General features: G+C 45.3%; 5 protein-coding genes across 5 annotated transcripts; all 5 read left to right on the plus strand.

The window, feature by feature from the left end:
* The first annotated feature begins 5,399 nt into the window (after positions 1-5,399).
* LOC307008035 (uncharacterized protein) lies at positions 5,400-131,748 on the plus strand. The gene is made up of 9 exons (XM_079630589.1): positions 5,400-5,944; positions 6,127-6,199; positions 6,308-6,382; positions 6,484-6,552; positions 130,315-130,678; positions 130,810-131,095; positions 131,278-131,301; positions 131,378-131,587; positions 131,673-131,748. Exons 1-9 carry the CDS (start codon positions 5,890-5,892, stop codon positions 131,690-131,692), a joined length of 1,176 nt encoding a protein of 391 aa, XP_079486715.1. The 5' UTR covers positions 5,400-5,889; the 3' UTR covers positions 131,693-131,748.
* A 70,423-nt stretch (positions 131,749-202,171) lies between these two features.
* Positions 202,172-210,264, plus strand: LOC307007804 (zinc-binding protein A33-like). The gene is made up of 6 exons (XM_079630174.1): positions 202,172-202,821; positions 207,963-208,058; positions 208,203-208,433; positions 208,550-208,572; positions 208,654-208,772; positions 209,117-210,264. Exons 1-6 carry the CDS (start codon positions 202,426-202,428, stop codon positions 209,659-209,661), a joined length of 1,410 nt encoding a protein of 469 aa, XP_079486300.1. The 5' UTR covers positions 202,172-202,425; the 3' UTR covers positions 209,662-210,264.
* An 18,391-nt stretch (positions 210,265-228,655) lies between these two features.
* Positions 228,656-236,643, plus strand: LOC307008036 (uncharacterized protein; the record flags this gene model as incomplete). Its single annotated transcript, XM_079630590.1, has 5 exons — positions 228,656-228,701; positions 228,985-229,077; positions 234,781-235,599; positions 236,369-236,422; positions 236,570-236,643. The coding sequence occupies 5 exons, from the start codon at positions 228,656-228,658 to the stop codon at positions 236,641-236,643; spliced, it is 1,086 nt and encodes a 361-aa protein (XP_079486716.1).
* Positions 236,644-247,262: 10,619 nt separating this feature from the next.
* LOC307007803 (E3 ubiquitin-protein ligase TRIM35-like) lies at positions 247,263-252,711 on the plus strand. Its single transcript, XM_079630173.1, has 6 exons — positions 247,263-247,906; positions 250,341-250,436; positions 250,538-250,768; positions 250,885-250,907; positions 250,989-251,107; positions 251,489-252,711. The coding sequence occupies exons 1-6, from the start codon at positions 247,511-247,513 to the stop codon at positions 252,031-252,033; spliced, it is 1,410 nt and encodes a 469-aa protein (XP_079486299.1). The 5' UTR covers positions 247,263-247,510; the 3' UTR covers positions 252,034-252,711.
* A 19,516-nt stretch (positions 252,712-272,227) lies between these two features.
* Positions 272,228-276,355, plus strand: LOC307008001 (zinc-binding protein A33-like; the record flags this gene model as incomplete). Its single annotated transcript, XM_079630556.1, has 6 exons — positions 272,228-272,623; positions 274,452-274,547; positions 274,651-274,881; positions 274,999-275,021; positions 275,103-275,221; positions 275,588-276,355. The coding sequence occupies 6 exons, from the start codon at positions 272,228-272,230 to the stop codon at positions 276,127-276,129; spliced, it is 1,407 nt and encodes a 468-aa protein (XP_079486682.1). The 3' UTR covers positions 276,130-276,355.
* Between the last annotated feature and the right edge of the window lie 12,003 nt (positions 276,356-288,358).

The raw sequence follows: 288,358 nt of genomic DNA on the forward strand, positions 1-288,358 counted from the left end.
TGAGCAAGCCAAAGGCAACAGTGGCAAGGAAATGAAAAACTCCATCAGGTGACCCAATGGTGACCTAAAACTCCATCAGGTGACCTAATGGAGAAAAAAAAAAAACCTTGGGAGAACCCAGGCTCAGTCGGGGGCCAGTTCTCCTCTGGCGGTTATGAACTAGAGGCCGGATTTAACTGTAAGATTAAAACATTTATATGAATGCCTGGCTGAAGAGATGCGTCTTTAATCTAGTTTTGAACTGGGAGAGCGAGTCTGAGCAACGAACAGTATCAGGAAGGCTATTCCAGAGTTTTGGAGCTAAATGTGAGAATGCTCTCCCTCCTTTGGTGGACTTAGGTATCACCAAAAGCCTCGAATTTAGCGATCTTAAAGAGCGCGATGGATTATAGGGCGATAGAAGATCCGTTAAATAGACTGGAGCTAAGCCGTTTAGGGCTTTATAAGTCAGTAACAATACCTTATAATTAATACGGAACTTTATAGGTAACCAATGTAGTGATGATAAGATCGGTGTTATATGATCATATTTTCTTGATCTGGTAAGAACTCTAGCGGCTGCATTTTGGACTAACTGTAGCTTGTTTATTGAGGATGCAGGACAACCAGCTAATAGAGCATTACAGTAATCTAGTCTCGAGGTCATGAATGCATGAACTAACTTTTCTGCATCAGAAACTGATAGCATATTACGTAGCTTAGCAATGTTTCTAAGGTGGAAAAATGCCGTTTTTGTAACATATGAAATATGATTTTTAAAAGACAGGTCGCAGTCTAGTATGACACCCAGGTCTTTTACTGTAGAGGATAAAGTAGCAGGACATACTGTAAAAAATTGCGCTGTAAAATAACAGTAATTTACTGGCAGCTGGGGTGCCAGCAAAGTACTGTTAATTTACAGCCCTTTACCGTTATTATACAGCTCTCCTTTTTTACAGTATGTTACTGTAAAAATACAATGGAAGGTAACTCGTAACATTTGGGAAACCGATTGCTTCAAACAGTTCAAGTTTAAAAACGAGTACTTATACTGATAGTACTGTGAACTTATTTAGAGTCCACTGAAAATTAATATCTCTTAAAGGAACACTTCACCTCTGGAAAGATGAATGTGTATTTAAAATGGGTCATTTATGTAGAAGAAATGTGAAATTATTTTTGAATTTGGAGCCTTCTAGACTGAGAAAAGCCAGAAAATGTATTTTTGGCTTATGGGGATGAAAGACAACAACTCCCAGAATGCACTTGCTTCGCTGCCCTAGAAGGCCACGCCTACCGGTAAGAGATCGCAGTAAACAACAAGGCTATGCTACTAGTGAGTCTCCGTGAGTCTGCCCAGTATTTTGATGTCGCCCAAAATGTCCAGGATTCGGCTTTTGCGTTCTACAGTCGCCATTCCTCATGTTTACTGTGACGAGCAGGAACGAGACTGACGGCCGCGGAGAACGATGCGAGCCCGGTGGCGTGATTACTGATGAGTGGCGCCGGCGCCTGTGAGACGCACCGGTCTCGTATCTCTCACGGAGGAGCGGGAATTTTCCTAGCAATGTTAAAACGCACATCAAACGATCACTTGTTTAGCGTTCATGTAAACACTACATTCAGATTCACCAATCGGAATGAATTCAGTTAACGTTAGATTGAAACAAAAGGTGTGCATGTAAACTATGAATGCGACTGCAGAAAGCAAAAGCCGAATCCCGGACATCTCGACGGCCGGACATGTCCGGGAAAAAGAGGATGGTCACCGCTACTACTCAGCTTTCTCCACAGAATAAGAATCTGTTAGCTTAGCTTCCAAATAAAGAATGGCTGACACTATATGTACATTCTGTGAGTGAGATCCCTCTATGGGCGGGTTGAAAACATGCGGAACAGCGCCTTCTACTGGATAAATGATGAGCTAGTGTTTGTAGTCTTACCCTTATTCAAAGAAATTTGACTTCCTGCTTTTTATGACGCAAAATGACGATTTTTGCGTCATAAAAAGCAGGAAGTGGAACACTTAAATCCTTATTTCTCCCATCTCAGGGGAAAATAAGGGAATAAACCATGACCATTCGAAAATGTGACTGGGTTTCTAAAGATACAAAGTCTAATGCAAATGGGTGAAGTGTTCCTTTAATATAATACTGCAAACATCTAATGTGAAATCGTGAATGAATTACAAACATGACATTAACTAGAATCTTTGCAATTCGCATTTAGCGAACAGTAGCACACATGTATGTGCTAAAGTATTTAGCAACGAGATTGTCACTGCATCAGCAACTATAGTTACTGCGTTTAAATAAAGCAACGGGCAGCATAACATCAGTGTTACTTTGCTCACCTAGTCACCTTTGACTGAAGCACAGGCTCTACTCTCCAGCACAATGGTGACCCACAAAACTAATGAATTAAACTAAAAGATCTCTCCTGTATCATCTTGTGCAAAACACATAAAACACTTCAGTTGAATATTTACTCTCTTTATCAGTTATTGACTTCGCATAACTTTTTTCTATGAACTTTTACTAATATTTCAGTGAAATAAACTTCTTTTGTATAGTAAATCTGACTGTTAAATTTTACAGAATATTGCTGTTTTTCCTTGATTTTACGGTAATCTACTGGCAGCTGGGGTGCCAGTAAAATGCTGTTTTTCTACAATTTTATGCCGTAAATTAATATACAGTAGATTACCGTTAAATTACACTTCACTCAGTTTTTTTTTATTTGACACATTTAACCCTTTAAACCCCACTGCAAAATCTTCAGTTTTAAATGAACACTTGTATGTCCACACTACAGGGTGTTGGAGTAACACTGAAGCAGTGTTGAAGTTAATTATATAATTCAGTGATTAATTAACTGATGATTGAGCATTAGTGATGAACACCTGACAAGGACAGAGGAACAACAAGAAGATACAAAAGCGAAACATAAGAACTACAACTTACTTCAGCCACAGAAGACATGAAATCTCTGAAGATTTTAGCAGAGAAGGATTAAACAACTCTAAAAAATAGCATTACCAGCTTCACTTATTATTAACCAGATTGACTTAATTCATTTTTTCATACGTCTACTGAAATTCCTATTGAGAATTAACAGAGGTTTAGATGTTGTTTTGTTTCATTTGACATTACCATTATGGGGATCAGTGTATGCTTTAGTTGGGCTCCTGACCCTTGACTTTAACATTAATTTTTATTTGGCTGCTTTAACTGTGTATGTATAAGACACATTTGTTGTAGCAGAAGCAAAGCCAACAAAAACAATATCAAATGTTGCTGGTTATGTTTTGAATATTATGTCATCACATAATGTTTGTCTCACTGATCTCAATTAGTTTCTAATCACTTATCAAAAATGTCTTTATCAATACAACTTAATTTAGTATTACTACACTGTGAAACTACAGTAAAAGACCAAGCATTGCTACGCAATCGGTTGTGAAGGATTTTTAAACACATCATTCATAAAAAAATGTTGAACTATGGTTTCAGTTAGACACACACAGACATCAAGAATCAGCCAATGAATCTCAACAATGGTGACAATCAACAAAAAAGAAAAACATAAAATCTGAACATCATATGCTTCTAAAAGTCAACACAAAATCAACAGCAAAAATAAAAGCAAAAAGTAAAAATTTAAGAAAATAACCAGACAATTCAGATGGATAATTTATTCATGCTGCAATGCATGCTGGGAGTCATGGCTGAATTTTTTTGTACTATGCTGTTACCCAACATGCATTGCAGCATAAAACGTATGATTGTCACCATTGTTGAGATTCATACTCAGATTCTTGATGTCTGTGTGTGTGTCTGGCTGATCTGGAAATTCAAAATGTTCTTGGTATAAAGTCTTTTAAAATCAGTCATATTTTCTAAATGGCAAACATCTGAAAAATGTAATTCTGTAAAATTACAGTATCACCAAAATTAAAAATATAAACCATTAATAATAACATTAGACAACAAATGAGATCAGTGAATTGGGCCACTATGTGATGTTTGAGACCGTTATCTAACAGCCATAATCATCTGATCCTGTATTCTTTCAGCTTTTTTGCAATAGAAAATGTATTTTAAAGAGACAGCTACCGCAGCCGAAAAAAAACTAATGTTCAAAGGTCAATGGTCAAGAGTCCAACTAAAGCAAACACTGATCACCATCATGGTAACATCAAATGAAAATAAAATTACATCTAAACCTCTGCCACCTTTCAATAAGTCTTTCTGTAGACGTACACAAAGTCAGGTTAGTAATAAGTGAATCTGGTAATGCTTTTTGTGGAGTTGTTAAATCCTCCTCTGCTAAGATCTTTTGCTAAGATTTCATTTATTTTATCTTGATTTCATCTTTTTTCTGTTCCTCTTGTTTCTCTTTCCTTCAGTGATTCTGATTGTTAACAGCAGGTGTTCCTCAGTATCTCAATTAACTTCGAAAATTAACTGAATTAACTATGAAATTATTCACTCAGTCAAGTGGACTGTATTAGTGAACTAGGCAATAGTGAATGAGGGTATAGGGTGGTGATTTGGAACACAGCATCTGAGTGTCGACTTTGAGCGCTGTTAATTCACAGTATATTCCTGTAGGCTAGTTTCTCGAAAACGACAAATATCACCCAGAATGCATTTTTTTACGGTATATTACTGTTTTTTTACAGATTTTTTTTACAGTGTACTATGTTAAAGTTGTATTGTGAGAGGTTTTGTGGGCGGTTTTTTGAACCGATGAGTAGTACCTCCGTCTTGTCTGGATTTAATAGAAGAAAATTACGCGTCATCCAATCTTTTATATCTTTAAAGGAGCATTGTGTAGGTTTTTAATTAAAAAAATCTTTAAGATAGAGTTTTCATTTGTACATGTTTGAGCCAACCATGATGTAATAAAAAGAATGACACCTTGACTGTCCACCACGGTTGCCTCTATCAGCCTGTAGGCTCAATCGTGTGTGGAGGAGTCGGGCCCGAATCGGCGCGAAAATTCACAAAATGTGACGTCATGCGCATTCTCGTCTACTTGGGCTTACAACCGTACGGCACGGCAGCCATTATAGTAAGCAGCGGAAATCGGTGTTTTCAAATGGACTCTTCGGATGGAAAGAAGCGACCAGCCCCCAGCACAACTCAGACACCCACGGACACTCCTCGGAAGTAAAAAAAAAAAAAAAAAACGTATCTAGTGTGGCAAAAAGAGAGAGCGACCGGCGTCGTGCAAAGACTAGAGTCAACATCGGAGCGGCATTTGATGCTTGGCGGGAGCTCCGGTCAGCGCTGGGTATAAAAACAGATCCCGAGCTGGTTTTCTTTTGACTGCAAAGGTAAGACATGTACAGGCCATTTGCAATATATTATTATTTCATTGTTTTTGTGGTGTAATGCTAACAATAGTATGCTAGCCAAAATGTGGATGCTAGGTAGCCAGCCACGGGACCGTTTCAAAAAGTTACTGTCTTTTATGAATCTTTATTCAGAGCACGAGTGCATTAAGATTGTTACTCCATAGAAGTATAAAAATGGCCAAAGAAGTACTGGTTGGGTTGTTATGTATGTTGGCTTTTTTGCTAAAAGTGTTTAGCTAAATTTATTGGCTAGTAGGGCAAGCCATGACAAACTTCGTAACTATAACGTTTACGTTAGCTGCTAGCCCTTTACAAAGAGCGCCTCAACCATCTGATGTTCTCCTGAGGTGTGCGTACATACAGGATTAAGTGTAGGATTGAGGATTGAGTAGTGTACACATGAGGGGAGACTAGATACACAGAAACACTAACAAAAGTAACACTTGTAAATGCACTCTGTACTCCCAGCTTTCTAACAATGGCTATTTGTTTACAGCTATGAGAAAACAACACTGTCAGGAGGAAAGGGTCCATCTACGTCGACACCTATGAAGGTGTTAGAATTGCCAGACCTTCCTAGTTCAGTAACTACAGGGGAATCAGACAGGAATGTTTTATTTTATCCTTGCTCTATTGAAAATGCACTTTAGCAATCAGAATTACTACTATGCATTATGGCGGTGTCACAATGTAATTTTACTGTTGATGGCATTCTGTTCAATTCTGTTGTGTGTGATTTGGCTAAGGCACAATGTGTTAGTTTGTAATACCAAAATACTATTTAAACAGGGATGACTTCCAAATAGCAGGAGTACAACCGCTGACAGAAGATCAAGCATTGGGGCTATTGGAGGAAAGGTAAACATGTGTGTCATTATTATGAATAAAATGCATATCTTTTCATTTTTCAATATTGTGACATTGTCAATTTTGTGCTTCACATATTCATGCTGTGTGTTTCTGTAGCATCAAATCACTGGAGTTGCGGGATCACTCAGTTCTCATAGATGAAAAGCAAGCCAACAGCCTTGAGAACAGTGTGTAAGTTACAAATGATCAACACCATACTTTGGCTTCTAGCATGTCAATATTACAGTTTGTGTGTACTAATGAATTATTTCTCCCTGTTTTTGCTATTACAGGATAGAATTGCTGGACGAACTGGCCTCAGACCCATCTGATGCAGACTATGTCCCACCTATCTATGTGCGGTATGTATTGTGGCAATGTTACAAGCTAGTGATATATCAATGTTAATATTTTTTTATTAATGGTGCTTGCCTATAGGCAAAGCAACATTAGTGTTATTGCTCATACTTATTATTAATGGTGCTTGCTTTAGCAAGGCATCATTATTGTTATCCGTCATACTTATTAATGGTGCTTGCCTATGGCAAAGCAACATTAGTGTTATTGCTCATACTTATTAATGGTGCTTGCGTAGCAAGGCATCATTATTGTTATCCGTCATACTTATTAATGGTGCTTGCTTTAGCAAGGCATCATTATTGTTATCCGTCATACTTATTATTAATGGTGCTTGCTTTAGCAAGGCATCATTATTGTTATTGCTCATACTTATTATTCTTCTTTTACTTCTTTTTATTCCGCCGCTTTTTTGACGCGCTACTCCTCCCGCAGTTTTTGTCACAGACCCATGAATGAGGTGTCAAATCGTGCGGCCTATTCGGGAATGGTGTGCTATGACGTTTATAAGCGATCGGGGGTGCGGTGGTCGCACCAGGGGCGAAAAAGTCGACGAAAAAACGCATAGACTTAACATTACGTCAAACTTTGACGAGTCATAGCTCAGAGTTGGGATTTCGTAGAAATGTGAAATTTACCACATTTGGAGAGGCTGGCAGGCTCTGTAAGAACATACCTCACAATGGGGTAAAAGTTGCACCCCTGGGGGGCAGGAGCGGCCCAAACTTTTCCTATTGACTTAACATGGTGTAGGACGTCCCATGAAATGGAGAGAGAGAGAGAGAGTAAGCGATTTTGTATTGAACATAACTCTGGTTCACTGTGTCATAGAGACAAGGGGGCGGGCTCATTTTACTCAGACGACCAATCAGTCTCTCAGGATCATTGTGAAGCTTTCAAGCCACGCCCTAGCAACCATTTAGAGCTCCTTAGCAACAAGCTCCATAGACTTCCATTGAAAGAGATCAAATGGATTTCTCTGGATAGAAGAGTCATAGAAACATGAGGGTGGGCTCGTTTGACTCAGGGCAGCAAACAGCCAATCATGAATCACATCAACACTTCCTAGCCCCTCCCTAGCAACCATTGTCGAGTACCTTAGCAACCAAAATCCAGACAGGGATATCTTCCATTCTGAATGTCACAGAGGCATGGGAGTTGGTTTATATCATTCATACTGACAAGCAGCCTTTGGAGTTTCATGATTGGCAGCTGCCAAGCCACTCCCTAGCAACAAAACAGAGTACCCTAGCAACCATTTTGCAAGACCTATATCTCTGCATCAAAACATCGTATAGAGATGGGGGTTGGTGTATACATTCACTCTGACTTCAGAGCTTCATGATTGGCAGCTGCCAAGCCACTCCCTAGCAACCAAACAGATTACCCTAGCAACCGTTTTGCAAGACGTATATCTCTGCATCTGAACATCGTATAGAGATGGGGGTTGGCTCTTTTGACTCATGCTAGCAAACAGGACTTGCTACATGCTACACATGCTAGCAGTGAATAGCTACATGCTAATATTGATTAGCTAAGTGCTAAATCATGCCAATAAAATGCTACAAACACCATAGTAACCATCTGTGACAACTTCCAACCACCTAGTAACACCATAGCAACTACCCAGAATACCATAGCAACTGCCTAGCAACCACCCAGAACACCCTAGCAACCGCCTAGCAACCACCTAGCAACCGCCTAGCAACCATCCAGAACACCCTGGCAACCGCCTAGCAACCGCCTAGCAACCACCCAGAACACCCTAGCAACCGCCTAGCAACCGCCTAGCAACCACCCAGAACACCCTAGCAACCGCCTAGCAACCACCCAGAACACCCTAGCAACCGCCTAGCAACCACCCAGAACACCCTAGCAACCGCCTAGCAACCACCCAGAACACCCTAGCAACCGCCTAACAACCACACAGAACACCCTAGCAACCGCCTAGCAACCACCTAGCAACCGCCTAGCAACCACCCAGAACACCCTAGCAACCACCTAGCAACCACCCAGAACACCCTAGCAACCGCCTAGCAACCACCCAGAACACCCTAGCAACCGCCTAGCAACCACCCAGAACACCCTAGCAACCGCCTAGCAACCACCTAGCAACCGCCTAGCAACCACCCAGAACACCCTAGCAACCACCTAGCAACCACCCAAAACACCCTAGCAACCGCCTAGCAACCACCCAGAACACCCTAGCAACCGGGTCGTGTTTTTTGCCACTGCAAGCACCATTCACATTTTCTTCTGGAAATGTACGTTCTAGTTATTCTTTTTATTCCGCCGCTTTTTTGACGCGCTACTCCTCCCGCAGCTTTTGTCACAGACCCCTGAATGAGGTGTCAAATCGTGCGGCCTATTCGGGAATGGTGTGCTATGACTTTTACAAGCGATCGGGGGTGCGGTGGTCGCCCCAGGGGCGAAAAAGTCGCCGAAAAATCCCATAGACTTAACATTACGTCAAACTTTGACGCCTCATAGCTCAGAGCGAGGATTTCGTAGAAATGTGAAATTTACCACATTTGGAGAGACTGGCAGGCTCTTTAAGAATATACCTCACAATGGGGAAAAAGTTGCACCCCTGGGGGGCAGGAGCGCCCGAAAGTTTCCCATTGACTTAACATGGTGTAGGACGTCCCATGAAATGGAGAGAGAGAGAGAGAGTAAGCGATTTTGTATTGAACATAACTCTGGATCACAGTGTCATAGAGACAAGGGGGCGGGCTCATTTTACTCAGACGACCAATCAGTCTCTCCGGATCATTGTGAAGCTATCAGGCCACGCCCCTAGCAACCATTTAGAGCACCTTAGCAACAAGTTCCATAGACTTCCATTGAAAGAGATCAAATGGATATCTCTGGATAGAAGAGTCATAGAAACATGAGGGTGGTCTCGTTTGACTCGGGGCAGCAAACAGCCAATCATGAATCACATCAACACTTCCTAGCCCCTCCCTAGCAACCATTGTCGAGCACCTTAGCAACCAAAATTCACAGACTCATAGCTCAGAGCAAGGATGTTGCAGAAACGTGTAATTTGGCACATTTAAAGAGACTGGCAGGCTCTGTAAGAACATACCACACAATGGGGTAAAAGTTGCACCCCTGGGGGGCAGGAGGGGCCCAAAGTTGCCCCAATGAAGTACTATGGTGTAGGACAGCCCATGAAATGGGCTGTCCTACACCATAGTAAGCGATATTCTATTGAACATAACTCTGGATCACATTTGAAGAGACTGGTAGGCTCTGTAACAACATACCACACAATGGGGTAAAAGTTGCACCCCTGGGGGGCAGGACCGGCCCAAAGTTGCCCCATTCACGTACTATGGTGTAGGACAGCCCATGAAATGGGCTGTCCTACACCATAGAAACCGCATTTGTATTGAACATAACTCTGGATCAGAGTGTCATAGAGACAAGGGGGCGGGCTCATTTTACTCAGACGACCAATCAGTCTCTCAGGATCATTGTGAAGCTTTCAAGCCACGCCCTAGCAACCATTTAGAGCTCCTTAGCAACAAGCTCCATAGACTTCCATTGAAAGACATCAAAGGGATATCTCAGGATATAAGTGTCATAGAAACACGAGGGTTGGCTCGTTTGACTCGGGGCAGCAAACAGCCAATCCCCAATCACCTCAACACTTCCTAGCCCCTCCCTAGCAACCATTGTCGAGTACCTTAGCAACCAAAATCCAGACAGGGATATCTTCCATTCTGAATGTCAAAGAGACGTGGGAGTTGGTTTATATCATTCATACTGACAAGCAGCCTTTGGAGTTTCATGATTGGCAGCTGCCAAGCCACTCCCTAGCAACAAAAGAGAGTACCCTAGCAACCATTTTGCAAGACCTATATCTCTGCATCAAAACATCGTATAGAGATGGGGGTTGGTTTATACATTCACACTGACTTTGGAGCTTCATGATTGCCAGCTGCCAAGCCACTCCCTAGCAACCAAACAGATTACCCTAGCAACCATTTTGCAAGGCATATATCTCTGCATCAGAACATCGTATAGAGATGGGGGTTGGCTCTTTTGACTCATGCTAGCAAACAGGACTTGCTACATGCTACACATGCTAGCAGTGAATAGCTACATGCTAATTTTGATTAGATAAGTGCTAAATCATGCCAAGAAAATGCTACAAACACCATAGTAACCATCTGTGACAACTACCAACCACCTAGTAACAACATAGCAACTACCCAGAATACCCTAGCAACTGCGTAGCAACGCCCTAGCAACCACACAAATACCCTGGCAACTGCCTAGCAACGCCCTAGTAACCACCCAGAACACCCTAGCAACTGCCTAGCAACCGCCTAGCGACCACCCAGAACACCCTAGCAACCGCCTAGCAACCGCATAGCAACCAACCAGAACACCCTAGCAACCGCCTAGCAACCACCCAGAACAACCTAGCAACCACCTAGCAACCACCCAGAACACCCTAGCAACCGCCTAGCAACCGCCTATCAACCGCCTAGCAACCACCCAGAACACCCTAGCAACCGCCTAGCAACCACCCAGAACAACCTAGCAACCGCCTAGCAACCGCCTAGCAACCACCCAGAACACCCTAGCAACCGCCTAGCAACCACCCAGAACACCCTAGCAACCACCTAGCAACCACCTAGCAACTGCTTAGCAACCATCCAGAACACCCTAGCAACCGCCTAGCAACCACCTAGAACACCCTAGCAACCGCCTAGCAACCACCCAATACACCCTAGCAACCACCCAGAACACCTTAGCATCTTCATAGCAAACTCCAAGAACACCCTAGCAACCGGGTCGTGTTTTTTGCCACTGCAAGCACCATTCACATTTTCTTCTGGAAATGTACGTTCTAGTTAATGGTGCTTGCTTTAGCAAGGCATCATTATTGTTATTGCTCATACTTATTATTAATGGTGCTTGCCTATAGGCAAAGCAACATTAGTGTTATTGCTCATACTTATTATTCTTTTTATTTTTATTCTTCCACACAAAAGTTTGGCGCGCTACTCCTCCTGGACCGTTTGTCACACACCCCTGAATGAGGTGTCAAAACGTGCGGCCTATTCGGGAATCGTGTGCTATGACTTTTATAAGCGATCGGGGGTGCGGTGTTCGCCCCAGGGGCGAAAAAGCGGCCCAAAAAGTCCCATAGACTTAACATTGCGTCTAACTTTGACGTCTCATAGCTCAGAGCGAGGATTTCGTAGAAATGTGAAATTTACCACATTTGGAGAGGTTGGCAGGCTCTGTAAGAATATACCTCACAATGGGGTAAATGTTGCACCCCTGGGGGGCAGGAGCGCCCCAAAGTTTCCCATTGACTTAACATGGTGTAGGACGGCCCATGAAATGGGCCGTCCTACACCATAGTAAGCGATTTTGTATTGAACATAACTCTGGATCACAGTGTCATAGAGACAAGGGGGCGGGCTCATTTTACTCAGACGACCAATCAGTCTCTCAGGATCATTGTGAAGCTATCAGGCCACGCCCCTAGCAACCATTTAGAGCACCTTAGCAACAAGCTCCATAGACTTCCATTGAAAGAGATCAAATGGATATCTCTGGATAGAAGAGTCATAGAAACATGAGGGTGGGCTCGTTTGACTCAGGGCAGCAAACAGCCAATCATGAATCACATCAACACTTCCTAGCCCCTCCCTAGCAACCATTGTCGAGCAGCTTAGCAACCAAAATTCACAGACTCATAGCTCAGAGCAAGGATGTCGCAGAAACGTGTAATTTGGAACATTTAAAGAGACTGGCAGGCTCTGTAAGAACATACCACACAATGGGGTAAAAGTTGCACCCCTGGGGGGCAGAAGGGGCCCAAAGTTGCCCCAATGAAGTACTATGGTGTAGGACAGCCCATGAAATGGGCTGTCCTACACCATAGTAAACGATATTCTATTGAACATAACTCTGGATCACATTTGAAGAGGCTGGTAGGCTCTGTAACAACATACCACACAATGGGGTAAAAGTTGCACCCCTGGGGGGCAGGACCGGCCCAAAGTTGCCCCATTCACGTACTATGGTGTAGGACAGCCCATGAAATGGGCTGTCCTACACCATAGAAACCGCATTTGTATTGAACGTAACTCTGGATCACAGTGTCATAGAGACAAGGGGGCGGGCTCATTTTACTCAGACGACCAATCAGTCTCTCAGGATCATTGTGAAGCTTTCAAGCCACGCCCTAGCAACCATTTAGAGCTCCTTAGCAACAAGCTCCATAGACTTCCATTGAAAGACATCAAAGGGATATCTCAGGATATAAGTGTCATAGAAACACGAGGGTTGGCTCGTTTGACTCGGGGCAGCAAACAGCCAATCCCCAATCACCTCAACACTTCCTAGCCCCTCCCTAGCAACCATTGTCGAGTACCTTAGCAACCAAAATCCAGACAGGGATATCTTCCATTCTGAATGTCAAAGAGACGTGGGAGTTGGTTTATATCATTCATACTGACAAGCAGCCTTTGGAGTTTCATGATTGGCAGCTGCCAAGCCACTCCCTAACAACAAAAGAGAGTACCCTAGCAACCATTTTGCAAGACCTATATCTCTGCATCAAAACATCGTATAGAGATGGGGGTTGGTTTATACATTCACACTGACTTTGGAGCTTCATGATTGGCAGCTGCCAAGCCACTCCCTAGCAACCAAACAGATTACCCTAGCAACCGTTTTGCAAGGCGTATATCTCTGCATCAGAACATCGTATAGAGATGGGGGTTGGCTCTTTTGACTCATGCTAGCAAACAGGACTTGCTACATGCTACACATGCTAGCAGTGAATAGCTACATGCTAATTTTGATTAGCTAAGTGCTAAATCATGCCAAGAAAATGCTACAAACTCCATAGTAACCATCTGTGACAACTACCAACAACCTAGTAACACCATAGCAACTACCCAGAATACCCTAGCAACTGCCTAGCAACGCCCCAGCAACCACCCAGAACACCCTAGCAACTGCCTAGCAACACCCTAGCAACCACCCAGAATACCCTAGCAACCGCCTAGCGACCACCCAGAACACCCTAGCAACCACCTAGCAACCACTTAGAACACCCTAGCAACCACCCAGAACACCCTAGCAACCACCCAGAACACCTTAGCATCTTCATAGCAAACTCCAAGAACACCCTAGCAACCGGGTCGTGTTTTTTGCCACTGCAAGCACCATTCACATTTTCTTCTGGAAATGTACGTTCTAGTTAATGGTGCTTGCTTTAGCAAGGCATCATTATTGTTATTGCTCATACTTATTAATGGTGCTTGCTTTAGCAAGGCATCATTATTGTTATTGCTCATACTTATTATTCTTCTTTTACTTCTTTTTATTCCGCCGCTTTTTTGACGCGCTACTCCTCCCGCAGTTTTTGTCACAGACCCATGAATGAGGTGTCAAATCGTGCGGCCTATTCGGGAATGGTGTGCTATGACGTTTATAAGCGATCGGGGGTGCGGTGGTCGCACCAGGGGCGAAAAAGTCGACGAAAAAACGCATAGACTTAACATTACGTCAAACTTTGACGAGTCATAGCTCAGAGTTGGGATTTCGTAGAAATGTGAAATTTACCACATTTGGAGAGGCTGGCAGGCTCTGTAAGAACATACCTCACAATGGGGTAAAAGTTGCACCCCTGGGGGGCAGGAGCGGCCCAAACTTTTCCTATTGACTTAACATGGTGTAGGACGTCCCATGAAATGGAGAGAGAGAGAGAGAGTAAGCGATTTTGTATTGAACATAACTCTGGTTCACTGTGTCATAGAGACAAGGGGGCGGGCTCATTTTACTCAGACGACCAATCAGTCTCTCAGGATCATTGTGAAGCTTTCAAGCCACGCCCTAGCAACCATTTAGAGCTCCTTAGCAACAAGCTCCATAGACTTCCATTGAAAGAGATCAAATGGATTTCTCTGGATAGAAGAGTCATAGAAACATGAGGGTGGGCTCGTTTGACTCAGGGCAGCAAACAGCCAATCATGAATCACATCAACACTTCCTAGCCCCTCCCTAGCAACCATTGTCGAGTACCTTAGCAACCAAAATCCAGACAGGGATATCTTCCATTCTGAATGTCACAGAGGCATGGGAGTTGGTTTATATCATTCATACTGACAAGCAGCCTTTGGAGTTTCATGATTGGCAGCTGCCAAGCCACTCCCTAGCAACAAAACAGAGTACCCTAGCAACCATTTTGCAAGACCTATATCTCTGCATCAAAACATCGTATAGAGATGGGGGTTGGTGTATACATTCACTCTGACTTCAGAGCTTCATGATTGGCAGCTGCCAAGCCACTCCCTAGCAACCAAACAGATTACCCTAGCAACCGTTTTGCAAGACGTATATCTCTGCATCTGAACATCGTATAGAGATGGGGGTTGGCTCTTTTGACTCATGCTAGCAAACAGGACTTGCTACATGCTACACATGCTAGCAGTGAATAGCTACATGCTAATATTGATTAGCTAAGTGCTAAATCATGCCAATAAAATGCTACAAACACCATAGTAACCATCTGTGACAACTTCCAACCACCTAGTAACACCATAGCAACTACCCAGAATACCATAGCAACTGCCTAGCAACCACCCAGAACACCCTAGCAACCGCCTAGCAACCACCTAGCAACCGCCTAGCAACCATCCAGAACACCCTGGCAACCGCCTAGCAACCGCCTAGCAACCACCCAGAACACCCTAGCAACCGCCTAGCAACCGCCTAGCAACCACCCAGAACACCCTAGCAACCGCCTAGCAACCACCCAGAACACCCTAGCAACCGCCTAGCAACCACCCAGAACACCCTAGCAACCGCCTAGCAACCACCCAGAACACCCTAGCAACCGCCTAACAACCACACAGAACACCCTAGCAACCGCCTAGCAACCACCTAGCAACCGCCTAGCAACCACCCAGAACACCCTAGCAACCACCTAGCAACCACCCAGAACACCCTAGCAACCGCCTAGCAACCACCCAGAACACCCTAGCAACCGCCTAGCAACCACCCAGAACACCCTAGCAACCGCCTAGCAACCACCTAGCAACCGCCTAGCAACCACCCAGAACACCCTAGCAACCACCTAGCAACCACCCAAAACACCCTAGCAACCGCCTAGCAACCACCCAGAACACCCTAGCAACCGGGTCGTGTTTTTTGCCACTGCAAGCACCATTCACATTTTCTTCTGGAAATGTACGTTCTAGTTAATGGTGCTTGCTTTAGCAAGGCATCATTATTGTTATCCGTCATACTTATTATTATTCTTCTTTTTATTCCGCCGCTTTTTTGGCGCGCTACTCCTCCCGCAGCTTTTGTCACAGACCCATGAATGAGGTGTCAAATCGTGCGGCCTATTCGGGAATGGTGTGCTATGACTTTTGTAAGCGATCGGGGGTGCGGTGTTCGCCCCAGGGGCGAAAAAGTCGACGAAAAATCCCATAGACTTAACATTACGTCAAACTTTGACGAGTCATAGCTCAGAGCGAGGATTTCGTAGAAATGTGAAATTTACCACATTTGGAGAGGTTGGCAGGCTCTGTAAGAACATACCTCACAATGGGGTAAAAGTTGCACCCCTGGGGGGCTGGAGCGGTCCAAACTTTTCCTATTGACTTAACATGGTGTAGGACGTCCCATGAAATGGAGAGAGAGAGAGAGTAAGCGATTTTGTATTGAACATAACTCTGGATCACAGTGTCATAGAGACAAGGGGGCGGGCTCATTTTACTCAGACGACCAATCAGTCTCTCAGGATCATTGTGAAGCTATCAGGCCACGCCCCTAGCAACCATTTAGACCACCTTAGCAACAAGTTCCATAGACTTCCATTGAAAGAGATCAAATGGATATCTCTGGATAGAAGAGTCATAGAAACATGAGGGTGGGCTCGTTTGACTCGGGGCAGCAAACAGCCAATCGTGAATCACATCAACACTTCCTAGCCCCTCCCTAGCAACCATTGTCGAGCACCTTAGCAACCAAAATTCACAGACTCATAGCTCAGAGCAAGGATGTCGCAGAAACGTGTAATTTGGCACATTTAAAGAGACTGGCAGGCTCTGTAAGAACATACCACACAATGGGGTAAAAGTTGCACCCCTGGGGGGCAGGAGGGGCCCAAAGTTGCCCCAATGAAGTACTATGGTGTAGGACAGCCCATGAAATGGGCTGTCCTACACCATAGTAAGCGATATTCTATTGAACATAACTCTGGATCACATTTGAAGAGGCTGGTAGGCTCTGTAACAACATACCACACAATGGGGTAAAAGTTGCACCCCTTGGGGGCAGGACCGGCCCAAAGTTGCCCCAATGAAGTACTATGGTGTAGGACAGCCCATGAAATGGGCTGTCCTACACCATAGTAAGCGATATTCTATTGAACATAACTCTGGATCACATTTGAAGAGGCTGGTAGGCTCTGTAACAACATACCACACAATGGGGTAAAAGTTGCACCCCTGGGGGGCAGGACAGGCCCAAAGTTGCCCCATTCACGTACTATGGTGTAGGACAGCCCATGAAATGGGCTGTCCTACACCATAGAAACCGCATTTGTATTGAACATAACTCTGGATCACAGTGTCATAGAGACAAGGGGGCGGGCTCATTTTACTCAGACGACCAATCAGTCTCTCAGGATCATTGTGAAGCTTTCAAGCCACGCCCTAGCAACTATTTAGAGTTCCTTAGCAACAAGCTCCATAGACTTCCATTGAAAGACATCAAAGGGATATCTCAGGATATAAGTGTCATAGAAACATGAGGGTGGTCTCGTTTGACTCGGGGCAGCAAACAGCCAATCCCCAATCACCTCAACACTTCCTAGCCCCTCCCTAGCAACCATTGTCGAGTACCTTAGCAACCAAAATCCAGACAGGGATATCTTCCATTCTGAATGTCACAGAGGCATGGGAGTTGGTTTATATCATTCATACTGACAAGTAGCCTTTGGAGTTTCATGATTGGCAGCTGCGGAGCCACTCCCTAGTAACAAAACAGAGTACCCTAGCAACCATTTTGCAAGACCTATATCTCTGCATCAAAACATCGTATAGAGATGGGGGTTGGTTTATACATTCACACTGACTTTGGAGCTTCATGATTGGCAGCTGCCAAGCCACTCCCTAGCAACCAAACAGATTACCCTAGCAACCGTTTTGCAAGGTGTATATCTCTGCATCAGAACATCGTATAGAGATGGGGGTTGGCTCTTTTGACTCATGCTAGCAAACAGGACTTGCTACATGCTACACATGCTAGCAGTGAATAGCTACATGCTAATTTTGATTAGCTAAGTGCTAAATCATGCCAAGAAAATGCTACAAACACCATAGTAACCATCTATGACAACTACCAACCACCTAGTAACACCATAGCAACTACCCAGAATACCCTAGCAACTGCCTAGCAACGACCTAGCAACCACCCAGAACACCCTAGCAACTGCCTAGCAACACCCTAGCAACCACCCAGAACACCCTAGCAACCACCCAGAACACCCTAGCAACCACCTAGCAACCACCTAGCAACCACCCAGAACTCCCTAGCAACCACCCAGAACACCCTAGCAACCAGCCAGAACACCCTAGCAACCAGCCATAACACCCTAGCAACCGCCTAGCAACTGCCTAGCAACCGCCCATAACACCCTAGCAACTGCCTAGCAACCATCCAGAACACCCTAGCAACTGCCTAGCAACCATCCAGAACATCCTAGCAACCACCCAGAACACCCTAGCAACCACCCGAACAACATGAATAAGCCATATCTCAGCAGCAGAACATCGTACAGACATGGTTGTTGGCTCGTATGCAATCATGTACCACACTCTAGCAACCGAGTGTCGAGTTTTGCCACTGCAAGCACCATTCACATTTTCTTCTGGAAATGTACATTCTAGTTAATGGTGCTTGCCATAGGCAAAGCAACATTAGTGTTATTGCTCATACTTATTAATGGTGCTTGCCTATAGGCAAAGCAACATTAGTGTTATTGCTCATACTTATTATTATTAATGGTGCTTGCCTATAGGCAAAGCAACATTAGTGTTATTGCTCATACTTATTATTCTTTTTATTCTTTTTATTCCGCCGCTTTTTTGACGCGCTACTCCTCCCGCAGCTTTTGTCACAGACCCCTGAATGAGGTGTCAAAACGTGCGGCCTATTCGGGAATGGTGTGCTATGACTTTTATAAGCGATCGGGGGTGCGGTGGTCGCCCCAGGGGCGAAAAAGTCGACGAAAAAACGCATAGACTTAACATTACGTCAAACTTTGACGAGTCATAGCTCAGAGTTGGGATTTCGTAGAAATGTGAAATTTACCACATTTGGAGAGGCTGGCAGGCTCTGTAAGAACATACCTCACAATGGGGTAAAAGTTGCACCCCTGGGGGGCAGGAGCGGCCCAAACTTTTCCTATTGACTTAACATGGTGTAGGACGTCCCATGAAATGGAGAGAGAGAGAGAGAGTAAGCGATTTTGTATTGAACATAGCTCTGGATCACAGTGTCATAGAGACAAGGGGGCGGGCTCATTTTACTCAGACGACCAATCAGTCTCTCAGGATCATTGTGAAGCTATCAGGCCACGCCCCTAGCAACCATTTAGAGCACCTTAGCAACAAGTTCCATAGACTTCCATTGAAAGAGATCAAATGGATATCTCTGGATAGAAGAGTCATAGAAACATGAGGGTGGTCTCGTTTGACTCAGGGCAGCAAACAGCCAATCATGAATCACATCAACACTTCCTAGCCCCTCCCTAGCAACCATTGTCGAGCACCTTAGCAACCAAAATTCACAGACTCATAGCTCAGAGCAAGGATGTCGCAGAAACGTGTAATTTGGCACATTTAAAGAGACTGGCAGGCTCTGTAAGAACATACCACACAATGGGGTAAAAGTTGCACCCCTGGGGGGCAGGAGGGGCCCTAAGTTGCCCCAATGAAGTACTATGGTGTAGGACAGCCCATGAAATGGACTGTCCTACACCATAGTAAGCGATATTCTATTGAACATAACTCTGGATCACATTTGAAGAGGCTGGTAGGCTCTGTAACAACATACCACACAATGGGGTAAAAGTTGCACCCCTGGGGGGCAGGAGGGGCCCAAAGTTGCCCCAATGAAGTACTATGGTGTAGGACAGCCCATGAAATGGACTGTCCTACACCATAGTAAGCGATATTCTATTGAACATAACTCTGGATCACATTTCAAGAGGCTGGTAGGCTCTGTAACAACATACCACACAATGGGGTAAAAGTTGCACCCCTGTGGGGCAGGACCGGCCCAAAGTTGCCCCATTCACGTACTATGGTGTAGGACAGCCCATGAAATGGGCTGTCCTACACCATAGAAACCGCATTTGTATTGAACATAACTCTGGATCACAGTGTCATAGAGACAAGGGGGCGGGCTCATTTTACTCAGACGACCAATCAGTCTCCCAGGATCACTGTGAAGCTATCAAGCCACGCCCTAGCAACCATTTAGAGCACCTTAGCAACAAAATCCATAGACTTCCATTGAAAGACATCAAATGGATATCTCTGGATAGAAGTGTCATAGAAACATGAGGGTTGGCTCGTTTGACTCGGGGCAGAAAACAGCCAATCCCCAATCACCTCAACACATCCTAGCCCCTCCCTAGCAACCATTGTCGAGCACCTTAGCAACCAAAATCCAAAGAGGGATATCTTCCATTCTGAATGTCACAGAGACGTGGGAGTTGGTTTATATCATTCATACTGACAAGCAGCCTTTGGAGTTTCATGATTGGCAGCTGTCAAGCCACTCCCTAGCAACAAAAGAGAGTACCCTAGCAACCATTTTGCAAGACCTATATCTCTGCATCAAAACATCGTATAGAGATGGGGGTTGGTTTATACATTCACACTGACTTTGGAGCTTCATGATTGGCAGCTGCCAAGCCACTCCCTAGCAACCAAACAGATTACCCTAGCAACCGTTTTGCATGGCGTATATCTCTGCATCAGAACATCGTATAGAGATGGGGGTTGGCTCTTTTGACTCATGCTAGCAAACAGGACTTGCTACATGCTACACATGCTAGCAGTGAATAGCTACATGCTAATATTGATTAGCTAAGTGCTAAATCATGCCAATAAAATGCTACAAACACCATAGTAACCATCTGTGACAACTTCCAACCACCTAGTAACACCATAGCAACTACCCAGAATACCATAACAAATGCCTAGCAACCACCCAGAACACCCTAGCAACTGCCTAGCAACCACCTAGCAACCGCCTAGCAACCGCCTAGCAACCATCCAGAACACCCTAGCAACCGCCTAGCAACCACCTAGCAACCGCCTAGCAACCACCCAGAACACCCTAGCAACCGGCTAGCAACCACCTAGCAACCGCCTAGCAACCACCCAGAACACCCTAGCAACCGCCTAGCAACCACCTAGCAACCACCCAGAACACCCTAGCAACCGCCTAGCAACCACCCAGAACACCCTAGCAACCGCCTAACAACCACCCAGAACACCCTAGCAACCGCCTAGCAACCACCCAGAACACCCTAGCAACCACCTAGCAACCACCCAAAACACCCTAGCAACCGCCTAACAACCACCCAGAACACCCTAGCAACCACCCGAACAACATGAATAAGCCATATCTCAGCAGCAGAACATCGTACAGATATGGTTGTTGGCTCGTATGCAATCATGTACCACACTCTAGCAACCGGGTCGTGTTTTTTGCCACTGCAAGCACCATTCACATTTTCTTCTGGAAATGTACGTTCTAGTTAATGGTGCTTGCCATAGGCAAAGCAACATTAGTGTTATCTCACATACTTATTATTATACTTCTTTTTATTTTTATTCTTCCACACAAAAGTTTGGCGCGCTACTCCTCCTGGACCGTTTGTCACAAACCCCTGAATGAGGTGTCAAAACGTGCGGCCTATTCGGGAATCGTGTGCTATGACTTTTATAAGCGATCGGGGGTGCGGTGGTCGCCCCAGGGGCGAAAAAGTCGACGAAAAATCCCATAGACTTAACATTGCGTCAAACTTTGACGAGTCATAGCTCAGAGCGAGGATTTCGTAGAAATGTGAAATTTACCACATTTGAAGAGGTTGGCGGGCTCTGTAAGAACATACCTCACAATGGGGTAAAAGTTGCACCCCTGGGGGGCAGGAGTGGCCCAAAGTTTCCCATTGACTTACTATGGTGAAGGACGGCCCATGTAATGCATGCGTTTTGTAATGCATGCGTTTTTCCTACTATGGTAAATTGCATAGGGATTTTGTATTGAACATAGCTCTGGATCACAGTGTCATAGAGACAAGGGGGCGGGCTCATTTTACTCAGAAGACCAATCAGCATCTCAGGATCATTGTCAAGCTATCAAGCCACGCCCTAGCAACCATTGTCGAGCAGCTTAGCAACCAAAATTCACAGACTCATAGCTCAGAGCAAGGATGTCGCAGAAACGTGTAATTTGGCACATTTAAAGAGACTGGCAGGCTCTGTAAGAACATACCACACAATGGGGTAAAAGTTGCACCCCTGGGGGGCAGGAGGGGCCCAAAGTTGCCCCAATGAAGTACTATGGTGTAGGACAGCCCATGAAATGGGCTGTCCTACACCATAGTAAGCGATATTCTATTGAACATAACTCTGGATCACATTTGAAGAGGCTGGTAGGCTCTGTAACAACATACCACACAATTGGGTAGAAGTTGCACCCCTGGGGGGTAGGAGGGGCCCAAAGTTGCCCCAATGAAGTACTATGGTGTAGGACAGCCCATGAAATGGGCTGTCCTACACCATAGTAAGCGATATTCTATTGAACATAACTCTGGATCACATTTGAAGAGGCTGGTAGGCTCTGTAACAACATACCACACAATGGGGTAAAAGTTGCACCCCTGGGGGGCAAGACCGGCCCAAAGTTGCCCCATTCACGTACTATGGTGTAGGGCGGCCCATGAAATGGGCCGTCCTACACCATAGTAAGCGATTTTGTATTGAACATAACTCTGGATCACAGTGTCATAGAGACAAGGGGGCGGGCTCATTTTACTCAGACGACCAATCAGTCTCTCAGGATCATTGTGAAGCTTTCAAGCCACGCCCTAGCAACCATTTAGAGCTCCTTAGCAACAAGCTCCATAGACTTCCATTGAAAGACATCAAAGGGATATCTCAGGATAGAAGTATCATAGAAACATGAGGGTGGGCTCGTTTGACTCGGGGCAGCAAACAGCCAATCCCGAATCACCTCAACACTTCCTAGCCCCTCCCTAGCAACCATTGTCGAGTACCTTAGCAACCAAAATCCAGACAGGGATATCTTCCATTCTGAATGTCACAGAGGCATGGGAGTTGGTTTATATCATTCATACTGACAAGTAGCCTTTGGAGTTTCATGATTGGCAGCTGCGGAGCCACTCCCTAGCAACAAAAGAGAGTACCCTAGCAACCATTTTGCAAGACCTATATCTCTGTATCAAAACATCGTATAGAGATGGGGGTTGGTTTATACATTCACACTGACTTTGGAGCTTCATGATTGGCAAATGCCAAGACACTCCCTAGCAACCAAACAGATTACCCTAGCAACCGTTTTGCAAGGCGTATATCTCTGCATCAGAACATCGTATAGAGATGGGGGTTGGCTCTTTTGACTCATGCTAGCAAACAGGACTTGCTACATGCTACACATGCTAGCAGTGAATAGCTACATGCTAATATTGATTAGCTAAGTGCTAAATCATGCCAATAAAATGCTACAAACACCATAGTAACCATCTGTGACAACTACAAACCACCTAGTAACACCATAGCAACTACCCAGAATACCCTAGCAACTGCCTAGCAACCACCCAGAACACCCTAGCAACCGCCTAGCAACCACCTAGCAACCGCCTGGCAACCACCCAGAACACCCTAGCAACCACCTAGCAACCGCCTAGCAACCACCCAGAACACCCTAGCAACCGCCTAGCAACCACCTAACAACCGCCTAGCAACCACCCAGAACACCCTAGCAACCGCCTAGCAACCACCCAGAACACCCTAGCAACCGCCTAGCAACCACACAGAACACCCTAACGACCGCCTAGCAACCGCCTAGCAACCACCCAGAACACCCTAGCAACTGCCTAGCAACACCCTAGCAACCACCCAGAAGACCCTAGCAACCGCCTAGCAACCATTCAGAATACCCTAGCAACCGCCTAGCAACCACCTAGCAACCTCCCAGAACACCCTAGCAACCGCCAAGCAACACCCTAGCAACCACCCAGAACACCCTAGCAACTGCCTAGCAACCGCCTTGCAACCGCCTAGCAACCAACTAGCAACCACCCAAAACACCCTAGCAACTGCCTAGCAACCACCCAGAACACCCTAGCAACCACCCAGAACACCCTAGCAACCACCCGAACAACATGAATAAGCCATATCTCAGCAGCAGAACATCGTACAGACATGGTTGTTGGCTCGTATGCAATCATGTACCACACTCTAGCATCCGATTGTCGAGTTTTGCCACTGCAAGCACCATTCACATTTTCTTCTGGAAATGTACGTTCTAGTTCTTCTTCTTCTTCTTCCACTTTTTTTTCGTCTCGCTACTCCTCCCGCAGTTTTTGTCACAGACCCATGAATGAGGTGTCAAAACGTGCGTCCTATTTGGGAATGGTGTGCTATGACTTTTATAAGCGATCGGGCGTACGATGTTCGCCCGCCGGGCGAAATAGCAGCGAAAAAAAACGCATAGACTTACATTGAAAAAAACGTAAAACGCCTCATAGCTCAGAGCGAGGATTTCGTAGAAATGTGAAATTTACGACATTTGAAGAGGCTGGCAGGCTCTTTAAGAATATGCCTCACAATGGGGTAAAAGTTGCACCCCTGGGGGGCAGGAGCGGCCCAAAGTTTTCCCATTCATTGTCTATGGCATAGGACGGCCCATGAAATGGGCCGTCCTACACCATAGTAAGCGATTTTGTATTGAACATAACTCTGGATCACAGTGTCATAGAGACAAGGGGGCGGGCTCATTTTACTCAGACGACCAATCAGTCTCTCAGGATCATTGTGAAGCTATCAGGCCACGCCCCTAGCAACCATTTAGAGCACCTTAGCAACAAGTTCCATAGACTTCCATTGAAAGAGATCAAATGGATATCTCTGGATAGAAGAGTCATAGAAACATGAGGGTGGGCTCGTTTGACTCGGGGCAGCAAACAGCCAATCATGAATCACATCAACACTTCCTAGCCCCTCCCTAGCAACCATTGTCGAGCACCTTAGCAACCAAAATTCACAGACTCATAGCTCAGAGCAAGGATGTCGCAGAAACGTGTAATTTGGCACATTTAAAGAGACTGGCAGGCTCTGTAAGAACATACCACACAATGGGGTAAAAGTTGCACCCCTGGGGGGCAGGAGGGGCCCAAAGTTGCCCCAATAAAGTACTATGGTGTAGGACAGCCCATGAAATGGGCTGTCCTACACCATAGTAAGCGATATTCTACTGAACATAACTCTGGATCACATTTGAAGAGGCTGGTAGGCTCTGTAAGAACATACCACACAATGGGGTAAAAGTTACACCCCTGGGGGGCAGGAGGGGCCCAAAGGTACCCCAATAAAGTACTATGGTGTAGGACAGCCCATGAAATGGGCTGTCCTACACCATAGAAACCGCATTTGTATTGAACATAACTCTGGATCACATTTGAAGAGGCTGGTAGGCTCTGTAACAACATACCACACAATGGGGTAAAAGTTGCACCCCTGGGGGGCAGGACAGGCCCAAAGTTGCCCCATTCACGTACTATGGTGTAGGACAGCCCATGAAATGGGCTGTCCTACACCATAGAAACCGCATTTGTATTGAACATAACTCTGGATCACAGTGTCATAGAGACAAGGGGGCGGGCTCATTTTACTCATACGACCAATCAGTCTCTCAGGATCATTGTGAAGCTTTCAAGCCACGCCCTAGCAACTATTTAGAGTTCCTTAGCAACAAGCTCCATACACTTCCATTGAAAGACATCAAAGGGATATCTCAGGATATAAGTGTCATAGAAACATGAGGGTGGTCTCGTTTGACTCGGGGCAGCAAACAGCCAATCCCCAATCACCTCAACACTTCCTAGCCCCTCCCTAGCAACCATTGTCGAGTACCTTAGCAACCAAAATCCAGACAGGGATATCTTCCATTCTGAATGTCACAGAGGCATGGGAGTTGGTTTATATCATTCAAACTGACAAGTAGCCTTTGGAGTTTCATGATTGGCAGCTGCGGAGCCACTCCCTAGCAACAAAACAGAGTACCCTAGCAACCATTTTGCAAGACCTATATCTCTGCATCAAAACATCGTATAGAGATGGGGGTTGGTTTATACATTCACACTGACTTTGGAGCTTCATGATTGGCAGCTGCTAAGCCACTCCCTAGCAACCAAACAGATTACCCTAGCAACCGTTTTGCAAGGCGTATATCTCTGCATCAGAACATCGTATAGAGATGGGGGTTGGCTCTTTTGACTCATGCTAGCAAACAGGACTTGCTACATGCTAGCAGTGAATAGCTACATGCTAATTTTGATTAGCTAAGTGCTAAATCATGCCAAGAAAATGCTACAAACACCATAGTAACCATCTATGACAACTACCAACCACCTAGTAACACCATAGCAACTACCCAGAATACCCTAGCAACTGCCTAGCAACGACCTAGCAACCACCCAGAACACCCTAGCAACTGCCTAGCAACACCCTAGCAACCACCCAGAATACCCTAGCAACCGCCTAGCGACCACCCAGAACACCCTAGCAACCGCGTAGCAACCGCCTAGCAACCACCCAGAACACCCTAGCAACTGCCTAGCAACCACCCAGAACACCCTAGCAACTGCCTAGCAACACCCTAGCAACCACCCAGAATACCCTAGCAACCGCCTAGCGACCACCCAGAACACCCTAGCAACTGCCTAGCAACGGCCTATCAACCACCCAGAATACCCTAGCAACTGCCTAAAAAACACCCTAGCAACCACCCAGAACACCCTAGGAACCACCTAGCAACCACCATGAACACCCTAGCAACTGCCTAGCAACGCCCTAGCAACCAACCAGAACACCCTAGCAACCACCTAGCAACCACCCAGAACACCCTAGCAACCGCCTAGCAACCACCCAGAACACCCTAGCAACCACCCAAAACACCCTAGCAACCACCCAAAACACCCTAGCAACCAACCGAACAACATGAATAAGCCATATCTCAGCAGCAGAACATCGTACAGACATGGTTGTTTGCTCGTATGCAATCATGTACCACACTCTAGCAACCGGGTCGTGTTTTTTGCCACTGCAAGCACCATTCACATTTTCTTCTGGAAATGTACGTTCTAGTTATTATTTTACTTCTTCTTTTTATTCCGCCGCTTTTTTGACGCGCTACTCCTCCCGCAGCTTTTGTCACAGACCCATGAATGAGGTGTCAAAACGTGCGGCCTATTCGGGAATGGTGTGCTATGACTTTTATAAGCGATCGGGGGTGCGGTGGTCGCCCCAGGGGCGAAAAAGTCGACGAAAAAACGCATAGACTTAACATTACGTCAAACTTTGACGAGTCATAGCTCAGAGTTGGGATTTCGTAGAAATGTGAAATTTACCACATTTGGAGAGGCTGGCAGGCTCTGTAAGAACATACCTCACAATGGGGTAAAAGTTGCACCCCTGGGGGGCAGGAGCGGCCCAAACTTTTCCTATTGACTTAACATGGTGTAGGACGTCCCATGAAATGGAGAGAGAGAGAGAGAGTAAGCGATTTTGTATTGAACATAACTCTGGATCACAGTGTCATAGAGACAAGGGGGCGGGCTCATTTTACTCAGACGACCAATCAGTCTCTCCGGATCATTGTGAAGCTATCAGGCCACGCCCCTAGCAACCATTTAGAGCACCTTAGCAACAAGTTCCATAGACTTCCATTGAAAGAGATCAAATGGATATCTCTGGATAGAAGAGTCATAGAAACATGAGGGTGGTCTCGTTTGACTCGGGGCAGCAAACAGCCAATCATGAATCACATCAACACTTCCTAGCCCCTCCCTAGCAACCATTGTCGAGCACCTTAGCAACCAAAATTCACAGACTCATAGCTCAGAGCAAGGATGTCGCAGAAACGTGTAATTTGGCACATTTAAAGAGACTGGCAGGCTCTGTAAGAACATAACACACAATGGGGTAAAAGTTGCACCCCTGGGGGGCAGGAGGGAACCAAAGTTGCCCCAATGAAGTACTATGGTGTAGGACAGCCCATGAAATGGGCTGTCCTACACCATAGTAAGCGATATTCTATTGAACATAACTCTGGATCACATTTGAAGAGGCTGGTAGGCTCTGTAACAACATAGCACACAATGGGGTAAAATCTGCACCCCTGGGGGGCAGGAGGGGCCCAAAGTTGCCCCAATGAAGTACTATGGTGTAGGACAGCCCATGAAATGGGCTGTCCTACACCATAGTAAGCGATATTCTATTGAACATAACTCTGGATCACATTTGAATAGGCTGGTAGGCTCTGTAATAACATACCACACAATGGGGTAAAAGTTGCACCCCTGGGGGGCAGGACCGGCCCAGAGTTGCCCCATTCACGTACTATGGTGTAGGACAGCCCATGAAATGGGCTGTCCTACACCATAGAAACCGCATTTGGATTGAACATAACTCTGGATCACAGTGTCATAGAGACAAGGGGGCGGGCTCATTTTACTCAGACGACCAATCAGTCTCTCAGGATCATTGTGAAGCTTTCAAGTGACGCCCTAGCAACCATTTAGAGCTCCTTAGCAACAAGCTCCATAGACTTCCATTGAAAGACATCAAAGGGATATCTCAGGATATAAGTGTCATAGAAACATGAGGGTGGGCTCGTTTGACTCGGGGCAGCAAACAGCCAATCCCCAATCACCTCAACACATCCTAGCCCCTCCCTAGCAACCATTGTCGAGCACCTTAGCAACCAAAATCCAAAGAGGGATATCTTCCATTCTGAATGTCACAGAGACGTGGGAGTTGGTTTATATCATTCATACTGACAAGCAGCCTTTGGAGTTTCATGATTGGCAGCTGCCAAGCCACTCCCTAGCAACAAAAGAGAGTACCCTAGCAACCATTTTGCAAGACCTATATCTCTGCATCAAAACATCGTATAGAGATGGGGGTTGCTTTATACATTCAAACTGACTTTGGAGCTTCATGATTGGCAAATGCCAAGACACTCCCTAGCAACCAAACAGATTACCCTAGCAACCGTTTTGCAAGACGTATATCTCTGCATCAGAACATCGTATAGAGATGGGGGTTGGCTCTTTTGACTCATGCTAGCAAACAGGACTTGCTACATGCTACACATGCTAGCAGTGAATAGCTACATGCTAATTTTGATTAGCTAAGTGCTAAATCATGCCACTAAAATGCTACAAACACCATAGTAACCATCTGTGACAACTACCAACCACCTAGTAACACCATAGCAACTACCCAGAATACCCTAGCAACTGCCTAGCAACCACCCAGAACACCCTAGCAACCGCCTAGCAACCGCCTAGCAACCACCCAGAACACCCTAGCAACCGCCTAGCAACCACCCAGAACACCCTAGCAACCGCCTAGCAACCGCCTAGCAACCACCCAGAACACCCTAGCAACCGCCTAGCAACCACCCAGAACTCCCTAGCAACCGCCTAGCAACCACCCATAACACCCTAGCAACCACCCATAACACCCTAGCAACCGCCTAGCAACCACCCAGAACACCCTAGCAACCGCCTAGCAACACCCTAGCAACCACCCAGAACACCTTAGCATCTTCATAGCAAACTCCAAGAACACCCTAGCAACCGGGTCGTGTTTTTTGCCACTGCAAGCACCATTCACATTTTCTTCTGGAAATGTACGTTCTAGTTAATGGTGCTTGCCTATAGGCAAAGCAACATTAGTGTTATTGCTCATACTTATTATTCTTTTTATTCTTTTTATTCCGCCGCTTTTTTGACGCGCTACTCCTCCCGCAGCTTTTGTCACAGACCCCTGAATGAGGTGTCAAAACGTGCGGCCTATTCGGGAATGGTGTGCTATGACTTTTATAAGCGATCGGGGGTGCGGTGGTCGCCCCAGGGGCGAAAAAGTCGACGAAAAAACGCATAGACTTAACATTACGTCAAACTTTGACGAGTCATAGCTCAGAGTTGGGATTTCGTAGAAATGTGAAATTTACCACATTTGGAGAGGCTGGCAGGCTCTGTAAGAACATACCTCACAATGGGGTAAAAGTTGCACCCCTGGGGGGCAGGAGCGGCCCAAACTTTTCCTATTGACTTAACATGGTGTAGGACGTCCCATGAAATGGAGAGAGAGAGAGAGAGTAAGCGATTTTGTATTGAACATAGCTCTGGATCACAGTGTCATAGAGACAAGGGGGCGGGCTCATTTTACTCAGACGACCAATCAGTCTCTCAGGATCATTGTGAAGCTATCAGGCCACGCCCCTAGCAACCATTTAGAGCACCTTAGCAACAAGTTCCATAGACTTCCATTGAAAGAGATCAAATGGATATCTCTGGATAGAAGAGTCATAGAAACATGAGGGTGGTCTCGTTTGACTCAGGGCAGCAAACAGCCAATCATGAATCACATCAACACTTCCTAGCCCCTCCCTAGCAACCATTGTCGAGCACCTTAGCAACCAAAATTCACAGACTCATAGCTCAGAGCAAGGATGTCGCAGAAACGTGTAATTTGGCACATTTAAAGAGACTGGCAGGCTCTGTAAGAACATACCACACAATGGGGTAAAAGTTGCACCCCTGGGGGGCAGGAGGGGCCCTAAGTTGCCCCAATGAAGTACTATGGTGTAGGACAGCCCATGAAATGGACTGTCCTACACCATAGTAAGCGATATTCTATTGAACATAACTCTGGATCACATTTGAAGAGGCTGGTAGGCTCTGTAACAACATACCACACAATGGGGTAAAAGTTGCACCCCTGGGGGGCAGGAGGGGCCCAAAGTTGCCCCAATGAAGTACTATGGTGTAGGACAGCCCATGAAATGGACTGTCCTACACCATAGTAAGCGATATTCTATTGAACATAACTCTGGATCACATTTCAAGAGGCTGGTAGGCTCTGTAACAACATACCACACAATGGGGTAAAAGTTGCACCCCTGTGGGGCAGGACCGGCCCAAAGTTGCCCCATTCACGTACTATGGTGTAGGACAGCCCATGAAATGGGCTGTCCTACACCATAGAAACCGCATTTGTATTGAACATAACTCTGGATCACAGTGTCATAGAGACAAGGGGGCGGGCTCATTTTACTCAGACGACCAATCAGTCTCCCAGGATCACTGTGAAGCTATCAAGCCACGCCCTAGCAACCATTTAGAGCACCTTAGCAACAAAATCCATAGACTTCCATTGAAAGACATCAAATGGATATCTCTGGATAGAAGTGTCATAGAAACATGAGGGTTGGCTCGTTTGACTCGGGGCAGAAAACAGCCAATCCCCAATCACCTCAACACATCCTAGCCCCTCCCTAGCAACCATTGTCGAGCACCTTAGCAACCAAAATCCAAAGAGGGATATCTTCCATTCTGAATGTCACAGAGACGTGGGAGTTGGTTTATATCATTCATACTGACAAGCAGCCTTTGGAGTTTCATGATTGGCAGCTGTCAAGCCACTCCCTAGCAACAAAAGAGAGTACCCTAGCAACCATTTTGCAAGACCTATATCTCTGCATCAAAACATCGTATAGAGATGGGGGTTGGTTTATACATTCACACTGACTTTGGAGCTTCATGATTGGCAGCTGCCAAGCCACTCCCTAGCAACCAAACAGATTACCCTAGCAACCGTTTTGCATGGCGTATATCTCTGCATCAGAACATCGTATAGAGATGGGGGTTGGCTCTTTTGACTCATGCTAGCAAACAGGACTTGCTACATGCTACACATGCTAGCAGTGAATAGCTACATGCTAATATTGATTAGCTAAGTGCTAAATCATGCCAATAAAATGCTACAAACACCATAGTAACCATCTGTGACAACTTCCAACCACCTAGTAACACCATAGCAACTACCCAGAATACCATAACAAATGCCTAGCAACCACCCAGAACACCCTAGCAACTGCCTAGCAACCACCTAGCAACCGCCTAGCAACCGCCTAGCAACCATCCAGAACACCCTAGCAACCGCCTAGCAACCACCTAGCAACCGCCTAGCAACCACCCAGAACACCCTAGCAACCGGCTAGCAACCACCTAGCAACCGCCTAGCAACCACCCAGAACACCCTAGCAACCGCCTAGCAACCACCTAGCAACCACCCAGAACACCCTAGCAACCGCCTAGCAACCACCCAGAACACCCTAGCAACCGCCTAACAACCACCCAGAACACCCTAGCAACCGCCTAGCAACCACCCAGAACACCCTAGCAACCACCTAGCAACCACCCAAAACACCCTAGCAACCGCCTAACAACCACCCAGAACACCCTAGCAACCACCCGAACAACATGAATAAGCCATATCTCAGCAGCAGAACATCGTACAGATATGGTTGTTGGCTCGTATGCAATCATGTACCACACTCTAGCAACCGGGTCGTGTTTTTTGCCACTGCAAGCACCATTCACATTTTCTTCTGGAAATGTACGTTCTAGTTAATGGTGCTTGCCTATGGCAAAGCAACATTAGTGTTATCTCACATACTTATTATTCTTCTTTTTATTATTTTTATTCTTCCACACAAAAGTTTGGCGCGCTACTCCTCCTGGACCGTTTGTCACACACCCCTGAATGAGGTGTCAAAACGTGCGGCCTATTCGGGAATCGTGTGCTATGACTTTTATAAGCGATCGGGGGTGCGGTGGTCGCCCCAGGGGCGAAAAAGTCGACGAAAAATCCCATAGACTTAACATTGCGTCAAACTTTGACGAGTCATAGCTCAGAGCGAGGATTTCGTAGAAATGTGAAAATTACCACATTTGGAGAGGTTGGCAGGCTCTGTAAGAATATACCTCACAATGGGGTAAAAGTTGCACCCCTGGGGGGCAGGAGCGCCCCAAAGTTTCCCATTGACTTAACATGGTGTAGGACGGCCCATGAAATGGGCCGTCCTACACCATAGTAAGCGATTTTGTATTGAACATAACTCTGGATCACAGTGTCATAGAGACAAGGGGGCGGGCTCATTTTACTCAGACGACCAATCAGTCTCTCAGGATCATTGTGAAGCTATCAGGCCACGCCCCTAGCAACCATTTAGAGCACCTTAGCAACAAGTTCCATAGACTTCCATTGAAAGAGATCAAATGGATATCTCTGGATAGAAGAGTCATAGAAACATGAGGGTGGGCTCGTTTGACTCGGGGCAGCAAACAGCCAATCATGAATCACATCAACACTTCCTAGCCCCTCCCTAGCAACCATTGTCGAGCACCTTAGCAACCAAAATTCACAGAATCATAGCTCAGAGCAAGGATGTCGCAGAAACGTGTAATTTGGCACATTTAAAGAGACTGGCAGGCTCTGTAAGAACATACCACACAATGGGGTAAAAGTTGCACCCCTGGGGGGCAGGAGGGGCCCAAAGTTGCCCCAATGAAGTACTATGGTGTAGGACAGCCCATGAAATGGGCTGTCCTACACCATAGTAAGCGATATTCTATTGAACATAACTCTGGATCACATTTGAAGAGGCTGGTAGGCTCTGTAACAACATACCACACAATGGGGTAAAAGTTGCACCCCTGGGGGGCAGGACCGGCCCAAAGTTGGCCCATTGACTTACTATGGTGTAGGACAGCCCATGAAATGGGCTGTCCTACACCATAGTAAGCGATATTCTATTGAACATAACTCTGGATCACATTTGAAGAGGCTGGTAGGCTCTGTAACAACATACCACACAATGGGGTAAAAGTTGCACCCCTGGGGGGCAGGACCGGCCCAAAGTTGCCCCATTCACGTACTATGGTGTAGGACAGCCCATGAAATGGGCTGTCCTACACCATAGAAACCGCATTTGTATTGAACATAACTCTGGATCACAGTGTCATAGAGACAAGGGGGCGGGCTCATTTTACTCAGACGACCAATCAGTCTCTCAGGATCATTGTGAAGCTTTCAAGCCACGCCCTAGCAACCATTTAGAGCTCCTTAGCAACAAGCTCCATAGACTTCAATTGAAAGACATCAAAGGGATATCTCAGGATATAAGTGTCATAGAAACATGAGGGTGGGCTCGTTTGACTCGGGGCAGCAAACAGCCAATCCCCAATCACCTCAACACATCCTAGCCCCTCCCTAGCAACCATTGTCGAGCACCTTAGCAACCAAAATCCAAAGAGGGATATCTTCCATACTGAATGTCACAGAGACGTGGGAGTTGGTTTATATCATTCATACTGACAAGCAGCCTTTGGAGTTTCATGATTGGCAGCTGTCAAGCCACTCCCTAGCAACAAAAGAGAGTACCCTAGCAACCATTTTACAAGACCTATATCTCTGCATCAAAACATCGTATAGAGATGGGGGTTGGTTTATACATTCACACTGACTTTGGAGCTTCATGATTGGCAAATGCCAAGACACTCCCTAGCAACCAAACAGATTACCCTAGCAACCGTTTTGCATGGCGTATATCTCTGCATCAGAACATCGTATAGAGATGGGGGTTGGCTCTTTTGACTCATGCTAGCAAACAGGACTTGCTACATGCTACACATGCTAGCAGTGAATAGCTACATGCTAATATTGATTAGCTAAGTGCTAAATCATGCCAATAAAATGCTACAAACACCATAGTAACCATCTGTGACAACTTTCAACCACCTAGTAACACCATAGCAACTACCCAGAATACCATAGCAACTGCCTAGCAACCACCCAGAACACCCTAGCAACCGCCTAGCAACCACCTAGCAACCGCCTAGCAACCATCCAGAACACCCTAGCAACCGCCTAGCAACCACCTAGCAACCGCCTAGCAACCACCCAGAACACCCTAGCAACCGCCTAGCAACCACCTAGCAACCGCCTAGCAACCACCCAGAACACCCTAGCAACCGCCTAGCAACCACCTAGCAACCACCCAGAACACCCTAGCAACCGCCTAGCAACCACCCAGAACACCCTAGCAACCGCCTAACAACCACCCAGAACACCCTAGCAACCGCCTAGCAACCACCTTGCAACCGCCTAGCAACCACCCAGAACACCCTAGCAACCACCCAAAACACCCTAGCAACCGCCTAGCAACCACCCAGAACACCCTAGCAACCACCTAGCAACCACCCAAAACCGCCTAGCAACCACCCAGAACACCCTAGCAACCGGGTCGTGTTTTTTGCCACTGCAAGCACCATTCACATTTTCTTCTGGAAATGTACCTTCTAGTTATTAATGGTGCTTGCTTTAGCAAGGCATCATTATTGTTATCCGTCATACTTATTATTATTCTTCTTTTTATTCCGCCGCTTTTTTGGCGCGCTACTCCTCCCGCAGCTTTTGTCACAGACCCCTGAATGAGGTGTCAAAACGTGCGGCCTATTCGGGAATGGTGTGCTATGACTTTTATAAGCGATCGGGGGTGCGGTGGTCGCCCCAGGGGCGAAAAAGTCGACGAAAAAACGCATAGACTTAACATTACGTCAAACTTTGACGAGTCATAGCTCAGAGTTGGGATTTCGTAGAAATGTGAAATTTACCACATTTGGAGAGGCTGGCAGGCTCTGTAAGAACATACCTCACAATGGGGTAAAAGTTGCACCCCTGGGGGGCAGGAGCGGCCCAAACTTTTCCTATTGACTTAACATGGTGTAGGACGTCCCATGAAATGGAGAGAGAGAGAGAGTAAGCGATTTTGTATTGAACATAACTCTGGATCACAGTGTCATAGAGACAAGGGGGCGGGCTTATTTTACTCAGACGACCAATCAGTCTCTCCGGATCATTGTGAAGCTATCAGGCCACGCCCCTAGCAACCATTTAGAGCACCTTAGCAACAAGTTCCATAGACTTCCATTGAAAGAGATCAAATGGATATCTCTGGATAGAAGAGTCATAGAAACATGAGGGTGGTCTCGTTTGACTCGGGGCAGCAAACAGCCAATCATGAATCACATCAACACTTCCTAGCCCCTCCCTAGCAACCATTGTCGAGCACCTTAGCAACCAAAATTCACAGACTCATAGCTCAGAGCGAGGATGTCGCAGAAACGTGTAATTTGGCACATTTAAAGAGACTGGCAGGCTCTGTAAGAACATACCACACAATGGGGTAAAAGTTGCACCCCTGGGGGGCAGGAGGGGCCCAAAGTTGCCCCAATGAAGTACTATGGTGTAGGACAGCCCATGAAATGGGCTGTCCTACACCATAGTAAGCGATATTCTATTGAACATAACTCTGGATCACATTTGAAGAGGCTGGTAGGCTCTGTAACAACATACCACACAATGGGGTAAAAGTTGCACCCCTGGGGGGCAGGACCGGCCCAAAGTTGCCCCATTCACATACTATGGTGTAGGACAGCCCATGAAATGGGCTGTCCTACACCATAGAAACCGCATTTGTATTGAACATAACTCTGGATCACAGTGTCATAGAGACAAGGGGGCGGGCTCATTTTACTCAGACGACCAATCAGTCTCTCAGGATCATTGTGAAGCTTTCAAGCCACGCCCTAGCAACCATTTAGAGCTCCTTAGCAACAAGCTCCATAGACTTCCATTGAAAGACATCAAAGGGATATCTCAGGATATAAGTGTCATAGAAACACGAGGGTTGGCTCGTTTGACTCGGGGCAGCAAACAGCCAATCCTCAATCACCTCAACACTTCCTAGCCCCTCCCTAGCAACCATTGTCGAGTACCTTAGCAACCAAAATCCAGACAGGGATATCTTCCATTCTGAATGTCAAAGAGACGTGGGAGTTGGTTTATATCATTCATACTGACAAGCAGCCTTTGGAGTTTCATGATTGGCAGCTGCCAAGCCACTCCCTAGCAACAAAAGAGAGTACCCTAGCAACCATTTTGCAAGACCTATATCTCTGCATCAAAACATCGTATAGAGATGGGGGTTGGTTTATACATTCACACTGACTTTGGAGCTTCATGATTGGCAGCTGCCAAGCCACTCCCTAGCAACCAAACAGATTACCCTAGCAACCGTTTTGCAAGGCGTATATCTCTGCATCAGAACATCGTATAGAAATGGGGGTTGGCTCTTTTGACTCATGCTAGCAAACAGGACTTGCTACATGCTACACATGCTAGCAGTGAATAGCTACATGCTAATTTTGATTAGCTAAGTGCTAAATCATGCCAAGAAAATGCTACAAACACCATAGTAACCATCTGTGACAACTACCAACCACCTAGTAACACCATAGCAACTACCCAGAATACCCTAGCAACTGCCTAGCAACCGCCTAGCAACCACCCAGAACACCTTAGCAACCACCTAGCAACCACTCAGAACACCCTAGCAACCACCCAGAACACCCTAGCAACCGCCTAGCAACCACCCAGAACACCCTAGCAACCGCCTAGCAACCACCCAATACACCCTAGCAACCGCCTAGCAATCACCCAGAACACCCTAGCAACCGCCTAGCAACCATCCAGAACACCCTAGCAACCGCCTAGCAACCACCTAGCAACCACCCAGAATACCCTAGCAACCACCCAATACACCCTAGCAACCGCCTAGCAACCACCCAGAACACCCTAGCAACCGCCTAGCAACCATCCAGAACACCCTAGCAACCGCCTAACAACCACCTAGCAACCACCCAGAATACCCTAGCAACCACCTAGCAACCACCCAGAACACCCTAGCAACCACCCGAACAACATGAATAAGCCATATCTCAGCAGCAGAACATCGTACAGATATGGTTGTTGGCTCGTATGCAATCATGTACCACACTCTAGCAACCGGGTCGTGTTTTTTGCCACTGCAAGCACCATTCACATTTTCTTCTGGAAATGTACGTTCTAGTTCTTCTTTTTATTATTTTTATTCTTCCACACAAAAGTTTGGCGCGCTACTCCTCCTGGACCGTTTGTCACACACCCCTGAATGAGGTGTCAAAACGTGCGGCCTATTCGGGAATCGTGTGCTATGACTTTTATAAGCGATCGGGGGTGCGGTGGTCGCCCCAGGGGCGAAAAAGTCGACGAAAAATCCCATAGACTTAACATTGCGTCAAACTTTGACGAGTCATAGCTCAGAGCGAGGATTTCGTAGAAATGTGAAAATTACCACATTTGGAGAGGTTGGCAGGCTCTGTAAGAATATACCTCACAATGGGGTAAAAGTTGCACCCCTGGGGGGCAGGAGCGCCCCAAAGTTTCCCATTGACTTAACATGGTGTAGGACGGCCCATGAAATGGGCCGTCCTACACCATAGTAAGCGATTTTGTATTGAACATAACTCTGGATCACAGTGTCATAGAGACAAGGGGGCGGGCTCATTTTACTCAGACGACCAATCAGTCTCTCAGGATCATTGTGAAGCTATCAGGCCACGCCCCTAGCAACCATTTAGAGCACCTTAGCAACAAGTTCCATAGACTTCCATTGAAAGAGATCAAATGGATATCTCTGGATAGAAGAGTCATAGAAACATGAGGGTGGGCTCGTTTGACTCGGGGCAGCAAACAGCCAATCATGAATCACATCAACACTTCCTAGCCCCTCCCTAGCAACCATTGTCGAGCACCTTAGCAACCAAAATTCACAGAATCATAGCTCAGAGCAAGGATGTCGCAGAAACGTGTAATTTGGCACATTTAAAGAGACTGGCAGGCTCTGTAAGAACATACCACACAATGGGGTAAAAGTTGCACCCCTGGGGGGCAGGAGGGGCCCAAAGTTGCCCCAATGAAGTACTATGGTGTAGGACAGCCCATGAAATGGGCTGTCCTACACCATAGTAAGCGATATTCTATTGAACATAACTCTGGATCACAGTGTCATAGAGACAAGGGGGCGGGCTCATTTTACTCAGACGACCAATCAGTCTCTCAGGATCATTGTGAAGCTATCAGGCCACGCCCCTAGCAACCATTTAGAGCACCTTAGCAACAAGTTCCATAGACTTCCATTGAAAGAGATCAAATGGATATCTCTGGATAGAAGAGTCATAGAAACATGAGGGTGGGCTCGTTTGACTCGGGGCAGCAAACAGCCAATCATGAATCACATCAACACTTCCTAGCCCCTCCCTAGCAACCATTGTCGAGCACCTTAGCAACCAAAATTCACAGAATCATAGCTCAGAGCAAGGATGTCGCAGAAACGTGTAATTTGGCACATTTAAAGAGACTGGCAGGCTCTGTAAGAACATACCACACAATGGGGTAAAAGTTGCACCCCTGGGGGGCAGGAGGGGCCCAAAGTTGCCCCAATGAAGTACTATGGTGTAGGACAGCCCATGAAATGGGCTGTCCTACACCATAGTAAGCGATATTCTATTGAACATAACTCTGGATCACATTTGAAGAGGCTGTTAGGCTCTGTAACAACATACCACACAATGGGGTAAAAGTTGCACCCCTGGGGGGCAGGACCGGCCCAAAGTTGCCCCAATGAAGTACTATGGTGTAGGACAGCCCATTTCATGGGCTGTCCTACACCATAGTAAGCGATATTCTATTGAACATAACTCTGGATCACATTTGAAGAGGCTGGTAGACTCTGTAACAACATACCACACAATGGGGTACAAGTTGCACCCCTGGGGGGCAGGACCGGCCCAAAGTTGCCCCATTCACATACTATGGTGTAGGACAGCCCATGAAATGGGCTGTCCTACACCATAGAAACCGCATTTGTATTGAACATAACTCTGGATCACAGTGTCATAGAGACAAGGGGGCGGGCTCATTTTACTCAGACGACCAATCAGTCTCTCAGGATCACTGTGAAGCTTTCAAGCCACGCCCTAGCAACCATTTAGAGCTCCTTAGCAACAAGCTCCATAGAATTCCATTGAAAGACATCAAAGGGATATCTCAGGATATAAGTATCATAGAAACATGAGGGTGGGCTCGTTTGACTCGGGGCAGCAAACAGCCAATCCCGAATCACCTCAACACTTCCTAGCCCCTCCCTAGCAACCATTGTCGAGTACCTTAGCAACCAAAATCCAGACAGGGATATCTTCCATTCTGAATGTCACAGAGGCATGGGAGTTGGTTTATATCATTCATACTGACAAGTAGCCTTTGGAGTTTCATGATTGGCAGCTGCGGAGCCACTCCCTAGCAACAAAACAGAGTACCCTAGCAACCATTTTGCAAGACCTATATCTCTGCATCAAAACATCGTATAGAGATGGGGGTTGGTTTATACATTCACACTGACTTTGGAGCTTCATGATTGGCAGCTGCTAAGCCACTCCCTAGCAACCAAACAGATTACCCTAGCAACCGTTTTGCAAGGCGTATATCTCTGCATCAGAACATCGTATAGAGATGGGGGTTGGCTCTTTTGACTCATGCTAGCAAACAGGACTTGCTACATGCTACACATGCTAGCAGTGAATAGCTACATGCTAATATTGATTAGCTAAGTGCTAAATCATGCCAATAAAATGCTACAAACACCATAGTAACCATCTGTGACAACTACAAACCACCTAGTAACACCATAGCAACTACCCAGAATACCCTAGCAACTGCCTAATAGCCACCCAGAACACCCTAGCAACCGCCTAGCAACCATCCAAAACAACCTAGCAACTGCCTAGCAACCGCCTAGCAACCGCCCAGAACACTCTAGCAACCGCCTAGCAACCACCCAGAACACCCTAGCAACCGCCTAGCAACCACCTAGCAACCGCCTAGCAACCACCCAGAACACCCTAGCAACCGCCTAGCAACCACCCAGAACACCCTAGCAACCGCCTAGCAACCACCTAGCAACCACCCAGAACACCCTAGCAACCGCCTAGCAACCACCCAGAACACCCTAGCAACCGCCTAACAACCACCCAGAACACCCTAGCAACCGCCTAGCAACCACCTAACAACCACCCAGAACACCATAGCAACCACCTAGCAACCACCCAGAACACCCTAGCAACCGCCTAGCAACCACCCAGAACACCCTAGCAACCGCCTAGCAACCACCCAGAACACCCTAGCAACCGGGTCGTGTTTTTTGCCACTGCAAGCACCATTCACATTTTCTTCTGGAAATGTACGTTCTAGTTAATGGTGCTTGCCATAGGCAAAGCAACATTAGTGTTATTGCTCATACTTATTATTCTTTTTATTCTTCCACACAAAAGTTTGGCGCGCTACTCCTCCTGGACCGTTTGTCACACACCCCTGAATGAGGTGTCAAAACGTGCGGCCTATTCGGGAATCGTGTGCTATGACTTTTATAAGCGATCGGGGGTGCGGTGGTCGCCCCAGGGGCGAAAAAGTCGACGAAAAATCCCATAGACTTAACATTGCGTCAAACTTTGACGAGTCATAGGTCAGAGCGAGGATTTCGTAGAAATGTTAAATTTACCACATTTGAAGAGGTTGGCAGGCTCTGTAAGAACATACCTCACAATTGGGTAAAAGTTGCACCCCTGGGGGGCAGGACCGGCCCAAAGTTTCCCATTGACTTACTATGGTGAAGGACGGCCCATGTAATGCATGCGTTTTTAATGCATGCGTTTTTCCTACTATGGTAAATTGCATAGGGATTTTGTATTGAACATAGCTCTGGATCACAGTGTCATAGAGACAAGGGGGCGGGCTCATTTTACTCAGAAGACCAATCAGCATCTCAGGATCACTGTGAAGCTATCAAGCCACGCCCTAGCAACCATTGTCGAGCAGCTTAGCAACCAAAATTCACAGACTCATAGCTCAGACCAAGGATGTCGCAGAAACGTGTAATTTGGCACATTTAAAGAGACTGGCAGGCTCTGTAAGAACATACCACACAATGGGGTAAAAGTTGCACCCCTGGGGGGCAGGAGGGGCCCAAAGTTGCCCCAATGAAGTACTATGGTGTAGGACAGCCCATGAAATGGGCTGTCCTACACCATAGTAAGCGATATTCTATTGAACATAACTCTGGATCACATTTGAAGAGACTGGTAGGCTCTGTAAGAACATACCACACAATGGGGTAAAAGTTGCACCCCCCCGGGGGGCAGGAGGGGCCCAAAGTTGCCCCAATGAAGTACTATGGTGTAGGACAGCCCATGAAATGGGCTGTCCTACACCATAGAAACCGCATTTGTATTGAACATAACTCTGGATCACAGTGTCATAGAGACAAGGGGGCGGGCTCATTTTACTCAGACGACCAATCAGTCTCTCAGGATCATTGTGAAGCTTTCAAGCCACGCCCTAGCAACCATTTAGAGCTCCTTAGCAACAAGCTCCATAGACTTCCATTGAAAGACATCAAAGGGATATCTCAGGATATAAGTGTCATAGAAACATGAGGGTGGGCTTGTTTGACTCGGGGCAGCAAACAGCCATTCCCCAATCACCTCAACACATTCTAGCCCCTCCCTAGCAACCATTGTCGAGCACCTTAGCAACCAAAATCCAAAGAGGGATATCTTAAATTCTGAATGTCACAGAGACGTGGGAGTTGGTTTATATCATTCATACTGACAAGCAGCCTTTTGGAGTTTCATGATTGGCGCTGCCAAGCCACTCCCTAGCAACAAAACAGAGTACCCTAGCAACCATTTTGCAAGACCTATATTTCTGCATCAAAACATCGTATAGAGATGGGGGTTGGTTTATACATTCACACTGACTTTGGAGCTTCATGATTGGCAGCTGCCAAGCCACTCCCTAGCAACCAAACAGATTACCCTAGCAACCGTTTTGCAAGGCGTATATCTCTGCATCAGAACATCGTATAGAGATGGGGGTTGGCTCTTTTGACTCATGCTAGCAAACAGGACTTGCCACATGCTACACATGCTAGCAGTGAATAGCTACATGCTAATTTTGATTAGCTAAGTGCTAAATCATGCCAAAAAAATGCTACAAACACCATAGTAACCATCTGTGACAACTGCCAACCACCTAGCAACTCCCTAGCAACCACCCAGAACACCCTGGCAACCGCATAGCAACCACCCAGAATACCCTAGCAACCACCTAGCAACGCCCTAGCAACCACCAAGAACACCCTAGCAACCACCTAGCAACCACCCAGAACACCCTAGCAACCAACCGAACAACATGAATAAGCCATATCTCAGCAGCAGAACATCGTACAGACATGGTTGTTGGCTCGTATGCAATCATGTACCACACTCTAGCAACCGAGTGTCGAGTTTTGCCACTGCAAGCACCATTCACATTTTCTTCTGGAAATGTACGTTCTAGTTAATGGTGCTTGCCTATAGGCAAAGCAACATTAGTGTTATCTCACATACTTATTATTATACTTCTTTTTATTTTTATTCTTCCACACAAAAGTTTGGCGCGCTACTCCTCCTGGACCGTTTGTCACACACCCCTGAATGAGGTGTCAAAACGTGCGGCCTATTCGGGAATCGTGTGCTATGACTTTTATAAGCGATCGGGGGTGCGGTGGTCGCCCCAGGGGCGAAAAAGTCGACGAAAAATCCCATAGACTTAACATTGCGTCAAACTTTGACGAGTCATAGCTCAGAGCGAGGATTTCGTAGAAATGTGAAATTTACCACATTTGAAGAGGCTGGCAGGCTCTGTAAGAACATACCTCACAATGGGGTAAAAGTTGCACCCCTGGGGGGTAGGAGCGGCCCAAAGTTTCCCATTGACTTACTATGGTGAAGGACGGCCCATGTAATGCATGCGTTTTGTAATGCATGCGTTTTTCCTACTATGGTAAATTGCATAGGGATTTTGTATTGAACATAGCTCTGGATCACAGTGTCATAGAGACAAGGGGGCGGGCTCATTTTACTCAGACGACCAATCAGTCTCTCAGGATCATTGTGAAGCTATCAAGCCACGCCCCTAGCAACCATTGTCGAGCAGCTTAGCAACCAAAATTCACAGACTCATAGCTCAGAGCAAGGATGTCGCAGAAACGTGTAACTTGGCACATTTAAAGAGACTGGCAGGCTCTGTAAGAACATACCACACAATGGGGTAAAAGTTGCACCCCTGGGGGGCAGAAGGGGCCCAAAGTTGCCCCAATGAAGTACTATGGTGTAGGACAGCCCATGAAATGGGCTGTCCTACACCATAGTAAGCGATATTCTATTGAACATAACTCTGGATCACATTTGAAGAGGCTGGTAGGCTCTGTAACAACATACCACACAATGGGGTAAAAGTTGCACCCCTGGGGGGCAGGACCAGCCCAAAGTTGCCCCATTCACGTACTATGGTGTAGGACAGCCCATGAAATGGGCTGTCCTACACCATAGAAACCGCATTTGTATTGAACATAACTCTGGATCACAGTGTCATAGAGACAAGGGGGCGGGCTCATTTTACTCAGACGACCAATCAGTCTCTCAGGATCATTGTGAAGCTTTCAAGCCACGCCCTAGCAACCATTTAGAGCTCCTTAGCAACAAGCTCCATAGACTTCCATTGAAAGACATCAAAGGGATATCTCAGGATATAAGTGTCATAGAAACATGAGGGTGGGCTCGTTTGACTCGGGGCAGCAAACAGCCAATCCCGAATCACCTCAACACTTCCTAGCCCCTCCCTAGCAACCATTGTCGAGTACCTTAGCAACCAAAATCCAGACAGGGATATCTTCCATTCTGAATGTCACAGAGGCATGGGAGTTGGTTTATATCATTCATACTGACAAGTAGCCTTTGGAGTTTCATGATTGGCAGCTGCGGAGCCACTCCCTAGCAACAAAACAGGGTACCCTAGCAACCATTTTGCAAGACCTATATCTCTGCATCAAAACATCGTATAGAGATGGGGGTTGGTTTATACATTCACACTGACTTTGGAGCTTCATGATTGGCAGCTGCCAAGCCACTCCCTAGCAACCAAACAGATTACCCTAGCAACCGTTTTGCAAGACGTATATCTCTGCATCAGAACATCGTATAGAGATGGGGGTTGGCTCTTTTGACTCATGCTAGCAAACAGGACTTGCTACATGCTACACATGCTAGCAGTGAATAGCTACATGCTAATTTTGATTAGCTAAGTGCTAAATCATGCCAAGAAAATGCTACAAACACCATAGTAACCATCTGTGACAACTACCAACCACCTAGTAACACCATAGCAACTACCCAGAATACCATAGCAACTGCCTAGCAACCACCCAGAACACCCTAGCAACCGCCTAGCAACCACCTAGCAACCATACAGAACACCCTAGCAACCGCCTAGCAACCACCTAGCAACCGCCTAGCAACCACCCAGAACACCCTAGCAACCGCTTAGCAACCACCCAGAACACCCTAGCAACCGCCTAGCAACCACCTAGCAACCGCCTAGCAACCACCCAGAACACCCTAGCAACCGCCTAGCAACCACCCAGAACACCCTAGCAACCACCTAGCAACCGCCCAGAACACCCTAGCAACCACCCAGAACCACCTAGCAACCACCCAGAACACCCTAGCAACCGCCTAGCAACCACCCAGAACACCCTAGCAACTGCCTAGCAACAACCTAGCAACTACCTAGCAACCACCCAGAACACCCTAGCAACTGCCTAGCAACCACCCAGAACAGCCTAGCAACCACCTGAAAAACATGAATAAGCCATATCTCAGCAGCAGAACATCGTACAGACATGGTTGTTTGCTTGTATGCAATCATGTACCACACTCTAGCAACCGGGTCGTGTTTTTTGCCACTGCAAGCACCATTCACATTTTCTTCTGGAAATGTACGTTCTAGTTCTTCTTCTTCTTCTTCCACTTTTTTTTCGTCTCGCTACTCCTCCCGCAGTTTTTGTCACAGACCCATGAATGAGGTGTCAAAACGTGCGGCCTATTTGGGAATGGTGTGCTATGACTTTTATAAGCGATCCGGCGTACGATGTTCGCCCGACGGGCGAAATAGCAGCGAAAAAAAACGCATTGACTTACATTGAAAAAAACGTAAAACGCCTCATAGCTCAGAGCGAGGATTTCGTAGAAATGTGAAATTTACGACATTTGTAGAGGCTGGCAGGCTCTTTAAGAATATACCTCACAATGGGGTAAAAGTTGCACCCCTGGGGGGCAGGAGCGGCCCAAAGTTTTCCCATTCATTGTCTATGGCATAGGACGGCCCATGAAATGGGCCGTCCTACACCATAGTAAGCGATTTTGTATTGAACATAACTCTGGATCACAGTGTCATAGAGACAACGGGGCGGGCTCATTTTACTCAGACGACCAATCAGTCTCTCAGGATCATTGTGAAGCTATCAGGCCACGCCCCTAGCAACCATTTAGAGCACCTTAGCAACAAGTTCCATAGACTTCCATTGAAAAAGATCAAATGGATATCTCTGGATAGAAGAGTCATAGAAACATGAGGGTGGTCTCGTTTGACTCAGGGCAGCAAACAGCCAATCATGAATCACATCAACACTTCCTAGCCCCTCCCTAGCAACCATTGTCGAGCAGCTTAGCAACCAAAATTCACAGACTCATAGCTCAGAGCAAGGATGTCGCAGAAACGTGTAATTTGGCACATTTAAAGAGACTGGCAGGCTCTGTAAGAACATACCACACAATGGGGTAAAAGTTGCACCCCTGGGGGGCAGGAGGGGCCCAAAGTTGCCCCATTCACGTACTATGGTGTAGGACAGCCCATGAAATGGGCTGTCCTACACCATAGAAACCGCATTTGTATTGAACATAACTCTGGATCACAGTGTCATAGAGACAAGGGGGCGGGCTCATTTTACTCAGACGACCAATCAGTCTCTCAGGATCATTGTGAAGCTATCAGGCCACGCCCCTAGCAACCATTTAGAGCACCTTAGCAACAAAATCCATAGACTTCCATTGAAAGACATCAAATGGATATCTCTGGATAGAAGTGTCATAGAAACATGAGGGTTGGCTCGTTTGACTCGGGGCAGAAAACAGCCAATCCCGAATCACCTCAACAATTCCTAGCCCCTCCCTAGCAACCATTGTCGAGTACCTTAGCAACCAAAATCCAGACAGGGATATCTTCCATTCTGAATGTCACAGAGGCATGGGAGTTGGTTTATATCATTCATACTGACAAGCAGCCTTTGGAGTTTCATGATTGGCAGCTGCCAAGCCACTCCCTAGCAACAAAACAGAGTACCCTAGCAACCATTTTGCAAGACCTATATCTCTGCATCAAAACATCGTATGGAGATGGGGATTGGTTTATACATTCACACTGACTTCGGAGCTTCATGATAGGCAGCTGCCAAGCCACTCCCTAGCAACCAAACAGATTACCCTAGCAACCGTTTTGCAAGGCGTATATCTCTGCATCAGAACATCGTATAGAGATGGGGGTTGGCTCTTTTGACTCATGCTAGCAAACAGGACTTGCTACATGCTACACATGCTAGCAGTGAATAGCTACATGCTAATTTTGATTAGCTAAGTGCTAAATCATGCCAAGAAAATGCTACAAACACCATAGTAACCATCTGTGACAACTACCAACCACCTAGTAACACCATAGCAACTACCCAGAATACCCTAGCAACTGCCTAGCAACGCCCTAGCGACCACAAAAAATACCCTAGCAACTGCCTAGCAACCACCTAGCAACCACCCAGAACACCCTAGCAACCGCCTAGCAACCGCCTAGCAACCACCCAGAACACCCTAGCAACCACCTAGCAACCGCCTAGCAACCACCCAGAACACCCTAGCAACCACCTAGCAACCGCCTAGCAACCACCCAGAACACCCTAGCAACCACCTAGCAACCACCCAGAACTCCCTAGCAACCGCCTAACAACCACCCAGAACACCCTAGCAACCGCCTAGCAACTGCCCAGCAACCGCCCATAACACCCTAGCAACCACCTAGCAACCGCCTAGCAACCACCCAGAACACCCTAGCAACCACCTAGCAACCACCCAGAACTCCCTAGCAACCGCCTAACAACCACCCAGAACACCCTAGCAACCGCCTAGCAACTGCCCAGCAACCGCCCATAACACCCTAGCAACTGCCTAGCAACCATCCAGAACACCCTAGCAACTGCCTAGCAACCATCCAGAACACCCTAGCAACCACCCGGACAACATGAATAAGCCATATCTCAGCAGCAGAACATCGTACAGACATGGTTGTTGGCTCGTACGCAATCATGTATCTCACCCTAGCAACCGGGTCGTGTTTTTTGCCACTGCAAGCACCATTCACATTTTCTTCTGGAAATGTACCTTCTAGTTCTTCTTCTTCTTCTTCTTCCACTTTTTTTTCGTCTCGCTACTCCTCCCGCAGTTTTTGTCACAGACCCATGAATGAGGTGTCAAAACGTGCGTCCTATTTGGGAATGGTGTGCTATGACTTTTATAAGCGATCGGGCGTACGATGTTCGCCCGCCGGGCGAAATAGCAGCGAAAAAAAACGCATAGACTTACATTGAAAAAAACGTAAAACGCCTCATAGCTCAGAGCGAGGATTTCGTAGAAATGTGAAATTTACGACATTTGAAGAGACTGGCAGGCTCTTTAAGAATATGCCTCACAATGGGGTAAAAGTTGCACCCCTGGGGGGCAGGAGCGGCCCAAAGTTTTCCCATTCATTGTCTATGGCATAGGACGGCCCATGAAATGGGCCGTCCTACACCATAGTAAGCGATTTTGTATTGAACATAACTCTGGATCACAGTGTCATAGAGACAAGGGGGCGGGCTCATTTTACTCAGACGACCAATCAGTCTCTCAGGATCATTGTGAAGCTATCAGGCCACGCCCCTAGCAACCATTTAGAGCACCTTAGCAACAAGTTCCATAGACTTCCATTGAAAGAGATCAAATGGATATCTCTGGATAGAAGAGTCATAGAAACATGAGGGTGGGCTCGTTTGACTCGGGGCAGCAAACAGCCAATCATGAATCACATCAACACTTCCTAGCCCCTCCCTAGCAACCATTGTCGAGCACCTTAGCAACCAAAATTCACAGACTCATAGCTCAGAGCAAGGATGTCGCAGAAACGTGTAATTTGGCACATTTAAAGAGACTGGCAGGCTCTGTAAGAACATACCACGCAATGGGGTAAAAGTTGCACCCCTGGGGGGCAGGAGGGGCCCAAAGTTGCCCCAATGAAGTACTATGGTGTAGGACAGCCCATGAAATGGGCTGTCCTACACCATAGTAAGCGATATTCTACTGAACATAACTCTGGATCACATTTGAAGAGGCTGGTAGGCTCTGTAAGAACATACCACACAATGGGGTAAAAGTTACACCCCTGGGGGGCAGGAGGGGCCCAAAGTTGCCCCAATAAAGTACTATGGTGTAGGACAGCCCATGAAATGGGCTGTCCTACACCATAGTAAGCGATATTCTATTGAACATAACTCTGGATCACATTTGAAGAGGCTGGTATGCTCTGTAACAACATACCACACAATGGGGTAAAAGTTGCACCCCTGGGGGGCAGGAGGGGCCCAAAGTTGCCCCAATGAAGTACTATGGTGTAGGACAGCCCATGAAATGGGCTGTCCTACACCATAGTAAGCGATATTCTATTGAACATAACTCTGGGTCACATTTGAAAAGGCTGGTAGGCTCTGTAAGAACATACCACACAATGGGGTAAAAGTTGCACCCCTGGGGGGCAGGAGGGGCCCAAAGTTGCCCCAATTAAGTACTATGGGCTGTCCTACACCATAGTAAGCGATATTCTATTGAACATAACTCTGGATCACATTTGAAGAGGCTGGTAGGCTCTGTAACAACATACCACACAATGGGGTAAAAGTTGCACCCCTGTGGGGCAGGACCGGCCCAAAGTTGCCCCATTCACGTACTATGGTGTAGGACAGCCCATGAAATGGGCTGTCCTACACCATAGAAACCGCATTTGTATTGAACATAACTCTGGATCACAGTGTCATAGAGACAAGGGGGCGGGCTCATTTTACTCAGACGACCAATCAGTCTCTCAGGATCATTGTGAAGCTTTCAAGTCACGCCCTAGCAACCATTTAGAGCTCCTTAGCAACAAGCTCCATAGACTTCCATTGAAAGACAGCAAAGGGATATCTCAGGATATAAGTGTCATAGAAACATGAGGGTGGGCTCGTTTGACTCGGGGCAGCAAACAGCCAATCCCCAATCACCTCAACACATTCTAGCCCCTCCCTAGCAACCATTGTCGAGCACCTCAGCAACCAAAATCCAAAGAGGGATATCTTAAATTCTGAATGTCACAGAGACGTGGGAGTTGGTTTATATCATTCATACTGACAAGCAGCCTTTGGAGTTCCATGATTGGCAGCTGCCAAGCCACTCCCTAGCAACAAAAGAGAGTACCCTAGCAACCATTTTGCAAGACCTATATCTCTGCATTAAAACATCGTATAGAGTTGGGGGTTGGTTTATACATTCACACTGACTTTGGAGCTTCATGATTGGCAGCTGCCAAGCCACTCCCTAGCAACCAAACAGATTACCCTAGCAACCGTTTTGCAAGGTGTATATCTCTGCATCAGAACATCGTATGGAGATGGGGGTTGGCTCTTTTGACTCATGCTAGCAAACAGGACTTGCTACATGCTACACATGCTAGCAGTGAATAGCTACATGCTAATTTTGATTAGCTAAGTGCTAAATCATGCCAAGAAAATGCTACAAACACCATAGTAACCATCTGTGACAACTACCAACCACCTAGTAACACCATAGCAACTACCCAGAACACCCTAGCAACTGCCTAGCAACCACCCAGAACACCCTAGCAACCGCCTAGCAACCACCCAGAACACCCTAGCAACCGCCTAGCAACCACCCAGAACACCCTAGCAACCGCCTAGCAACCGCCTAGCAACCACCCAGAACACCCTAGCAACCGCCTAGCAACCACCCAGAACTCCCTAGCAACCGCCTAGCAACTGCCTAGTAACCACCCAGAACACCCTAGCAACCGCCTAGCAACCACCAAGAACACCCTAGCAACCGCCTAGCAACCGCCTAGCAACCACCCAGAACACCCTAGCAACCGCCTAACAACCACCTAGCAACCGCCTAGCAACCACCCGGAACACCCTAGCAACTGCCTAGCAACCACCCAGAACACCCTAGCAACCACCTAGCAACCACCCGAACAACATGAATAAGCCATATCTCAGCAGCAGAACATCGTACAGACATGGTTGTTGGCTCGTATGCAATCATGTACCACACCCTAGCAACCGGGTCGTGTTTTTTGCCACTGCAAGCACCATTCACATTTTCTTCTGGAAATGTACGTTCTAGTTAATGGTGCTTGCTTTAGCAAGGCATCATTATTGTTATTGCTCATACTTATTATTAATGGTGCTTGCTTTAGCAAGGCATCATTATTGTTATTGCTCATACTTATTATTACTGGTGCTTGCTTTAGCAAGGCAACAGTATTGTTATTGCTCATACTTATTATTCTTCTTCTTCCACTTTTTTTTCGGCGCGCTACTCCTCCCGCAGTTTTTGTCACAGACCCATGAATGAGGTGTCAAAACGTGCGGCCTATTTGGGAATGGTGTGCTATGACTTTTATAAGCGATCGGGGGTGCGGTGTTCGCCCCAGGGGCGAAATAGCAGCGAAAAAAAACGCATAGACTTACATTGCGAAAAGCACATAACGCCCCATAGCTCAGAGCGAGGATTTCGTAGAAATGTGAAATTTACGACATTTGAAGAGGCTGGCAGGCTCTTTAAGAATATACCTCACAATGGGGTAAAAGTTGCACCCCTGGGGGGCAGGAGCGCCCCAAAGCTTCCCCAATGCATTTCTATGGGGAAGGACGGCCCATGAAATGCATGTGTTTTTCCTCCTATGGTAAATTGCATAGGGATTTTGTATTGAACATAGCTCTGGATCACAGTGTCATAGAGACAAGGGGGCGGGCTCATTTTACTCAGACGGCCAATCAGTCTCTCGGGATCATTGTGAAGCTATCAGGCCACGCCCCTAGCAACCATTTAGAGCACCTTAGCAGCAAAATCCATAGACTTCCATTGAAAGAGATCAAAGGGATATCTTTGGATAGAAGAGTCATAGAAACATGAGGGTGGTCTCGTTTGACTCGGGGCAGCAAACAGCCAATCATGAATCACATCAACACTTCCTAGCCCCTCCCTAGCAACCATTGTAGAACACCTTAGCAACCAAAATTCACAGAATCATAGCTCGCCTTAGGAACCCTGCGCCCGGCCTGCAACTTACTCGACAGCTCGTGGCAGGCAGTTCGGGGACGCTGCGCGCCGCCCCCTAGATGATTTTTGGGGGGCCCGGGGCCGCCCTGGGTCCCTCGGCCCCCGCCCCCTGATGCCCAGGGACTTTCTCCCCCGCCCCCAGACCCCACGGGGGCCCCGCTAGGGGCCCCCAAATTTTCACTGGTTCCTTTGGTAAAATTCTGCAGTTCGGGGTTTCGCCGCAAGGCGGCAGCACGCCGTCCAACGGGCAACCTACTTGACGCGCGTCGAATAGGTTGTAGGATGGCGTCCACAAAGTGCCTATTCGTCCACCTAGCAGCCTACCTCGTCCACGAACCGCCTAAAGTGCCACCTAAGTGACTACTCTTCACCGTGGTCTTCCTCACGTCCCACGAACAGCCTATTCGTCCACCTAGGCGCCTATTCTTCATTATTTAGTCCACAGAGTGCCTAAAGTGCCACCTAAGTGACTACTCTTCACCGTGGTCTTCCTCTCGTCCCGCGAACAGCCTAAACATCCACCTAGGCGCCTATTCTTCATTATTTAGTCCACAGAGTGCCTAAAGTGCCACCTAAGTGACTACTCTTCACCGTGGTCTTCCTCACGTCCCGCGAACAGCCTAAACATCCACCTAGGAGCCTATTTTCACCAATTTGTCCACAGAGTGCCTAAAGTGCCACCTAAGTGACTACTCTTCACCGTGGTCTTCCTCAGATCCCGCGAACAGCCTAAACATCCACCTAAGTGCCTATTTTCACCAATTCGTCCACAGAGTGCCTAAAGTGCCACCTAAGTGACTACTCTTCACCGTGGTCTTCCTCACATCCCGCGAACAGCCTAAACATCCACCTAAGTGCCTATTTTCACCAATTCGTCCACAGAGTGCCTAAAGTGCCACCTAAGTGACTACTCTTCACCGTGGTCTTCCTCACATCCCGCGAACAGCCTAAACATCCACCTAAGTGCCTATTTTCACCAATTCGTCCACAGAGTGCCTAAAGTGCCACCTAAGTGACTACTCTTCACCGTGGTCTTCCTCACATCCCGCGAACAGCCTATTCGTCCACCTAGGAGCCTATTTTCACCAGTTCGTCCCAGGGGCCCCAAACTTTGCATTCTGGTAGCCTAGGGTCCACACTGCCACATACAGGGAGGACAGGTCTCTAGAGTTCAGGGAAAAAATTTGCATCCACCTAGGACCCTGAAACCCAGGATCCTGAATCGGGGGCCCCTGGACTACCACCGTGTCAAATTTGGAGCCCCTGTGACCTTTCGTTCCCAAGATACACCCGGTCAAAATTACACAGGAAGTTGCCATATCTCTGGAACGAAGCCGACTTGGGGGTCCATACTCTGGGGTCATGAGGGCCCCGAGGGTACCCCCCCAACCCCGAAGTATGGACCTCCAAGTCGGCTTGGTTTCCGAGATATACCCGGTCAAAGCTGGACAGGAAGTGGCCGTATCTCGGAACCGGAAGGGCCCAGGAGCTGGAGACGGTGGGGTCTGAAGGGGCCCTAAGGGCCCTCCTCCTGCCCGGAGTTTGGAGCTCCAACTCGGCTTAACTCCCAAGATACACCCGGTTATACATAGGGGACTTTTGGACAAAACGGTCGATATCTCGGAAAGTACGAGTCCCAGCGGGTCGTCCTTCGGGGTGGTGAGGGTCCCCCAGGGGCCCTCTCAGACCCCAGAGTCCCGAGCCTCTGGGACCCTTCCTTCTGAATTGCACCCTTTCCTGTTGGCCCCCGTATCTCGGCCTGTGGGGGCGCTGGAAGCACGGGCCATGGCCCGTTGGAGAGGGCCCCTAGGGACCTTACTTTGACCCGAGTTTGGTGTCGCTAGGTGGCCGGGCCCCCGAGTTATAGCCGTTCAAAGTTTGGAGCCCACCTGTAACTTATTTGACAGAGCCCCTATAGGCTTCCCCCGGACAGTACATTAATGGGTCATATTTCATAATTACAGTTGTTTTATGAGGCAAAACTTACTGTACACCACTCAGGGGACACAGCCCCACACACTGATGTACATTACAGCCATAAATTATGCATAATTTGCAAAAAATTCAACCGTCCACAGACAGCCTATAGGGGACCTGTGAAATAAGTTACAGGTTGGATGCTGTTTTTGACTTAGAAATTTTCAGCGGGTGAATCCCTGTAAAGAATTGGGGATTTCATCACATGTGGTGAAGTCCAGTGAGTAGCTTATTAAGTTACAGGTGGGATGCCAGTACATCAAAAGGTCATATTTCATAATTACAGTGCTTTTATGAGGTAAAACCTACTGTACACCACTCAGGGGACACAGCCCCACACACTGATGTACATTACAGCCATAAATTATGCATAATTTGCAAAAAATTCAACCATCCACAGACAGCCTATAGGGGACCTGTCAAATAAGTTACAGGTTGGATGCTGTTTTTGACTTAGAAATTTTCAGCGGGTGGATCCTCAGGAACCTTGGGTTGGAGAAAGTGGATTCTCGGGAACCTTGGGTCTGGTTATCTGAAAATTGTAATTTATGAGGTGAAACCTACTTTACACCACTCAGGGGACACAGCTCCACACACTGATGTACATTACAGCCATTAATTATAAATAATTTGCATAAAATTCAACCGTCCACAGACAGCCTATAGGGGACCTGTCAAATAGGTTACAGGTTGGATGCTGTTTTTGACTTAGAAATTTTCAGCGGGTGAATCCCTGTAAAGAATTGGGGATTTCATCACATGTGGTGAAGTCCAGTGAGTAGCTTATTAAGTTACAGGTGGGATGCCAGTACATCAAAAGGTCATATTTCATAATTACAGTGCTTTTATGAGGTAAAACCTACTGTACACCACTCAGGGGACACAGCCCCAAACACTGATGTACATTACAGCCATTAATTATGCATAATTTGCATAAAATTCAACCGTCCAGGGGGAAGCCTATAGGGGTCCTGTCAAATAAGTTACAGGTGGGATGCTTTTTTTGACCGGGTGTATCTCCGAAACCAAGCCGACTTTGGGCTCCATACTCTGGGGTCATGGGGGGCCCATGGGTGCCTACCCAACCCCAGAGTATGGACCTCCAAGTCGGCTTGGTTTCCGAGATACACCCGGTCAAAGTCCCATATTTGACCGGGCATTACTCAGGAACCAAGCCGACTTTGGGCTCCATACTCTGGGGTCATAGGGGGCCCATGGGTGCCTACCCAACCCCGGAGTATGGACCTCCAAGTCGGCTTGGTTTTTGAGATACACCCGGTCAAAGTCCCATATTTGACCGGGCATTACTCAGGAACCAAGCCGACTTTGGGCTCCATATTCTGGGGTCATAGGGGGCCCATGGGTGCCTACCCAACCCAGGAGTATGGACCTCCAAGTCGGCTTGGTTTTCGAGATACACCCGGTCAAAGCTGGACAGGAAGTGGCCGTATCTCGGAACCAGAAGTGCCCAGGAGCTGGCACTTTAGGCTGTTCGTGGACACAGTGATGAAGAATAGGCTGTGAGGTGGCACTTTAGGCTGTTCGTGGACATAGTGATGGAGAATAGGCTGTGAGGTGGCACTTTAGGCTGTTCGTGGACATAGTGATGGAGAATAGGCACTTAGGTGGCACTTTAGGCTGTTCGTGGACATAGTGATAGAGAATAGGCACTTAGGTGGCACTTTAGGCTGTTCGTGGAAATAGTGATGGAGAATAGGCACTTAGGTGGCACTTTAGGCTGTTCGTGGACATAGTGATGAAGAATAGGCACTTAGGTGGCACTTTAGGCTGTTCGTGGACATAGTGATGAAGAATAGGCACTTAGGTGGCACTTTAGGCTGTTCGTGGACACTGTGATGAAGAATAGGCTGTGAGGTGGCACTTTAGGCTGTTCGTGGACATAGTGATGGAGAATAGGCACTTAGGTGGCACTTTAGGCTGTTCGTGGACATAGTGATGGAGAATAGGCACTTAGGTGGCACTTTAGGCTGTTCGTGGACATATTGATGAAGAATAGGCACTTAGGTGGCACTTTAGGCTGTTCGTGGACATATTGATGAAGAATAGGCACTTAGGTGGCACTTTAGGCTGTTCGTGGACACAGTGATGAAGAATAGGCTGTGAGGTGGCACTTTAGGCTGTTCGTGGACACAGTGATGAAGAATAGGCTGTGAGGTGGCACTTTAGGCTGTTCGTGGACACTGTGATGAAGAATAGGCTGTGAGGTGGCACTTTAGGCTGTTCGTGGACATACTGATGAAGAATAAGCTGTGAGGTGGCACTTTAGGCTGTTCGTGGACATAGTGATGGAGAATAGGCACTTAGGTGGCACTTTAGGCTGTTCGTGGACATAGTGATGGAGAATAGGCACTTAGGTGGCACTTTAGGCTGTTCGTGGACATAGTGGAGAATAGGCACTTAGGTGGCACTTTAGGCTGTTCGTGGACATAGTGATTGAGAATAGGCACTTAGGTGGCACTTTAGGCTGTTCGTGGACATAGTGGAGAATAGGCACTTAGGTGGCACTTTAGGCTGTTCGTGGACACCGTGATGAAGAATAGGCACTTAGGTGGCACTTTAGGCTGTTCGTGGACACTGTGATGAAGAATAGGCTGTGAGGTGGCACTTTAGGCTGTTCGTGGACACTGTGATGAAGAATAGGCTGTGAGGTGGCACTTTAGGCTGTTCGTGGACACTGTGATGGAGAATAGGCACTTAGGTGGCACTTTAGGCTGTTCGTGGACACCGTGATGAAGAATAGGCACTTAGGTGGCACTTTAGGCTGTTCGTGGACATAGTGATGGAGAATAGGCACTTAGGTGGCACTTTAGGCTGTTCGTGGACATAGTGGAGAATAGGCACTTAGGTGGCACTTTAGGCTGTTCGTGGACACCGTGATGAAGAATAGGCACTTAGGTGGCACTTTAGGCTGTTCGTGGACATATTGATGAAGAATAGGCACTTAGGTGGCACTTTAGGCTGTTCGTGGACACCGTGATGAAGAATAGGCTGTGAGGTGGCACTTTAGGCTGTTCGTGGACACCGTGATGAAGAATAGGCACTTAGGTGGCACTTTAGGCTGTTCGTGGACATAGTGGAGAATAGGCACTTAGGTGGCACTTTAGGCTGTTCGTGGACATAGTGGAGAATAGGCACTTAGGTGGCACTTTAGGCTGTTCGTGGACACTCCTCTGCCCGACTTGGAGAACCAGAGCTCCGGGCTGGGACCCCCACCTTGGCCCACCCTCTGCCCGACTTGGAGAACCAGAGCTCCAGGCTGGGACCCCCACCTTGGGCCACCCTCTGCCCGACTTGGAGAACCAGAGCTCCGGGCTGGGACCCCCACCTTGGGCCACCCTCTGCCCGACTTGGAGAACCAGAGCTCCAGGCTGGGACCCCCACCTTGGGCCACCCTCTGCCCGACTTGGAGAACCAGAGCTCCGGGCTGGGACCCCCACCTTGGTCCACCCTCTGCCCGACTCGGAGAACCAGAGCTACCCCACAGCCCCGGCCTCCACCCTCACCCGAGCACCGGCCGAACCCGGGGGTCCCAAACTTAAGCCCGGGCATTATTGTCCCAGCCACCCCACGCCACCAGAGAACCGGGCCACTGGTAACCCAAAATTAACTTAGGTTTTGGCGGCCGGCCTGGTTCCCTGGTTCCGTACGGCCGGGGTTCTTCGGCCTCAGGCTGACTCAGGGATCCAGGGCTCTGGGCAGGGACCCCCACCGTGGTCCACCCTCTGCCCGACACAGAGAACCAGAGCTACCCCACTGCACCCTCACCTGCGCACCGGCCGAACCCGGGGGTCCCACACTTAAGCCCGGGCATTACTGTCCCAGCCACCCTGCGCCACCAGAGAACCAAGCCACTGGTAACCAAAAATTAACTTAGGTTTTGGCGGTCAGCCCGGTTCTATGGCTCCGCACGGCCGGGGTTCTTTGGCCCCAGGCCGACTCACAGATCCAGGGCTCTGGGCAGGGACCCCCACCTATGTCCACCGTCTGCCCAGACTTGGAGAACCAGAGCTCTGGGCAGGGACCCCCACCTTGGTCCACCCTCTGACTGACTTGGAGAACCAGAGCTCCGGGCTGGGACCCCCACCTTGGTCCACCCTCTGACTGACTTGGAGAACCAGAGCTCCGGGCTGGGACCCCCACCTTGGTCCACCCTCTGACTGACTTGGAGAACCAGAGCTCCGGGCTGGGACCCCCACCTTGGTCCACCCTCTGACTGACTTGGAGAACCAGAGCTCCGGGCTGGGACCCCCACCTTGGTCCACCCTCTGACTGACTTGGAGAACCAGAGCTCCGGGCTGGGACCCCCACCTTGGTCCACCCTCTGACTGACTTGGAGAACCAGAGCTCCGGGCTGGGACCCCCACCTTGGTCCACCCTCTGACTGACTTGGAGAACCAGAGCTCCGGGCTGGGACCCCCACCTTGGTCCACCCTCTGACTGACTTGGAGAACCAGAGCTCCGGGCTGGGACCCCCACCTTGGTCTACCCTCTGACCGACTTGGAGAACCAGAGCTCCGGGCTGGGACCCCCACCTTGGTCAACCCTCTGCCCGACTTGGAGAACCAGAGCTCCGGGCTGGGAGCCCCACCTTGGTCAACCCTCTGCCCGACTTGGAGAACCAGAGCTCCGGGCTGGGACCCCCAGCTTGGTCCACCCTCTGCCCGACTTGGAGAACCAGAGCTCCGGGCTGGGACCCCCACCTTGGTCCACCCTCTGCCCGACTTGGAGAACCAGAGCTCCGGGCTGGGACCCCCACCTTGGTCCACCCTCTGCCCGACTTGGCGAACCAGAGCTCCGGGCTGGGACCCCCACCTTGGTCAACACTCTGCCCGACTTGGAGAACCAGAGCTCTGGGCTGGGACCCCCACCTTGGTCCACCCTCTGCCCGACTTGGAGAACCAGAGCTCCGGGCTGGGAGCCCCACCTTGGTCCACCCTCTGCCCGACTTGGAGAACCAGAGCTCCGGGCTGGGACCCCCACCTTGGTCCACCCTCTACCCGACTCAGAGTGCCCACTGGCTGGGCTTGGATTGCTCCTGGAGGCCGTCTCCCTCAAGGACTTCCAGAGCTCCACGGCATGGCCCAATTTAGATTTTATCCCCAGCCAGATTGACTCTGAGTGGGAGCCACAATGGTTTGTGTGAGGGTGCCATGTCCCTCAACCACACTCACCTTCTCCCATACAACCCCGAAGGCCCGTTTTAGGACCGTCTTAGCTCCAGGTGGAGCTCCAGGGGTGGCGGTTAAATCTGCCTTTGACCCAGGAAAGGCCACCCTTCCCGGGGCAGGCTGAGGAGTCTCGAGTGTATGGAGCCCCACGAGTACCGCACAATTGGACTTAGGTTTTGGAGCTACTTTGGCTCCAGAGGAAAATTCCTCCATAGGCATTTGAGCATTATTATTGCCCAGGAGAGCTGCACCTTGCCTGGGATTCAGATTTTAGAAAATCAGCCTGTCTTTTCCTGGAGGTTTCTTGGTTTTCCAGTTATTCCCCAGTCAGAGTGCAACCTCTCTGGCTACGGTCACTACCTCAAAGGTCCTGGGGCTTAAGACTCCCAGTGATCCAACCTGGTCATCTTCAACCTCCCTCCCCCGCAAGAGTGTCCTCTGGATGGGCTTGGTTTGCTCCTGGAGGCCCTCTCCCTCCAGGACTTCCAGAGCTCCATGGCATGGCCCAATTTAGATTTTATCCCCAGGCAGATTGACTCTGAGTGGGTATCACAATGGTCTGTGGGAGGGTGCCGTGTCCCTCAACCACACTCACCTTCTCCAATACAAACCCGAAGGCCCGTTTTAGGACCGTCTTAGCTCCAGGTGGAGCTCCAGGGGTTGCGGTTAAATCTGCCTTTGACCCAGGAAAGTCCACCCTTCCCGGGACAGGCCGAGGAGTCACGAGTGTATGGAGCCCCACGGGTACTGCACAACTGGACTTAGGTTTTGGAAGGATTTATCCCCAGCCAGAGTGCCCCCAGGCTGGGCTTGGTTTGCTCCTGGAGGCCCTCACCCTCCAGGATTTATCCCCAGCCAGAGTGCTCCCAGGCTGGGCTTGGTTTGCTCCTGGAGGCCCTCTCCCTCCAGGACTTCCAGAGCTCCATGGCATGGCCCAATTGAAATTTTATCCCCAGGCAGATTGACTCTGAGTGGGTATCACAATGGTCTGTGGGAGGGTGCCGTGTCCCTCAACCACACTCACCTTCTCCAATACAAACCCGAAGGCCCGTTTTAGGACCGTCTTAGCTCCAGGTGGAGCTCCAGGGGTGGCGGTTAAATCTGCCTTTGACCCAGGAAAGTCCACCCTTCCCGGGGCAGGCCGAGGAGTCACGAGTGTATGGAGCCCCACGGGTACTGCACAACTGGACTTAGGTTTTGGAAGGATTTATCCCCAGCCAGAGTGCCCCCAGGCTGGGCTTGGTTTGCTCCTGGAGGCCCTCTCCCTCCAGGATTTATCCCCAGCCAGAGAGGCCCCAGGCTGGGCTTGGTTTGCTCCTGGAGGCCCTCTCCCTCCAGGATTTATCCCCAGCCAGAGTGCCCCCAGGCTGGGCTTGGTTTGCTCCTGGAGGCCCTCTCCGTCCAGGATTTATCCCCAGCCAGAGTGCCCCCAGGCTGGGCTTGGTTTGCTCCTGGAGGCCCTCTCCCTCCAGGATTTATCCCCAGCCAGAGTGCCCCCAGGCTGGGCTTGGTTTGCTCCTGGAGGCCCTCTCCCCCCAGGATTTATCCCCAGCCAGAGTGACCCCAGGCTGGGCTTGGTTTGCTACTGGAGGCCCTCTCCCTCCAGGATTTATCCCCAGCCAGAGTGCCCCCAGGCTGGGCTTGGTTTGCTACTGGAGGTCCTCTCCCTCCAGGATTTATCCCCAGCCAGAGTGACTCTGAGTGGGACTCGAAATGGTCTGTGTCAGGGTGCCCCCTCCACCATAGTACCTCTCTATATAACCCCGGAGCGCCGTTTTAGGACCGTCTTAGCTCCAGGTGGACTTTCAGGGGTGGCAGTTAAATCTGTCTTTGACCCACAAAGGGCCACCTTCCACGGGGCTGGCCGAGGAGTCCCGAATGCCTGGATCCCCAAGTGTACCGCAATGTTTTGGACTTAGGGTTTTGGAGTGAACTTAGACCCAGAGTCAAGCCACAGGCCCAAGGGACAACTGCGGGGCCGGTAAATCCGAGCCGGGTTTAAAGTAGGACGGCCCGCCCGCGGGCTTACCCATCTACGAGCACATGCAGTTAGAAGGACGGTAACCCAATGAAAACTGATTTAAACGCCAATAACTCGGCGAGATCACGTCCAATCAACGCCAAATTTTTATCGAGTTTAGAACGGGACAAGACCTTTCCAACGAGCCCACCCATGACCTCGGGGCCCCCCGGGGGCCCGAGATACAGCCAAACGAATGCGAAAAACGCAAATATCTCGGCGGAAACTAAACGGATCCGGCGAGCACCGAGCTCTTTGGAACCGTCTAGTTGAACTGAAAATAAAGATACCTGTTTCATGATTTTTGGTGCTGTTTTCGCGGAGATATTAGCCGAAAACCACCGGGCGCGCGTCAAAATGGCGGCCGCCGGTGACGTCACGAGCTCAGAAGAAAATCGCTCATAACTCGGGAACGCGAAAACCCAGAGAGCTCAAAATCGGGTGAGGAGGTCCCGCGGGGACCCTTGCCCGAACGCGAGAGTGGCGGGCCTCGAGGACGCCCCCTACAGGACCGCAGCTCGCTGGGAACCGGGACTTTGAACGGCCGTAACTCGGGGGCCCTGGCGAGTTGGACCTCCTGGCTGGGCTCTTTCGAAAGGGCTCGTCCAGCACTCCAATCGATAAGAGTTTGGAGAATATAGAGCGAGGGGCTCTCGAGTTATGAGCCGAAAAAGGTGCGCCTTTGACCGGGCGTAACTCCCTGGCCCGACCGCCCACGGGGACGGGGGTGGGCTCATTGGATAGGCCCTCTCGAGACCTACAATCGACCAGAGTTTCAAATTTTTTGGAAGGGTGGTCTTCGAGATTTTTTGCATAAAATGTAACTGTCCCTGTCAAATAGGTTACAGGTGGGATGCTGTTTTTGACCGGGCATTACTCAGGAACCAAGCCGACTTTGGGCTCCATACTCTGGGGTCATGGGGGACCCATGGGTGCCTACCTAACCCCGGAGTATGGACCTCCAAGTCGGCTTGGTTTCCGAGATACACCCGGTCAAAGCTGGACAGGAAGTGGCCGTATCTCGGAAACGGAAAGGCCCAGGAGCTGGAGACGGTGGGGTCTGAAGGGGCCCTAAGTGCCCTCCTCATGCCCGGAGTTTGGAGCTCCAACTCGGCTTAACTCCCGAGATACACCCGGTTATACATAGGGGACTTTTGGACAAAACGGTCGATATCTCGGAAAGGACGAGTCCCAGCGGGTCGTCCTTCGGGGTGGTGAGGGTCCCCCAGGGGCCCTCTCAGACCCCAGAGTCCCGAGCCTCTGGGGCCCTTCCTTCTGAATTGCACCCTTTACTGTTGGCCCCCGTATCTCGGCCTTATGGGGCGCTAGAAGCACAGGCCATGGCCCGTTGGAGAGGGCCCCTCGGGACCTTACTTTAACCCGAGTTTGGTGTCATTAGGTGGCCGGGCCCCCGAGTTATAGCCATTCAAAGTTTAGAGCCCTCCTGTAACTTATTTGACAGAGCCCCTATAGGCTTCCCCCGGACAGTACATTAATGGGTCATATTTCATAATTACAGTTATTTTATGATGCAAAACCTACTGTACACCACTCAGGGGACACGGCCCCACACACTGATGTACATTACAGCCATAAATTATGCATAATTTGCATAAAATTCAACCGTCCACAGACAGCCTATAGGGGACCTGTCAAATAGGTTACAGGTTGGATGCTGTTTTTGACTTAGAAATTTTCAGCGGGTGGATCCTCAGGAACCTTGGGTTGGAGAAAGTGGATTCTCAGGAACCTTGGTCTGGTTATCTGAAAATTGTAATTTATGAGGTGAAACCTACTGTACACCACTCAGGGGACACAGCCCCACACACTGATGTACATTACAGTCATTAATTATGCATAATTTGCATAAAATTCAACCATCCAGGGGGAAGCCTATAGGGGTCCTGTCAAATAAGTTACAGGTTGGATGCTGTTTTTGACTTAGAAATTTTCAGCGGGTGGATCCTCAGGAACCTTGGGTTGGAGAAAGTGGATTCTCAGGAACCTTGGGTCTGGTTATCTGAAAATTGTAATTTATGAGGTGTAACCTACTGTACACCACTCAGGGGACACAGCCCCACACACTGATGTACATTACAGCCTATAATTATGCATAATTTGCATAAAATTCAACCGTCCACAGACAGCCTATAGGGGACCTGTCAAATAAGTTACAGGTTGGATGCTGTTTTTGACTTAGAAATTTTCAGCGGGTGAATCCCTGTAAAGAATTGGGGATTTCATCACATATGGTGAAGTCCAGTGAGTAGCTTATTAAGTTACAGGTGGGATGCCAGTACATTAAAGGGTCATATTTCATAATTACAGTGCTTTTATGAGGTAAAACCTACTGTACACCACTCAGGGGACACAGCCACACACACTGATGTACATTACAGACATTAATTATGCATAATTTGCATAAAATTCAACCGTCCAGGGGGAAGCCTATAGGGGTCCTGTCAAATAAGTTACAGGTGGGATGCTGTTTTTGACCGGGCATTACTCAGGAACCAAGCCGACTTTGGGCTCCATACTTTGGGGTCATGGGGGGCCCATGGGTACCTACCCAACCCCGGAGTATGGACCTCCAAGTCGGCTTGGTTTTCGAGATACACCCGGTCAAAGTCCCATCTTTGACCGGGCATTACTCAGGAACCAAGCCGACTTTGGGCTCCATACTCTGGGGTCATGGGGGGCCCATGGGTGCCTACCCAACCCCGGAGTATGGACCTCCAAGTCGGCTTGGTTTTCGAGATACACCCGGTCAAAGCTGGACCGGAAGTGGCCGTATCTCGGAAACGGAAGGGCCCAGGAGCTGGGGACGGTGGGGTCTGAAGGTTCCCTAAGGGCCCTTCTCCTGCCCGGAGTTTGGAGCTCCAACTCGGCTTAACTCCCAAGATACACCCGGTTATACATAGGGGACTTTTGGACAAAACGGTCAATATCTCGGAAAGTACGAGTCCCAGCGGGTCGTCCTTCGGGGTGGTGAGGGTCCCCCAGGGACCCTCTCAGACCCCAGAGTCCCGAGCCTCTGGGGCCCTTCCTTCTGAATTGCACCCTTTCCTGTTGGCCCCCGTATCTCGGCCTCTGGGAGCGCTAGAAGCACGGGCTAGGGCCCATTGGAGAGGGCCCATCGGGACCTTACTTTGACCCGAGTTTGGTGTTGCTAGGCGGCTGGGCCCCCGAGTTATAGCCGTCCAAAGTTTGGAGCCCTCCTGTAACTTATTTGACAGAGCCCCTGTAGGCTTCCCCCGGACAGTACATTAATGGGTCATATTTCATAATTACAGTTATTTTATGAGGCAAAACCTACTGTACACCACTCAGGGGACACACCCCCACACACTGATGTACATTACAGCCTATAATTATGCATAATTTGCATAAAATTCAACCGTCCACAGACAGCCTATAGGGTACCTGTCAAATAGGTTACAGGTTGGATGCTGTTTTTGACTTAGAAATTTTCAGCGGGTGGATCCTCAGGAACCTTGGGTTGGAGAAAGTGGATTCTCAGGAACCTTGGGTCTGGTTATCTGAAAATTGTAATTTATGAGGTGAAACCTACTGTACACCACTCAGGGGACACAGCCCCACACACTGATGTACATTACAGCCTATAATTATGCATAATTTGCATAAAATTCAACCGTCCACAGACAGCCTATAGGGGACCTGTCAAATAGGTTATAGGTTGGATGCTGTTTTTGACTTAGAAATTTTCAGCGGGTGAATCCCTGTAAAGAATTGGGGATTTCATCACATGTGGTGAAGTCCAGTGAGTAGCTTATTAAGTTACAGGTGGGATGCCAGTACATCAAAGGGTCATATTTCATAATTACAGTGCTTTTATGAGGTAAAACCTACTCTACACCACTCAGGGGACACAGCCCCACACACTGATGTACATTACAGACATTAATTATGCATAATTTGCATAAAATTCAACCGTCCAGGAGGAAGCCTATAGGGGTCCTGTCAAATAAGTTACAGGTGGGATGCTGTTTTTGACCGGGTGTATCTCCGAAACCAAGCCGACTTTGGGCTCCATACTCTGGGGTCATGGGGGGCCCATGGGTGCCTACCCAACCCCGGAGTATGGACCTCCAAGTCGGCTTGGTTTTCGAGATACACCCGGTCAAAGCTGGACAGGAAGTGGCCGTATCTCGGAAACGGAAGGGCCCAGGAGCTGGAGACGGTGGGGTCTGAAGGGGCCCTAAGAGCCCTCCTCCTGCCCGGAGTTTGGAGCTCCAACTCGGCTTAACTCCCAAGATACACCCGGTTATACATAGGGGACTTTTGGACAAAACGGTCGATATCTCGAAAAGTACGAGTCCCAGCGGGTCGTCCTTCGGGGTGGTGAGGGTCCCCCAGGGGCCCTCTCAGACCCCAGAGTCCCGAGCCTCTGGGGCCCTTCGTTCTGAATTGCACCCTTTCCTGTTGGCCCCCGTATCTCGGCCTTAGGGGGCGCTAGAAGCACGGGCCATGGCCCGTTGGAGAGGGCCCCTCGGGACCGTACTTTGACCGGAGTTTGGTGTCGCTAGGTGGCCGGGCCCCCGAGTTATAGCCGTTCAAAGTTTGGAGCCCTCCTGTAACTTATTTGACAGAGCCCCTGTAGGCTTCCCCCGGACAGTACATTAATGGGTCATATTTCATAATTACAGTTATTTTATGAGGCAAAACCTACTGTACACCACTCAGGGGACACAGCCCCACACACTGATGCACATTACAGCCATTAATTATGCATAATTTGCATAAAATTCAACCGTCCACAGACAGCCTATAGGGGACCTGTCAAATAGGTTACAGGTTGGATGCTGTTTTTGACTTAGAAATTTTCAGCGGGTGGATCCTCAGGAACCTTGGGTTGGAGAAAGTGGATTCTCGGGAACCTTGGGTCTGGTTATCTGAAAATTGTAATTTATGAGGTGAAACCTACTGTACACCACTCAGGGGACACAGCCCCACACACTGATGTACATTACAGCCTTTAATTATGCATAATTTGCATAAAATTCAACCGTCCACAGACAGCCTATAGGGGACCTGTCAAATAGGTTACAGGTTGGATGCTGTTTTTGACTTAGAAATTTTCAGCGGGTGGATCCTCAGGAACCTTGGGTTGGAGAAAGTGGATTCTCAGGAACCTTGGGTCTGGTTATCTGAAAATTGTAATTTTGAGGTGAAACCTACTGTACACCACTCAGGGGACACAGCCCCACACACTGATGTACATTACAGCCATTAATTATGCATAATTTGCATAAAATTCAACCGTCCAGGGGGAAGCCTATAGGGGTCCTGTCAAATAAGTTACAGGTTGGATGCTGTTTTTGACCGGGTGTATCTCCGAAACCAAGCCGACTTTGGGCTCCATACTCTGGGGTCATGGGGGGCCCATGGGTGCCTACCCAACCCCGGAGTATGGACCTCCAAGTCGGCTTGGTTTTCGAGATACACCCGGTCAAAGCTGGACCGGAAGTGGCCGTATCTCGGAAACGGAAGGGCCCAGGAGCTGGGGACGGTGGGGTCTGAAGGGTCCCTAAGGGCCCTTCTCCTGCCCGGAGTTTGGAGCTCCAACTCGGCTTAACTCCCAAGATACACCCGGTTATACATAGGGGACTTTTGGACAAAACGGTCAATATCTCGGAAAGGACGAGTCCCAGCGGGTCGTCCTTCGGGGTGGTGAGGGTCCCCCAGGGGCCCTCTCAGACCCCAGAGTCCCGAGCCTCTGGGGCCCTTCCTTCTGAATTGCACCCTTTCCTGTTGGCCCCCGTATCTCGGCCTTAGGGGGCGCTAGAAGCACGGGCCATGGCCCGTTGGAGAGGGCCCCTCGGGACCTTACTTTGACCCGAGTTTGGTGTCGCTAGGTGGCCGGGCCCCCGAGTTATAGCCGTTCAAAGTTTGGAGCCCTCCTGTAACTTATTTGACAGAGCCCCTATAGGCTTCCCCCGGACAGTACATTAATGGGTCATATTTAATAATTACAGTTATTTTATGAGGCAAAACCTACTGTACACCACTCAGGGGACACAGCCCCACACACTGATGTACATTACAGCCATTAATTATGCATAATTTGCATAAAATTCAACCGTCCACAGACAGCCTATAGGGGACCCGTCAAATAGGTTACAGGTTGGATGCTGTTTTTGACTTAGAAATTTTCAGCGGGTGAATCCCTGTAAAGAATTGGGGATTTCATCACATGTGGTGAAGTCCAGTGAGTAGCTTATTAAGTTACAGGTGGGATGCCAGTACATCAAAGGGTCATATTTCATAATTACAGTGCTTTTATGTGGTAAAACCTACTCTACACCACTCAGGGGACACAGCTCCACACACTGATGTACATTACAGACATTAATTATGCATAATTTGCATAAAATTCAACCGTCCAGGGGGAAGCCTATAGGGGTCCTGTCAAATAAGTTACAGGTGGGATGCTGTTTTTGACCGGGTGTATCTCCGAAACCAAGCCGACTTTGGGCTCCATACTCTGGGGTCATGGGGGGCCCATGGGTGCCTACCCAACCCCGGAGTATGGACCTCCAAGTCGGCTTGGTTTTCGAGATACACCCGGTCAAAGTCCCATCTTTGACCGGGCATTACTCAGGAACCAAGCCGACTTTGGGCTCCATACTCTGGGGTCATGGGGGGCCCATGGGTGCCTACCTAACCCCGGAGTATGGACCTCCAAGTCGGCTTGGTTTCCGAGATACACCCGGTCAAAGCTGGACCGGAAGTGGCCGTATCTCGGAAACGGAAAGGCCCAGGAGCTGGAGACGGTGGGGTCTGAAGGGGCCCTAAGGGCCCTCCTCCTGCCCTGAGTTTGGAGCTCCAACTCGGCTTAACTCCCAAGATACACCCGGTTATACATAGGGGACTTTTGGACAAAACGGTCGATATCTCGGAAAGTACGAGTCCCAGCGGGTCGTCCTTCGGGGTGCTGAGGGTCCCCCAGGGGCCCTCTCAGACCCCAGAGTCCCGAGCCTCTGGGGCCCTTCCTTCTGAATTGCACCCTTTCCTGTTGGCCCCCGTATCTCGGCCTTAGGGGGCGCTAGAAGCACGGGCCATGGCCCGTTGGAGAGGGCCCCTCGGGACCTTACTTTGACCCGAGTTTGGTGTTGCTAGGCGGCCGGGCCCCCGAGTTATAGCCATTCAAAGTTTAGAGCCCTCCTGTAACTTATTTGACAGAGCCCCTATAGGCTTCCCCCGGACAGTACATTAATGGGTCATATTTCATAATTTCAGTTATTTTATGAGGCAAAACCTACTGTACACCACTCAGGGGACACAGCCCCACACACTGATGTACATTACAGCCATTAATTATGCATAATTTGCATAAAATTCAACCGTCCACAGACAGCCTATAGGGGACCTGTCAAATAGGTTACAGGTTGGATGCTGTTTTTGACTTAGAAATTTTCAGCGGGTGAATCCCTGTAAAGAATTGGGGATTTCATCACATGTGGTGAAGTCCAGTGAGTAGCTTATTAAGTTACAGGTTGGATGCTGGTTTTTGGATGCTGGACACCACGAGTATGGAGCCCAAATTCGGCTTGATCCCTTAGTTATGTGTCAGTGGGGACCCTAGGCCACCAGCATGCAAAGTTTGGGGCCCCTCGGACCCCCGGGGGCCGAACAGTAGCCGAGGACACGTGCAACTTATTGCATGCGTTTTCATAGGTGGTTCGTTGGATGGTGTAACAAAAGGTCTGGAGACCAGGGGCCAAAAGATCGCAGGGGCCCCAAATTTGACACAGTGGTAGTCCAGGGGCCCCCCATTCAGGATCTTGAGTTTCAGGGGCCTAGGGGGTGGCAAAAAATTTCCCTGCGCCCTAGGGACTCGTCCTCATAGTATATGCCAATGGGGCCCCTAGGCTACCAGGATGCAAAGTTTGGGGCCCCTCGGACCCCTGGGGGCCGAACAGTAGCCGAGGACACGTGCAACTTATTGCATGCGTTTTCATAGGTGGTTCGTGGACAGTGGACCAAAAGGTCCGATTGGCCCCAAATTGACGTCCACGTCTCATGAGGGGCCCCTGGGGCCGTGTCTGGAGCCTCGTGACCCCTCGACCCGTTTTCGTGCTTAATTGGCCCAATTGTCTACGAACAGCCTATGTCAAATAGGTTGCAGGACGGACGTCTGGAAAGCAGGGGTCAAAAGGTCGCAGGGGCTCCAAATTTGGCACGGTGGTAGTCCAGGGGCCCCCGAGTCAGGATCCAGAATTTCAGGGTCCTAGCTCGACCCCAAGTCTTTTTCTTAACCCTACCCTATCTTTTCATTGTGACCTTTGGAAAGGGTCTTTCTGTCTATAAGTGAGAGAGGCCTTGTGAGAGATTTTTACAGAACAGGCCAAAAAAATTTCCCTGCGCTCTAGGGACTCGTCCTCATAGTATATGGCAATGGGGCCCCTAGGCTACCAGGATGCGAAGTTTGGGGCCCCTCGGACCCCCGGGGGCCGAACAGTAGCCGAGGACACGTGCAACTTATTGCATGCGTTTTCATAGGTGGTTCGTTGGATGGTGTAACAAAAGGTCTGGAGACCAGGGGCCAAAAGATCGCAGGGGCCCCAAATTTGACACAGTGGTAGTCCAGGGGCCCCCCATTTAGGATCTTGAGTTTCAGGGGCCTAGGGTGGGGCAAAAAATTTCCCTGCGCCCTAGGGACTCGTCCTCATAGTATATGGCAATGGGGCCCCTAGGCTACCAGAATGCAAAGTTTGGGGCCCCTCGGACCCCTGGGGGCCGAACAGTAGCCGAGGACACGTGCAACTTATTGCATGCGTTTTCATAGGTGGTTCGTGGACAGTGGACCAAAAGGTCAGATTGGCCCCAAATCGACGCCCACGTCTCGCCAGGGGCCCCTGGCGCCGTGTCTGGAGCCTCGTGTCCCTTCGACCCGTTTTCGTGCTTAATTGGCCCAATTGTCTACGAACAGCCTATGTCAAATAGGTTGCAGGACGGACGTCTGGAAATCAGGGGTCAAAAGGTCGCAGGGGCTCCAAATTTGGCACGGTGGTAGTCCAGGGGCCCCCGAGTCAGGATCCCGAATTTCAAAGTCCTAGCTGGGCCCCAAGTCTTTTTCTTAACCCTACCCTATCTTTTCATTGTGACCTTTGGAAATGGTCTTTCTGTCTATGAGTGAGAGAGGCCTTGTGAGAGATTTTTACAGAGCAGGCCAAAAAAATTTCCCTGCGCTCTAGGGACTCGTCCTCCTAGCATGTGGTAGTGGGGACCCTAGGCTACCAGTATGCGAAGTTTGGGGCCTCTCGGACCCCCGGGGGCCGAACAGTAGCCGAGGACACGTGCAACTTATTGCATGCGTTTTCATAGGTAGTTCGTGGACAGTGGACCAAAAGGTCCGATTGGCCCCAAATCGACGCCCACGTCTCGTCAGGGGCCCCTGGCGCCGTGTCTGGAGCCTCGTGTCCCTTCGACCTGTTTTCGTGCTTAATTGGCCCAATTGTCTACGAACAGCCTATGTCAAATAGGTTGCAGGACGGACGTCTGGAAAGCAGGGGTCAAAAGGTCGCAGGGGCTCCAAATTTGACACGGTGGTAGTCCAGGGGCCCCCGAGTCAGGATCCAGAATTTCAGGGTCCTAGCTGGGCCCCAAGTCTTTTTCTTAACCCTACCCTATCTTTTCATTGTGACCTTTGGAAATCGTCTTTCTGTCTATGAGTGAGAGAGGCCTTGTGAGAGATTTTTACAGAGCAGGCCCAAAAAATTTCCCTGCGCTCTAGGGACTCGTCCTCCTAGTATGTGGCAGTGGGGACCCTAGGCTACCAGGACGCGAAGTTTGGGGCCCCTCGGACCTCGGGGGGCCAAACAGTAGCCGAGGACACGTGCAACTTATTGCATGCGTTTTCATAGGTGGTTCGTTGGATGGTGGAACAAAAGGTCTGGAGACCAGGGGCCAAAAGATCGCAGGGGCCCCAAATTTGACACGGTGGTAGTCCAGGGGCCCCCCATTCAGGGTCTTGAGTTTCAGGGGCCTAGGGGGGGGCAAAAAATTTCCCTGCGCCCTAGGGACTCGTCCTCCTGATATGTGTCAGTGGGGCCCCTAGGCTACCAGCGTGCGAAATTTGGGGCCCCTCGGACCCCCGGGGGCCAAACAGTAGCCGAGGACACGTGCAACTTATTGCATGCGTTTTCATAGGTGGTTCGTGGACAGTGGACCAAAAGGTCTGATTGGCCCCAAATCGACGCCCACGTCTCGTCAGGGGCCCCTGGGGCCGTGTCTGGAGCCTCGTGTCCCCTCGACCCGTTTTCGTGCTTAATTGGCCCAATTGTCTACGAACAGCCTATGTCAAATAGGTTGCAGGACGGACGTCTGGAAAGCAGGGGTCAAAAGGTCGCAGGGGCTCCAAATTTGGCACGGTGGTAGTCCAGGGGCCCCCCATTCAGGATCTTGAGTTTCAGGGGCCTAGGTGGGGGCAAAAAATTTCCCTGCGCCCTAGGGACTCGTCCTCATAGTATGTGGCAATGGGGCCCCTAGGCTACCAGGATGTGAAGTTTGGGGCCCCTCGGACCCCCAGGGGCCGAACAGTAGCCGAGGACACGTGCAACTTATTGCATGCACTTTCATAGGTGGTTCGTGGACATTTGACACTTAGGCTGTTCGCGGGACGTGAGGAAGACCACGGTGAAGAGTAGTCACTTAGGTGGCACTTTAGGCACTCTGTGGACAAATTGGTGAAAATAGGCACTTAGGTGGATGTTTAGGCTGTTCGCGGGACGTGAGGAAGACCACGGTGAAGAGTAGTCACTTAGGTGGCACTTTAGGCACTCTGTGGACGAATTTGTGAAAATAGGCACTTAGGTGGATGTTTAGGCTGTTCGCGGGACGTGAGGAAGACCACGGTGAAGAGTAGTCACTTAGGTGGCACTTTAGGCACTCTGTGGACGAATTGGTGAAAATAGGCTCCTAGGTGGATGTTTAGGCTGTTCGTGGGACGGCTCCTAGGTGGATGTTTAGGCTGTTCGTGGGACGTGAGGAAGACCACGGTGAAGAGTAGTCACTTAGGTGGCACTTTAGGCACTCTGTGGACGAATCGGTGAAAACAGGCTCCTAGGTGGATGTTTAGGCTGTTCGTTGGACTGGCCCCTCAGCACAGCTCAACAGCGCCCCCAGAGGTGTCATCTTAGTGCCTATTGCGCAATCTGGTGCCATAAACGTCGTTAGACGTCGTTAGGGAAAAACATCCAAACCGGCAACCATTTTAGCGCGAATATGGATCCAAATTTAGCCTACGATCCATTGTTGTGCATTTTCGTCATCTGGCAACTTAAATGAATGGGCTGAGGTCCGGCGAAGTGCTTAAGTGTCCTAGCTCAGAGCAAGGATGTCGCAGAAACGTGTAATTTGGCACATTTAAAGAGACTGGCAGGCTCTGTAAGAACATACCTCACAATGGGGTAAAAGTTGCACCCCTGGGGGGCAGGAGGGGCCCAAAGTTGCCCCAATGAAGTACTATGGTGTAGGACAGCCCATGAAATGGGCTGTCCTACACCATAGTAAGCGATATTCTATGGAACATAACTCTGGATCACATTTGAAGAGGCTGGTAGGCTCTGTAACAACATACCACACAATGGGGTAAAAGTTGCACCTCTGGGGGGCAGGACCGGCCCAAAGTTGGCCCATTGACTTACTATGGTGTAGGACAGCCCATGAAATGGGCTGTCCTACACCATAGAAAGCGCATTTGTATTGAACATAACTCTGGATCACATTTGAAGAGGCTGATAGGCTCTGTAACAACATACCACACAATGGGGTAAAAGTTGCACCCCTGGGGGGCAGGACCGGCCCAAAGTTGGCCCATTGACTTACTATGGTGTAGGACAGCCCATGAAATGGGCTGTCCTACACCATAGAAACCGCATTTGTATTGAACATAACTCTGGATCACAGTGTCATAGAGACAAGGGGGCGGGCTCATTTTACTCAGACGGCCAATCAGTCTCTCCGGATCATTGTGAAGCTATCAGGCCACGCCCCTAGCAACCATTTAGAGCACCTTAGCAACAAGTTCCATAGACTTCCATTGAAAGAGATCAAATGGATATCTCTGGATAGAAGAGTCATAGAAACATGAGGGTGGTCTCGTTTGACTCGGGGCAGCAAGCAGCCAATCATGAATCACATCAACACTTCCTAGCCCCTCCCTAGCAACCATTGTCGAGCACCTTAGCAACCAAAATTCACAGACTCATAGCTCAGAGCAAGGATGTCGCAGAAACGTGTAATTTGGCACATTTAAAGAGGCTGGTAGGCTCTGTAACATCATAGCACACAATGGGGTAAAAGTTGCACCCCTGGGGTGCAGGAGGGGCCCAAAGTTGCCCCAATAAAGTACTATGGTGTAGGACAGCCCATGAAATGGGCTGTCCTACACCATAGAAACCGCATTTGTATTGAACATAACTCTGGATCAGAGTGTCATAGAGACAAGGGGGCGGGCTCATTTTACTCAGACGACCAATCAGTCTCTCAGGATCATTGTGAAGCTTTCAAGCCACGCCCTAGCAACCATTTAGAGCTCCTTAGCAACAAGCTCCATAGACTTCCATTGAAAGACATCAAAGGGATATCTCAGGATATAAGTGTCATAGAAACACGAGGGTTGGCTCGTTTGACTCGGGGCAGCAAACAGCCAATCCCCAATCACCTCAACACTTCCTAGCCCCTCCCTAGCAACCATTGTCGAGTACCTTAGCAACCAAAATCCAGACAGGGATATCTTCCATTCTGAATGTCAAAGAGACGTGGGAGTTGGTTTATATCATTCATACTGACAAGCAGCCTTTGGAGTTTCATGATTGGCAGCTGCCAAGCCACTCCCTAGCAACAAAAGAGAGTACCCTAGCAACCATTTTGCAAGACCTATATCTCTGCATCAAAACATCGTATAGAGATGGGGGTTGGTTTATACATTCACACTGACTTTGGAGCTTCATGATTGCCAGCTGCCAAGCCACTCCCTAGCAACCAAACAGATTACCCTAGCAACCATTTTGCAAGGCATATATCTCTGCATCAGAACATCGTATAGAGATGGGGGTTGGCTCTTTTGACTCATGCTAGCAAACAGGACTTGCTACATGCTACACATGCTAGCAGTGAATAACTACATGCTAATTTTGATTAGCTAAGTGCTAAATCATGCCAAGAAAATGCTACAAACACCATAGTAACCATCTGTGACAACTACCAACCACCTAGTAACAACATAGCAACTACCCAGAATACCCTAGCAACTGCGTAGCAACGCCCTAGCAACCACAAAAATACCCTGGCAACTGCCTAGCAACGCCCTAGTAACCACCCAGAACACCCTAGCAACTGCCTAGCAACCGCCTAGCGACCACCCAGAACACCCTAGCAACCGCCTAGCAACCGCCTAGCAACCACCCAGAACACCCTAGCAACCGCCTAGCAACCACCCAGAACAACCTAGCAACCACCTAGCAACCACCCAGAACACCCTAGCAACCGCCTAGCAACCGCCTATCAACCGCCTAGCAACCACCCAGAACACCCTAGCAACCGCCTAGCAACCACCCAGAACAACCTAGCAACCGCCTAGCAACCGCCTAGCAACCACCCAGAACACCCTAGCAACCGCCTAGCAACCACCCAGAACACCCTAGCAACCACCTAGCAACCACCTAGCAACTGCTTAGCAACCATCCAGAACACCCTAGCAACCGCCTAGCAACCACCTAGAACACCCTAGCAACCGCCTAGCAACCACCCAATACACCCTAGCAACCACCCAGAACACCTTAGCATCTTCATAGCAAACTCCAAGAACACCCTAGCAACCGGGTCGTGTTTTTTGCCACTGCAAGCACCATTCACATTTTCTTCTGGAAATGTACGTTCTAGTTAATGGTGCTTGCTTTAGCAAGGCATCATTATTGTTATTGCTCATACTTATTATTAATGGTGCTTGCCTATAGGCAAAGCAACATTAGTGTTATTGCTCATACTTATTATTATTCTTTTTATTTTTATTCTTCCACACAAAAGTTTGACGCGCTACTCCTCCTAGACCGTTTGTCACAGACCCCTGAATGAGGTGTCAAAACGTGCGGCCTATTCGGGAATCGTGTGCTATGACTTTTATAAGCGATCGGGGGTGCGGTGGTCGCCCCAGAGGCGAAAAAGTCGACGAAAAATCCCATAGACTTAACATTGCGTCAAACTTTGACGAGTCATAGCTCAGAGCGAGGATTTCGTAGAAATGTGAAATTTACCACATTTGAAGAGGCTGGCAGGCTCTGTAAGAACATACCTCACAATGGGGTAAAAGTTGCACCCCTGGGGGGCAGGACCGGCCCAAAGTTTCCCATTGACTTACTATGGTGAAGGACGGCCCATGTAATGCATGCGTTTTGTAATGCATGCGTTTTTCCTACTATGGTAAATTGCATAGGGATTTTGTATTGAACATAGCTCTGGATCACAGTGTCATAGAAACAAGGGGGCGGGCTCATTTTACTCAGAAGACCAATCAGCATCTCAGGATCATTGTGAAGCTATCAAGCCACGCCCTAGCAACCATTGTCGAGCAGCTTAGCAACCAAAATTCACAGACTCATAGCTCAGAGCAAGGATGTCGCAGAAACGTGTAATTTGGCACATTTAAAGAGACTGGCAGGCTCTGTAAGAACATACCACACAATGGGGTAAAAGTTGCACCCCTGGGGGGCAGGAGGGGCCCAAAGTTGCCCCAATGAAGTACTATGGTGTAGGACAGCCCATGAAATGGGCTGTCCTACACCATAGTAAGCGATATTCTATTGAACATAACTCTGGATCACATTTGAAGAGGCTGGTAGGCTCTGTAACAACATACCACACAATGGGGTAAAAGTTGCACCCCTGGGGGGCAGGAGGGGCCCAAAGTTGCCCCAATGAAATACTATGGTGTAGGACAGCCCATGAAATGGGCTGTCCTACACCATAGTAAGCGATATTCTATTGAACATAAATCTGGATCACATTTGAAGAGGCTGGTAGGCTCTGTAACAACATACCACACAATGGGGTAAAAGTTGCACCCCTGGGGGGCAAGACCGGCCCAAAGTTGCCCCATTCACGTACTATGGTGTAGGACGGCCCATTCATGGGCCATCCTACACCATAGTAAGCGATTTTGTATTGAACATAACTCTGGATCACAGTGTCATAGAGACAAGGGGGCGGGCTCATTTTACTCAGACGACCAATCAGTCTCTCAGGATCACTGTGAAGCTATCAAGCCACGCCCTAGCAACCATTTAGAGCACCTTAGCAACAAAATCCATAGACTTCCATTGAAAGACATCAAATGGATATCTCTGGATAGAAGTATCATAGAAACACGAGGGTTGGCTCGTTTGACTCGGGGAAGCAAACAGCCAATCCCGAATCACCTCAACACTTCCTAGCCCCTCCCTAGCAACCATTGTCGAGTACCTTAGCAACCAAAACCCAGACAGGGATATCTTGCATTCTGAATGTCACAGAGGCATGGGAGTTGGTTTATATCATTCATACTGACAAGTAGCCTTTGGAGTTTCATGATTGGCAGCTGCCGAGCCACTCCCTAGCAACAAAACAGAGTACCCTAGCAACCATTTTGCAAGACCTATATCTCTGCATCAAAACATCGTATAGAGATGGGGGTTGGTTTATACATTCACACTGACTTTGGAGCTTCATGATTGGCAGCTGCCAAGCCACTCCCTAGCAACCAAACAGATTACCCTAGCAACCGTTTTGCAAGACGTATATCTCTGCATCAGAACATCGTATAGATATGGGGGTTGGCTCTTTTGACTCATGCTAGCAAACAGGACTTGCTACATGCTACACATGCTAGCAGTGAATAGCTACATGCTAATTTTGATTAGCTAAAACACCATAGTAACCATCTGTGACAACTACCAACCACCTAGTAACACCATAGCAACTACCCAGAACACCCTAGCAACTGCCTAGCAACCACCCAGAACACCCTAGCAACCGCCTAGCAACCGCCTAGCAACCACCCAGAACACCCTAGCAACCGCCTAGCAACCACCAGAACACCCTAGCAACCGCCTAGCAACCACACAGAACACCCTAGCAACTGCCTAGCAACCACCTAGCAACCACCCAGAACACCCTAGCAACCGCCTAGCAACCACACAGAACACCCTAGCAACTGCCTAGCAACCACCCAGAACACCCTAGCAACCGCCTAGCAACTGCCTAGCAACCACCCAGATCACCCTAGCAACCACCCAGAACTCCCTAGCAACCGCCTAACAACCACCCTGAACACCCTAGCAACCGCCTAGCAACTGCCCAGCAACCGCCCATAACACCCTAGCAACTGCCTAGCAACCATCCAGAACACCCTAGCAACTGCCTAGCAACCATCCAGAACACCCTAGCAACCACCCGGACAACATGAATAAGCCATATCTCAGCAGCAGAACATCATACAGACATGGTTGTTGGCTCGTACGCAATCATGTATCTCACCCTAGCAACCGGGTCGTGTTTTTTGCCACTGCAAGCACCATTCACATTTTCTTCTGGAAATGTACGTTCTAGTTACTGGTGCTTGCTTTAGCAAGGCAACAGTATTGTTATTGCTCATACTTATTATTATTTTTCTTATTCCGCCGCTTTTTTGACGCACTACTCCTCCCGCAGTTTTTGTCACAGACCCATGAATGAGGTGTCAAAACGTGCGGCCTATTCGGGAATGGTGTGCTATGACTTTTACAAGCGATCGGGGGTGCGGTGGTCGCCCCAGGGGCGAAAAAGTCGACGAAAAATCCCATAGACTTAACATTACGTCAAACTTTGACGAGTCATAGCTCAGAGTTGGGATTTCGTAGAAATGTGAAATTTACCACATTTGGAGAGGCTGGCAGGCTCTGTAAGAACATACCTCACAATGGGGTAAAAGTTGCACCCCTGGGGGGCAGGAGCGGCCCAAACTTTTCCTATTGACTTAACATGGTGTAGGACGTCCCATGAAATGGAGAGAGAGAGAGAGTAAGCGATTTTGTATTGAACATAACTCTGGATCACAGTGTCATAGAGACAAGGGGGCGGGCTCATTTTACTCAGACGACCAATCAGTCTCTCCGGATCATTGTGAAACTATCAGGCCACGCCCCTAGCAACCATTTAGAGCACCTTAGCAACAAGTTCCATAGACTTCCATTGAAAGAGATCAAATGGATATCTCTGGATAGAAGAGTCATAGAAACATGAGGGTGGTCTCGTTTGACTCGGGGCAGCAAACAGCCAATCATGAATCACATCAACACTTCCTAGCCCCTCCCTAGCAACCATTGTCGAGCACCTTAGCAACCAAAATTCACAGACTCATAGCTCAGAGCAAGGATGTCGCAGAAACGTGTAATTTGGCACATTTAAAGAGACTGGCAGGCTCTGTAAGAACATAACACACAATGGGGTAAAAGTTGCACCCCTGGGGGGCAGGAGGGGCCCAAAGTTGCCCCAATGAAGTACTATGGTGTAGGACAGCCCATTCATGGGCTGTCCTACACCATAGTAAGCGATATTCTATTAAACATAACTCTGGATCACATTTGAAGAGGCTGGTAGGCTCTGTAACAACATACCACACAATGGGGTAAAAGTTGCACCCCTGGGGGGCAGGAGGGGCCCAAAGTTGCCCCAATGAAGTACTATGGTGTAGGACAGCCCATGAAATGGGCTGTCCTACACCATAGAAACCGCATTTGTATTGAACATAACTCTGGATCACAGTGTCATAGAGACAAGGGGGCGGGCTCATTTTACTCAGACGACCAATCAGTCTCTCAGGATCATTGTGAAGCTTTCAAGCCACGCCCTAGCAACCATTTAGAGCTCCTTAGCAACAAGCTAAATAGACTTCCATTGAAAGACATCATAGGGATATCTCAGGATATAAGTGTCATAAAAACACGAGGGTTGGCTCGTTTGACTCGGGGCAGCAAACAGCCAATCCCCAATCACCTCAACACTTCCTAGCCCCTCCCTAGCAACCATTGTCGAGTACCTTAGCAACCAAAATCCAGACAGGTATATCTTCCATTCTGAATGTCAAAGAGACGTGGGAGTTGGTTTATATCATTCATACTGACAAGCAGCCTTTGGAGTTTCATGATTGGCAGCTGCCAAGCCACTCCCTAGCAACAAAAGAGTGTACCCTAGCAACCATTTTGCAAGACCTATATCTCTGCATCAAAACATCGTATAGAGATGGGGGTTGGTTTATACATTCACACTGACTTTGGAGCTTCATGATTGGCAGCTGCCAAGCCACTCCCTAGCAACCAAACAGATTACCCTAGCAACCGTTTTGCAAGGCGTATATCTCTGCATCAGAACATCGTATAGAGATGGGGGTTGGCTCTTTTGACTCATGCTAGCAAACAGGACTTGCTACATGATGCTACACATGCTAGCAGTGTATAGCTACATGCTAATTTTGATTAGCTAAGTGCTAAATCATGCCAAGAAAATGCTACAAACACCATAGTAACCATCTGTGACAACTACCAACCACCTAGTAACAACATAGCAACTACCCAGAATACCCTAGCAACTGCGTAGCAACGCCCTAGCAACCACAAAAATACCCTGGCAACTGCCTAGCAACGCCCTAGTAACCAAAAAGAACACCCTAGCAACTGCCTAGCAACCGCCTAGCGACCACCCAGAACACCCTAGCAACCGCCTAGCAACCACCCAGAACACCCTAGCAACCGCCTAGCAACCACCCAGAACCACCTAGCAACCACCTAGCAACCGCCTAGCAACCACCCAGAACACCCTAGCAACCGCCTAGCAACCACCTAGCAACCGCCTAGCAACCACCCAGAACACCCTAGCAACCGCCTAGCAACTGCCTAGTAACCACCCAGAACACCCTAGCAACCGCCTAGCAACCACCCAGAACACCCTAGCAACCGCCTAGCAACCACCCAGAACACCCTAGCAACCGCCTAGCAACCGCCTAGCAACCACCCAGAACACCCTAGCAACCACCTAGCAACTGCTTAGCAACCATCCAGAACACCCTAGCAACCGCCTAGCAACCACCTAGAACACCCTAGCAACCGCCTAGCAACCACCCAACACACCCTAGCAACCACCCAGAACACCTTAGCATCTTCATAGCAAACTCCAAGAACACCCTAGCAACCGGGTCGTGTTTTTTGCCACTGCAAGCACCATTCACATTTTCTTCTGGAAATGTACGTTCTAGTTCTTCTTCTTCTTTTTATTCCGCCGCTTTTTTGACGCACTACTCCTCCCGCAGCTTTTGTCACAGACCCATGAATGAGGTGTCAAATCGTGCGGCCTATTCGGGAATGGTGTGCTATGATGTTTATAGGCGATCGGGGGTGCGGTGGTCGCCCCAGGGGCGAAAAAGTCGACGAAAAATCCCATAGACTTAACATTACGTCAAACTTTGACGAGTCATAGCTCAGAGCGAGGATTTCGTAGAAATGTGAAATTTACCACATTTGGAGAGGTTGGCAGGCTCTGTAAGAACATACCTCACAATGGGGTAAAAGTTGCACCCCTGGGGGGCTAGAGGGGCCCAAACTTTTCCTATTGACTTAACATGGTGTAGGACGTCCCATGAAATGGAGAGAGAGAGAGAGAGTAAGCGATTTTGTATTGAACATAACTCTGGATCACAGTGTCATAGAGACAAGGGGGCGGGCTCATTTTACTCAGACGACCAATCAGTCTCTCAGGATCATTGTGAAGCTATTAGGCCACGCCCCTAGCAACCATTTAGAGCACCTTAGCAACAAGTTCCATAGACTTCCATTGAAAGAGATCAAATGAATATCTCTGGATAGAAGAGTCATAGAAACATGAGGGTGGGCTCGTTTGACTCGGGGCAGCAAACAGCCAATCGTGAATCACATCAACACTTCCTAGCCCCTCCCTAGCAACCATTGTCGAGCACCTTAGCAACCAAAATTCACAGACTCATAGCTCAGAGCAAGGATGACGCAGAAACGTGTAATTTGGCACATTTAAAGAGACTGGCAGGCTCTGTAAGAACATACCACACAATGGGGTAAAAGTTGCACCCCTGGGGGGCAGGAGGGGCCCAAAGTTGCCCCAATGAAGTACTATGGTGTAGGACAGCCCATGAAATGGGCTGTCCTACACCATAGTAAGCGATATTCTATTGAACATAACTCTGGATCACATTTGAAGAGGCTGGTAGGCTCTGTAACAACATACCACACAATGGGGTAAAAGTTGCACCCCTGGGGGGCAGGACCGGCCCAAAGTTGCCCCATTCACGTACTATGGTGTAGGACAGCCCATGAAATGGGCTGTCCTACACCATAGAAACCGCATTTGTATTGAACATAACTCTGGATCACAGTGTCATAGAGACAAGGGGGCGGGCTCATTTTACTCAGACGACCAATCAGTCTCTCAGGATCATTGTGAAGCTTTCAAGCCACGCCCTAGCAACCATTTAGAGCTCCTTAGCAACAAGCTCCATAGACTTCCATTGAAAGACATCAAAGGGATATCTAAGTATATAAGTGTCATAGAAACATGAGGGTGGGCTCGTTTGACTCGGGGCAGCAAACAGCCAATCCCCAATCACCTCAACACATCCTAGCCCCTCCCTAGCAACCATTGTCGAGCACCTTAGCAACCAAAATCCAAAGAGGGATATCTTCCATTCTGAATGTCACAGAGACGTGGGAGTTGGTTTATATCATTCATACTGACAAGCAGCCTTTGGAGTTTCATGATTGGCAGCTGTCAAGCCACTCCCTAGCAACAAAAGAGAGTACCCTAGCAACCATTTTGCAAGATCTATATCTCTGCATCAAAACATCGTATAGAGATGGGGGTTGGTTTATACATTCACACTGACTTTGGAGCTTCATGATTGGCAAATGCCAAGACACTCCCTAGCAACCAAACAGATTACCCTAGCAACCATTTTGCATGGCGTATATCTCTGCATCACAACATCGTATAGAGATGGGGGTTGGCTCTTTTGACTCATGCTAGCAAACAGGACTTGCTACATGCTACACATGCTAGCAGTTAATAGCTACATGCTAATATTGATTAGCTAAGTGCTAAATCATGCCAATAAAATGCTACAAACACCATAGTAACCATCTGTGACAACTACCAACCACCTAGTAACACCATAGCAACTACCCAGAATACCCTAGCAACTGCCTAGCAACGACCTAGCAACCACAAAAATACCCTAGCAACTGCCTAGCAACGCCCTAGTAACCACCCAGAACACCCTAGCAACTGCCTAGCAACCACCCAGAACACCCTAGCAACCGCATAGCAACCACCCAGAACGCCCTAGCAACCGCCTAGCAACCACCTAGCAACCACCCAGAACACCCTAGCAACCGCCTAGCAACCACCCAGAACACCCTAGCAACCGCCTAGCAACCACCCAGAACACCCTAGCAACCGCCTAGCAACCGCCTAGCAACCGCCTAGCAATCACCCAGAACACCCTAGCAACTGCCTAGTAACACCCTAGCAACCACCCAGAAGACCCTAGCAACCACCTAGCAACCGCCTAGCAACCACCCATAACACCCTAGTAACCACCTAGCAACCGCCTAGCAACCACTCAGAACACCCTAGCAACCGCCCAAAATACCCTAGCAACCGCCTAGCAACCACCCAGAATACCTTAGCAACCGCCTAGAAACGCAAAATAAAACATGCTAGCAAGATGCTAATCATGCTAGCATGACGTTAGCAAGATGCTAATCATACTAGCATTATGCTAACAACATGCTAATCATGCTAGCATCTTGTTAAAAGAATGCTAACATCATGCTAATATAACATGCTAATCATGCTAACAACATGCTCCTTTTGTTATCATTTTGCTAAAATCTAGCTAACCGCACCCTAGCAACCGAGTGTCGAGTTTTGCCACTGCAAGCACCATTCACATTTTCTTCTGGAAATGTACATTCTAGTTAATGGTGCTTGCTTTAGCAAGGCATCATTATTGTTATTGCTCATACTTATTATTCTTCTTCTTCTTCTTCCACTTTTTTTTCGTCTCGCTACTCCTCCCGCAGTTTTTGTCACAGACCCATGAATGAGGTGTCAAAACGTGCGGCCTATTTGGGAATGGTGTGCTATGACTTTTATAAGCGGTCGGGCGTACGATGTTCGCCCGCCGGGCGAAATAGCAGCGAAAAAAAACGCATAGACTTACATTGCGAAAAGCACGTAACGCCCCATAGCTCAGAGCGAGGATTTCGTAGAAATGTGAAATTTACGACATTTGAAGAGGCTGGCAGGCTCTTTAAGAATATACCTCACAATGGGGTAAAAGTTGCACCCCTGGGGGGCAGGAGCGGCCCAAAGTTTTCCCATTCATTGTCTATGGCATAGGACGGCCCATGAAATGGGCCGTCCTACACCATAGTAAGCGATTTTGTATTGAACACAACTCTGGATCACAGTGTCATAGAGACAAGGGGGCGGGCTCATTTTACTCAGACGACCAATCAGTCTCTCCGGATCATTGTGAAGCTATCAGGCCACGCCCCTAGCAACCATTTAGAGCACCTTAGCAACAAGTTCCATAGACTTCCATTGAAAGAGATCAAATGGATATCTCTGGATAGAAGAGTCATAGAAACATGAGGGTGGGCTCGTTTGACTCGGGGCAGCAAACAGCCAATCATGAATCACATCAACACTTCCTAGCCCCTCCCTAGCAACCATTGTCGAGCACCTTAGCAACCAAAATTCACAGACTCATAGCTCAGAGCAAGGATGTCGCAGAAACGTGTAATTTGGCACATTTAAAGAGACTGGCAGGCTCTGTAAGAACATACCTCACAATGGGGCAAAAGTTGCACCCCTGGGGGGCAGGAGGGGCCCAAAGTTGCCCCAATGAAGTACTATGGTGTAGGACAGCCCATGAAATGGGCTTTCCTACACCATAGTAAGCGATATTCTATTGAACATAACTCTGGATCACATTTGAAGAGGCTGGTAGGCTCTGTAACAACATACCACACAATGGGGTAAAAGTTGCACCCCTGGGGGGCAGGAGGGGCCCAAAGTTGCCCCAATGAAGTACTATGGTGTAGGACAGCCCATGAAATGGGCTGTCCTACACCATAGAAACCGCATTTGTATTGAACATAACTCTGGATCACAGTGTCATAGAGACAAGGGGGCGGGCTCATTTTACTCAGACGACCAATCAGTCTCTCAGGATCATTGTGAAGCTTTCAAGCCACGCCCTAGCAACCATTTAGAGCTCCTTAGCAACAAGCTCCATAGACTTCCATTGAAAGACACCAAAGGGATATCTCAGGATATAAGTGTCATAGAAACATGAGGGTGAGCTCGTTTGACTCGGGGCAGCAAACAGCCAATCATGAATCACATCAACACTTCCTAGCCCCTCCCTAGCAACCATTGTAGAGCACCTTAGCAACCACAATTCACAGAATCATAGCTCAAAGCAAGGATGTCGCAGAAACATGTAATTTGGCACATTTAAAGAGACTGGCAGGCTCTGTAAGAACATACCACACAATGGGGTAAAAGTTGCACCCCTGGGGGGCAGGAGGGGCCCAAAGTTGCCCCAATGAAGTACTATGGTGTAGGACAGCCCATGAAATGGGCTGTCCTACACCATAGAAACCGCATTTGTATTGAACATAACTCTGGATCACAGTGTCATAGAGACAAGGGGGCGGGCTCATTTTACTCAGACGACCAATCAGTCTCTCAGGATCATTGTGAAGCTTTCAAGCCACGCCCTAGCAACCATTTAGAGCTACTTAGCAACAAGCTCCATAGACTTCCATTGAAAGACATCAAAGGGATATCTCTGGATAGAAGTGTCATAGAAACATGAGGGTGGGCTCGTTTGACTCGGGGCAGCAAACAGCCAATCCCCAATCACCTCAACACATCCTAGCCCCTCCCTAGCAACCATTGTCGAGCACCTTAGCAACCAAAATCCAGACAGGGATATCTTCCATTCTGAATGTCACAGAGGGATGGGAGTTAGTTTATATCATTCATACTGACAAGTAGCCTTTGGAGTTTCATGATTGGCAGCTGCGGAGCCACTCCCTAGCAACAAAACAGAGTACCCTAGCAACCATTTTGCAAGACCTATATCTCTGCATCAAAACATCGTATAGAGATGGGGGTTGGTTTATACATTCACACTGACTTTGGAGCTTCATGATTGGCAGCTGCTAAGCCACTCCCTAGCAACCAAACAGATTACCCTAGCAACCGTTTTGCAAGGCGTATATCTCTGCATCAGAACATCGTATAGAGATGGGGGTTGGCTCTTTTGACTCATGCTAGCAAACAGGACTTGCTACATGCTACACATGCTAGCAGTGAATAGCTACATGCTAATTTTGATTAGCTAAGTGCTAAATCATGCCAAGAAAATGCTACAAACACCATAGTAACCATCTATGACAACTACCAACCACCTAGTAACACCATAGCAACTACCCAGAATACCCTAGCAACTGCCTAGCAACGATCTAGCAACCACCCAGAACACCCTAGCAACTGCCTAGCAACACCCTAGCAACCACCCAGAATACCCTAGCAACCACCTAGCGACCACCCAGAACACCCTAGCAACCGCGTAGCAACCGCCTAGCAACCACCCAGAACACCCTAGCAACTGCCTAGCAACCACCCAGAACACCCTAGCAACCACCTAGCAACCACCCAGAACTCCCTAGCAACCGCCTAGCAACCACCCAGAACACCCTAGCAACTGCCTAGCAACCGCCTAGCAACCACCCAGGACACCCTAGCAACCGCCTAGCAACCACCCAGAACACCCTAGCAACCACCCAGAACACCCTAGCAACCGCCTAGCAACCACCCAGAACACCCTAGCAACCGCCTAGCAACCACCCAGAACACCCTAGCAACCGCCCAGAACACCCTAGCAACCGCCTAGCAACCACCCAGAACACCCTAGCAACCGCCTAGCAACCGCCCAGAACACCATAGCAACCACCTAGCAACCGCCTAGCAACTGCCTAGCAACCACCCGAACAACATGAATAAGCCATATCTCAGCAGCAGAACATCGTACAGACATGGTTGTTGGCTCGTATGAAATCATGTACCACACTCTAGCAACCGAGTGTCGCGTTTTGCCACTGCAAGCACCATTCACATTTTCTTCTGGAAATGTACATTCTAGTTAATGGTGCTTGCCATAGGCAAAGCAACATTAGTGTTATTGCTCATACTTATTAATGGTGCTTGCCTATGGCAAAGCAACATTAGTGTTATTGCTCATACTTATTATTATTCTTTTTATTCTTATTCCGCCGCTTTTTTGACGCGCTACTCCTCCCGCAGCTTTTGTCACAGACCCATGAATGAGGTGTCAAAACGTGCGGCCTATTCGGGAATGGTGTGCTATGACTTTTGTAAGCGATCGGGGGTGCGGTGGTCGCCCCAGGGGCGAAAAAGTCGACGAAAAAACGCATAGACTTAACATTACGTCAAACTTTGACGAGTCATAGCTCAGAGTTGGGATTTCGTAGAAATGTGAAATTTACCACATTTGGAGAGGCTGGCAGGCTCTGTAAGAACATACCTCACAATGGGGTAAAAGTTGCACCCCTGGGGGGCAGGAGCGGCCCAAACTTTTCCTATTGACTTAACATGGTGTAGGACGGCCCATGAAATGGAGAGAGAGAGAGAGTAAGCGATTTTGTATTGAACATAACTCTGGATCACAGTGTCATAGAGACAAGGGGGCGGGCTCATTTTACTCAGACGACCAATCAGTCTCTCAGGATCATTGTGAAGCTATCAGGCCACGCCCCTAGCAACCATTTAGAGCACCTTAGCAACAAGTTCCATAGACTTCCATTGAAAGAGATCAAATGGATATCTCTGGATAGAAGAGTCATAGAAACATGAGGGTGGGCTCGTTTGACTCGGGGCAGCAAACAGCCAATCGTGAATCACATCAACACTTCCTAGGCCCTTCCCTAGCAACCATTGTCGAGCACCTTAGCAACCAAAATTCACAGACTCATAGCTCAGAGCAAGGATGTCGCAGAAACGTGTAATTTGGCACATTTAAAGAGACTGGCAGGCTCTGTAAGAACATACCACACAATGGGGTAAAAGTTGCACCGCTGGGGGGCAGGAGGGGCCCAAAGTTGCCCCAATGAAGAACTATGGTGTAGGACAGCCCATGAAATGGGCTGTCCTACACCATAGTAAGCGATATTCTATTGAATATAACTCTGGATCACATTTGAAGAGGCTGGTAGGCTCTGTAACAACATACCACACAATGGGGTAAAAGTTGCACCCCTGGGGGGCAGGAGGGGCCCAAAGTTGCCCCAATGAAGTACTATGGTGTAGGACAGCCCATGAAATGGGCTGTCCTACACCATAGTAAGCGATATTCTATTGAACATAACTCTGGATCACATTTGAAGAGGCTGGTAGGCTCTGTAACAACATACCACACAATGGGGTAAAAGTTGCACCCCTGGGGGGCAGGACAGGCCCAAAGTTGCCCCATTCACGTACTATGGTGTAGGACAGCCCATGAAATGGGCTGTCCTACACCATAGAAACCGCATTTGTATTGAACATAACTCTGGATCACAGTGTCATAGAGACAAGGGGGCGGGCTCATTTTACTCAGACGACCAATCAGTCTCTCAGGATCATTGTGAAGCTTTCAAGCCACGCCCTAGCAACTATTTAGAGTTCCTTAGCAACAAGCTCCATAGACTTCCATTGAAAGACATCAAAGGGATATCTCAGGATATAAGTGTCATAGAAACATGAGGGTGGGATCGTTTGACTCGGGGCAGCAAACAGCCAATCCCCAATCACCTCAACACTTCCTAGCCCCTCCCTAGCAACCATTGTCGAGTACCTTAGCAACCAAAATCCAGACAGGGATATCTTCCATTCTGAATGTCACAGAGGCATGGGAGTTGGTTTATATCATTCATACTGACAAGTAGCCTTTGGAGTTTCATGATTGGCAGCTGCGGAGCCACTCCCTAGCAACAAAACAGAGTACCCTAGCAACCATTTTGCAAGACCTATATATCTGCATCAAAACATCGTATAGAGATGGGGGTTGGTTTATACATTCACACTGACTTTGGAGCTTCATGATTGGCAGCTGCTAAGCCACTCCCTAGCAACCAAACAGATTACCCTAGCAACCGTTTTGCAAGGCGTATATCTCTGCATCAGAACATCGTATAGAGATGGGGGTTGGCTCTTTTGACTCATGCTAGCAAACAGGACTTGCTACATGCTACACATGCTAGCAGTGAATAGCTACATGCTAATTTTGATTAGCTAAGGGCTAAATCATGCCAAGAAAATGCTACAAACACCATAGTAACCATCTATGACAACTACCAACCACCTAGTAACACCATAGCAACTACCCAGAATACCCTAGCAACTGCCTAGCAACGACCTAGCAACCACCCAGAACACCCTAGCAACTGCCTAGCAACACCCTAGCAACCACCCAGAACACCCTAGCAACCACCTAGCAACCACCCAGAACTCCCTAGCAACCGCCTAGCAACCACCCAGAACACCCTAGCAACTGCCTAGCAACCGCCTAGCAACCACCCAGAACACCCTAGCAACCGCTTAGCAACCACCCAGAACACCCTAGCAACCGCCTAGCAACCACCCAGAACACCCTAGCAACCGCCTAGCAACCGCCTAGCAACTGCCTAGCAACCACCCGAACAACATGAATAAGCCATATCTCAGCAGCAGAACATCGTACAGACATGGTTGTTGGCTCGTATGAAATCATGTACCACACTCTAGCAACCGAGTGTCGCGTTTTGCCACTGCAAGCACCATTCACATTTTCTTCTGGAAATGTACATTCTAGTTATTATTTTACTTCTTCTTTTTATTCCGCCGCTTTTTTGACGCGCTACTCCTCCCGCAGCTTTTGTCACAGACCCATGAATGAGGTGTCAAAACGTGCGGCCTATTCGGGAATGGTGTGCTATGACTTTTATAAGCGATCGGGGGTGCGGTGGTCGCCCCAGGGGCGAAAAAGTCGACGAAAAAACGCATAGACTTAACATTACGTCAAACTTTGACGAGTCATAGCTCAGAGTTGGGATTTCGTAGAAATGTGAAATTTACCACATTTGGAGAGGCTGGCAGGCTCTGTAAGAACATACCTCACAATGGGGTAAAAGTTGCACCCCTGGGGGGCAGGAGCGGCCCAAACTTTTCCTATTGACTTAACATGGTGTAGGACGTCCCATGAAATGGAGAGAGAGAGAGAGAGTAAGCGATTTTGTATTGAACATAACTCTGGATCACAGTGTCATAGAGACAAGGGGGCGGGCTCATTTTACTCAGACGACCAATCAGTCTCTCCGGATCATTGTGAAGCTATCAGGCCACGCCCCTAGCAACCATTTAGAGCACCTTAGCAACAAGTTCCATAGACTTCCATTGAAAGAGATCAAATGGATATCTCTGGATAGAAGAGTCATAGAAACATGAGGGTGGTCTCGTTTGACTCGGGGCAGCAAACAGCCAATCATGAATCACATCAACACTTCCTAGCCCCTCCCTAGCAACCATTGTCGAGCACCTTAGCAACCAAAATTCACAGACTCATAGCTCAGAGCAAGGATGTCGCAGAAACGTGTAATTTGGCACATTTAAAGAGACTGGCAGGCTCTGTAAGAACATAACACACAATGGGGTAAAAGTTGCACCCCTGGGGGGCAGGAGGGAACCAAAGTTGCCCCAATGAAGTACTATGGTGTAGGACAGCCCATGAAATGGGCTGTCCTACACCATAGTAAGCGATATTCTATTGAACATAACTCTGGATCACATTTGAAGAGGCTGGTAGGCTCTGTAACAACATAGCACACAATGGGGTAAAATCTGCACCCCTGGGGGGCAGGAGGGGCCCAAAGTTGCCCCAATGAAGTACTATGGTGTAGGACAGCCCATGAAATGGGCTGTCCTACACCATAGTAAGCGATATTCTATTGAACATAACTCTGGATCACATTTGAATAGGCTGGTAGGCTCTGTAATAACATACCACACAATGGGGTAAAAGTTGCACCCCTGGGGGGCAGGACCGGCCCAGAGTTGCCCCATTCACGTACTATGGTGTAGGACAGCCCATGAAATGGGCTGTCCTACACCATAGAAACCGCATTTGGATTGAACATAACTCTGGATCACAGTGTCATAGAGACAAGGGGGCGGGCTCATTTTACTCAGACGACCAATCAGTCTCTCAGGATCATTGTGAAGCTTTCAAGTGACGCCCTAGCAACCATTTAGAGCTCCTTAGCAACAAGCTCCATAGACTTCCATTGAAAGACATCAAAGGGATATCTCAGGATATAAGTGTCATAGAAACATGAGGGTGGGCTCGTTTGACTCGGGGCAGCAAACAGCCAATCCCCAATCACCTCAACACATCCTAGCCCCTCCCTAGCAACCATTGTCGAGCACCTTAGCAACCAAAATCCAAAGAGGGATATCTTCCATTCTGAATGTCACAGAGACGTGGGAGTTGGTTTATATCATTCATACTGACAAGCAGCCTTTGGAGTTTCATGATTGGCAGCTGCCAAGCCACTCCCTAGCAACAAAAGAGAGTACCCTAGCAACCATTTTGCAAGACCTATATCTCTGCATCAAAACATCGTATAGAGATGGGGGTTGCTTTATACATTCAAACTGACTTTGGAGCTTCATGATTGGCAAATGCCAAGACACTCCCTAGCAACCAAACAGATTACCCTAGCAACCGTTTTGCAAGACGTATATCTCTGCATCAGAACATCGTATAGAGATGGGGGTTGGCTCTTTTGACTCATGCTAGCAAACAGGACTTGCTACATGCTACACATGCTAGCAGTGAATAGCTACATGCTAATTTTGATTAGCTAAGTGCTAAATCATGCCAAGAAAATGCTACAAACTCCATAGTAACCATCTGTGACAACTACCAACAACCTAGTAACACCATAGCAACTACCCAGAATACCCTAGCAACTGCCTAGCAACGCCCTAGCAACCACCCAGAACACCCTAGCAACTGCCTAGCAACACCCTAGCAACCACCCAGAATACCCTAGCAACCGCCTAGCAACCACCCAGAACACCCTAGCAACCACCTAGCAACCACTTAGAACACCCTAGCAACCACCCAGAACGCCCTAGCAACCACCCAGAACACCTTAGCATCTTCATAGCAAACTCCAAGAACACCCTAGCAACCGGGTCGTGTTTTTTGCCACTGCAAGCACCATTCACATTTTCTTCTGGAAATGTACGTTCTAGTTAATGGTGCTTGCCTATAGGCAAAGCAACATTAGTGTTATTGCTCATACTTATTATTTTTATTCTTCCACACAAAAGTTTGGCGCGCTACTCCTCCTGGACCGTTTGTCACACACCCCTGAATGAGGTGTCAAAACGTGCGGCCTATTCGGGAATCGTGTGCTATGACTTTTATAAGCGATCGGGGGTGCGGTGCTCGCCCCAGGGGCGAAAAAGTCGACGAAAAATCCCATAGACTTAACATTGCGTCAAACTTTGACGAGTCATAGCTCAGAGCGAGGATTTCGTAGAAATGTGAAATTTACCACATTTGAAGAGGTTGGCAGGCTCTGTAAGAACATACCTCACAATGGGGTAAAGGTTGCACCCCTGGGGGGCAGGAGCGGCCCAAAGTTTCCCATTGACTTACTATGGTGAAGGACGGCCCATGTAATGCATGCGTTTTGTAATGCATGCGTTTTTCCTACTATGGTAAATTGCATAGGGATTTTGTATTGAACATAGCTCTGGATCACAGTGTCATAGAGACAAGGGGGCGGGCTCATTTTACTCAGAAGACCAATCAGCATCTCAGGATCATTGTGAAGCTATCAAGCCACGCCCTAGCAACCATTGTCGAGCAGCTTAGCAACCAAAATTCACAGACTCGTAGCTCAGAGCAAGGATGTCGCAGAAACGTGTAATTTGGCACATTTAAAGAGACTGGCAGGCTCTGTAAGAACATACCACACAATGGGGTAAAAGTTGCACCCCTGGGGGGCAGGAGGGGCCCAAATTTGCCCCAATGAAGCACTATGGTGTAGGACAGCCCATGAAATGGGCTGTCCTACACCATAGTAAGCGATATTCTATTGAACATAACTCTGGGTCACATTTGAAGAGGCTGGTAGGCTCTGTAACAACATACCACACAATGGGGTAAAAGTTGCACCCCTGGGGGGCAGGAGGGGCCCAAATTTGCCCCAATGAAGCACTATGGTGTAGGACAGCCCATGAAATGGGCTGTCCTACACCATAGTAAGCGATATTCTATTGAACATAACTCTGGGTCACATTTGAAGAGGCTGGTAGGCTCTGTAACAACATACCACACAATGGGGTAAAATTTGCACCCCTGGGGGGCAGGACCGGCCCAAAGTTGCCCCATTCATATACTATGGTGTAGGACAGCCCATGAAATGGAGAGAGAGAGAGAGAGTAAGCGATTTTGTATTGAACATAACTCTGGATCACAGTGTCATAGAGACAAGGGGGCGGGCTCATTTTACTCAGACGACCAATCAGTCTCTCCGGATCATTGTGAAGCTATCAGGCCACGCCCCTAGCAACCATTTAGAGCACCTTAGCAACAAGTTCCATAGACTTCCATTGAAAGAGATCAAATGGATATCTCTGGATAGAAGAGTCATAGAAACATGAGGGTGGTCTCGTTTGACTCGGGGCAGCAAACAGCCAATCATGAATCACATCAACACTTCCTAGCCCCTCCCTAGCAACCATTGTCGAGCACCTTAGCAACCAAAATTCACAGACTCGTAGCTCAGAGCAAGGATGTCGCAGAAACGTGTAATTTGGCACATTTAAAGAGACTGGCAGGCTCTGTAAGAACATACCACACAATGGGGTAAAAGTTGCACCCCTGGGGGGCAGGAGGGGCCCAAAGTTGCCCCATTCACGTACTATGGTGTAGGACAGCCCATGAAATGGGCTGTCCTACACCATAGAAACCGCATTTGTATTGAACATAACTCTGGATCACAGTGTCATAGAGACAAGGGGGCGGGCTCATTTTACTCAGACGACCAATCAGTCTCTCAGGATCACTGTGAAGCTATCAAGCCACGCCCTAGCAACCATTTAGAGCTCCTTAGCAACAAAATCCATAGACTTCCATTGAAAGACATCAAATGGATATCTCTGGATAGAAGTGTCATAGAAACATGAGGGTTGGCTCGTTTGACTCGGGGCAGAAAACAGCCAATCCCCAATCACCTCAACACATCCTAGCCCCTCCCTAGCAACCATTGTCGAGCACCTTAGCAACCAAAATCCAAAGAGGGATATCTTCCATTCTGAATGTCACAGAGACGTGGGAGTTAGTTTATATCATTCATACTGACAAGCAGCCTTTGGAGTGTCATGATTGGCAGCTGTCAAGCCACTCCCTAGCAACAAAAGAGAGTACCCTAGCAACCATTTTGCAAGACCTATATCTCTGCATCAAAACATCGTATAGAGATGGGGGTTGGTTTATACATTCACACTGACTTTGGAGCTTCATGATTGGCAAATGCCAAGACACTCCCTAGCAACCAAACAGATTACCCTAGCAACCGTTTTGCATGGCGTATATCTCTGCATCAGAACATCGTATAGAGATGGGGGTTGGCTCTTTTGACTCATGCTAGCAAACAGGACTTGCTACATGCTACACATGCTAGCACTGAATAGCTACATGCTAATATTGATTAGCTAAGTGCTAAATCATGTCAATAAAATGCTACAAACACAATAGTAACCATCTGTGACAACTTCCAACCACCTAGTAACACCATAGCAACTACCCAGAATACCATAGCAACTGCCTAGCAACCACCCAGAACACCCTAGCAACTGCCTAGCAACCACCTAGCAACCGCCTAGCAACCATCCAGAACACCCTAGCAACCGCCTAGCAACCACCTAGCAACCGCCTAGCAACCACCCAGAACACCCTAGCAACCGCCTAGCAACCGCCTAGCAACCACCCAGAACACCCTAGCAACCGCCTAGCAACCGCCTAGCAACCACCCAGAACACCCTAGCAACCGCCTAGCAACCACCCAGAACACCCTAGCAACCGCCTAACAACCACCCAGAACACCCTAGCAACCGCCTAGCAACCACCTAGCAACCACCCAGAACACCCTAGCAACCACCCAAAACACCCTAGCAACCGCCTAGCAACCACCCAGAACACCCTAGCAACCACCCAGAACACCTTAGCATCTTCATAGCAAACTCCAAGAACACCCTAGCAACCGGGTCGTGTTTTTTGCCACTGCAAGCACCATTCACATTTTCTTCTGGAAATGTACGTTCTAGTATTGTAATTACTATTCACCTAGACAAAACTTTGGCACGCTACTCCTCCCGCAACGTTTGTCACAGACCCATGAGTGAGGCGTCAAATCAACCGGCTCATTGAGGAGAGGTGTGCTATGACGTTTCTAAGCGATCGGGTGTACGATGTTCGTCCGTCGGGCGAAAAATCAGCTGGAAAAAGTCCCATAGACTTAACATTGGCACAAATATTGTGAGATCATATCTATGGATCAGAAGGTCATAGAAACTTGGGGTTGGGCTCTATTGACTCGGCCTATTAAGCAGCCAATAAGTAGTGACATAATAACTGTATAGCCGTGCCCTAGCAACCACTTAGGGCACCCTAGCAACCATAAAACAACATTTACAAGCCATATTTTAGCTCCAGAAAATAGTAGAAACATGGAGTTCGGCTTTTATGACTCAGACTGTCAACTAGTCTTTAAATATCATCCCATAAACTGTATAAGCACACCATAGCAACCATATAGAGTACCCTAGTAACCATACAAACACATGAATAAGCCATATCTCAGCACCAGAACATCGTACAGACACAATCATGTGCAACCGGGTCGTGTTTTTTGCCACTGCAAGCACCATTCACATTTTCTTCTGGAAATGTACCTTCTAGTTAATGGTGCTTGCTTTAGCAAGGCATCATTATTGTTATTGCTCATACTTATTATTAATGGTGCTTGCCATAGGCAAAGCAACATTAGTGTTATTGCTCATACTTATTATTCTTTTTATTCTTCCACACAAAAGTTTGGCGCGCTACTCCTCCTGGACCGTTTGTCACACACCCCTGAATGAGGTGTCAAAACGTGCGGCCTATTCGGGAATCGTGTGCTATGACTTTTATAAGCGATCGGGGGTGCGGTGGTCGCCCCAGGGGCGAAAAAGTCGACGAAAAATCCCATAGACTTAACATTGCGTCAAACTTTGACGACTCATAGGTCAGAGCGAGGATTTCGTAGAAATGTGAAATTTACCACATTTGAAGAGGTTGGCAGGCTCTGTAAGAACATACCTCACAATTGGGTAAAAGTTGCACCCCTGGGGGGCAGGACCGGCCCAAAGTTTCCCATTGACTTACTATGGTGAAGGATGGCCCATGTAATGCATGCGTTTTTAATGCATGATTTTTTCCTACTATGGTAAATTGCATAGGGATTTTGTATTGAACATAGCTCTGGATCACAGTGTCATAGAGACAAGGGGGCGGGCTCATTTTACTCAGAAGACCAATCAGCATCTCAGGATCATTGTGAAGCTATCAAGCCACGCCCTAGCAACCATTGTCGAGCAGCTTAGCAACCAAAATTCACAAACTCATAGGTCAGAGCAAGGATGTCGCAGAAACGTGTAATTTGGCACATTTAAAGAGACTGGCAGGCTCTGTAAGAACATACCACACAATGGGGTAAAAGTTGCACCCCTTGGGGGGTAGGAGGGGCCCAAACTTGCCCCAATGAAGTACTATGGTGTAGGACAGCCCATGAAATGGGCTGTCCTACACCATAGTAAGCGATATTCTATTGAACATAACTCTGGATCACATTTGAAGAGGCTGGTAGGCTCTGTAAGAACATACCACACAATGGGGTAAAAGTTGCACCCCTGGGGGGCAGGACCGGCCCAAAGTTGTCCCATTAACATATTATGGTGTAGGACAGCCCATGAAATGGGCTGTCCTACACCATAGTAAGCGATATTCTATTGAACATAACTCTGGATCACATTTGAAGAGGCTGGTAGGCTCTGTAAGAACATACCACACAATGGGGTAAAAGTTGCACCCCTGGGGGGCAGGACCGGCCCAAAGTTGTCCCATTAACGTACTATGGTGTAGGACAGCCCATGAAATGGGCTGTCCTACACCATAGTAGGCGATATTCTATTGAACATAACTCTGGATCACATTTGAAGAGGCTGGTAGGCTCTGTAAGAACATACCACACAATGGGGTAAAAGTTGCACCCCTGGGGGGCAGGAGCGGCCCAAAGTTTCCCATTGACTTACTATGGTGAAGGACGGCCCATGTAATGCATGCGTTTTGTAATGCATGCGTTTTTCCTACTATGGTAAATTGCATAGGGATTTTGTATTGAACATAGCTCTGGATCACAGTGTCATAGAGACAAGGGGGCGGGCTCATTTTGCTCAGAAGACCAATCAGTCTCTCAGGATCACTGTGAAGCTATCAAGCCACGCCCTAGCAACCATTTAGAGCACCTTAGCAACAAAATCCATAGACTTCCATTGAAAGACATCAAATGGATATCTCTGGATAGAAGTGTCATAGAAACATGAGGGTTGGCTCGTTTGACTCGGGGCAGAAAACAGCCAATCCCCAATCACCTCAACACATCCTAGCCCCTCCCTAGCAACCATTGTCGAGCACCTTAGCAACCAAAATCCAAAGAGGGATATCTTCCATTCTGAATGTCACAGAGACGTGGGAGTTGGTTTATATCATTCATACTGACAAGCAGCCTTTGGAGTTTCATGATTGGCAGCTGTCAAGCCACTCCCTAGCAACAAAAGAGAGTACCCTAGCAACCATTTTACAAGACCTATATCTCTGCATCAAAACATCGTATAGAGATGGGGGTTGGTTTATACATTCACACTGACTTTGGAGCTTCATGATTGGCAAATGCCAAGACACTCCCTAGCAACCAAACAGATTACCCTAGCGACCGTTTTGCATGGCGTATATCTCTGCATCAGAACATCGTATAGAGATGGGGTTTGGCTCTTTTGACTCATGCTAGCAAACAGGACTTGCTACATGCTACACATGCTAGCAGTGAATAGCTACATGCTAATATTGATTAGCTAAGTGCTAAATCATGCCAAAAAATGCTACAAACACCATAGTAACCACCTGTGACAACTTCCAACCACCTAGTAACACCATAGCAACTACCAAGAATACCATAGCAACTGCCTAGCAACCACCCAGAACACCCTAGCAACCGCCTAGCAACCACCTAGCAACCGCCTAACAACCATCCAGAACACCCTAGCAACCGCCTAGCAACCGCCTAGCAACCACCTAGCAACCGCCTAGCAACCACCCAGAACACCCTAGCAACCACCTAGCAACCACCTAGCAACCGCCTAGCAACCACCCAAAACACCCTAGCAACCGCCTAGCAACCGCCTAGCAACCACCCAGAACACCCTAGCAACCGGGTCGTGTTTTTTGCCACTGCAAGCACCATTCACATTTTCTTCTGGAAATGTACGTTCTAGTTCTTCTTCTTCTTCTTCCACTTTTTTTTCGTCTCGCTACTCCTCCTGCAGTTTTTATCACAGACCCATGAAAGAGGTGTCAAAACGTGCGTCCTATTTGGGAATGGTGTGCTATGACTTTTATAAGCGATCGGGCGTACGATGTTCGCCCGCCGGGCGAAATAGCAGCGAAAAAAAACGCATAGACTTACATTGAAAAAAACGTAAAACGCCTCATAGCTCAGAGCGAGGATTTCGTAGAAATGTGAAATTTACGACATTTGAAGAGGCTGGCAGGCTCTTTAAGAATATACCTCACAATGGGGTAAAAGTTGTACCCCTGGGGGGCAGGAGCGGCCCAAACTTTTCCCATTCATTGTCTATGGCATAGGACGGCCCATGAAATGGGCCGTCCTACACCATAGTAAGCGATTTTGTATTGAACACAACTCTGGATCACAGTGTCATAGAGACAAGGGGGCGGGCTCATTTTACTCAGACGACCAATCAGTCTCTCCGGATCATTGTGAAGCTATCAGGCCACGCCCCTAGCAACCATTTAGAGCACCTTAGCAACAAGTTCCATAGACTTCCATTGAAAGAGATCAAATGGATATCTCTGGATAGAAAAGTCATAGAAACATGAGGGTGGTCTCGTTTGATTTGGGGCAGCAAACAGCCAATCATGAATCACATCAACACTTCCTAGCCCCTCCCTAGCAACCATTGTCGAGCACCTTAGCAACCAAAATTCACAGACTCATAGCTCAGAGCAAGGATGTCGCAGAAACGTGTAATTTGGCACATTTAAAGAGACTGGCAGGCTCTGTAAGAACATACCACACAATGGGGTAAAAGTTGCACCCCTGGGGGGCAGGAGGGGCCCAAAGTTGCCCCAATGAAGTACTATGGTGTAGGACAGCCCATGAAATGGGCTGTCCTACACCATAGTAAGCGATATTCTATTGAACATAACTCTGGATCACATTTGAAGAGGCTGTTAGGCTCTGTAACAACATACCACACAATGGGGTAAAAGTTGCACCCCTGGGGGGCAGGACCGGCCCAAAGTTGCCCCAATAAAGTACTATGGTGTAGGACAGCCCATGAAATGGGCTGTCCTACACCATAGAAACCGCATTTGTATTGAACATAACTCTGGATCACAGTGTCATAGAGACAAGGGGGCGGGCTCATTTTACTCAGACGACCAATCAGTCTCTCAGGATCATTGTGAAGCTTTCAAGCCACGCCCTAGCAACCATTTAGAGCTCCTTAGCAACAAGCTCCATAGACTTCCATTGAAAGACATCAAAGGGATATCTCTGGATAGAAGTGTCATAGAAACATGAGGGTTGGCTCGTTTGACTCGGGGCAGCAAACAGCCAATCCCCAATCACCTCAACACATCCTAGCCACTCCCTAGCAACCATTGTCGAGCACCTTAGCAACCAAAATCCAAAGAGGGATATCTTCCATTCTGAATGTCACAGAGACGTGGGAGTTGGTTTATATCATTCACACTGACAAGCATTCTTTGGAGTTTCATGATTGGCAGCTGCCAAGCCACTCCCTAGCAACAAAAGAGAGTACCCTAGCAACCATTTTGCAAGACCTATATCTCTGCATCAAAACATCGTATAGAGATGGGGGTTGGTTTATACATTCACACTGACTTTGGAGCTTCATGGTTGGCAGCTGCCAAGCCACTCCCTAGCAACCAAACAGATTACCCTAGCAACCGTTTTGCAAGACGTATATCTCTGCATCAGAACATCGGATAGAGATGGGGGTTGGCTCTTTTGACTCATGCTAGCAAACAGGACTTGCTACATGCTACACATGCTAGCAGTGAATAGCTACATGCTAATTTTGATTAGCTAAGTGCTAAATCATGCCAAGAAAATGCTACAAACTCCATAGTAACCATCTGTGACAACTACCAACCACCTAGTAACACCATAGCAACTACCCAGAATACCCTAGCAACCGCCTAGCAACCACCCAGAACACCCTAGCAACCGCCTAGCAACCATCTAGCAACCGCCTAGCAACCACCCAGAACACCCTAGCAACCACCTAGCAACCACCCAGAACACCCTAGCAACCGCCTAGCAACCGCCTAGCAACCACCCAGAACACCCTAGCAACTGCCTAGCAACCACCCAGAACACCCTAGCAACCACCTAGCAACCACCCAGAACACCCTAGCAACCGCCTAGCAACCACCCAGAACACCCTAGCAACCACCCAGAACACCCTAGCAACCGCCTAGCAACCACCCAGAACACCCTAGCAACCACCCAGAACACCCTAGCAACCGCCTAGAAACCGCCTAGCAACCACCCAGAACACCCTAGCAACTGCCTAGCAACCACCCAGAACACCCTAGTAACCACCCAATACACCCTAGCAACCAACCGAACAACATGAATAAGCCATATCTCAGCAGCAGAACATCGTACAGACATGGTTGTTGGCTCGTATGCAATCATGTACCACACTCTAGCAACCGGGTCGTGTTTTTTGCCACTGCAAGCACCATTCACATTTTCTTCTGGAAATGTACGTTCTAGTTCTTCTTCTTCTTCTTCCACTTTTTTTTCGTCTCGCTACTCCTCCCGCAGTTTTTGTCACAGACCCATGAATGAGGTGTCAAAACGTGCGGCCTATTTGGGAATGGTGTGCTATGACTTTTATAAGCGATCCGGCGTACGATGTTCGCCCGACGGGCGAAATAGCAGCGAAAAAAAACGCATTGACTTACATTGAAAAAAACGTAAAACGCCTCATAGCTCAGAGCGAGGATTTCGTAGAAATGTGAAATTTACGACATTTGTAGAGGCTGGCAGGCTCTTTAAGAATATACCTCACAATGGGGTAAAAGTTGCACCCCTGGGGGGCAGGAGCGGCCCAAAGTTTTCCCATTCATTGTCTATGGCATAGGACGGCCCATGAAATGGGCCGTCCTACACCATAGTAAGCGATTTTGTATTGAACATAACTCTGGATCACAGTGTCATAGAGACAACGGGGCGGGCTCATTTTACTCAGACGACCAATCAGTCTCTCAGGATCATTGTGAAGCTATCAGGCCACGCCCCTAGCAACCATTTAGAGCACCTTAGCAACAAGTTCCATAGACTTCCATTGAAAAAGATCAAATGGATATCTCTGGATAGAAGAGTCATAGAAACATGAGGGTGGTCTCGTTTGACTCAGGGCAGCAAACAGCCAATCATGAATCACATCAACACTTCCTAGCCCCTCCCTAGCAACCATTGTCGAGCAGCTTAGCAACCAAAATTCACAGACTCATAGCTCAGAGCAAGGATGTCGCAGAAACGTGTAATTTGGCACATTTAAAGAGACTGGCAGGCTCTGTAAGAACATACCACACAATGGGGTAAAAGTTGCACCCCTGGGGGGCAGGAGGGGCCCAAAGTTGCCCCAATGAAGTACTATGGTGTAGGACAGCCCATGAAATGGGCTGTCCTACACCATAGTAAGCGATATTCTATTGAACATAACTCTGGATCACATTTGAAGAGGCTGGTAGGCTCTGTAACAACATACCACACAATGGGGTAAAAGTTGCACCCCTGGGGGGCAGGACCGGCCCAAAGTTGCCCCATTCACGTACTATGGTGTAGGACAGCCCATGAAATGGGCTGTCCTACACCATAGAAACCGCATTTGTATTGAACATAACTCTGGATCACAGTGTCATAGAGACAAGGGGGCGGGCTCATTTTACTCAGACGACCAATCAGTCTCTCAGGATCATTGTGAAGCTATCAGGCCACGCCCCTAGCAACCATTTAGAGCACCTTAGCAACAAAATCCATAGACTTCCATTGAAAGACATCAAATGGATATCTCTGGATAGAAGTGTCATAGAAACATGAGGGTTGGCTCGTTTGACTCGGGGCAGAAAACAGCCAATCCCGAATCACCTCAACAATTCCTAGCCCCTCCCTAGCAACCATTGTCGAGTACCTTAGCAACCAAAATCCAGACAGGGATATCTTCCATTCTGAATGTCACAGAGGCATGGGAGTTGGTTTATATCATTCATACTGACAAGCAGCCTTTGGAGTTTCATGATTGGCAGCTGCCAAGCCACTCCCTAGCAACAAAACAGAGTACCCTAGCAACCATTTTGCAAGACCTATATCTCTGCATCAAAACATCGTATGGAGATGGGGGTTGGTTTATACATTCACACTGACTTCGGAGCTTCATGATAGGCAGCTGCCAAGCCACTCCCTAGCAACCAAACAGATTACCCTAGCAACCGTTTTGCAAGGCGTATATCTCTGCATCAGAACATCGTATAGAGATGGGGGTTGGCTCTTTTGACTCATGCTAGCAAACAGGACTTGCTACATGCTACACATGCTAGCAGTGAATAGCTACATGCTAATTTTGATTAGCTAAGTGCTAAATCATGCCAAGAAAATGCTACAAACACCATAGTAACCATCTGTGACAACTACCAACCACCTAGTAACACCATAGCAACTACCCAGAATACCCTAGCAACTGCCTAGCAACGCCCTAGCGACCACAAAAAATACCCTAGCAACTGCCTAGCAACCACCTAGCAACCACCCAGAACACCCTAGCAACCGCCTAGCAACCGCCTAGCAACCACCCAGAACACCCTAGCAACCACCTAGCAACCGCCTAGCAACCACCCAGAACACCCTAGCAACCACCTAGCAACCGCCTAGCAACCACCCAGAACACCCTAGCAACCACCTAGCAACCACCCAGAACTCCCTAGCAACCGCCTAACAACCACCCAGAACACCCTAGCAACCGCCTAGCAACTGCCCAGCAACCGCCCATAACACCCTAGCAACCACCTAGCAACCGCCTAGCAACCACCCAGAACACCCTAGCAACCACCTAGCAACCACCCAGAACTCCCTAGCAACCGCCTAACAACCACCCAGAACACCCTAGCAACCGCCTAGCAACTGCCCAGCAACCGCCCATAACACCCTAGCAACTGCCTAGCAACCATCCAGAACACCCTAGCAACTGCCTAGCAACCATCCAGAACACCCTAGCAACCACCCGGACAACATGAATAAGCCATATCTCAGCAGCAGAACATCGTACAGACATGGTTGTTGGCTCGTACGCAATCATGTATCTCACCCTAGCAACCGGGTCGTGTTTTTTGCCACTGCAAGCACCATTCACATTTTCTTCTGGAAATGTACGTTCTAGTTCTTCTTCTTCTTCTTCCACTTTTTTTTCGTCTCGCTACTCCTCCCGCAGTTTTTGTCACAGACCCATGAATGAGGTGTCAAAACGTGCGGCCTATTTGGGAATGGTGTGCTATGACTTTTATAAGCGATCCGGCGTACGATGTTCGCCCGACGGGCGAAATAGCAGCGAAAAAAAACGCATTGACTTACATTGAAAAAAACGTAAAACGCCTCATAGCTCAGAGCGAGGATTTCGTAGAAATGTGAAATTTACGACATTTGTAGAGGCTGGCAGGCTCTTTAAGAATATACCTCACAATGGGGTAAAAGTTGCACCCCTGGGGGGCAGGAGCGGCCCAAAGTTTTCCCATTCATTGTCTATGGCATAGGACGGCCCATGAAATGGGCCGTCCTACACCATAGTAAGCGATTTTGTATTGAACATAACTCTGGATCACAGTGTCATAGAGACAACGGGGCGGGCTCATTTTACTCAGACGACCAATCAGTCTCTCAGGATCATTGTGAAGCTATCAGGCCACGCCCCTAGCAACCATTTAGAGCACCTTAGCAACAAGTTCCATAGACTTCCATTGAAAAAGATCAAATGGATATCTCTGGATAGAAGAGTCATAGAAACATGAGGGTGGTCTCGTTTGACTCAGGGCAGCAAACAGCCAATCATGAATCACATCAACACTTCCTAGCCCCTCCCTAGCAACCATTGTCGAGCAGCTTAGCAACCAAAATTCACAGACTCATAGCTCAGAGCAAGGATGTCGCAGAAACGTGTAATTTGGCACATTTAAAGAGACTGGCAGGCTCTGTAAGAACATACCACACAATGGGGTAAAAGTTGCACCCCTGGGGGGCAGGAGGGGCCCAAAGTTGCCCCAATGAAGTACTATGGTGTAGGACAGCCCATGAAATGGGCTGTCCTACACCATAGTAAGCGATATTCTATTGAACATAACTCTGGATCACATTTGAAGAGGCTGGTAGGCTCTGTAACAACATACCACACAATGGGGTAAAAGTTGCACCCCTGGGGGGCAGGACCGGCCCAAAGTTGCCCCATTCACGTACTATGGTGTAGGACAGCCCATGAAATGGGCTGTCCTACACCATAGAAACCGCATTTGTATTGAACATAACTCTGGATCACAGTGTCATAGAGACAAGGGGGCGGGCTCATTTTACTCAGACGACCAATCAGTCTCTCAGGATCATTGTGAAGCTATCAGGCCACGCCCCTAGCAACCATTTAGAGCACCTTAGCAACAAAATCCATAGACTTCCATTGAAAGACATCAAATGGATATCTCTGGATAGAAGTGTCATAGAAACATGAGGGTTGGCTCGTTTGACTCGGGGCAGAAAACAGCCAATCCCGAATCACCTCAACAATTCCTAGCCCCTCCCTAGCAACCATTGTCGAGTACCTTAGCAACCAAAATCCAGACAGGGATATCTTCCATTCTGAATGTCACAGAGGCATGGGAGTTGGTTTATATCATTCATACTGACAAGCAGCCTTTGGAGTTTCATGATTGGCAGCTGCCAAGCCACTCCCTAGCAACAAAACAGAGTACCCTAGCAACCATTTTGCAAGACCTATATCTCTGCATCAAAACATCGTATGGAGATGGGGGTTGGTTTATACATTCACACTGACTTCGGAGCTTCATGATAGGCAGCTGCCAAGCCACTCCCTAGCAACCAAACAGATTACCCTAGCAACCGTTTTGCAAGGCGTATATCTCTGCATCAGAACATCGTATAGAGATGGGGGTTGGCTCTTTTGACTCATGCTAGCAAACAGGACTTGCTACATGCTACACATGCTAGCAGTGAATAGCTACATGCTAATTTTGATTAGCTAAGTGCTAAATCATGCCAAGAAAATGCTACAAACACCATAGTAACCATCTGTGACAACTACCAACCACCTAGTAACACCATAGCAACTACCCAGAATACCCTAGCAACTGCCTAGCAACGCCCTAGCGACCACAAAAAATACCCTAGCAACTGCCTAGCAACCACCTAGCAACCACCCAGAACACCCTAGCAACCGCCTAGCAACCGCCTAGCAACCACCCAGAACACCCTAGCAACCACCTAGCAACCGCCTAGCAACCACCCAGAACACCCTAGCAACCACCTAGCAACCGCCTAGCAACCACCCAGAACACCCTAGCAACCACCTAGCAACCACCCAGAACTCCCTAGCAACCGCCTAACAACCACCCAGAACACCCTAGCAACCGCCTAGCAACTGCCCAGCAACCGCCCATAACACCCTAGCAACCACCTAGCAACCGCCTAGCAACCACCCAGAACACCCTAGCAACCACCTAGCAACCACCCAGAACTCCCTAGCAACCGCCTAACAACCACCCAGAACACCCTAGCAACCGCCTAGCAACTGCCCAGCAACCGCCCATAACACCCTAGCAACTGCCTAGCAACCATCCAGAACACCCTAGCAACTGCCTAGCAACCATCCAGAACACCCTAGCAACCACCCGGACAACATGAATAAGCCATATCTCAGCAGCAGAACATCGTACAGACATGGTTGTTGGCTCGTACGCAATCATGTATCTCACCCTAGCAACCGGGTCGTGTTTTTTGCCACTGCAAGCACCATTCACATTTTCTTCTGGAAATGTACCTTCTAGTTAATGGTGCTTGCCTATAGGCAAAGCAACATTAGTGTTATTGCTCATACTTATTATTAATGGTGCTTGCTTTAGCAAGGCATCATTATTGTTATTGCTCATACTTATTATTAATGGTGCTTGCTTTAGCAAGGCATCATTATTGTTATTGCTCATACTTATTAATGGTGCTTGCCTATGGCAAAGCAACATTAGTGTTATCTCACATACTTATTATTCTTCTTTTTATTATTTTTATTCTTCCACACAAAAGTTTGGCGCGCTACTCCTCCTGGACCGTTTGTCACACACCCCTGAATGAGGTGTCAAAACGTGCGGCCTATTCGGGAATCGTGTGCTATGACTTTTATAAGCGATCGGGGGTGCGGTGGTCGCCCCAGGGGCGAAAAAGTCGACGAAAAATCCCATAGACTTAACATTGCGTCAAACTTTGACGAGTCATAGCTCAGAGCGAGGATTTCGTAGAAATGTGAAAATTACCACATTTGGAGAGGTTGGCAGGCTCTGTAAGAATATACCTCACAATGGGGTAAAAGTTGCACCCCTGGGGGGCAGGAGCGCCCCAAAGTTTCCCATTGACTTAACATGGTGTAGGACGGCCCATGAAATGGGCCGTCCTACACCATAGTAAGCGATTTTGTATTGAACATAACTCTGGATCACAGTGTCATAGAGACAAGGGGGCGGGCTCATTTTACTCAGACGACCAATCAGTCTCTCAGGATCATTGTGAAGCTATCAGGCCACGCCCCTAGCAACCATTTAGAGCACCTTAGCAACAAGTTCCATAGACTTCCATTGAAAGAGATCAAATGGATATCTCTGGATAGAAGAGTCATAGAAACATGAGGGTGGGCTCGTTTGACTCGGGGCAGCAAACAGCCAATCATGAATCACATCAACACTTCCTAGCCCCTCCCTAGCAACCATTGTCGAGCACCTTAGCAACCAAAATTCACAGAATCATAGCTCAGAGCAAGGATGTCGCAGAAACGTGTAATTTGGCACATTTAAAGAGACTGGCAGGCTCTGTAAGAACATACCACACAATGGGGTAAAAGTTGCACCCCTGGGGGGCAGGAGGGGCCCAAAGTTGCCCCAATGAAGTACTATGGTGTAGGACAGCCCATGAAATGGGCTGTCCTACACCATAGTAAGCGATATTCTATTGAACATAACTCTGGATCACATTTGAAGAGGCTGTTAGGCTCTGTAACAACATACCACACAATGGGGTAAAAGTTGCACCCCTGGGGGGCAGGACCGGCCCAAAGTTGCCCCAATGAAGTACTATGGTGTAGGACAGCCCATTTCATGGGCTGTCCTACACCATAGTAAGCGATATTCTATTGAACATAACTCTGGATCACATTTGAAGAGGCTGGTAGACTCTGTAACAACATACCACACAATGGGGTACAAGTTGCACCCCTGGGGGGCAGGACCGGCCCAAAGTTGCCCCATTCACATACTATGGTGTAGGACAGCCCATGAAATGGGCTGTCCTACACCATAGAAACCGCATTTGTATTGAACATAACTCTGGATCACAGTGTCATAGAGACAAGGGGGCGGGCTCATTTTACTCAGACGACCAATCAGTCTCTCAGGATCACTGTGAAGCTTTCAAGCCACGCCCTAGCAACCATTTAGAGCTCCTTAGCAACAAGCTCCATAGAATTCCATTGAAAGACATCAAAGGGATATCTCAGGATATAAGTATCATAGAAACATGAGGGTGGGCTCGTTTGACTCGGGGCAGCAAACAGCCAATCCCGAATCACCTCAACACTTCCTAGCCCCTCCCTAGCAACCATTGTCGAGTACCTTAGCAACCAAAATCCAGACAGGGATATCTTCCATTCTGAATGTCACAGAGGCATGGGAGTTGGTTTATATCATTCATACTGACAAGTAGCCTTTGGAGTTTCATGATTGGCAGCTGCGGAGCCACTCCCTAGCAACAAAACAGAGTACCCTAGCAACCATTTTGCAAGACCTATATCTCTGCATCAAAACATCGTATAGAGATGGGGGTTGGTTTATACATTCACACTGACTTTGGAGCTTCATGATTGGCAGCTGCTAAGCCACTCCCTAGCAACCAAACAGATTACCCTAGCAACCGTTTTGCAAGGCGTATATCTCTGCATCAGAACATCGTATAGAGATGGGGGTTGGCTCTTTTGACTCATGCTAGCAAACAGGACTTGCTACATGCTACACATGCTAGCAGTGAATAGCTACATGCTAATATTGATTAGCTAAGTGCTAAATCATGCCAATAAAATGCTACAAACACCATAGTAACCATCTGTGACAACTACAAACCACCTAGTAACACCATAGCAACTACCCAGAATACCCTAGCAACTGCCTAATAGCCACCCAGAACACCCTAGCAACCGCCTAGCAACCATCCAAAACAACCTAGCAACTGCCTAGCAACCGCCTAGCAACCGCCCAGAACACTCTAGCAACCGCCTAGCAACCACCCAGAACACCCTAGCAACCGCCTAGCAACCACCTAGCAACCGCCTAGCAACCACCCAGAACACCCTAGCAACCGCCTAGCAACCACCCAGAACACCCTAGCAACCGCCTAGCAACCACCTAGCAACCACCCAGAACACCCTAGCAACCGCCTAGCAACCACCCAGAACACCCTAGCAACCGCCTAACAACCACCCAGAACACCCTAGCAACCGCCTAGCAACCACCTAACAACCACCCAGAACACCATAGCAACCACCTAGCAACCACCCAGAACACCCTAGCAACCGCCTAGCAACCACCCAGAACACCCTAGCAACCGCCTAGCAACCACCCAGAACACCCTAGCAACCGGGTCGTGTTTTTTGCCACTGCAAGCACCATTCACATTTTCTTCTGGAAATGTACGTTCTAGTTCTTCTTCTTCTTCTTCCACTTTTTTTTCGTCTCGCTACTCCTCCCGCAGTTTTTGTCACAGACCCATGAATGAGGTGTCAAAACGTGCGGCCTATTTGGGAATGGTGTGCTATGACTTTTATAAGCGATCCGGCGTACGATGTTCGCCCGACGGGCGAAATAGCAGCGAAAAAAAACGCATTGACTTACATTGAAAAAAACGTAAAACGCCTCATAGCTCAGAGCGAGGATTTCGTAGAAATGTGAAATTTACGACATTTGTAGAGGCTGGCAGGCTCTTTAAGAATATACCTCACAATGGGGTAAAAGTTGCACCCCTGGGGGGCAGGAGCGGCCCAAAGTTTTCCCATTCATTGTCTATGGCATAGGACGGCCCATGAAATGAAATGGGCCGTCCTACACCATAGTAAGCGATTTTGTATTGAACATAACTCTGGATCACAGTGTCATAGAGACAACGGGGCGGGCTCATTTTACTCAGACGACCAATCAGTCTCTCAGGATCATTGTGAAGCTATCAGGCCACGCCCCTAGCAACCATTTAGAGCACCTTAGCAACAAGTTCCATAGACTTCCATTGAAAAAGATCAAATGGATATCTCTGGATAGAAGAGTCATAGAAACATGAGGGTGGTCTCGTTTGACTCAGGGCAGCAAACAGCCAATCATGAATCACATCAACACTTCCTAGCCCCTCCCTAGCAACCATTGTCGAGCAGCTTAGCAACCAAAATTCACAGACTCATAGCTCAGAGCAAGGATGTCGCAGAAACGTGTAATTTGGCACATTTAAAGAGACTGGCAGGCTCTGTAAGAACATACCACACAATGGGGTAAAAGTTGCACCCCTGGGGGGCAGGAGGGGCCCAAAGTTGCCCCAATGAAGTACTATGGTGTAGGACAGCCCATGAAATGGGCTGTCCTACACCATAGTAAGCGATATTCTATTGAACATAACTCTGGATCACATTTGAAGAGGCTGGTAGGCTCTGTAACAACATACCACACAATGGGGTAAAAGTTGCACCCCTGGGGGGCAGGACCGGCCCAAAGTTGCCCCATTCACGTACTATGGTGTAGGACAGCCCATGAAATGGGCTGTCCTACACCATAGAAACCGCATTTGTATTGAACATAACTCTGGATCACAGTGTCATAGAGACAAGGGGGCGGGCTCATTTTACTCAGACGACCAATCAGTCTCTCAGGATCATTGTGAAGCTATCAGGCCACGCCCCTAGCAACCATTTAGAGCACCTTAGCAACAAAATCCATAGACTTCCATTGAAAGACATCAAATGGATATCTCTGGATAGAAGTGTCATAGAAACATGAGGGTTGGCTCGTTTGACTCGGGGCAGAAAACAGCCAATCCCGAATCACCTCAACAATTCCTAGCCCCTCCCTAGCAACCATTGTCGAGTACCTTAGCAACCAAAATCCAGACAGGGATATCTTCCATTCTGAATGTCACAGAGGCATGGGAGTTGGTTTATATCATTCATACTGACAAGCAGCCTTTGGAGTTTCATGATTGGCAGCTGCCAAGCCACTCCCTAGCAACAAAACAGAGTACCCTAGCAACCATTTTGCAAGACCTATATCTCTGCATCAAAACATCGTATGGAGATGGGGGTTGGTTTATACATTCACACTGACTTCGGAGCTTCATGATAGGCAGCTGCCAAGCCACTCCCTAGCAACCAAACAGATTACCCTAGCAACCGTTTTGCAAGGCGTATATCTCTGCATCAGAACATCGTATAGAGATGGGGGTTGGCTCTTTTGACTCATGCTAGCAAACAGGACTTGCTACATGCTACACATGCTAGCAGTGAATAGCTACATGCTAATTTTGATTAGCTAAGTGCTAAATCATGCCAAGAAAATGCTACAAACACCATAGTAACCATCTGTGACAACTACCAACCACCTAGTAACACCATAGCAACTACCCAGAATACCCTAGCAACTGCCTAGCAACGCCCTAGCGACCACAAAAAATACCCTAGCAACTGCCTAGCAACCACCTAGCAACCACCCAGAACACCCTAGCAACCGCCTAGCAACCGCCTAGCAACCACCCAGAACACCCTAGCAACCACCTAGCAACCGCCTAGCAACCACCCAGAACACCCTAGCAACCACCTAGCAACCGCCTAGCAACCACCCAGAACACCCTAGCAACCACCTAGCAACCACCCAGAACTCCCTAGCAACCGCCTAACAACCACCCAGAACACCCTAGCAACCGCCTAGCAACTGCCCAGCAACCGCCCATAACACCCTAGCAACCACCTAGCAACCGCCTAGCAACCACCCAGAACACCCTAGCAACCACCTAGCAACCACCCAGAACTCCCTAGCAACCGCCTAACAACCACCCAGAACACCCTAGCAACCGCCTAGCAACTGCCCAGCAACCGCCCATAACACCCTAGCAACTGCCTAGCAACCATCCAGAACACCCTAGCAACTGCCTAGCAACCATCCAGAACACCCTAGCAACCACCCGGACAACATGAATAAGCCATATCTCAGCAGCAGAACATCGTACAGACATGGTTGTTGGCTCGTACGCAATCATGTATCTCACCCTAGCAACCGGGTCGTGTTTTTTGCCACTGCAAGCACCATTCACATTTTCTTCTGGAAATGTACCTTCTAGTTAATGGTGCTTGCCTATGGCAAAGCAACATTAGTGTTATTGCTCATACTTATTAATGGTGCTTGCTTTAGCAAGGCATCATTATTGTTATCCGTCATACTTATTATTCTTCCTACTTCTTATTCCGCCGTTTTTTTGACGCGCTACTCCTCCCGCAGTTTTTGTCACAGACCCATGAATGAGGTGTCAAATCGTGCGGCCTATTCGGGAATGGTGTGCTATGACTTTTACAAGCGATCGGGGGTGCGGTGTTCGCCCCAGGGGCGAAAAAGTCGCCGAAAAATCCCATAGACTTAACATTACGTCAAACTTTGACGCCTCATAGCTCAGAGCGAGGATTTCGTAGAAATGTGAAATTTACCACATTTGGAGAGACTGGCAGGCTCTTTAAGAATATACCTCACAATGGGGAAAAAGTTGCACCCCTGGGGGGCAGGAGCGCCCGAAAGTTTCCCATTGACTTAACATGGTTTAGGACGGCCCATGAAATGGAGAGAGAGAGAGAGTAAGCGATTTTGTATTGACCATAACTCTGGATCACAGTGTCATAGAGACAAGGGGGCGGGCTCATTTTACTCAGACGACCAATCAGTCTCTCAGGGTCATTGTGAAGCTATCAGGCCACGCCCCTAGCAACCATTTAGAGCACCTTAGCAACAAGTTCCATAGACTTCCATTGAAAGAGATCAAATGGATATCTCTGGATAGAAGAGTCATAGAAACATGAGGGTGGTCTCGTTTGACTCGGGGCAGCAAACAGCCAATCATGAATCACATCAACACTTCCTAGCCCCTCCCTAGCAACCATTGTCGAGCACCTTAGCAACCAAAATTCACAGACTCGTAGCTCAGAGCAAGGATGTCGCAGAAACGTGTAATTTGGCACATTTAAAGAGACTGGCAGGCTCTGTAAGAACATACCACACAATGGGGTAAAAGTTGCACCCCTGGGGGGCAGGAGGGGCCCAAAGTTGCCCCAATGAAGTACTATGGTGTAGGACAGCCCATGAAATGGGCTACACCATAGAAACCGCATTTGTATTGAACATAACTCTGGATCACAGTGTCATAGAGAAAAGGGGTGGGCTCATTTTACTCAGACGACCAATCAGTCTCTCAAGATCATTGTGAAGCTTTCAAGCCACGCCCTAGCAACCATTTAGAGCTCCTTAGCAACAAGCTCCGTAGACTTCCATTGAAAGACATCAAAGGGATATCTCAGGATATAAGTGTCATAGAAACATGAGGGTGGGCTCGTTTGACTCGGGGCAGCAAACAGCCAATCCCCAATCACCTCAACACATCCTAGCCCCTCCCTAGCAACCATTGTCGAGCACCTTAGCAACCAAAATCCAAAGAGGGATATCTTCCATTCTGAATGTCACAGAGACGTGGGAGTTGGTTTATATCATTCATACTGACAAGCAGCCTTTGGAGTTTGATGATTGGCAGCTGCCAAGCCACTCCCTAGCAACAAAAGAGAGTACCCTAGCAACCATTTTGCATGACCTATATCTCTGCATCAAAACATCGTATAGAGATGGGGGTTGGTTTATACATTCACACTGACTTTGGAGCTTCATGATTGGCAAATGCCAAGACACTCCCTAGCAACCAAACAGATTACCCTAGCAACCGTTTTGCAAGACGTATATCTCTGCATCAGAACATCGGATAGAGATGGGGGTTGGCTCTTTTGACTCATGCTAGCAAACAGGACTTGCTACATGCTACACATGCTAGCAGTGAATAGCTACATGCTAATATTGATTAGCTAAGTGCTAAATCATGCCAATAAAATGCTACAAACTCCATAGTAACCATCTGTGACAACTACCAACCACCTAGTAACACCATAGCAACTACCCAGAATACCCTAGCAACTGCCTAGCAACCACTCAGAACACCCTAGCAACCACCCAGAACACCCTAGCAACTGCCTAGCAACCACCCAGAACACCCTAGCAACCACCTAGCAACCGCCTAGCAACCATCCAGAACACCCTAGCAACCACCTAGCAACCGCCTAGCAACTACCCAGAATATCCTAGCAACTGCCTAGCAACCACCCAGAACACCCTAGCAACCACCTAGCAACCGCCTAGCAACCATCCAGAACACCCTAGCAACCACCTAGCAACCGCCTAGCAACCACCCAGAACACCCTAGCAACCGCCTAGCAACCACCCAGAACACCCTAGCAACTGCCTATCAACCGCCTAGCAACCACCCAGAACACCCTAGCAACCGCCTATAACAACCTAGCAACCGCCTAGCAACCACCTAGCAACCGCCTAGCAACCACCCAGAACACCCTAGCAACCGCCTAGCAACCACCCAGAACACCCTAGCAACCACCTAGAACACCCTAGCAACCGCCTAGCAACCACCCAATACACCCTAGCAACCACCTAGCAACCACCCAGAACACCTTAGCATCTTCATAGCAAACTCCAAGAACACCCTAGCAACCGGGTCGTGTTTTTTGCCACTGCAAGCACCATTCACATTTTCTTCTGGAAATGTACGTTCTAGTTATTATTATTCTTATTCCGCCGCTTTTTTGACGCGCTACTCCTCCCGCAGCTTTTGTCACAGACCCCTGAATGAGGTGTCAAAACGTGCGGCCTATTCGGGAATGGTGTGCTATGACTTTTATAAGCGATCGGGGGTGCGGTGGTCGCCCCAGGGGCGAAAAAGTCGACGAAAAAACGCATAGACTTAACATTACGTCAAACTTTGACGAGTCATAGCTCAGAGTTGGGATTTCGTAGAAATGTGAAATTTACCACATTTGGAGAGGCTGGCAGGCTCTGTAAGAACATACCTCACAATGGGGTAAAAGTTGCACCCCTGGGGGGCAGGAGCGGCCCAAACTTTTCCTATTGACTTAACATGGTGTAGGACGTCCCATGAAATGGAGAGAGAGAGAGAGTAAGCAATTTTGTATTGAACATAACTCTGGATCACAGTGTCATAGAGACAAGGGGGCGGGCTCATTTTACTCAGACGACCAATCAGTCTCTCCGGATCATTGTGAAGCTATCAGGCCACGCCCCTAGCAACCATTTAGAGCACCTTAGCAACAAGTTCCATAGACTTCCATTGAAAGAGATCAAATGGATATCTCTGGATAGAAGAGTCATAGAAACATGAGGGTGGTCTCGTTTGACTCGGGGCAGCAAACAGCCAATCATGAATCACATCAACACTTCCTAGCCCCTCCCTAGCAACCATTGTCGAGCACCTTAGCAACCAAAATTCACAGACTCATGGCTCAGAGCAAGGATGTCGCAGAAACGTGTAATTTGGCACATTTAAAGAGACTGGCAGGCTCTGTAAGAACATACCACACAATGGGGTAAAAGTTGCACCCCTGGGGGGCAGGAGGGGCCCAAAGTTGCCCCAATGAAGTACTATGGTGTAGGACAGCCCATGAAATGGGCTGTCCTACACCATAGTAAGCGATATTCTATTGAACATAACTCTGGATCACATTTGAAGAGGCTGGTAGGCTCTGTAACAACATACCACACAATGGGGTAAAAGTTGCACCCCTGGGGGGTAGGAGGGGCCCAAAGTTGCCCCATTCACGTACTATGGTGTAGGACAGCCCATGAAATGGGCTGTCCTACACCATAGTAAGCGATATTCTATTGAACATAACTCTGGATCACATTTGAAGAGGCTGGTAGGCTCTGTAACAACATACCACACAATGGGGTAAAAGTTGCACCCCTGGGGGGCAGGACCGGCCCAAAGTTGGCCCATTGACTTACTATGGTGTAGGACAGCCCATGAAATGGGCTGTCCTACACCATAAAACCGCATTTGTATTGAACATAACTCTGGATCACAGTGTCATAGAGACAAGGGGGCGGGCTCATTTTACTCAGACGACCATTCAGTCTCTCAGGATCATTGTGAAGCTTTCAAGCCACGCCCTAGCAACCATTTAGAGCTCCTTAGCAACAAGCTCCATAGACTTCCATTGAAAGACATCAAAGGGATATCTCAGGATATAAGTGTCATAGAAACATGAGGGTGGGCTCGTTTGACTCGGGGCAGCAAACAGCCAATCCCCAATCACCTCAACACATCCTAGCCCCTCCCTAGCAACCATTATCGAGCACCTTAGCAACCAAAATCCAAAGAGGGATATCTTCCATTCTGAATGTCACAGAGACGTCGGAGTTGGTTTATATCATTCATACTGACAAGCAGCTTTTGGAGTTTCATGATTGGCAGCTGCCAAGCCACTCCCTAGCAACAAAAGAGAGTACCCTAGCAACCATTTTGCAAGACCTATATCTCTGCATCAAAACATCGTATAGAGATGGGGGTTGGTTTATACATTCACACTGACTTTGGAGCTTCATGATTGGCAGCTGCCAAGCCACTCCCTAGCAACCAAACAGATTACCCTAGCAACCGTTTTGCAAGGCGTATATCTCTGCATCACAACATCGTATAGAGATGGGGGTTGGCTCTTTTGACTCATGCTAGCAAACAGGACTTGATACATGCTACACATGCTAGCAGTGAATAGCTACATGCTAATTTTGATTAGCTAAGTGCTAAATCATGCCAAGAAAATGCTACAAACACCATAGTAACCATCTGTGACAACTACCAACCACCTAGTAACACCATAGCAACTACCCAGAACACCCTAGCAACTGCCTAGCAACCACCCAGAACACCCTAGCAACCGCCTAGCAACCGCCTAGCAACCGCCTAGCAACCACCCAGAACACCCTAGCAACCGCCTAGCAACCACCCAGAACACCCTAGCAACCGCCTAGCAACCACCCAGAACACCCTAGCAACCGCCTAGCAACCACCCAGAACTCCCTAGCAACCGCCTAGCAACCACCCAGAACACCCTAGCAACCGCCTAGCAACCGCCTAGCAACCACCCAGAACACCCTAGCAACCGCCTAGCAACCACCCAGAACTCCCTAGCAACCGCCTAGCAACCACCCAGAACACCCTAGCAACCGCCTAGCAACACCCTAGCAACCACCCAGAACACCCTAGCAACCACCCAGAACACCTTTGCATCTTCATAGCAAACTCCAAGAACACCCTAGCAACCGGGTCGTGTTTTTTGCCACTGCAAGCACCATTCACATTTTCTTCTGGAAATGTACGTTCTAGTTCTTCTTCTTCTTCTTCCACTTTTTTTTCGTCTCGCTACTCCTCCCGCAGTTTTTGTCACAGACCCATGAATGAGGTGTCAAAACGTGCGGCCTATTTGGGAATGGTGTGCTATGACTTTTATAAGCGATCCGGCGTACGATGTTCGCCCGACGGGCGAAATAGCAGCGAAAAAAAACGCATTGACTTACATTGAAAAAAACGTAAAACGCCTCATAGCTCAGAGCGAGGATTTCGTAGAAATGTGAAATTTACGACATTTGTAGAGGCTGGCAGGCTCTTTAAGAATATACCTCACAATGGGGTAAAAGTTGCACCCCTGGGGGGCAGGAGCGGCCCAAAGTTTTCCCATTCATTGTCTATGGCATAGGACGGCCCATGAAATGGGCCGTCCTACACCATAGTAAGCGATTTTGTATTGAACATAACTCTGGATCACAGTGTCATAGAGACAACGGGGCGGGCTCATTTTACTCAGACGACCAATCAGTCTCTCAGGATCATTGTGAAGCTATCAGGCCACGCCCCTAGCAACCATTTAGAGCACCTTAGCAACAAGTTCCATAGACTTCCATTGAAAAAGATCAAATGGATATCTCTGGATAGAAGAGTCATAGAAACATGAGGGTGGTCTCGTTTGACTCAGGGCAGCAAACAGCCAATCATGAATCACATCAACACTTCCTAGCCCCTCCCTAGCAACCATTGTCGAGCAGCTTAGCAACCAAAATTCACAGACTCATAGCTCAGAGCAAGGATGTCGCAGAAACGTGTAATTTGGCACATTTAAAGAGACTGGCAGGCTCTGTAAGAACATACCACACAATGGGGTAAAAGTTGCACCCCTGGGGGGCAGGAGGGGCCCAAAGTTGCCCCAATGAAGTACTATGGTGTAGGACAGCCCATGAAATGGGCTGTCCTACACCATAGTAAGCGATATTCTATTGAACATAACTCTGGATCACATTTGAAGAGGCTGGTAGGCTCTGTAACAACATACCACACAATGGGGTAAAAGTTGCACCCCTGGGGGGCAGGACCGGCCCAAAGTTGCCCCATTCACGTACTATGGTGTAGGACAGCCCATGAAATGGGCTGTCCTACACCATAGAAACCGCATTTGTATTGAACATAACTCTGGATCACAGTGTCATAGAGACAAGGGGGCGGGCTCATTTTACTCAGACGACCAATCAGTCTCTCAGGATCATTGTGAAGCTATCAGGCCACGCCCCTAGCAACCATTTAGAGCACCTTAGCAACAAAATCCATAGACTTCCATTGAAAGACATCAAATGGATATCTCTGGATAGAAGTGTCATAGAAACATGAGGGTTGGCTCGTTTGACTCGGGGCAGAAAACAGCCAATCCCGAATCACCTCAACAATTCCTAGCCCCTCCCTAGCAACCATTGTCGAGTACCTTAGCAACCAAAATCCAGACAGGGATATCTTCCATTCTGAATGTCACAGAGGCATGGGAGTTGGTTTATATCATTCATACTGACAAGCAGCCTTTGGAGTTTCATGATTGGCAGCTGCCAAGCCACTCCCTAGCAACAAAACAGAGTACCCTAGCAACCATTTTGCAAGACCTATATCTCTGCATCAAAACATCGTATGGAGATGGGGGTTGGTTTATACATTCACACTGACTTCGGAGCTTCATGATAGGCAGCTGCCAAGCCACTCCCTAGCAACCAAACAGATTACCCTAGCAACCGTTTTGCAAGGCGTATATCTCTGCATCAGAACATCGTATAGAGATGGGGGTTGGCTCTTTTGACTCATGCTAGCAAACAGGACTTGCTACATGCTACACATGCTAGCAGTGAATAGCTACATGCTAATTTTGATTAGCTAAGTGCTAAATCATGCCAAGAAAATGCTACAAACACCATAGTAACCATCTGTGACAACTACCAACCACCTAGTAACACCATAGCAACTACCCAGAATACCCTAGCAACTGCCTAGCAACGCCCTAGCGACCACAAAAAATACCCTAGCAACTGCCTAGCAACCACCTAGCAACCACCCAGAACACCCTAGCAACCGCCTAGCAACCGCCTAGCAACCACCCAGAACACCCTAGCAACCACCTAGCAACCGCCTAGCAACCACCCAGAACACCCTAGCAACCACCTAGCAACCGCCTAGCAACCACCCAGAACACCCTAGCAACCACCTAGCAACCACCCAGAACTCCCTAGCAACCGCCTAACAACCACCCAGAACACCCTAGCAACCGCCTAGCAACTGCCCAGCAACCGCCCATAACACCCTAGCAACCACCTAGCAACCGCCTAGCAACCACCCAGAACACCCTAGCAACCACCTAGCAACCACCCAGAACTCCCTAGCAACCGCCTAACAACCACCCAGAACACCCTAGCAACCGCCTAGCAACTGCCCAGCAACCGCCCATAACACCCTAGCAACTGCCTAGCAACCATCCAGAACACCCTAGCAACTGCCTAGCAACCATCCAGAACACCCTAGCAACCACCCGGACAACATGAATAAGCCATATCTCAGCAGCAGAACATCGTACAGACATGGTTGTTGGCTCGTACGCAATCATGTATCTCACCCTAGCAACCGGGTCGTGTTTTTTGCCACTGCAAGCACCATTCACATTTTCTTCTGGAAATGTACCTTCTAGTTCTTCTTCTTCTTCTTCTTCCACTTTTTTTTCGTCTCGCTACTCCTCCCGCAGTTTTTGTCACAGACCCATGAATGAGGTGTCAAAACGTGCGTCCTATTTGGGAATGGTGTGCTATGACTTTTATAAGCGATCGGGCGTACGATGTTCGCCCGCCGGGCGAAATAGCAGCGAAAAAAAACGCATAGACTTACATTGAAAAAAACGTAAAACGCCTCATAGCTCAGAGCGAGGATTTCGTAGAAATGTGAAATTTACGACATTTGAAGAGGCTGGCAGGCTCTTTAAGAATATGCCTCACAATGGGGTAAAAGTTGCACCCCTGGGGGGCAGGAGCGGCCCAAAGTTTTCCCATTCATTGTCTATGGCATAGGACGGCCCATGAAATGGGCCGTCCTACACCATAGTAAGCGATTTTGTATTGAACATAACTCTGGATCACAGTGTCATAGAGACAAGGGGGCGGGCTCATTTTACTCAGACGACCAATCAGTCTCTCAGGATCATTGTGAAGCTATCAGGCCACGCCCCTAGCAACCATTTAGAGCACCTTAGCAACAAGTTCCATAGACTTCCATTGAAAGAGATCAAATGGATATCTCTGGATAGAAGAGTCATAGAAACATGAGGGTGGGCTCGTTTGACTCGGGGCAGCAAACAGCCAATCATGAATCACATCAACACTTCCTAGCCCCTCCCTAGCAACCATTGTCGAGCACCTTAGCAACCAAAATTCACAGACTCATAGCTCAGAGCAAGGATGTCGCAGAAACGTGTAATTTGGCACATTTAAAGAGACTGGCAGGCTCTGTAAGAACATACCACACAATGGGGTAAAAGTTGCACCCCTGGGGGGCAGGAGGGGCCCAAAGTTGCCCCAATAAAGTACTATGGTGTAGGACAGCCCATGAAATGGGCTGTCCTACACCATAGTAAGCGATATTCTATTGAACATAACTCTGGATCACATTTGAAGAGGCTGGTAGGCTCTGTAAGAACATACCACACAATGGGGTAAAAGTTGCACCCCTGGGGGGCAGGAGGGGCCCAAAGTTGCCCCAATGAAGTACTATGGTATAGGACAGCCCATGAAATGGGCTGTCCTACACCATAGAAACCGCATTTGTATTGAACATAACTCTGGATCACAGTGTCATAGAGACAAGGGGGCGGGCTCATTTTACTCAGACGACCAATCAGTCTCTCAGGATCATTGTGAAGCTTTCAAGCCACGCCCTAGCAACCATTTAGAGCTCCTTAGCAACAAGCTCCATAGACTTCCATTGAAAGACATCAAAGGGATATCTCAGGATATAAGTGTCATAGAAACATGAGGGTGGGCTCGTTTGACTCGGGGCAGCAAACAGCCAATCCCCAATCACCTCAACACATCCTAGCCCCTCCCTAGCAACCATTGTCGAGCACCTTAGCAACCAAAATCCAAAGAGGGATATCTTCCATTCTGAATGTCACAGAGATGTGGGAGTTGGTTTATATCATTCATACTGACAAGCAGCCTTTGGAGTTTCATGATTGGCAGCTGCAAAGCCACTCCCTAGCAACAAAAGAGAGTACCCTAGCAACCATTTTGCAAGACCTATATCTCTGCATCAAAACATCGTATAGAGATGGGGGTTGGTTTATACATTCACACTGACTTTGGAGCTTCATGATTGGCAAATGCCAAGACACTCCCTAGCAACCAAACAGATTACCCTAGCAACCGTTTTGCAAGGCGTATATCTCTGCATCAGAACATCGTATAGAGATGGGGGTTGGCTCTTTTTACTCATGCTAGCAAACAGGACTTGCTACATGCTACACATGCTAGCAGTGAATAGCTACATGCTAATTTTGATTAGCTAAGTGCTAAATCATGCCACTAAAATGCTACAAACACCATAGTAACCATCTGTGACAACTACCAACCACCTAGTAACACCATAGCAACTACCCAGAATACCCTAGCAACTGCCTAGCAACCACCCAGAACACCCTAGCAACCGCCTAGCAACCGCCTAGCAACCACCCAGAACACCCTAGCAACCGCCTAGCAACCACCCAGAACACCCTAGCAACCGCCTAGCAACCGCCTAGCAACCACCCAGAACACCCTAGCAACCGCCTAGCAACCACCCAGAACTCCCTAGCAACCGCCTAGCAACCACCCATAACACCCTAGCAACCACCCATAACACCCTAGCAACCGCCTAGCAACCACCCAGAACACCCTAGCAACCGCCTAGCAACACCCTAGCAACCACCCAGAACACCTTAGCATCTTCATAGCAAACTCCAAGAACACCCTAGCAACCGGGTCGTGTTTTTTGCCACTGCAAGCACCATTCACATTTTCTTCTGGAAATGTACGTTCTAGTTAATGGTGCTTGCTTTAGCAAGGCATCATTATTGTTATTGCTCATACTTATTATTAATGGTGCTTGCTTTAGCAAGGCATCATTATTGTTATTGCTCATAATTATTATTCTTCTTCTTCTTCTTCCACTTTTTTTTCGTCTCGCTACTCCTCCCGCAGTTTTTGTCACAGACCCATGAATGAGGTGTCAAAACGTGCGGCCTATTTGGGAATGGTGTGCTATGACTTTTATAAGCGGTCGGGCGTACGATGTTCGCCCGCCGGGCGAAATAGCAGCGAAAAAAAACGCATAGACTTACATTGCGAAAAGCACGTAACGCCCCATAGCTCAGAGCGAGGATTTCGTAGAAATGTGAAATTTACGACATTTGAAGAGGCTGGCAGGCTCTTTAAGAATATACCTCACAATGGGGTAAAAGTTGCACCCCTGGGGGGCAGGAGCGGCCCAAAGTTTTCCCATTCATTGTCTATGGCATAGGACGGCCCATGAAATGGGCCGTCCTACACCATAGTAAGCGATTTTGTATTGAACACAACTCTGGATCACAGTGTCATAGAGACAAGGGGGCGGGCTCATTTTACTCAGACGACCAATCAGTCTCTCCGGATCATTGTGAAGCTATCAGGCCACGCCCCTAGCAACCATTTAGAGCACCTTAGCAACAAGTTCCATAGACTTCCATTGAAAGAGATCAAATGGATATCTCTGGATAGAAGAGTCATAGAAACATGAGGGTGGGCTCGTTTGACTCGGGGCAGCAAACAGCCAATCATGAATCACATCAACACTTCCTAGCCCCTCCCTAGCAACCATTGTCGAGCACCTTAGCAACCAAAATTCACAGACTCATAGCTCAGAGCAAGGATGTCGCAGAAACGTGTAATTTGGCACATTTAAAGAGACTGGCAGGCTCTGTAAGAACATACCTCACAATGGGGCAAAAGTTGCACCCCTGGGGGGCAGGAGGGGCCCAAAGTTGCCCCAATGAAGTACTATGGTGTAGGACAGCCCATGAAATGGGCTGTCCTACACCATAGTAAGCGATATTCTATTGAACATAACTCTGGATCACATTTGAAGAGGCTGGTAGGCTCTGTAACAACATACCACACAATGGGGTAAAAGTTGCACCCCTGGGGGGCAGGAGGGGCCCAAAGTTGCCCCAATGAAGTACTATGGTGTAGGACAGCCCATGAAATGGGCTGTCCTACACCATAGAAACCGCATTTGTATTGAACATAACTCTGGATCACAGTGTCATAGAGACAAGGGGGCGGGCTCATTTTACTCAGACGACCAATCAGTCTCTCAGGATCATTGTGAAGCTTTCAAGCCACGCCCTAGCAACCATTTAGAGCTCCTTAGCAACAAGCTCCATAGACTTCCATTGAAAGACACCAAAGGGATATCTCAGGATATAAGTGTCATAGAAACATGAGGGTGAGCTCGTTTGACTCGGGGCAGCAAACAGCCAATCATGAATCACATCAACACTTCCTAGCCCCTCCCTAGCAACCATTGTAGAGCACCTTAGCAACCACAATTCACAGAATCATAGCTCAAAGCAAGGATGTCGCAGAAACATGTAATTTGGCACATTTAAAGAGACTGGCAGGCTCTGTAAGAACATACCACACAATGGGGTAAAAGTTGCACCCCTGGGGGGCAGGAGGGGCCCAAAGTTGCCCCAATGAAGTACTATGGTGTAGGACAGCCCATGAAATGGGCTGTCCTACACCATAGAAACCGCATTTGTATTGAACATAACTCTGGATCACAGTGTCATAGAGACAAGGGGGCGGGCTCATTTTACTCAGACGACCAATCAGTCTCTCAGGATCATTGTGAAGCTTTCAAGCCACGCCCTAGCAACCATTTAGAGCTACTTAGCAACAAGCTCCATAGACTTCCATTGAAAGACATCAAAGGGATATCTCTGGATAGAAGTGTCATAGAAACATGAGGGTGGGCTCGTTTGACTCGGGGCAGCAAACAGCCAATCCCCAATCACCTCAACACATCCTAGCCCCTCCCTAGCAACCATTGTCGAGCACCTTAGCAACCAAAATCCAGACAGGGATATCTTCCATTCTGAATGTCACAGAGGGATGGGAGTTAGTTTATATCATTCATACTGACAAGTAGCCTTTGGAGTTTCATGATTGGCAGCTGCGGAGCCACTCCCTAGCAACAAAACAGAGTACCCTAGCAACCATTTTGCAAGACCTATATCTCTGCATCAAAACATCGTATAGAGATGGGGGTTGGTTTATACATTCACACTGACTTTGGAGCTTCATGATTGGCAGCTGCTAAGCCACTCCCTAGCAACCAAACAGATTACCCTAGCAACCGTTTTGCAAGGCGTATATCTCTGCATCAGAACATCGTATAGAGATGGGGGTTGGCTCTTTTGACTCATGCTAGCAAACAGGACTTGCTACATGCTACACATGCTAGCAGTGAATAGCTACATGCTAATTTTGATTAGCTAAGTGCTAAATCATGCCAAGAAAATGCTACAAACACCATAGTAACCATCTATGACAACTACCAACCACCTAGTAACACCATAGCAACTACCCAGAATACCCTAGCAACTGCCTAGCAACGATCTAGCAACCACCCAGAACACCCTAGCAACTGCCTAGCAACACCCTAGCAACCACCCAGAATACCCTAGCAACCACCTAGCGACCACCCAGAACACCCTAGCAACCGCGTAGCAACCGCCTAGCAACCACCCAGAACACCCTAGCAACTGCCTAGCAACCACCCAGAACACCCTAGCAACCACCTAGCAACCACCCAGAACTCCCTAGCAACCGCCTAGCAACCACCCAGAACACCCTAGCAACTGCCTAGCAACCGCCTAGCAACCACCCAGGACACCCTAGCAACCGCCTAGCAACCACCCAGAACACCCTAGCAACCACCCAGAACACCCTAGCAACCGCCTAGCAACCACCCAGAACACCCTAGCAACCGCCTAGCAACCACCCAGAACACCCTAGCAACCGCCCAGAACACCCTAGCAACCGCCTAGCAACCACCCAGAACACCCTAGCAACCGCCTAGCAACCGCCCAGAACACCATAGCAACCACCTAGCAACCGCCTAGCAACTGCCTAGCAACCACCCGAACAACATGAATAAGCCATATCTCAGCAGCAGAACATCGTACAGACATGGTTGTTGGCTCGTATGAAATCATGTACCACACTCTAGCAACCGAGTGTCGCGTTTTGCCACTGCAAGCACCATTCACATTTTCTTCTGGAAATGTACATTCTAGTTCTTCTTCTTCTTCTTCCACTTTTTTTTCGTCTCGCTACTCCTCCTGCAGTTTTTATCACAGACCCATGAAAGAGGTGTCAAAACGTGCGTCCTATTTGGGAATGGTGTGCTATGACTTTTATAAGCGATCGGGCGTACGATGTTCGCCCGCCGGGCGAAATAGCAGCGAAAAAAAACGCATAGACTTACATTGAAAAAAACGTAAAACGCCTCATAGCTCAGAGCGAGGATTTCGTAGAAATGTGAAATTTACGACATTTGAAGAGGCTGGCAGGCTCTTTAAGAATATACCTCACAATGGGGTAAAAGTTGTACCCCTGGGGGGCAGGAGCGGCCCAAACTTTTCCCATTCATTGTCTATGGCATAGGACGGCCCATGAAATGGGCCGTCCTACACCATAGTAAGCGATTTTGTATTGAACACAACTCTGGATCACAGTGTCATAGAGACAAGGGGGCGGGCTCATTTTACTCAGACGACCAATCAGTCTCTCCGGATCATTGTGAAGCTATCAGGCCACGCCCCTAGCAACCATTTAGAGCACCTTAGCAACAAGTTCCATAGACTTCCATTGAAAGAGATCAAATGGATATCTCTGGATAGAAAAGTCATAGAAACATGAGGGTGGTCTCGTTTGATTTGGGGCAGCAAACAGCCAATCATGAATCACATCAACACTTCCTAGCCCCTCCCTAGCAACCATTGTCGAGCACCTTAGCAACCAAAATTCACAGACTCATAGCTCAGAGCAAGGATGTCGCAGAAACGTGTAATTTGGCACATTTAAAGAGACTGGCAGGCTCTGTAAGAACATACCACACAATGGGGTAAAAGTTGCACCCCTGGGGGGCAGGAGGGGCCCAAAGTTGCCCCAATGAAGTACTATGGTGTAGGACAGCCCATGAAATGGGCTGTCCTACACCATAGTAAGCGATATTCTATTGAACATAACTCTGGATCACATTTGAAGAGGCTGTTAGGCTCTGTAACAACATACCACACAATGGGGTAAAAGTTGCACCCCTGGGGGGCAGGACCGGCCCAAAGTTGCCCCAATAAAGTACTATGGTGTAGGACAGCCCATGAAATGGGCTGTCCTACACCATAGAAACCGCATTTGTATTGAACATAACTCTGGATCACAGTGTCATAGAGACAAGGGGGCGGGCTCATTTTACTCAGACGACCAATCAGTCTCTCAGGATCATTGTGAAGCTTTCAAGCCACGCCCTAGCAACCATTTAGAGCTCCTTAGCAACAAGCTCCATAGACTTCCATTGAAAGACATCAAAGGGATATCTCTGGATAGAAGTGTCATAGAAACATGAGGGTTGGCTCGTTTGACTCGGGGCAGCAAACAGCCAATCCCCAATCACCTCAACACATCCTAGCCACTCCCTAGCAACCATTGTCGAGCACCTTAGCAACCAAAATCCAAAGAGGGATATCTTCCATTCTGAATGTCACAGAGACGTGGGAGTTGGTTTATATCATTCACACTGACAAGCATTCTTTGGAGTTTCATGATTGGCAGCTGCCAAGCCACTCCCTAGCAACAAAAGAGAGTACCCTAGCAACCATTTTGCAAGACCTATATCTCTGCATCAAAACATCGTATAGAGATGGGGGTTGGTTTATACATTCACACTGACTTTGGAGCTTCATGGTTGGCAGCTGCCAAGCCACTCCCTAGCAACCAAACAGATTACCCTAGCAACCGTTTTGCAAGACGTATATCTCTGCATCAGAACATCGGATAGAGATGGGGGTTGGCTCTTTTGACTCATGCTAGCAAACAGGACTTGCTACATGCTACACATGCTAGCAGTGAATAGCTACATGCTAATTTTGATTAGCTAAGTGCTAAATCATGCCAAGAAAATGCTACAAACTCCATAGTAACCATCTGTGACAACTACCAACCACCTAGTAACACCATAGCAACTACCCAGAATACCCTAGCAACCGCCTAGCAACCACCCAGAACACCCTAGCAACCGCCTAGCAACCATCTAGCAACCGCCTAGCAACCACCCAGAACACCCTAGCAACCACCTAGCAACCACCCAGAACACCCTAGCAACCGCCTAGCAACCGCCTAGCAACCACCCAGAACACCCTAGCAACTGCCTAGCAACCACCCAGAACACCCTAGCAACCACCTAGCAACCACCCAGAACACCCTAGCAACCGCCTAGCAACCACCCAGAACACCCTAGCAACCACCCAGAACACCCTAGCAACCGCCTAGCAACCACCCAGAACACCCTAGCAACCACCCAGAACACCCTAGCAACCGCCTAGAAACCGCCTAGCAACCACCCAGAACACCCTAGCAACTGCCTAGCAACCACCCAGAACACCCTAGTAACCACCCAATACACCCTAGCAACCAACCGAACAACATGAATAAGCCATATCTCAGCAGCAGAACATCGTACAGACATGGTTGTTGGCTCGTATGCAATCATGTACCACACTCTAGCAACCGGGTCGTGTTTTTTGCCACTGCAAGCACCATTCACATTTTCTTCTGGAAATGTACGTTCTAGTTCTTCTTCTTCTTCTTCCACTTTTTTTTCGTCTCGCTACTCCTCCCGCAGTTTTTGTCACAGACCCATGAATGAGGTGTCAAAACGTGCGTCCTATTTGGGAATGGTGTGCTATGACTTTTATAAGCGATCGGGCGTACGATGTTCGCCCGCCGGGCGAAATAGCAGCGAAAAAAAACGCATAGACTTACATTGAAAAAAACGTAAAACGCCTCATAGCTCAGAGCGAGGATTTCGTAGAAATGTGAAATTTACGACATTTGAAGAGGCTGGCAGGCTCTTTAAGAATATGCCTCACAATGGGGTAAAAGTTGCACCCCTGGGGGGCAGGAGCGGCCCAAAGTTTTCCCATTCATTGTCTATGGCATAGGACGGCCCATGAAATGGGCCGTCCTACACCATAGTAAGCGATTTTGTATTGAACATAACTCTGGATCACAGTGTCATAGAGACAAGGGGGCGGGCTCATTTTACTCAGACGACCAATCAGTCTCTCAGGATCATTGTGAAGCTATCAGGCCACGCCCCTAGCAACCATTTAGAGCACCTTAGCAACAAGTTCCATAGACTTCCATTGAAAGAGATCAAATGGATATCTCTGGATAGAAGAGTCATAGAAACATGAGGGTGGGCTCGTTTGACTCGGGGCAGCAAACAGCCAATCATGAATCACATCAACACTTCCTAGCCCCTCCCTAGCAACCATTGTCGAGCACCTTAGCAACCAAAATTCACAGACTCATAGCTCAGAGCAAGGATGTCGCAGAAACGTGTAATTTGGCACATTTAAAGAGACTGGCAGGCTCTGTAAGAACATACCACACAATGGGGTAAAAGTTGCACCCCTGGGGGGCAGGAGGGGCCCAAAGTTGCCCCAATAAAGTACTATGGTGTAGGACAGCCCATGAAATGGGCTGTCCTACACCATAGTAAGCGATATTCTACTGAACATAACTCTGGATCACATTTGAAGAGGCTGGTAGGCTCTGTAAGAACATACCACACAATGGGGTAAAAGTTACACCCCTGGGGGGCAGGAGGGGCCCAAAGTTGCCCCAATAAAGTACTATGGTGTAGGACAGCCCATGAAATGGGCTGTCCTACACCATAGAAACCGCATTTGTATTGAACATAACTCTGGATCACTTTTGAAGAGGCTGTTAGGCTCTGTAACAACATACCACACAATGGGGTAAAAGTTGCACCCCTGGGGGGCAGGACCGGCCCAAAGTTGCCCCATTCACGTACTATGGTGTAGGACAGCCCATGAAATGGGCTGTCCTACACCATAGAAACCGCATTTGTATTGAACATAACTCTGGATCACAGTGTCATAGAGACAAGGGGGCGGGCTCATTTTACTCAGACGACCAATCAGTCTCTCAGGATCATTGTGAAGCTTTCAAGCCACGCCCTAGCAACAATTTAGAACTCCTTAGCAACAAGCTCCATAGACTTCCATTGAAAGACATCAAAGGGATATCTCAGGATAGAAGTGTCATAGAAACATGAGGGTGGGCTCGTTTGACTCGGGGCAGCAAACAGCCAATCCTCAATCACCTCAACACATCCTAGCCCCTCCCTAGCAACCATTCTCGAGCACCTTAGCAACCAAAATCCAAAGAGGGATATCTTCCATTCTGAATGTCACAGAGACGTGGGAGTTGGTTTATATCATTCATACTGACAAGCAGCCTTTGGAGTTTCATGATTGGCAGCTGCCAAGCCACTCCCTAGCAACAAAAGAGAGTACCCTAGCAACCATTTTGCAAGACCTATATCTCTGCATCAAAACATCGTATAGAGATGGGGGTTGGTTTATACATTCACACTGACTTTGGAGCTTCATGATTGGCAGCTGCCAAGCCTGTCCCTAGCAACCAAACAGATTACCCTAGCAACTGTTTTGCAAGGCGTATATCTCTGCATCAGAACATCGTATAGAGATGGGGGTTGGCTCTTTTGACTCATGCTAGCAAACAGGACTTGCTACATGCTACACATGCTAGCAGTGAATAGCTACATGCTAATATTGATTAGCTAAGTGCTAAATCATGCCAATAAAATGCTACAAACACCGTAGTAACCATCTGTGACAACTACCAACCACCTAGTAACACCATAGCAACTACCCAGAATACCCTAGCAACTGCCTAGCAACGCCCTAGCAACCACAAAAAATACCCTAGCAACCGCCTAGCAACGCCCTAGCAACCACCCAGAACACCCTAGCAACTGCCTAGCAACACCCTAGCAACCACCCAGAACACCCTAGCAACTGCCTAGCAACCACCCAGAACACCCTAGCAACCGCCTAGCAACCACCCAGAACACCCTAGCAACCGCCTAGCAACCGCCTAGCAACCACCCAGAACACCCTAGCAACCGCCTAGCAACCACCCAGAACACCCTAGCAACCGCCTAGCAACCACCCAGAACACCCTAGCAACCGCCTAGCAACCACCCAGAACACCCTAGCAACCGCCTAGCAACCACCCAGAACTCCCTAGCAACCGCCTAGCAACCAGCCATAACACCCTAGCAACCACCCAGAACACCCTAGCAACCGCCTAGCAACCACCCAGAACACCCTAGCAACCGCCTAGAAACACCCTAGCAACCACCCAGAACACCCTAGCAACCACCCAGAACACCTTAGCATCTTCATAGCAAACTCCAAGAACACCCTAGCAACCGGGTCGTGTTTTTTGCCACTGCAAGCACCATTCACATTTTCTTCTGGAAATGTACGTTCTAGTTTTTTTTGTTATCTGGAAAATAGTCTATATTCATATTTTTCACTTGGGTGTTTTTATGATGTTTTTTTTATACAGTGCTAGTGGGACATTACAGAAAAACATTGACAGCCTCCCCATCATTGGGCTTGAAGAGGCTGTCCTGGACATTTATGACCGCGAGGAGACGGTTCAAGAGCCAGACCTTTCGGAAGATTTTCATCATCCAACAACAGACATTCCCACCTTCCCTACCTTTGCTCGAGTCGATGCTGAAACCGACCTCATTAACCAGCCTGCAAGCATAGCTTTCCACAAAAACCTTATCCAACTGGTCTGTTTTCTGAAACTGCCAATCAACAAATGTTTTTACATTGACCAGAGCACGGGAGTGGAATGTGATGGGCTCCCACCTTTTCAGGTCAACTTGCAACCACGAGGCACTGCAGCTGTTCTGGAATGGGTGAATTTACATTATCAGTTGTAACTAGTCATAGTATCAAATTATTTGTAATAGAGAACAGCTGTCAATAGAACCTAAGAAAAAAATTGGAGCATTTTTTATAAAACATTTCTGTTCTCTTCTCTACACAGTATTGCCCACATGGACATAAACTGTGGATGTGGAACAGCCAGCCATTACTAAAGCATAACATGCAAGGGGGAGACTTCATGTTATCCACAAACATTCTTCTGTCTGGCAACAATTATTCCAAGATCGCCCTCCTCTTCCAGTTTATGAACATGAAAATGGTGGCATCCAACACTTTCTACGCTATACAGTCTGCCTACTGTATAGATCCAATAAAGGAGTTTTGGGAGGAGAAGAGGAAGGCCATTATCGAAAAATTAGGCTCAAAAGACAGTGTTGTTGCCCTTGGTAAGTACTAAACTCTGTTGATTAACAAGGCCTCAGATGTTTGAAACGACGGTGTCAAGTAATTTACTACAATTTATAACTAATTAAACCTTAATAATACATGATCAGCTTCAGTTTAGACAATAAACTGAAAACAGTCAGAGTTTGGTGCAGGTTTACAAGGTTATTTATTTCTTTTCTAGCTGATGGAAGGATGGACTCTCCAGGTAAGTCACAAAGGTTTGTGACTTGTCAGTACTGTTGAATTTATTTGATTTACTGACTTTTTTTTTACCATCAAAGGTCACTCTGCCCAGTACTGCACATATACTACTATGGAGCAGGACACAATGGACATCATCAGTATTGTCACTGTGGACAAGAGGCAGACTGACCGTAAGAGTGTGGCCATGGAGAAGTATGCTTTCATAAAGACCTTTGATAGACTCATGGGGGAGCTAAACATCAAAGAAATAGAAACCGATGCCCACGTGCAGATTGCTTCCCTAATGCGTAAGAATGAAATCATGATTTTGTTTTAATATTTGAGTGAGAATTTGTTTTTGTTTTTCATGTGTGTTTGGTTGTTGCTCATCAGATCCAGAAAAAGGGAGATAGGGTGTAAGGACCAGGGTGTAGTCCATTCCTTGGACATCTGCCATGCAGCTAAGAATCTGACCAAGAGACTACATGCGGTAAGACAAAAATACAGTTGGTATTATTTGGTTTATTTCATTGAGTAGTACAGGGTGGGCCATTTCTATGGATACACCATAATAACATGGGAATGGTTGGTGATATTAAAGTCCTGTTTGTGGCACATCAGTATATGTGACCCATCCCCACCCATCTTGAGGAGTTTGCCCCCTCACATATACTAATGTGCCACAAACAGGACTTTAATATCACCAACCATTCCCATGTTATTACGGTGTATCCATAGAAAACACCTAAAAACACTTTTTGACTTTTCTCCACAGGCTGGGATGATATCTGGTCAGTCACAAATACTTGTTTGGCTGAAGGATGTTGTCAACCACTTTTGGTTTTCTTGTCAGAAAGCAGGCAACCGGGAGGAGTTCATGGTTAATATGACAGATAAAAATACATACAATAATCAGATGAAACTTGATCATTTTAAATTTGACTCTTATAATTTGGGTGTCCTATATGCTATATGCTATGTCCGGCCTATGATGTTGTATTTTAACTTGACATGCATTATGACTATGATTTACTCTACTTTATTATTCAGTGTATCTGGCGAGGTGTACTGCACCATGTTTGTGGAGAGCACGAGTGGGCCCTCGGCAGATGCCTCCATGCACCTATGGATGAGGAAACCGCAAACAAAGTCGTCATACCACCTGGCTCTGCTGCACATGAGGCTTTGTCACAAATTGTGCTAAACAGGAGGTGGCTGAAGGATGTGGAGAAGTTTCTTACGTTTCGGTAAGAGTGCTAAAAGTTCTTATACTTGCTAAAATATGTTCTATCTTCAACAACAAACTTCGCAAAATAACTAAAACCACAAAATAATTGCAATGTTTTATTATTTGTACATTAGGGGTGAGAGAAAAAATCTTAAATAATAATAATCTTAAATAGGCTACTGAAAGCATTGTTTGTTTATGTTTCAATGCTCATCTTTATTATTTGCTACTTGTATGTTTTGAAGTTATAATAGTTTTAAAATTCTTAGCATACAACTGTTTTTTTTTTTTACTGTTTTTTTTTCAATTAAAAAAAAAAAGTACTTAATTACCTATGCAAACTAATGAATTAATAGGGAGGGGAGGGGAGGAGTAGATAAAGAATCATTCTGGAATTGGATCGGATCGTGAGGTGACTAAAGATTTCCACCCCTAACATTACATACTGTGAATCGTTTTTTATAATCGAAAATCGATTTTGAATCGAATCTTGAGCCTAAAAATCGATATCGAATTGTGGCATTTTCTGAATCGTGCACCCCTATTGTACATACAGCCATAGCTCTTGCACTGGATATTTTCTGAAGATGATCTTTGGAGAATATAATGCTTTCTCTTTGTCCTGTAGGTCAACTTCTGAGTTGGAATCCTTCCAGAATCATATCCTTATGTATGCAGGCAAACGGTTTTCCTTTTCGCCTCCTGTTTATGAGGCTAGGACTTTTCTAGCAGCCTTGGACTACAATCATCATAACCACCGACCAGTGCATATAAACATGAAAGGCAATGTTTCGTAAGTCGCTATTGTAAATTAATGATATTTGTATGTCCTGTAAAATGTGCTTATGTTTTCTTCTTGTTTATTTGTTTCTTTCTTTTTTGTTTTTAATATTGTTTTACAATATTTATTATTCTGTCATATGTTGTTTTGCAGACAAAAACGAGTCTATAGCAAGAAGTCAAAGCGCTACCGTGTCTACACAGTGAAGGAGCAAAAAGACTACAGTTACATCCCTCAACTGCAGACTAAAATATTACAGAGTCGACTTAATTCAGCAGGGGGACTCCCAAGAAGGAGGAGTCTTAGGCCAGATGACCCTCGGGCCTTCGGTCTTCTCCCTGGAATTGTGCCCCCACCTACAACTGAGTTGGTCCAGATACAAGTCTGCAGAGGACAGGTAGATCAGCCGTATGACCACAGTTTTCCACGTAGAAACTATTATTACTAGTAACACAAATGGTTATTCTTGGTCTCTCTCTCTCTCGTTGTCTCTCCAGGACATGACATCAACAACATGAGCAAAGATCAGCAGAAAGGCAACAGTGGGCTACAGTTAAAATTTGTTTATTATAAAGTGTAAATATGTACATACATGTTACTTTACAATAAATTTATTTGCAGAATGGCTTAGGAACATTTTTTTTTCAGATGTGGTAAACTGTACATTTTTAATTTACCCTAAACGGTGCTTCTTTGAAGCCAACATAGTTCCCAAATGGGTCAGGGAATGTGTCTCTTATTCGCCATACGCAGCAGCTTGGTATTACTATACGATTTCCTGGGTTCAGACGTCCATGCTGCCAAATCGTAGTTTGGCGATAAGCAGAATACCGATATTCTCGGTTATCTGCCCCAGGGTCTTGGCTGTCATGGAGTGCAAGGATGTCGTTCCATGTCTGCCGAGCTAAGCGGAGGATGCCTTCATCCAGACAGTACAGTTCCATGTGGGCGCTCCTGCTGAGACAATCTGCTGGATTCTGTCTGCAGCATTTGTTCTCCAGATCAGTAGGCATTATTCTGCAGTTTAGGCAGGTGCACCACGCTGGCTGACCCCTGTTTGGTGTGGCTGGTCTTGGTGTGGCCTGTCTGTATTCCATTACATCTAGAAAAACACCTGGCAGACGACTGACCATCCTCTGAAGTACCTCATCCTTCTCCTCCAGGGATAGCTGCTGTAACTGTGCCTGAAAATGGAACAGCAGTCATTGTTTATTTTACATATGTCTATTTGGGTGTGTGCTGTTTTCTAGATGGTGTGACTGACCATTATGACAAACCTGTATCTCTGCTGTCCTGGCAGCAGTCAGCTCCTCCACTCTCAGTCTGTCCTCCTCACTGACAGCTCCTGCTCTTCTTCTGCCCCTCCCCCGTCCTCTCCTCTGCTCTTCCCCTACCGCTTTCTCTACTTGCACCTCTGCCTCGCCCCCTTCCTCTCGCTCTTGCTCTACCTCTGCCTCGCCCCCTTCCTCTCGCTCTTGCTCTACCTCTGCCTCACCCCCTTCCTCTCGCTCTTGCTCTACCTCTGCCCCTTCCTCTCGCTCTTGCTCTACCTCTGCCTCGCCCCCTTCCTCTCGCTCTTGCTCTACCTCTGCCTCGCCCACTTCCTCTCGCTCTTGCTCTACCTCTGCCTCGCCCCCTTCCTCTCGCTCTTGCTCTACCTCTGCCTCGCCCCCTTCCTCTCGCTCTTGCTCTACCTCTGCCTCGCCCCTTCCTCTCGCTCTTGCTTTACCTCTACCACTGCCTCGCCCCCTTCCTCTCGCTCTTGCTCTACCTCTGCCTCGCCCCCTTCCTCTCGCTCTTGCTCTACCTCTGCCTCGCCCCCTTCCTCTCGCTCTTGCTCTACCTCTGCCTCGCCCCTTCCTCTCGCTCTTGCTCTACCTCTGCCTCGCCCCCTTCCTCTCGCTCTTGCTCTACCTCTGCCTCGCACCCTTCCTCTCGCTCTTGCTCTACCTCTGCCTCGCCCCCTTCCTCTCGCTCTTGCTCTACCTCTGCCTCGCCCCCTTCCTCTCGCTCTTGCTCTACCTCTGCCTCGCCCCCTTCCTCTCGCTCTTGCTCTACCTCTGCCTCGCCCCCTTCCTCTCGCTCTTGCTCTACCTCTGCCTCGCCCCCTTCCTCTCGCTCTTGCTCTACCTCTGGCTCTCCCCCTCCCCCTTCCAGGGTCACTGCTCTCCTCAGTACTCTCCTCCACCTCCACGGGGATTTGAAAATCTTCCAAGCTGTCCTAACAGAAAAAAAAACTAATTATTTACTGTGACAAGTGTTTTTGTAGTGCAAAATTTCATGTGGTATTCTGAATGAAAATAAAGCATGACAAGCTCATACATCAAGGTTAGAGTCCCTTTACCTTTAATACCATAATGTTATTGCTATTCTACAAAATAGTATAGTAGTACAACTATAATTGTAATTGTACTGTATCTAAAAATAAGCATAACATCTGCAACTCAGTTATATAATTTAGCGTTACTCTACAATAGTCAAAATAAGAGGTCTGTGAGTGCTGGGAGTGTGTTACAGTGTTGTGTTAAAATACTTTTAGAAGTAGACTTTAGTTGATAATATAAAGCAGCACTGCAACATTTTACTAAAATATGGTCTGTCAAACAATAACCTTACAGTACTGTAACTTTTCTTACCTCAAACATTATGCTGGTGAGTGGTGAATCTCGATGAGCCGTCAGTGGTTGCCGCGGCAACCCTGGTTGGTGTGGTCGTGCTCGTACGAGCGTGCGCACCGAGAACGAGCATGAGACTGGCTGCAGTTCCTCTAACGGCCACTGGTGTCAGTAACGGTTAGAAATTTCAGAACTTACGGAATGCTCCTTTAACACACTCTGTCAATTTTGATAATTTAGCGTTTTCATCCGGCCGTGATGAAATATATAATTGAGTGTCATCAGCATAACAATGGAAACTAATTCCATGTTTCCTTATAATATTTCCAAGTGGCAGCATATATATTGAGAATAATAGAGGGCCTAGCACAGATCCCTGCGGCACTCCATAGTTTACTGAAGATATGATAGATTTTTTTCCATTTAAATAGACAAAATGGTAGCGGTCAGATAAGTATGATCTAAACCAGCTTAATGCTTGTCCTTGAACGCCAGTATAATTTTGTAGTCGATCTAAGAGTATTGTGTGATCTATAGTATCGAACACAGCACTAAGATCAAGTAAAACTAGTATTGAGATACAGCCTTGGTCCGAAGCTAAAAGTAAATCATTAGTGATTTTAACGAGCACAGTTTCTGTGCTATGGTGCGGCCTGAATCCTGACTGAAACTTTTCATAGATGTCATTTTCTTGCAAAAAAAAAGAACTCAGTTGAGCGGACACAACTTTTTCTAATATTTTAGACATAAATGGAAGATTTGAAATGGGTCTATAATTTGCTAGATTATGTGGGTCTAATTGTGGTTTCTTAATGAGTGGTTTTATAACTGCCAGTTTAAATGTTTTTGGAACGTGACCTAAAGATAGAGACGAGTTAATGATATTGAGTAGAGGCTCTTCCACTACAGGTAACACTTCTTTCAGTAGTTTAGTTGGTATAGGATCTAATAAACATGTTGTTGGTTTAGATGAAGTGATAAGTTTATTTAGCTCTTTTTGTTCTATAGTTGTAAAGCACTGTAATTGTTCTTGCGGGGTGATAATTGAGGCTGATTTATAAGGCGCGATTGAAGATTGAATGTTTACAATTGTGGTTCTGATGCTTTCTATTTTCTCAGTGAAGAAGTTCATGAAATCATTACTGCTAAACTGTAACGGGATATTTTGGTCAGGTGACGTTTGTTTATTTATTAGTCTAGCCACGGTGTTAAATAAAAACCTTGGATTATTTTGGTTGTTTTCTATTAGTTTGCGGAGATGCTCAGCCCTGGCTGCTTTTAGAGCCTTTTTATAACGTGACATACTGTCTTTCCACGCGATTCTAAAGACCTCTAAATTAGTTTGTTTCCATTTACGCTCTAATTTACGGGTTTCTCTCTTTAGAACATGCGTAGTATTGTTGTACCATGGTGCTTTACTTTTCTCTCTGACCTTTTTTAATCTAATGGGTGCAACAATATCCAATGTTCTAGAGAGAATGGTGCTCATAGTGCTAGTTACTTCCTCTAGTTCATCTGTTTGTTTGGGTTCAGGCAGTAACTGAGACAAATCAGATAAGCAATTTGAGAAATTATCTATGGTGGATGGAAGGATTGTTCTGCCTGGTCGGTAACGCGGCGCAGTATGACATAGTACTGTAGTCCGTAATATACAAGTTACCAGGAAGTGGTCACTGACACCATCACTTTGTGGAATGATATCTATATCGGTTGGATCGGTTCCATATGATATAATTAAATCGAGTGTATGATTAAGATGATGAGTGGGACCACTAACGTTTTGTTTGACCCCAAAGGAGTTTAGTAAATCTGTAAACGCAGCCCCTAACGCATCATTTGAATAATCTACGTGTATGTTGAAATCTCCAACAATTAATGCTTTATCGACGTTGACCAATAGATCTTAGAAAAAATCTGCAAACTCTTTTAGGAAATTAGCGTAGGGCCCTGGCGGTCTATATACGGTAGCCAAGGCTAGAGATAATAGGGATTTTTTTCTTGCATCTAAGAGCGTAACATTTAATACAAGTACTTCAAACGAATTAAATTTGTCACCTGTTTTCTGAGTAACATTAAGAATATCTCTGTAGATTGTTGCAACACCGCCGCCACGACCAATCAGACGGGGCTCATGCTTATAACCGTATCCTGGTGGAGTGGACTCATTAAGACCGAAATAGTCATTTGGTTTAAGCCAGGTTTCAGTAAGGCAGAGTACATCGATGCTATTATCTGTGACTATTTCATTTACAATAGCTGCTTTAGGTGTGAGTGATCTAATGTTCAGAAGACCTAGCTTTAGAAATTGTTTTTGTTCACTAATAACGAGATTTTCTGTTTTAATAACAATTAGATTTTTCCTAGATCCTACAGTAGATTTATTATTTGATCTCACTAAACGAGGAATAGACACAGTTTCTATTAAATGTTCTACACTAGTATTTATATCAATTAATTTGGTGCAGCAGAGACTGTGATTTGGATTTTTGGTAACTAGTCAAACGGTCTTTAACGTCTTGGAGATGTTATCCGACAGAAGATCCGCTCCATTTCTACTTGGGTGTAAGCCATCAGCGCGGAAGAGCCTAGGACGCTCCCAAAACAGATTCCAATTATTTATAAAGAGCAGTTTCTGCTCATTGCACCATGACATTAACCATTCATTTAGCGCGAATAATCTACTGAACTTCTCATGCCCTTGTCGATACGTGGGAAGCGGCCCAGACACGATGATCGTTATTTCAGGCGATGCGTCTCGATTAGGTTCCTATAATCCTTTTTCAAAACCTCCGTTTGCCGCAGCCTGACGTCGTTCACTCCTGCGTGCAAGACGACAGCTCCGACGCGCTCGTCACCGTTCAAGATCTCAGGTACTCGCGCAGCGATATCAGAAACACGGTCATCAGGAAAACAGTGGCTACGCACCTTACTTTTACCTGACGTAGCGTGGACGTTCCGAACAATTGAATCGCCGATAATCACAGCATCGCGTTCCGTTTCGCGGAGAGGGGAGAAGCGGTTCTGAGTGGAAATCTCGAAAACCGGGAGGGGCGGAGAGATTCTTTGCGTCTTCCGCTGCGAAACAACCCAAGCTTCGTGACGGCGCCTCGGAGCCGGGGTGTATGAAACTTGTGAGAACCGCCTTGGGGCACGGGACCAATGCTGAGCGACGCACGGTGTTGACGCAATCGGAGTCTGCGGATTATTAACTGATTTGTGTGCATCGACGCGAGATGTTTCAAGAGCTAAACGCCGGTCTCTTAGCTCGGCTTGTCTCTCTAAAAGGTCGTGGATCTGCTTCTCTACAGCTTCCAGCTCAGACTGCACTGCCTGCAGCTCGAATGTGTCCTCACCTGCACCAAAAGGTAGACAACATACATTTGATATATTCGCCATTTAAACAGATGGACAGTAAGTTCGCAACGACGCTACCAGTAATGCTATCAATATTAACGCTAATTTATGACTGAAATCTTGGATATAATCTGTCTTTTTAATGGTACGGGTGTGATGTAGACGCACGATAGGCGAGAAAATGTTCGTTTGTAAGTGAGTGTAAAGAAGACGCGCTCAGCCGTCCGACCCACAGGTGTAACGGACCGGTATTGGGTCAATCGGTTTGAGACGCGTCTACTCAACAGTCCGCGTTGTAACTACGATATTTTGAGCATCAGTGTTTCTCAGTGAGAAAAAGTTGAAAATATTAGTTGTAAGTGAGTTTAAAGAGAGAAATCCCGGATTTTGAATCAAATCGATGGAGCTCAAAAACACAAACAACGCGTTCAGGAAGTGACGAAACTAGGTGCGCTCTTTAGAGCTGGCCAACAAGGAAAGCCTTCATCAGACATATTAAACCACTTGGAATAGCCTTTACAACAGAGTTAAATTCTTTAAACGGGATAGGATATTGGTATATATTCATAAAACTCTCATAAGATAACAGATCACCATTAGAGTTGAATAGATCAGCAATAAAAATCAGGGGGGGGGGGGAGGAGTTGTGGTTGTAAATCAATTTCCAGGCTAACAAAGCCTGTTGATGAAATCTAGCCAATTTAATGGGTAATTTACATTTCATCAAAAAGAAAGGCCACCTACCCTTTTAAATATATTATTAGGGATAAAAAAAACAAAACAGAATCTGACCCAAGCAAAAGCATCTCTTCAGCCAATTAATTTTGAATGTGTTGTTAGTATCATCAAAGTTCAGGACTTCAAGACTCCCGTCACTCCTTTTGTTTGCTAAAATATATTTCTTCAATTTGTGAGATTTATTATTCCAAATAAAATCAAGAAAAATCTTATCCATATTTTTGGAGGAGTGATTATCTACAGCTAAAGACAGGGAAGGGATAATCTGGATAATCTGCTTTGGATAAAAAGACTCTACCTAAAATTGACAGATCTCTTTGTAGCCAACTATTAAAAATATATTTTGTTTTTGATAGTCGTGGAGCGAAATTCATAAGCTGTCTACTAATTACATTTTTCGTTATCTGAACCCCCAAATATTTCACTTCATTTTTAATTGGTATATTTTCAATTTCAGTTTCTACATTGTCAAATAAGCAAATCATTTCACACTTGGATAAATTAAGCTTGAGTCCAGAAGCATTAGAGAAAGCATTAATTGTAGTTAAGACTGGAGAAACTTGCTCTTTATCTTTTAAGAATAAAGTGGTATCATCTGCTAATTGTGATATTCGAATCTCTCTGACCAACTAAGACCAACACTAAGAGACACTAAGACCAACAAAGTTATCATTGCGCAAAATATCAATAGATAATGTTTCTACAACCAATAAAAATAAAAATGGGCTTAAAGGGCAACCCTGTCTTATTCCGCGAAGAATAGGAAACGTCCCGGGTTACGTAGGCTATGTATCGGATAGAGAAAAGCCTTAGCCATGCCAGGTGAGAATTCCAGGCACGAGGGAGCAACCGAGAGTGCTTGAATGTCTCCAATCCTCTTGAGAGACGAAATAGCAAGCAGAAAAATAATTTTGAGAGTAAGAAACTTCTCGGAAACCTCTTCAAGGGGCTCGAAAGGAGCGAAGGCCAAGTCCCATGATGGTACCCTCGTGCGTACTGCTGGCCTCAGCCTCAGCGTGCCACGAAGGAAGCGAGATATAAGTGGGTGTCTCCCAAGAGAAACCCCACTCGAAGGGGCGTGGTAAGCAGCCAGGGCCGCCACGTATACCTTCAGTGTGGAGTGGGATAACCCCGTGGAGAGACGGTCCTGCAGGAACTCCAGCACTGTACCAACCGGGCAGCTAACTGGGTCCAGTTGGCGTTCTCCACACCAGGAGGTGAAAAGTTTCCACCTCGCGGCATATAACTTCCTTGTAGCGGGAGCTCTGGATTGGAGAATGGTCTCAACGATCTCAGTCCTCAGACCGGAATCTAGGAGCTGAGCCCCCCCAGAGGCCAAGTCCACAGTCTCCATAACTCTGGGCGGGGGTGTAAGATCGACCCGCTCGCCTGAGATAGTAGGTCCCTGCTGATCGGATCTCACTCTCGGACGGTAAAAAAAGCCGGATAGAAAAGCAAGAATACTGTCAAAATGACTGAAATTTCAATCAATTCCCTTTTAAATACAATTAAATGTGCAGATGCTGTGATTGATTAATCCGACGAGTATCACGGCTGTTTGTTCATCAGGGGACATTATACTCGAGAGTCATGTTGAAGTCAATGCCAATCGTGATGATGGGAGAAATGATGTAAAACTCTTTACATAAATACAAGTACTCATGTAATTGAGCATATATTACCATCCATAAATCATCACTGTAAGTTTTCTACTAAATTTAAGATGGAAAAATCTGCCAATGCTTGACACCAATTTATGGTTGAATATGAGTTTAATATTATTGTCAATAAAACTGGCCCCAGTTCTGATGGTTATGCACCATTATTATTATGTGCTTTCCTTACAATGAGAAACTGAATGTTTGTAGTGACATAGAAAAAAATACATTATAGAAACAATTCCTCTACAGAACCCTTTAGTTATATCAATCAATACATTTTTACAGAAGCAACCAAAAGCTTTCTTAGATTATAAATCAGACATAAAATTAATGTAATACACTAGACATACAGAGAACAACAAAATATCATTTAAAGGTACACTAGTGCTTAAAAAAACACCTGCACACCTTCTGTGGAAGAACACTGTTGGGTTGTGCTCCGGCTCTGCGTGACTGTGCGGATGAATATGAGCTCATAACTAAAGAGAGAGAGATTATTATCCTCCTGCTCATAACACATTCACTGCTAGTCTTGAGAGAAATAATCAGTTTAGACGTAAAGATCTCGAGCTGAAGACGTTACTGTAGTTTTACACATTAATAAACACGACACTTCCTTGAGAATAAACTCCAGCACAACAACCATAATGAGCTGATCTTCACAGTAGAGAACACTTTACAGTGAACTCTGTTAGAGACACACACACACGACAGTTTATCTGTTCAATAACACACTCACTCTCCTGCTGAGTAATACACACCATCATCTCCACGGCACTTTACAACACTTCTACCAGAAAGACTCGGGAGATAAATTGATATAACAGCGTATATTTATTAACAGCCCAGCAAGCATGAATTTATAAAGTTCTTTGGCGTAGGCCCCGTCCTTAGAGAGCAATGCGAGGGTAGCGGAATCTGCATATCCTGCCTGAAGACGAAGGCAGGGGCGCAGCCGACCCCCCCTGGAGGTTAAGGAAGGGACCATCCTGGTGGTGGTGGGGAGGATGAAGGGGAAGGTGCCATCTGGGTGGTGGTTGGGGAGGATGGAGGTACTTGGCAGCGTCAGCATCTGCGAACTCAGACGAATGTAAGTACCGATCTTTTATACTGTGAGTGTTAGCACATGATTGGTTAGGAGAGAAGTAATAAGTGGCACGCTGATTGAGTCTTCCTGGCAGAACCTACGCTGAAGCTGTCATTTCAATCCCTCAGTTCTTCATCTCCTAAAGACAAGCTGATGTTGATTCTTGTTTTATTATGAGCTCTGTCTCACACACACGCACGCACGCACGCACACACACACAGGCACGCACACAGGCACGCACTCACGCAGGCACAAACTCAATCACACACACACTCACACACACACACACACACACACACACACACACACACACAATCTGATGTTGATTCTTGTTTTATTATGAGCTCTGTCTCACACACACACACACGCACACACACACACACACGCACACACACACACACACACACACACACACACACACACAATCTGATGTTGATTCTTGTTTTATTATGAGCTCTGTCTCACACACACACACACACACACACACACACACACACACACACAATCTGATGTTAATTATTGTTTTATTATGAGCTCTGTCTCACACACACACACACACACACACACACACACACACACACACACACACACACACACACACACACACACACACACACACACACACACACTGTTGTGTTTTCTGTTGATTTCTGACTTCTGTAAAGTTTTGTTATTTCTTATTATGTCTATTTACATGTTTACTTTAAATCAGAGCTACAAATGTGGCAAGAACCATTTATGGAGAAACTGTAGCCTAATGGTGTAATGCCTCTTTAAGAGAGGAGTAAGCTGAAACATGTGACCGGGGTTAAAGGGGTTAAAAGGAAGCGCGTTTCATTCACTGTTATGACTAGTTTCAACCCAGTGTGCAGCCACTTGGTAAGCTCTGTTTTCTTGTTTGTTTATGATGTATACTTCATGTTGTCTATTGTTGCTATGTTGTTGTACTGCGTTTACGTCCGTTGCACATTAAAGATAATGTTAATGTTCCGGCAGATCTAAGCAGTTTAGTTAATTGCTCGATATAACAAAATGCTCTAAAGTTATAAGTTGATGAGGTGGCAGCCGTGGGACATAAAGATAACAGTGAAGACCTACTTGTAACCTTTCTATGCCATATGTGTCTATTTGTGATTTATTTCTTAAGCTTTATAAAAGTTTATAGTATAAATCGCGGACCGGTATTTCCTGGTTTGCCGCGGGGCATTATGGGAGCTGTAGTTTCCTGCTTGCAGAAGACTTTGCATAGGCTTGGTAGTACTTGAGTATGGTGTATAATGTTTGAAATGTGAAGCGTGTACATGATAATTCTAAAAATGTAAAAATGTATATATTATTATTATTATAATAGTTTATTATTAATATTATTATATTTGTATTTGATTTATGCTCTTTATAGTATATTTATATTGTTAATTTTAATTAATGCTTGTTGCTTATTGTTATTAGGCTATTGCTGTAAATTGTGGCTAATATGCACATTGAAATTGAAATGTTGTATTTATTATTTCAGGTTTATTACCTGCTGCTGCCGCTGCTACAGCAAATTATCATTTGTGGAAAAATAAACAAACAAATGAGGAATACTGAGTAATGTCCTTTTGTGCACTGGGTTGCCCTTTCCGTGGGAAGAAAACGGAACAGTAATAAACCAATGGCTCGAGCGCGTTTAGCCAAGTCTGCCACTGCCCTACCAGCATTGACCAGTGAAGGAGCACAAAGAGAAGAGGAATAGGCCGAATAGACCCCTCTGTGAAACAGCGCCTTGGTCAGTGCAAGTAAAGGAAGATGGATTCGGCAGAACTAGTGGTCCTAAAAGGTAAGCGCTCAACAGCACAGTCCTCTTTCAGCAAGAGAGCCAAAAAGCTGTCCCTCACTTTGGACCTCCTAGAAAAAAGGATGCTTATTGATGAGATCAGAATACTTGGTGTGGACTTTGGAAAGCTGCACGACACTGGACTCGAATATGTTGACGCTCTAGGAGAAGTGGAAAGTGAGGAAGAAAAAGCAGGTAAAGAAGTGGCTCTTGTAGAGGAGAAAATGACGACGTGCCTTGCCACCTATACAGAAATGCTTCGGCTCGCTAAAGAGATGTTATGGTCCAAATTCGCCTATGTTGACCTTAAATTGTATGCTGACGGTGCAGAGAAGAAATGTACTGAAGTGGAGAACACTGATGTGAAGGAGTTGTCAGAGGGTGACTTTCATGTCCTGAGAGAAGGCCTACTGGAGCGAATCAAAATGCTTGAGCAGAAGGAGCTTGAATGGGAAGGTCTTGTCCCTGAAGCAAAGACAACAGTGTATAAGCAGCAGCTATACAAGCTGGACAACAGAATGCATGACTGGGTACGAAGTTGGCAAAAGTTGAAGCGGACAGAAAAGGTTGACGGGGGAGAAGAATCGGGTACCGCCGAAGAGCATAGCGAGTCCGGAGAGGGACCCACTAGAGCTGGCATGCAGCCTCAAATCCCCATTGTTACACCTACACCCGGTACTGAAGCATCTGCAGTTCCATCACCACCACAAGGCATCCCTGGCGTGAATCCTGGGGCGTACGGCTTCAGACCGCAGATCAGTGTAGCAACATTGACTATGACATCTGGTCAAATTAGTGAATTGTGATTCTCGCGAACACTTCATTAATTTGCCTGAACAGACAAGAGGTCTTTGTCTCGTTCTCCCATTCCAACACCCACACACACTTCAACACACGTAACACGACACCAAACATTCCTTTCCCAAAGAAGCACACACACACCAAGACACCCACATGTCTTCACACAGAGAAAAGGACTGCTAAATAGTCACTCTTAAATGTAATAAATATATTCCCTTTTGTGTTAAGATGTGTGTATAAACCATAGGAAAGCATATATATATGTCTTAATGTGTATTAATCAAACTCTAAAGGCTACTAATGTATATCTTATGTAACTCTGTATCCCTATAATCTAAATCGGAAGTGTTTGATGTCTCTGTAATTCTCTAAATCTAACGGAGTTGAATCTCGATAATAGACTGCAATGGTATGATTATTTCGATATGAATTCTTTCCAGTCATAGGAATTACTAAAAGCCCTATCATAAATTATACAGCAGGGGGTCTCTTCTCGACAAGACAAAGAGAGTTTCCCGCTTTCGAAACACTGAAGGCTATTGGCTATTCGCGCCAAACGAAGGTGGAGCCATACATTCTTTAAAAGCCAAACGCTCCTCCTGTGTTCTCGGCGTTCTTCTGTTCTCCGACTTCAGCATGTGAAATCTCCGGACCTGAACTCCTTCAGGAGTTCCCTCCTTTTTATTTTCTTTATAAAGTTTCTTTTGTTTCATTTTCAAATTCTCCTTGGTTCGCCTTCACCTAAGAGTGAACGAATTTAGCGTGAATTATCCCTTCAGCCACTTCACTTTCAAGAAGCCTTCAAAACTCCCGCGCCCAGCGCGCCCCGGAGACACGAGAGCACGCGCCCTGTCCGAGGCTCCACGAGAGAACGCGCCTCAGCACGAGAACGCGCGCTCCTCTCAGACTCACACAAAGAACTGTGCAAGTATCATAACTCTAACGAGTTTTTAATGTTTTAAGGTTCGATGCATTTTGTTGGCTCTCTCAAAGGTCTGTGATTTTGCTATTCTATGATCATTCGTGATTTATTTCTCTCTCTGTTCCGCATTCAAATCGAGCGCGCGCCCCTGCCCTCGATCTCATTCGCTCTCTCTTATTCTCTCTTTCGCACGACCAAAACCTCCGCAAAGCGCTCCCCGCGCGTGCGAGGTGTGCGTTTCTGCTCTAAATAGCACCAGCCTAAATCAGAGCACTCTCTCTCTCTCTCTCTCTCTCCATCTCTCCCTCTCTCATCATCTGTTACCCGTTTTGTCTTGTTTGTTTAACTGTAAGTTATGTACATAGATATAATCGGTGTATATTGAGTAGTACTATATTCTGTAGTTGTGCATTTATTAAAACCATATATTATATGACTGTTTCTGACTGGAAAAAGCTTGTAAAAATACAAACGTCAATGAGGTAGATCCAAGAGCTACCGCGCTCATTATTTACTACGTTAAGTAGCTTTAATTTTATAAACACAAGAAAATTAATGTTCACGACCAGAAAGTTAATATTTCTTGGAGTTTATAAGGGATAGCTTTATTGAGAGATTGATGGATTGATCTTTGATGGTTTGCGGGACAAACACCTCTTTGATCATTACATGAATTTCCCTTAAAGGTTGTCTCATAATCTAAATTAAATAAGATTATTGATATATGAATGAGGAATTATAAGACGTTGTGATCGATTATTCATATATTCATATAATCTATACATTTTCAATTTCGATAATTTAATGTAACTGTAATATGCAAAATATAAATCATATTCATGATTAGTTATTAAAATTCCCTATAGATCATTTGAGCTAATTCATACGGACCCAGAGTCCGAGGCATATACGCTACAGTTTGGTGGAGAATGTGGGCAATCTCAAACTTTGTTTTTTATGAGCAATATCCAGTTCCAGTCTGTTTATATGGTTATTAATAATTTTTGTGCACATGTGTTATGAAATTATGAGATAAGTCGCAAACGCGAACTCACTCCTAACTGACCGAGGCAAAAAGCCTAAGTCAGTAACGTTACACTTTAACAAGTTGCTAAAATATGCCTAGACAATTTTAGCACTGTTAAATGCTAACTGCAGTATTTAATATTACAAATATTATGTTAAGAGATGAAGAAATATCTCTGCAGTCGATACATTTCTAATATTTGTTGAAATCGCTGTGAACGAATAATTCTCACGTGCGTATCACCGGTATTAATATATATGTTTCTAAGCGAGATTCCTTCCAAACATATTAGGCCTTGCATGCAAATGTCGTTATTGAATTTGTGGTTAACCCAGTGATATTCAACAAAACGATAAACTCCTGGTTAAACGTTGACTTAGCTAATCAATCGAAAACCTAATACATTAATCCTAAGTGCTATTTGGATAAATGTCTACGGGAGTCTAGCAACAGACGAAAAGTCCTGTTGCCCACAATTGTGTTTGCAGCGATAAAACCCTGCTTCACGCTCTTGTGCAATAGCACCCAAAGATCCGCAGATCTTGTTCCTTTGTGATTTTTATTGCAGAAAATCAGCGCGTGACCGAGAGTCACATTTAAAATTGGTTGTAATTCCGCGGACTAAACACCAGAGGTCCTTTAGGTGTTTAAGTCTCAAAATACGCGCCCCAACGACGTCACCCTGCGTGAGCACCGCCTCCCACTGACGTCAGCCTGCATGAGCGCAACTACGCCATCTCGTACTGCTAAATTCAAGTGTTCTATGATGAATAGTGAATTAGCTTACGTATAAATTCTCAATAATTATTTGCAATAAATATTTGCTCTTGCAAATATTATTTCGTGTTAGACAATTTTCCTGCTTGTGACTGGTACATTTACTTTGAGTTTGGTTCAAACAAGAGTTGAATTAAAACTTAAATTAAATCCCAGCCCAGCCATTGAGAGCCCAGTTAGAGGGAAGTCCGCCTCCCGCTAAAGCGGTTCATTCAACTCGCTTTTCTGTTTCCAATTCTGTGTGAATTGCTTTATTTCTGTTTTCCCTTCTGATTATTTCATAATGATCACTGATACTTTAATGTTATCTGGATTATTATAAAATATCACTCTGATATTTTTTCTCATTTCTGCACAGGCTTATTTAAATTTGAATTTAAACCAGTTTGAATTTAATTTGAATGAGTTTGTCTGTTCAAACAGGTTGACCGCTGAGAGGAGGTACGCCCCTTTGTGGGACAAACCCACTACTGCGGCCTGTCTCTTCTTCTGGGGTCATCCTGTCTTTCCATTATTTTATTTTATTACTAATTTTTTTTTTTTTTTTCAAAAAAAAATTATTGCAAATTTTTTTTTTATTACTAATTTTTCTTATCTCTCTTTTAGGTTAGGTTATTCTGATAATCACCAACATTATCATAATTCCCTTTTTGTTTTATCATTATTTCAAAGCCTTTGCCTCTATTTCTACATACCTGATTACTAAATTTGGTTTAAACAAGAAAGCCTTAATTTACATTAACTTTCACCTGTTTACCCCTCTTTGTGTATCCATATGTAGTTCTCCCTAGGGCACTGTGGTGATTTGACAGTCATCTCTGGTTGGTTTCCAGCGAGCGGGGTTACCTGGTCGTTCACTACCAACACTAGCCGTGAGTGAATCTCGGACTCTTCTGTCTCTTACCATTGGGGCGGCACGCAACTGCTACATCAGCAACTTAGCACTCCAAGGGTAAAGTCAACCACGCCAGCTGACACACGAGGCAATTTTGGGACAATTACCTGAACCAGGGCCTGCTGCAGGGGCAGGGTTCCGGGGAAAACCCAATTTTGTCGTGCTGTCTGGCGGTTGACACCTTGGCGTTGCCAGGTTGTGTTTAAGGTCGCAAGTTGTTTGAGAAGGTCGTACCGTGTTACACAGAGTAACAGAGGGCCCGGGTCCACTGCGGTCGAGTGTTTGGGACCGTCAAGAAGGTTGACCGCGCCGCCGGCTCCCACCTGAGTGATCTCATTTCACCCCAGGCAAACTAAATAAGGCTCACAGTTGCAGTGACTACACACTGCATAAGACTTTTACAGGCTACACTACCTAACCCTGTGCCTCTTACGCTGACTCCGCTGTCTGCAACACCCAACATAGCGGACTTGCGGGCTTCTGACACCACAACAAAGACTTTGCATTGCCACCGCTCATACCCCTCCAACCGCCCTCGCACGCAGTCTAAGCTCACTGACAGCCAGTGCCTCAAACCGCTGCATTACATGCACACGCTGCATGCACGCAACATTGCGTGTTCTGCACCTGTTGACATCACAGCGCAAAAGCTTGTGATGAACAGTTGCAAAAGGGGGGTCATGCCAATGTTTATCTATGACGCATCATGCGCGGCACAACACAGCACCAGAGCCACTGACGAGACATTTGAGCAAGCGACCGGCTGGCAGCAAGATGTGACAAAACATGGGCCAAGGCGAGCTAAACCTAGCTGCCACCCACAAAGTAAAAGAACTGTCCTGTCCAACCAAAGACAACCCTCGTTTGCCTCTTCCTTCCCTTTCTCTCTCTCTCTCCCTGTCGTCTGTACCAGGTTGCTGCGGTGGTTCACCATGCCGTGCTGTAAGCCAACTAGAGGACAGCGGCCACCGAGAGAACAACTGAGACTCCTGATCACCGACTGCGGAACCTACACTCAGCGAGTGCATAGTCGACGCATCCAGCCCCGCCCGGTCTACAGAGCACACTACCCCAGCACCGTAGCACCATACATCTGGGCAAGTGCCCAGTGGACGGAGGACTCCCTCTCTCATGCCAAGGCCAAGGTCGAACACATGCTCAACCAACTTGAGAAAGTGACTGGTACACAATCAGGACTCCTAAGCACCAACCACCGCTCCAAACGGTTCCTGGGAGCGTTGCTCGGAGCCGTAGCTGCCGACAGAACTCTGTTTAACATTGGTATGTCCAGTGTCAACGCAGCGAACCAGACTGTGAACTCAATGAAACCGCTGTTTAATATCTTCCAGAATGACTTTGCCCAGACTCCGCTGATTACAGCGCTAACGACAGACATGCTGTGGGAGGTCAGCTCCTCCAATGACAGCCTAGCCACAGGTGTAATCCCACCGTACCTGAAACTCTTAAGCCTTGTGCAAACTGTGCTGGCTTCCAGCATCACCACGCCAGCTGACCCTCTACAAACACACCTTGCTTACTCGCTGGGTTGCGCCACCCCACTTCACGTCAACCCCGAGCAGAGAGAAGTGGGTTTTCTCCTAAACCTACCCATCATCGAGTCAAACCAAACCTCCAGGCTCAAAGACATTGTCAACATCGGGTCCTGGAAAAGCAGGACCCAGTTCAAGATATGCACTCCAGGCGTGGTGGCCTACAACGACAGCGACACCCTGCTGTACCCGGCCCCAAACCTGCACGGGTGCACCTTGACCAAAGACATTCACTATCTCTGCCCTAGCAAGCCCTTCCTCAGAGACAACACTGAAGGAATCTGCGAGTTGCAACCCCTTGTCAGCCACACACGCTGCCCTGCTGAAGCTAAGCCTCGCACACAAGTCACAGAAACACAAGCAAAGATTGTAAGTGAACGATGGCTGGCTAACACACCTGCGCACACAGCCACTGTCACTCACGGACAGCATGATACAACCAGCCGTGTCAACCTGCTCAGCCAGAGTATGCCGACTCAAGTACCGACAGGTGCCATCTCACACCTCGGTAACCTGTCATGGTACCATCTTCCGAACAAAGAGTACCAGACAGCACTGGGACTCCCATCCTTTAAGAACTTCACCTTAGATCCAGAAGTAGACCCCTGGTGTGAGAAAAAGGGGGTCCCAACTCATGAACATTGCTCCTGTCAACACCACCCTCCAAGCCTGAATACTGTGTTGTATCTCTCCACGGTCACCGACCACGCCCCGACACTCGTCTTGGCCGTCATCCTGCACCAGACTCAACGAGATGCCAACATCCACAGTCAAGCTCACAAACTCTGTGTCGGAAGGTTTCACACCGAATCCCCGGAAAGGGGGTGCCAAGCCATCGACCACCTCATCCTCATTTGAGCCGAACCATCCGCCCAGCAAACCACCTGTCATCCATTGTGCTAAGTTGTTGTTCGATGAAGTCCATCCCCTGACTTAATCGAACAAAAAGGGGGAATCTGTAGCAACATTGACTATGACATCTGGTCAAATTAGTGAATTGTGATTCTCGCGAACACTTCATTAATTTGCCTGAACAGACAAGAGGTCTTTGTCTCGTTCTCCCATTCCAACACCCACACACACTTCAACACACGTAACACGACACCAAACATTCCTTTCCCAAAGAAGCACACACACACCAAGACACCCACATGTCTTCACACAGAGAAAAGGACTGCTAAATAGTCACTCTTAAATGTAATAAATATATTCCCTTTTGTGTTAAGATGTGTGTATAAACCATAGGAAAGCATATATATATGTCTTAATGTGTATTAATCAAACTCTAAAGGCTACTAATGTATATCTTATGTAACTCTGTATCCCTATAATCTAAATCGGAAGTGTTTGATGTCTCTGTAATTCTCTAAATCTAACGGAGTTGAATCTCGATAATAGACTGCAATGGTATGATTATTTCGATATGAATTCTTTCCAGTCATAGGAATTACTAAAAGCCCTATCATAAATTATACAGCAGGGGGTCTCTTCTCGACAAGACAAAGAGAGTTTCCCGCTTTCGAAACACTGAAGGCTATTGGCTATTCGCGCCAAACGAAGGTGGAGCCATACATTCTTTAAAAGCCAAACGCTCCTCCTGTGTTCTCGGCGTTCTTCTGTTCTCCGACTTCAGCATGTGAAATCTCCGGACCTGAACTCCTTCAGGAGTTCCCTCCTTTTTATTTTCTTTATAAAGTTTCTTTTGTTTCATTTTCAAATTCTCCTTGGTTCGCCTTCACCTAAGAGTGAACGAATTTAGCGTGAATTATCCCTTCAGCCACTTCACTTTCAAGAAGCCTTCAAAACTCCCGCGCCCAGCGCGCCCCGGAGACACGAGAGCACGCGCCCTGTCCGAGGCTCCACGAGAGAACGCGCCTCAGCACGAGAACGCGCGCTCCTCTCAGACTCACACAAAGAACTGTGCAAGTATCATAACTCTAACGAGTTTTTAATGTTTTAAGGTTCGATGCATTTTGTTGGCTCTCTCAAAGGTCTGTGATTTTGCTATTCTATGATCATTCGTGATTTATTTCTCTCTCTGTTCCGCATTCAAATCGAGCGCGCGCCCCTGCCCTCGATCTCATTCGCTCTCTCTTATTCTCTCTTTCGCACGACCAAAACCTCCGCAAAGCGCTCCCCGCGCGTGCGAGGTGTGCGTTTCTGCTCTAAATAGCACCAGCCTAAATCAGAGCACTCTCTCTCTCTCTCCATCTCTCCCTCTCTCATCATCTGTTACCCGTTTTGTCTTGTTTGTTTAACTGTAAGTTATGTACATAGATATAATCGGTGTATATTGAGTAGTACTATATTCTATATTCTGTAGTTGTGCATTTATTAAAACCATATATTATATGACTGTTTCTGACTGGAAAAAGCTTGTAAAAATACAAACGTCAATGAGGTAGATCCAAGAGCTACCGCGCTCATTATTTACTACGTTAACCCTCTGGAGTCTAAGGTGTTTTGGGGTCCTTGAGATGTTTTGATATGCCCTGATATTTGTATTTTTTTCAGTTGCTTATAAACATATTAATGGCAAAGGTGTAATTACACTCTATTTAGCACAAACATGGCTATCATAATATGTGAGCAACATGTATGTACATGTTTGCATTTTTGAGAGAATATTATTTATGCGTGGTTATTCAAAAAACTCAAACTTAAATGTTCTGATATAAGACCACAAACGACCAACTTCACATATTCCCACAATACTTTTGACTAATGGATCTTGTCGGCTAGAGTATTTACTTCAAAATGATCTGAAAATCATCCGGGCTAATCGTTCACATTAAACAATAGATTGATTTAAATTTTGTAAGACACTTTTTGTTTGGAAAGGCAATATGCAGGTGGGCGTGAATGATCCAACAAGGTCATGAATAATGTCCTCATTCCCATCTGGAGAAGACAAAGAGCTGCTAATGCTGCATACTAATGAGCAATTCATAGGTGTCACTGTGGCTACAAGAAAAAATGCAAAGACAACACACACACATATATACATACATACATATATATACCAGTATATATATATATATATATTACTACATAATTGGTTCAGAGTTGGAAACATCTTGAAAAAAGTGTATTTTTCCACAAACTGTATGCTTGCAAATTGTATAATATCCAAGGTAAACATTTCTAATTGTGCAGTTAATTCTCATTCGTATTTTCAGAAAGTTTTGGATTATGTAGGCTATCCTCTCCCCAAATTTGTCACTAATAAAACACAAAAATAATTTATAGAGAAAGCTTATATTGACCTTTTAAGATTTTGTTTGTACCTTGTAAATTAGGTTTTGATGTGGCAGTATAAGCTTTATAAATAATCTATCCAAAACGAAATGTTGTCTTTCATATTTCGTCTGTAACATATGGGGCCCTATTTTGACGATCTGAAACGCAAGTGTCAAAGTGCAAAGCGCAAGTAACTTTGTGGGCGGATCCCGGCGCTGTTGCTATTTTCCCAGCGCGATAAATGACTCTTGCGCCCGACGCAAATCTAAAAGGGGTTGGTCTGAAGTAGCTTCATTATTCATAGGTGTGGTTTGGGCGTAACGTGAAATAGACCAATCAGAGCGTCCTCTCACATTCCCTTTAAGAGCAGGCGCGCTTGTTCCATGGCGGATTGCTATTATAACAGCGGATTTGCCGGCGCACGCCAGGAGCGGTTCACAGCCGAGGAAACCGACGTTCTCGTCAGGGCCGTAAAACACAGAGAAGTGACATTTGGGGATGATGGGAGAAACCCACCCAAATTAGCTTCGGTTAAACAGGCGTATAATTTGGGTAGTAAATGTGTAGCCTAATCTAGATTTTTTTTTTTTTTTTTTTTTTTTTAATCTAGATAGATCTTTTTCACATCTTCACGGACACAACAATGATTTCCCTCGTGTGTTAATATTTTTCCTTGTAATAATGTATGATTTGCAAAAATGAAAACTGCTGCATCTTTTTATATTAGAGAATCAAAGTGGATGCGCGTTAACATTATGGCCAAGCACGCGCCCTTAAAATACCACATCACTAACGCGCAACGCGCCACTGTCTTTAGACTGTTTTTTTCCGGGTCAATGGCGCAATTGCTTTCTAAAACTAGAAAATAGCACCATGGAAGTTTTGCGCCGGAAAACGCCTCCTCTTTGCGCTGAACCGCCCCCGCGAGCGCAAGTTCATTCCCTAATTTACCGACGTGCGTCTGTGGAGGGAAAAGTCCGCTGTGCGCGGGTGCAAAATAGGAATGATACATGCGTCGGTGTTCAAAGTCAATTGCGCTGGGTGCAAGATAGGGCCCATGGTCTTTTATAGCCTACTATATATTAGGGCATAAATGTTAATTTGCAGTTTAATATGTTGCTTATACAAATACATTTTATTTAAACGTATTCAGTCGATTTTTACTCATCTCAGTAGGCAATATAGATAGTTTGCTAAAAGCGAAACTCGCGCGAGCTGTAGTAAACAACAGCATGCGCCGTGCATTCATTCAAACACAGAAACGCGATTCAAATATAAACAGTCTTTTGCGGTTTACAGACACCATTTCATATCGCGATTAGAACAAAGCACTTACTGATGATCTGCAGCTGGATCCGTTGTTCGGCTACTCCAGCACGTTTGAGGTAACATTTCCAGGATTATCACGATATTATTATTCCTCACAGCGAGTGTGTTGTCCAGCTGTTGTGGGCGTTGACTGGTTTGCATGTGTTGCTTCAGATTAGAATTTGAATAGCGCGCGCTCTCGATGGGCGTGTCACATTAGCGGAGTAATGAGCTGGCAGAAAGATAATGAGGACGGCTGATCTCTCGCTCTTTATATATAGATTACATAAACAGAGAATATTTCTTTTAGTTTTGAATTAGATAATTTAAAACTACACACTTAAATGATTATAGAGATATATATCTCATGTCTGAGTGAATAGTATTCGCTGAGTTTTATTTGAGTTTAGAGAAGTGCTTCAGAAAAAAAGTTCACGGAGACGGAGAGGCAGAAAGCACTCCCTGTTTACTTTCTTTATTTTACAAAAGCACAATGTTTTATTTCGATTGTAAGTGGACACATAAAAAAGTAGACATTTAACAGATAATTTTTTCATATTTCTTAAGGCTGTATGACCAAAACTGACTGAGTATTTTAGGTCTATTTTGCTGCTATGTAAAAAAAACCGAGCAAAACGCGCCCGCGCGTTTGCCGACCCCAGGGGGTTAAGTAGCTTTAATTTTATAAACACAAGAAAATTTATGTTCACGACCAGAAAGTTAATATTTCTTGGAGTTTATAAGGGATAGCTTTATTGAGAGATTGATGGATTGATCTTTGATGGTTTGCGGGACAAACACCTCTTTGATCATTACATGAATTTCCCTTAAAGGTTGTCTCATAATCTAAATTAAATAAGATTATTGATATATGAATGAGGAATTATAAGACGTTGTGATCGATTATTCATATATTCATATAATCTATACATTTTCAATTTCGATAATTTAATGTAACTGTAATATGCAAAATATAAATCATATTCATGATTAGTTATTAAAATTCCCTATAGATCATTTGAGCTAATTCATACGGACCCAGGGTCCGAGGCATATACGCTACATCAGTCTTGAAAGAACCCGCCTGCCCACGTTCTCGGGAGATATGACCGACTACTATCGGTGGAAGGCTGAGTAGGAAGAGCTGGAAAAGCTGGGAAACCCACAGAGGACGGCTGGTGTTACAAGGTTCCACCTCCTGGCAAGTCTCAGCGACAGGGTGAAGAAAGACTTAGTTCTGTCCAGCTGTGCATCGGCGGATGAAATGTTCAGGCGCCTCGACAACCGGTTCGGGAATAAGGCAAAAATCGTCCTGAAGATATCCAAGGAGGTTCAGGGCCTTCCTTCCGTAAAGGGAGACAACCCTAGAAAAGCAATTGAGCTTATCCAAGAAGTGGAGCGGGCCCTTAGTAACCTTGTGATCCTGGGAGAAGAAGAGGTTATAAAGAACCGTTGGGTAGCACAGTCCCTTGAAAGCAAGCTACCAAGCTCTCTGAAGGAGAAATGGATTTCGCACAAGACTAAGCCTATGAATGGGTTTACTCCAAATAACCACTTCGACTGCTTACTGCGCTTCCTGAAGAAGCAGGAGGCAATCCTGGAGGAGCTGGATCAGCTGGAGCCAGGCCCTAGAGAAGGAAGCTTCTCAGTGAAAGGCCCTGGAGACAAGCCAGATAGAGGAGTGAAGAAAGCGTTAGAGAGAGTTTGTAGGGTGCCTTTCTGTCACTTTGAGTGATTTATGGCACCCCTCATAAATTCCTATGCCCATAGCCCCCACCCGTGTGAGTTCCTGAGTGCGCATGCGTGGTGAGTGTGGGAAAATTCCCACGGTTGCCCCTCCCCTAAGGGCGTGAACTGTATCGTGGGAGAATCTTGTAGTCTAGTTCATCCTTTATGGTTTTAGCCCTTGTAGAATTTGAGCTAAGAATTGAGCTTCTGATAAGTTTTTTCTGTACGGAGCAGGTGTTGATGCACCTGTTATGTTTGTCTGTTTCAATCACAGTGTATGGATCCTTAGCTGTGTATGCGTGTTTTGAGGTGTAAATGTTGGAAAATGATGAAAAACATTCCAAAACGACAAATATAATGACACTTATAATGTATAATAAAGAAAATGTATAATAAAAGAATAGGTCTATGTGATGGGTTGTGTTTTTATTAAAGAAAGGGGTGTTTTACATTTGTTAAAATGTTAAAAGAGTTTTTTAATTGTGTTTTCTAAATTAAAACATTAAACAAACAAAAAGTCTTATGTTTAGTGTTTTAAGTCTCAAAAGTTTATCATAAAACACATGGATTTTAAATTCATACTTTTTGTAAATGTTACAACATATAACATGTGTTTTTTCCCAACTATGCTGTTTTTTAAACTATTTTTAAAAATACCTTTGTTGAAAGAAGTACGTAGCTCTCTACGTTTTGTTAAACACGTCTGACCTTCTCAGAGATTTAGCCGCAATGAATGGAGTGAGAGACGAGCAGGGAGGCTCGCAGACCACGCCTCCTAACGTAGGTAGTCACACACCTTAGCCCCTCTATTCTGCCCTGGCAATGGTGTTTTGAACCAAGCATTGACAGATAGCTAACAGAAATAAAGCTCCATCACACGTTCTTCTTTGTGCTTATGTGATGCACACTTTACTTTACTTTGTAAAACTAAAGGAAACACAAAAATACAAATTACAAAGTAATCCACAAAATGTCATGGATAATGTTCACATTTAAACATCAATTTACACATCTAAACAACTAAATAAACAACCGATATGCTTTATAATCTTAAAACATGCGCTTGAAGAAAATAAAGGGAAGAACAGCTTCACTTGTATATTAGCCGTTAGATCGCGCTAGCTTTCATTATGAAACATCAATGTCTAAACATTTTAACAACGACTAACTTATAATTAAACTAACACCACACTATTACAGTTATTTTTAATATAAAATGTATAACTTACGATCGTAACTACTCCAAGGATAGACAGCAACAATGACGTGCATCCAAAACACAGATCTCTTCTTCTACTGATTTACGTGCTTCCTGTAGCGTTCTGTTAACAGCGTAATAATATTTTTCACCACTAGGTGTCACGCACGATCTACTTACACACAAATCAAAGTAGCCTACGGCTTGTAAAGAAAACTAACACTGAACAGAACACTCCCCACCTGGTATAACTTGGGTTATACCACTATGCATTCTTATTACTTGACAAAAGTAAGACTATGTCACATATAGGTCTTAGGTATTCTCTGACAGTTCCCTGCTTAGCCGTCTTCACCATAACCTTACGAATTTTTCCATCAGATGAGGCTACAGTCTTTGTAACGAGACCAACTGGCCACTCACTGCGCTTAGCTTCCCCATCTTTCAACATGACAATGTCCTCTTCCTGAATACTTTTCCTCTCTTCCGTCCATTTCCTTCTGGGTTGCAAGGTCGACAAGTACTCCTGCTTCCATCGCTTCCAGAATGAATCCGCCAACATCTGGACTTGACGCCATTGATTTTTGTGCAGGTGACCTAACTCAAAGTTTCCTGGAGGCGCTGGAGCAACACTAGCTTTCTGAGTTAAGAGCATCGCTGGTGAGAGCACTTGAGGCATGCCTGCATCTGTCGAAATTGGGGTTAAGGGTCGGGAATTCATAATAGCCATGACTTCAGCCATTAACGTTGTTAAGACCTCATGCGTGAGTCTAGTGGGAGTTTTCATCAAGAGAGCTTCCAGAATACGTCTGGCTATCCCGATCATTCTTTCCCACACTCCTCCCATATGGGAGGAGTGTGGAGCATTAAATGTCCAAGTACAGCCCTGATTCTGCAAAAAACCTTTCAACTCTGAGTTGCTGCTCTCAATTTGTAGTTCCTTCACTGCTCCGACAAAATTCGTCCCTCTGTCTGAACGAAAATGTTTCACCGGACCTCTGACGGCCAAGAAGCGTCGCAGAGCACAAATGAAGCTTGATGTTGATAGGGACTCTATTACTTCCATGTGAACTGCCCTGGTACTCAAGCAACTGAATATGACAGCCCATCGCTTATTCTCAGTGCTGTGCCCTCTTGTCTTGCGTGTCACCACAGTGAATGGACCGAAAACATCAAGACCTGTGTGTGTAAAAGGTGGGTCAACAGAAACTCTGTCTGGGGGCAAAGCAGACATCTTTTGACTCTCCATTCCACCTCTCAGTTTCCTGCATAACACACATTTGTGGATGACATTTGAGATAAGCCTTTTGCCGCTGACTATCCACAAACCAGCACTGCGTATCGCACCCTCAGTAAAATTACGGCCTTGATAAGCCACTTGATCGTGGTAATACTGAATTAAAAGCTCCACCACGTGATGATTGGGTGGAATTATCAAGGGATGCTTCTCTGGATCTGAGATGTCAGCAGAGTGAATGCGACCCCCAACTCGTAACAGACCTTTCTCGTCCACAAAGGGGTCAAGTCTCTGGAGTGTGCTACGCTCCGGAACTTTATTGTACCTTGTCAAGCTTTCAAATTCCTCTCTGTACACTTCTTGCTGGACAGTTTTGATTATAGTTGACTTGGCCTGTGATATCTCCACATCTAAGGTTTCGGTACATTGATGCCATTTTCGGCAAACATTGTTGGACAGAGATTTTGAGAATGATTTTGCAATGTGAGTAAGTGTAGTGACAGCCCTCACCAAGGATCTCCAGCTTGAGAAACGTTTGAATCTGCCTGAGCCTAGTGACTGCTCCGTGATGTTAGTTGCCATTGTGTTCACTTGAGAACGAATTTCAACATCCTCTTCTGCTTTGACAAGCCCATACGACTCTTCTACACTACATGCTATAGGGCCACATTCGTTCAGGAATCCTGGACCTGAGAACCAGTTGGTAAGGGGCAAGTGGGCTGCTCCCACAAGCCTTGTGGCATGATCTGCTGGGTTCTGTTCAGAACAGACGTAATGCCATTGTCTAGGTTCTGTGGTTTTCCTTATGCGTGCAACCCTATTGGCCACATACATGTAGAATCTTCGTGTCACATTGTTAATGTAACCGAGCACTATACGGCTGTCTGTGTAGAAATGGATGTTGTGAAGCTCTGTGTCAATTTCTTCTTTTATGAGTTCCATCAACTCGACAGCAAGCACCGCTGCACATAGCTCGAGGCGTGGAACAGTGTGAGCAGGAAAAGGGGCCAACTTGGATCTTCCCATTACAAACCCCACATGAGGCCGTCCCTCTAAGTCTATTACTCGTAGGTACGCTACTGCAGCAATAGCTAGAGTAGAAGCATCTGAGAAAATGCACAGCTCTCTGCGCTGAGCTCCACATACTGAGGTTGGGACATAAGCTCTTGGTATGTGCAATTGATCAAGTTCAGCTAGAGATGAAGTCCATGCTTTCCATTTTTCTATTTTGTCTAATGGAAGAATAGTGTCCCAATCCTGTTGTGTTGTGGAAAGTTCTCTCACAAGTGATTTGCCTTGCATGGTGACTGGACAGACAAACCCGAGAGGATCATACAAACTTTTGACTGTGGAAAGGATACCTCTTCGAGTGAAGGGTTTGTGATCCTGAGAAGCTTTGAACGTAAAACAGTCTGCCTTGAGATCCCAACTTATGCCGAGGCTGCGTTGGAGAGGTATTGGGTCTTTTTCAAAGTCCAAGTTTTTGAGACCTTTGGCTCTCTCACAAGATGGAAAGGCTTCCATAACCGAAACACTGTTGGAGGCTACTTTATGCAGATTTATGCTTGACTTCGCCAACATGGTCTGTGTGCGCTTTAAGAGATCAATTGCTTCTCTTTCAGTAGGGACAGATGTGATGCCATCATCAACATAGAAATTGCGGAACACAAAATTCTTGGCGTCCGTTCCACACTCTGATTCCCCAAACTCTGCCGCTCTTCTTAGAGCATAAATAGCAACCGCTGGCGAAGGACTGTTGCCAAAGACATGTACAGTCATTCTGTAATCAATGATCTCCTTTTCTGCACAGTTGTCTTTGTGCCAAAGGAAACGGAGATAATTGCGATGCTGCTCTTTTACCTTGAAACAATAGAACATCTGTTCTATGTCTGCCATCACCGCTATCTTCTCCCTACGGTAGCGCAACAGTACACCCAAAAGAGCATTGTTAAGGTCAGGTCCACTCAGTAAAACATCATTTAGGGAGATCTCTCTACACTGGGCACTCGAATCAAAGACCACCCGAATTTTGTCAGGTTTGAGAGGGTGGTAAACTCCAAAAATTGGCAAATACCAACATTCTTCCCCCGACTGCAGGGGAGGAGCGGGTTCTGCTTGCCCATTTTCGATCACCTTCTGCATGAAGTCAAAGAAATGTGTTTTCATATTTGGCTTCTTTATGAGAGTACGCTGTAATGAGTTCAGCCTCTGCATAGCTTGCTCTTTATTGTTTGGGAGTTGCATTCTTGGAGAACGGAATGGAAGTGGCGCCACCCAATGATTATCCTCACTAAGGTACACCTCTTTGTCCATTATGTCTAGAAAAACTCTATCCTCCACAGATAAAGCAGCTTTATCATCCTCTTGAGATCTGAAGAACACATTCTCCTTTAAGCTCTTTGTGTAGCTCTCATTGGCTTTTGAACATTGAGAACATGGTGGATCGGGCAGATATGACAAAAGAGGTGACTCACCCCGTTCTACGATGTTGATGCTTTTTATGCATGGAGAGAAGAATGATGTCCGTCCATTTGAAAGTATGTTGGTCTTGTAAGCGTTCAAGCTAGACTGCCGATGAGTCCCATCGAGGCAAACTTCTCCCACTATCACCCAGCCTAAGTCCAAGCGTTGTGCATAAGGTGTGTTGTGAGGTCCGTTGTGCTGCTCACGCACTTTGTGCACACTAAGAATGTCTCTTCCCAAAAGGAGAAGGATAGGAGCGGTAGGATCTAAAGGTGGGATTTTATCTGACACAGTAGTGAGGTGAGGAAAACGCAAAGCTACCTCAGGCTTAGGAATCTCAGATCTGTCATCCGGTAAGGTATTACACTCTATCAAGGGCGGAAGAGCAACAACGGTTTTTCCATCAAGCGACTCAATTGAGAATCCACTTATTTTTCTCCCCGCCGTGGACACTACGCCTGAACACGTTTTTAGTGTATAGGGGGAAGCACCGCTAACAATGTTGAACAGATCAAAGAACTGTGACTTTGCCAATGATCTATTACTCTGTTCGTCCAGAACAGCATAAATGCGTTTGGCTTTTTCGCGTTGATTAGAGGGATAAACGTTTACAAGACAGATCTTTGAACACGACTTGGGTTTACTAGCATCCCCGCAAATCTCAGTACACTTGTTGTTGATCTCAGCAACGTCCTCATCTGTATGTTTTGTGAATTTATCTGGTGGTGATGCAGACGTTTCAATGGACCACGGAGCAGGACCCGGATGCATAGCTGCAATGTGTCTGTCACTGTCACATTCTCTGCACTTAATAGATGCTCTGCAGTCTCTTGCTCCATGCTTAGTGGAAGCGCAACATCTAAAACAGATGGAGTTTTCCTTCAGATGCGCTTTCCGTTCGTCCAAGTGTTTGTTTCTAAAAGTGCGACACTTGTGAAGTGGATGAGGTTTGTTGTGTATGGTGCAAACCTTGTCTGGGTCTGTACTCTAATCAGAGTTTCTGTCTTGGTTTGGTCGTGTAGCCGTTATTTCAGTTTTTTTGACGACGACAGATGTTCTGTTATTCGACCTGACAGCTCCGTCAAATTTTGTGATGTTCAAACGGCTGGTTGAAGCAAGTGCAAAACTAGGATCGTTTCTGGTTCTTGCTTGTCTACAAACAAAATCAACAAAGAAACTGAATGGAGGAAAATACACATTATGGTCCTCCTTATACCTGGAGCCCTGCGTAATCCACTTGTCTTGCAGACTGTATGGGAGTTTTACTACGATGGGGTTGACTCCCCTTGCGGTGTCCAAGTAAGTGAGTCCAGGTAAACGTCCACTCTCCTTTGCAGACTGCAGTTCAAGCAACAAGTCTCCAAGGTCTCTCAGACGATAGGTGTCTTTGTTTGTAATGTGAGGAAAAGCCTCAAGTCTCCTCAACATCGCCTGCTCGATGACCTCTGGACATCCATAGCAGTCTTCAAGGCGACGCCATATCATTCTTACTCCTATGGCAGGATCATTGACATGAACTGATTTAATTCGTTTGGCATGCATAGACGAATCAGAACCAAGCCATCTGATGAGAAGGTCAATCTCCTCTCTGCTTGTTATACTGAGTTCACTGGTTACTGCTCGGAAAGATGTTTTCCACGCCCAGTAATTTTCTGGACAGTCGTCAAATTGGAACAGGCCCGAACTCACCATTTCTCTCTTTAACAGATATGTGGCGAAGTCTTTCGCTTGTGGTGGTGTTGGAGTAAAGCACTCAGAAGGGACTTGAGAGGGCAGACCTGACTCACGTGGCGTTCTTACAGGATAGTTTTGACCCCTTACTTCATCAGCTCTATCAGATGGCTCAATCTTGACATTTGTACGAGGAAACAGGTCGTTGTGTTGAATTGTTTGTTCCTGACTCATAGGAATTGTCTCAGCATTCAATTCCTCCTTCACCATAGGAGGGGGAGAACTAAGTGAGCCTGCAACTTCACTCCTCGTCACATAACTTGAGTTCTCACTATCTTTTTGTAAATTAGGATTAAGATTAGGAGCATTTTGTAGCTGTGAGTGTTTCTGCACATACTCTCTGATGCGTTCAGATTTGCTTGAAATGTATGATTCTTTTTCTAGGTCGACACTTGCTCCATCTTCTCCATAAACTACTGCTTCATAAACTTCTGCTTCTGTGGATGCTGCTTCAGCTTCTTTCTGCAGTTGTAATACATATAAATCAGCCTCAACCTCTGCTTTTCTGCGTGCTGTTATGGCTAGTGTTTTCTGCTGATCCTCTTCAATTTTAGCCTTTTCTCTCATCATGATGGCTTCCTTCTCTGCATAAGAAGCTTTTACTTTGCACGCTGCTGCTTTAGCTCTTGCTGTGGTCGCAGCCGCACTAGCTGAAGATCTACTTGAACGATGTGATCTGCTTGACCGTGATTTTGCTTCTAGCGCTTGGTCAGCTTCCTCTGCTTTCCTACAAGCTCGTCCATCTTGATATTTTAGTACTGACTGTAAGCTGGATGAAACTGTGTTTGTTTGTCTTAACCCGCCGTGCAGTCGATCTTTTACTATTCTGCCCTGGCAATGGTGTTTTGAACCAAGCATTGACAGATAGCTAACAGAAATAAAGCTCCATCACACGTTCTTCTTTGTGCTTATGTGATGCACACTTTACTTTACTTTGTAAAACTAAAGGAAACACAAAAATACAAATTACAAAGTAATCCACAAAATGTCATGGATAATGTTCACATTTAAACATCAATTTACACATCTAAACAACTAAATAAACAACCGATATGCTTTATAATCTTAAAACATGCGCTTGAAGAAAATAAAGGGAAGAACAGCTTCACTTGTATATTAGCCGTTAGATCGCGCTAGCTTTCATTATGAAACATCAATGTCTAAACATTTTAACAACGACTAACTTATAATTAAACTAACACCACACTATTACAGTTATTTTTAATATAAAATGTATACAGGCATGAAAACAGGTCAGGGGTAAAAAAGGTGAGAAGGATGCGGCATATATCCCCCCCCCCCCCCCCCCCCCCAAAAAAAAAAAAAAAAATGAAACAACAACAACAACAAAAACAACTTGTAATCTGCATTGGCATTGTAGTAGGCTACCAGTGTTTCTCACAGGATTTTTGGATCACTGTGATGAGTGGTCCTCTGCCACTCTAGGGGGGTTCGGGGGCATGGTCCCCCGTAAGAAAATTTTGTGCTTTTAATGTGAAATTCATCAATCTGGTGCAAATTAAACAAAGAAAATTTCAAAACTCTTTTAGTTACAGTGTCTGTCTACATTACTACTACAATAATAGTTATAATATTAATCCCATGATAGTAATAGCCATATAGCCTATTGTAAAACAAATGCACTGAAAAATAAAGGAAACTTTCATAATTAGTTTTGTACTAATTTCTATACTTGAAAGAGTATATTTCTATACTTCACATTAAAGATGTGATTGGGCTAGCCCAGTGTCAATCAAGAAAAGAACCAATGGGCCGCTGATCTACGTATTTCATCGGGTCTCAGAGAAAAAAAACTATTTACTACTACTATTTATCCCAAAAATGCCCCAAACCAGTCGTCTGTATGATAATCTGAAACAAGCACTGGTGAGCCGTTGTCCTGCTTCACTTCACAGATGCTGAGTGAAAGGAGAATTATAGAATGAAAGGATATTCATTTATATGACACTTTATTAATCAGGAGAACAGCTTGTTCAGCGCGTCATACGTCGTCCTTTCAGTTTCGGTTTTCAATCGATCAAGTTTTTTCACGTTCTCTCGATAAACCACCCCTTTCAATCCGATCGAAATAATTTGTAATAGAGCTGACACTTTGAGTTTTTAACGGGTTATGTTAAAGCCCTACTTGTTATGTTTTTATAAAATATCTATAGTGAATGCATTATCATACCACCGTATTATTTACCGCCATGCAACTGCGAGCCACAAATTAAAGCTTGGCGAGCCGCATGAGGCTCGCGAGCCGCGCAATGAATACTTGTTCCTGCTCGCTCAGCGCTCACGGCGCCCGCGCCCACTCGCGATATTATCTCGCCCACTTCTATGTCAAGATAAAAAATAATGACATTGGCAACATCGCTGTCTGTATCTGACAGGACAGTTAACATTGTAAGCTAACTTACCTCAGGCTTGCTTTCCGACGTGCGGTTCTTTGTTCGGCAGTGTGTCCAGTTCTCAGACTCGCGGTGTAAAAGACTTTGAAAACATTTCTGCCCTAACGTTACTCTGACTCGTATTGGCTGTCATGTTTCGGCATTCGGAATGATGATTGTTTTTTAAAGCTTATAGTTTTGTAAAGTTTATGGTAACTTTATAGGGGATAAATGCTGGCCTCGACCTCGAACACCCCCCCCCCCCCCCCCCAAAATATTTTCTCATCGGATCTGCACAAATCACGTAGGTGACCCTTTTAGGTTTTAAAACGGCGAATTTCGCCGAAAGGTGAGGAGTTTTCATGCCTGTGTATAACTTACGATCGTAACTACTCCAAGGATAGACCGCAACAATGACGTGCATCCAAAACACAGATCACAAACGAGTCTCTTCTTCTACTGATTTACGTGCTTCCTGTAGCGTTCTGTTAACAGCGTAATAATATTTTTTCACCACTAGGTGTCACGCACGATCTACTTACACACAAATCAAAGTAGCCTACGGCTTGTAAAGAAAACTAACACTGAACAGAACAAAGATTTTTGCTAAAACGTACATATTTTACGATTTGCCAAAATCGTATGAATTCATACGAATGACCTACCCCTGACCCCGCCCCTAAACCCAACCGTCACGTGGGTTTAGACAAATCGTACAAATTCGTACGAGTGAGGTCGTACAAATTCGTACGAATTAGCCACCTTTTAATCACTCGTACAAATTCGTACGAATTGGTCGTGAGATAGCGTTGAGCAGGGAGCAGCAGCGCAGTCTCCTGACCTAAGATGGCCGCCAAGTGACGACACAGCTGACTCCGCCTTGAGCCATCTAGCCTTTATACATGTCTATGCACTTAACTGGAAACACTTCAGGAATGTCGAAGTCGTCATCTGATTGGTTAAATTTTATCGGATTTCCGGGGGGCGCGAGTGTCGCGTTTATTTTCGGTCCGCGACTCCGCCGGGAAACAAAGCGCAGACGTGTGATTGCGGAAGAAAAACTGTTGTGTTTACATGAGTGACAATGAGCATTTATCAAGATAAGCTAAACGTAGGATTCTCAAAAGTATGCCAGGTTCACGGCATAGACTCTTTAAGAGATGTCCAGGAGTTTTGTTTGAGGCACTTAGTGGAGACTTGTTGCACACCGGTCTTAGTGTTTGAGGCACTTAGTGGAGACAAAAAGAGATATTTTAGCCTGTTTGCCGACGGGATTTGGGAAGAGTATTATTTTCCAAGCCTGGCCGACCCGTTGTCAGCATTTAGAAGGATTCCCAGCAGATCCAATTTTACTAGTTGTGTGTCCCCTCCTATCTATTATGGAAGATCAAGTGAAGTGCCTAACTGCGAAGGGGATATCAGCCGCGTTTGCGGGCAAACATGAAACAACAGACGCTGACATCGCAGCTGGCCGATTCAGTATTGTGTTATATTGTGGTAATGCAGACGCCATTGTTGTTATACGTGCACGAACAGATCAATGACTTACTGCTTGTTTTCTTCTCCTTCTTTGATTTTCTATGCTGACTGACTTGTTGCACGCCGGTCTGTTGTTGTGGGGACATTTACACTCCCCGAAACGTGACGCTGACCGAAACGAACTGTAATTGGTTGTTTGACATGTCGGTCAAACGGCCTTATGGGCGGGCCTTGGCCAAAGAAAGCTGCTATGAATTCCAGACCTTCAGCCGTCAGTCACTACGCGAGACTAGTGAGCAGTGTGTTCAATAATACTCCGTTTCTGAACTTATAATCGGACTCGGAACGCAAGAACCACGGCACACTAACAAGCCGAACTCACTCGCTCGTTCCTCTCTGACTTACCCGAACTCACCGCATTAACCCTATAACTGCCGGTGCGAAATAAAAACAGCAATTTCACAACAATTATAGAGAGTCTGTACGCTTACTAAAAGTTATTAATTCAGGTTGGACACCGCTGAAGGCCTAGCTGTGAAAAGGACAAAATAAAGTATACAACTGCATGGATATAATAATTGCAAAATTGGCCATTGCAAAAAAAAAAATCACACATTTGTTTGGTGAAAACATGATTTCTTGATGTTCATCCTTACCAAATTAATAATTAAAAATACATCTCTTGCCATTTTCGGGCACAAATGCTAACTGGGAATGATCCATTGAACATATAAATAATATAACAATAAAAACATCCAAACATACAATATTTAAACCTCTTATAGCTGCATAAGTTTCACAGATTTTCATCTTAACCTGTAGGAGAAATTTAATACAGCGCTGACGTCCCTACAAAACAAGCTCAAACATGGAGAAGAAATGAAGAAGAAGTGTGATGAAACAATTCAACATATCACGGTGAGGATATAAAGAGTTAAATACTCAACATGTAGACACAGAGTGTATTATTGACATTAGTGGAGTGTGTGTTCACACAGAGTGTATTATTGACATTAGTGGAGTGTGTGTTCACACAGAGTGTATTATTGACATTAGTGGAGTGTGTGTTCACACTGAAGTGAATGTGATGTGATTTCAGTCTCAAGCTGAGCACACAGAGCGTCAGATTAAAGAAGAGTTTGAGAAGCTTCATCAGTTTCTCAGAGACGAAGAAGAAGCTGCAGTCACTGCACTGAGGGAGGAAGAGGAACAGAAGAAGCAGAGGATGAAGAAGAAGCTGGAGGAGATGAACACACACATCTCAGCTCTTTCACACACACTCAGAGACATGAAGGAGATGATGAAAGACAACGACGTCTCGTTTCTAAAGGTGACAAATCAATCTGGCTTCATTCTCTGTGCAGAAAACAACTTGTATAGAGAGACTCATTGACAGTGAGAGTGTTTGATAAGATATTAAAATGTTTTAAACTCTATATTTTCCAGAACTTTAACGCCTCAATGGAAAGGTAAGTGAGCTGCTCGTATCTCTTCTCTCAGTGGATCTGAACTCAAACTCACTGCAGTTCTGACTCCTGAATGTTCCTCAGAGTCCAGATCTCACCGCCGGATCCACGGATGAGTTCTGGAGCTTTGATTCCTGTGTCGCGTTATCTGGGTAACCTGCCGATCAGAGTCTGGAAGAAGATGCTGGAAACTGTCCAACACAGTGAGTCTCAGCAGATCTGACACCAGTGCAGAAGATAGTGCAGATACAAACACACAATATTAACATTTGATAGAAATATATTTAATAATCACTTGAACTTCTAAGTGAATCTGAACTGTATTTCAGAAAATCATCAGATCATACAGCGAACTCATAATGAAGTATATTCCTCATGATCTATGTTTATATATTAGGATACAATCGTGTTTATTGAATACTGATATTAAACCTGGAGCCTCAATCCGTTCGGACAGTAACTGAGAGACCAATGTTATGATAGTATAATTTATAATCGCTTTCAACAAAAGAAAAATGTTTTATATTTACATTTCTAATACATCATATCTCATCCTCTAATCTGATGTTATTCTCTCTGCAGCGCCGTTGACTCTGGATCCAAACACAGCAGATCCTCGTCTCACACTCTCTGCTGATCTGACCAGTGTGTCGTTCAGTGATGATGATAAAACACTTCCTGATAATCCAGAGAGGTTTGATGAGTGTGCATGTGTCCTGGGATCTGAGGGCTTTAACTCAGGAACACATTGCTGGGATGTGGAGGTTGGAGACAATACAGGCTGGAGTCTTGGAATAACCACAGCATCAAACCAGAGGAAGGGAGCGGTTTTCTTTAACTCTAATGTCTGGTGTGTGCAGTACCTGAACAGCAAATACAGCTCACAATCCCCAGAGAAACGCCGCACTGTCTTTACTGTTAAACAGAAGCTCCAGCGTGTGAGAGTTCGGCTGGACTATGACGGAGGAACAGTGTCATTCTCTGATCCTGTAACTAAAGACTGTCTGCGCACATTCAGGAGATCCTTCACAGAAACTGTCTTTCCATTCTTAGATAATCACTGCACAACTTCCCCTCTGAAGATCTTACCAGTTAAACTGTTTATTACAGCAGAAAATCACAGTTAAATCTGATTCTGCTTCTGGATTAATACAGTTTTGCAAATTATGCTTTAATAATAACACTGTAATCAAAGCGTCTCATTGACCAATCACTTCAATGTAAAGTTAAGAACCAAATTAACCCTTGTGTTTCCTTAAGGACATGTTTGTCTCTCAGTTTTTTTTTAAATCATTGTTCCTGTGTTAATGCCAACTGCATACATTTTGGCAGAAGTGTGTATTTTTATTGGAATTTTCTTATTTCCTTTCTGCATTTCCTTTCATAAATCACTGGGTACAAAACATATTTACACTCAGGACCTTAAGGACACAAATGTCTGCATTGAAACCCATTAAAACTGCCAATTTCTTTTTATCACATGCAGGGCCATTTAACTATAAAATGATGCAGTCTTTGTTAAAGGATAATTCCGGTATTTAACACCTTGAGTCTATATTGTAGTTTGTTTTGGATGAACAAGAGTGGTGGACAACATTTTTTTGACAATGGTTCCTCTCTCGAGTTTTTGACTATAATAGAATTGGCCATGGACCCATTTAACATTGGAGTCAATGGGCATGTCCGAAAATGTCATTAAAACAGCCAATAATGTTCGTTTACAAAACTGTTAAACTCACCGAGTGGTTAGTGGTGTTATATATTTTACATATTTTACATATTTTAGTAAATCTTCTTGCCAGTGAAATCCTCATATGTTCATATGTATATTATCCTATAACTCGAGTTCAGAAACATGAACGTACAAGCAGCTGTTTATATGTAAGCAATAAGGTACTCGAGGCTAGTACTGTATCGTGAATAAGTCACGGGTGAAGGGCGTTGTTTATGGAAGTAAAATAATGGCAAATGTTTTTAAAATAAAAAGCCTGTGTAATTGCACTATTTGAAAAAAATATGCATTGCATTAATAACCATGCTTGCATTTTAATGTATTGTATATTTAGGGCTTGCATTTTTATGGGCTGAAATTCAACATGGTTGTATATTTAAGCTGTGAATATTTCAATTTAAAACATTTAAAACACATTTTCATTAATACAAATTCAATAATCCATATTCACCTTTTATATTTCACCTAAATTTTCAAACTGTTTAAAAATACAACCTATAATATTCAACGGGCAATTTTCGGTTAATTTTATTTCGCTTTACAAATTCACTTCCACAAATTCAGTGGTTCAAATTCAACAGTAAATTCAACATTGATATCAAGGATCTGCAGGAAAAGCAGTAGATTACCGAGCATAATCTCCATCTGCTGTTAATTATTATATATATATATATATATATATATATATATATATATATATATATATATATATATATATATTATATTATTTTTATTTTTTCAAGAATTTTCTTTACAATAGTGGAAACACGCATCTCTTAGAAATCAGAACATATCTAAAATTGTATATGTTATACAAGTAAATTTGTATCTTGCACAATCATAGGACAATAATAGAAAGAACGAAACAAAGAAAGAAAAAAATAATATATATATATATTTATAAATCATGGTACATGAAAGATTTCATCATATTTCTTCAAAAAATAAGTACATTATCTGTTATCAATTATTCTTAGTGATTTGATTAAATATTTTACTTCACATAAGAAATCTATAAAAGTAGGCATTTTCTTAAGACATCTTTGTTTGTGAAAGTAAAACTTTGCCACACGGATAAGGAAGTTAACAGTAGTTTCTAAAGATTTGTTTGGGTTTTCAAAAAGACAAATGATATCCTTAATGCATTACCATTCATATTAACTTTAGAAAAACAATAAGAGCTCAAATCATTCCACAAAATTTATGAAACTACACTCTAAAAAATGCTGGGTTGTTTCAACCCAATTTTGGGTAAAATATGGACAAACCCAGCAGTTGGGTTAAATTTTTACATTCGATTTTTAACCCAACGTTTGGGTTTGTCCATATTTTACCCAAAATTGGTTTGAAACAACCCAGCATTTTTATGAAACGATTAGATTTAGGGTAAATCTATAGGATAAACCCTATAGATTTAGGGTCCTTTATTTTGTAGGGACTTTTAGTTTGATAAGGGGTGAGAATGTTTGAAGATAAAGATGGCCGCCTCTCACCTTCACAAAACAAAAAGAGAACAAGGAAGCTGTTGGAACGTATCAAGCATACAGTTCTTTACATCGCTATTGAATCGCTATTGGATCGCTATTGAATCGCTATTGAACACTATTTGAACATTATTTTTGATATTAAGTTTTGCCTTTTTTAACCACCATTTTTCAACCACTTACCAATGGTTTGTTGGATTACTGGAGTCCATGCTTGTTTGCTACTACCAACCTAACAACCTACTTACCTGCCTGCTGCCTACCTCACGCTGCTTGCCTGCCCTGTTTGCCTATCTGCTGGAATCCCATCTCATCCACCTCAAAAAAGGTACAATTCAAGTTTCTCTGTTTTGGATAGCTTGTCAAAGAAGCTAAGCAATACGTCCCAGCTAAGAGTGGTCCGCCATTACATAAGGTAAAGAACTTTGCAATCGTTTACGCTGCTTCACAATCAAATTGTTTGGAACATATGGAAGCATTTGTTTGACTGTTATTGAAGCGTAAAAGTTTTTTGATACTTTGGAGTCAACAAAGTTTTGGAGCTTTTGAGAACATTACCTTTTCAAGTTCACTATTGGAGTGGATTATCTTTTGTTACTGGATTTGCTACTGGAGCGGACCATGATTTTTTGTTCATGCACATATAAGCTTAAATGAATCCAGATGAGAATGAACTGAGTTGAAGATAACTGTGCTGTGTTTTTTGTTTTTGTTTTGCTCTAAAAAAAAAAAAAACTAAAATATGGCTGACGACAAACTTAAAGAGCTTTGCGCAACGCGCAGAGGAAAACTTGGCGTGTGTACACGTAGAATGAATGAATTAAAGGAATTATTAAAAGGTGGAGATATTGAAGCTATTGACACAGGCATTGAACAGCTCCATGTGGCATTGGACGAATTTAAAGATGTGCATCAATCTGTGCAAGTGCTGTATGAGGAAGAGGAAAAGAAAAGTGACAATGATGATTGGTATCAACCAAAGATGCAAACCTTTGAAACATTTTTGAATGAGGTAGAAATGTGGAAGAGTGCTCAAAGCTATGAACCCCAAACTGTGGTGTCTCCTCTGGACAGTATATCCGTTGTGGCAGCACGTGCCAGTAAAGTAGAACCTACACGTTCTGGTGCCAGTGTAGGCTCAAAATCTTCGTCCGTGACTTCTGCACGTCTAAAAGCTGAAGCTGAAAAGGCAGCTCTATTGCAACGTACTGAAGGACTGAAGAAAAAACACGCCTTGGAAATGGAAAAAAACTAAAGTGCAAAATGCAATGGAAAGAGTTGAACTTGAAACAGTTGGCTGTTGGCTGCAGCTAATGCAGTTGGCTGCAGCTAATGCAAAGGTGCGAGTGTTACAGAGCATTGGTGCTGAATCTATGAACTCTAAACTCATATCAACAGAAGTTTCAGAATTTCCAGGAAATGGCATGAATGCGTATCTGGAGAGCAATTATGACAGAATCAAGGAACATTTTCATCCAGAACCCTCACCAGTGGAATATGCCAGAATCTCTACTGTTCCCAAAACACCGTTGCAAAAGGTTTTTACACAGGATACAAGACCACGGAGGTCGCAAAGGCCTGTTCAGACCCTACAATTGAATCCGACCAATCAAGCAGCTGCAGGTACTTCCTTTCCACATGCGCCTTTAAGCTCAGATACCAGCAACCTGGGTGCTGTTGCTGATCTTATTACACAGCAACCGAAAATGACCTTACTTCCAACTAGGCACCTACCCATGTTTAACGGTGAACCTCTGAACTTCAGACCATTTATGCAGGCATTTGAACACTGTATTGAGAAAAACACCAGCAATAGCCAAGACAGACTGTATTACCTTGAACAATACACCTCTGGCCAGCCCAAGGAGCTGGTCAGAAGTTGCCTTCATATGGATGGAGATAGAGGGTATGCAGAGGCAAAACGGCTATTGGAACTTAATTTTGGAGATGAATTTAAAATTACTAATGCTTATATGGATAAAGCCTTAACCCTTTAGGCGCCAGAGGTTTTTTCCTAAAACGTTTGATTTTGACATCTTAATTTCAAAAGGCTATATCTTAAAAGTGATAAAAGATAGAGACTTTCTGTAAATTAGAGAAATATTAAGGATGACCCAAAGTTTATGTAGGGATTACATTTTCCCATCTAATTTGCATATTATGACGTCATATGGTGGCGGTCATCTTGGATTATAGTATTTTCATGAAAATTCACAAATTTAAATGATAAAATGCAGCACTTCTTTCCCCCAAAAATGTCCCTCACCTTCTGTATGCTATATTGCACAATACTGAATGCTCAGGTAAATAGTAAGTAGTAAACAAACTGTGTAAATCATTACTAATAAATGGTAGAAACAAACCGAATGCATGTAGTGGTTGGCCTTTTGCTGTAGAGATTTTCCATTTACTACATACAGTAGGCACTCTGATTATATATATATATATATATATATATATATATATATATATATATATATATATATTGCATATATATATTATTCATATGACACACAAACACAAGTAGACAAGACCTGCTTAGTTGCCCCGTGTCCACACCGCCTCCTGCTACGAGCAGCGCGGGCGCGGCCAGATCTGCCTCGCGCGCGCCGAGTGCGCACAGCTCGGAGTACTGTCATTGTCATTGCGACTCCCCACCCTGCCTCCACGTTGCCCCATAACTGTCCTATGAATACTTTGACCTCGTCTAACATACCCAGTAGCTTTAGACAAAGTCTCCACCACAATAATGTCGCCGCGATTGTGGAGAGGCACACGGTCAGAAGACAAACTACATGGCTAGCGCGGTAAAAAATCTCCCGCCTCGTTCCCCACAACAATAACACACCTGCTAACTTCGCGATGAACACTCCGACCCCGGGAAACATTGTTCCCACCACTGACATCGGGCAAAGGACCATCTACATTGGGCAAAGGATTCACTGTTTGTGCTTGGTGTAACGAATGGGCTATACTTTCACTTTCATAATCACCGTCAACTTCTGAAGGTAGATATTTCCCTTCAGAACCAGGGTCCGCGAATAGATGACCCAACACTTCATTGTGGGTAAGCTTTATTGATGCAATTAGATAATAATAATTATTATTATTATAATCCAATGCAAATACTCGCTGACGTTGACAATATTGCTTTGATAAAATGGCTCACTCGCACACTAGCTCCGCTTTTGTTCGCGCTGATTCAATGCGCTCTAGCTCGAAGATTTTGTATAAAAGCATGGCGTTTTTTTTAGTCTGGGATGAAGTATAACATGTCTGCTAACTAGTGGATGGGAGGTTGAAGGAAATTTGACACCCTATTTGACAAAATCGGCCGTTTTATTCAGTGCCGCATCTTGTCGAGTAAACTCGACCGTGGCGCCTAGAGGGTTTAATTGGAATAATATCCCATCAGACAATGGAGAAGCTCTGTACAGTTATGCTCTTTTCCTCCGTGGATGCTGTAATGTAATGCGTACCTTAAGGTACATGGATGAGCTGAACCTTCCATTAAACCTGAGGCTTCTAATCTCCAAGGTGCCTTACAAAGTGAAAGAAAAATGGAGATCACATGCTTTTGATATGAGGGAACGAACAGGAACAAGAGCCACGTTTGCCGATCTTGTCCTTTTCCTGGAAAGGCAGACCAGGATTCTACAAGACCCAGTCTTTGGTAACCTCCAAGACGGCTCCTCAAACAGGAGGTCACCAAAAACAGCCGCTAACAGTAGCAAGCCAATGAGTTCCATGCAGAAGAGCAGGGGGAGCAGTTTCGCCACAACAGTGGCAGTTGCGCCAAAGAACAACACAGAGAGCACAATGCAAGTATCCAATGTGCCCAAAAACGGTTCATCAAAACTCTGTCCTGCCTGTAATGGTGAGCATGAGCTTGTGTCATGTCAAGAGCTGATGAAGAAGTCCCACAACGCACGAGTTGAGCTTCTAAAGACTAAAGGTGTCTGCTTTGGTTGTCTTGCTAAAGGACACATGAGTTCGACTTGCAAAAATAGACAAACCTGTTCAATTTGTTCAAAATTACATCCCACTATCTTGCATATACCTCAAAATGTAACCAAAGAGCAGAGTAATGCAGGTCCTTCAGACAAAAAAGCAGTGAGCAGCGGTTTGGTTTCAATGAAAACAGAGGCACTTGATTGTAGTGATAAACATTGTACACTTGCAATAATACCAGTTCAAGTCAAAATGAGTAATTCAAATCATGTAGTACAGACATACGCATTCCTTGACCCAGGGAGTTCTGCAACATTTTGCACAGAACAACTTAGGAGGAACTTGAATGCTAATGGGAAACATCAACAAATACTTCTGCGCACTATGGGGCAAAAGAAATCCGTTAACAGCCTGGTAGTCAAGGGCCTGGAAGTGTGTAGCCTGGAAGGAAAGGAATTCATAAAATTACCTGAAGCTTACACTCAGCAGGAAATTCCAGTCAACAGAGAACATATCCCCAGACAAGAAGATGTTCGAAAATGGCCTTATCTTCAAGATGTTGACATTCCCAACATTAATGCAGGGATTGACCTTCTGTTTGGGATTAATGCACCCAAATTGATGGAACCTTGGAGAATTATCAATAGCCAGGGTAATGGACCCTTTGCTGTTAAAACACTACTAGGTTGGGTGGTGAATGGACTTCTCCACGCTGAGGATGCATGCCTCAACAAGCATGGTCAGAAATATGTTCATGCACATCGGATTTCTGTTGATAACCTGAGTGAACTTTTGATTCAGCAATACAACCATGATTTCCCAGAAAAGAGTTTTGAGGAAAAGAAACAAATGTCAGTGGAAGACCACAAATTCATGCAGATAATGGACGGCTCTGTTGAAATAGTGGCTGGACATTATCAATTGCCTTTGCCATTCAAGAAGGATAATCCTATGATGCCAAACAACCGTCACATGGCAGAGCAACGAGCATTGTCTTTAAAAAGAAAGTTTCAAAGGAATAGTGACTTTCATAATGAGTATAGGGCATTTATGGAAATGGTCCTATCATGCGGATATGCTGAACTTGTACCCCAAGACCAGTTGATGCAGGAAAATGGAAAAGTGTGGTATATTCCACACCATGGTGTGTTTCACCCAAAGAAAGGGAGCTTGCGTGTGGTATTTGACTGCTCTGCATCTTATCAGGGTGCCTCACTGAACAATGAACTCATTCAAGGTCCCAATCTTACAAACAGCTTAATTGGGGTCTTAGTCCGTTTTCGTCTTGACAACATCGCGATCATGGCTGATGTGGAGAAAATGTACTATCAAGTAAAGGTCCCATCTCATCATGTGAACTTCTTGCGCTTCCTTTGGTGGCCAAGTGGGGACGTTAGTCAGACACTGAAAGAGTACAGGATGATCGTACATCTTTTTGGCGCCACATCATCAGCTAGCTGTGCAAGTTATGCTTTAAAGAGGACAACTGAGGATAACAAAGGGTGTTTCTCAGCTGATGCAACTTGCACAGTCAAGAACAACTTCTACGTGGATGATTTGTTGAAGGCGGTGGACACAGAGGACCATGCCATTAGACTTTGTAAAGAGCTGAAATTACTCTGTGCAACTGGAGGATTTAAGTTGACCAAATGGATTAGTAACAACAGAGCTGTATTGGTCTCCATTCCAGAGCCTGAGAGGGCCAAGGACATAAAGAATCTTGACCTTGACATAGAAGATTTGCCAGTTGAAAGAGCTCTCGGTGTGCAATGGTGTGTTAAGGAAGAAACTTTCACATTCCAGGTGACCATAAAGGAGCGTCCATGCACCAGACGTGGGATTCTGTCTATGGTCAGTTCTATATATGATCCACTTGGATTCCTTGCACCTCTCACCTTTCCGGCAAAACACATCTTGCAAGAGTTATGCAAGCAGAACATTGGATGGGATGAAGAATAGCCAGAGATCCACGCTCAAGCCTGGAAGCAGTGGTGGCAAGATCTTCCAAGAGTGAGGGAGTTCAAAGTCAACCGATGTCTTGTACCAAACAACTTTGGAGATGTTAAAACAGCACAGATGCACCACTTCTGTGATGCGAGTGACCTTGGGTATGGAACAGTTACCTATCTTAGGCTGACTAGTAGCAACAAGGTACACGTCACCTTTATAATGGCAAAGGCCCGAGTTGCTCCCTTAAAACTGATGACCACACCACGAATGGAGCTCACTGCTGCAGTTTTGGCCGTACGAATGGACAAGATGCTGTCTGAAGAGTTGCATATGGAATTGGAAAGATCTCTGTTTTGGACAGATAGCATGACTGTTTTAAGGTACATTCGGAATGAAAGCAGAAGATTCCTAACCTTTGTGGCAAACCGTGTTAATGTCATCAGAAGTACGTCAGATGTCTCCCAATGGAAGTATATAGGCACAAAACTCAATCCCGCTGATTATGCCTCCCGGGGACTACATGTCAACACTTTCTTGAAAAGAACAACATGGATCAGTGGCCCAGACTTTCTGAAGGAACCATCTCATTGCTGGCCAGAGCTTCCATCTGAACCCATTCTCTCTCAAGATGACCCTGAACTAAGAAAAGGAGTTGTCACTGTCAATGTTGCTGTGAAGGAAAACTGTGACGCCACTACGTACCTCATGAATTATTTCTCAACTTGGATGAGGCTCAAGAAAGCTGTGGCATGGTTCCTGAGGTTCAAGTCTGTTCTGTTGAAATTATTTAAGAATGGCAAGGAAGATCAAAACAGACATATCATGACCACAAGAAAAAGAAAACATGAAAAGACAGGTCCATATGTTCTATCAATCAGTGATCTAGAGGATGCTGAGGTCGCAATATTACAGTTTTGCCAAAGGCAGGGATTCCCACAAGAAATAGCCTGTTTGCAGAAAGGCATGCAAAATGTAAGCAGAAACAGCTCCATCTACAGGTTGGATCCTCTTTTGGCTGATGGCATCTTGAGGGTTGATGGGCGTCTGAGTAAAATGGCAATGCCCACTGAACAGAAACACCCTGCTATTCTCCCTAAGGACCATCACGTTTCCAAGCTCTTACTTCAGCACATCCATCAAGAAGTTGGACATAGTGGAAGAAATTTCATGCTCTCCAAACTCAGACAAAGATATTGGATTCCTTGCGCCAACACTCTGGCCAGAAAGATAGTTTATGAATGCACCAGGTGCAGAAGAATCAAGTTGAGTACAGGTGAGCAGAAAATGGCAGACTTGCCAGTTGACAGGTTGACCCCTGACCTTCCACCCTTCACGCATGTAGGGGTTGATTATTTTGGGCCATTAGAGGTAAAACGAGGCCGCAGCATTGTAAAACGGTACGGCGTGATTTTCACATGTCTTACCAGCCGTGCTATACACTTGGAGGTTGCACATTCACTTGATACTGACTCTTGCATTCATGCATTCAGACGTTTCATTGCCAGAAGAGGACCAGTGTCTGAGTTGCGGTCAGATAATGGAACAAACTTTGTTGCAACTGAAAAAGAACTAAAAGAGTCCTTGAAATCTTGGAACATGCAACAAATTGAAAAAAGTCTGCTCCAAAAGGGGGTAAAATGGACATTTAACCCTCCCCATGGTGCCCATTATGGAGGAATATGGGAGAGGTTGATTCGCATGATCAAAACGACGTTATGGTCAGTCACCAGCCAGCAGTATCTGGATGATGAAGGCCTTCAGACGTGTGAGGTTGAGGCCATTCTCAATAGCCGCCCACTCACGACTGTTTCTGATAACCCAAATGACTTGGAGCTGTTAACGCCTAATCATATACTGCAGCTTAAGGTGCAGCCTGTTCTACCTCCAGGTTTGTTCGTGAAAGAAGATCTTTACACCAGACATCGTTGGAGACAGATCCAGTACATTGCCGACTTATTTTGGAAACGCTGGGTCCGAGAGTACCTCCCTCTTCTGCAAACACGGCAAAAATGGTCTCGTGTCAGACGCAACTTCTGTCCAGGCGACGTCGTGCTAGTAGCTGATAGCACGGCGCCAAGAGGATCATGGATGCTGGCTAGAGTCACTAAAGCCTTCCCTGACTCCAAAGGCTTGGTCCGCAGTGTACGGCTTCAAACCAAAACAAGCCAGCTTGAAAGATCTATCAGTAAGATCTGCTTGCTAGTAGAAGGCCAGCAATCTAAAGCTGAGTGAGACCTGAATGAACTTGCGCACGTGCACACTGTCATACAGATGCATATACTGAATCTTTGCACACACTTATTCTTGTAAATAATGCATAAAGAGTTTAAGGGAATAATGTATGGCTCCTTGGAAAATTACATTTAGTTAGTTATAGCTTGCTTCCTACAATAGCTATAAGGGGCCGGCTATGTAGGAGCCATTTTGTGTTTAGGTTAATCTAAATTGTTGTGCTATTGGAGCACTGGTATATTTTGTTAGATTTAGGGTCCTTTTTTTTGTAGGGACTTTTAGTTTGACAAGGGGTGAGAATGTTTGAAGATAAAGATGGCCGCCTCTCACCTTCACAAAACAAAAAGAGAACAAGGAAGCTGTTGGAACGTATCAAGCATACAGTTCTTTACATCGCTATTGAATCGCTATTGAATCACTATTGAATCGCTATTGAATCGCTATTGGATCGCTATTGAACCGCTATTGAATCGCTATTGAACACTATTTGAACATTATTTTTGATATTAAGTTTTGCCTTTTTTAACCACCATTTTTCAACCACTTACCAATCGTTTGTTGGATTACTGGAGTCCATGCTTGTTTGCTACTACCAACCTAACAACCTACTTACCTGCCTGCTGCCTACCTCACGCTGCTTGCCTGCCCTGTTTGCCTATCTGCTGGAATCCCATCTCATCCACCTCAAAAAAGGTACAATTCAAGTTTCTCTGTTTTGGATAGCTTGTCAAAGAAGCTAAGCAATGCGTCCCAGCTAAGAGTGGTCCGCCATTACACCAATATTAATACTAATTAAAGTTCAGTGGCATCAGTGGTAAATAATGATAAAATAGCATGCATTACAACAGATATAAACAGTGTGTAATACTGCAAATCGCCACTAGAGGTCAGTGTAGGATCATTAAACAACACCACAGCTTCGCGCCACGGGTAGGTCACGTGACCAAGCTAAACTGAGAAAACCCTGTCAACTACCGATCTGTAGTTTGACACATTAACGTCAAAATAATAACGACCTCAATAATAAGTTTTCCCGAACACACTGCACATGCGCAAACAGTCCCTCAGTCTCTGCATGAAGCTGCTTGCTGTGACGTGACCTCCTCACAGCAGGGAATTCACAACATACACCTTCAGTGTGGAGTGGGATAACCCCGTGGAGAGACGGTCCTGCAGGAACTCCAGCACTGTACCAACCGGGCAGCTAACTGGGTCCAGTTGGTGTTCTCCACACCAGGAGGTGAAAAGTTTCCACCTCGCGGCATATAACTTCCTTGTAGCGGGAGCTCTGGATTGGAGAATGGTCTCAACGACCTTAGTCCTCAGACCGGAATCTAGGAGCTGAGCCCCCTCAGAGGCCAAGTCCACAGTCTCCATAACTCTGGGCGGGGGTGTAAGATCGACCCGCTCGCCTGAGATAGTAGGTCTCTTCTGATCGGAATCTCACTCTCGGACTGTAAAAAAAGCCGGATAGAAAAGCAAGAATACTGTCAAAATGACTGAAATTTCAATCAATTCCCTTTTAAATACAATTAAATGTGCAGATGCTGTGATTGATTAATCTGACGAGTATCACGGCTGTTTGTTCATCAGGGAACATTATACTCCAGAGTCATGTTGAAGTCAATGCCCATCGTGATGATGGGAGAAATGATGTAAAACTCTTTACATAAATACAAGTACTCATGTAATTGAGCATATATTACCATCCATAAATCATCACTGTAAGTTTTCTACTAAATGTAAGATGGAAAAATCTGCCAATGCTTGACACCAATTTATGATTGAATATGAGTTTAATATTATTGTCAATAAAACTGGCCCCAGTTCTGATGGTTATGCACCATTATTATTATGTGCTTTCCTTACAATGAGAAACTGAATGTTTGTAGTGACATAGAAAAAAATACATTATAGAAACAATTCCTCTACAGAACCCTTTAGTTATATCAATCAATACATTTTTACAAAAGCAACCAAAAGCTTTCTTAGATTATAAATCAGACATAAAATTAATGTAATACACTAGACATACAGAGAACAACAAAAGATCATTTAAAGGTACACTAGTGCTTAAAAAAACATCTGCACACCTTCTGTGGAAGAACACTGTTCGGTTGTGCTTCGGCTCTGCGTGACTGTGCGGATGAATATGAGCTCATAACTAAAGAGAGAGAGATTATTATCCTCCTGCTCATAACACATTCACTGCTAGTCTTGAGAGAAATAATCAGTTCAGATGTAAAGATCTCGAGCTGACGAGCTGAAGACGTTACTGTAGTTTTACACATTAATAAACACGACACTTCCTTGAGAATAAACTCCAGCACAACAACCATAATGAGCTGATCTTCACAGTAGAGAACGCTTTACAGTGAACTCTGTTAGAGACACACACACGACAGTTCATCTGTTCACACACTCACTCTCCTGCTGAGTAATACACACCATCATCTCCACGGCACTTTACAACACTTCAATCCCTCAGTTCTTCATCTCCCTAAGACAAGCTGATGTTGATTCTTGTTTTATTACCAGCTGTCACAAACACGCACGCTCGCACACACACACACACACACGCACGCACACACACACAATCTGATGTTGATTCATGTTTTATTATGAGCTCTGTCTCACACACACACACACACACGCACACACACACACACACACAATCTGATGTTGATTCTTGTTTTATTATGAGCTCTGTCTCACACACACACACACACACACACACGCACGCACATGTAATGACCTCAAATAGTTATTTAATTTATTTCATTTCCTTGTTTATTGTAGATAATTTGCACTAATATAAATGTAAAGGGTATAAATATAGAAAGCCTCAGAAAATATGTATACTGTTGGGGGCGCTGTTAGAAGAAAAGACTAGTGAGTAAAAACGGAAGAGAAGAAGGGCAGTTAACGCATGTTCTGTTGTTGTTCATGTTAAAACTTTCAGCCCCAAAATATGTCGCAGAAAACAAAAGAGAAAACAACCGGGGCGAATAAATCTACAGAAAAGAAAAAGTTGTCGTTGTTATTGTCCAAGGCGGCAACATAAAATTGGTGTTTCTGCTCGGTTGTGACTGATTTCGGGAGGAAAGCAGCAAGCGCGGAGCGGCCAGCGAGTGATGAAACGAGCCGAGAGTGCAGCGCGAGCCGCGTATCACGGAGAGAGTGGACTTTGAAACGGCGGAAAAACAACAGCAAACGTGAATTAATCTGTTCAGTGAGTGGCCATAATGTTGCCTGTGTGGGAAGCTACGCTGGATGAAATAGAGAGTAAATTACTCGAGTTATCTCCTTCACAACTGAGAGATTTGTGTGAAATGTTCATGCTAAATGTGGGGGAGGATGAGACACACGCCTCGCGCGCTGAGAAGACGCATTCTGCAGTATTTGGAGGGAGATGATGTTGTTTTACTTGAAGATGAAGGACTATCTATATTGCTAGATACAAAGGAAAAAATCGACAGTTTGAAAAATGTTGACGAAGAGGAAAACGAGAGCTCATCTAATGTAGAGGTTGAAGCAAGCAACGAGGGGCAGCGAAAAGTTGACCTGGAGCACCACTCTGTGGGTTTTAGTGGAATTGCATCAGAAAAGCTTGTTATAATCACTGCAACAGAATCACGATGTGCCAGAACAGACAGAAAAATGCCAAATTCATCAGCTTCAGGAGAAAGTGTCACACTAGTGCATTCAGTGCATAAAAAAGAACTCAAAATAATTGGACAAATTGGTGAACCTGGCCAGAGGGACAAATTAAACTTTACCAGCCTGGACAGACAGATCCACAAGGCATGCAAAAGAGGTTATGATGAGGGAGAAATTGTTGAGGCAGTCATTCAAGCCATCATTCCAGGTGTCAGTTTGAGAAGTTACCTAGAGAGTAGAACAGACTTAACATTACCTGCCCTTAAACAAATTCTCAGAGCACATTTTATTGAAAAGGATGCAACTGAGTTGTATCACTCACTCACACGTGAAGTTCAAGAACCCAAAGAAACGCCTATCCAGTTCCTAGTTCGAGCCATGGATCTCAGACAGAGGGTTTTGTCAGCATCTGAAAATGTAAAGACAGGATTAAGATATAATTATGAACTAATCCAGAATCAGTTTTTGCAGACAGTTCTGACTGGCCTTCATGATGACACCATACGCACAGATCTAAAACCCTACCTGGAAAACACGCTGGTGGAAGATGAAGTGCTTTTGGAGAAAATTAACATGCCATATAGTCTGCAGCTTGAAAGAAAAGCAAAGTTCTCAACCACACGACCAAAAATAGCCAAGGTGGCCACAGTTAGGGAGAAGGAACAGGCACATGCTGAACAAGATAAAGGTGTCAGTATGAAAAAAGAGAAAGCCCCAAAGCCTAACACCCTGATGGAAAAGCTGGATGCGCGAGACAAAGTGATCTGTGAAGCAATCCAGAGCCTTACGTCTCAAGTAGCGAGCCTTGCTCAAACATCACGACCTCAGACAATCAGAAACGGTAACCAGAGATTCACTCGTAATCAATTTCCACCTGTTCGAGCAAACACCAGATGCTGTACCCAATGTGAGCAGTCCAACCCAGAGGGAAGATGTGAACACTGCTACAAGTGTGGCAGCAGTGAGCACTGGGCAGCAGGTTGTCGGAAACGAACTGTGACCAATGTGACATCAAGCAAGATTGAGATTACATCAGACATCATCAAAAGCTTACCAAGAGCTTGCTTATCTGAAGGACCATGGTCGAACAAACAGGAGAAAACGGCCAGTTTGGTGGGACGCAGATGCTTGGTGCAATGTTCTCTAGGAGGTGTTAATACATCAGTGCTTTGGGACACGGGGTCACAGGTTTCAATTGTGGGCTCGGAGTGGAAGAAGAGACATCTTCCTGACGCAGAAGTGAGACCAGTGAGAGAGCTGCTTGAGGAGGGAGAACTCAACCTGACAGCGGCGAATGGGACAAGCATCCCATATGAAGGCTGGATGGAAGTGGAGTTTTGTCTGTCTGGTAACACTGAGACTGAAGGAAGGGCCACACACCTGCTGGCACCAATTCTCATTGCATCTAGTGAATTGGAGAAACCAATTATCGGCTTTAATGTGATTGAGGAATTGGTCCACGCTAATGCAGCCCAGCAGATTCCTTTGAGTTTCCTTGTGGACACACTGAGTTCATCTCTGGAAGTAAGCCCTAGGAAAGCAAAAGCCGTTCTGTCACTCCTGAAGAAACGCAAAAACAGCAGCGGCTGTCATATTGCAAGACTTGGACGAAAATCCATCATTCTACCAAGGTGCACGAGAGTGAACGTCAGTTGTGGCAAACTGAATAAGACGGTTACCCTTGGAACGCACGTGATGCTGGAGCCCAATTCAGAAGTACCCTGGCCTGCAGGTATAAAGGTAAACAAACAGCTTATTCAGATGCCTCGGAACGATAATGACAACATTACAGTGATGGTGGAAAATACCACAGAAGAAGAGGTGACACTTACAGCACGGACTGTCCTGGGGTGGCTGCATACAGTGGATGCCATCCATCAGCTGGAAGTGAAACCACCACCTCCGTCTGAATCCCAATCTCAGCTATCACAATGTGACAATGACTTGCCTCCAGAGACTGGGCCCAGGGTTCAGGAGAGTGAAGGATGGGACCCTCCAGTGGACCTCAGTCACTTACCTGGGGAACAACAGGAACGTGTGAGACAGCTGTTGAGAGAGAATAGTGGAGTGTTTGCTAAGGATGACTGGGATACTGGATGTATTCAGGACCTTAGAATGGATATTTGTTTGAAAGACAAAATCCCTGTACAAAAGACGTACAATGCAATCCCACGACCCCTGTATCAAGAGGTGAAGACCCACATACAGAATTTACTGAGTCAGGGGTGGATCCAAAAGTCGACATCCTCCTATTCCTCGCCGGTTGTGTGTGTGAGAAAGAAGGATGGAAGCTTGCGTCTGTGTGTGGACTACCGGCTGCTCAATGAAAAGACACACCCTGACCGGCATCCCATCCCACGAATCCAAGAGATCCTAGAAAATCTAGAGGGGAACTCCTGGTTCACTGTGCTGGACCAGGGTAAAGCCTATCATCAGGGCTTCATGAGTAAAGACAGTAGGGCATACACAGCATTCATAACACCCTGCGGGCTCTACGAATGGGTACGCATACCTTTTGGCCTCACGAATGCACCCGACGCCTTTCAGAGATACATGGAAGAGTGTCTAGGAGAGTTAAGGGATGATATCTGTGTTCCCTATCTTGACGACGTGTTAGTCTTCAGCAAGGACTTCGACCAGCACCTAGAGGACTTGAAGAAAGTACTACAGTGACAGGATCAGTGTGGTATCAAGCTAAGGCCAAGGAAATGTGACTTTTTTAAGCGGGAAGTCTGCTATGTGGGCCGCATCATCTCTGAACATGGGTACAGCATGAACCCCAAAGAAAAAGAGGCTGTGCAAGCACTAAAGTGGGAAACACCTAGCACTGTTCGTGAGGTGAGGAAGCTCATGGGTTTCCTTGGTTACTACAGATCATACATTGCTGACTTTGCCAGAATTGCCAAGCCTTTATATGAACTGTTGACAAAGCCCAGCATGTGCAAGACGAAAGGCTCCAGAAAAAGAGGGAACTCTTCCTCGCAAGCACCTCCATCACAGCCAGTAGAGTGGACAGGGAGACATCAGGAAGCACGGGAGAAGCTGATCACGGAGTTGTCAAGCACACCCATTATGGCATACCCAGACTTTGAAAAACCATTTGTCCTTCATGTTGATGCGTCAGAAGAAGGGCTAAGAGCCGTATTGTACCAACGACAGGGAAATAAACTCCGGGTAGTTGGTTATGGGTCTCGGACTCTGACCCCTGCCGAAAGGAACTACAAGCTGCATTCTGGGAAGTTGGAGTTCCTGGGACTCAAATGGGCAATCACAGAGCGTTTCCGTCACTACCTGTTTCATGCGCCACACTTCATTGTCTACAGTGATAATAACCCGTTGACATATGTCATGAAAACGGCAAAGCTTAATGCAGCGGGGCAACGGTGGGTTTCTGAGCTGGCAGACTACCGTTTCACTTTGAAGTATAGACCAGGAACGGCAAATGGAGATGCAGACTTCTTATCACGGAGACCAGTGCCCATTGAAGTCACAGTCAGAGAGTGTACTCAGGAATGTGAGCCAGAAGTTCTGGGATCAATCGAGGAAGCTCAGAAAGCACAACGACGTGGAGAAGTGGACTGGATATCTGCAATCACTTGCAACATAGATGTCTTACCGGAGGAGCTGAATGCTGGATCAGAGACCAGTCAACGGCTTACACCTCAGGATATCAGGAGCGCCCAGTTGAGTGATCCAGTCATCAGCCGAGTACTTGATTTGAAACAGAAACAAATCTATCTCAAACACAAAGACAAATTGAAGGAACCGGAAGATGTGAGACGACTCCTACGAGAATGGCATCACCTGCAGATTAATGAGGAAGGTATCCTGCAAAGAAAAATAATGACCAGAACTCAGTTAGTTGTCCCAGAAAACTTGAAAAGTATGATATACAAGTACTTGCATGAGGACATGGCCCACCTAGGTGCCGATCGTATGGTGGCAGCAGCTCGTGCACGTTTCTTCTGGCCGAGAATGAGAGAAGAGATAGAGCATTATGTCACCAGAGTGTGTCGATGCCTAAGACAAAAGAAACCAAACCGGATCACCAGAACCCCAATCAAGAGCATTGAGACAACAGCTCCGTTTGAGATGATCTCGATTGATTACCTGCACCTGGAGAAAAGTAGAGGGGGAGCAGAGTATATCCTTGTGGTCATAGACCATTTTTCAAAGTTTGCTCAGGCATACGCCACCAGAAACAAGTCTGGAAAAACAGCAGCCCGGAAGATCTTTGAAGATTTCATCATGCGCTATGGTTTTCCTGCAAAGATCCACCATGACCAGGGGAGGGAGTTTGAGAACAGCCTGTTCCAAAAGTTACAGAGTTACTGTGGGATTAGGCATTCACGTACAACTCCCTACCATCCCCAAGCTAACCCGTTAGAGAGGTTCAATAGGACACTGTTGGGGATGTTGAGGACCTTAGAGGAGACAAAGAAGTCGAATTGGGCAGAACACCTTAACAAAGTTGTCCACGCCTATAATTCTACGGTGCACGAGTCAACAGGATTTTCCCCATTCTTTCTCCTTTTTGGTCGAGAGCCAGTTCTTCCAATTGATCTGGTGCTCCCCACAAAGCATGTAAAGGACACTCGTACTCACGCCGACTACGCTGAAAAGTGGAAAAGGTCTATGCAAGAAGCATATGAGATTGCAAAAACAAACATGAAGAAGGCTGCTGCAAGGGGGCAGAGAAATTACAATCGGAAGGCATGGAGTTCTGTCAGGTGATCATGTGTTGGTGAGGAACCTGACAGAAAGAGGCGGCCCAGGAAAACTGCGAGCGTTCTGGGAAAAACAAACGTATGTGGTAAAAGAAAGGAGAGGAGATGGCCCGGTGTATGTAGTTGGATCGTTGGATGAGACTGGAAAGGAAAGAGTGCTGCACCGAAATCTTCTATTACCTTGCCCTTACCTGGTTGATGTGCCCAGGACAGCTGATGTTCGTCTGGAAAGAAAAGGATGTCAGAGGAACAGGTCAAATCAGGAAGCACAACCACAACGAAATACTCACCATGAAAGCACCGACAGTTCCAGCGACGAGGAGGTTGACTTGTGGGTTCCAATGCAGAGAGCAGGAACAGATCTGGATCCATGTGCAGCAGAATTTCACCCTGGAAGAGAGGAGAGAAACAGGACACATGTAAAGGAACCTGACATTGAAGAAATCGTTGACAAATCTGTAAACCTACCTGACTCAGAGAAGTCCGATGAAGAAGAGCTGGGAGATCTTCAAGGGGAGCGGGAGCTGGAGGAAGGATCCGTAGGAGAAGCCGAGCATGAAGATAGTGACTTGGCATCAGAACCTATAAGGAGAACTTCTGCCAGAACCAGGCGACGTAGGAATCTATACACGTATGACACCCTGGGTGAGCCCACGCTTCGACCAGTGAACTGGAGTGTTTGTGGTGGAAATACTGATGTGATGACCAGCTGTGTACAACCCCAGCTGAGCATTGATCACCGGAATCTGTATCCTTCATACTAAGTAATACTAGTGAAAGTTGAAATAGGAACGTTCAAAGTAATATTTTTGTTAAGTGAGTTATAAGCAGTTAAGGGTATTGTAAGTCTACAGTCGTAATAATGCTATACAGCAGAATTATAGTTTGGTCAGCTTAAGGTATAGTTGAAAGGCTGGAGGAACACTAAGAGATTAATGCATTATTGAAGTGATGTTTAAAATGTGTCAAATACATTGTGGAGGTGTATGTGGTTGTGTCCACTTGTCATTACAGGATGTTCTGGGGGGCCCACCAGCGAGCCTAAAGACAAGACACCTCTCAACATGCATCAAATCTAAAAGTTTAGATGATTGTAATTATGTCACAGTTGTATGGAAGTAAAATATATTGTTAACCTGTGAGAAGGCATGTACATTACACTGTTATTGGAACTTACATTTTCAATAGTTACCCAGAGATAGTAAACTAAAAATGTTTTGTAACATTTTTTTTTTTAGTGGGGGAGGGTGTAATGACCTCAAATAGTTATTTAATTTATTTACTTTCCTTGTTTATTGTAGATAATTTGCACTAATATAAATGTAAATGTCACAGTGTCTGGTTTGAGTTCCCTGGGTCACCACTAGATGTCCTCCTTCCCCACGGTGTTTGTCACATTCTGAACTACATTCCCCACGATCCTTGTTCTTCATTGCACTCAGCTGTCCCTTGTCACTAATCATTGCACTCAGCCAATTCCCCATTAGCATTGTCATTTCCCTGTGTATATAACCCTGTCTGTTTTAGTATGTGTCACGGAGTCCTTGTTATGTATCATGCCACTTACGAGTCCTGTTGTCTGGTTTGTTCCTGTTTTGTTTCTTGTTTGGATTGCTTTTATGGTTTTGACCCTTGCATGGACTGGATGACGATTTACGGATTGCCCCAATAAACACAGCACTTGGATCTACCCCTGTTTCCCGTGTGTGGAACGTGACAGAAGGACTCCGTTACAAAAGAGATCCAGCATGATGGGGTTTCGTATCCTTTCTCCTAACACGGAGAAAGAGAGGAAGGGGCGAGTCCAAAATTTGATGAGCCTACGCCAGCGGGGCCAGCCGGTGGGTTGCCTTGCTCAGACCTTTTGGACACTCTCGAGAGGTATGGGCTACAATGAGGCAGCATTAAAGGATGTTTTTAATGTCTGTCTTGATGACCCATTGCCTGGGTGGGAAATGAAGGGGCTGGAGATCTTGGACTTTTGGGGTTTTACCAGATACCTTCAGCATCGGAGCCAGTGGGATGCATCAGTCACGCCTGTGTCTCGTGACAGGATGACCGACATACCCTTGCCGGTGAGTGTAACTTCCCCTGAGGCGGTGGGCTCGATGCCACCGTCTTGCCATCGTAGGCGGAGGAGGAAGAAACACACTTCTGCCGATCCAGAGACCGTTCACGTCACGTTTGCTGATCCAGAGACCGTTCACGTCACGTCTGCCGATCCAGAGACCGTTCACGTCACGTCTGCCGATCCAGAGACCGTTCACGTCACGTCTGCCGATCCAGAGACCGTTCACGTCACGTCTGCCGATCCAGAGACCGTTCACGTCACGTCTGCCGATCCAGAGACCGTTCACGTCACGTCTGCCGATCCAGAGACCGTTCACGTCACGTCTGCCGATCCAGAGACCGTTCACGTCACAGAGGTCGTCCCCGAGCAACCTGATCTGCCAGTTCCCCTGCCGGCCCCGCCCGAGCTGCTCGCCCTGCCGGCCCCGCCCGAGCTGCTCGCCCTGCCGGCCCCGCCCGAGCTGCTCGCCCTGCCGGCCCCGCCCGAGCTGCTCGCCCTGCCGGCCCCGATCCAGCATCACGTCACGCCCTGCCGGCCCCGATCCAGCATCACGTCACGCCCGCCGAGCCTGAGATTCACGTCACGCCCGCCGAGCCTGAGATTCACGTCACGCCCGCCGAGCCTGAGATTCACGTCACCCCCGCCGAGCCTGAGCTTCACGTCACGCCCGCCGAGCCTGTTCCTGAGCCGGTGGTGTCTGTTGCAGTTCCTGAGCCGGTGGTGTCTGTTGCAGTTCCTGAGCCGGTGGGGTCTGTTGCAGTTCCTGAGCCGGTGGGGTCTGTGACTGTTCCTGAGCCAGGGTCTGTCTCTGTTCCGCCTTGGTCTTCACCGCCATTGCCGCCCGAGTGGTCGGCTTCACCCTGGTCGTCTCCACCATGGCCGCCCGAGTGGTCGTCTTCACCCTGGTCGTCTGCTCCGCCCTGGCCGCCCGAAGGGTCGTCTCCGCCCTGGCCGCCCGATGGACTGTCGGTTTCGCCCTGGCCGCCGGCTAAGTCGTCACCCCTTGTTCCTGTTCCCCTCCATGGACCTGGCCCCCCATCCCGCCCCCTGATCCTCCACCATTTCACCTCCCGCCTGGACTCTTGTTTTGTCTGTTATGTCTTGGAGTGTCTGGTAGCCGCTCCGTAGGAGGAGGGTTATGTCACAGTGTCTGGTTTGAGTTCCCTGGGTCACCACTAGATGTCCTCCTTCCCCACGGTGTTTGTCACATTCTGAACTACATTCCCCACGATCCTTGTTCTTCATTGCACTCAGCTGTCCCTTGTCACTAATCATTGCACTCAGCCAATTCCCCATTAGCATTGTCATTTCCCTGTGTATATAACCCTGTCTATTTTAGTATGTGTCACGGAGTCCTTGTTATGTATCACGCCACTTCCAAGTCCTGTTGTCTGGTTTGTTCCTGTGTTGTTTCTTGTTTTGATTGCTTTTATGGTTTTGACCCCTGCCTGGACTGGTTTACGATTACGGATGACCCATTAAACACTGCACTTGGATCTACCCCTGTTTCCTTGAGTGTGGATCGTGACTAGGGATGGGAATTTATAAGAATTTAACGATTCCGATTCCATTATCGATATTGCTTATCGATCCGATTCCTTATCGATTCTCTTATCGATTCTTGTTGGGGTGAGGAATTAAGTACAAATTTGTTTGTATTAACTCGCTTTAATATCTGATCAAATTGATAATTTTCACATTCATTGGTCCGGACAAAAAATAAAAATAAAACTGCCATTTATGTGCCATAAAAAATAAAAACACAGACTGAAAACAGTTAAGGAAGAGCTTGTGCCTTTTGGAATATTAACAGTGCTCATTTGGATTAGGCTATTGAGTTACTAAAACAAACTTTGTCAAATAATACACAGGTTTTCTTCACATTTTGAACGTTTTTGTTTCCATTTGTTTAATTTCAAGATCTGATGTGACTTAGCCATTGCAGTTTTTACAGCTACAAAGCTGGGAGCACTAAATGATATTCAGTCACATTATACACGCTTCTAACATTAAATAAAGCACATAAATAGTACCTGATATTATCATTGCCACACTTTGAGATTGTTGTTCCATCGCGACGTCGCAATAAAATAGGATCTGTTTCAAATAGAATCGTTGCGTGTCGCGGCTGGTTAAACTTTGATTAACATGGAAAATGATACTTTTTATCACGTGTCGCACCGTCGCGTCGCATGTAGTTAGGACGCGGTCAGAGCGCTTCTGGCTCGATGCCATGTTTTCTCATAGTGTTTGCTACATTCTGAACCAAAACAACGCAGCACGTGTGTAACGTCGTGTCACATTTGAACGAGCGGAACCGATAAGCGGAATCGTTAAGCAGGCATGCTAACGGTTCAAAGGAATCGATTCACTGCGCACCGGTTCTGAAGAAGAACCGGTTCTCGGTTCCCATTCCTAATCGTGACAGTAAAGGGTATAAATATAGAAAGCCCCAGAAAATATGTATACTGTTGGGGGCGCTGTTAGAAGAAAAGACTAGTGAGTAAAAACGGAAGAGAAGAAGGGCAGTTAACGCATGTTCCAATGGGGCAACACACACACACACACACACACAATCTGATGTTGATTCTTGTTTTATTACCAGCTCTCTCACACACACACACACACACACACACACACACAATCTGATGTTAATTCTTGTTTTATTATGAGCTCTGTCTCACACACACACACACACAATCTGATGTTGATTATTTTATTACCAGCTCTGTCACACACACACACACACAATCTGATGTTGATTCTTGTTTTATTACCAGCTCTGTCTCACACACACACACACACACACACACACACACACACACACAATCTGATGTTGATTCTTGTTTTATTACCAGCTCTGTCTCACACACACACACACACACACACACACACACACACACACACACACACACACACACACACACACACACTCTCACACACACACACACACTCACACACACACACACACACACACACACACACTCTCACACACACACACACACACACACACACACACACACACACACACACACACACACACACACACACAGTATGATGTTAATTCTTGTTTTATTACCAGCTCTGTCTCACACACACACACAATCTGATGTTGATTCTTGTTTTATTACTAGCTCTGTCTCTCACACACACACACACACACACACACACACACACACACACACACACACACACACTCTTCCTCACTGAAGATCTGTGTAGACCTCCACTCTCACACTCTTTGTTAATGTATCTTGTCCCCTCTCAATGACAGTAAACTAATTATTACATTACATGAGTCACGTAGCCTAACATAGGCCTATTTTCAATTCAAAATGGCGAAATTAGACAAAGGTTTATAAGTTTGCCTAATTAATTTTGTCATTCGTTTAACATTTATGACCTAAAACAGCTGTCAGATATGAAATGTTTAGTAGGCCTATATGATCTATGCATCTTATCTCGTGGTGCTAAATTTCGCGTTCAGCAGCTTCAGTGAACATAAAGCCCAGCTACTGTGATATGATTGGTCATCTCAAATATTCTGACATTGACGAGAAATGACAGACCAATGAGACTCAGATGAACACACACACACACACACCCTGTCCTCCGCGCCGCTGCGGATTGAAGAACGCGCTGATTATAACAAGACGTTCTTTTATATGAAAAAGTTTTTTATTGAGAAATATTTTAGTTTGTCTTATGTATTTTTTTATTAGATCAGATGGCATTTTAATCTGTCATGTTATAATGAACCTCACCTATGGGGCATGTTGTCACATTTCACTTCCATTCTTTCACTATAAATCGAGAAAAGCAGGCTATACACTGTGTTAATGAAACAAAACCACATACACAACCGCTCTCTCCTACACCTTCACACTCACACTCTTCCTCACTGAAGATCAGCGTGTCTTTCTCAAGCTGGAAATCCACTTTCCCCAGTTATTCCCTTTGCAAAAACACCTCCCCTATTAAATAAAGAACCCCCCCCCCCCCCCCCCTTGCAACTCTATGCAAAAAAGCAATATAGTCTAATAACTCAACACATTATCTTTCCCCTTATTGCAGAACTTTTCCTTTAAAGGTGCCATGTGTAAAAATTGAGGTAAAAATATCCAAAAAATGAGCTACACGCATCAAAAGAATGAGAAGAAATAAGGGCAATGATGTCATTAAAAAAATGTCAAGTTATAGTGCTGCAGAGATATCAACCTTAATTAGCATTAGCATTACTAGCCACAGCCCGACAGGTGTCGTAATACCAGTTTCGGCCATGGGAGGCGGTATGCGGGCAACATAACCACCAGCCAACCTGCAATACACGACACGAATAACTCGCACGGCTTGTGGGCGTACTTGAACCTCTTATATACTGTCTATGACTTGAACCTGATGTCTATCGTATGGAAAGTACAGCCCACTACTTCATTTCAATTCAGGGAAGAGAGCGGAAGGATGGCTGAAGCCTTTGGCAAGAGAAGCACAAATCAAATCAGATAAGAAAAGGACCGCTCGTCACGGTCCGGGCTCGAAAGCGCGGGGGACGGCGAGCGAACTGCAGCGCATAGCCCTGTTTTACAACGTTCAGCACCCATTCTGACACGCCCGGGATCGCTCCCCATGCTTTCGCACGCATAGCTAGGGGCAGAATGGTCTCGTGTTCTGACCGCCGCACTGCGCGGGTTCGAGAAACTGAAACGGAGGTATCAACACGGCGCGCGCGCCCTCGTTGTCTGGAGAGTGCTGCTCGCTGATGACAGCAGCGGCTGTTTCACATTCAATGACTCGGTCGCTAAGGACGGAGAACAATTTGTGGCGCGAACAGGTCATTTGTAGCCTACTGTATCTTTCTACAGTGTTCGTGTTTTTTTTTACTATAGTAGAGATGATCGGTTCACGTGCGCTGTCTGATGTTTACTGCATCACTCGACATGGAGAGGTTGGGTAAAGTAATAATTACAAGAGCTTCACGGTTATCAGATACAAGCATTCAACGGCCCTGTAGTATATATATATATAAATATAGGTTATTTGTGTTTGCGCACGTGATATCAGGAAGCAATGTAATAACGTTACCTGTAATACACACATGATGGCAATGCGCAAATCGTGTGTGTGTGTGTGTCACAAATCATTATTGTTTCTTCAACTTAATAAAATATCTTACTTTACTGCAACTATCTGTTTCTGCTTCTTTGTCATATTTATAGTGTGTGATTTATAAAATACCATATCCTACATCACATATTTTGATATGTGAGGTATACTGCCCCCATCTGGTATGGAATGTGGAGTATGACTTGATTTTTTTTTTGCCAGACAATTACACATGGCACCTTTAACCTCTTTCGGCATCGCAACTAACTACTCGGTTACTAACGTAACCTCAGTTCCCTGAGAGAGGGAACGAGTATTGTGTAACACTTATGCTATGGGAAAACTAATTTTCTTGAGAATACTGAAGCAATTTTTTCAAAACGCAGTGTAGCTGCACAGCAGACACATATGAGCGCGAGCGAGGTCATTGGCTGTGCTGCGGCAACTGCACAAACCTATGGCGAGGCGGCTCAGACGCAGGAACCAATCAGGGCACTTCACGCCCTGACACGTCAGAGCTCACCAGAATGGGCGTGGTCCATGACTATAAAGGGACCAGACCTCGCCTAGGAAATCCAGGTTAAATCGACTGAAGCGAACCCAGATCACAGCACAGTAGCACGGCGGGTTACGCAATACTCGTTCCCTCTCTCAGGGAACTGAGGTTGCGTTAGTAACCAAGTAGTTCCCTTTCGAGAGGTCTCTCCTATTGCGTAACGCTTACGCTATGGGAACCCCCTTCGAAACGCTGTGCTTGCTAACTTCGCTCATACTATAGCCTGAGGCAGCTGCCTGAGACTTATGAAGAGTAAAGTGTGAGTCCTAATATAAGCCGGTCGTAACGGGCTTCATATAGGGATATATATATAGAGCCTTAGTTCAATGGCCCTTAGACTCATAGGCCAGCGCGATAGCGTCCACTATCCAGCGCGATAATCTCTGCTTTGTGACAGTGTAAGGGTTCTTCCATAACATTCTCAGGAGACATTCATGGAGTCAACAAAGTGTCATTTTATTGACTGCGACACTCACGTACTGACCACACATTGTGCAGATAAAGATAAATAAAGGGGAAAAAAACTAAAAAACACTGACTAATAAATGGGACATCAGCACATTACTGAGTTCTGGGTCTCAGATGTTTCTCAGGGATCCCTCACCAGAACTAACTCAGCCACAGAAAATGAAGCCCTTTTAACAAACTAGACCAAACCATTTTTATAATTACAGGGGTCTCACAAAATTATCCTCAAACTTAAAAAGAAAAACATATATATACACGCATCTCAAATTAACATAGAAATCACATTTACCCTACAGCAACAATGAAAATACACTTAAACATGCGCACACATAAAAATAAACATCCTTTAAACACATTCGAATTAACACACAACCCTAACACATATTGTCCCAAAACTACATTTCCCATAATTCCCAAAGGGAGATATAAAGGACCGCACCCCCTTTAATTCCAAACCTTTGGTCCATGCGGCAGTCATGGATCCCGGCGGAACAACGGGTAAGATGTAGACATTCAAACAAACTTAAATAAAATGTTAAACCCATATATTGGTCGTGGTTTAATTTACTCCCTAGCGTGCACTCTAGAAATAAATGGTTATTGGCTTTGTTGCTCTTTGAGGGTTAAAATGCTAAAGAGACAACGTAGCTCCTCAGTTCCAATGTTTGGACAACTTATATTTAAAGAAACAAAATAGTTACATAAAAATGTACAAATAAACAAACAAAGTAAACTAGAACCATTCAAATGAATTGTTCACTCAGTGTGGCCTTAGCCATCACATTTCCCCCCACCTATGCACTCTCGCACGGTGAGCGAGAAAGAAAATCAGCTGCTATATTTTCGACCCCCGGGCGATGCTTTACTGTAAAGCGAAAGGGTTGGATAGATAAAAACCATTGTGTCAAGCGGGAATTTGTATCTTTCATTCTATTCAACCATTTCAAAGCTTTATGGTCCGTTTCGATAACGAAATCTCGGCCAAGCAAATCATATTTCAATGAGTCGTGAGCCCATTTCAATGCTAAACATTCTTTCTCCACCACAGAATATCTCGTTTCTCTAGGAAATAATTTCCGACTCAAATACACCACAGGGTGCATTCCTCCGGGTTCTTCCTGCATCAGGACAGCTCCCAACCCTAAGTCGGACGCATCTGTCTGAAGAACAAATGATTTTTCAAAATCAGGACTACGTAAAATGGGTTCATTGCTCAGCACCTTTAGCTCACAGAAGGCATCTTCAGCAGGTGTGGTCCACTGCACCTTATTAGGATTCGTCTTTGTAATTAAATCAGTAAACGGGGCCGTGATGGTCGAAAAATGGGGAATTAATTTCCGATACCAATCGACTAAACCAAGAAATGATCGAAAAAAAATGTTTGTCACTGGAAGTGGACAGGATTGAATAGCTAGAATTTTCTGCACTTGAGGCTTAATAACTCTATTTCCCAATACGTACCCCAAGTACTCGGTCTCGGTTTTAACCAATGAACATTTGGCCGGATTAATGGTTAGACCAGCATCTTTAATTCGTTGGAAAACCCCTCGAAGATGTTGAAGGTGATTCTCCCAGGATGTACTAAATATCACGACATCGTCTAAGTAAGCCGCCGCAAATTCTCCTAAACCATCCAATACCGTATCCATCAATCTTTGAAAAGTCGGGGGTGCTCCGTGCAACCCGAACGGTAACACCCGAAAATGCATTAGCCCTCTTGGTGTACGGAAAGCGGTCAGCTCTCGCGACTCCAAGTCCAGAGGCACCTGCCAGTACCCTTTACTTAAATCTTCGGAGTCTTCTGAGGCGAAGAGGTCCACCTCTGCCTCGCCAAAGATACTCCACCGCTTCATATCAGCTGAACCGTGTGTGGGGTGAAGAGACATTCCCCTGGGGGAACGTTGTCTCTGGACAGCATGTCTGCACCCCGGTTCAGAATGCCTGGCACGTGTGCCGCTCTCAGCGAACGCAGGTTGTGCTGGGCCCACAGAATGAGACTCCTGGCCATGGCGTGCAGGTTAAAACACTTTAAAGCACTAGACACTTTACACACACTGTTGCGTGTACATAAAAAGACTCAGCAATCTATGTATGTTTACATGCTCATGCACTTCAAATCATCCTGCACTGTTCCCTAACCAGCTGCTTGACTAATAATGTCTCTCTTGCACATGTACAGTATTATGTTAAGCATTCGTATAGTTTGTATCCTACACTGTTGTATGTCTGTATTTATGTAGCACCGTGGTCCTGTGAGGCGCGACATTTGTCCCCACATGTAGCGGAATGACAATAAATCTCAACTTGACTTAACTTGACTTGAAAAGACCCGAGGCTGCCCTGGCGATTTATGTAGGACACCACTGCCATGTTGTCCGTTCGGACCAGGACATGGTGACCCCTTAGGTACGGGAGAAAAGCTCTCAGAGCTAGGCCGACAGCTCTCATCTCCAGACAGTTTATGTGTAAGCGCTTCTCTGGGCTTGACCAAAGGCCAGAGACGCGCCTGCCCTCGTAAAGGGCCCCCCAACCCAAGTTGGAGGCGTATGTCAGATCACTTTTCTCCTCGAAACCACTCCCAAACTCACGCCAGACTGATACCAGTTTGTCACCTTCCAGGGAGCCAGGGCTTTGAAGCAGCCGTGCTTCACTCTGATTTGTAATAGGCCAGACAGCTACGCGTGAGCTGGTACCTGTAGTTTTAGCCAGCGATGAAGAGGGCGCATGTTAAGTAGTCCTAGCTGGAGTACTGATGATGCTGAGGCCATGAGACCTAACATCCTCTGAAATCTTTTGAGGGGTGAAATCTTTACGAGGTTCCAGTGATAGGCCGAATGGTAGTACTGTGTACTGGTAGGCCTGCCCCCGAAGGCGAATCTCAGGAAAGGCCTGTGATGGGGCGATAGTTGGATGTGAAAATAAGCATCTTTCAGATCCACTGAGAAAACACAGTCGCCCGGGTGAATTTGCGCGAGGATCTGTTTGGTTGTCAGCATTTTGAACGGGCGCTTCATAAGCACTTTGTTCAGATGTCTGAGGTCTAGGATGGGCCTGAGGCCACCATCCTTCTTTGGGACGAGGAAGTAAAGGCTGTAAAAGCGTCGCTGTTTCTCAATGTCAAGGATACTTCCTTGGCAGGACTGCTCCTTCCAAGTCATTTCCTTCAGAGGCTAGGCGAGGCTCCTCTTTAGCATTCGGAGAACACTTAAATGGAACCGGCTAGCAAGTGCACGTCATTGCGTCATTACGTCAGTTAAAAGGTCCGCTTTCGTTGCTTTACAGCAATTGAACTCAAGTGGACATCTGAAAATCTCTGTGAAAAATTTGTAAAAAATAAATAAAAATAATAATAAATTAAATCTTGTTTTTCATGCCCTAAGAGCAATAATAACACATAGGGAAAAAATCCTGACTGAGGTTATCATAATTCATGCATAAAAGGGTTAAAATATGCATAAACAATTATTTCCATACTTTTCTCCCACCTTGTACTTGGTTTTTATATTGTCCCACTTTTTTGAACAAGATAGCAAAGCTGCGCGCATAGGATTGTGGGTGATTAGGGAGCGCAAAGGATACACATATGCATCCTTTCCTGTATATGAGAAATTTCCGAACGAAGGACTCAGTCCTTGGTTGAAATTCCGAGGATCCTCGACATTGGAACAATCCTTCGACAGATGTGGATGACGTAGCATCCTTGAAATTCCGGCTTCCGAGGATCCTTCCTTGACATTGAGAAACAGCTCCTGACTCGCTCTGTGAAAGGGGAACAGGTTCGACAGCTCCCTTTTCCAACAGCTTCGACACCTCTGTGTGCGAAGGACGTGAGCCACGCCCATATTCACTGTCGTCTCGGCTTGAAAGCGCGGTGGTCTCTGAGCGAACTGTAGCGAGTAGCCTCGTTTTATTATGTTCAACACCCATTCTGATATACCGGGGATAGCCTCCCAGGCCTCGGCCCGCATAGCTAGGGGTTGAATAAAAGCTGGAGGAGGGCCGCTCTGAGATAGGGACCCGACCGTCCAACTGTGTGTTGCAGCTGTGTGAACAGCGCTCATGTGCAGGGGCGCACGCTTTACAGCGGGAGCACGCTTTATCATGTCTCTCGTCATAGGGAGGGGAAAAACTGATATTGTGGGAACAGTTTTAGTGAGTAGTGGTGCGTACTTCATAGTGGGCACACGATCTACATTTATTATCTCTCCCGTGCTGGACGGGAGGGAGTTTGAACCCGTATTTGCATGTAGGGGCACGCACTTTACAGTGGGCGCGCAAACTACATTCATTACACTTCCAGCGCATGCTGGGGGAAAGTTTGGGACTGTCAGTACAGTGCTTATGTGTAGCGGTGCGCACTTTGTCGTGGGCACACGATCTACATTCACAGCATGAGCTGGAGAAACATTTACTGTGGGGACAGTGCTTGTGTGTCGGGGTGCGTACATTACAGTGGGCACGTGACCTACACAGACAGAAAAGAGCTCTTTTCGTGTTTTATTTGTGTCGCCGGAAAAACTGCGTTTGTTTGCAGGTGCGCATGTTTTAGAACAGACCCATTTACTGCAGTATATACATTTCCAGCCACCTGAGAGGAGGGAGCTGGGAAATGTTTGAGAAGTCTTTTGGAGATTGGTCCGGCCTCGAATTCTCCCTTCTTCTCACGGCTAGGAAGGCTTGCGAGGTTCGGAGTCCAGCACAACCGTGGGCCGGGGTCCCTGTCTCGCCGTGAACTGCTGGCGCTTGGCTGAGAGACCGCGGGCGCTGGCTTTACCTGCTGCGATGGCCCTTATCAAAGTCACTCAGATCTTCATTCCTGCCCATTACACTGACAAAGATTTGATCATAACAGAAAATTAATGTAGAATTTTCTGATGTAAACTCCATTTATCATTGCTCTGTGCTCTTTTTGTTTTGTTTTTAGATATTTATTCTGTTGTACAGCACAATGGCCAACTACTGTTATGTTGTTTATGTGCTACATAAATAAAATTAGATTTGATTTGATCATGAGAGACCCTGGAGAAACTCTCTGACAAATAAAGAGCAATAAATAAAAAGTATAATCATTTTGAGGTCTTTTATAATTAATAGTTTTGTATTTTAATATTTCTTTTGTGTTTTATGCAATATTTTATAGCATTAAATTTTAACATTTCAATGCAAGTCCATTTTGAATACATTTTACCTGAAGAAATCCTGACGTTCCTGTTTGTACACACCCAAAGCTGATCATACAGTAATAATGAATAGATACTGAATGATAATACAACAGGAAGGAGGGTTGAGGTTTGAGCTTACTGTGCTTACTGTGCTTGGATGTTTTAATGTTATTATAATTGTTATTTATTGACTAGTGTTGAGAGAGTGCCATGGCACATTGTATTTCATTGCTGTGGTACTCTGTACTAATGACAATAATCTTGAACTGAACTGTACACACCCAAAGCTGATCATAAACTCCTCTCTCTTACAACACTAACCAGGAAGAGACTGACTTGTTATTTCTCCTTTCTGTCACACCGACTTTGTCTCAACAAAAGCAATAAAGAATAAGCAATCGATGGAGAACAAAGAGAAAAACTTTACAGAAGGATTTTTGTGAAGTTCATTTCTGGACAGACAGCAGATCTTTGATTCTCATTGTGATTCATTTTTGAAAACCGTCGTTCAGAAAGTGAGAGTAAAGTTTAGTTTGCGAGACTCAAGCGGTGAAAATGGCTTCAGCAGCTGAAGATGATTATATTTGTCCTGTTTGCTGTGACATCTTCAAGGTTCCTGTTTTTCTGTCCTGTAGTCACAGTTTCTGTAAAGAGTGTCTACATCAGTTCTGGAAAACTAAGGAAACTCAGGAGTGTCCTCTCTGCAGGAGAAGATCCTCAAGAGGAAATCCTCCAGTTAATCTCACGTTAAAAAACTTGTGTGAGTCGTTCCTGAAGGAGAGAAATGAGAAACGTTCATCAGGATCTGAGGAGATCTGCAGTTTACACAGTGAGAAACTCAAACTCTTCTGTCTGGAGGACAAACAGCCTGTGTGTTTAGTGTGCAGAGACTCAGAGAAACACACCAACCACACATTCAGACCCATCAGTGAAGTGCTTTCATCTCACAAGGTAAGACTAATGTCTCTCATTTCATAAATACAGTGCTAAACATGGAAACAGTATTATTTCTGTAAACAATAGACCAGTATTTATTTTTACACAGACTAAATCTCTATGATTTTCTGAAAACCCCTCTGATGTTCAAATCATCTTAAAAGTAACAGCATCTGCACATGTCATGGGTTATTAATATTTTCAATAATAATATGTGATTTGAGACACCGAAAAGTGATTGATACTAACATACTTTCACTTTCTGTATTTGCATTTGCACAACCACAAATATCAGTGGCAAGGCCTTCTCTGCTGTGGTGTAGTGTTAAATACATTGTGTGTCCCCTCCTGTCTATTATGGAAGATCAAGTGAAGTGCCTAACTGCGAAGGGGATATCAGCCGCGTTTGCGGGAAAACATGAAACAACAGACGCTGACATCGCAGCTGGATGATTCAGTATTGTGTTATATTGTGGTAATGCAGACGCCATTGTTGTTATACGTGCACGAACAGGGGTCCGTTCTTCGTACGTTGCTTAAAACATCCGAGATCAAACGAGACATCCAAGATGATATAATCGGCCTAATCATGATCTGGCTAATTGGGTTCTTCGAACACACCTGCCGGTTATGATTAGTATAGCTGGATTGAGTTGTCTGAGATAATTGCGCGTGCATGCGCTGGTTTAAAAGGGGATATGTATCGATAGTAGAAACATTGATCAGCAACGCTGCTATTGGCTGCTCACCGTGGCCAAAGAGCATGCACAGTTTTTCTCCGCAGCAGAGCAAAAGCTAGTCGAAGTTTATGCGGAATTTTAATGTTAAATGGAAACGCCAGGGAACACATCAAAGTCTGTAAAAGCCAGGAGATGGGGCTGGCAAATAGTAGCAAACAAATTAAATTCAATAGTGGGGACCATGTTAAATGTTTCCATCACTTGTTACAGTAGGCTATATACATTTTTGTATTTTAATTTAATTTCATAATTACTTTGTTCATTGTAATGTCAGAGCCACCACCCACTAGAACATTGGAACAAGTAAAAGTGAAAATGGTAATCTTTACTAAGCTACTTATACTGTTCTTGGTCTCTTTTAAAAATACACCGTTAAATGATGTGCATGTGTTGTTCATGTGCAGCAACCAAGAAAAAGGTTATAAAAATTAATAAAAAAAACAGGTGGTGGTCACTGACTCCCCGACAGAAGGGCTGGCCCTTGGGTTGAATGTGAATTGACCCTATTGTGGGGGGCATCTCTTCCTTAGACCCACGGCAGGGACCAATAGCAGCAACAGCTTCATTACTGGTAAATTAGCTTTTAATTATCTTAGTACACTGTAAAATAATTTGTTGCTGCATTAAATTAAGTAGGCCTATTATCCAAATGGCTGGTCTAAAGCCTGAATTGCTTTACTTTATGAAAGTGAACACTGCATGTAGGCTAATGTAAAAAATATCTCTCTAAAAGAACACACAGAGTACTATTGCTGAACTTGCATAATATCTCTTATTGCAGGCAAAAGATGGCTTGATCACTGGCTTTTCTTTACTAAGAATAATTGAAATAAAAAAGGAACTAAGCATATTTGTCTTGTCTTTTATTAAACATTTAGTGAATTTTAAAAATGGTGTCCCACAATTCTGTCCCGTGCCGCTTTGCTAGGTCCGTCCAAGTGCACTGGTGGAGGTCATCATCAGGCTGGAGGTCATTAGGCTGGAGGTGATCATCAGGCTGCACCTCCACCACAGGGATCCTCTCCTTTCTGATGTGTAATGATGTGTAATACGGCACATGTAACAATAATGTCACAGTCCCTGTCAGGTGCAACCCTCAGCCTTTTCAGACACTGAAATTTTCCCTTTAGTTGCCCATGCTCAATTTAAAACTGTGCCCTTGTCCTGGCTAGAGCTCCATTGTCCGGGTTGTGGGTCAGGGAATGGGGTCATAAAATACTGCATGCAGGTATAGCCCCTGTGTCTCCAAGCATGTTGTAATCACCTACATAATGAAAAAAATATAGTTATGTTAGGCTCAGAATACGTGTAGCCTACAGTGTGCTTGCTATTTATATTTTCCGTTTCCATGTTCAAATAATGTGCTACATGTGACAATGTGACTGATATTGTATAGTGTCACACACCGCCAAGACATTTTAGTCAGTCAACTGCATACTTTTTGATTCCATTTTTTTTTTCATATAATAATATTACTAATATGATATATTTAGAATTGTAATAGTAACTTACCTGCACATTTACACTGTTCACAAAATCCTCTTCATTGAGGCCTTGATGGGAACGTGTGTACAGTCTCGTTAGTGAATCTCGTTAGTGAAGCCTGACACAAAGGCTACTGTAAATCATACTTATTGGCTAAGTCATGATTGCATGATCTTCATAAAAAAATATAATGTACCTGCATTGGCAAAAAAAAAAAAAAAAAAAAAAAAATCTGCTTTACAACCTTGGGTCTGGAAAAACCATAAAAACCCCTAAAAAAAAGCTTGAGCGCGAGGTAAACTTTGTGAATGGCACGACGGGCAGCACTTTTCACCAAGTTCACCGTATCACCAGAGAATGTCTAATAAGGGGAGAAGGTTCACTCTCGCTACACTTCCGGCTTCTGACTGGTTGCAGTTCCACTCTGATTCCATATGAGGGCGCTCACAGGACGAGTGCAGAATGAATGGAGGTCTATGGAGCTATACCCCTCAAAATCCACTTTTCTCAAGATATAATTTTTTGTCTAGTAATTTGAATGTTGTATTCGAAAGGAGATGCAAAGAAATTGCACATTGCTGGGTGTTAGATTTTTTAGAGTCACTTATTTGCTTTAAAAAGTCTTTCAAAATGTCAATGACGTCATACACATCGTGCGACCAGAGATACTGCTTTACGGCAATCCTTCAGTCACTGTGGTGCTTTCGCGCTCTGCACTTTATTTTCTCTCGAGGCGTCGCCAGCACAGCGGACACAGGTAAACACACAGCACAGCGGACACAGGTAAACACACAACACAGCGGACACAGGTAAACACACAACACAGCTGACACAGGTAAACACACAACACAGCTGACACAGGTAAACACACAACACAGCTGACACAGGTAAACACACAGCACAGCTGACACAGGTAAACACACAACACAGCAGTCACAGGTAAACACACAACACAGCTGACACAGGTAAACACACAACACAGCTGACACAGGTAAACACACAACACAGCTGACACAGGTAAACACACAGCACAGCTGACACAGGTAAACACACAACACAGCTGACACAGGTAAACACACAACACAGCTGACACAGGTAAACACACAACACAGCTGACACAGGTAAACACACAGCACAGCTGACACAGGTAAACACACAACACAGCAGTCACAGGTAAACACACAACACAGCTGACACAGGTAAACACACAGCACAGCGGACACAGGTAAACACACAACACAGCGGACACAGGTAAACACACAACACAGCTGACACAGGTAAACACACAACACAGCTGACACAGGTAAACACACAGCACAGCTGACACAGGTAAACACACAACACAGCGGACACAGGTAAACACACGTGCTAGAAGAGTTTCTGCTAGAATACATTCTGTTCCCGCTTCGGATGCCATGATGCCATCAAGCGGTATCTCTGGTCGTAACCAGTCCTTCACTGACCAATCAGCGTTCATTAGCAGAATGCTAGCGTGTTATGGGCAACAACAACTCAACCTGTAAGAAATCGAAAGGACATAAGTACTTGTTCATTCAATTTTCGACCTATAAACCATGTTGAACTTGCCAAACCTACAATCAAATCTGAGATTTCTCAACGGCAATCGGCTGAAAGGGACAAATTTAGCCGTCTAGCCCCATAGATTCCCATTCATTTTGCACTCGGGGGTGATCGCCCCCAGTGGAACTCTGGTGGAACTACAACCAAAACTCGGTACAATAGGACTTAATAGGGAGTGAACAGGCTCTCCGTAGACGGGCTCTGGTATCACTCGCAAAGAATATCAGGGAAATGCACACAGTTTGTGCTGTTGTTAAAGCCCGACTCCGACATTAAATGTGTTGTTCAACAAATTAATGATACAAATGACACTCACGAGTCACGAGAAAAACGATATCTCTCTAAAAGTACGCTATCGCGCTGTGCTAAAGGACTTCCCGGATCACCTCCGCTTATAAAGCCGGGATCTAATCCTGTTAACATGAAATAAGCCTGCTCGCGAGCAGGTTTAAGATTGCGCACCTGTTGCTATGACAGCAAGTCCAGGATGAGCGTCGAAGAACCAAACAATCCAAGATCATGCCAAATCGCCAACAATCAAATCCAGCTAAGTGAGTTAGCGACGTACGAAGAACGGACCCCAGATCAATGACTTACTGCTTGTTTTCTTCTCCTTCTTTGATTTTCTCTGCTGACTGACTTGTTGCACGCCGGTCTGTTGTTGTGGGGACATTTCCACGCCCCGAAACGTGACGCTGAACGAAACGAACTGTAATTGGTTGTTTGACATGTCGGTCAAACGGCCTTATGGGCGGGCCTTGGCCAAAGAAAGCTGCTATGAATTCCAGACCTTCAGCCGTCAGTCACTACGCGAGACTAGTGAGCAGTGTGTTCAATAATACTCCGTTTCTGAACTTATAATCGGACTCGGAACGCAAGAACCACGGCACACTAACGCACAAGCCAAACTCACTCGCTCGTTCCTCTCTAACTTTCCCGAACTCACCGCATTAACCCTTTAACTGCCAGTGCGAAATAAAAACAGCAATTTCACAACAATTATAGAGTCTGTGCGCTTACTAAAAGTTATTCATTCAGGTTGGACACCGCTGAAGGCCTAGGTGTGAAAAGGACAAAACAAAGTATACAACTGCATGGATATAATAATTGCAAAATTGGCCATTGCAAAAAAAAAATCACACATTTGTTTGATGAAAACATGATTTCTTGATGTTCATCCTTACCAAATTAATAATTAAAAATACATCTCTTGCCATTTTCGGGCACAAATGCTAACTGGGAATGATCCATTCAACATATAAATAATATAACAATAAAAACATCCAAACATACACTGTTTAAACCTCTTATAGCTGCATAAGTTTCACAGATTTTCATCTTAACCTGTAGGAGGAATTTAATACAGCGCTGACGTCCCTACAAAACAAGCTCAAACATGGAGAAGAAATGAAGAAGAAGTGTGATAAAACAATTCAACACATCACGGTGAGGATATAAAGAGTTAAATACTCAACATTCACACACACAGAGTGTATTACTGACATTAGTGGAGTGTGTGTTCACACAGAGTGTATTATTGACATTAGTGGAGTGTGTGTTCACACTGAAGTGAATGTGATGTGATTCCAGGCTCAAGCTGAGCACACAGAGCGTCAGATTAAAGAAGAGTTTGAGAAGCTTCATCAGTTTCTCAGAGACGAAGAAGAAGCTGCAGTCACTGCACTGAGGGAGGAAGAGGAGCAGAAGAAGCAGAGGATGAAGGAGAAGCTGGAGGAGATGAACACACACATCTCAGCTCTTTCACACACACTCAGAGACATGGAGGAGATGATGAAAGACAACGACGTCTCGTTTCTAAAGGTGACAAATCAATCTGGCTTCATTCTCTGTGCAGAAAACAACTTGTATAGAGAGACTCATTGACAGTGAGAGTGTTTGATAAGATATTAAAATGTTTTAAACTCTATATTTTCCAGAACTTTAACGCCTCAATGGAAAGGTAAGTGAGCTGCTCGTATCTCTTCTCTCAGTGGATCTGAACTCAAACTCACTGCAGTTCTGACTCCTGAATGTTCCTCAGAGTCCAGATCTCACAGCCGGATCCACGGATGAGTTCTGGAGCTTTGATTCATGTGTCGCGTTATCTGGGTAACCTGCCGTTCAGAGTCGGGAAGAAGATGCTGGAAACTGTCAAACACAGTGAGTCTCAGCAGATCTGACACCAGTGCAGAAGATTAACATTTGATAGAACATTAACATTTGATAGAAATATATTTAATAATCACTTGAATTTCTAAGTGAATCTAAACTGCATTTCAGAAAATCATCAGATCATACAGCGAACTCATAATGAAGTCTATTCCTCATGATCTATGTTTATATATTAGGATACAATCGTGTTTATTGAATACTGATATTAAACCTGAAGCCTCAATCCGTTCGGACAGTAACTGAGAGACCAATGTTATGACAGCATAATTTATGATCGCTTTCAACAAAAGAAAAATGTTTTAATCTCTAATCTGATGTTATTTTCTCTGCAGCGCCGTTGACTCTGGATCCAAACACAGCAGATCCTCGTCTCACACTCTCTGCTGATCTGACCAGTGTGTCGTACAGTCGTGTAGATAAAACACTTCCTGATAATCCAGAGAGGATTGACAGTTATCCGTGTGTCCTGGGATCTGAGGGCTTTAACTCAGGAACACACTGCTGGGATGTGGAGGTTGGAGACAATACACACTGGATTCTTGGAATAACCACAGCATCAAACCAGAGGAAGGGAGCGGTTTTCTTTAACTCTAATGTCTGGTTTGTGGGGTACGGGAACAGCAAATACGGCTCACAATCCCCAGAGCAACCCGGCACTGTCTTTACTGTTAAACAGAAGCTCCAGCGTGTGAGAGTTCGGCTGGACTATGACGGAGGAACAGTGTCATTCTCTGATCCTGTAACTAAAGACTGTCTGCGCACATTCAGGACGTCCTTCACAGAAACTGTCTTTCCATTCTTATGTAATCTCTGCACAACTTCCCCTCTGAGGATCTTACCAGTTAAACTGTTTATCACAGCAGAAAATCACAGTTAAATCTGATTCTGCTTCTAGATTAATACAGTTTAGCAAATTATGGTTTAATAATAACACTTTAATCAAAGCATCTCATTGATCAATCACTTCAATGTAAAGTTAAGAACCAAATTAACCCTTGTGTTTCCTTAAGGACATGTTTCTCTCTCAGTTTTTTTTAAAATCATTGTTCCTGTGTTAATGCCAACTGCATACATTTTGGCAGAAGTGTGTATTTTTATTGGAATTTTCTTATTTCCTTTCTGCATTTCCTTTCATAAATCACTGGGTACACAAAATATTTACACTCAGGACCTTAAGGACACAAATGTCCGCATTGAAACCCATTAAAACGGCCAATTTCTTTTTATCCCAGGGCCATTTAACTATAAAATGATGCAGTCTTTGTTAATAGACTTTTGTTCTGTTGGCAGGGCTTTAAAATAAAATAAAAGCATTTTTTCTTTTTACGAGATGGTGCCGTTTTCTCAGGTTTGGTCTATAAAGCGAATACTCACTTTTTTCCTGTTTTCTGATTCTGCATATTAGAGCCAATTGGATAAATTATTGTGTAATAATTGTGTTTGTGTTGCTGTGAGGTTTGTGTATATGTACTAATTTTTATATGTGCATATAATAGCTGATAAAGAAAAATGATTGTTATTAAAATTAAAATTAAATAAAAAATTACAATTATTATATGTTTAAATTCATGTTTACAATATGTAAGACAAGATAAAGTATTGACATATTTTAGTAAATCTTCTTGCCAGTGAAATCCTCATATGTTCATATGTATATTATCCTATAACTCGAGTTCAGAAACATGAACGTACAAGCAGCTGTTTATATGTAAGCAATAAGGTACTCGAGGCTAGTACTGTATCGTGAATAAGTCACGGGTGAAGGGCGTTGTTTATGGAAGTAAAATAATGCCAAATGTTTTTGAAATAAAAAAGCCTGTGTAATTGCACTATTTGAAAAAAATATGCATTGCATTAATAACCATGCTGCTTGCATTTGAATGTATTGTATATTTAGGGCTTGCATTTTTATGGGCTGAAATTCAACATGGTTGTATATTTAAGCTGTGAATATTTCAATTCAAAACATTTCAAACACATTTTCATTAATACAAATTCAATAATCCATATTCACCTTTCATATTTCACTTCCAAAATATTAAAACTGTTTAAAAATATAACCTATAATATTCAACAGACAATTTTCGGTCCATTTTATTTCGCTTTACAAATTCACTTCCACAAATTCAGTGGTTCAAATTCGACAGAAAATTCAACATTGATATCAAGGATCTGCAGGAAAAGCAGTAGATTACCGAGCATAATCTCCATTGCTGTTAATTATTATAATTTTTTGATATTTTATTTTTATTTTTTTCAAGAATTTTCTTTACAATAGTGGAAACACGCATCTCTTAGAAATCAGAACATATCTAAAATTGTGTATGTTATACAAGTAAGTTCGTATCTTGCACAAGGACAATAATAGAAAGAACGAAACAAAGAAAGAAAAAAATTATATATATATATTATATAAATCATGGTACATGAAAGATTTCATCATATTTCTTCAAAAAATAAGTACATTTTCTGTTATCAATTATTCTTAGAGATTTGATAAAATATTTTACTTCACATAAGAAATCTATAAAAGTAGGCATTTTCTTAAGACATCTTTGTTTGTGAAAGTAAAACTTTGCCACACGGATAAGGAAGTTAACAGTAGTTTCTTTCTAAAGATGTGTTTGGGTTTTCAAAAAGACAAATGACATCCTTAATGCATTACCATTCATATTAACTTTAGAAAAACAATAAGAGCTCAAATCATTCCACAAAATTGATGAAACTACACTCTAAAAAATGCTGGGTTGTTTCAACCCAATTTTGGGTAAAATATGGACAAACCCAGCAGTTGGGTTACATTTTTACATTCGATTTTTAACCCAACGTTTGGGTTGTCCATATTTTACCCAAAATTGGGTTGAAACAACCCAGCATTTTTATGAAACATTACAAGAGAAAAACAAATGACATATGTCTTCATTTTCAACCTTACAGAAGGTGCATATATCATCTACATCACAGTATCTGGACAAAAGTGCATTACAAGGGTATATATTATGCAACATTTTAAAATGCACTTCTCTCATTTTATTGGGTATGCAATATTTAAATGGCAGTAACCATGTTTTCCTCCATTGAATGTTATCTATTATAGAACGCCAAAAATGCTTTCCCTTTGGAGTAAGAGCGTTTTTTGATTGAGAGAGATGATGAATATATTTATTATTACACTCTTTACTTAAAAGCGAAACACCTCCCAACCATAACAAGGGTAGTTGTTCAGAACATGACTCATGGGTAAGGAAAGCCTTCATCAGACATATTAAACCACTTGGAATAGCCTTTATAACAGAGTTAAATTCTTTAAACGGGATAGGATATTGGTATATATTCATAAAACTCTCATAAGATAACAGATCACCATTATAATTGAATAGATCAGCAATAAAAATATGTTTTTATCAAACCACTTATCAAAAAAGAATGATCTATTTCTCATTTTAATATCGGAATTATTCCATAAAATGGTTTTGTGTGTGTGTGTGTGTGTGTGTGGGGGGGGGGGGATCAAATCAAGAAAAATCTTATCCATATTTTTGGAGGTGTGATTATCTACAGCTAAAGACAGGGAAGGGATAATCTGGATAATCTGCTTTGGATAAAAAGACTCTACCTAAAATTGACAGATCTCTTTGTAGCCAACTATTAAAAATATATTTTGTTTTTGATAGTCGTGGAGCGAAATTCATAAGCTGTCTACTAATTACATTTTTCGTTATCTGAACCCCCAAATATTTCACTTCATTTTTAATTGGTATATTTTCAATTTCAGTTTCTACATTGTCAAATAAGCAAATAATTTCACACTTGGATAAATTAAGCTTGAGTCCAGAAGCATTAGAGAAAGCATTAATTGTAATTGGAGAAACTTTCTCTTTATCTTTTAAGAATAAAGTGGTATCATCTGCTAATTGTGATATTCAAATCTCTCTGTTAAAGACACTAAGACCAACAAAGTTATCATTGCGCAAAATATCAATGGATAATGTTTCTACAACCAATAAAAATAAAAATGGGCTTAAAGGGCAACCCTGTCTTATTCCGCGAAGAATAGGAAACGTCCCGGGTTACGTATGTATCGGATAGAGAAAAGCCTTAGCCATGCCAGGAGAGAATTCGAGGGAGCAACCGAGAGTGCTTGAATGTCTCCAATCCTCTTGAGAGACGAAATAGCAAGCAGAAAAATAATTTTGAGAGTAAGGAACTTCTCGGAAACCTCTTCAAGGGGCTCGAAAGGAGCTAGGGAGAGACCCTCTAAGACGAAGGCCAAGTCCCCTGATGGTACCCTCGTGCGTACTGCTGGCCTCAGCCTCAGCGTGCCACGAAGGAAGCGAGATATAAGTGGGTGTCTCCCAAGAGAAACCTCACTCGAAGGGGCGTGGTAAGCAGCCAGGGCCGCCACGTATACCTTCAGTGTGGAGTGGGATAACCCCGTGGAGAGACGGTCCTGCAGGAACTCCAGCACTGTACCAACCGGGCAGCTAACTGGGTCCAGTTGGCGTTCTCCACACCAGGAGGTGAAAAGTTTCCACCTCGCCGCATGTAACTTCCTTGTAGCGGGAGCTCTGGATTGGAGAATGGTCTCAAGTCGAGAGACTGGAATCTAGGAGCTGAGCCCCCTCAGAGGCAGTCTCCATAACTCTGGCGGGGGTGTAAGATCGACCCGCTCGCCTGAGATAGTAGGTCTCTTCTGATCGGAATCTCACTCTCGGACTGTAAAAAAACCGGATAGAAAAGCAAGAATACTGTCAAAATGACTGAAATTTCAATCAATTCCCTTTTAAATACAATTAAATGTGCAGATGCTGTGATCGATTAATCCGACGAGTATCACGGCTGTTTGTTCATCAGGGGACATTATACTCCAGAGTCATGTTGAAGTCAATGCCAATCGTGATGATGGGAGAAATTATGTAAATCTCTTTACATAAATACAAGTACTCATGTAATTGAGCATATATTACCATCCATAAATCATCACTGTAAGTTTTCTACTAAACGTAAGATGGAAAAATCTGCCAATGCTTGACACCAATTTATGGTTGAATATGAGTTTAATATTATTGTCAATAAAACTGGCCCCAGTTCTGATGGTTATGCACCATTATTATTATGTGCTTTCCTTACAATGAGAAACTGAATGTTTGTAGTGACATAGAAAAAAATACATTATAGAAACAATTCCTCTACAGAACCCTTTAGTAATATCAATCAATACATTTTTACAAAAGCAACCAAAAGCTTTCTTAGATTATAAATCAGACATAAAATTAATGTAATACACTAGACATACAGAGAACAACAAAATATCATTTAAAGGTACACTAGTGCTTAAAAAAACACCTGCACGCCTTCTGTGGAAGAACACTGTTGTGTTGTGCTCCGGCTCTGCGTGACTGTGCGGATGAATATGAGCTCATAACTAAAGAGAGAGAGATTATTATCCTCCTGCTCATAACACATTCACTGCTAGTCTTGAGAGAAATAATCAGTTTAGACGTAAAGATCTCGAGCCGACGAGCTGAAGACGTTACTGTAGTTTTACACATTAATAAACACGACACTTCCTTGAGAATAAACTCCAGCACAACAACCATAATGAGCTGATCTTCACAGTAGAGAACGCTTTACAGTGAACTCTGTTAGAGACACACACACACACAACAGTTCATCTGTTCAATAACACACTCACTCTCCTGCTGAGTAATACACACGTCACTTTACAACACTTCAACCCCTCAGTTCTTCATCTCCCTAAGACAAGCTGATGTTGATTCTTGTTTTATTATGAGCTCTGTCTCAAACACACGCACGCACGCACGCGCACACACACGCACACACACACACTCTTCCTCACTGCAGATCAGCGTGTCTTTCTCAAGCTGGAAAGACACTTTCTTGTTTGAGAATCATGTCTGCTTGTCTTCAGGTGTGTGATGAGTGTATTGGCCAGATCACTCATTCTCTTCCTGAAGTTTTCCTCCTTCTTCCTCCTCCCTCTCTAAACGCTGACGTTCACTTTTTGGATATAATGATGACCGGAATGATTATTCCAACCAATCTCCCTGAAGAGTCACCACTCAAACAAACACTTTTACTCATTAAAATCATATAAATCTTTAAAATAGCAAGGACTGATTCAAGGGTTGAATTAAAAGTCAAATTTCTGATGGCCTTCATAATAGTTATTTGTATTCGGAATTGCATATAGCATAGCATAGCATAGCATAGCATAGCATAGAATAGCATACTCTTAAAGGTCATAAAATGAGTTTTTTCACAGTGATGTCATTGAAGAACCAGTGATCAGTTCTTAAAACAACTTTTTTTTCTTTAGTGTGAAGAACATTTTAAAACTACAGTAGCTATAAAGAAACGTGCAGTAGATGTTGAAGATTCCTCATGGAAACATTGATGCTAACAAAGAAGCTTTACGAGTGTTTCATGATTAACTGCTTCTAGAGCGAGATATTATCAGCAGGGGTTCAATCTTCAGCTGGCTGGCAGGAGCCGCCACTGGCATATCACGGGACCTGTCAGTGGCTGACTAGTTGTCTGACTCTGGCAAGTTTCAGAAACCATTGATTTTTGGCAGTTTGGGTTTTGTGTTACTCCCTCTCTATAGCTAATTTATCATGCATCTGTTGATATGATTATGTTCTTTTGCATGATTGGCGTTTTAGATCATTTTATACCAATTAAACCAGTCAAATGGCCGTGATCTGACTGGTTGCTTACTGACGCTTTGCTGTTGCCGGTCTCTCATAAGGAAATGTATCTAATTTATGGACACTGCCACGAGTTGTGACGATTTTAATCGTTGTGTAATAAGTTGTGTAATAATGTAGCCTAGATGCAGAGTAGCCCATTAAAACGTAATTTAATCCCAGTAACATAATCTTTGTTATTGCTTTTAGCATTTTCTGGGACAACAGGACCAAACACAGTAATCATTTTTATTAATTCAATAAAATAAAGCTTTTTAATAATTCAATAAAAGAAAAGACAATTTAAACTGTAAAATCACGCAGCACAGACTGTATCAGTATTTTCAAATTTACAAAGACTATTTACAAATAGTCCCCAAGAAACAAAAACTATTTACAAATAAAAACAAAGAAACAAAATATATTTATAAAAAACAACAAGCCATTTGTTTGTAGCACCTAAACTATTATTACACACACAAACAGGGTGCATCTGCAAAGGCCATTTCCGCTTGGAATCTGTGGAACCCCTCTGTCTTTCTGAGAATCAGAATGGTTATCTATAGTCAAGGGGTAAAAAAAAAAACTCATTAAAATCTTATCACACATTATAATTTATGCATTAAATGTAGAATTGGCATAATTCACACACTATAATTCAAATGTTCATCATTAGCTCTTGAATTATTATTGTGTTCTTGTGTATATTATAGAAATTAATGTTCGTGACATCATTTGCGTAATGTTGTCTCCCTCTGCTGGCAATACACACACACACACACACACACACACACACACACACACACACACACACACACACACACACACACACACACACACTTGTTCATCCACTGCCTCTTCATATTCTCTGAAACATCTGAGAAGTTCCAATCTAAATGAAAAAACTTGGGAGTAATTTTTTATTCTAATTTAACATTTGACCTGCATGTAGGCTACGTAATACAGTCTCATTTTTTCATCTTAGAAATATATCTAAATGACGGTCCATGCTGCCTCTCTGTAGCAGAAAAATATATTAATTGTTGGGGATTGCCCCACTGAATGCCGGTTCTTTAATGGGCTTAACCACTTCAGTACTCTGATCAGGGAGTAGGAGTCATCATATCTTTTCCACATTTATTTTGTGCAGGGTTTCACCATATAACATGTCAATTATGCATTTGAGGTAGTTTCTGCAATAAACAAATAAACAGAAGTAAATAACCAAATGTTAAACATACATGCTCACATACTGTTGTGATAAACAGTAGTCTACATGACAGATTAGACTATTTTAACAGCTCTCTCAAAGTGTGTTTAGCAGAATAAGAAAGCAAACAGAATATAACAAAATATATAAACAACCTAAGGTACATTATACAGCGACCTCATTATTGTATTAAATAATAATAAATCTAGAATATCTTAGATGCATAACCCTAATTAAACGAGGTATTACCAATATTAGCAAAATAAGCCCCGATGCTAGCGGCACTTTCACGTGCGTTTCACATGACAAACTAATGTACATAAAGATCGCGAAACACCCGCGATTCAAGATTGCGAAATACCCGCGATTTACAGGCTTAGTGTTAAAGATAATCTTAACAGTATAAACATCCAGTATTAATAACATAAAGTCAGGAAATAAACTCACTTCTTCAATAACTTTTGTCCTGCACTCAGAGATGCTGCACGGGTGGAAATATGCGTCATATTCTGACAGCTCTCTATGTGTAACGGAGAACGCGTCACTTACGCCAAAACCGCATCCAATAAAATTGCGTACTACATACTATCCGTATGTATTAAGTATTCTACATAATAAACCCTTATAGAATACAGCAGTAGATAATACTTACAGACAATGTAATGTAAAGAATTCACAACAGCCGCCCCCACATTTGAGCAGCAAATGTGCAATTTAAGAGAATTCTTTAAGAGTCTTTGTTGTCCTCTAAGGCTGGCAACAGAATAAGGCGCGCAACTGGCCTGGTGTACACCTTACCCTTGACAAGAACATCTGCTGTTCTCACACATCCATCCTTACTGACAACAGTCTTAACCACTTTACCAACAGGCCACTGAGCTCTGGGAAGTTGTGGATCAACTATCAAGACTACTGAGCCTACTGTCAGAGTGTCTGATGGTTTGTGCCACTTCTGGCGTGTCTGGAGCGTTGGTAAGTAGTTCCTTGTAAATTGAGTCCAGAATTGGTCCACAAGATTTTGACAATGGCGCCATCTGCGCCGCCCCATTTCTCCTGAAGCATACGCCACCTGTGGAAGCGACGCGTCCCGCCGCCCCATGAGGAGAAGGTTTGGTGTAATGGCGTCGAGGTCTGCAACGTCTGCTGAGACGTATCCGAGGGGTTTTGAATTTAGAATTCCCTCTACCTCTACTAAGACGGTAGACAGGACATCTTCAGAGATAGACTGACTTCCAACTGCCACTTGGAGAGCAGCTTTAATGGAGCGGATCTCTCGCTCCCAGACACCACCAAAATGAGGAGCATTAGGCGGATTGAACTTGAAGAGGATCTGGTACTCAGCTAACTGCTCTTTAATTGGGAGTCCATAGCAGCAAAGGCTTCTCGCAGTTCTCGATCGGCACCACGAAAGTTTGTGCCACAATCTGACCTGATCTCCTTTGGTCTGCCACGTCTGGCTATGAATCGCCGAAGAGCAAGCAAGAAAGCATCCACATCCATTGCGTTGAGAAGCTCTATGTGGACAGCTCTTGTGGTGAGACATTTGAAAATGACACCCCAACGTTTCTCAATCCTTCTGCCTATTTTGACATGATACGGGCCAAAACAGTCCACTCCTGTAGAATAAAATGGGGGACAGAGAAGCCTGAGCCGTTCTGGTGGCAAATCTGCCATTGGTGGTACTTTAGGCTGAGCTCGCCATCGTTGACAGGATGAACAGTTAAGCTGGTGGTGTTTAATCGCTTGTCGTCCCCGCAAAATCCAGTATTGTCTCCGTATTTCTGCATACACTCTTTCTGTACCTGGGTGCAACAAGCGCTCGTCAAAGTCTTTAATGAGAAGCTTTGTTGCTGGATGCTGCGGATCTAACACTATCGGATGAATTTGCTCAACATTCGGGCTTTCCAGTCTCCGTAATCGTCCTCCGACTCTTAGTACATTAGTCACTGGATCCCATTCTGGAGCAAGACACATTAGTCGACTGTGGTTTGGTATGAGTTTTTGTGCTTTGAGGGCAGTTATTTCCTCAGGAAAGCTCTGAACTTGACACTCTCTCAATAAGATCAATTCTGCTTCACGATGATCAATGAGCTGGGTGTTTGTTGAATCATCTGTCGCTCTTTGACATGATAGTCGAGTTGCCTCCACTAACTCCTTCCATGTGCTGAACTGAATGGCATGTGGAAGGGTTTGATCTGGTTGCGTAGTGGTTAGGCAGCAGATAGTGAGACTCTTCAGTTCAGGTAACTCTTCTGACCTTGTCTGTTCAGGTCTCTTTGGCCAGTGTTCGGAACTCAGTTTTAGAAATGGTGGTCCCTGACTCCAGCGACCAGGCACAGTAAAGCTTAAGAGTGGTTTACCTCTTGTGATATCGTCCGCTGGGTTCTGCTGCGTGTCCACGTACCGCCAAGCACTGCGCTCTGTCAACTCTTGTATTTCTGAGACTCGTGTTCCGACAAAGACTTTGAATCTACAAGAGTCTGACTGAAGCCACTCCAGCACAGTTGTAGAATCTGTCCAGAGAGTTGTCTGCTGGATAGTGAGAGTGATCTCATCTTTCAAAAGCTTTGCTAGCTGTGCTCCCGCTAATGCTGCACATAGTTCCAAGCGAGGTATGGACTGTTGCCTCTTGGGAGCAACTCGCGATCTAGCAATAACGAAGGAAGTATGGATGACATCTTCTGTGTACTCAGCTAAGTAAGCTACTGCCCCATACGCCCTCTCAGATGCATCGCAAAACACATGGAGGTCATACTTCCGTTGTACATCATTAGGAACTGATGAGTAACAGCGAGGAATGGTAATGGCACTAAGATGCTGTAACTCACTTTCCCATGTGTTCCAGGCAGCTTGAAGATCTGGGGGTAAGTTTGGGTCATCCCATTCTCTTTTTTTGGACCATAGCTGTTGAATGAGCACTTTTGCTCGTGTGGTGAAAGGCACAATGAACCCCAATGGATCATACTGAGTTGCTAGCACTTGATAGGCTGTTCTCATGGTTAGTGTGGCATGTTCAATGGGACGATAGTGGTATCCTAATGTATCAGCAGCACAATTCCACCTGAGACCCAAAGTTGGCTCCATTGGATCAGTCCTGTTCTGCCCAAGCCAATGTTCTGCAGCCAAAGACCTTGCTTCCGTGGGTAGATGTGATATCACTGATGGCTGGTTGCTGGCCCATTGTCTGAGGTCAAATCCACCATCTGACAGGAGATTGCGCAGTTGATTGCTTGTTAGCTTGGCCTCAGATGCGGTTGGAAAGCTTGCCAGATAGTTGTCCACATAAAAACTCTGTTGCACTGTTTGTAGAGCACCTGGATAACTCTCTTGGTTATTCCGAGCATGCTGTTGCACAGCAAAAATGGCACAACATGGGCTGCTGGTTGTACCAAATGGCAAGACCTGCCATTCATAAACGTCTGGGCAATTCTCACAGTGTAAATCTCGCCAGATGAAGCGGAGTAGAGGTCTGTCCTCAGGCAACAGGCGAACCTGATGGAACATTCCGCGAATGTCCGCACTTACAGCCACGTGGTGTTGCCTGAATCTCAAAAGGACCCCCAACAATGATGGGCCGAGTGTAGGCCCTGGCAGAAGATGATCATTCAGAGACAGACCTTGATACCTGAATGAGCAATTGAAGACCAGTCTTGGTTTATTATTGTGGCACACCAGGTGGTGGGGAATGTACCAAGCTTCCTCTGACTTGGTAACTTCTTCAGGTTGGAGCATGGTAACATAGCCTGCCTTAATGAGCTTATTAATCTCACCAGAATATACAACAGCTTTCTCTGGGTCTCTCTGAAGTTTCCTCTCTGTGCTCCTCAGACTAGGCAGAACTGATTGCATCGTACTTTTGAGTTTTGGAGCACCAGGTCTGCGGAGCAGCGGGGTGGCATAACGTTGAACTTCTTCAACCTTAATCCTCTGCGTTTGGCATTCAAGAAGTTTAATTGCCTCTTGATCTTCCTTGGATCGAACCACCAGTTTCTCATTCCGATAAGGCAGGACATCAAGTTGCCATAACTTCTCAACATTACGACAGAGCAAGTCATTGGGACAAACAGTCGACATGAAAAGACACTGCTGCACTGAGTTGTGACTTGGTGTGCCCTCCTCAGCTCCTTGTAGGGCCCACCCCAGAGCTGTATGCACTGCAACTGGACCACCTTTAGGTCCTTGGCAGACTGGCCTATCCGCTGTGAGAAGATGGACATTGTCTGATCCAATCAGTACCAGTGGACGCACATTATAGAATGACTGTAACGGAAGCTCTCTGAGGTGACCGTACCGTTTCTGAAGTCTCTGCACTGGATATGATTGCTCTACCAGGTCCAGACCCGAAGAAGTGAAGGCCCCAAGTATCTGAAAGCGTCTCTTCGGTTCACTCTTTGAAGAGATTTCCAGGTTAACCTTGGACCCGGAAAGGTGAGTGATGTCGGATCTTACAGTTCGTAGAGCCAGTGTTTCAGGTTCACCTTCCAACTGAAGCTTGTGTACGGCTATTGGCAAGATCATGGTTCTCTGCGCTCCATCATCCAGTACAGCATAAGTCTCGACTGACCTGAACTTGCTGTGTAGCAACACTGGTACCACTTTGAGAAGCACTCTGCAGGTCGCACTAGCAGGGGTGAGGTAAATGCGACTCTCTGATGTGCTTGATGTACTTATTGTTGGATCATCACGGGCTATACGGTGAAGCACCTGGAGATGTATTCCCCCACAGTCACTGCATGGCTTTTTAAGGTTACATATCTCAGGTACATGCAATCGTGCACATCGCCAGCATCGCTTTCCATCTGTAATCCATCTTTGTAGGTCAGCAACTGACTGCTCTTTGATGTTATCACAGCGGGGAATGTAATGCTCTTTACTGTTGCAAAAGAGGCAGTGTACCTTGAATGGTTTCTTCTGCTTGAGCTCTTTGGGACGGGAAGAAAACGCAGTCTCAGCAGAGGATGCACCGTGATAAACAACTAGACTTGGTCCCTTTGTTTTATATGTGGGTTTCTCTTTCCCTACCCCTTGAAGTTTCTCGTGCTGGTAGCGCTGTACTAACCGAATAGACAGTCTTTGCTGCTGTGCCTTGACTTGTAGCCATCCAGCGAAGTCCTGCAAATTATAGGGGTTAAGAGCTATGGAGTTGAGCTTTCCTTGTTGTTGAAGGAACTCAATGAAGCCATCCCGTAGATACTTTGGCAGTTTGCTGAGTAGGCGGTCTACATGTGAGCAGCAATTAAGCTCCATCCCTCTGGGTCCCTCTAGTGACAGCAGCATGCTGACCAGGAGATGAACTCGCAAAGCAAAGCTCTGAAAGCTGTGGTTATCATTGGGCCTGACATCTGGTGATGTGAGGATGGCTGCTATCTCACTCTGAGCCAGTTGATGTGGCTGACCATACTGTAATTGAAGTGCTTGCATAGCTGCCGAATATGGATATAGGTGATGCCGGCAAGACTGCGCGATCATCTGAGCTTCAGGTAGTTTAAGATGTTCCAACAGGACATGATATTTATATTTCTCTGTTAGTTCTGGGTAAGGCTCAAGCAAATTGTCCAATGCCAGCTTCATGTTAGCAAATTCTCTTTCACTGTCACTTGTGAAGTCTGGAATTTTAGGTTTAGGGGGGTTATACAATGTCCGTTGAGGTATATTACCACCCGGTGGAGCTGCAGTCTGTTCTGGTATCAGCTGTGGAGGAGCGACAACCGCAGCAGAGTTCACTGAAGGGAGTAAACCAGGAATCATGTTTTGAGAGGGTAATGTTGACATAATTTTCTGATAAGGAGGGACATAACTGAATGAAGTAGATGCATTCACTGGCTGTATCTGCGAATGTGGTGCTGCAAGATAGCCGTACGGTGTCATGGGATGCTGATAAACTGGTACTGGCGAAATCAGCTGCTGCTCAAGGGGCTGGAATGATTGTTCAGCCTTATTAACTACAGTTTGTTCGTGAAGGGGCAGAAATCTGGCAGAATGAGATGGAACTGGCTCAGATAGTGGTGGTAGTAACAGATGAGAGACTGGAGATACTGTGCCAGAGGAGATAGGAGAATATATTAAACCTGTAGTTCTTGATTGGTTTGGATGGAGTGGAATGAATCCAAGGTTGCGACTCTCTACCTCTGCTCTAGGAACATCACCTGTCCTATGTGACTTTTCCTCGTGTCTCACTGATGTACATACAGTAGCCTGTTTGCCGACATGTGACACCGTGTCATGTGTCTGTATAGGCGGAGGGCTTGATGAACTAAAAGGTGTCGGAGAAGACTGTGGTGCTAATGTAATAGCCTGTTTTGGTTCATTGTCCTCATTTTCCTCTTCTTCTCTCAAGAATGATTTGATGTGTTCCATCATCTCGTTTCGGCGGTGCTTGCGTTTCTTAAGCCGATCTAGTTTCCTGAGAAGATCGTCCATTTCGAATGTCTCTTCTTGCTCCTTCTCATTCATGGATTCCATGAGTTTCGACAATGAGTCCATACTCAATACGTCCGCTTGACTAGGACTGGGCGTGTCTCGATGTCCACCTTGGCTGGAGGCTGCATCTGCTTGACTAGTATACACTGCGGCTGCTGCTCCTCTCTGCTCCTCTGACTCCCTCTGAACAGGACTGGAGGAAAGGGCAGGTCGGTGATGTAAGTCAAGGATGTAATCCTCAAGACGCTTGGGGGTCTGACGTCGACGTGACTGTCTTGCTTGAGCATCAGCATGGGGAAGTGATGCTGGTTTGTCCTCAGATGACATTCTGAAATAGTCAAGATCCGGCTCGAAGGACCATTTGTTGGGGATTGCCCCACTGAATGCCGGTTCTTTAATGGGCTTAACCACTTCAGTACTCTGATCAGGGAGTAGGAGTCATCATATCTTTTCCACATTTATTTTGTGCAGGGTTTCACCATATAACATGTCAATTATGCATTTGAGGTAGTTTCTGCAATAAACAAATAAACAGAAGTAAATAACCAAATGTTAAACATACATGCTCACATACTGTTGTGATAAACAGTAGTCTACATGACAGATTAGACTATTTTAACAGCTCTCTCAAAGTGTGTTTAGCAGAATAAGAAAGCAAACAGAATATAACAAAATATATAAACAACCTAAGGTACATTATCGACCTCATTATTGTATTAAATAATAATAAATCTAGAATATCTTAGATGCATAACCCTAATTAAACGAGGTATTACCAATATTAGCAAAATAAGCCCCGATGATAGCGGCACTTTCACGTGCGTTTCACATGACAAACTAATGTACATAAAGATCGCGAAACACCCGCGATTCAAGATTGCGAAATACCCGCGATTTACAGGCTTAGTGTTAAAGATAATCTTAACAGTATAAACATCCAGTATTAATAACATAAAGTCAGGAAATAAACTCACTTCTTCAATAACTTTTGTCCTGCACTCAGAGATGCTGCACGGGTGGAAATATGCGTCATATTCTGACAGCTCTCTATGTGTAACGGAGAACGCGTCACTTACGCCAAAACCGCATCCAATAAAATTGCGTACTACATACTATCCGTATGTATTAAGTATTCTACATAATAAACCCTTATAGAATACAGCAGTAGATAATACTTACAGACAATGTAATGTAAAGAATTCACAACATTAATACTCTGGTTTTTTCAAGGATTGATTATTGTAATGCCTTGTTGGCGGGAGCATTGACATCTATTCTGCACAGACTTCAGTGGGTACACAATTCTGCTGCACGTATTCTGACCAGGACCAGACAAAGAGATCATATAAAACCTGTCTTAGAGACATTGCATTGGCTGTTAAATCCCTGTTAAATTTCGTGTTGATTTAAAAATTCTTACGTTGACCTACAAAGCGTTAAATGGACTTGCTCCGCAATATCTTTCTGATCTTTTAGTACCCTACATTCCGACACGCAATCTTCGCTCAGCCGATGCCGGTCTTTGAGTTGTTCCGGTAACGCGCCTAAAAACAAGGCGTTTGGGTGATAGGGCGTTTTCTTCGGTTGCCCCAAAGGTATGGGATTCACTGCCCTCACAAATTAGAAGTGCTCCATCTTTGAAATTGTTTAAGTCATCCCTTAAAACTTATTATTTTAAAGACGCTTTTGGGTGAAACGTGATTGTTGTGGTTCTCCATGTAGGCCTAATATATTTTATGGTTTTGTTATAACTTATGTTTTGTTTATTGATTTTAAATTGTTTTTAGATTTATAATATTGTTGTATGCATGCACTGTAATAGTTTGTATGTCATGCTTATTTTATCTATTGTCTATGTAAAGCGCTCTGAGAATTGACTTTTAAAAGCGCTATACAAAATAAAGTTATTATTATTATTATTAACATCTGTCGCCTTTTCCGAAACTTAAACTGGGGTTAATAAAGTATGTACAAACATTTTGATTAAAAAATAATTGTCCTAAACAACTTTATGCAACAGCCGAATAACATATTAACATTAATTATAGCTATAGCCAATAAATTCAAACTAAAACATAGTTTCTACTGCTAATAGATTAATAATAGCACATGATAAACAATTCTCTCGTTTTCACTTATGCAAACAGAGACGGCCTACTTATGTTTTCATCAGTCACATCACACAACTAAACTCATATTAAACAGTTTCACAAACTCACATTTAATCGTCGAAAGCTGAAAGTGTTAGCAGTCAGATCGATGAAGTATTTAGCTTTTTGTAAAAGTGCAAACTGAAGATTAATCTTTCATTCATCTTTTGATGTGCCATAAACTGCTGAATAACACCACTACACTACTCTTTTATACAATATATTAATAATAAAAATGCCTATATTTATATGCCTATATGGTTTGTCAGTAAATTAGCCTATTAGTGAACACGTGTCCCTTCAAACATCTGTGCTCCGTCGCAGTTCGACTTTTGCTTCGATGCTCTTCTTGCCTGTTTTTTAAATTTTTTTATATTTTTTTATTATCAACATGAGATACAATAATCGGAACAAATACCAGAGGAGAAAAGAAAAGAAGGGAAAAAAGAAACAGAGAAAAAAATAAATCTATATACATACACCTGCAATAAAATTAATACAAGAAAATATAAGCAAATAAGTAAAGGAGATACGATCAAAGAGAGCATGTTAGGATAAGAAAACGCGACACAATTGAAAGGGGGATTTTGAAGAGAGCACAGCAAGACAATGCTTTCCTGGCTTTGGTCTTCTCTGAAACAGAAAGCGTTTGAAGGTATTGAAGGTAAACATTTTGAATAATGGCCTTTGATTGGAAAATGTACATTTATGAATATGAAATTTTGCTAGGAGAAGTAATAGATTTACAAAGTAAAATTATTTCTCAAAGTTTTTCTCCGTATTAATAAAACCAAATAAAACATATTTCCAAAATAAAGAAAAATGAGGGTACACAAAATCAGTAACATACCTGCAAAAGCTCTTCCAAATTTTATTCGTATAGTTACAGTCAGTGGTTAAATTGGCTTTTATAGGGAGGGGGAGCCCTTATTTACGGTGAATGGTCATCATTCAAATTCCAAAGGGGCTCTTTGTATCAATGTGTAAGGTAGAGTTGATTAGTTATTCAAACAAAAATCAATACTTTACAATTCACTTACTTCATTATTATTTTTTGCGCAGGTTTTTATAGATACAAACGGGAAAAAAGTGCTCCTACTAGGGGGGTTGGGGTGCATGCCCCCCCGAGAAAATTTTGATTTTCCTGATCTCAACATGTGAATTTTAAGGTGTTTTGAAGGCCAAAAAAATGGACAACCGTAGCTTTAAAAGCATGTAGCATGTAGTATTTTATCAGATAGCCTAACAGATTCTTAAACATGAGAATCAGTTTAAATGTCGCAATGAATTATCCACACTATAAAATGGAAATGCAGAATGTTTATGCTTATTGTTGACTATACACAAATCACATATTCGAAACGGGAATGGCTTTAAATAAGAAATGATTAAAGGATTATTTTGCATACTAGATGTTAGGGGGAGAACCGGGGCGAAAGTAACGCGGGACGAAAGTAACAAAGTGATTTTCTCAGAGCCCTGACTATATTAGCATTTCAAGTTATGACAGCAGATTCAGTAGGCTACGCAACCCTTGACGGAGCTGCCGAATATCACGTGATTTCGTCATTGTTTCCCGCGGTTAGGTCCGGAAAGCTGTTTTCGAGTACGATAAGTAAATACTGAAGCGGTACTTTTTTTTTAATTACAAGTTGTGTTTTTCGTTTCATGTGTCACACAGTAATGATCAATCTACAGGTTATTTAGTGCTGTAACACATCCTGAAGTTTGCCTTGTCAGAGTTTTTCAGTATAAAAGTAAATTGGGTTTAAATGTCAAGAGTTCCTGTCGAGACGAAAGTAACACTTGTTACTTTTGTCCCGCTACAGTGAAAACAAGTGTTTATTTTGTCCCTCTGCTAATGTGGTGACTTTCTGTGTGTTGCAGCATTCATTAAAACATGTTTATGTCATATTATACCAACAGAATATGGCAGATGTTTATGAGAGGGCGTTTAAAGCTTAAGTCACATTTAAATCAGCTGATTTCTGTGTCACTATTTATTTTCACTCAATCTGTTTCCATTTACCCTAGTCACATTTAGGTTTTAGCCATACCTTATAGCTTTTCCACCTCCACCTATGCATTTGCAGGGTTTCCATCCAAATGTTTTTATGCACATTTTAAATTTATGCATAAAAACAGCTGGATGGAAACAGGAATATTGTTATGTTGAGAATTTATATTATGCTAATTTAATTTAATTTTCATATTTTTCATGTTGAAAAAAACATTTTATAAAATGGATTGACATTGCCAATACAAAAATATTCTAAACAATTCAAGTTTGTAATGTTTTGTTACTTTTGAAACATTTGATGAAACTGTTAATTTACATTTTCATTTTAAAATTAAATGTTTTGCAAAGATAAAGGCCAAAATATGTTTGCAATTACATGTTAACAAGGTCATACTCAAGTATATTTAGGCTAATAAAAAACAAACAAGAGTAACACAAAAAATCTACCTTGTATATGTTGTGTTACTTTTAACCCACCTGTGTGTTACTTTCGTCCCAACTGACGGGGTCGAAAGTAACATGAGCAGTCTTAAGTTCAAAGTGAAATTATACTGAAGTCATTCTACATTTTTACAAAATACCACCTGGTATTGATAGACCACACTTGTGAGTGACTGACCACAGCAAAAATATATCTCTGTCTAAACCATCATCTTTTTTTCTGAAAAATGGTACTTTCGCCCCTGCTCTCCCCATTTCAAACGCCAATGCAATCATTCTGTGTCCAGAGGCATATGAGCAGTTAGTATGAGCATCATAGTTCAGTTTCAGCTACTTTTTCTTTCCTAAATGAATCAATATTGGTGGACTAATCTGTTCATTTAATCAATGGTTCAATTACTCACTCATAAAGACAGTCACTTGTCGCCGCCTTCTGGCTTAATGATGCAAGTTGCGCAAACACGAACAAGCGGAGTGATACAAACAGGGGAAAGTCCAACACATTCGAGGTAACGTTATACAAAAAATGTCTAGAATAATAATGGCAATATATTGAATAGGGTGCTTGTGTTGTTAAATTAAGCTTATAATATCCACTGTCTGTCTTTGATCAAACTGATTATTTCTGTTGGTCATTTAAAACTTCTATCGAAAAACAGCTGTTTATACTTGCATTTTATCTCGCACTATATGACCATAAACTGAAGTGAAGCGTCGCGTTGGGATTCGCGCACGGCTCGCGCTCCTGTAAATCCCGCTTGCTTTGATTGGCCTCAAATATTTTGACATTGACGAGCGGTGTTTGAGTGAAGCAGCTCAGATGAAGGTCAGTTCATCGCGATGGGCGAATCATTGCAGCACCAAATCAGAGTTAATATTAGCCAATTATTTCACAACTTTCATTATATACACTCAACAAAATGTATATATTTGGTGCTGAAGGAGACGGAGCTGAGCTCCGGCAGGGTGTGTTGTGGACCCGCTCCGGCCCAATTTAACCTCTGCTTACAGTCCCAAAACAAGTACAGTAGTTTCTTCTTGCCTGTTGTTCCATTTTAGAACGCGTCAGTGACGTCACGCCACTCGTCTTAATGAGCGCCTTTATAAACAACACTTGCAGAATCATCTTCACAGTCTTCATCAATCTTCACAGAAACAACGAGATTGTGTCTTCACACACATTCTACAGAGCATAGAGAGTACACACACAGTGTCTAGATCTGACAAATCTACATCATCTCCATAACAGTGAGTTCCTCCTCTGAAGAAGGTGTAGAGCAGAAGCACCTGAGCCTGGAGAGTGAGAGTATCATGGAGGATCCTGTAGAGAACAGATCATCAGGTGAGACTGACATTACATTCAACACAGAGACATTGTAACCAGAGGCGGACAGAGTACACAGCTTCATTACTTGAGTAAAAGTACAGATATCCCTTGCTAAATTTTACTCATGTAGCCTACAAGTAAAAGTACTACAGTCAGATGTCTACTCAAGTAAAAGTACTGAAGAACTTGTTTTTAAAAGTACTCGAGTATCAAGAGTACATTTTCTAAATATTGCATTTCTACTGCCACAGTGCTTATGTACAGAAACGTCCTACATGGAATTATGAAAAATATTCATGTTAATACCTTGGAGAATGTAAAAGGAAATGAAAGTAAAATCAAGTCATTTTCATCTTTTTACCCCGTTGCTTTATTTAACATTACATAAAGGCAATACAAGGCAATAGCAAAATGGCAACGCTCTGACAAACCTCTGCTAGAGTTTTAATGGAAATGCAAAGCAAATGCTCAGCTTACATTAATGTGTAATATCAGAAAAGAATATTCAGCTAACCATTGTGTGTACATGTGAGTTTCTCTGTTTTTTCAACAATCAAATCAATAAACCTAAACCAGCAAAGAAGGCAATATAGCAATGTTCTGACACACCTCTGAACCTGAAAGCTGATTGCTGATAGGCTGTCCCAATCAGTGGCGCCTGCACAATCCAGTCACGTTTGAGAGGGAAACAACAAATTGAGGGTTTCCGAGATTTATCTTTTTTCCTTTTTTAGAAGTAACGGGTACTCAGTACTCACGGTTATTATGGATAGTAATGTAGCGAAGTAAAGAGTACAATATTTGCCTCTCAAATGTACTTGAGTAAAGTCATGAGTACTCCCCAAAAATGATACTCGAGTAAAGTACAGATCCCTCAAAATTGTACTCAAGTAAATGTACTCCGCTACTGTCCGGCTCTGATTATAACATTGTTCTGAGCTCTAGCATTCTGCATTTCCGTGGTCTTTGCTGGTGGTCACTCATATGTGGTTTTTTTATTATTATTTATAAATGTAGAATTGAAAATATGTTTTGCAAAATGAAAATGCTTGCATTGTGCTGCATTTATATTAGACACTTAAATTCAAAATGTTGATTACATCATAAAATCTGCACTTTATCCTCAACACTGTAAACCTGCAGCCAATAGTTCAGACTGTGCTGTTCAGATCCTCCAGGCCCGTTTATAAATTAATTATAAATATAAAGTTTTAAAGTCAGTATGAATGGGAAGTTCCGCTCGTTTTTTCTCCTCTATTGTGCCGTATATCGAGTGAAACGCTTCAGGTACACATGTGGGCGGGGCTTGATTGTGTCTGTGAGGAATTGATTGAATGGTTGTGGTTTGCTATTGGTGGATATCATGTGAGTGACAGGTTGCCCCGCCCTCTTCATCAGAGAAGAGAAGAGATGGTGCAAGAGGAACTTATTCTGATTCAAGATTACCAGGAACATGAGTTTAATAAAAAAAATATTAACACAGTGGTGACAGAAACAACATTGTTGCAAACACTTTCAGAAACATGTTGTGATGAAAGTTAAAAACAGCTGATGAGCTATAAAAACCCTGACAGCCAATCAGAATCCACTTAACTTTTAAGAGTTCGAGCATTTAAAGCGACAGACTACATAACCGAAATCCGCACTTATAAAAAAAAACCCAGAGCATTATTGTGCGTTGGTGTAAACGCTAAAGCTATCATTACAGTTCCCTTTCAAATGGTCTACACTCAATGCTGCGCTTGATTAAGCGCCTTGGGAACGTTTTTGTGCGTGACCAGCGGTGTATATAGTGCAACACGTCAGTGGAATCAAACTTTTATAGCCTCATGCAGTGATGTCATCGGATTGCGCGTGTGTCGGCGGCTATAATTAGATGTGACACAGGTTTTGTCTTCAGACCATACTGTGCTGTGTGTGTGTGCTACTCAAACTCTGGAAAACTCTCTATTTCTTCTAGTAGGAGTTCGTTTTTGTAGGCAGTGGCCAGAAAATCCTTTCTCTTTTCATCTTCACAAGTGAGAGAAAATAAAAAAAAGATGAGCGATCTACAAAACAAACGGTGTGTGTTTGTTCACGCCCGATGGCTGAATTGGACACACACCAATACTGTTTTTTAATGTTTGGAGGAAGAGCGAGGATCTGTCTCTCCGTGCGACCAAGCAAACGGTTCGCGCCATCGGCCGTTCAATGGGCTCTTTGGTTAGCATGGAGAGGCACCTGTGGCTGAACCTCACTGGCATCAAGGACAGGGACAGTGTGTTCCTGCATGATGCCCCAATCTCACCTTCCGGCCTGTTTGGCGACTCGGTGAACACGGTCGTCAGCAGGCTTTGGGAGGTGAAGAAACCGGAGCAGACGCATTTACTGTCACAAGAGCTGCAGTCTCTTCTGGTCAAAGGGAACATAGAACATATTCCCCTTCCAGAGAGAGAGAGAGTCAGGTTACTACAGCAGATACTTCCTGATTCCCAAGAAGTCCGATTTTTGTTCTACTAGGCTTGAACCACTCAGTCAAAGCGCTCAAGTTCAAGATGCTAACTATCAAGTTGATTGTGTCGCAAATTCAACTTCACGATTGGTTCGTCACGATCGATCTCAGGGTTTTTTATGTAGAAATACTGCCACAACACAGGGAGTTCCTGAGGTTCGCTTTCGGGGGCGAAGCTTACCAATATTAGGTTCTTCCGTTCGGCCAAGCCTTATCAGCCAGCACATACACAAAGTGCATAGATGTAGCGCTGGCTCCGTTGCGACTCCAGGGTATCCGCATTTTGAATTATATCGACGATTAGCTGATACTAGCACAATCAAAAGAGTCAATGACTCAACAACAAGAAAAGCGTTTTCTCTCCAACCCAGAGAACAACATACTTAGGGGTCATATGGGATTCGATCACGATGTGGGCACAGCTGTCTCCCGCTCGAATCGAGGCCATTCACGATACCCTAAGCAAAGTCAGGCTAGGCCAAGATCTCACTGTTCTTCAGTATCAAAGAATGTTAGGTATCATGGCACCTGCATCCACCGTGATCCCTTTAGGCCTTTTGCATACAGTATGAGACCGTTCCAGTCGTGGCTCAAAGCCCGGGAGTTTCATCCAAGGGCCAAACCCCGAAGGCTGATAAGGGTCACCTGCCGTGCCTTTCTGGCCCTGAAATACTTCCTCCAGGAGCTGAGAGGCTGCCACGTCCTAGTGCGGGTGGACAACACGATAGCAGTCTCAATGGGCTAGCGCAGCAGATTTTTCTTTGGGCTCAGGACAAGTTCCTGTCACTCAAAGCAGTTTATATCCCTTGACATCAGAATGTAGGAGCAGATTAACTGTCCAGAAAGAAAATACCGACAAGGGAATGCAAACTCCACCCAGAGGTAGTGAAACAAATTTGCTTTAAAATTTAAATTTTTTTGAAGCAGAGGTGGACCTTTTTGCCAGCCAAGAGACACCGCAATGTCCCCTCTACTTCTCTCTGAGTCACCCAGCTCACCTGGGTCTGGATGCGATGGCACATACATGGCCCAGAATGCACCTGCATGCATTTCCTCCAGTTGTTCTGCTCCCGGGAGATCTAGCCAGAGATTGCCAACAAGGGTCTTGCCTCTTACTACACATTCTCAGTGCTATGGCTCCTTCAACTAGGAGAAATTGACCGTTCGCAAAAGCCACGCCCCTTAGTTATTGTTACTACGCCCGTCAAACAATTGAGAACCATAGCCATGGCTGGGTTGAGATCCATACATTAAGTGATTGGTTTTGGAGTAATGCAGCAGACATATCCTCCAGGGCACGACAGAAAGTATAGACAGAATAGCGCACGGGAGCACATGCACAAAACAGTTTTGTAAAATTATATATCAATCATTTTTATTTGATCATATATCATTTTACAAAACTGTTTTGCGCATGTGCTCCCGCGCGCGCTATTCCAGTCACAACACTTCAATCAGAGGACGCGTTGAAACATCAACTCTCGATGCTGTTCTCTTCATTCATAACTCGTAGCCGACTGACTGAGAAGGATATATTTGTGTAAATAGTTGTGCAACTGCGCAAACTTTGTTTTGAAGTTTAATGCTTGAGTTCCAGAGGAATTTGTGACTGTGTTCCTGTTCAACCACATCAACGCTTCGTAATTGAGTTAGTAAGTCCGTGCTTTTCTCTTTTTTTTCTCTTGTTTGCTGACTGATGAGGGGCCGCAGTGCCGTAGTGAAACGGTGTTTGTACATGTAGCCTATTTTTTAATAATAGTTGCAAGCAATCATAAAATACAGCAAGTTTTAAGCCCGTGCAGACCTCACTGCCATAGGCGCATCATTGCACTATCTTGCTGAAATCGGAATGTTTGACGGAGGTCCTTCTCCTAGTTACAGTTGCTGAGCTAGGATTGGACGAGAACCGTTAGAGGGCGGGGTTTTGCGAACGGTCAATTATGCCAATAAATGGGCTGTCTTTGAAAGGTGGTGCACTGCACGTAATGCAGATCCAGTTAACTGCCAGATTGATTTAGTTCTGAACATCCTGCAGGAAAAGTTATCAGCAGGCGGATGCCCCGCCATTCTCAGGGTTTATGTGGCCGCTTTATCGGCTTGCTAAGGTGGGTGACATCCTCTGCTCGCCCGCTTCGTTCGTGGAGCCAGGCAGTTGAGGCCTCCCGTTAGAACCAAAATCCCTTCATGGGACTTAGCTATAGTCCTGGAGAGTCTCGCTTTGAAACTCTAGAGTCAGCGTCTGATAAACTTCTGACTTTTAAGATGGTTTTTCACTTCCTTAAAAAGGATTGGGTATTTGCAGTCTCTGTCGGTCTTGCTATCCTGCCTAGACTTTGCCCCAGGAATGGAATTGAATGGAAATGGAAACCAATTTTGCATCCTCATCCTGACTACCTGCCTAAGGTCCCTTTCTCGATTGTAGATCCGGTCACTCTTAATGCCTTCTGCCCTCTGCCGTTAACAACGCCAGATCAGGAGAAACTTCACAGGCTGTGTCCAGTCTGTGCTCTTCAGACCTACGTCCACCGCACTAGCCAGTGGCGTAAGTCAGAGCAACTACCGGTATCTGTTTGTCACAGTGGACGTAACAGGGGGGCGGCCGCCATAAAACAGACAATTTCACATTGGGTGAGGGATGCTATTGCCCCTGACTATGAGGCGCGTGGTCAAGCTTCACCATTAGGCATAAGGTCTCATTCTACTAGGGGGGTCGCTTCTACCCGAGCCTTGGCAGCGGGTGTCCCCCTGCAGCATGTTTGAGATGCGGCAGGCTGGTCCTCTCCACACACATTCATAAGATTTTATAGTTTGGATGTTCATGCCACTCTGGGCTCTCATGTCCTTGATTCGACATCACAAGGTCATGTCAATCACTGAGACGTTCTTATGAGCACACACTACACAAATGTAAGCGGTCCAGACACCCACAGTGCGGCGGCGTGGGTTTTCTCATTCCCAAAGCGCTTAAATCAAGCAGAGCATTGAGTGTAGCTTTTGAAAGGGAATGTCTCTGGTTACTGTAACCCTGTCCCTTAAAAAAGCAGGAAAGCACGTTATCTTTATAGTATCACCACACTTGAACTTTAGTATGCAAATGCACTTGCATGTATGAATGGAAGTCAGTGGCGCTCAAAGACAAGAACAACCATATGAATATTAAAGTAAATGTTAGTTTCATTTCATCTGAGGTCAGAGCAGTTTCCAATAGTTGTTTTCTTTCATTTTAGAAAAACTTATAAGTCCCCACAAGGATGTGATCCATGTATTCTTGCGTCGAGCCCAGAAGGCTGTGGAGAACGTCTTCCTCCGCTTCTGCTGTCGGGAGTCTCAGGACTCAGTGGAGGCTTTTCTGCCTCCCTCTAAGACACATTACGTGGGTTTGGAGTCTCCACAAACACAGAGAGAAGACACTACACCTGGCTCAGACGTCACGTGCATCTCCGAGCAGCAGATAGAGAGCCTTGGCATTCAGAGCCGTTCATACAGCATGTGTTCAGACTTTGTGTTGCCTGGTGAAGTGCCTGTCGAGACCATTGGGGCTTCAGATAGCCAGAGTCTACACAAGACCAGAGCCAATATCACTACGCTGAACATCACGTCCGTCGCTGTGGACAATGTGGAGCAGAAGAGTGAGATTGACAAAGGCTTGAGTTGGAAGAAGACGCGATCATTCTTCCGGAGAGCCTGTAAGGCGATGAAGCTGCCCTTGCTCTGCAGCGTTGTGGACACAGTGGAGACTTCTGTGTCTCTAACAGACTCTACAGAAGCTCAGTGTGGCGACTCGACACACACACTCAACCTTGAGGAGTCCAGCGACGACTCGACACACACAGTCAACCTTGAGGAGTCCAGTGATGACTCGACACACACAGTCAACCTTGAGGAGTCCAGCGACGACTCGACACACACACTCAACCTTGAGGAGTCCAGCGACGACTCCACACACACACTCAACCTTGAGGAGTCCAGCGATGGGATCTTACCCGGTTCGGAAAGCATCCCACTGCCAACAGAGGCTTCGGTCATGGAGGAGATCAGCTCAGCAGGTGAGACCAAAATTACTTTTGAAACTGGGCGGTTTATGACCGCAGATATTATTAGTCACCTTCATTTATATAGCGCTTTTAACAATAGATTTTGTTTCAAAGCAGCTTTACAGTGATAATAGGAAATTAAGGTAACAGAGATTGTTTTGGCTTTACAGCAGCTCTAGAATAAAGTTATATTCCAGCTAAAGTTAGTTCTGATTGATTCACTTCCGTTGTAAAAATCATTAGTTATTACCTTAGGGGCCGCTAACACGACACCGTTCTAACAGAAAACTTTTAATGTGTTCTGGACGTTCATCTGCATGACAACAGTGTTTGGTGGCTCGAGAATGCAAACTTTTAAATTGTTTCCAAGGTGCAAGTTTTGAAACATTTTGAAAATGTTATCATCTCCGCGCAAACTTCAAAAGTGTGAATCTGTGTGAACGCTGACGGCGTGCACATGCACATTACATGTTTAGTCTATAGATATGCACGTTTTAATATGTGCGCATGAACGTAGTCTTTCTTTACAAAGTGACATCGTCAAATTACTTGTCTGGCCTGCATAATACAGATTTTCTAGCCGTTTCCTCGGATCCATGCAAACTGGAATAATTTTGACAACTTTATGCAGAAGCAGGGCTGTCGTAAGCATTTGTAGCATTATAGATAGGAATGTACTGTAAGAGTAAAATGTAAGTTACTTTATATTAGGTGTCTTTAAATACTGCAATGCACTTGTTGTGCTCATGTTTTATTGCTAAACACTTGTGTTGCTGTTGAGGTGGATACGGGTACAGGTTTGGTGGGATGGGTCGGTTTAAGGGTGGGTATGCAGGTATTTTTTAAATATATATATGTACTGCTTACAATAATTAATTTAAAAGTTAGTGCGTAGTAGTTAAAGTGGTTCTTTTTTTTATTTTTTTTATGTGAGGTCAGAAATATTTCTAATAATTGTGTTATCTGTTCATCTTTGTTTTAGAAAATCCTACAAAATGGACGAAGAAGGAAAGGATTTGTTATTACCTTAAACAAGCTTGGAAGGCTTGGGAATAAAGCAGATCTTTCTCTTCTGCCCAGAAATAATAATTTTACAATTCTATTATAAATTGCTTTACATAACTTGTTTATGAGTTTATCGTATTTTGTATATAATAATCCTATTTTGTATATAATAAATAAAACATATTTTAATCTGAAGTATAACTTTTAAAACATTTACTGGCATTCTTGTCAGAGACCAAAAAGTGCTCTTCATATGACTTCAATTTTGCATTATGTGTAATGCGATTATAAAATACCTATAATGAACTGAGTTCTTGTGATCATATAAATATGATGACTATAAAAAACAGATGTAGGGTAAATTTACCTAATAAGCTCACCAAAATCTACATTGAGACATTTTTAGTGAACAAGATATTGGTTTCAGTGCAAACAGTTATTTTAAAATAAAATATTAATCTCTCACATAATAATATTTAATTTTATTTACCCCTGTTGCCAATAAGCTTTTTGTTAAAAATGTCTTGTTTATTTTAACAACCTTTTTAAAGAATAATTTAATTTTTTGAATTTTTTATTTGAAGGTGCAGAGTCAATCACAAAAAAACAAACAAACAGAACACTAAAATCAAGAACCAGATCTAAAAGATCAGATCTGGTGCATACGCTGTGTACTTGCGTCTAAAGCGCAACTTGTGACGTCAGAAGTAACGTATTGCATCATGGCGTAGCGTAAATATCAGCAGTACGTTGCATTAATCACTTAAGTTGCGCTTTAGACTTAAGTTGAATCCGTATGTTAGTTTGGCTGGAAGCTAGTTACTTTACTTTATAAAGTTTTTATTTTTTTCTTACACAAACTCATGGCTTTGCTTAAGAAGGCATTTATTAATAACCTCACCTAACAATAATATGAAGTCTTTAAAAATTAAAGCAGTTTAAAACTACAGACCATCAATAATCTTTACATTTATAATATAATGGATTTAAAAGTACAAACCATTAATGCATGTGAAGTAATATATTAGTGTAGTGTAATAACTTGCAGGAGACAAATCCATTCAAGAAAGTTAATTTACTCAGGGAACATCAAAAGCCAGCAGCGCACTTGATAACAGCCCAGGTGGAATCCATGGCCCTGTCCCAAAATGGCACACTTCATATGCACTTTCGGTCTTGTGGACTTACAATGGCTGCCGCGAGCGCGTGTCCGCTAAGTCCGTGAGACCGTAGGGTGTCCCATTAGTCATTTTAGCTCTCAGAAGGGTGCTCGCGAGCGCCCCGCCCCCTCTGCGGTCGATTTGCGCCCTCGATGCGCACTTTTGCCGAGCCCACACTGATGCGCACTCTGCAGCAGACTTCTTCCCGGCAGTCAAAACGGCGTTACGACCACCACACATAACTTCGGGCCATAGCTTTCATCCTGGACACTCCTGGGTGGCACTGATGAAGTGGTTTCAGGACTTCTGATCTACCCACACTGGGAATGATGACTCTGGCACCCCAGAGCACACAACCATCTTGTACACTTAATTCATCTTTTCTTGATGTAAAAGGGTCAAACTCTGCTCCAATTAATTCATGCCCACCACGTTGCACCATTTCTCTCACCCTGGAAAATAACGGATTTTTGTGCATCCACCCTTTCGCTTTATCTGGAGTAATCAAGGTTATGTCAGCGTTCTCCTGCATCAGGACTCCTTCCTCCTGTTCAATGTCCGATTCCGTTGAATATGGTAACCGACTTGGAGCATCTGTGTTTCCATGATCTTTGCCAGGCTTGTAGATGATGCTGTGTTCATAGGCTCTTATACCCCTTTTCCACCAAGGCAGAGCTAGTGCTGGTTCGGAGCCAGAGCCTAGTTTCAAATCGGTTCTTTGTTTTTTGACCACCAAAGCACCAGCTCCGAACCAGTAAAAGTGGTTCTTAAGTTTCACCAAAACATTGCTGGCCTAGAAGTAAGAACCGCTTGCGTCAGGGGCTGTGGGCGGGGTTACCGTGACCAACAAGACGAACAGAAACTTGTGACTGCCATTTTTTAAATAGCTTGCTAATCGAGCGAATAGCTGCTCGATTGTAATCTCCGTCTATGCAAGTTACGGCGAGCTGCACGAACGCGTTGGATTCGCCGTGTTTGGATGCCGATGTAGGTTCGCAAAGCCATGAGCATCAATAGTAACGCAACGACCGCCATTGTTGATGTAAGACTTGTTCGAGATGCATCGGAGCGGCGCGGACCGATCAGAGACAAGAGACTCCTTGTGCTTTTGGATCGCTTTCGCAGTGCTTTGATGTCATGCGGCGATCGGTCTGCGAGAAGCCGAACCGTCTCGAACAAGCCTGGTGTGTTTTTGTTTGGCGCTGCCGCGCTAGCATTGCTGGGCAACATGAGATGTATACACAGTGACGTAAGATCTGGCTCTGTTGTGGCGCTCTAGCCTGTGGAAAGACAAACCGGTTCTTAGAAGACCCGTCAGTAGAACCAACTCCGAACCGGCAATAGCTATAGCTCTAGCTCTGGTGGAAAAGGGGTATTAGTGTCACAGCCAATCGCTGGATCCTAGGAGATGACATTTGGGGAACAGCTTTTAACTCATTAAATAAAGACAACAAGGGTTTATGGTTCAAACTTATAACTCAAAGTTATAGTTAACTTCTGACCATACAAATACTTATACACTGTTGCCAGTAAGTTACTGCAGTTTGCTACTGTAGAGAGATTGACAAACCCCCCAAGCCAGATTCCCAGTGAAATGCTCTCAGACAGCAAGTGCAGTGAGTTTGCTTCTTTCTTCTCTTGAGAAAATTACTAATATCAGAAAGGTGATCAGCACATCCTTGAGTTGCACTGGGGTCAGACAGATCAGACCACAACTTGAGAAAGTAGTTACTATGTCTGATTTCGAAGAAATTGATGCCAAAACTTTGGAAGAAATCGTACAGCACCTTAAAACATCGACCTGCGCCCTTGACGCTCTTCCCACATCTTTTTTTAAAAATTGTGTTAAACAGCTTAGAAGCAGATCTAGAAGTGGTAAATGCCTCACTTCTCTCTGGGAGTTTTTCAAACTCCCTGAAAACTGCAGCTGTCAAGCCCCTCCTGAAAAAAAAGAGCAATCTGGATAAGTGTCTGGATTAACTTAAGTGTCACCGGCCCACCGGTGGGCCCAAAGTCATTACATATTTAAAATAGGTAGTAATATCCTATACTAAACCTAAACTAATATTGACAAACTATATATCATTTGAAAGCTTACAGTCTCTAGTTTTCATATTTTCTCTAATTTTTAAAATAAATTACAGAGGAGCTGTAATTTATCAATTTGCAACAATAATATGTTCATACTCCTAAGGTGTTCAGTCCTTTATTTCGAAATAGTGATGAACATGAAAAATCATGAAAAAATGGTAGAAACCTCAGTTTGTTTTCATGCCAAGAGTTCAAAATCTAGCATCTGTTCAATTATTTTAGAAAAAAAATGTCTGGAAATGTTTTACAGTTTTTTTCAGTCGCTAACAAGCGTTTGTCCAGCCAGTTGTCACATTTTCAAAACTCTAAACACAATTAGCATGGCATCGGTCTTTAGTGGCCATACCATTCACACATTTCATGTCGTTTTCAAACAATATGCAGTCAGTGAACACATTTCCATAATGCTTACATTTTCTTAACAGACAAGCTATACCTCCCAACAAAACTATAGATTGTTTTTGTAGTATTTACGAATGTTAACACACAACATCCCACAATAGCAAAAACAATATTCCAAACCTTAGATACAGTATAAAAACCTCTGCTTCTGCAATGATCAGTTCAAAAACAATATATCTCAGCTGATAATAAACAAACAATGTAATAATTGACACAGAGCTTATTTATGTTGGGTAAATTGGGCCAACCACAGCTGATTCCAGTCTGGCTTAGACTGGCTTAGAGTGGCAGGGGTTATTTTTTTCTATTACATTGACACTTATACAGTAAAAGAAGGACTGTGAGGAGTGATGTTTTTGGAAACAGAAAGAGAAAAAGACAAACACTGTAATGTCTGGAAGAGGAAGAGTAAGAGCAAGGGGCCCAGTGAGAAGAGCAGGCCCAGTGAGAGATGCAGTGAGAGATGCAGTGAGAGATGTAGTGAGAGGTGCAGTGAGCCAGTGGACCCTATAATACCGAGCGCATCCTTGCGGTTTATGACCATCAACCACATGACCAGATGTCCCTCCTTGAAGCCATGGATGCTGGTGCAGGGACATCACAGTTCATGATTGCCAAGGGTGGATCCAACATACCAAGCGGTTTTATCCCAGGTGCATCGCCTTGGATAATATCAGATGTGATGTTGATGAAAACATGTGGCCTAACCCTGAAGATCGCAGAGATTAGATACAGTAATTTTGTGCTTTTTGCTGTTGTTTTTTTTTTGTTCAGAATGCTCTTATGTGTTTCATGGATATTTTGTTCACTGTAAGCAATACTGTAAAACTTTTTCTGTTCTATCATACCGTGTTTCTACTGTACCTCCTGTAGTAAAGAGTAAAAGGAAACAAACTGATTTGCTTTTTACTGGAATGCTTTTGAATGAGAACATTACTGTACATGTGGACATACAGTTCCCAACCAAGACATTTAGTGTAAAAACGGTGGATTGCATGGTTTGCATGCAAATACCTGTAAAACTGAAACATAAAAGTCTATGCAGTTTTTGTAATGTCAAGAATAGCCAGTATTCTGAAACCTGGTGTACTTTGATTGACTGCATGTACCTTGTGAAAATAAATCAAGTGTTATTCTTTGACAGAATAATTTCATTTTGAGTCAGATTTCCAGTGTTTTGGTGAAGTTAGTGTGTGCAGAGAAAGATGTGTTCTATTTTGAAATGAAGAGTTAGTATATATTTAACAAAATGTGTTTTTGAGAAGAAAATTAACCATTTGGCCAATTGTGTTTTGTAGGTGTGAGTCTGTGTTAAGAGTTTAGAAAAAATATCTGAAGTATGGGTAAGCGCTTGTTAGCGATTGAAAAAAACTGTAAAAATAAAGAAAAACCACATATGGAAATGGAGGCGCCCTTATATGGGCAGTAATGGAGTCTAATGAAAAAGTTTGGTACTGCGCCCAAACAAAATCTTACTGAAAGCAAATTTTTTGAGATATCAACCTAAAATTTAAAACACAACTTGTTCAGATTTTTGGCTTTGATTTTCTTGCAGTTTCAGAGTCACCCAGGTTTTGAAAAAATATATGGTATATGGTCATATATTTTAATTGAAAAAAAAAAAGGTATAGAAGAATTTGTTTCATGTAGAAATTGTCACGGAACACACACAGGAGAGAGAAATCCAATTGCAGTATTTATTTAAAGGGTAATCCGTACTCACAATCAGTCCAGGCAAGGGTCGAAATCAAAAGGCAGTCCAAAGAACACAAGACAGACATGAACAACAGGAACGGAAGTGTGGGGACAATATACAAGGACTCCGTGACAAACACTGAAACAGACAGGGTATATACACAAGTGCAAACAAGGTGACGAGAAACAGCTGAAGGAAATGAACAATCAAAGTGAACTATCCCTTTAACATGCGGAGTCAGATTAAAACATTAAAAAATAGAAATGATCTGATTAGTAAATCATATTAAAAGTTAAAAGTTCATGTCACATAATACAAAAATATATTCCAGACAATTTTCAACATTTTAATCACTGTTCTACAAAAATATTTGACTCAACTTTGTTCATTTGCAACAATATGTTATGATTTGTTCACAAACAACAGGCCCAGACAGTTCACAATTAATGTAAATACACAATCTCAAAATGTCATTGCTTTCAACTGCTCTTTCAAATCCTGTAGGAAAATGAACAGTCCTCATACAGGTCAGTGACTTTGGAACAGACTTCCTAACATTGTCCGGGAAGCCGACACACTCTGTCAGTTCAAATCTAGACTAAAAACACATCTCTTCGGCCTAGCATACACATAACACATTATAGACTTCTATAATTCAATGTTAGGCTGCATAGTTTAGAACAGCCGGGACCGGGAACACTTCCCGTAAATCCTGATGTACTTGGTACATCATAAGAAGGATGGCGTCTACGCTAATATTAGTCTCTCTGTCTATCCCGAGGTTTACTGCTGTCCACCGGAACCAGGCCGTATCCAGATCTGATGAAGGACCAGCGCCAGGACACGACGACGCCGCTGACCTGAAGTGTCAACCAGTCTCTCCTCCCTCCACTCCGACTTCAACCAACCGGAACTGGACAAATACTCTGATTCATTCTGAACTTCTGACCTGTAATGCTCCTGAATCATAATCATACACTGTTCACTCATTGGCCAGAGGAGAACTGGCCCCCGACTGAGCCTGGGTTCTCCCAAGGTTTTTTTCTCCATTCTGTCCCTGATGGAGTTTTGGTTCCTTGCCACTGTTGCCTTACCTTCTGTTGGCTTGCTTAGTTGGGGACATTTAATATTCAACAATATTATAGATCTGCCTTAAAGGTGGACGATGATGAAATTGTTTTTTGTATTATTTTTATGTTATCACTGTGAAGCTGCTTTGATACAATCTGTATTGTAAAAAGCGCTATATAAATAAAGGTGACTTGACTTGACTTGAAATTCCGGCTTCCGAGGATCCTTCCTTGACATTGAGAAACAGCTCCTGACTCGCTCTGTGAAAGGGGAACAGGTTCGACATCTCTGTGCGAAGGACGTGAGCCACGCCCATATTCACTGTCGTCTCGGCTTGAAAGCGCGGTGGTCTGTTAGCGAACTGTAGCGAGTAGCCTCGTTTTATTATGTTCAACACCCATTCTGATATACCGGGGATAGCCTCCCAGGCCTCGGCCCGCATGGCTAGGGGTTGAATAAAAGCTGGAGGAGGGCCGCTCTGAGATAGGGACCCGACTGTCCAACTGTGTGTTGCAGCTGTGTGAACAGGGCTCATGTGCAGGGGCGCGCGCTTTACAGCGGGAGCACCCTTTATCATGTCTCTCGTCATAGGGAGGGGAAAAACTGATATTGTGGGAACAGTTTTAGTGAGTAGTGGTGCGTACTTCATAGTGGGCACACGATCTACATTTATTATCTCTCCCGTGCTGGACGGGAGGGAGTTTGAACCCGTATTTGCATGTAGGGGCACGCACTTTACAGTGGGCGCGCAAACTACATTCATTACACTTCCAGCGCATGCTGGGGGAAAGTTTGGGACTGTCAGTACAGTGCTTATGTGTAGCGGTGCGCACTTTGTCGTGGGCACACGATCTACATTCACAGCATGAGCTGGAGAAACATTTACTGTGGGGACAGTGCTAGTGTGTAGGGGTGCGCACATTACAGTGGGCACGTGACCTACATGTGACACAGACAGAAAAGAGCTCTTTTCGTGTTTTATTTGTGTCGCCGGAAAAACTGTGTTTGTTTGCAGGTGCGCATGTTTTAGAACAGACCCATTTACTGCAGTATATACATTTCCAGCCACCTGAGAGGAGGGAACTGGGAAATGTTTGAGAAGTCTTTTGGAGATTGGTCCGGCCTCAAATTCTCCCTTCTTCTCGCGGCTAGGAAGGCTTGCGAGGTTCGGAGTCCAGCACAACCGTGGGCCGGGGTCCCTGTCTCGCCGTGAACTGCTGGCGCTTGGCTGAGCGAGAGCGGTGACGGACTTCAGCCGCTGGGCGGGGCTGAGAGACCGCGGGCGCTGGCTTTACCTGCTGCGATGGCCCTTATCAAAGTCACTCAGATCTTTATTCCTGCCCATTACACTGACAAAGATTTGATCATAACAGAAAATTAATGTAGAATTTTCTGATGAAACTCCATTCATCATTGCTCTGTGCTCTTTTTGTTTTGTTTTTAGATATTTATTCTGTTGTACAGCACAATGGCCAACTACTGTTATGTTGTTTATGTGCTACATAAATAAAATTTGATTTGATTTGATCATGACAGACCCTGGAGAAACTCTCTGACAAATAAAGAGCAATAAATAAAACGTATAATCATTTTGAGGTCTTTTATAATTAATAGTTTTGTATTTTAATTGTTCTTTTGTGTTTTATGCAATATTTTATAGCATTAAATTTTAACATTTCAATGCAGGTCCATTTTGAATACATTTTACCTGAAGAAATCCTGACGTTCCTGTTTGTACACACCCAAAGCTGATCATAAAGTAATAATGAATAGATACTGAATGATAGTACAACAGGAAGAAGGAGGGTTGAGGTTTGAGCTTAGTGTGCTTACTGTGCTTGGATGTTTTAATGTTATTATAATTGTTATTTATTGACTAGTGTTGAGAGAGTGCCATGGCACATTGTATTTCATTGCTGTGGTACTCTGTACTAATATGCATATGACAATAATTAATTAGTAATTAAAAAAGTAATTAAACAATGGTCTATGCAAGCACAAAACGAATTAAAAGAATGCCTTCATACTACTGACTGGTCTGTATTCAGGGATGAGTTCACTACCCTGGACGAATACTGTGATGCTGTTACCTCATATATTCACTTTGCTGAAAGTGTATGTTTTCCCTCTAAAACCGTGACTGTTTACAGCAATAACAAGCCATGGTTTAGTAAAGATATAAAAATGTTGTATTTGAAGAGAAAAAATGCTTTTCAGAGTGGAGATATTCGTCAGTACACTATTGCTAAATATGCATTTGAACGGGCTGTTAAAAAGGCAAAAGCTAACTACAGGGCTAAGCTGGAAGCTCAGCTGGGTGTTCATGACAGCAGGGGTGTTTGGCAAAGCCTTCAACAGATTACCAACTATAAAAACAGTCACGCAGTTCTTGATGATGATCCCTTGCTACCTAACAAGCTAAATGATTTTTACTGTAGATTTGAATTTAACTCTGAATGTACTGTTAGCTCTAACCTCAGTAATATAGCTCCTTCTGAACCACCTTTTCTGATAGAAGAAAATGAGGTCAGACAACTGTTGAGGAAACAAAACTGCAGGAAGGCAGCAGGCCCCGACCAGGTCTCTGCATCCACTATTAAATGGTGTGCCAATGAACTGTCGTATGTTTTTACTGTCATTTTTAACTGGTCCCTCAGACTATGTAAAGTCCCAGCGTGTTTTAAATCAGCCATAATCATTCCTATGCCCAAGAAGTCGAATGTGAGTTGCTTGAATGACTACAGACCAGTGGCGCTAACCTCTGTTATCATGAAAGTTTTTGAGCGATTAGTGGCCAATCATCTTACAACTACGTCACTTGATCCTTTCCAATTTGCATATAGGGAGAACAGGTCTGTTGAAGATGCTGTTTCTCTTTGCACCCATAACATTCTTCAACATTTGGAAGGTTCAGCTACATATGCACGGGTACTGTTTATTGATTTTAGTTCTGCTTTTAATAATATTATACCAAAGAGATTGTGTGACAAACTCCTGGGGTTGGGTGTTAAGGAGTCCATATGTAAGTGGATCCTTGACTTTTTAACTGATAGATCTCAAGTGGTTAGGGTTAATAACCTCTTGTCAAAATCAATGTCCACCAGCATTGGCGCCCCCCAGGGGTGTGTTCTGTCTCCCCTCTTGTACTCATTTTATACTAATGACTGTTTTTCTCACCACGATTCAGTCAAGATTTTTAAATTTGCGGATGATACGACTGTGGTGGGCCTCATCACCAATGATGATGAATCGGCCTACAGAACAGAAGTGTCTTTGCTGGCTGAGTGGTGCTCAGTTAACAACTTGTCCCTCAACATCTCCAAAACCAAGGAGATGGTTGTCGATTTTAGGAGCAAAAATAGTAAGTTGCTCCAGCCCTTGGCCATTAAGGAAGAAATTGTAGATTGGGTGGAAAGTTTCAGGTTCCTTGGGACCATTATATCCTCCAGTCTTAAATGGAACATCAACATCAGCCAGATTGTTAAAAAAGCTCAGCAGCGACTCTTCTTTTTAAGACAACTCAGGAAATTTAAAGTGTCCAAGGCTGGAATGCTCCACTTCTATAGGGCTGTGATAGAGAGCACTCTTACTTTCTCCATCACTGTATGGTGGGGGAACTGCTCAGCGGATGATAAGTCTTCACTGAATAGGGTAGTCAGGACAGCCTCGAGAATAATTGGGCTAGACCTCCCTAAGATCTGCGACATTTATAACACCCGTCTACTCAAAACTGGTCTAAAGATTCTCAAAGATTCATCACATCCTGCTAATTCCCTTTTCACCCCCTTACCATCAGGTAGAAGGCTAGGAAGTATCAGATCCAGAACAACCCGTTTTTTAAATAGCACTTACCCGCAGGCTGTGAGGGCCATCAATTCACACCAATAATCCTTAACTGCTCTGCAGTTGTAACAGCTATGTCCTTCTCCTCAGGGTCACTAAATGCACAAGCACTTTGTTTTGATTTGTTTGATTATTTATTGTATATATTCCTGGGTAGCAATCCAAGTATCTTTTAGTATTTTTTTATTATTTATCTAAAATGTTCTGTTTTTATTGTACATGTCATGCCTGATGATGTGCTGTTATTCTTGTCCAGTGTCTTGTATTGTCTTGTGTGAGCCGAATTATCACCAAAATGAATTCCAGGCGATTTGTGTCGTTCTGGCAAAAATAAAGACTTGAACTTGAACTTGAACTTGATAATCTTGAACTGAACTGTACACACCCAAAGCTGGTCATAAACTCCTCCCTCTTACAACACTAACCAGGAAGAGACTGACTTGTTATTTCTCCTTTCTGTCACACCGACTTTGTCTCAACAAAAGCAATAAAGAAGCAATCGATGGAGAACAAAGAGAAACACTTTACAGAAGGATTTTTGTGAAGTTCATTTCTGGACAGACAGCAGATCTTTGATTCTCATTGTGATTCATTTTTTAAAACCGTCGTTCAGAAAGTGAGAGTAAGTTTAGTTTGCGAGACTCAAGCGGTGAAAATGGCTTCAGCAGCTGAAGATGACTATATTTGTCCTGTTTGCTGTGACATCTTCAAGGTTCCTGTTCTTCTGTCCTGTAGTCACAGTTTCTGTAAAGAGTGTCTACAACAGTTCTGGAAAACTAAGGAAACTCAGGAGTGTCCTGTCTGCAGGAGAAGATCCTCAAAACCTGTTCCTCCAGTTAATCTAGCGTTAAAAAACTTGTGTGAGTCGTTCCTGAAGGAGAGAAATGAGAAACGTTCATCAGGATCTGAGGAGATCTGCAGTTTACACAGTGAGAAACTCAAACTCTTCTGTCTGGAGGACAAACAGCCTGTGTGTTTAGTGTGCAGAGACTCAGAGAAACACACCAACCACACATTCAGACCCATCAGTGAAGTGCTTTCATCTCACAAGGTAAGACTAATGTCTCTCATTTCATAAATACAGTGCTAAACATAGAAACAGTATTATTTCTGTAAACAATAGACCAGTATTTATTTTTACTCAGACTAAATCTCTATGATTTTCTGAAAACCCCTCTGATGTTCAAATCATCTTAAAAGTAACAGCATCTGCACATGTCATGGGTTATTAATATTTTCAATAATAATATGTGATTTGAGACACCGAAAAGTGATTGATACTAACATACTTTCACTTTCTGTATTTGCATTTGCACAACCACAAATATCAGTGGCAAAACCTTCTCTGGTGTGGTGTAGTGTTAAATACATTTGTGGTGTAATTGCATATTGACTCCACTAGAGGACCACCTTGATTTATAATACTGTGTTTACCGGGTGTGAGTGAGATATACATGAACAGGCTGGTGAGCAGTTAAGGCCTTTTTATGCTTCTCCGTCAACTCCACGCCGTAGCTACGCCGTCACTCCTACGGCGTCGTGGCCGTTTTATGGTTCTGCGTCGGGTTGTGTTGCATCGCGGTGCATTTCACCGCCAGAACGCTAGGGGGGTGGGTGTGTGACCAATCACAGCCCTTGTGGTCTGCGTCGCCTCGACGCGTAGTTACAATTTTTTTGGAGGTGCACGTCGAGCTACGGCGGAGGGGTTCGCGTCGACGCAGAAGGGTCTGCGGGGGTACGCCGTCGATATGACGCAGAAGCATAAAAAGGCCTTTAGTCTCAGCCTCAGACGTCACGCCCACGGTACACTTAACTGGAAACACTTCAGGAATGTCGAAGTCGTCATCTGATTGGTTAAATTTTATCGGATTTCCGGGGGGCGCGAGTGTCGCGTTTATTTTCGGTCCGCCGGGAAACAAAGCGCAGACGTGTGATTGCGGTAGAAAAACTGTTGTGTTTACATGAGTGACAATGAGCATTTATCAAGATCAGCTAAACGTAGGATTCTCAAAAGTATGCGAGGTTCACCGCATAGACTCTTTAAGAGATGTCCAGGAGTTTTGTTTGAGGCACTTAGTGGAGACTTGTTGCACACCGGTCTTAGTGTTTGAGGCACTTAGTGGAGACTTGTTGCACACCGGTCTTAGTGTTTGAGGCACTTAGTGGAGACTTGTTGCACACCGGTCTTAGTGTTTGAGGCACTTAGTGGAGACTTGTTGCACACCGGTCTTAGTGTTTGAGGCACTTAGTGGAGACTTGTTGCACACCGGTCTTAGTGTTTGAGGCACTTAGTGGAGACTTGTTGCACACCGGTCTTAGTGTTTGAGGCACTTAGTGGAGACTTGTTGCACACCGGTCTTAGTGTTTGAGGCACTTAGTGGAGACTTGTTGCACACCGGTCTTAGTGTTTGAGGCACTTAGTGGAGACAAAAATAGATATTTTAGCCTGTTTGCCGACGGGATTTGGGAAGAGTATTATTTTTCAAGCCTGGCCGACCCGTTGTCAGCATTTAGAAGGATTCCCAGCAGATCCAATTTTACTAGTTGTGTGTCCCCTCCTATCTATTATGGAAGATCAAGTGAAGTGCCTAACTGCGAAGGGGACATCAGCCGCGTTTGCGGGAAAACATGAAACAACAGACGCTGACATCGCAGCTGGCCGATTCAGTATTGTGTTATATTGTGGTAATGCAGACGCCATTGTTGTTATACGTGCACGAACAGATCAATGACTTACTGCTTGTTTTCTTCTCCTTCTTTGATTTTCTATGCTGACTGACTTGTTGCACGCCGGTCTGTTGTTGTGGGGACATTTCCACGCCCCGAAACGTGACGCTGAACGAAACGAACTGTAATTGGTTGTTTGACATGTCGGTCAAACGGCCTTATGGGCGGGCCTTGGCCAAAGAAAGCTGCTATGAATTCCAGACCTTCAGCCGTCAGTCACTACGCGAGACTAGTGAGCAGTGTGTTCAATAATACTCCGTTTCTGAACTTATAATCGGATTCGAAGAGCAAGAGCCACGGCACACTAACGCACAAGCCGAACTCACTCGCTCTTCCTCTCTAACTTACCCGAACTCACCGCATTAACCCTATAACTGCCGGTGCGAAATAAAAACAGCAATTTCACAACAATTAGTCTGTGCGCTTACTAAAAGTTATTAATTCAGGTTGGACACCACTGAAGGCCTAGGTGTGAAAAGGACAAAACAAAGTATACAACTGCATGGATATAATAATTGCAAAATTGGCCATTGCAAAAAAAAAATCACACATTTGTTTGGTGAAAACATGATTTCTTGATGTTCATCCTTACCAAATTAATAATTAAAAATACATCTCTTGCCATTTTCGGGCACAAATGCTAACTGGGAATGATCCATTCAACATATAAATAATATAACAATAAAAACATCCAAACATACACTGTTTAAACCTCTTATAGCTGCATAAGTTTCACTGATTTTCATCTTAACCTGTAGGAGGAATTTAATACAGCGCTGACGTCCCTACAAAACAAGCTCAAACATGGAGAAGAAATGAAGAAAAAGTGTGATGAAACAATTCAACACATCACGGTGAGGAAAGAGTTAAATACTCAACATTCACACACACAGAGTGTATTATTGACATTAGTGGAGTGTGTGTTCACACTGAAGTGAATGTGATGTGATTTCAGTCTCAAGCTGAGCACACAGAGCGTCAGATTAAAGAAGAGTTTGAGAAGCTTCATCAGTTTCTCAGAGATGAAGAAGAAGCTGCAGTCACTGCACTGAGGGAGGAAGAGGAGCAGAAGAAGCAGAGGATGAAGGAGAAGCTGGAGGAGATGAACACACACATCTCAGCTCTTTCACACACACTCAGAGACATGGAGGAGATGATGAAAGACAACGATGTCTCGTTTCTAAAGGTGACAAATCACTCTGGCTTCATTCTCTGTGCAGAAAACAACGTGTATAGAGAGACTCATTGACAGTGAGAGTGTTTGATAAGATATTAAAATGTTTTAAACTCTATATTTTCCAGAACTTTAACGCCTCAATGGAAAGGTAAGTGAGCTGCTCGTATCTCTTCTCTCAGTGGATCTGAACTCAAACTCACTGCAGTTCTGACTCCTGAATGTTCCTCAGAGTCCAGATCTCACAGCCGGATCCACGGATGAGTTCTGGAGCTTTGATTCATGTGTCGCGTTATCTGGGGAACCTGCCGTTCAGAGTCGGGAAGAAGATGCTGGAAACTGTCCAACACAGTGAGTCTCAGCAGATCTGACACCAGTGCAGAAGATAGTGCAGATAGAAACACACACAACATTAACATTTGATAGAAATATATTTAATAATCACTTGAACTTCTAAGTGAATCTGAACTGTATTTCAGAAAATCATCAGATCATACAGCGAACTCATAATGAAGTCTATTCCTCATGAATTATGTTTATTTATTAGGATACAATCGTGTTTATTGAATAATGATATTAAACCTGGAGCCTCAATCCGTTCGGACAGTAACTGAGAGATCAATGTTATGATTGTATAATTTATGATCTCTTTCAACAAAAGAAAAGTGTTTTATATTTACATTTCTAATACATCATATCTCATCCTCTAATCTGATGTTATTCTCTCTGCAGCGCCGTTGACTCTGGATCCAAACACAACAGCTCCTTGGCTCACACTCTCTGCTGATCTGACCAGTGTGTCGTACAGTCCTGTATATAAAACACTTCCTGATAATCCAGAGAGGTTTGACAGGTATCCATGTGTCCTGGGATCTGAGGGCTTTAACTCAGGAACACACTGCTGGGATGTGGAGGTTGGAGACAATACACACTGGATTCTTGGAATAACCACAGCATCAAACCAGAGGAAAGGAGAGGTTTTCTTTGAGTCTAATGTCTGGTGTGTGCAGTACCTGAACAGCAAATACATCTCACAATCCCCAGAGCAACCCAACACTGTCTTTACTGTTAAACAGAAGCTCCAGCGTGTGAGAGTTCGGCTGGACTGTGACAGAGGAACAGTGTCATTCTCTGATCCTGTAACTAAAGACTGTCTGTTCACATTCAGGACGTCCTTCACAGAAACTGTCTTTCCATTCTTATATAATCTCTGCACAATTTCCCCTCTGAAGATCTTACCAGTTAAACTGTTTATCACAGCAGAAAATCACAGTTAAATCTGATTCTGCTTCTAGATTAATACAGTTCTGCAAATTATGCTTTAATAATAACACTGTAATCATAGTGTCTCATTGATCAATCACTTCAATGTAAAGTTAAGAACCAAATTAACCCTTGTGTTTCCTTAAGGACATGTTTGTCTCTTTCAGTTTTTTTTAAAACCATTGTTCCTGTGTTAATGCCAACTGCATACATTTTGGCACAAGTGTGTATTTTTATTGGAATTTTCTTATTTCCTTTCTGCATTTCCTTTCATAAATCACTGGGTACAAAACATATTTACACTCAGGACCTTAAGGACTCAAATGTCCGCATTGAAACCCATTAAAACTGCCAATTTCTTTTTATCACTGGGCTATTTAACTATAAAATGATGCACTCTTTGTTAATAGACTTTTGTTCTGTTGGCAGGGCTTTAAAATAAAATAAAAGCATTTTTTTCTTTTTACGAGATGGTGCCGTTTTCTCAGGTTTGGTCTATAAAGCGAATACTCACTTTTTTCCTGTTTTCTGATTCTGCATATTAGAGCCAATTGGATAAATTATTGTGTAATAATTGTGTTTGTGTTGCTGTGAGGTTTGTGTATATGTACTAATTTTTATATGTGCATGTAATAGTTGATAAAGAAAAATGATTGTTATTAAAATTAAAATTAAATAAAAAATTAAAATTATTATATGTTTAAATTCATGTTTACAATATGTAAGACAAGATAAAGTATTGACATATTTTAGTAAATCTTCTTGCCAGTGAAATCCTCATATGTTCATATGTATATTATCCTATAACTCGAGTTCAGAAACATGAACGTACAAGCAGCTGTTTATATGTAAGCAATAAGGTACTCGAGGCTAGTACTGTATCGTGAATAAGTCACGGATGAAGGGCGTTGTTTATGGAAGTAAAATAATGCCAAATGTTTTTGAAATAAAAAAGCCTGTGTAATTGCACTATTTGAAAAAAATATGCATTGCATTATTAATAACCATGCTTGCATTTTAATGTATTGTATATTTAGGGCTTGCATTTTTATGAGCTGAAATTCAACATGGTTGTATATTTAAGCTGTGAATATTTAAATTCAAAACATTTAAAACACATTTTCATTAATACAAATTCAATAATCCATATTCACCTTTTATATTTCACTTCCAAAATATCAAAACTGTTTAAAAATACAACCTATAATATTCAACAGACAATTTTCGGTCCATTTTATTTCGCTTTACAAATTCACTTCCACAAATTCAGTGGTTCAAATTCGACAGTAAATTCAACATTGATATCAAGGATCTGCAGGAAAAGCAGTAGACTACCGAGCATAATCTCCATCTGCTGTTAATTATTATTATTTATATATATATATATATTATTTTTATTTTTTCAAGAATTTTCTTTACAATAGTGGAAACACGCATCTCTTAGAAATCAGAACATATCTAAAATTGTGTATGTTATACAAGTAAATTTGTTTCTTGCACAATCATAGGACAATAATAGAAAGAACGAAACAAAGAAAGAACAAAATAATATATATATATTTATAAATCATGGTACATGAAAGATTTCATCATATTTCTTCAAAAAATAAGTACATTTTCTGTTATCAATTATTAGAGATTTGATTAAATATTTTACGTAGGCATTTTCTTAAGACATCTTTGTTTGTGAAAGTAAAACTTTGCCACACGGATAAGGAAGTCAACAGTAGTTTCTAAAGATTTGTTTGGGTTTTCAAAAAGACAAATGATATCCTTAATGCATAGATTACCATTCATATTAACTTTAGAAAAACAATAAGAGCTCAAATCATTCCACAAAATTGATGAAACTACACTCTAAAAAATGCTGGGTTGTTTCAACCCAATTTTGGGTAAAATATGGACAAACCCAGCAGTTGGGTTAAATTTTTACATTCGATTTTTAACCCAACGTTTGGGTTTGTCCATATTTTACCCAAAATTGGGTTGAAACAACCCAGCATTTTTATGAAACATTACAAGAGAAAAACAAATGACATATGTCTTCATTTTCAACCTTACAGAAGGTGCATATATCATCTACATCACAGTATCTGGACAAAAGTGCATTACAAGGGTATATATTATGCAAAATTTTAAAATGCACTTCTCTCATTTTATTGGGTATGCAATATTTAAATGGCAGCAACCATGTTTTCCTCCATTGAATGTTATCTATTATAGAACGCCAAAAATGCTTTCCCTTTGGAGTAAGAGCGTTTTTTGATTGAGAGAGTTGATGAATATATTTATTATTACACTCTTTACTTAAAAGCGAAACACCTCCCAACCATAACAAGGGAAGTTGTTCAGAACATGACTCATGGGTAAGGAAAGCCTTCATCAGACATATTAAACCACTTGGAATAGCCTTTATAACAGAGTTAAATTCTTTAAACGGGATAGGATATTGGTATATATTCATAAAACTCTCATTAGATAACAGATCACCATTAGAGTTGAATAGATCAGCAATAAAAATTTTTTTTATCAAACCACTTATCAAAAAAGAATGATCTATTTCTAATTTTAATATCGGAATTATTCCATAAAAAAATGTGGGGGGGGGGAAGTTGTGGTTGTAAATCAATTTCCAGGCTAACAAAGCCTGTTGATGAAATCTAGCCAATTTAATGGGTAATTTACATTTCATCAAAAAAGAAAGGCCACCTACCCTTTTAAATATATTATTAGGGATAAACACACAGAATCTGACCCAAGCAAGCATCTCTTCAACCAATTAATTTTGAATGTGTTGTTAGTATCATCAAAGTTCAGGACTTCAAGACTCCCGTCACTCCTTTTGTTTGCTAAAATATATTTCTTCAATTTGTGAGATTTATTATTCCAAATAAAATCAAGAAAAATCTTATCCATATTTTTGGAGGTGTGATTATCTACAGCTAAAGACAGGGAAGGGATAATCTGGATAATCTGCTTTGGATAAAAAGACTCTACCTAAAATTGACAGATCTCTTTGTAGCCAACTATTAAAAATATATTTTGTTTTTGATAGTCGTGGAGCGAAATTCATAAGCTGTCTACTAATTACATTTTTCGTTATCTGAATCCCCAAATATTTCACTTCATTTTTAATTGGTATATTTTCAATTTCAGTTTCTACATTGTCAAATAAGCAAATAATTTCACACTTGGATAAATTAAGCTTGAGTCCAGAAGCATTAGAGAAAGCATTAATTGTAGTTTAGACTGGAGAAACTTGCTCTTTATCTTTTAAGAATAAAGTGGTATCATCTGCTAATTGTGATATTCGAATCTCTCTGTTAAAGACACTAAGACCAACAAAGTTATCATTGCGCAAAATATCAATGGATAATGTTTCTACAACCAATAAAAATAAACCCTGTCTTATTCCGCGAAGAATAGGAAACGTCCCGGGTTACGTATGTATCGGATAGAGAAAAGCCTTAGCCATGCCAGGAGAGAATTCGAGGGAGCAACCGAGAGTGCTTGAATGTCTCCAATCCTCTTGAGAGACGAAATAGCAAGCAGAAAAATAATTTTGAGAGTAAGGAACTTCTCGGAAACCTCTTCAAGGGGCTCGAAAGGAGCTAGGGAGAGACCCTCTAAGACGAAGGCCAAGTCCCATGATGGTACCCTCGTGCGTACTGCTGGCCTCAGCCTCAGCGTGCCACGAAGGAAGCGAGATATAAGTGGGTGTCTCCCAAGAGAAACCTCACTCGAAGGGGCGTGGTAAGCAGCCAGGGCCGCCACGTATACTGTAACGGAACAGCTGCGGTGATGAAATGCTGGCTGTATGTATACTGGCCTAATCCTCCGGTCAGAGACGACGCAGAAACTTCTTTAGTTTAGATGAATTTATTGGTCTCTTTCAACTCTACAGGGCACTGTAATATGTGTATGTGTGTGTGGTTTGTGATGCCTGCAGAAATAACAACAGTAAACCAATATTAATACTAATTAAAGTTCAGTGGCATCAATGGTAAATAATGATAAAATAGTATGCATTACAACAGATATAAACAGTGTGTAATACTGCAAATCGCCACTAGAGGTCAGTGTAGGATCATTAAACAACACCACAGCTTCGCGCCACGGGTAGGTCACGTGACCAAGCTAAACTGAGAAAACCCTGTCAACTACTGATCTGTAGTTTGACACATTAACGTAAAAATAATAACGACCTCAATAAATAATCTTTCCTCAATAATACGTTTTCCCGAACACACTGCACATGCGCAAACAGTCCCTCAGTCTCTGCATGAAGCTGCTTGCTGTGACGTGACCTCCTCACAGCAGGGAATTCACAACATACACCTTCAGTGTGGAGTGGGATAACCCCGTGGAGAGACGGTCCTGCAGGAACTCCAGCACTGTACCAACCGGGCAGCTAACTGGGTCCAGTTGGTGTTCTCCACACCAGGAGGTGAAAAGTTTCCACCTCGCCGCATATAACTTCCTTGTAGCGGGAGCTCTGGATTGGAGAATGGTCTCAAGTCGAGAGACCGGAATCTAGGAGCTGAGCCCCCTCAGAGGCAGTGTCCATAACTCTGGGCGGGGGTGTAAGATCGACCCGCTCGCCTGAGATAGTAGGTCTCTTCTGATCGGAATCTCACTCTCGGACGGTAAAAAAAGCCGGATAGAAAAGCAAGAATACTGTCAAAATGACTGAAATTTCAATCAATTCCCTTTTAAATACAATTAAATGTGCAGATGCTGTGATTGATTAATCTGACGAGTATCACGGCTGTTTGTTCATCAGGGGACATTATACTCGAGAGTCATGTTGAAGTCAATGCCCATCGTGATGATGGGAGAAATTATGTACAACTCTTTACATAAATACAAGTACTCATGTAATTGAGCATATATTACCATCCATAAATCATCACTGTAAGTTTTCTACTAAATGTAAGATGGAAAAATCTGCCAATGCTTGACACCAATTTATGATTGAATATGAGTTTAATATTATTGTCAATAAAACTGGCCCCAGTTCTGATGGTTATGCACCATTATTATTATGTGCTTTCCTTACAATGAGAAACTGAATGTTTGTAGTGACATAGAAAAAAATACATTATAGAAACAATTCCTCTACAGAACCCTTTAGTAATATCAATCAATACATTTTTACAAAAGCAACCAAAAGCTTTCTTAGATTATAAATCAGACATAAAATTAATGTAATACACTAGACATACAGAGAACAACAAAATATCATTTAAAGGTACACTAGTGCTTAAAAAACATCTGCACACCTTCTGTGGAAGAACACTGTTGTGTTGTGCTCCGGCTCTGCGTGACTGTGCGGATGAATATGAGCTCATAACTAAAGAGAGAGAGATTATTATCCTCCTGCTCATAACACACTCACTGCTAGTCTTGAGAGAAATAATCAGTTTAGACGTAAAGATCTCGAGCTGACGAGCTGAAGACGTTACTGTAGTTTTACACATTAATAAACACGACACTTCCTTGAGAATAAACTCCAGCACAACAACCATAATGAGCTGATCTTCACAGTAGAGAACGCTTTACAGTGAACTCTGTTAGAGACACACACACACGACAGTTCATCTGTTCAATAACACACTCACTCTCCTGCTGAGTAATACAAGTCACTTTACAACACTTCAATCCCTCAGTTCTTCATCTCCTAAAGACAAGCTGATGTTGATTCTTGTTTTATTATGAGCTCTGTCTCACACACACACACACACACACACACACACACACACACACACACACACACAATCTGATGTTGATTCTTGTTTTATTACCAGCTCTGTCACACACACACACACACACACACACACACACACACGCACGCTCGCACACACACACGCACGCACACACACACAATCTGATGTTGATTCTTGTTTTATTACCAGCTCTGTCACACACACACACACACAATCTGACGTTGATTCTTGTTTTATTACCAGCTCTGTCACACACACACACACACACACACACACACACGCACGCTCGCACACACACACACACACAATCTAATGTTGATTCTTGTTTTATTACCAGCTCTGTCTCACACACACACACACACACACACACACACACACACACACACACACACACACACACACACACACACACACACACACACACACACACACACACACACACACACACACACACACACACACACACACTCTTTGTTAATGTATCTTGTCCCCTCTCAATGACAGTAAACTAATTATTACATTACATGAGTCACGTAGCCTAACATAGGCCTATTTTCAATTCAAAATGGCGAAATTAGACAAAGGTTTATAAGTTTGCCTAATTAATTTTGTCATTCGTTTAACATTTATGACCTAAAACAGCTGTCAGATATGAAATGTTTAGTAGGCCTATATGATCTATGCATCTTATCTCGTGGTGGTAAATTTCGCGTTCAGCAGCTTCAGTGAACATAAAGCCCAGCTACTTTGATATGATTGGTCATCTCAAATATTCTGACATTGACGAGAAATGACAGACCAATGAGACTCAGATGAACACACACACACACACACACACACACCCTGTCCTCCGCGCCGCTGCGGATTGAAGAACGCGCTGATTATAACAAGACGGCGCGAAGCCATGAAGCCTGCCGCCAGTTTCATATGTTTTAGAGTGGACTGAAGCGATCACGAATTAGTGTACAGATTACGGAGTTAATCACATAAAACAAATTTTTTTTTGTAAAAAAGAGCCTAGTGACGACCATGAGGTGGGCATGTTGTCACATTGCGTGAGCCCCCATTAGAGCTATGCTATTCTATTCTATACTTTTATGAATTCTATCCAGAAACCATGAGAAAAAGGTGAATAAACACTGAGAGCCAAAGTTCAGAAATGATTTATTATTATGTTTTAAACTATACAGATTGTATAGGCTATGGTTATAGTTTATTTTTAAATATTAAAAAATGCCATTCTTTTATTATGAAAAAGTTTTTTATTGAGAAATATTTTAGTTTGTCTTATGTATTTTTTTATTAGATCAGATGGCATTTTAATCTGTCATGTTATAATGAACCTCACCTATGGGGCATGTTGTCACATTTCACTTCCATTCTTTCACTATAAATCGAGAAAAGCAGGCTATACACTGTGTTAATGAAACAAAACCACATAATTGTACTTGACGTGGGAGGAAAAATTCTCTGAACGCCAAGTGGATTTACACAAACTGAGAAAGTCAAAGTGTTGTGCCCCGCTCTCTCCTACACCTTCACACTCACACTCTTCCTCACTGAAGATCAGCGTGTCTTTCTCAAGCTGGAAATCCACTTTCCCCAGTTATTCCCTTTGTAAAAACACCTCCCCTATTAAATAAAGAACCCCCCCCCCTTTTCAACTCTATGCAAAAAAGCAATATAGTCTAATAACTCAACACATTATCTTTCCCCTTATTGCAGAACTTTTCCTTTAACCTCTTTTGGCATCGCAACTAACTACTCGGTTACTAACGTAACCTCAGTTCCCTGAGAGAGGGAACGAGTATTGTGTAACACTTATGGTATGGGAAAACTAATTTTCTTGAGAATACTGAAGCAATTTTTTCAAAACGCAGTGTAGCTGCACAGCAGACTCATATGAGCGCGAGCGAGGTCATTGGCTGTGCTGCGGCAACTGCACAAACCTATGGCGAGGCGGCTCAGACGCAGGAACCAATCAGGGCACTTCACGCCCTGACACGTCAGAGCTCGCCAGAATGGGCGTGGTCCATGACTATAAAGGGACCAGACCTCGCCTAGGAAATCAGGTTAAATCGACTGAAGCGAACCCAGATCACAGCACAGTAGCACGGCGGGTTACGCAATACTCGTTCCCTCTCTCAGGGAACTGAGGTTACGTTAGTAACCAAGTAGTTCCCTCTCGAGAGGTCTCTCCTATTGCGTAACGCTTACGCTATGGGAACCCCCTTCGAAACGCTGTGCTTGCTATCTTCGCTCATACTATAGCCTGAGGCAGCTGCCTGAGACTTATGAAGAGTAAAGTGTGAGTCCTAATATAAGCCGGTCGTAACGGGCTTCATATAGGGATATATATATAGAGCCTTAGTTCAATGGCCCTTAGACTCACAGGCCAGCGCGATAGCGTCCACTATCCAGCGCGATAATCTCTGCTTTGTGACAGTGTAAGGGTTCTTCCATAAAATTCTCAGGAGACATTCATGGAGTCAACAAAGTGTCATTTTATTGACTGCGACACTCACGTACTGACCACACATTGTGCAGATAAAGATAAATAAAGGGGAAAAAAACAAAAAAACACTGACTAATAAATGGGACATCAGCACATTACTGAGTTCTGGGTCTCAGATGTTTCTCAGGGATCCCTCACCAGAACTAACTCAGCCACAGAAAATGAAGCCCTTTTAACAAAACTAGACCAAATTTTTATAATTACAGGGGTCTCACAAAATTATCCTCAAACTTAAAAAGAAAAACATATATATACACGCATCTCAAATTAACATAGAAATCACATTTACCCTACAGCAACAATGAAAATACACTTAAACATGCGCACACATAAAAATAAACATCCTTTAAACACATTCGAATTAACACACAACCCCAACACATATTGTCCCAAAACTACATTTCCCATAATTCCCAAAGGGAGATATAAAGGACCGCACCCCCTTTAATTCCAAACCTTTGGTCCATGCGGCAGTCATGGATCCCGGCGGAACAACGGGCAAGATGTAGACATTCAAACAAACTTAAATAAAATGTTAAACCCATATATTGGTCGTGGTTTCATTTACTCCCTAGCGTGCACTCTAGAAATAAATGGTTATTGGCTTCGTTGCTCTTTGAGGGTTAAAATGCTAAAGAGACAACACAACGTAGCTCCTCAGTTCCAATGTTTGGGCAACTTATATTTAATGAAACAAAATAGTTACATAAAAATGTACAAATAAACAAACAAAGTAAACTAGAACCATTCAAATGAATTGTTCACTCAGTGTGGCCTTAGCCATCACATTTCCCCCCACCTATGCACTCTCGCACGGTGAGCGAGAAAGAAAATCGGCTGCTATATTTTCGACCCCCGGGCGATGCTTTACAGTAAAGCGAAAGGGTTGGATAGATAAAAACCATCGTGTCAAGCGGGAATTTGTATCTTTCATTCTATTCAACCATTTCAAAGCTTTATGGTCCGTTTCGATAACGAAATCTTGGCCAAGCAAATAATATTTCAATGAGTCGAGAGCCCATTTCAATGCTAAACATTCTTTCTCTACCACAGAATATCTCGTTTCTCTAGGAAATAATTTCCGACTCAAATACACCACAGGGTGCATTCCTCCGGGTTCTTCCTGCATCAGGACAGCTCCCAACCCTAAGTCGGACGCATCTGTCTGAAGAACAAATGATTTTTCAAAATCAGGACTACGTAAAATGGGTTCATTGCTCAGCACCTTTAGCTCACAGAAGGCATCTTAAGCAGGTGTGGCCCACTGCACCTTATTAGGATTCGTTTTTTAAATTAAATCAGTAAACGGGGCCGCGATGGTCGAAAAATGGGGAATTAATTTCCGATACCAACCGACTAAACCAAGAAATGATCGAAAAAAAATGTTTGTCACTGGAAGTGGACAGGATTGAATAGCCCGGATTTTCTGCACTTGAGGCTTAATAACTCCATTTCCCAATACGTACCCCAAGTACTCGGTCTCGGTTTTAACCAATGAACATTTGGCCGGATTAATGGTTAGACCAGCATCTTTAATTCGTTGGAAAACCCCTCGAAGATGTTGAAGGGGATTCTCCCAGGATGTACTAAATATCACGACATCGTCTAAGTAAGCCGCCGCAAATTCTCCTAAACCATCCAATACCGTATCCATCAATCTTTGAAAAGTCGGGGGTGCTCCGTGCAACCCGAACGGTAACACCCGAAAATGCATTAGCCCTCTTGGTGTACAGAAAGCGGTCAGCTCTCGCGACTTCAAGTCCAGAGGCACCTGCCAGTACCCTTTACTTAAATCTTCTGAGTCTTCTGAGGCGAAGAGGTCCACCTCTGCCTCGCCAAAGATACTCCACCGCTTCATATCAGCTGAACCGTGTGTGGGGTGAAGAGACATTCCCCTGGGGGAACGTTGTCTCTGGACAGCATGTCTGCACCCCGGTTCAGAATGCCTGGCACGTGTGCCGCTCTCAGCGAACGCAGGTTGTGCTGGGCCCACAGAATGAGACTCCTGGCCATGGCGTGCAGGTTAAAACACTTTAAAGCACTAGACACTTTACACACACTGTTGCGTGTACATAAAAAGACTCAGCAATCTATGTATGTTTACATGCTCATGCACTTCAAACCATCCTGCACTAATAATAATGTCTCTCTTGCACATGTACAGTATTATGTTAAGCATTCGTATAGTTTGTATCCTACACTGTTGTATGTCTGTATTTATGTAGCACCGTGGTCCTGTGAGGCACGACATTTGTCCCCACATGTAGCGGAATGACAATAAATCTCAACTTGACTTGACTTGAAAAGACCCGAGGCTGCCCTGCCGATTTATGTAGGACACCACTGCCATGTTGTCCGTTCGGACCAGGACATGGTGACCCCTTAGGTACGGGAGAAAAGCTCTCAGAGCTAGGCCGACAGCTCTCATCTCCAGACAGTTTATGTGTAAGCGCTTCTCTGGGCTTGACCAAAGGCCAGAGCCTTTCCTCACCAAAGCCTGCCCTCGTAAAGACCAAAGCCTGCCCTCGTAAAGGGCCCCTCAACCCAAGTTGGAGGCGTCTGTCAGATCACTTTTCTCCTCGAAACCACTCCCAAACTCACACCAGACTGATACCAGTTTGTCACCTTCCAGGGAGCCAGGGCTTTGAAGCAGCCGTGCTTCACTCTGATTTGTAATAGGCCAGACCGCCACGCGTGAGCTGGTACCTGTAGTTTTAGCCAGCGTTGAAGAGGGCGCATGTTAAGTAGTCCTAGCTGGAGTACTGATGATGCTGAGGCCATGAGACCTAACATCCTCTGAAATCTTTTGAGGGGTGCGTGTGCGCCCGCTCTGAAAGATGCCACTAGACGTTGAATGGAAAGCAACTGGTGTAAGGCGCGCTTTCATTTGCATAGAGTCTATCGCTGTACCCAGGAAAGAAATATTCTGGCTGAGAGACAGTGTGCTTTTGGGTGTGTTGATCCTGAGACCCAGGCATTTCAGATGGCTGAGTATCCAAGATCTGTGAGTTATTAACTCCGCCTTCGACTGGGCTAAAATAAGCCAGTCGCCGAGGTAACTTAACACTCGCACTCCCCGCTGTCTCAGGGGGAAAGTGCTGCATCCATACACTTCATAAATGTACGAGGTTCCAGTGATAGGCCGAATGGTAGTACTGTGTACTGGTAGGCCTGCCCCTCGAAGGCGAATCTCAGTTAGTTGGAGGAGAAAATAAGCATCTTTCAGATCCACTGAGAAAAAACAGTTTCCCGGGTGAATTTGCGCGAGGATCTGTTTGGTTGTCAGCATTTTGAACGGGCGCTTCATAAGCACTTTGTTCAGATGTCTGAGGTCTAGGATGGGCCTGAGGCCACCATCCTTCTTTGGGATGAGGAAGTAAAGGCTGTAAAAGCGTCGCTGTTTCTCAATGTCAAGGATACTTCCTTGGCAGGACTGCTCCTTCCAAGTCATTTCCTTCAGAGGCGAGGCGAGGCGAGGCTCCTCTTTAGCATTCGGAGAACACGTAAATGGAACCGGCTAGCAAGTGCACGTCATTGCGTCAGTACGTCAGTTAAAAGGTCCGCTTTCGTTGCTTTACAGCAATTGAACTCAAGTGGACATCTGAAAATCTCTGTGAAAAATTTGTAAAAAAATAAAAAAATTAAATTAAATTAAATCTTGTTTTTCAGGCCCTAAGAGCAATAATAACACATAGGAAAAAAATCCTGACTGAGGTTATCATAATTCATGCATAAAAGGGTTAAACTGTGCATAAACAATTATTTCCATACTTTTCTCCCACCTTGTACTTGGTTTTTAAATTGTCCCACTTTTTTGAACAAGATAGCAAAGCTGCGCGCATAGGATTGTGGGTGATTAGGGAGCGCAAAGGATACACATATGCATCCTTTCCTGTATATGAGAAATTTCCGAACGAAGGACTCAGTCCTTGGTTGAAATTCCGAGGATCCTCGACATTGGAACAATCCTTCGACAGATGTCGATGACGTAGCATCCTTGAAATTCCGGCTTCCGAGGATCCTTCCTTGACATTGAGAAACAGCTCCTGACTCGCTCTGTGAAAGGGGAACAGGTTCGACAGCTCCCTTTACCAACAGCTTCGACACCTCTGTGCGAAGGACGTGAGCCACGCCCATATTCACTGTCGTCTCGGCTTGAAAGCGTGGTGGTCTCTGAGCGAACTGTAGCGAGTAGCCTCGTTTTATTATGTTCAACACCCATTCTGATATACCGGGGATAGCCTCCCAGGCCTCGGCCCGCATAGCTATGGGTTGAATAAAAGCTGGAGGAGGGCCGCTCTGAGATAGGGACCCGACCGTCCAACTGTGTGTTGCAGCTGTGTGAACAGCGCTCATGTGCAGGGGCGCGCGCTTTACAGCGGGAGCACCCTTTATCATGTCTCTCGTCATAGGGAGGGGAAAAACTGATATTGTGGGAACAGTTTTAGTGAGTAGTGGTGCGTACTTCATAGTGGGCACACGATCTACATTTATTATCTCTCCCGTGCTGGACGGGAGGGAGTTTGAACCCGTATTTGCATGTAGGGGCACGCACTTTACAGTGGGCGTGCAAACTACATTCATTACACTTCCAGCGCATGCTGGGGGAAAGTTTGGGACTGTCAGTACAGTGCTTATGTGTAGCGGTGCGCACTTTGTCGTGGGCACACGATCTACATTCACAGCATGAGCTGGAGAAACATTTACTGTGGGGACAGTGCTTGTGTGTCGGGGTGCATACATTACAGTGGGCACGTGACCTACATGTGACACAGACAGAAAAGAGCTCTTTTCGTGTTTTATTTGTGTCGCCGGAAAAACTGCGTTTGTTTGCAGGTGCGCATGTTTTAGAACAGACCCATTTACTGCAGTATATACATTTCCAGCCACCTGAGAGGAGGGAGCTGGGAAATGTTTGAGAAGTCTTTTGGAGATTGGTCCGGCCTCGGCGGGACTCGAATTCTCCCTTCTTCTCACGGCTAGGAAGGCTTGCGAGGTTCGGAGTCCAGCACAACCGTGGGCCGGGGTCCCTGTCTCGCCGTGAACTGCTGGCGCTTGGCTGAGCGAGAGCGGTGACGGACTTCAGCCGCTGGGCGGGGCTGAGAGACCGCGGGCGCTAGCTTTACCTGCTGCGATGGCCCTTATCAAAGTCACTCAGATCTTTATTCCTGCCCATTACACTGCAAATATTTGATCATAACAGAAAATTAATGTAGAATTTTCTGATGTAAACTCCATTTATCATTGCTCTGTGCTCTTTTTGTTTTGTTTTTAGATATTTATTCTGTTGTACAGCACAATGGCCAACTACTGTTATGTTGTTTATGTGCTACATAAATAAAATTTGATTTGATCATGACAGACCCTGGAGAAACTCTCTGACAAATAAAGAGCAATAAATAAAAAGTATAATCATTTTTAGGTCTTTTATAATTAATAGTTATGTATTTTAATAGTTCTTTTGTGTTCTCTTACGAGAGATACTCTCGTACTGCGTTGTCGTAGCAACGCATTGGGGAAAATCCTTTTCCACGAGAATACTGAAGCAAAAAATTATCCTTAATTTTGTATCTATGTAAAACGCTTTGCCACAGCATACAGACCTAGGCGAGACAGCTCGCGCGCCTATTGGCTGCTGTGCGGCAAAAGCTTAAGCCAATCGAGCGAGCCCTTGAGTGACGTCACACCCAATGAGGGCACTTCGCGCCCTCCCGCGTCACGTCCCGCCGAAACGGGCGTGGCTTAGGGCTATATATTTCGCTCATAGGCTTATGAACTCTGATTTTTTATCCTTCAGCGAGGACAACTCATCGCTGATCCGAGTGAAGAAGCTGCGCCGTCGAGAGAGCACCTCAGCGGGAGAAGTCACGACAAACTGCTGGCACCGCCGCCTTCGTCGCCTTCCAGCTGCGCGTTCCGGCGCCTATATATCCTTTCACTTATTGAGTGTGTGTGAGGTCGCCGGCGCGACTCACACTTGTTTAATACTCTGTTTGTATCTCAAAGCGGCGTCTTCTCAAGATGCCTCTTTGCGGTTCGTGCAAACGGACCACGCTCAGCGACGGGGACCGCCACGTGATTTGCGCTTCCTGCCTGGGCGAGGAACACGCGGCTATCGCTCTTGCGGATGGCGGCTGCCATCACTGTGAACTTCTGCCTTTGGCGACTCTGCGGACTCGCCTGGCGTCGTTCCAGGAGCCCGTGTTCTCCGCTGTTGTGCCGCGCCGTAAAAAGCGCCGTGCACAGCGGAACCCAGAACCTCCGGCAAGCCACCCAAGTTCGCCGGCGCGCCCGCGAACTGTGTCTCCGGCTTCCTCAGCGTCGATACCCGACGGACAGCGACCGCAGATTGCCGCCGCTTCCGTCGACGACATCGATGACATCGACATCGACGCCATGCTGAGGGACGAGGACTCGTGCTCGGTTTTGGCTTCCGGCAGTGAGGATTGGGCGAGCTCTGCGGATCTCGCGCCCCCTGCCCCCACGCCAAAAGGAAAGAGAGCGAGCATCGAGGCGGAGCTCATGCGCGTTCTCACTCAAGCCACGGCGAGCCTTGGCCTTGAGTGGGTTTCGCCCGAGCAGCCCGCTAAAAAACGGCTGGATGGCTATTTTCTGCCCGGGGAGAAGTCGACGCCTGTCTCAAAGCCCGCCCCCTTCCTTCCTGAGCTTCACGAGGAGGTCGCGAGAGCTTGGACTTCCCCGTATTCTACGAGGACGAGGTCATCTGTTTCTCTAGCGTTCTCCGAGGTCGACGACGCTAAGAACAGAGGTTACCTTTCCCTCCCGCCGGTCGAAGAGCCTATCGCGGCCCACTTATGCCCACCCTCCGCTGGACGGCGGGCTAAGATGGCGCTGCCTTCAAAGGCTTGCCGCACGACGTCATCCCTGCTCCGTCGCGCTTATGCCGCCAACGGACAGGCCGCGTCAGCGCTGCACTCCATGGCGACGCTGCAGATCTTCCAGGCCGATCTCCTCCGCAAGCTGGACGAGAACGGACCCGATGCGATCTGCGTGGCGGACCTGAGAAGCGCTACAGACCTGGCTCTTCGCGCTTCGAAGTCTGCAGCCCAAGCCATCGGACGCAGTATGGCGGCGATCACCGTGTCTGAGAGGCACCTCTGGTTAACGCTCTCAGACATGCCAGAAGCAGAACGGACCGCGTTCCTCGACGCCCCGCTCTCCCCTGCTGGCCTCTTCGGGACTTCGGTGAAGGACTTCACCGACAGGTATGCGGAGGTGCAGAAGGCGACCCAGGCTATGAAGCACTTCCTGCCGAAGCGCTCCAGCTCTGCAGCAGGCCGTGCGAAACCGCCCGCTCAGAGCTCACAGCCGAGACCGCCGCCCAGCTCCTCATCTCAACGCCGCCAGACCCAGAGCTCGAGACCGCGCTCTCGCTCTGCCGGTCGCCGCCCCGCGCCGCGTGGCCCGCGACAGAAGGTAGTGTTGAAGCCAGAGCCCCCGAAGACATCCTAGCACTGCTAGGGAAGCGTCGGTGTTCAAGTCCCGCTGCGGCCGGACCCTCACCGAAGCTCACCGCTCGTGCAGTCCCAAGCGAAGCGATTGTACCTGCGATCATTGCAGCCAACAGGCGTGTCTCACTGGCCGCTTGCCTGCACACAACAGCCGTTTTCACGGCTACCCAGATAAATCCATTAAAGAGTGCATTTTCTGGTGTCCCGGCCACGGCCGATGGTGTTTCTTGTGTAGTAAATCTGCCCGCTGTAATGTGCACATCCCTACACACAAACACGGCCCCACACACAGGGCCCGCGCACATAAAATCGACTCAGTTCGATTGCGTGTTAAAAGCAGCACACGTGCCCACTACCCAGTGCCCACTAATGCTACCTCCTGCTCATCGCACGGTTTCTGTAAAAACGAAACCTGCGTGCAGGCGCTCCGCTCCGGCGAGCGATGCTATAAAGGTGGTAAACGTGCCCGGTCCCCAGTGCCCGCGTTCCCACACAAGCATCAGGGTTCCTACGGAACCCGTCCAGCCCTCCCTCTCCCGCCTGAAGGCTGTCGAGGGGTCGAGCGCGGACATTCTGCCCGCTTTCATAAGCACGGCCCCGGCCTCAGATGTTGCGAGCGAGACATTGCAAATGTCGCAGCTCACGAAAGCCGCTGTATCGCGAGTCGATCAGAGCGCGCTTTTCACTCAGCCCCTAGCTACACGTGCAGATGCATGGGAAAAGCTTCCCGGGGTTTCAAAATGGGTGATAAACATCATAAAAGAAGGCTATTCGCTACAGTTTCGCAGACGCCCTCGCCGCCACGCGGCGCGCGTCGAGACTTCGGTAGATTCGAATGTAGCACATCTACTTCGAGCCGAAATTCAGAAACTTCTGAGGAAAAGGGCTATCGAACCTTTATCTCAGGCTCAGAGCGAAGGGGGGCTTTACAGCAGATACTTCCTGGTACCCAAGAAAGACGGGGGTCTCAGACCCATACTAGATCTGAGGCAACTGAACAGAGCGCTTGTGAAACGCCAGTTCAGAATGCTAACGACCAGAAAAATCCTCGCGCACGTTCGCCAAGGAGACTGGTTCGTGTCAGTAGATCTAAAGGACGCGTATTTTCAAATACAGATTGCGTCACGTCACAGGCGATTTTTGAGATTCGCCTTCGAGGGCCAGGCATACCAGTACAAAGTCCTGCCGTTCGGCTTGTCTCTAGCACCCCGTACATTTACGAAGTGCATGGACGCAGCACTCGCTCCCCTCAAACTGCAGGGTGTTCGAGTGCTGAACTATTTGGACGATTGGCTCATTCTAGCCCAATCTCGTTCAGAGATAGTGGCGCACAGGGCCCTGCTGCTGAGTCACCTCGAGAGTCTCGGTCTCACAGTAAACTGGGAAAAGAGTTCGCTGTCCCCCAGTCAGAATGTTTCTTTTCTGGGACTGGAACTGAACTCGCTGTCGATGACAGCGCAGCTGTCACAACAGCGCGCGCTGCGCATCCAGCGCACAGTCAGCTCATTTCGCTGCGGCGCTGTTCTCCCTCTAAAGAGCTTTCAGAAAATGCTAGGTCTGATGGCCTCAGCATCTGCAGTACTGCAGCTGGGTCTGCTGCGCATGCGCCCGCTGCAGATATGGCTCAAAGGGAGGGTGCCATGCAAAGCATGGGCCACCGGTCGGCTTCGCCTCAAGGTCAATCAAGCGTGCGTTGCAGCTTTGAAACCATGGAGGTCAAAAGACTGGTACCTGTCAGGTGTAAGCCTAGGGACTTCCTCGAGTCTGAGGGTGGTGTCTACGGACGCATCCAACGCAGGATGGGGAGCGCTGCTCGAGGGCAGACCGCTGTTTGGCCTTTGGTCAGAGCGAGAGAAGCTCTTCCACATAAACTGCCTCGAGATGTTAGCGGTGTGCAAAGCGCTCACTCGCTTTCGTCCCCTGATTATGGGCTGCCATGTACTGATACGTTCAGACAACATGTCAGTGGTGTCATACATAAATCGCCAGGGCGGCCTCAGGTCCCTGTCGTTATACAGGCTGACCAAACGCCTTCTGATATGGGCGCGCTGCAACCTCCTTTCACTAAGGGCGGCGCACGTGCCGGGGCACCTGAATGTTGGACCAGACGTACTGTCCAGGAACCGCGTTCCGGCAGGAGAATGGTCATTACACCCACACACAGTACAACTGTTGTGGAAGAAATTCGGCAGAGCGGAAGTGGACCTCTTTGCGTCCCCAGAGAACGCTCACTGTCTAGAATTTTTCTCGAAAAGCAAGGACGCGCTGGCTCATCAGTGGCCACGCCGCCCCCTATATGCTTTTCCCCCTGTCTCCCTCCTGACCCAGGTGGTGGAGAGGATCAGGGAGGAAGGATGCTCAGTGCTGCTAGTAGCGCCGCTCTGGTCGAATCAACCCTGGTTCCCAGCTGTGATGCAGTTAGCCAGCACCGCCCCGTGGCCAGTGCCTCTGAGGAGAGATCTCCTCTCTCAAGCGAGTGGCTCGATTTGGCATCCTCACCCGGAGCTATGGTCCCTTCATGTGTGGGCCATCAACGGGTATCCGCTGACCTCCCTCAGGGAGTGTTAAACACGATCACACAAGCTAGAGCTCCGTCTACAAGACGGCTCTATGCGTCTAAATGGTCTGTTTTTTCTGGCTGGTGCACGTCTCGCGGCGTGTCACCGCCAGACTGCGGAGTGACAGAGGTTTTGTCCTTCTTACAAGAGATGTTGGATAGCGGTAGATCCCCTTCCACACTCAAGGTATATGTGGCGGCTATAGCGGCTTTCTCTGAAACCGCACACGGCCAGTCCATAGGAAGGAACGATTTAGTCATTCGGTTCCTTAAAGGAGCTAGGAGACTTAATCCACCCAGATGCTGGACGCCATGAAGGGTCCTCCTTTTGAGCCTCTTCAGGAGATTGATATGAAACACTTGTCGCTCAAGACAGTGTTTCTCCTGGCTCTCGCTTCAGTGAAGCGCGTTGGGGACTTACACGCGCTCTCAGTGAGCGCGTCGTGCATGGAATTTGGGCTTAATGACTCCAGAGTCGTGCTCAAACCTAAGCATGGTTACGTTCCAAAATCCCTAAACACACCGTTTAGGGCGCAGGTTATTTCCCTGTCTGCCCTTCCGGTCATCGGGGATAATATGGACGAAAACTTAATCTGCCCAGTGAGGGCATTGAGAGCTTACGTGTCGCGCTCGTCTGCTTTCAGGCAGACAGAGCAGCTTTTCGTTTCGTTTAGTGGGCGTCTCAAGGGACTGGCCACTTTGAAACAGAGCCTATCCAGATGGATAGTGGACGCTATAGCTCTAGCGTACGCATCCAAAGGCATTCAGTGCCCTTTGGGTGTTAGGGCGCACTCCACGAGAAGTATGGCTTCTTCGTGGGCTTGGTCGAGTGGGATTGCCTTACAGGATATTTGTATGGCGGCAGGCTGGGCCTCACCGTCTACATTTATCAGGTTTTATAACCTCGAGGTACCCGCCTTACAGGCCAAGATATTATCGTTTAAATAACCGTATTTGTTAGACTGACTTTTCAGTCGTCTATTATGGCACTATTATGCTGAAACTGCTAAGCGCAGTTAATTCTGTACTGATCTGCTATGCGCAGTATATTCTGTACTGATCTGCTAAGCGCAGTCAATTCTATGCTGATCTGCTAAGGCAGTCATTTTTGTGAGAGATGGTGGTTAGAGCCCACCTCTTTCAGGATTCTCTGTGAGTCCTACAGGTGATTATGTACTATATGAACCCCAGCTCAGTGCTCTGGGTCTATGGTGTCGGATCACTGCACACACGGCGTCTTACAGGGTGTTCCCCAATGCGTTGCTACGACAACGCAGTACTCGTTCCTCTCTCTAGAGAGAACCGAGGTTACGTTAGTAACCGAGTACGTTTTATGCAATATTTTACAGCATTAAATTTTAACATTTCAATGCAGGTCCATTTTGAATGCATTTTACCTGAAGAAATCCTGACGTTCCTGTTTGTACACACCCAAAGCTGATCATATAGTAATAATGAATGGATACTGAATGATAGTAGTACAACAGGAAGGAGGGTTGAGGTTTGAGCTTAGTGTGCTTACTGTGCTTGGATGTTTTAATGTTATTATAATTGTTATTTATTGACTAGTGTTGAGAGAGTACCATGCACACATTGTATTTTATTGCTGTGGTACTCTGTACTAATATGCATATGACAATAATCTTGAACTGAACTGTACACACCCAAAGCTGATCATAAACTCCTCTCTCTTACAACACTAACCAGGAAGAGACTGACTTGTTATTTCTCCTTTCTGTCACACCGACTTTGTCTCAACAAAAGCAATAAAGAATAAGCAATCGATGGAGAACAAAGAGAAAAACTTTACAGAAGGATTTTTGTGATGTTCATTTCTGGACAGACAGCAGATCTTTGATTCTCATTGTGATTAATTTTTGAAAACCGTCGTTCAGAAAGTGAGAGTAAAGTTTAGTTTGTGAGACTCAAGCGGTGAAAATGGCTTCAGCAGCTGAAGATGATTATATCTGTCCTGTTTGCTATGACATCTTCAAGGTTCCTGTTCTTCTGTCCTGTAGTCACAGTTTCTGTAAAGAGTGTCTACAACAGTTCTGGAAAACTAAGGGAACTCAGGAGTGTCCTCTCTGCAGGAGAAGATCCTCAAAACCTGATCCTCCAGTTAATCTCACGTTAAAAAACTTCTGTGAGTCGTTCCTGAAGGAGAGAAATGAGAAACGTTCATCAGGATCTGAGGAGATCTGCAGTTTACACAGTGAGAAACTCAAACTCTTCTGTCTGGAGGACAAACAGCCTGTGTGTTTAGTGTGCAGAGACTCAGAGAAACACACCAACCACACATTCAGACTCATCAGTGAAGTGCTTTCATCTCACAAGGTAAGACTAATGTCTCTCATTTTATAAATACAGTGCTAAACATGGAAACAGTATTATTTGTGTATACAATAGACCAGTATTTATATTTACTCAGATTAAATCTCTATGATTTACTGATATACAATTCTGAAAACCCCTCTGATGTTCAAATCATCTTAAAAGTAACAGCATCTGCACATGTCATGGGTTATTAATATTTTCAATAATAATATGTGATTTGAGACACCGAAAAGTGATTGATACTAACATACTTTCACTTTCTGTATTTGTATTTGCACAACCACAAATATCAGTGGCAAGGCCTTCTCTGCTGTGGTGTAGTGTTAAATACATTTGTGGTGTAATTGCATATTGACTCCACTAGAGGACCACCTTGTTTTATAATACTGTGGTTACCGGTCCGGGAGTGAGTGAGATATACATGCACAGGCTGGTGAGCAGTTAGTCTCAGCCTCAGACGTCACGCCCACGGAATGTTGGCTAAACGTCTGATGCATATGGTACACTTAACTGGAAACACTTCAGGAATGTCGAAGTCGTCATCTGATTGGTTAAATTTTATCGGATTTCCGGGGGGCGCGAGTGTCGCGTTTATTTTCGGTCAGCGACTCCGCCGGGAAACAAAGCGCAGAAAAACTGTTGTGTTTACATGAGTGACAATGAGCATTTATCAAGATCAGCTAAACGTAGGATTCTCAAAAGTATGCGAGGTTCACGGCATAGACTCTTTAAGAGATGTCCAGGAGTTTTGTTTGAGGCAAAAAGAGATATTTTAGCCTGTTTGCCGACGGGATTTGGGAAGAGTATTATTTTCCAAGCCTGGCCGACCCTTTGTCAGCATTTAGAAGGATTCCCAGCAGATCCAATTTTACTAGTTGTGTGTCCCCTCCTATCTATTATGGAAGATCAAGTGAAGTGCCTAACTGCGAAGGGGATATCAGCCACGTTTGCGGGCAAACATGAAACAACAGACGCTGACATCGCAGCTGGCCGATTCAGTATTGTGTTATATTGTGGTAATGCAGACGCCATTGTTGTTATACGTGCACGAACAGATCAATGACTTACTGCTTGTTTTCTTCTCCTTCTTTGATTTTCTATGCTGACTGACTTGTTGCACGCCGGTCTGTTGCTTTGGGGACATTTCCACGCCCCGAAACGTGACGCTGAACGAAACGAACTGTAATTGGTTGTTTGACATGTCGGTCAAACGGCCTTATGGGCGGGCCTTGGCCAAAGAAAGCTGCTATGAATTCCAGACCTTCAGCCGTCAGTCACTACGCGAGACTAGTGAGCAGTGTGTTCAATAATACTCCGTTTCGGAACTTATAATCGGACTCGGAACGCAAGAACCACGGCACACTAACGCACAAGCCGAACTCACTCGCTCGTTCCTCTCTAACTTACCCGAACTCACCGCATTAACCCTGTAACTGCCAGTGCGAAATAAAAACAGCAATTTCACAACAATTATAGAGAGTCTGTGCGCTTACTAAAAGTTATTAATTCAGGTTGGACACCGCTGAAGGCCTAGCTCTGAAAAGGACAAAATAAAGTATACAACTGCATGGATATAATAATTGCAAAATTGGCCATTGCAAAAAAAAAAAAAAAAATCACACATTTGTTTGGTGAAAACATGATTTCTTGATGTTCATCCTTACCAAATTAATAATTAAAAATACATCTCTTGCCATTTTCGGGCACAAATGCTAACTAGGAATGATCCATTCAACATAAATAATATAACAATAAAAACATCCAAACACACACTGTTTAAACCTCTTATAGCTGCATAAGTTTCACTGATTTTCATCTTAACCTGTAGGAGGAATTTAATACAGCGCTGACGTCCCTACAAAACAAGCTCAAACATGGAGAAGAAATGAAGAAGAAGTGTGATAAAACAATTAAACACATCACGGTGAGGATATAAAGAGTTTAATACTCAACATTCACACACAGAGAGTATTATTGACATTAGTGGAGTGTGTGTTCACACTGAAGTGAATGTGATGTGATTTCAGTCTCAAGCTGAGCACACAGAGCGTCAGATTAAAGAAGAGTTTGAGAAGCTTCATCAGTTTCTCAGAGATGAAGAAGAAGCTGCAGTCACTGCACTGAGGGAGGAAGAGGAGCAGAAGAAGCAGAGGATGAAGGAGAAGCTGGAGGAGATGAACACACACATCTCAGCTCTTTCACACACACTCAGAGACATGGAGGAGATGATGAAAGACAACGACGTCTCGTTTCTAAAGGTGACAAATCAATCTGGCTTCATTCTCAGTGCAGAAAACAACTTGTATAGAGAGACTCATTGACAGTGAGAGTGTTTGATAAGATATTAAAATGTTTTTAAACTCTATATTTTCCAGAACTTTAACGCCTCAATGGAAAGGTAAGTGAGCTGCTCGTATCTCTTCTCTCAGTGGATCTGAACTCAAACTCACTGCAGTTCTGACTCCTGAATGTTCCTCAGAGTCCAGATCTCACAGCCGGATCCACGGATGAGTTCTGGAGCTTTGATTCCTGTGTCGCGTTATCTGGGTAACCTGCCGTTCAGAGTCGGGAAGAAGATGCTGGAAACTGTCCAACACAGTGAGTCTCAGCAGATCTGACACCAGTGCAGAAGATAGTGCAGATACAAACACACACAACATTAACATTTGATAGAAATATATTTAATAATCACTTGAATTTCTAAGTGAATCTGTATTTCAGGAAATCATCAGATCATACAGTGAACTCATAATGAAGTCTATTCCTCATGGTCTATGTTTATATATTAGGATGCAATAGTGTTTATTGAACACTGATAATAAACCTGGAGCCTCAATCCGTTCTGAGAGACCAATGTTATGATCGTATAATTTATGATCTCTTTCAACAAAAGAAAAATGTTTTACATTTACATTTCTAATACATCATATCTCATCCTCTAATCTGATGTTATTCTCTTTGCAGCGCCGTTGACTCTGGATCCAAACACAGCAGATCCTCGTCTCACACTCTCTGCTGATCTGACCAGTGTGTCGTTCAGTCGTGTAGATAAAACACTTCCTGATAATCCAGAGAGGATTGACAGGTATCCATGTGTCCTGGGATCTGAGGGCTTTAACTCAGGAACACACTGCTGGGATGTGGAGGTTGGAGACAATACAGGCTGGAGTCTTGGAATAACCACAGCATCAAACCAGAGGAAGGGAGAGGTTTTCTTTAAGTCTAATGTCTGGTGTGTGTGGTACATAGACAGCAAATACATCTCACAATCCCCAGAGCAACGCCGCACTGTCTTTACTGTTAAACAGAAGCTCCAGCGTGTGAGAGTTCAGCTGGACTATGACAGAGGAACAGTGTCATTCTCTGATCCTGTAACTAAAGACTGTCGGCACACATTCAGGACGTCCTTCACAGAAACTGTCTTTCCATTCTTAGGTAATGGCTCCAAAACTCCTCTGAGGATCTTACCAGTTAAACTGTTTATTACAGCAGAAAATCACAGTTAAATCTGATTCTGCTTTTAGATTAATACAGTTCTGCAAATTATGCTTCAATAATAACACTGTAATCATAGTGTCTCATTGATCAATCACTTCAATGTAAAGTTAAGAACCAAATTAACCCTTGTGTTTCCTTAAGGACATGTTTGTCTCTTTCAGTTTTTTTTTTTAAATCATTGTTCCTGTGTTAATGCAACTGCATAAATTTTGGCAGAAGTGTGTATTTTTATTGGAATTTTCTTATTGCCTTTCATAAATCACTCGGTACACAACATATTTACACTCAGGACCTTAAGGACACAAATGTCCGCATTGAAACTCATTAAAACTGCCAATTTCTTTTTATCCAAGGGCCATTCAACTATAAAATGATGCAGTCTTTGTTAATAGACTTTTGTTTTGTTGGCAGGGCTTTAAAATAAAATAAAAGCATTTTTTTCTTTTTACGAGATGGTGCCGTTTCCTCAGGTTTGGTCTATAAAGCGAATACTCACTTTTTTCCTGTTTTCTGATTCTGCATATTAGAGCCAATTGGATAAATTATTGTGTAATAATTGTGTTTGTGTTGCTGTGAGGTTTGTGTATATGTACTAATTTTTATATGTGCATGTAATAGTTGATAAAGAAAAATGATTGTTATTAAAATTAAAATTAAATAAAAAATTAAAATTATTATATGTTTAAATTCATGTTTACAATATGTAAGACAAGATAAAGTATTGACATATTTTAGTAAATCTTCTTGCCAGTGAAATCCTCATATGTTCATTTGTATATTATCCTATAACTCGAGTTCAGAAACATGAACGTACAAGCAGCTGTTTATATGTAAGCAATAAGCTACTCGAGGCTAGTACTGTATCGTGAATAAGTCACGGGTGAAGGGCGTTGTTTATGGAAGTAAAATAATGCCAAATGTTTTTGAAATAAAAAAGTGTCACGGGGTGACGAAAGGGAAGCGGAACTAAGTCCCGCTGGAATTGTGTTCCCCCCGGGACGGTGTTGCTGTAACACCGGTTCATTTCCGGGTTGCGCATGATGTCACCATAACAACGCTAATGACGGATTGACATCTGGTGCGGAGAGTTAGATGTTGGGATCTGTGCGAGGATTATGGAGGCGGAGGAACCATATAAAAAGGAAGTTCAGAGACCAGGAAGTTGGTGATTCCCACTGGTTGTTCGTTCTCCCGGTCGTTCTTCCTGGTTGTCCTTTCTTCGGATGTGTTCCCCTGAGAGAAGTGGATCCCTTTGACGGTTGGGCTGGCGTGCGAAGGTATCTGAGGATTGTTGTGGGGTTTGGCCGTTCGGCTGTGCGACAGATATAACAGCGATCGAGTGGAGATCTTGAGGACGGAAAGAGAGTGAGTTACGAGAACCAAGTGCAGACCAAGCCGCGCCATCATCATCTGAGGGAAGATAAGTAATATGATCGTGGAATTTGATTGAATGTATGTACTGTACCTGCACTGAGATTGACATAACGTTGTGGAGTGGATTGTTCACGAGGGTTGTATCACCGGAGAGTGTGTGGATTAAGGGATCAGTTGAACTCCCGTCTTCTCCTTCGAGTGTGGGCAAGAACCGCTTGGTCCCCGGGTCAGTAAGGAGGCGTTCGCACTTCCTCGCTATTGGGTGGGACTCGATCCAGCCTGACAGTGGAAGGAGCAATCGTTGGGTGAGTGCTGGCTCTATTTACACTAAGAGTGGATATGCAGTGCCTGAAGTGGTGTGTTTGCACAAGAAATTGCTTGAAGTGAAGTTACAGGGTGTGGGGAATATATGCAGAGTTAATGCCGTACGCTCACCATCTCGAAAGCCCACCACTGTCACCGTAACAAAACAACCCAGGCGTTCAGTGTGAAGATTCTCCCTACCTCCTGGAAGATTGTGTGTACATGTATTAACTTACCCTGCTGTGCAGATTGAAGGATCCTCCTGGCCAAGCGCCGTATGTGATGTCGCCGTGAGAGAGAGGTGGACATCAGAGTTATTCCTTTTCTCGTCTGGATCGAAGCATCTCCCAGCCGTAAGCCCCATCACTCGTTCAAAGAACATATACCTGTTGTTGAACTACTTACTCTGCTGAGCAGATTGAAGGATCCTTCTGGCCAAGCGCCGTATGTGATGTCGCTGTGAAGAGAGGTGGACACCAGAGTTATTCCTTTCCTCGTCTGGACCGAAGCATCTTCCAGCCGTAAGCCCCATCACTCGTTCCAAGAACATATACCTGTTGTTGAACTACTTGCTGTGCAGATTGAAGGATCCTCCTGGCCAAGCGCCGTATGTGATGTCGCTGTGAAGAGAGGTGGACACCAGAGTTATTCCTTTTCTCGTCTGGATCGAAGCATCTCCCAGCCGTAAGCCCCGTCACTCATTCCAAGAATATATACCTGTTGTTGAACTACTTACTCTGCTGTGCAGATTGAAGGGTCCTCCTGGCCAAGCGCCGTATGTGATGTCGCTGTGAAGAGAGGTGGACACCAGAGTTATTCCTTTTCTCGTCTGGACTGAAGCATCTCCCAGCCGTAAGCCCCATCACTCATTCCAAGAACATATACCTGTTGTTGAACTACTTACTCTGCTGTGCAGATTGAAGGATCCTCCTGGCCAAGCGCCGTATGTGATGTTGCTGTGAAGAGAGGTGGACATCAGAGTTATTCCTCTCCTCGTCTGGACCGAAGCATCTTCCAGCCGTAAGCCCCATCACTCGTTCCAAGAACATATATCTGTTGTTGAACTACTTACTCTGCTGTGCAGATTGAAGGATCCTCCGGGCCAAGCGCCGTATGTGATGTCGCTGTGAAGAGAGTTGGACATCAGAGTTATTCCTTTCCTCGTCTGGATCGAAGCATCTCCCAGCCGTAAGCCCCATCACTCATTCAAAGAACATATACCTGTTGTTGAACTACTTACCCTGCTGTGCAGATTGAAGGATCCTCCTGGCCAAGCGCCGTATGTGATGTCGCTGTGAAAAGAGGTGGACATCAGAGTTATTCCCTTCCTCGTCTGGATCGAAGCATCTCCCAGCCGTAAGCCCCATCACTCATTCAAAGAACATATACCTGTTGTTGAACTACTTACCCTGCTGTGCAGATGGAAGGATCCTCCTGGCCAACGCCGTATGTGATGTCGCTGTGAAGAGAGGTGGACATAAGAAATATTCCTGGCATCGTCTTGACTAAAGCAGCTACAAGTTCTACTTACCAGGATACTCCCCCACTCAGTGGACGGGTGGCCGACTCCTCTTTTCCCTTACCGGCCACGCATAGGCACGAGCTGCCGAAGAGAACTCCACGCCCTCCCGGCGTCCGCGGTCCGATCCCGTTCTGGTTGGGAGATACAGAATTAGCACTGAGACTTTTAATTGATTTTAACTAAATAAACCTTGTTAACTTTTACTCTCTCGTCTGTCTGGTTTTCCTGGTACGCTCCTCGAGGTGGTCCTGGGATTCAGGGGTGGGTGCAGTCTGGCTTGACCCCCCCGACCTGTGACAGATTTTGGCGTAAGTCGGCAGGGTTTCACCTCGGGTTGAGCGACCAGGGATTCTCAGATGGCCGACGACGAGGCACTGGGGGCCCCACCCCGAGTTATGCCAGTGTTCATGGGAAACCCCTGGGTCCAGAAATATGGAGGAAGCGAGTCAGAGGTGCGCCTCTCCGAATGGCGGGCTCAGATCGAGTATCTGGCCGGGCTACAGGGACTAAGTGCGACTCAACAGCTACAGTTTGCCCTCAACTCCCTTGAAGGAGAAGCACGGCGGGAAGTCCAAGCCGCCCCCGAAGCTGTCCGAACCACCGCCCAGTCTGTGTTCGGATTCCTGACGGAAAGGTATGGTGACGCCACCCCAACTGCGGTTCTCCGGGCCCAGTTCTTCAGCAGCAAGCAGGGCCCCCGCCAATCCGTCAGAGCTTTCGCCCTCCAACTACGGGAGCAAGTTACCAGGCTGCAGGGATGCCCAGACCATGGTCTCGGAGATGGTGAGACCCTGTTGAGGGACCAATTCCTGCTGGGGCTAAGGGAAGGCCCAGTACGCCAGGGCCTTAGAGTACAATTCAGAAGGGACCCTGAACTTACCTTTGAAGACCTAAAGAAAGAAGCGGTGGCATTGGAGATTGATCAGGTTGAGGTGAGAGAACCCCCTGTGTGTGCGGCCGTAAGTAGCTCCGCAGTGGCTGTCCCCGACATGGCAGAGTGGAAACAGACTCTGAAGCTCGAACTCCTAAAGGATGTCCGGGAGCAGATGGCAGAGCTAACCAAGACGCTCGTGGACGAGCTGCGTCTCGGGGCTACCAGGCAAGAGGTGAGGCCCATCTCGCGGGATCGGGCGTACTCGGACGGGAACAGGGACTCAGGGAGGCGACCTAATCGGCCCAACCGGCCCCAGTTCGAATGGGACGAGCAAGGACAACCTATCTGCAACCGCTGTGGCCAACCAGGCCATTACAGCCGACAGCGTGGCCCTCGAAGAGGTTCGGAGGGTTTTTTTTAGGTCAACCGGCCACAGTGGGTCGTGTGGTTGGGACCCCCTTAGATGACCCACCCGTCGGAGCAGGCTCCAAGGACAGGCTGGTTGGGCATAGCCCAGTGGTGGAGGTTCAGGTGTGCGGTGTGAAGGTGCCCTGTCTCATCGACACCGGATCCCAGGTGACCCTATTCGCGGAAAGCCTGTCGCAAGAGCTGTTTGGAAACCAGAGGATGCATGGGACGGAGGCTCCCTGGCTCTCCCTGAAAGGAGCAAATGGTCTGGACATCCCCTACATTGGCTACAGGCTGACGGACTTGGAGATCCACGGAGTTATCGTGCCCCAGAAAGGAGTGATCATCGTACAGGACCACTGCTTGGGGAGTCACCGGGCCCTACTAGGTATGAATGTATTATCTGCATGTTGGGAAGAATTGTTTCGGGCAAAGCCCGCTCGAGGGGTCTCACCGGCAGAACAACAGGAATGGGAACGTGTCGCCGCTGACTGCCGACGGATCCAGATGTCCCGGGCCCGGCAAGGCCGCGAAGGGACTGGTCGGGTAGCGTGCCGGTATGCCCTGTCCGTGCCAGCGAACAGCGAGGCCCTAGTATGGGTACGAGTCCCCCAGCGGGACGTGGGACCGGAAGAATGGGTGCTGGTGGAGCCCCACTGGGATGGCCAGCAGGTAGAAGTCGCCAGAGGTTTGGCCGTGGCACGAAGAGGACGGATCCCGGTGAGAGTTCGGAACGGGACGCCCCATGTCGTGCACTTACACAAACACCAGCGGCTGGTCAAGGTGACGCCGGTAGAACCCCATCAGGTGCGGGAGGACAAGGACGTGAGCTTTCGCCAAGTACACCCTGCGGTGGTTGAAGTGGCCCTTACCCAAGCGAGCTCGTCGCCCCAGAGTCTAGGAGAGGAGGTGCCCGGCCACCTGAAGGGATATTCCCTGCAAGGGGAGGAGCTGGGACCTGCACAGGCCAGGAAGCTGCGAGATCTGCTGAGCAAGTGGCAACATGTCTTCTCGGCACACGAAGAGGACTACGGCTGCACCAACGTCGTGCAACATCGGATCCCCACCGGAGAGGCAGAGCCCAGTAGAGAAAGGTATCGACCCGTCCCACCTACCCTGTATACAGAGGTCCGCACACTGCTACAGGGTATGCTCGATCGAGGGGTTGTCAGAGAGAGCAGCAACCCGTGGGCAGCTCCCATCGTGTTGGTGCAAAAGAAGACTGGCGCATGGAGGTTCTGCGTTGACTACCGCAAGCTGAACCTGGTCACTAAGAAGGACGCGTTCCCCCTACCCCGGATCGAGGACTCCCTGGCTGGCTTGACACGCTCGGCATGGTATTCTACGCTGGACTTGGCAAGTGGCTACTGGCAGGTGCAAGTGGCCGAGGCAGACCGGGAGAAGACCGCCTTTACCACCCCGTTCGGTCTCTTTGAATGGGACCGGATGCCTTTCGGCCTCTGCAACGCTCCTGCCACCTTCCAGCGGCTGATGCAGCGGTGCCTGGGAGGCCAGCTGATGGAGTCCGCCTTGGTATACCTGGACGATGTGATTGTCTATTCCCCAGATTTCGACTCCCACTTACAACACCTTGAGCAGGTCTTCAGGGCCATGGAGAAATATGGGCTGAAGCTCCAGCCGGACAAATGCCATCTGTTACGGCGGGAAGTCAAATTCTTGGGACATTGTGTGGGTGCGGCGGGAGTTTCGGTCGACCCGGAGAAGGTGTCGGCGGTGCGAGAGTGGGCTGCCCCGCAGACGGTGAAGCAGGTCCGGTCATTCCTGGGCTTCGTGGGGTACTACCGTCGCTTTATCAAGGACTTTTCCAAGATCGCAAAGCCCCTATATCAGTTGCTGGCTGGGACAGGACGCCCCCGAGGTCGTGGATCACCGTCTATCCTGTGGAGCCCCGAGTGTGAGGCTGCGTTCCAGCGACTGAAACAAGAGTTGCTACAGGTGCCGATTCTGGCGTATGCCGACTTTTCCAAGCCCTTTGTCCTGTACACGGACGCTAGCAACCTGGGCTTAGGGGCCGTGTTGGCCCAGCAACAAGACGGCGTAGAGCGGGTCGTAGCCTACGCAAGCCGGAGCCTTCATCCAGCCGAGAGGAATGACGCCAACTACAGCTCCTTCAAGTTGGAACTGCTGGCGCTGAAATGGGCACTCAGCGAGAAGTTTAAAGATTATCTGTGGGGTGCCCAGGTGACGGTAGTAACCGACAACAACCCATTAGTACACCTACAGACGGCGAAGTTGGGGGCAGTGGAACAGCGTTGGGTGGCCCAGTTGGCCAACTACAACTACCAGCTCCAGTACCGGCCAGGTCGGGAGAACACCAACGCTGATGCCCTGTCCCGACTCTTGGAAGCTCAAGATCCGAGGGATCCACCGGAACCCATGCCAGACCCCGAGGGAGAGGAGTATATGGTGGGCATTGTGGAGGCGCCGGAGACTCAACGTGAGGCGATGCCTGTGAGTTGGGGATGGGACCCCTGCCGCTGGAAGGAGCGACAGCAGGCCGACAGGGAGATTAGTGGCTTGATGCGATGGCTGGAACGGGGGCGAAAACCGACGTTGGCCGAACAACGGGCCCAAGGGGGAGCAGGAAGGAAGCTGTTGGGACAATGGGCCAGACTACAGGTGAAGGAGGGAGTCCTATGTAGGTCTGTCCGGGATCCGGGGCTGGACGAGGAACTCCGACAGATCGTTGTCCCCGAAGGCCAGGTACAAGAGCTCTTGACAGCGTACCATGATCAGCTGGGCCACCAAGGGCACGAGAAAACGGTATCTCTCTTGAGGCGACACTTCTATTGGCCCAACCTAGAAGCAACGGCACGTATCTTCGTGCAGGCCTGTCCTCGTTGCACCCTGTTCAAAGCCAGGAAGGAAGCACGAGCACCGATGGTCCCCATCCAGGCAAAGGCCCCTCTCCACATAGTCGCAATGGACTTCTTGACATTGGGTCGGCCGGCGGACCGCTACCAGAACATCCTTGTCATTACCGACCTGTTCACTAAGTACTCCTGGGCCAGTACTTAGTCACTAAGTACTCCTACCTTGGACCAGACGGCGAACACCACCGCCACTGCTCTGTGGAGAGCTGTCTTCCAGCCGTTCGGTTGCCCCGAGTTTCTACACTCGGACCAAGGGCCAAACTTCGAGTCTCGGGTGATTAGAGAGCTGTGTGAATTGTATGGCTGTACCAAGACCCATACCACTACTTACCACCCCCAGGGAAATGGCGGATGCGAGCGGTTCAATCAGACCCTATTGAACTTGCTCGGCACGCTAGATCAAGAACATCAGAGCGACTGGGTGAGTGCGTTACCAAATCTGATTCAGGCATACAATAACAGCACGCACAGTACCACGGGCTACGCCCCCACTTATTTGATGTTTGGTAGGCATGTGCGGATGCCCACCGACCTATTGCTGGGGACGGCAGCAACCGAGGAGGAGGGGAACGTAACCGAGTGGGTAGGGCGCCACCACCAACGCCTCCATTTTGCATACGAGCAAGTCTCGAGACGGATCCGAGCGGCTGGGAAGAAAAACAAGAGGCTGTATGACCGGACGGCTCGAGGAGCCCCCCTCCTCCCAGGAGAAAGGGTCCTGGTAAGGGACAACCGGCGACAGGGAAAGGGGAAGCTCAGTGACCGATGGGAGACTACACCATATGTGGTCGAGGGCCAGCAGCGGCCTGGACAGCCAATTTATATGAATTGGCCCGAAGGAAAAGCCGGGCCCGCTAGAGTGGTCCATCGGAACATGATCCGCCGCTGTCCGAACTATCCCAGCCCCGTAGAGGAGGCGCCAACGGAGCCTGAAGCTGTAGCCCCGTGGATAGCAGGATGGGCCGTGATCCCAGGAGAACGGGTAAATGTCCCCGCAGAAATGGCCCCCAGAGACCCGATGGATATGCGATGGTTGTATATTTAAGCTGTGAATATTTCAATTCAAAACATTTAAAACACATTTTCATTAATACAAATTCAATAATCCATATTCACCTTTTATATTTCACTTCCAAAATATTAAAACTGTTTAAAAATACAACCTATAATATTCAACAGACAATTTTCGGTCCATGTTATTTCACTTCCACAAATTCAGTGGTTCAAATTCGACAGTAAATTCAACATTGATATCAAGGATCTGCAGGAAAAGCAGTAGATTACCGAGCATAATCCATCTGCTGTTAATTTTTTTTTTTTATATATATATATATATATTTTTTTTTTTCTCAAGAATTTTCTTTACAATAGTGGAAACACGCATCTCTTAGAAATCAGAACATATCTAAAATTGTGTATGTTATACAAGTAAATTTGTATCTTGCACAATCATAGGACAATAATAGAAAGAACGAAACAAAGAAAGAAAAAAATAATATATATATATTTATAAATCATGGTACATGAAAGATTTCATCATATTTCTTCAAAAAATAAGTACATTTTCTGTTATCAATTATTCTTAGAGATTTGATTAAATATTTTACTTCACATAAGAAATCTATAAAAGTAGGCATTTTCTTAAGACATCTTTGTTTGTGAAAGTAAAGCTTTGCCACACGGATAAGGAAGTTAACAGTAGTTTCTTTCTAAAGATTTGTTTGGGTTTTCAAAAAGACAAATGATATCCTTAATGCATTACCATTCATATTAACTTTAGAAAAACAATAAGAGCTCAAATCATTCCACAAAATTGATGAAACTACACTCTAAAAAATGCTGGGTTGTTTCAACCCAATTTTGGGTGAAATATGGACAAACCCAGCAGTTGGGTTAAATTTTTACATTAGATTTTTAACCCAACGTTTGGGTTTGTCCATATTTGACTCAAAATTGGGTTGAAACAACCCAGCATTTTTTAGAGTGTAAGTACATGTAACATATGTAACAAGGACACTGTAAAATAAAGTGTTACCCTTCTGTTAATCCAGTTTAGGTAACGCTTTAGATTAGGGAACTTGGAGTTAAAAATGTAATTAAAAAATTTAACCCAACGGCTGGGTTTGTCCATATTTGACCCAAAATTGGGTTGAAACAACCCAGCATTTTTATGAAACATTACAAGAGAAAAACAAATGACATATGTCTTCATTTTCAACCTTACAGAAGGTGCATATATCATCTACATCACAGTATCTGGACAAAAGTGCATTACAAGGGTATATATTATGCAAAATTTTAAAATGCACTTCTCTCATTTTATTGGGTATGCAATATTTAAATGGCAGTAACCATGTTTTCCTCCATTGAATGAATCTATTATAGAACGCCAAAAATGCTTTCCCTTTGGAGTAGAGCGTTTTTTGATTGAGAGAGTTGATGAATATATTTATTATTACACTCTTTACTTAAAAGCGAAACACCTCCCAACCATAACAAGGGTAGTTGTTCAGAACATGACTCATGGGTAAGGAAAGCCTTCCATCCATCTTCTTCCGCTTATCCGGGGCCGGGTCGCGGGGGCAGCAGTCTAAGCAGAGATGCCCAGACTTCCCTTTCCCTAGCCACTTCCTCTAGCTCTTCCGGGGGGACACCGAGGCGTTCCCAGGCCAGCCGAGAGACATAGTCTCTCCAGCGTGTCCTAGGTCTTCCCCGGGGTCTCCTCCCGGTGGGACGTGCCCGGAACACCTTCCCGGGAAGGCGTCCAGGAGGCATCCGAAACAGATGCCCAAGCCACCTCAGCTGACCCCTCTCGATGTGGAGGAGCAGCGGCTCTACTCTGAGCTCCTCCCGAGTGACCGAGCTCCTCACCCTATCTCTAAGGGATCGCCCAGCCACCCTGCGGAGAAAGCTCATTTCGGCCGCCTGTATCCGGGATCTTATCCTTTCGGTCATGACCCAAAGCTCATGACCATAGGTGAGAGTAGGAACGTAGATTGACCGGTAAATCGAGAGCTTCGCCTTGCGGCTCAGCTCTTTCTTCACCACGACAGACCGGTACATCGACCGCATTACTGCGGAAGCTGCACCGATCCGTCTGTCAATCTCCCGTTCCATCCTTCCCTCACTCGTGAACAAGACCCCAAGATACTTGAACTCCTCCACTTGAGGCAGGAACTCTCCACCAACCTGAAGTGAGCAAGCCACCCTTTTCCGACTGAGGACCATGGCCTCGAATTTGGAGGTGCTGATTCTCATCCCAGCCGCTTCACACTCGGCTGCAAACCGTCCCAGTGCATGCTGAAGGTCCTGGTCTGTAGGGGCCAACACGACAACATCATCCGCAAAGAGCAGAGACGAAATCGTGTGGTCCCCGAACCTGACACCCTCCGGCCCCTGGCTGCGCCTAGAAATTCTGTCCATAAATATTATGAACAGAACCAGCGACAAAGGGCAGCCCTGCCGAAGTCCAACATGCACCGGGAAGAAGTCTGACTTACTGCCGGCAATGCGAACCAAGCTCCTGCTCCGGTCGTATAGGGACCGGACAGCCCTTAGCAAAGGACCCCGGACCCCATACTCCCGGAGCACCCTCCACAGGCCGCCTCGAGGGACACAGTCGAATGCCTTCTCCAAATCCACAAAACACATGTGGATTGGTTGGGCAAACTCCCATGAACCCTCCAGCACCCTGTAGAGGGTATAGAGCTGGTCCAGTGTTCCACGGCCGGGACGAAAACCGCACTGTTCCTCCTGAATCCGAGGTTCTACTATCGGCCGTAGTCTCCTCTCCAGTACCCTAGCATAGACTTTCCCGGGGAGGCTGAGAAGTGTGATCCCCCTGTAGTTGGAACACACTCTCCGGTCCCCCTTCTTAAAAAGAGGGACCACCACCCCAGTCTGCCATCCCAGAGGTACTGTCCCCGACCGCCACGCGATGCTGCAGAGGCGTGTCAGCCAAGACAGCCCCGCAACATCCAGAGACTTGAGGTACTCAGGGCGGATCTCATCCACCCCCGGTGCCTTGCCACCGAGGAGTTTCTTGACTACCTCGGTGACTTCAGCTTGGGAGATGGACGAGTCAACCTCCGAGCCCTCAGCCTCTGCTTCCTCAATGGAAGACGTGACGGCGGGATTGAGGAGATCCTCGAAGTATTCCTTCCACCGTCCGACGACATCCCCAGTTGAGGTCAACAGCTGCCCACCTCCACTGTAAACAGCGTTGGTGGGGCACTGCTTCCCTCTCCTGAGTCGCCGGACGGTTTGCCAGAATCTCTTCGAGGCCAGCCGATAGTCATTTTCCATGGCCTCTCCGAACTCCTCCCAGGCCCGAGTTTTTGCCTCCACAACCACCCGGGCTGCAGTTCGCTTGGCCTGCCGGTACCCGTCAGCTGCCTCAGGAGTCCCACAAGCCAACCAGGCCCGATAGGACTCCTTCTTCAGCTTGACGGCATCCCTTACTTCCGGTGTCCACCACCGGGTTCGGGGATTGCCGCCTCGACAGGCACCGGAGACCTTACGGCCACAGCTCCGAGTGGCCGCTTCGACAATGGAGGTGGAGAACATGGTCCACTCGGACTCAATATCTCCAGCCTCCCTCGGGATCCGGTCGCAGCTCCGCCGGAGGTGGGAGTTGAAGATCTCTCTGACAGGAGACTCGGCCAAACGTTCCCAGCAGACCCTTACAGTATGCTTGGGTCTGCCGAGTCTGTCCAGCTTCCTCTTCCGCCATCGGATCCAACTCACCACCAGGTGGTGATCAGTTGACAGCTCCGCCCCTCTCTTTACCCGAGTGTCCAAGACATACGGCCGCAGGTCAGATGAAACGACCACAAAGTCGATCATCGACCTACGGCCTAGGG

This window comes from Phoxinus phoxinus (genome assembly GCF_949152265.1).
Source record: "Phoxinus phoxinus genome assembly, chromosome: 12".
NCBI classification, from domain to species: Eukaryota; Metazoa; Chordata; class Actinopteri; order Cypriniformes; family Leuciscidae; genus Phoxinus; species Phoxinus phoxinus.

What these genes read in the sequence shown, in the direction of transcription:
- LOC307008035 (XM_079630589.1), top strand. Translation starts at nt 5,890, where the DNA reads ATGAAGGTGTTAGAATTGCCAGACCTTCCTAGTTCAGTAACTACAGGG. An exon ending in AGTAACTACAGGGGAATCAG is followed by an intron (nt 5,945 to 6,126) that starts ACAGGAATGTTT and finishes AATACTATTTAA; the next exon opens with ACAGGGATGACTTCCAAATA. An exon ending in GTCCCACCTATCTATGTGCG is followed by an intron (nt 6,553 to 130,314) that starts GTATGTATTGTG and finishes TTTTTTATACAG; the next exon opens with TGCTAGTGGGACATTACAGA.
- LOC307007804 (XM_079630174.1), top strand. Translation starts at nt 202,426, where the DNA reads ATGGCTTCAGCAGCTGAAGATGATTATATTTGTCCTGTTTGCTGTGAC. An exon ending in AAGTGCTTTCATCTCACAAG is followed by an intron (nt 202,822 to 207,962) that starts GTAAGACTAATG and finishes CTTAACCTGTAG; the next exon opens with GAGGAATTTAATACAGCGCT. An exon ending in GCTGGAAACTGTCAAACACA is followed by an intron (nt 208,773 to 209,116) that starts GTGAGTCTCAGC and finishes TTTTCTCTGCAG; the next exon opens with CGCCGTTGACTCTGGATCCA.
- LOC307007803 (XM_079630173.1), top strand. Translation starts at nt 247,511, where the DNA reads ATGGCTTCAGCAGCTGAAGATGACTATATTTGTCCTGTTTGCTGTGAC. An exon ending in ACGATGTCTCGTTTCTAAAG is followed by an intron (nt 250,769 to 250,884) that starts GTGACAAATCAC and finishes TATATTTTCCAG; the next exon opens with AACTTTAACGCCTCAATGGA. An exon ending in GCTGGAAACTGTCCAACACA is followed by an intron (nt 251,108 to 251,488) that starts GTGAGTCTCAGC and finishes TTCTCTCTGCAG; the next exon opens with CGCCGTTGACTCTGGATCCA.